This window comes from Carcharhinus amblyrhynchos, chromosome 26 (assembly GCF_965287045.1).
Source record: "Carcharhinus amblyrhynchos chromosome 26, sCarAmb.v2.hapA, whole genome shotgun sequence".
In the NCBI taxonomy this organism is placed as follows: Eukaryota; Metazoa; Chordata; class Chondrichthyes; order Carcharhiniformes; family Carcharhinidae; genus Carcharhinus; species Carcharhinus amblyrhynchos.
This window is the reverse complement of record NC_137349.1, coordinates 1253230-1484423: the sequence shown is the minus strand read 5'-3', so window position 1 is coordinate 1484423 and position 231194 is coordinate 1253230. Positions and strand designations below refer to the sequence as shown.

At 43.2% G+C, this 231194-nt stretch overlaps 2 protein-coding genes across 2 annotated transcripts; one reads left to right on the top strand and one right to left on the bottom strand.

The window, feature by feature from the left end:
• Positions 1 to 82460: 82460 nt before the first annotated feature.
• Positions 82461 to 132426, bottom strand: LOC145358769 (uncharacterized). Its single transcript, XM_080213038.1, has 8 exons — positions 132384 to 132426; positions 116696 to 116762; positions 106337 to 106460; positions 103647 to 103666; positions 96745 to 96785; positions 93581 to 93647; positions 87416 to 87542; positions 82461 to 82714 (listed from the first exon to the last, which is right to left on the bottom strand). The coding sequence occupies exons 3-8, from the start codon at positions 106427 to 106429 to the stop codon at positions 82703 to 82705; spliced, it is 360 nt and encodes a 119-aa protein (XP_080069164.1). The 5' UTR covers positions 106430 to 106460; positions 116696 to 116762; positions 132384 to 132426; the 3' UTR covers positions 82461 to 82702.
• Positions 132427 to 138025: 5599 nt separating this feature from the next.
• LOC145358891 (insulin gene enhancer protein ISL-1-like) lies at positions 138026 to 208583 on the top strand. Its single transcript, XM_080213265.1, has 6 exons — positions 138026 to 138092; positions 196070 to 196259; positions 202314 to 202570; positions 203914 to 204188; positions 206739 to 206873; positions 207639 to 208583. The coding sequence occupies exons 1-6, from the start codon at positions 138026 to 138028 to the stop codon at positions 207753 to 207755; spliced, it is 1041 nt and encodes a 346-aa protein (XP_080069391.1). The 3' UTR covers positions 207756 to 208583.
• The last annotated feature ends 22611 nt before the right edge of the window (positions 208584 to 231194 follow it).

Sequence of the window (231194 nt, the reverse complement as noted above, 5' to 3'; positions counted from 1 at the left end):
CTGGAACTCGTTGCCGGGGGAGGTAGTGGAAGTGGATACGATAGTGACTTTTAAGGGGCGTCTTGGCAAATACATGAATATGGGATGGGAATAGAAGGATTTGGTCCCTGGAAAGGTAAGAGGTTTTAGATAAGTCGGGCAGCCTGGTCGGTGCAGGTTTGGAGGGCTGAACGATCTGTTCCTGTGCTGTAATTTTCTTTGTTCTTTATCCTTTGTTCTATAACTTGCTAAATTCCCAGAGGATACCAGAATGTTGGAAAACAGCCAATGTGATTCTCTTGTTCAAAAAGGGAGAAAGACAGAGGGCAGGGAACTACAGGCCAGTTAATTTAATATCTATTATTGGCAAAACGCTAGAGTCAATAATCAAAGGGAAAATAGCTAATCATTTAGGAAAGCTGAATGCAATCAAACAGTCAACATGGTTTATGAAAGGTAAATCAGGTTTGATAAATCTACTCAAATTCTTTGAATATGGAACAGGGAGAGTAGATAGAGGGGAATCTTTAGATGTAGTGTATTTAGATTTCCAAAATATATTTGACAAGGTGCCACATAAGAGGCTGGTGCATTAAGAAATAGCCCATAGAACTGGAGAAAATGTGTTAGCATGGATTGAAAACTGGCTGTCAAATAGAAAACAGAGAGTTTGAATAAATGGACCCTTTTCAGAGTGGAAAGATGCAATCAAATAAACCTGCTGGAGTTTAACCTGGTATTGTGAGACTTTTTACTGTGCCTACCTCAGTCCAACGCCAGCATCTCCACATCATGAATAACCTGGATAAAGGAACAGATTTCCAAATTTGCCGATGATATGTAGGTGGAAAGGGATGTTGTGATGAAGATATTGTGATTCTTCAAAAGAAGTAGATAGGTTGGGTGACAGACAAAATCTTAGAAAATGGAGTTTAATGTGGGGAAGTGTGAGGTTATGCACTTGGGTAGAAATAATCAAAGGCAGATTATTATCTAAATGGAGAGATGTGATTGAAATACAGAGGGATTTGGTGTTCTAGAGCATGAATCACAAAAAGCTAGCAGGCAGGTAGGTAAGAAGGAATCTAGCATCTTGGCCTTTATTGCAAAAGGGTTGGAGTTTAAAAATAGGGAGGTTTTGTTTGGTGAGGCCTTAACTAGAATACTGCATACAGTTTTGCTACCCTTACATTAAAAAGGATCTATAACATTGGAGGCAGTCCAAAGAAGATTCACCAGCCTAATTCCTGGGATATGATGTTCTATCAAGAGAGACTAAGCAGTCTGGGTCTACATTCATTGGAGTTTAGAAAAGTGAGAGGTGACCTTATTCAAACATATAAGATCCTGAGGGAGCTTGACAGGGTAGATGGTGAGATGTTTTCATTAGTGAGAAAGTCTTGAACAAAAGGACATAGCTACAAGATAAAGGGCCGGTCATTTAAAACTAAGGTGCTTAGAAATTTCTTCCTGCAAAGAGGGTGGTGAATCTATGGAACTCTCTGCTGCAAAGAATGGTGGAGGCTAGATCATTAGAAATTTTCAAAGTGGAGGTGGATAAATATCTGATAGGTTGAGGTATAGGGGGCTATGGAGAAATGATACAGAAAATGAGCTGAAGCTATAATCATATTGAATGGTGGGACAGGTTTGAAGGATCTGGAGGCCCACTCCTGCTTCTATTCCTTGTGTTCATAGTTGGGCCAAAGTCAAAAATGCATCAATAGGGGAGTATGAGGGACGTGTGGAGAATTGAGGCGTCATTTTGCACACAAAGTTGTACACTTGTAAAAGTGGGCCTTGGGGAGAGAAAATTTGTCCATAATCTGTTGAGATGGTGCAAATGCATCATCAACATCTCGATCTTTAAAAGAACTACTTATCATAGAATCCACACAATGCAGAAGGAGGCAACTCAGCTCATCAAGTCTGCACTAACTTTCTGACAGAACATCCCACCCAGGCCCTATCTCCATAGTAGAGTCATAGAATCCTACAGTGCAGAAAGAGTCCATTTGGCTCATTGAGTCTGCACCAACCACAATCCCACCCAGAACCCAACACCATAACCCCATGTATTTACCCTAGCCAGTCCCCTGACACTAAGTAGTCCCAAATTCTCACCTTTTGCCCACTAATCCCCCTAACCAACAGATTTTGAGACACTAAGGAGAAATTTAGTATGGCCAATTAACCAGACCTGTGCATCTTTGGACTGTGGGAGGAAACAGGAGCACCAGGAGGAAACACACACAGACACTGGGAGATGAGCAAACTCCACACAGACATCACCCAAGGCTGGAATCGAACCTGGGTCCCTGACGCTGTGAGGCAGCAGTGCTAACCACAATGCCACTGTGCTGCCCAAGGGGCTTGCAAGGGGACCTTTTTACCGTCTCAAGATCAACAAAATTGAGGCCTGTTTTAGGGTTTGAGGGAGACATTGTGATTCAAATGATTCATTAAATATATTAAATAGTAGAGTGTTCAGGTTATCTGAAAATTTCTTTTAGAAAACTCAATAGGATAACTATCTAGACATTTTCCACACTGCATAGTCCTAGCTGCCTTAGTAATTTCATCTATGGTGAAAGGAACTCATTGAGTCGCGATCAATGGTGGAGACATTCAATATTCAAAAAAAATTCTCAAAGGTTGTTGTGTCAGTAAAATGTTCAGATTTATGCAAGGTAGCACAATATTCATTAAAATGATTGTTTATCTGCTGAAGATCAACTGATATGCCTGGAGGAGTTTGGATCTATATAATTAGATGGGTCAAGGACGACTGACAGAATTGGTGGGCCAATAATTTACTTGCCTTGTCGCTATATTCATAATGTCCATACCATGATTTAGGTACCATCTCCTCCACTTGATGTATAGACAAGGTATCAAAGTCAGCGTGTGATAAGAGATGCTCCTTGTATACAGCTGGAGATGGATTAGTGAATCTATGTTGTCCAAATGAATAATACATTTTGATAGTTCAGATAATTTTTTTACTCTTTTGTTTTCTTTCATAGGCAGCATGAGGTAAGATCTGCCCTCTTAAGTAAGCTTTCAAAGGCAGAGGTAGTAGGAGTTAATAGTTATAAAAACACCTATCTGGACCAACAAGAAGTTAACTAAGTCTTCATCTGAAAGCATACATTTATTAAATCACCCGTGGGAATGTGATTCAGCCCTGTCACAAAGGAGTAAATCTACTTTTAGAGCAGTATGATCAGAAATAATTATGGCATTGTACGAATAGGAGCAAACAGCCAGAAGAAGTTTATTATCTAATAAAAAATAATCAATATGTGTGTATGTGTGATAAACAGCAGTGAAGAGGGAGTACTCCTGCCAGTTGGATTGAAGAACACCATGCGTCTGAGACTGGGTATTTCTGAAGGAATGATTTAATTATCTCACCAGACTTTGGAAGCGTGCTGATTTTAGTAGAGAAACGGTCATGGGTGGGATTCAGCCAGCAATTAAAGTCACCCCCTAAAATTAGTAAGTAAATGTGAGCCCATGTCTGACAGGGTTGATAAAACTGAGCAAAATAAATTTTCATTGTCCTAATTAGAGGCAGGTACATCAGCAAGAAATAAGAGAGTGCTATATATCCGACACATAGCAATAATATATCAGCCATTCAAATCAGTCATAACATTTGAAGCTACAAAAGATAAGGACTTGACGTGCCTCTTGTTTTGCTGTGAAAAGTTGAATGAGGAAATTGGGCCACCCACCCTTTACAAAGTCTGAAGACTTTTCCCAAAGGTAGGGGAGTCTAAAACTAGAAGGCATAGATTTAAGGTGAGGGAGGGGGGGAGATACAAATGTGTCCAAAGGGGCAACTTTTTCACACAGAGGATGGTGAGTGTCTGGAACAAGCTGCCAGAGGTAGTAGTAGAGGTGGGTACAATTTTATCTTTTAAAAAGCTTTTAGATAATTACATGGGTATAGAGGGATATGGACTACATGCGGGCAATTGGGATTAGATTAGGGGTTTTAAACAAAAGGGTGGCGTGGACAAGTTGGGCCGAAGGGCCTGTTTTTGTGCTGTAAACCTCTATGACTCTAAGTGATCCGAGACTCTAAGGTGGGTTTCCTGGAGGAGAACAACTTGTATTCCCAGATGTTAAAGATGCAGTAGGACTTTGGTCAGGAGTTTTCTTCTCCTTCCCCCCTCCACTGTGTGTTTCATGGCAGTGGGAGGCAGTGGGGACGGGATCTTTTGGTCAATCATAGAATCCTTTCAGTGCAGAAGGAGGCCATTTGGCCCATTGAACCTGGACCAACGTCAATCCCATCCACACCTTGTCCCCATTACTCCAAGTATTTACCTCACTAATCCTGTTACAATGATGCCACTTAGCATGGCTAATCCATCCAACCTGCAGATCTTTGGAATGTGGGAGAAAACCAGAGCACCTGGAGGAAACCCATGCAGATACGGGGAGAATGTGCAACACCGCACAGACAGTGTCCCGAGGCCAGAATTGAACCCAGGACTCTGGTGCTGTGAGGCAGCAGTGCTAACCACTGTGTCATCCAAGCTGTCTCACTGTTGTCAACAGAGATTTCCATCGTCGCTGGGGAGCCCGTAGTGGGGGTGCACCATTGGCTTAAACAGCAGCAAGATTTTGGAATTTGTTATGCTTAATAGACTGACTCAACGCCTTAACATTCCAGCTGGCAAACATAACAGCACATCCCCCAGGCTGTTGTGACTTTTTAGATTGCGTCATTTTTTTTAGAGAAAAACATAATTTCAGCCATTATCATGGGTAGGTTTTGTGAAGATAATGTGGCGTATGCTAAGCTATGTTATAATCCCCAAACACATTTTATTAAACAGCAGAAGACCAAACATGACAAAACGAAAAAGAGACACAACAGAAACACTAAAATCACACCCCAGTTTCCAGAGCACCTCCCCAAGCAAGCTGCATATAATCCCAACTCTTCTTAACTTCTATATGACACTCGTCACAAAACATAGTTGATCTATTAACTCTCTTTGTTAACAGAGGTTGAGTGACAATAACAAGTCCAAAGAGAAAGAATTACTAACACTACAGCTTAATGAAATTCTAATCTACATAGCAAGTGTACACAGTGAAGATAAATGCATCTTTTTTCGGGTAACATCCAGTTACTTCAAATGTTCAGAATGACCATCCAACTTTATTACACGTTTGGTGCAAGTTGCAATGACAGATAGTTCTTCAAATCAGTGCTTGGCTCCAGTTGGTGGCGTGCTTCTCAGTCAGGCAGGAAGTTAGAGGTCAAACTCGATTGCGGGTGGGAGTTCAGCAGGCGCGTCACACTGCCAGAGGCAGCTCTTTATTCCACTGCAGTGGGGGTGAATTCTGGAAATATGTCTCTCCACCTCTATCCTATCCATCCCATTCATCATCTTATACGTCTCAATGAGATCTCCCCTCATTCTTCTAAACTCTAATGAGTACAAGCCTAATCTATTCAGTCTCTCCTCATAACTCAACCCCCTCAACTCCGTCAACAGCCTAGTAAACCTCCTCTGCACTCCCTCCAAGGCCAAAATATCCTTGCGTAAGTACGGCACCCAAAACTGCACACAGTACTCCAGCTGCGGCCTCACCAATGCCCTATACAGCCGCAGCAAGACCTCCCTACTTTTATATTCAATCCCCCTCGCGATGAAGGCCAGCATCCCATTCGCCTTCCTGACCACCTGCTGCACCTGCAAGCTGGGTTTTTGCGACTCATGCACAAGGACCCCGAGGTCCCTCTGCACCGTCACCTGCTGCAGTTTTTCTCCACGTAAGTAATAGTCCTTCCTACCATTATTTCTACCAAAGTGGACCACCTCGCACTTGCCAACATTAAATTCCATTTGCCATTTCCCGGCCCATTCGCCCAGCCTATCTAGATCCTTCTGTAGACTCTCCCCACCCTCCGCACAATTTGCCTTTCCACCAATTTTGGTGTCATCAGCAAATTTCGACACCATACACTCGGTTCCCTCCTCCAGATCATCTATATAAATGGTAAATAGCTGAGGTCCCAGCACCGACCCCTGGGGCACTCCACTAGTCGCCATCCGCCAATCCGAATAGCACCCATTGACCCCCACTCTCTGCCTCCTATTTGACAACCAGTCCTCTATCCACGCTAACACCCTACCCCCAACTCCATGCCCCCTGACCTTCTGTAATAACCTCTTGTGGGGTACCTTGTCAAACGCCTTCTGAAAATCCAGAAAGACCACATCCACCGGCTCTCCTCTATCCACCGCCCGAGACACATCCTCATAGAACGCCAGTAAATTTGTCAGACACGACTTCCCTTTAAGGAAACCGTGCTGCGTCTGCTCTATCAAGCAGTTCCCCTCAAGATGCCTCGCTATTTCCTCCTTGATGACGGATTCTAACATTTTACCTACAGCAGACGTTAAACTAACAGGCATATAATTCCCTGCCTTTTGCCTGGCACCCTTCTTAAACAACGGCGTAACATTAGCTGTTTTCCAATCTTCCGGCACTTCCCCAGAATCCAGCGACGTCTGGAAAATAACCACCAAGGCATCCACTATCACCTCCGCCATTTCTTTCAGGATCCTCGGATGCATTCCATCCGGTCCTGGGGACTTGTCCACAATCAGCCCCTCCAGTCTGTCGAGCACCACCTCTCTAGTAACAGTAATGTCATTGAGACCCTCCAGTCCTACCACCTTTCCATCTCTAATATCCGGCAAATTATTCACGTCCTCCTCCGTGAAGACCGAAACAAAAAAGTTATTCAAGACCTCAGCCATATCCCCATCCCCTACCACTAAGTCCCCCTTCTCATCCTCTAAGGGACCAACGTTCACCCTAGCCAGTCTCCTCCTCCATATAGAGGTTCTATGATTCTATGATTCTAGTTGTGAAAATGATAGTTGTAAATCCATATAACGGAGGGACGTGGATCTTTGCCATGCTTAAGTCTCACCCACAGTGACTTGTGGACACTCCAAATGAGGACTGTCCTCCAGTTTAACATTTCTTGCAATAACTGCCCAATAAACTCCGCAGGGTGAGGGCCCTCCACTCCCTCATTCACACCACATAGACAAATGTTACTGTGCCTCTGACGCTCCTCCAGATCTTCACATTTCCCTTTCAATGATTTGACTTTGGCCAAAGCTTATTTATTGTAATGTGCAGGTCTTCCATGGTGTCACCACAGGACATTGCTGAGCACTAAAAATCCTTCAACTGGTTTTCCTGAGATTGTTTTTATGGAGGACTTCAACTGCTCGGGACTATCTCCAAGCGGAGACTCATGGCCAACATGTCGATTTTTCCATAAGTATCACTTCAGAGTGATTCCACTGCGTCCATAAACAGCTCCACACTTTGATAGACCTCCTTATCCGTGCGATTCCTTTCTCCGCTAGCACGAGTGGCATCAGGACAGGCCGAGGCTTCACGGCCTGCCGCCACAGTGACATCCTGAGATCAGGCTCCAGGTACTTCTCGAACTTTTGCAAACAATAATATGCGCTCTTGCACTTACAAACAAAGGATGTTCATTGAGAGACAGAAAAATGGTGAGAGTATGTCTAAAATATTATGAATTTGTTCACTATCTCACAGAGCTCAGGGAAACACATCTTAGTGTGCCCTTTCCTGATTCCAACTTCTGGCCATTTTACTCCCATCAGGAGGGGATATTTTCTTTGTGTACAAATAAAAGATACTTTGGACAAGACATTATGGGTGGCATGGTGGCATATTGGTTAGCATTGCTGCCTCACAGCGCCACGGACCTGGGTTCGAGTCCTGGCTTGGATCACTGTCTGTGCAGAGTCTGCACATTCTCCCCGTGTCTGCATAGGTTTCCTCCGGGTGCTCCAATTTCCTTTCACAGTCCAAAAGATGTGCTGATTCGGTACATTGGCCATGCTAAATTCTCCTTCAGTGTACCCGAACTGACACTGGAGTGTGGTGACTAGGGGGTTTTCACAATAACTTCACTGCAGTGTTAATGTAAGCCTACTTGTGACAAAGATAAATAAACTTTAAAACTTTTAAAACATAAGGCAAAGTTTCTGTTGGAGCAACATCAGCAAGGTTTATGAACAAAATACTTTTGTGCTGTGCCATGTAGGGATATTTTTAGATTTTAAATACAATGTCAATGAAACCATTTAACTGCAATGCAAATTCAATTGATATAAAGTTCTAAAAATATCCATTGTTGACATTGTATGATCAGCAGACACATAAACGCTCTACTTTCACATGGCCAAAGTGTACTTCAAAGTCAACAAAGGAATAAAACAAGCGTTGGATGCCATTATCCCGGCAATAACGTTATCGGGGAGGGGGAAAATACAATATTAAAAGTCTGTTTGAAGATACCTCTGTAATTCAGGAGTTACTTAACCTTATTGCTGTAAAAAGCTTTTTATGACTGGTAGATATTACATTTCCCGAATGATACATTATCTATCTGACACCCTGTTGTTATATGGCAGTAATTGTTCTGTTTGATTTACTTAAAGGACTTTTAACAGTAACTATACACCTGAAACATGTATTGACTACAAAATTGTTATTGGCATAGTAGAGGCCCAGTAATAACAGGCTTCCTAATGGCGTGTCAGTTGAAGTTGTGCATTTTAATCATTGCTAATGACCTTTCTGATCTTTATGAATGCTCTGGCCATTGGAGGTACTCGTCCTCAGACTTTTGTATCTTTTTCCCAACCGAAGAAGGTGGATGAGAGAATACCAGTGGTGCATGGGATCCTTAATTATGCTGGCTGCTTTTCCGAGGCAGCAGGAAGTATAGATAAATCAGTGGATGAGAGGCTGGTTTGAGTGATAGACTGGGCTTTGTTCATGACCCTTTGTAGTTTCTTGCAGTCTTGGACGGAGCAGGAGCCATATCAAGCTATGAATGCTTTTTATGGTGCATCTGTAAAAGTTGGTGAGGGTTATTAGTGGACATGCCAAATTTCCTTAGTCTTCTGAGAAAGTAGAGACGTTGGTGGACTTTCTTAACCATAGTGTCATCATGGAGAGATTGGGACAGGATGTTGGTGATCTGGACACCGAACGTTGGGGTGGGGAAGACTGAGGGACGACCTGATCAAGGTGTACAAGATTATGAGGGACATGGACAGAGTGGATAAGAAACAGCTATTCCTTTAAGTTGAAGGATCAGTCACGAGGAGACATAAGTTCAAGGTGAGAGGCAGGTGGTTTAGGGGTGATGTGAGGAAAAGCTTTCTTATCCAGAGGGTGGTGATGGCCTGGAATGCGCTGCTTGGGAGGGTGGTAGAGGCGAGTTGCCTCACATCCTTTAAAATGTATCTGGATGAGCACTTGGCATGTCATAATATTCAGGGCTATGGGCCAGTGCTGGCAGGTGGGATTAGTGGGAGTTCTAATGTGTTGGTGCGACTCAATAGGTTGAATGGCCTCTTCTGCACTGTATGATTCTTTGATTCTATGATGTTTACTGTAAATGACGTTGAAATACAATGTTAAATAATTTAACACCAATAACTTGCTTGCTATAATGATAGTTCGGACCTTTGGCATCCCACTGTATTTATATATCCATCTTATATGAAGTGCATGTGCCTCACACACATTTCTTATAAAGGCTCATTTACTTTCTGTAACACTATTTGTAACCATCTGTCAATTGTGTTTCTCATACTTTTCTGTCGAAATTCCCCATCAGCTTAAATGTATCCATCATTATACTTACCTCCCACTGAGTTGCCCCTGGCTAATTCTCTAACATAGGTAGCACTTTCATCACTACTGCCAAACATCTTAATAAATACTTTGAGCGGTATACAGTAACTTCTAGAATCACCACCTGCACAGAGATATATAGCACCAGACTCCACAACTCCCCACCCAGTGCCAATGTTGCAAGAACCATTCGAACCACACCAGCAATGTTACTGTTGAATAATCCTGCAATAAGATGCATGCTTACAGATACAGAAGGATTAGGGAATCATTGCAAGAGTATATAAACCAGTTCGCTCTGGGTGTCTTGGAGGAACTGGACAAGTCAGTGACTACTTATCAATTACAAGGGGACACAGATTCAAGGCGAGAGGGGGAAAGTTTAAGGGAGATGTGCGGGAGAGGTTTCTCACACAGAGAGTGGTGGGTGCCTTAAATGTGCTGCCTGAGGAGGTGGTGGAAGCAGACACAATAGCAACATTGAAGAGGCATCCAGATGGGTACATGAATAGGGTTGGAATAGATGATATGGACTGAGTAAAGGCGGAAGGTTTTTTTAATTTAGTTATGGCATCATGATTGGCAGAGGTTTGAACGCCTGAAGGGCCTGTTCCTGTGCTGTACTTTCCTTCTGTTTTTTTTGCTCTTTGTACTTTGCTGCCTGTGAAATAAATGTGATTTAAGATGCAGCTGGCTTCAGACTCATGTTTCCTCACTATACATTAATTGGAATTAACAAGCAATCTCCTTCACCAAAGCTTCCATGCCTTATCATACTCCCGGACTCACAATACCCCCAATTTTCCAAGATTCTGGAACTCTTCTTCATTTATCATCATCCAAGAGCTCTCACCTCCAATACTTCCACACTTCCCCTTCCCACTATTCTACTACCAATCCATTCTCTCCTTCATTCTTCAATCATGAACATCTTCACACTTGCTGTTAATTTTGGAATTGATTTATAAGAAGTGATATGACGCTGAATTGTATGTACAGCAGTTTCTTAATTCAGACTTTGTAGCTATAAGGGGACAAAACCTTAAGAAAGGATAGTTTATCGCTGATGGAGGGAGACCAAACAATTACACTTACAGATTGTTACACAGTTGATGTTACTGTTGAGCGAGTCAGATCCCAGAGGGAAGCAGGGCTTACTGATCATAAACCCCATTTTTGTATTCTGAAAACAAGAAGGAAGTAGCTACTGATCCCAAAAGCATAGAACTCCAGTAATATCTTTATGGTTTTAAAATTTTTAAAAATTATTAAAATGAAAAAAAACCTTAAGAACATAAGACTAAAGTCACAGAGTTAAAGCCGTCTTACAGAATAAACACTTTCCCCCAGAAAACACACACACAACACACAACATATAACATACAACACACAACACATAACATATAACATACAACACACACAACACACAAACACATCACACATCACACAACACCCACGCAACACACATTTACACACACACACACACACACGGCTCACCGATAAAAGCACAGCCATTGTTGTACAAGTTAGATCTGCACTTTTCCAGCAGAGTCTTTTTAAACAGATGATTTAACTTTAGCATCCCTAAAAAAAGCATACTATTTATTCCCTGAAGAAAATATAAGAAAAATTCATTGATCTGTGCTGCTCACAGTGTGGACTCACACTTGAAAGATCCTGTGGAGAATTGGTGCTACAGAAGTATGGGCCTATTTTGATACATGATCCTCTTGAAGATGGCTCCCTGCTGGGCACATGGGATGAGTAAATATATCCTCTATTTTTCGATGAATAAAGCAGATTGATATGAACATATTTATCCTTGAATGAGACTCTACACCATTGTTAATTCTTTATTTATTCATATCTTTTTGGATGACTCACACACGTTCAATATCATCATTCTATCTCCTGGAAATCTGACAAAGTTGTTTTGGATGAAGGACAGGAGCTACTTAATGTTTAGTCACACTCAACCCAATCCCTTCAAATAACCAAATCCTAGGATATAGAGAAATCTTAGATGACATTTGTCTGGGCTGTAGGAGCTGGACGATACTTGTCTTTACAAAGGAATAAACAGAGTGTGATTGAATTTCTACAGCAGAGCTCACTCCAGATCAAAACTCTCTCTGCAAGTGTTTGCTTGTGCAATTCAATTGTTTAATTTTAATCAATTCTTTTAAAATGGGAAAGCATTCTCTTTACACCAAAGGCAAGTTTTGCTGTGGGCTATTTCTGAGAATGTTCAAGACATCAGGTGACCATTTTCCAACTGAGTTACTGGTATGTCAAATCTTTGAATTAAATCCATAATCCACCTTGACCACAATCACAGATTGGGAGTGGTCCTTGTCTGAGAAGGATTAAAACAAACGCGATCAATGTGCAGGCTGCACAATAACAGTGACAGAAAGACGCTCTTGGTTTGTAGTACGTTTGTGAATAGATGGATTATATTACAGAGACTGTAAAATAAATATAATGATGGGCAGCACAGTGGTTAGCACTGCGGCCTCACAGTGGCAGGGACCCAGGTTCAATTCCGGCCTCGGGTGACTATCTGTGTGGGGTTTGCACATTCTCCCTGCATGGAGTCTTTTTCTGGGTGCTCTGGTTTCCTCCCATAGTAAGAAGTCTCACAACACCAAGTTAAAGTCCAACAGGTTTATTTTGTAGCAAAAGCCACTAGCTTTTGGAGCACTGCTCCTTCATCAGGTGAGTGGGAGTTCTGTTCACAAACAGGACATAAAGACACAAACACACTTTCCAAAATAATGGTTGGAATATGAGTCTTTACAGGTAACCAAGTCTTAAAAGTACAGACAATGTTAATGGAGAGAGGATTAAGCACAGGTTAAAGAGATGTGTATTGTCTCCAGCCAGGACAGTTAGTGAAATTTTGCAACCCCAGGCAAGTCATGGGAATTACAGATAAGAACATAAGAAATAGGAGCAGGAGTAGGCCATCCATCCCTTTGAGCCTGCCCCGCCATTCAATAAGATCATGGCTGATCTGAAGTGGATCAGTTCCACTTTCCCGCTTTCTCCTCATAACCCTTAATTCCCTTGTCTATCAGAAACCTATCTACCCATGACTTAAATATATTTAGCGAGGTAGCCTCCACCACTTCAACAGGCAGAGAATTCCAGAGATTCACCACCCTTTGAGTGAAGAAGTTCCTCCTCAACTCCGATCTAAACTCCGCCCCCTTATCTTGAGGCTGTGCCCTATAGTCCTGCTATCCTTTCTAAGCGGGAAGAATCTCTCTACCTCTACCCTAGACATCCTCTTCATTATCTTGTATATCTCTATAAGATCCCCCCTTATCCTTCTAAACTCTGAGTACAGACCCAGTCTATTTAGTCTCTATTCATAGTCCAACCCCCTCATCTCCGGTATCAGCCTAGTGAACCTTCTCTGCACTCCCTCCAAGGCCAAAATATCCTTGCGCAAGTACGGCGACCAAAACTGCACACAGTACTCCAGCTGCGGCCTCACCAGTGCCTTGTACAGTAGCAGCAAGACCTCCCTGCTTTTATATTCTATCCCCCTCGCTATAAAGGCCAACATTCCATTCGCCTTCTTGATCACCTGCTGCACCTGCAGACTGGGTTTTTACGACTCATGCACAAGGACCCCCGGGTCCCTCTGCACCGTAGCATGTTGCAGCTTTTTGAATTTTAAATAATAATCCCTCCTACTATTATTTCTGCCAAAGTGGATAACCTCACACTTGCTAACATTATACTCCATCTGCCAGGTCCTCGCCCACTCGCTCAGCCTATCCAGATCTCTCTGCAGTCTTTCCACACCCTCCACACAATTTGCTTTTCCACTCATCTTCATGTCATCAGCAAATTTCATTACCCTACACTCAGCCCCCTCCTCCAGATCATCTATGTAAATGGTAAACAGTTGAGACCCCAGCACCGATCCCTGTGGCACTCCACTAGTCACAAACTGCCAACCAGAATAGCACCCATTGATACCAACTCTTTGCTTCCTATTAGACAGCCAATCCTCTATCCACGCTAACACCTTACCCTCAACTCCGTGCACCCTAACCTTCTGAAGCAACCTTTTGTGAGGCACCTTATCAAACGCCTTTTGGAAATCTAAAAACACCACATCCACTGGTTCCCCTCTGTCTACTGCACTAGTCACATCCTCATAGAAATCCAATAAGTTTGTCAAACACGACTTCCCCTTAACGAATCCATGCTGCGTCTGTTCGATCAAACCATTCTTTTCTAGGTGTCTCGCTATTTCTTCTTTCATGACGGATTCAAGCATTTTTCCAACAACAGACGTTAAACGAACCGGCCTATAATTCCCTTCCTTTTGTCTGCTACCTTTTTTAAACAGCGGCGTAACATTAGCTGTTTTCCAATCTTCCTACACTTCCCCGGAGTCCAGCGAATTTTGATAAATAATTACTAAGACATCTACTATCACCTCTGCCATTTCTCTCAGAACCCTGGGATGCATTCCATCTGGTCCCAGGGACTTGTCCACCTTCAGTCCCATTAGTCTATCAAGCACTACATCTCTCGTGATAGTAATCGCATTCAGGCCCTCAACTCCTACCATCCTTCTATCTTTAATATCTGGTAGATAGTGTAACATAAACCCAAGAACCCGGTTGAGGCCGTCCTCATGTGTGCAGAACGTGGCTATCAGTCTCTGCTCATGGGAGTCTTTCTCCATAATCCAAAGATGTGTGGGTTAGGTGGATTGGACGGGCTAAATTAATCCTTTGGGGAATTAGTAGGGTAAATGCATGGGATTACAGGGATAAGGCTTTGGTTGAATTAATGTCGGTGTAGGCTCGATGGGCCGAATGGCCTCCTTCTGCACTCTAATGATTCTATAGTCAACCTTTTTCAACCTCGTGTGAGATCAATGGAGAATCCCGATGTGCGAGCCACACCTGCCCCGATTCCAGGATGGGCGTGGCGGTAAAATTATGGCCAATGATTCTATGATAAAGACAAAATAGTGTGGAGCTCTGACAAAGGGTCACCTAAATGCAGAACATTGGTCACGATTCTCCCAAAAATTCTGCATTGGCAGGAAATCTGTTCTGGATCCCAACTGTTTTGTCAGTTCAGCTTCTCACTCGAATCTCTGCACTCTGTGCACTGTAGAGATCCTATTCGTGAATCTCATTAAAAACCCGGTGGGGGTTTGGTGGGGGGGCGGTCAGGGTCTATTTGTGCCAGAGTTTCTCAGTTCTGGGATTATGTGTGTGCGCTGTGGCTCCGATCGGTCAGACTCCCCGTTTGCTGGTCAGCTCAATCGCTGGCCCGCCCGGGACCACAGCAGTGCTGCCCCTCCAGCCATTCTCCCTTCCCCCCTCCATGGCCCAATCGCACCCCCCCCACAGCAATTCCGAGGCCAGCCCTGACACCCCCCTCCCAGACCGCCCCCGATGTCCAGCCTACCAACCCCAGCAGTGGCGATCCCCCCCCACCCTCCTCACCCCAGCAGAACCCCACCCCCCAATCCCTCCCGGGTCGAAATCACACTCCCTCGGAGGCAGGCCCCTCCAGCATCCCCCCACTCTCCCCACCTCAGCCTGCCTCAATTGCTGCCATCCCTCCATCCCAGACTGATCCTGTCTGCAGGGTGGCAGTGGGACCCCTCCAACACCACCAATTGCCCCTAGTACCTGCCCACAATAGGCCTCACCCCCATAGCACTGCCTGATGCTCAATGGGCAGTGCCAAGGTGCCCCCTGGGCACGGGCACTTTGCCCCTTGGGCAATGCCAGGGGGTACAGGCTGGCACTGCCTGGGTACCCACACCCAGGGGCATCGTCCCCCTCACCTGCGGTGAGGACCTCGATTGCCTCCTCCTTCATTCCGGTGGGTTCATCCACTCATTCCCTGAACTTGGGGAGCTAATCTGAACCCTGCCTGAATGGAGTATTCCTGGCAGGGTGGGAGATTCAATCGGGCTCGGTAAGTTCATTGAAAACATATTTAAAGTACATTTAAAACAGATTCAAGGGACTTACCTGCCTTTCCTGCCAGTTTCCAGCGCGGTCTGACTGTTCGCCAGCTCTGGGAGAGGCGCTTATATTCCCAGTGCAAATCCCGGAACAAGGCCAAGCATTTCCCACTGCGACCCACCAGAAAAGTTGCGGATCGTGATGGGAGAATCGCAGGTTCTCTTCTCTCTCTCTACAGATGCTGTCAGACCTGCTGAGATTTTCCAGCACTGTCTGTTTTGTTTCTATGATTCTATATCTGACTCTCCTGCTATTAGTCCATTTACCACCACACGTGTACACCAATACAAATTCATATAAAAAGATGATTATTTGCAGTATGTTCTATTTCTATATTGCAGTCACAGAATTCACAAATTCTTTAGATTTTCAACTTTAAACGGCAATGTGTTCAATCCTCATATCATTTTTGCACAATAACGTAATCTTGATCTGAAAAGTGTCTGGGAAACATTCAGATCAGTCACGCTGAGAGACGCGGGGAGGGGTTGAGAGGTGGTACGGGAAAACACTCCTGGCCATCTTGACCTCCAAGCAGTCCTGCTAAAGGGCACTCACTCATTCTCCCAGAGCTATCCACAGTTTCCTTCAACTGACTGGACCTCCCAAGGCCACAAACTGTAAGGGAAGTTAAATATCAGACTCCGAGTCTCATCATGATGTCTAAATGGGGGACCCATCTTCCAGGAGTGTGATGGCTGCTTGTCCCCTGTCCCTCTTCCATTAAACCCAGAGGTGGACTAGTTGGTGACTACCAGGGCTGTGTTGGAGATTTTTTAACTGACCTCAACTCATCTATTTTTCTTTGGAGGTTAACATTATCCCCCTTTATTCTGATTAAAGCACCTCACACACTATTTTTGTTTCATGGCATTTAAGCATCTCTGGCTTGCCAGCATTGATTAACCATCTCTAGTTGCCCTTTAACTGAATTGCTCACCCATTTCAGAAGGTATTTAAGGGTCAGACACATTGCTGTGGATGAGCAATCACACGTAGGCCAAACCAGGTAAAGGCAGCAACTTTCCTTCCCTAAATAACACAAGTGAAGCAGATGGTGTTTTACACCAATCGACGTGGTCATTGTTAGACTTTTTAATTACAGATTTTTACTGAACTCAAATTTCACCATTTACCATGGTGGGATTCGTACCCGGGTCCCCAGAGCAATACCGTGGCTGTCTGGATTATGTCTTACATTTCAAACATTCTTGTTAAAAAAAAGCCATTCAGTACAAATACTGTACAGTATGGAGGGCTTATAAACAAGAAATTACAGAATCATAGAATTTCAACACTGCAGAAGGAGGCCATTCAGCCTATTTAATCGATAACAATCCCACCCAGGCCCTATATATTTACCCTGCTAATCCCCCTGACACTGAGGACAATTTAGCACAGCCAATCAACTTAACCTGCACATCTTTGGAGTGTGGGAGGAAACTGGAGCACCCGGAAGAAATCTAACGATGACCACATCGATTGGTGTAAAACACCATCTGCTTCACTTGTGTTATTTAGGGAAGGAAAGTTGCTGCCTTTACCTGGTTTGGCCTACGTGTGATTGCTCATCCACAGCAATGTGTCTGACCCTTAAATACCTTCTGAAATGGGTGAGCAATTCAGTTAAAGGGCAACTAGAGATGGTTAATCAATGCTGGCAAGCCAGAGATGCTTAAATGCCATGAAACAAAAATAGTGTGTGAGGTGCTTTAATCAGAATAAAGGGGGATAATGTTAACCTCCAAAGAAAAATAGATGAGTTGAGGTCAGTTAAAAAATCTCCAACACAGCCCTGGTAGTCACCAACTTGTCCACCTCTGGGTTTAATGGAAGAGGGACAGGGGACAAGCAGCCATCACACTCCTGGACATGGGGAGAATGTGCAAACTCCACACAGACATTGATCTGAGGCTGGAATTGAACACGGATCCTTGGCGCTCTGCAGTGTTAACCACTGTACTGTTGTGTCATGTTCATGGAAATTAAATTATACTGTGTAGAAAAACAGATTGGAGATTTTTAAAATTAACTCATGCATTATTTTTACAACTTTAACGCTCGGTTGAATCTTTTCAGATGATGTCATCATATTATAAGTTGATTCAGGTGCTGGTTAAAGGAGCAACCAGAGCCTTTTCACAAAATATTGCCAAAAGAAAGCTACCTAGGTATTTGACCCATATGAAATAAATAAATAAACACTAACTGGAAAATTCATAATAGTAATTTTAATGTAGAACCTCCAAATAAGAATCACACTAATTACAATCTCCATAACTTTCAAGTCATCTCTAGGCTTCAGAGTTTAGTCAGCTGAATATAGCCTTAGTCATCAATTGTCCAGTTTAGATTCACAATTACAGTGACTGATGATTACCTGCATCTGACCAACAATTATACCCTCAAGAGATACTCAATTATACATCTAGAATAATATGATTTAAGGGCTGTAATTAACTAGAACATTCTGCAGCTGAAACAAACAACTGGTCCTTTTTTTTACATGAAAGACAATAGTCTAGACATTATTGTTGGTAGCTTTAATGCATGAATGTGTAACATTGACTTTCTTAAACATGCAACTTTAATACAAGCTTTACTTCTAATTTAGTGAATTCACTGGGTGGCATGGCAGCACTGTGGTTAGCAATTCTGCCTCACAGTGCCAGGGACCTGGGTTTGATTCCCAGCTTGGGTCATTATTTGTGTGGTGTTTGCACATTGTGTGGGTGTCCTCCAGGTGCTCTGGTTTCTTCCCACATTCTGAAAGATGTGCTGGTTAGGTGCATTGACCCGAACAGGCACTGGACTGTGGCAACTAGGGGAATTTCACAGTAACTTCATTGCAGTGTAAATATAAGCCTTAATCAGGGCTAACAAGTAAACTTTAATGAGTTAATGTCTCTATTAATTGAATGACACTGTGTAAATATAATTCATCCTTCACTTGTTTGTATCATTATCTCAACTATTAACCAATGATGGATTTTAATGTATTAAATAATTTTATATCCATATTTTTAGCCTTGTTTTCCATACACATCACCCTAGTAAACCTTCACCTTTTTCTTGAAATAGAATCTTCATCGCTCTTCCTAAGCTGTCACTCCGGATATGCATTCAGACACTCACCAGTGCAAATTTTAAAATTCTTCTTATTTCTAAGGAGGACTGTATGCTGAAACATTTTCTCCTTGATATTTTCTTTCAAGTGAAATCCATCCCATTGTATCAAATGTTGCTATTAAATTTCACCTAGGAAAATATATAAGCAAATGCAAAGTATTAATTACAAAGAAATATAAAATTAGAACAATTACAAATTCCACATTCTCCTAAAATCCTTCACTCAGGACCATTGCAAAAAGAAACCTTCCATCAACAGATCATAATGGTATTATTTGGTCAAGTATAGGTGCAACAGGGCTATTGGCTACTCTGTTACCATAGAGTTAAGCAGCAGAGATGCATGCAGATTGTCCATCACATGAATCATTCCACAATAAAAGGCAAGAAATCACATTGTGATTACTCCAGAGTATGAAATACAGCAAACAGACAGCAATACAGCGTTTGACTTGCATAATCTTTAAAACCACACCAAAATGAATAAATTGATCCCAATCTTAGGATGGGATTTTCCCCTTTCATTTTTGTCCGATATTAGAATCATAGAATCCCTACAGTGCAGAAGAGGCCATTTGGCCCATCGGGTCTGTACCAATTCTTTGACAGACTATCTTACCCAGGTTCTCTCCTCAAACATATTCTTGAAACCCCATGTAACCCCACACATTTCCTATGGCTAAATCATCTAACGTACACATCTTGGAACACAAAGAGAAAATTTAGCATGGCTGAAACCTACGAAAAAGGCAAAATACTACAGATGTTGGAATCTGACAAAAGGTCAGCCAGGCTTGAAAGTTGGTTCTATTCCCTCTCCACAGATGCTGTCAGACCTGCTGAGTTTTGCCAACATTTTCTCTTTTTGTGTCTACCTAACCTACATATCTTTGGAGTTTGGGAGGAAATCCACGCAGACACGCGAAGAAGAGCTTCAAGTTTTTAGGAGCCCAGATCACCGATAACCTGTCCTGGTCCTCCCATGCCAACACTATAGTTAAGCAAGGCCATCAATGCCTCTAATTTCTTAGATGACTAAGGAAATTTGGCATGTCAGCAATGATTCTCAGCAACCTTTACAGATGCACCATAGAAGACATTCTTTCTGATTATATCACAGCTTGGTCTGGGCTCCTGCTCTGCCCAAGATCGCAAGAAACTACAAAAGGTTGTGAATGTAGCCCAGTCCATCACACAAACCAGCCTCCCATTGACCCCGTCTACACTTCTCACTGCCTTGGCAAAGCAGCCAGCATAATTCAGAACCCCACACACCCCGGACATTCTCTCTTCCATCTTCTCCCTTTGGGAAAAAGACATAAAAGTCTGAGGTCACATACCAACCGACTCAAGAACAGCTTCTTCCCTGCTGCTGTCAGACTTTTGAATGGTCTTACATTAAGTTGATCTTTCTCTACACCCTATCTCTGACTGTATCTCTACATCCTGCACTTTCTTGTTTCCTTCTCTACAACGGTTTGTTTTGTTTGTATAGCGCACAAGAAACAATTCTTTTCACTGTATGTTAATACATGTGACAATAATAAATCAAATCAAATCTTACTTTTCTAAACACCATTGGATACAAACCCTAGTCTGTCCAACCTTTCTGTATAAGATAACTCATCCATTGTAGGTACTGTATTAAGTAAACTTTCACTGAATTACTTCCAATACATCTTTCCTTACGTAAGAAGACATGTACTATAAGTAGATGTGATCTCACCAGTGCCCTGTACAATTGAATATAATCTCCCCCCATTTATAATTAATTCCCTGCCCAATAAAATATAACATTCTATTAGCTTCACTAATTACTTGCTGGAACTGCATTTGAGCCTTTTGCAATTCACTCACTAGGACCACCAGATCCCTCAGCATCTAAGAGCTTTGCCAATGCTCACCATTTAGATAATATGATTCTTTTTTATTCTTCCTGCCAAAATGGACAATTTCACATTTTCCCACACTCCATTTGCTAGGTCTTTCCCCACTTACTTAACCTAAATCCCTTTGTAGCCTTCTTGTGTCCTCTTCACAATATACTTTCCAACTCATCTTCAAGCTGTCAGTAAATGTAGTGATCATACCTTCCATCCCTTCATCCAAGTAGAGGGGAGTACGGTAGGATGAGAGAAGAATTGGCGAATGTGGACTGGGGGAGCGCGTTGGAGGGAGGGTCTGTTGAGGAGCAGTGGAGGATCTTTAAGGAGATCTTTCTTGGTGCTCAGCAGAAATTTATTCCGATGGTCAAAAAGGATAGTAGGAGGAGAGGTAATAAGCTGTGGATAACGAAGGAGGTGAAGGAAAGTGTTAAATTAAAAGCGGAGGAATTTAGAGTAGCTAAGAGTAGTGGGCGAGAAGAGGATTGGGAGAGGTTTAAATGTCAACAAAGATTGACAAAGAAGTTGATAAAGAAGGGTAGGAGAAACTATGAAGCTGGGCTAGCGCTTAATATAAAAAAGGATAGCAAGAGTTTTTATAAATATATAAAAAGGAAGAGACTGGCTAGGGTGAATGTTGGTCCTTTAGGGGATGAGAAAGGGGACCTAGTGGTAGGGGATGGGGATATGGCTAAGGTATTGAATAACTTTTTTGTTTCTGTCTTCACGGAGGAGGACGTGAATAATTTGCCGGGTGTTAATGACATTACTGTTACTAGAGAGGCGGTGCTCAACAGACTGGAGGGGCTGATTGTGGACAAGTCCCCAGGACCGGATGGAATGCATCCGAGGGTTCTGAAAGAAATGGCGGAGGTGATAGTGGATGCCTTGGTGGTTATTTTCCAGACGTCGCTGGATTCCGGGGAAGTGCCGGAAGATTGGAAAACGGCTAATGTTACGCCGTTGTTTAAGAAGGGTGCCAGGCAAAAGGCGGGGAATTATAGGCCGGTTAGTTTAACGTCTGTGGTAGGTAAAATGTTAGAATCTGTCATTAAGGAGGAAATTGCGAGGCATCTTGAAGGGAACTGCTTGATAGAGCAGACGCAGCACGGTTTCATTAAAGGGAAGTCGTGTCTGACAAATTTACTGGAGTTCTATGAGGATGTGTCTAGGGCAGTGGATAGAGGAGAGCCGGTGGATGTGGTCTTTCTGGATTTTCAGAAGGCGTTTGACAAAGTACCTCACAAGAGGTTATTGCAGAAGGTCAGGGGACATGGAGTTGGGGGTAGGGTGTTAGCGTGGATAGAGGATTGGTTGTCAAATAGGAGGCAGAGAGTGGGGGTCAATGGGTGCTATTCGGATTGGCGGATGGTGACTAGTGGAGTGCCCCAGGGGTTGGTGCTGGGGCCTCAGCTTTTTACCATTTATATAGATGATCTGGAGGAGGGAACCAAGTGTAGGGTGTCGAAATTTGCTGATGACACCAAGATTGGGGGAACGGCAAATTGTGCGGAGGGTGTGGAGAGGCGGCAGAAGGATCTAGATAGGCTGGGCGAATGGGCCAGGAAATGGCAAATGGAATTTAATGTTGGCAAGTGTGAGGTGGTCCACTTTGGTAGGAAGAATGGTAGGAAGGACTATTACTTACGGGGCGAAAAACTGCAGCAGGCAACGGTGCAGAGGGACCTCGGGGTCCTTGTGCATGAGTCGCAAAAACCCAGCTTGCAGGTGCAGCAGGTGGTCAGGAAGGCGAATGGGATGCTGGCCTTCATAGTGAGGGGGATTGAATATAAAAGTAGGGAGGTCTTGCTGCGGCTGTATAGGGCATTGTTGAGGCCGCAGCTGGAGTACTGTGTGCAGTTTTGGGCGCCGCACCTGCGCAAAGATATTTTGGCCTTGGAGGGAGTGCAGAGGAGGTTTACTAGGCTGATACCGGAGTTGAGGGGGTTGAGCTATGAGGAGAGGCTGAATAAACTGGGCTTGTACACGTTAGAGTTTAGAAGAATGAGGGGAGATCTCATTGAGACGTATAAGATGATGAATGGGATGGATAGGATAGAGGTGGAGAGACTCTTCCCGCTCAAAAAAGACAGTAGGACTAGGGGACACAGCCTCAAGATAAAAGGGGGGCAGTTTAGAACGGAGTTGAGGAGGAACTTCTTCACTCAAAGGGTGGTGAATCTCTGGAATTCTCTGCCCGTTGAAGTGGTGGAGGCTGCCTCGCTAAATATTTTTAAGACGCGGGTTGATGGGTTTTTGATAAGAGAGGGGATTAAGGGTTATGGGGAGAGGGCGGGAAAGTGGAACTGAGCAGCGACAGATCAGCCATGATCTTATTGAATGGCGGGGCAGGCTCGAAGGGCTAGATGGCCTACTCCTGCTCCTATTTCTTATGTTCTTATGTTGTGTGATGATACTGCGCCTTTAAGAAAAGTATTTGAATAATGATCTTATGCAGGACCTGTTTAGCAGTTCTATGCACTAGGAGGCATTCTATCTACCACTGGCTTCCTGTATTGTTACTGCAGCAGCATAATTGTCTCTAACCTCACATTTATCTACATTATACTGCATCTGCCACATAAGAAATAAGAAAAGAAACAGGAGCAGGAGTAGGCCATCTAGCCCTTCGAGCCTGAAGCATCTGTGCATCCTCCTCACAGCTCACCCTCCCACACAATCTTGCATCATCTGCAAACTTGGAGGTAACACATTTAGTTCCCTCTTCTAATCATTAATATTTAATGTGAACAGTTGGGTCCTAGCACAGATCCTGTGGTACCCCATTAGTCACTGCCTGCCAGTCAGAACAAGACCCATTTATACCAACTCTTTGCTTCCTATCTGCTAACCAGCTTTCAATCCATCTCAAGGCACTACCTGCAATCCCATAAGCTTTAACTTTACATCCCAGTCTGCTATGTGAGACCTTGTTGAAAGCCTCCTGAAGGCCTAAATAAACCACATCCACCAGTTCTCCTTGGTCAACTCTATTAATTACATTCTCAAAGCCTTCCAATAGATTCATCAAGAATGATTTTATCAAGAATAAATCCATGCTGACTTTGTCTGATTATACCACTGCCTTCCAAATACTGAGCTGTGAAGTCATTGATAATCGGCTCGGGCAACTTCCCCAGTATTTGTGATCTCTATATTTTCCATTAATTCCCCAGACTCAATTTGTATAGAACCAGCACTCACTTTCTTTTTAACTCTTTTCTCATTTAAACATCATAATATCCACCTTTATATTTCTAGCTAGCTTCCTCTTGTACTCTAAGTTTTTCCCCTTATTTAAGCTTTTAGTGATTCTTTGTGGTTCTTTTCTATTTGGTCAAATTTTCTCACCTGCCACCAGTCTGTGTAATTATGCTACTCCTTTAGGTTTGATATTGTTTTTAACTTTTCTGCTAACCACAGATGGTGAGTCCTCTCCTTAGAATTTTTTTTCTCTTGTTGGAATGTATCTATTTTGCGTTTTTTGAAATATGCCCTTGAATGTCTGCCACTACATCTCTATTGAATTTTCCCTTTACCTCCTTGGCCAGTTCATCTTGGCTACCACCACTTTGGTGCACAAATAATTGCTCATATTTCATTTAAAAAACTAGTCTTGGGCCCATTTTTCTCTTCCTCAAATTTAATGTAAAATTCAATCATATGATGATTGCTACTATATATTTTATTGCACAAGACTTGCTGTTCTAAGCAATTATCCTAAAAATATTCTATGAATGCCACAATGGCACAGTGGTTAGCACAGCTGCCTCACAGTGCCTGGGACCTGTGTTTGATTCCTGGCTTGGGTCACTGTCTGTATGGAGTTTGCATGTTCTCCCTGTGTCTGCGTGGATTTCCTCCGGGTGCTCTGATTTCCTCCCACAGTCTAAAGATGTACAGGCTAGGTGCATTGGCCATGGTAAATTGCCTCAAAGTGTCAGGGAGACTGGCTAGGATAAATGTATGGGGTTATGGGGATAGGGCCTTGGTGGTTGGTGCAGACTCAATGGGCCGAATGGCCTCCTTCTGCACTGTAGGATTCTATGATTCTGTCTACGCCACCTTTACCCATTTGATTTTTTCCTTTTTGCCTTTTTAAAAGTCTATCTCTAGCTCCACCATTATTTTTCACCAGGACATTTGTGGGTTTGTCCTTGGCAGCAGGCATCCCACTGTGAATCCCAAATAACCTTCACCCTGTTGTGCTTTTTTTTGATCTTTCAGGTCCATCTGTGAGATCAGACAAATATTTTTTAAGAAAAGCAGGAAATTCTGGAGAAACTCAGCAGTCCAAATTTTACCGCCCCAATCATAGAATCCTACAGTGCAGAAGGAGGCCATTCGGCCCATTGAGTCTGCACTGACCACCAAGGCCCTATCCCCGCCCCTCCAAGGGACCCAGAGCAGGAGAGGCTCAGACAATGGGAAGGCCCATTGACCTCAGGTGGCATTTTAAGGTTTTGGGGTGAGTGAGGCAGTAAGTTCCCATCCAGCAGGTCTGACAGCACCTGTGGAGGAGAATAGAGCCAACAGCCGGTCTTTTATGACCTTGCTCGAGTGGAGTTTGTAGAGTCCTGCCAGAGACCAGAGGAGAATTCGGTTCTGTGAACCAAGCCCGCCCCGATTCTGGGGTGGGTGAGGCAGTAAAATTCCAGCCAACATTTCAATTCAGGATAATCCTTCATCAGAGCTGATTCGAAAGGCAACATTATTCTCTCAGCACAGCTCCGGAATGTTCGATTGGGTTATATGCTCAAGTGGCTGGACTGAAGTACGACCTTTGAACTTAGAGTCAAGAGCGCTACCACTGGACCAAAGATGACACAGTGAAGGCTGAATGTAACCTGCAGAATTAGCTAGATGATACCAGTTACATGCTTTGTCTTAACTTTCACTTCTGCTTTGACAATGGACAGGATTCAGTCCTACATATCATCATGTTGCTTATGAACAAGGGGCAGATATTGTACAAGCACCAATCTGAGACCTGCATTTCCTCCCGAGAAGGATGCAAAACTAGCACCAAGGACTTGTTCCACCAGTAACGTTGAGGTCTCCACTCCAGCAGAATGGAAATTTAATATTAACTTAAAGCTGGATAATTGCACCTTTATCAAGTTAAAATAACATTGGAAAGATTCTAGAGCAGCCATACTAGACTGGCTGGGAACTTCTCAAGTATTTGCTTTGTAATGGCTGCAGTTATGTTACTGTCACTGCAAAACTGCCCCTTCTTCAAGGATGTGTAACACCATCTGATCTAGGAGACTTCACCTGAGATTTACATCATACACTTTACATCAATGTGAGGTAGCTTAGCTTTGTTACAGACTATATACTGAAACAGATTTGAAAACATATTGATCTTGCTGGCAAAGCAGCTTATCTTAAACAATCTGAAAGGTTTAGCGATGAGTAAGATAACAGATGTGCATGTGGTTTTGTATTAGTTTTGGCCCTACTTGTTCATGAATACCAAAATCTGCAAAGGCTTATACACATCTGTAATTCATCCCCATTCACAAAGTATAGCAGGCACTTTTTCTCTAGTGAGATGTATTAAAAGCAGTTGAAACGGTGTCCGAGTGAATGCAGGTTACAGCTAAAGACATTCTTATTAAGAAAGAATACATGGCTTAAAGTCCACCATACAACAGTGCAATAAATCTGAGATGAGCAGTGAAAAGTTTTTTTGAAGTTTATTTATTAGTGTCACGAGTAGACTTATATTAACGCTGCAGTGAAGTTACTGAGAAAACTTAAGTTCTGTTGTTAAATGAATGACTTTCTTTGAACAAACACCTGGGTAACAAAAAGTACCAAAAATAACTGGGGTAAAAATCATTCTTTAATCTAGAAGATGGGCACAAGAGAGAGAACAAAGAAACCCTCTGGAAAAGCATGGATATTTCCCTGAAAGTTGAAGTATTATTTCATGGAATTAATTACTGATTAAATTTCATGAAAGTAGGCTGGTTGGAGGAGGGAAGACCTCTTGTTGCCTGCATCTAATAAAGGTCTGACCCTGTGAGCATTATATGGTCTGCACTGTCTTCTACAACATACTGGGAAGTTTTGGTTATGATTGCAGAGTATTGGAAAGTTTGCCAAAGTTTGCTGAGCACCAGCTTTGTCCACTTTTCAATATCTTGTAACTAAATAGATCAACCCTTGACAGTGAATGTGAATTATCATGGCTTTATGTGATCCTACTTAATTCCTGTGCCTGCTACTTTTATGTAAATATTAATCCATTTGAAATAAATCAAATCGAGTGATGGTTGTTAAAAGAAATACTGTGCACAGCATGAGTGCACTAAGCCTTCCTATATAAACTTTCTTTCAGAGTTTGGAGTTCTGCCCATTCACTCTCTAATACACATCTCTCAATATATGGAAGATGAAAAGAGTTCCATAGATAGGCTAAATTAAAAAAATGGGTAACAGAACCTTCAGACTAGAGCCAAGATTCATTCCCAAGCCAGTAAAGTAGAGGATAACTGAGCCTCTTGAATAGGAGAGTCAAGATTCATTTCCTGGCCTGTGTTGAGTCAGCTGATCAAAACCTCAACAGCAGTTAAATTCAGTGCTTTTTAGGTAGAGGAAAATGCAGTCTAAGTTTGTTGCTAAGTGATTAGTACCACTGAACATCTAGGATAAGACAGCTGGATGACCTGGCATGATTCCACTTTTCAGATTTATATTCTTTTCTCTGATTCTTTCCTGGGATGTGCATGTCGATGGCTGGGTCAGCATTTGTTGTCCATCACTAATTGCCCCTTGAACTGAGAGGTTCGCTAGGTCATTTCAGAGGGCAATTAAGAGTGATTTGTGGGACATAGGCATCACTGGCTGGCCAGCATTTATTGCCCATCACTAGTTGCCCAAGGGCAGTTGAGATTCTTTGGGTCTGGAGTCACATGTAGGCCAGACCAGGTAAGGACAGCAGATTTCCTTTCCTAAAGGACTTAACTGAACCAGGTAGCTTTTTCCAACATTCAGCAATGGTGTCATGGTCATCATTAGATTTTTAATTCCAGATTTTTTATTGAATTCAAATTTCACCATTTGCCGTGTTGGGATTTGAACCTGGGTCTCTGGATTACTGGGCCAGTGACAATACCACCACACCACTGCCTCCCCTTGCCAACTAGCCATGAGCAATAACAACTTGGGTGCAACAACAAAGGAGGACAGTTAGATCCTGTGGAAATATGAGCCAAAGTGAGTCAGCAACTGGAGGAGAAAATTATTGGAGGAAAACAATGAATGAACTGAATAAAAACAATAATAAATGGAACAATTGCATGGCTCTGACACCTGGAGTTAACCTTTTTAACTTTGTGTCATCATGCTAAACAGGTGAATTTTAAAGTTTTTTATTTATTGGTGTCTCAAGTAGACATTAACACTGCAGTGAAGTTACTATGAAAATCCCCTGGTCACCATTCTCTGGCACCTGTTTGGGTACACTGAAGGAGAATTTAGTACAACCAATGCACCCCACCCGCACGTCTTTGGACTGTGGAAGGAAGCCAGAACACCCAGAGGAAACCCACACAGACACAGGGAGAATGTGAAGACTCCACACAGATAGTGACCCAAGCCAGGAACCAAACCCAGATCCCCAGTGCTGTGAGGCAGCAGTGCCAACCACTGTGCTGCTGTGCTACCCACATTTCCTATATATCAGGAGAGATGTGTAACATGGATTTGCAATCACCAGGTTTACATTTCCTGGATTTGTTGTTGTTATTGTTATGTTCTCAATCAGGTGCCATGAGTACATACCTAAGTATGAGATATTTCATGTAACAACAGTAAAAATCTCACAACACCAGGTTAAAGTCCGCCAGGTTTATTTGGTAGCACAAGCTTTCAGAGTGCTGCTCCTTCATCAGGTGAACGGCACTCACCTGATAAAGGAGCGACACTCCGAAAGCCCGTGCGATCAAATAAACCTATTGGGCTTTAACCTGGTGTTGTGAGACTTCTTACTGTGCCCACCCCAGTCCAATGCCAGTATCTCCAATTCATGTAACGATTATATAGGAACCATCAACAGGTACAGCGTACAAAGGACTTTGATGAATATTGAAATGCTCAATATTTACCCCAGTTGTTTGGTGGTGCTTGTTGTGCTGCTTAAACGTGCAGACCAGCAATGTCGAGGTTCCATCCCCTTTTTATACACAGTTTCCAATTTCAGTCAAATTATCAATGGACACAAAACAATTTGCTGCCAAGCCTCAGTGGCTCCAGGATCATCTGATGACAGGGAGCCGGACTCCCACTGCTCCATAAGTCTCTGGTATCTGAAGCCAGAAGTCTTTGAGCCATCGTTCCTTGTCTGAAAGGACTGTCACGCTGACACCTGAATCAAATTTAAAATTCATTAGATGACAATTTAACAGAATGTCAGCATTCCAAAATAAAGAACCACAATAGAGAGAAAAGAGCTGATGTTTTGAGTCCGGAGGACCCTTTGTCAAAGCTTTGACAAAAGGTTGTCTGGACTCGAAACATCAGCTCTTTTCTCTCCTTACAGATGCTGCCAGACCTGCTGACATTTTTTCCAGCATTTTCTCTTTTGGTTTCAGATTCCAGCATCTGCAGTAACTTGCTTTTATCCAATATTTTATAAAAATCCACAATCTTTGACTTCACCCAAGAAGCATGGCTGTGTCTGGATTTACAGCCTGAACAGCATAGATTACCTTTCCGCAGTGCTGGAGTTTTGTCCTGTATAGTTTACCACAGTGAGTGACCCATCCTGTTACAATGAAAGCACTGGGCTGTCCTCACAGTAAGAAGTCTCACAACACTAGGTTAAAGTCCAACAGGTTTATTTGATAGCACAGGCTTTTGGAGCATCGCTCCTTCATCAGGTGAGTGATGCCTTCTCAGGACACTGATCTCTCCTGTGAGAATGCTTTGCACCACAATGCTGGCAAGGTCACTCTACTGGGCAGTTTGGGAATTGCTCTGCTGGATTTGACTTGTCCCTGAATCCTTGTTGTCTGATAAGCTGGATTGAGAGTTGGCTTCTTTCCCCATGTTATTTTCTCTCCCTTTGGGATAGTCCTGTGTTGCTTACATAGCTCAGATGTGTGGGATTAGAATTGCTTCAAACTGGGAAATTTAAATAGTATAAAATCCAAACCCATGGACATGTTTTGACCTCACATTTCCTACCACACGAGGTGGAGACCAATCTGTAGGCAACAGCAGAGGGCTGTGCAGCAGGGGATTAATTCAAACAATTAGTAAAGGACAATGGTTCATCAGAATGGTTGGGACATTAACTGATTATTATCATGGAACAATGGTGCCAGAGAAATACTATTACCTGTCATTGATTAATGCAATTAGGAACACAATAAAGAGACTGATTAACTGAGACAATGCCACAAGGAACATGCCATCAAAAAATACAATCAAGGAATTGTAATGTAACGAATGTCTGCACCACAAACAATGTGGCTGGAATCTGGCTTTACAACTATGATTGGTTCCTCTCAGGGAGAAAAAGAGAGTCACTCAAACCCTTATCAAGCTCAGAGCCAAGTGCTGTTCTCAAAACAAAAGGAGAATTGTTTATACAAAGTGAGAACTGATGATTTTCCTCAGGGATATATTTCCCATGGAAAAGTTGTATTGTTTGCAGCCAGCATGAACTGATCAATATTTGTCTATACTGAGGGCGTGATCTTATGATCTTCCCCGGCCCAACTTTCGGCGATGCGAGGTGGTATGATTGGTGAAAAATCAGAAACACGCCCAGGTTTTCACCTTCCCCAATCATACCGGCCCTGTTTCCACACCAAATCGGCTTCAGGCCCAGAAAGAGAAAGCTTCTAGAAACAATTATTTGGGGTAGAATTAATAGTTACATGGGAAAATGTGGATTTATTAAGAAGAGTCAGCATGGATTTTGAAGAGGGTATTGGGGCAGTATGGTGGCACAGTGGTTAGCACTGCTGTCTCACAGCACCAGGGACCTGGGTTCGATTCTCGGGGGGGGGGCATGGTGGCACAGTGGTTAGCACTGCTGTCTCACAGCACCAGGGACCTGGGTTCGATTCTCGGGGGGGGGGGGGGCACGGTGGCACAGTGGTTAGCACTGCTGCCTCACAGTGCCAGGGTTCAATTCCCAGCTTCAGTCACTGTCTATGGTTGAAGTCTGTGTGGAATTTGCACATTCTCCCCGTGTCTGCATGGGTTTCCTCTGGGTGCTCCAGTTTCCTCCCACAGTCCAAAGACGTGCTGGTTAGGCGTATTGGCTGTGCTAAATTCTCCCTCAGTGTACCCGAACAGGCACCGTAGTGTGGCAATTAGGGGGTTTTCACTGTAACTTAATTGCAATGTGAATGTAAGCCTACTGAATATATTAATGATCTGGATCTTGGTGTGTAGGGGACAATTTCAAAGTTTGAGGATGATACAGAACTTTGAAGCATTTTAAACTGTGAGTATAGTGTAGAACTTTGAATTGACACAGACAAGTTGGTGGAGTTGGCAGATAGGTGGTAGATGAATTTTAATGCAGAGAAATGTGAGGTGATATACTTTGGTGGGAAGAGCATGGACAGACAATATAAAGTGAGAGGTAGAATTCTTAAGAGGGTGCAGGAGCAGAGGGAGCTTGGTTGGATATGTGCATAGAGCATTAAAAGTGGCAGGACAGATGGCGAGAACAATTAATAAAGCATACTGTAATTCTGGGCTTTATCAAATGGCAAAGGGGCAATGCTGAATTTATACAAGACACTAATCAGACCTTGGCTGGATTGATTTGTGAAGTTCTGGCTGCCACATTATAGGAAGGATGTGAACACATTGGAGAGAGTGCAGAAGAAGTTTATAACCATGGTTCCAGGAATGACAAATTTCAACCCTGAAATTGTTGTGGAGGCAGCTTCAATTGAGACATTCAGGAGGGTATTAGATAATTATTTGAATGGAAACAATGTGCAGGGGTACGGGGAAAAGACAGGGGAATGTCACTAAGTCATAATGCTCATCTGGAGTGCCAGTACAGACACAATGGCCGAATGGCTTCCTTCTGCACCGTAACAAATCTGTGATTCTGAGATAAAAGGCCCAAGACTTCTTACACTGGCATTTGCTTTGATTGTACTCTCCAAGGATTCCCAGGATCTTCACAAATGAATGTATCTCAATCTGCACCTGCCTTGCTTTGAGTGAGCTTTGCCCTACGCTCATGTAAAAGCCCAAGGGGCATCCATTCAGAAAAATCTACCATGATATTTCTAGACTAATGGAACGCTGTATATTAATCTCCAAGCATCCTTTATGTGTACTTCCATCATGTGGAGCTGTCACAAGTCAGGGGAACTTTGGATTAAATATTCTCTACTATTACACTTCAACATAACGATAGAGTCAAAATAATCCCGTGCAAAGGAGTCAAACATTCACATCTAACATAGTTTCAGGCTGGTATAAATTGGCTGCCATTTTTCCTACATTACAACAATTTCTGTACTTCCAAAGTATTACATTGGCTGGAAAGCCCTTTGATGCTGTGATTGAGAAAGGTGCTATATAAATTAAAATGCTTTTTTTCTCTATGGCATATATGTAGGAGAGCACTTTTAAAAACTATTTGTAATACAATTAATGACATGCTAGAAATTAAGGCATTTATCTAGGGCATGGTGACATAGTGGTTAGTGCTGTTTCCTCACAGTGCCAGGGACCCAGGTTCGAATTCCTGGTTTGAGCCACATGTCTGTGTGGAGTCTGCATGTTCTCCCCGTGTCTGCGTGGATTTCCTTTGGGTGCTCTGGTCTCATCCCACATTTTGAAAGATGTGCTGATTAGATGCATTGGCCATGCTAAATTCTCCCTCTGAGTACCCGAATAGGTGCTGGAGTGTGGCAATTAGGGGATTTTCACACTAATTTCATTGCAGTGTTAATGTAAGCCTACTTGTGACACTAATAAATAAACTTTAAAGTCTTTTACTATCAGAAAGGTGTGGAAAATAAAGATGTCATTTCGTTGAGCGCTTAGCATGAAAATGTGAAACACGAAGTGATATCTTCAAATGTTATAATTGCAACAGTTTACAATATAGTCATGGACCTGTTCCTTGGAGTTTGATTTCCTGCAGTATGGGTGCTCTGTTTCAGCATTACGCACAGTCCTCCCAGGTTTAACGCTTTCCTATATAGTGGTAATTTTATCACAATGTTTACAAAATCTGAGTAACAGACACCACTTGCAAGTAAATAATTATGACATAGTGATTTTTAAGATCTTAGTCAAACACTTTCCTCAGGGAGCCATTCTGTGGGAGTGACAGATGCTTTAGCATTGTCGCTGCACTTTGTATTATTAACACATTTTTGGATTGCAAGCAAATTACAGTCAAAGTGACACTTCACCATACCACCAGAAATAATAACGACAGCGACTGCAGGAGAATTATTCAATTTACTTGCTGGAGTATTATTTAACAAATCAAATAAAACCTCTTAATGCGTTTTGACTTGTCACATTCACCAACTGCGTTATTGTAGCTCTGAGTATCTTACTCCCGTTTCAATGTAATTATTACACTCTGTCTGCTTCATAATGTTTTATAAACTGTAATTTACAGGTATCATGTGAAACTAAAGAAAATTCCAGGAAGATGCAGGGCTCCGTGTTAAATTGCCCCTCAGTGTCAGGGACATTAATAAGATAGATAGGTGGAGTCTGGTGGGATTGTTGTTGGTGAGGATTCAATGGCCAAGTGGCCTCCTTCTGCTCTGTAGGGATTTTATGGCCAAAGTTTTACCGTCTCACCCAGAATCAGGCTGGGCGAGGTTCGCAGAATGGCCTCAGGCAGGATCTTTACAGCCTTGGGCGGGAAAGGCAGTAAAATTCCGACATATGATTCTATATTTCCATAAATTTCTGCTGACGCTTATAAGATCCATGGGTGAACTTTTCTCGTATTTTCCCAACATCAGGCTCTGAGGGAAAGCTGGCTTGTAGCTTTCCAGCTGCACTGCTGGGTTTACAGTCCGGATTTCCAGGCACTCAGAGATAAAGTGAGTGAGTGAGTGTTCTCAACATCAGCCGAGCGTGGCAGAGGCTGATAGACCCGCCAAGGCTGGCTACACAGCGACCAGGGCACAATTCACCATCAACACAGACTTTGAGCTCCCCCACCCTCCCCCCACCACACCATGGAGGTATCGGGCGCTCCCTCTCCCCCACCACGGCACAGTTACTGGTGGCTCTCTTCCCCCCACTATGACCAACAACCAGCACTGAAATATCATCAGCATTCCCCGCACCCCCCCACACCCCCCCACACCCCCTCCTTCTGAGGCTGCAGGTTCTTCCCTCACTGGCTTTGATGCTCTCTCATTTCCCCCCTCCACTACACATAACAAGGATTTCGCTCCCTCTTAACCAAGGGGCCCCCCAGAGGATGTACCCCAGCTCTGCCCCCATTGACAACCTGGCAGTGCCAACCTCAGCAAGGACACTTGCCGGGCATGTTCCTCCCCGCCAGGGCCTATACATCACTGATGGTTAATGTGGCCTGCAGTTCATCCCCATGGTAAAATCTTCTGCTTCCTCTGCTGGCGAGCTTCAAGGCGGCAATGATATTTGTTAGGTGGATCGTGATGTACCCTAACCACAGCCCCCTCCACACACACACACACACACACACACACACACACACACACACACACACACACACACACACACACACAGTCAGCCTTTCTGTCCCACCTCACTCAAGGCCCTAATTAATGACGTCTCACCTCTGCTGGTGTGAAATCAGCTGCAGGTGGGTCCATCACCATGTAACATACGCAACAGCTACAACAGTGTGACATCATGCTGATACGCAATGAATATTTACTGAGGAGGGGAGTCCCAGCACCATGCATGTTAATTATATTATAATGCATTTAATTGAGGTTCCTGATTTTCTTTGGGGGAACCTCATTATGAGAGGTGTGGAAAATTGGGAAATGCAATCCTGCAGGTGAGAATCCCATTTCCCAACTCTTGGGGGACATCGGGTGGTGGAGAAGGCATTCGGCATGCTTGATTTCATTGGTCAGAACATTGAATACAGGAGTTGGATCTTACTCAAGTTGTACAAGACATTGGTAAGGCCACACTTACAGTTCTGGTCAGCCTATTATAGAAAGGATATTATTAAACTGGAAAGAGTGCAGAAAAGATTTACTAGGCTCCTATCAGGACTTGATGGTTTAAGTTATATTGAGAGGCTGGATAGATTGGGACTTTTTTCCCTGGAGCACAGGAGGCTTAGGAGTGATCGTTATTGGTCTATACAATAACGAGGGGCATAGATAAGTTAGATAGGCAACATCTTCTCCCAAATGTAGGAGAGTCTAAAACTAGAGGTCATAGGTTTAAGGTGAGAGGAGAGAGATACAAAAAGGTCCAGAGGGGCATGTATTTCAGAAGGTGGTGTGTCTGGAACAAGCTGCCAGAGGCAGTAGTAGAGACGGGTACAATTTTGTCTTTTAAAAAACATTTAGACAGTTACATGGGTACGATGAGAATGGAGGGATATGGGCCAAATGCGGGCAATTGGGACTAGCTTAATGGTAAAAACTGGCTTGCGTGGACAAGTGGGCAGAAGGGCCTGGTTCCATGCTGTAAACCTCTATGAATCTGTGACATTACACCCCTACCGCTGTTCTTGTTGGCGTCTAACACAGGCTCAAAATTCCACCTTTTGTGTGTAAGGACTTCAAAACACCTTTGTTCTGACCTTAGTTGGTTGCCACATTCCTTCTGTGAGATCTTGTATCTCAATTTGTTATTCCAACTCAAAACTTGGCAAAACTGTACCTGTGTTTTTATTAAGGATGTTGATTATCTTCTCTTGCAATTTTAAAGTTTCTCTCTAGTTTCTGAGAGTGTAGGATTGGCAAGAGTGGGGAAATTGGGAGGTATTCCAGCTGAACATGAACTCTGCTGGAATATTGCACTTAAAGGTGTTGCTCTCAGATGTAACATGTGGTTTGTGGATCTTTCTTGGTCTGCCTACATTTAGGAATCAGAGATTTCACCATGTGAGCTGTTCATTCGGCTAGACAATTAAACCTAGGGGAATGAGAAGAAGAAGTAACATGATCGGTATTCCACTTCTCACACATATCCCAAAATGGTTTATAATAAACTGTGGACCATTATCTGTAATGATCGCTCTAAGCACATCAAGTAAACTGAAAACAAACTTAAAATGTGTGTGACAGTTGTGCTTGAGATATTGTGCAATTGTCGAATAATGTGGTACTTGGTGAAGTATTCAATGATGAAGTCAGTGCCATTGATGTGAAAAGGTTGCATATGATTTTGGACCAAGGCTGGTTTGGAACCTCACGTGGAATCAACGAATCTTTGTGCTCACTTAGCATATAATCTTGCCATGCCTCACACTTCTTGATGAAGTCTTCAATTTCATTGTTCATACTCAGCCAATAGACTGTTTCCTTTGTAAGTCTTCCTTCCAATCCATGCCCATGTGTGAGTGATGAAGTTGTTGAAGAATATCAGGTCACTAAGATTCCAGGGTGATCATTGGCTTGTCTTTAAAAATGACACACACCGAGATTGTGAAATGGTCGTGGTAAGGTCAAAATGGTCTCATGTGGCTGTGGATAAGCTGCATTGAATCAAGCCATCCTTTGATGATGGTTTTCCACACTTTCTGCATTAAATAACTGCATAAATGCAAGTTCTCCTTGATGTTGCATTTAAGTTTAGTTATTAATGTCACAAGTAGGCTTACATTAATACTGTAATGAAAATATACCGTGAAAATCCCCTAATCTCCACATTCTGGTGTCTGTTTGAGTACACTGAGGGAGAATTTAGCATGGCCAATCCACCTAACCAGCACGTCGTTTGGACAGTGAGAGGAAACCGGAGCACCCGGAGGAAACACGCACCGACACCCAAGCCGGGAATCGAACCTGGATCTCTGGTGCTGTGAGGTAGCAGTGCTAACCACCGTACCACTGTGCTACCTGTACCATCACTGATACATTACTCTATCTTGGGAGTGACATAGAAAACCCTGGCCTTGTTCACTTTGATGATTAGGGACGTGTGTTGTGACGGAGTTACTTAACTATCAAGGTCAACAAAACCAACAGACCCTAATGAGCTAATGTCTCCCACCATAGAAAGGAGCACTGAGGCCAATTATAGCAATCCTACTGTTACCTGACTCGAATCAGCACAGACTGGAAGTCCAGTCTTGGGATTCTCTACAATTTCTATCACCCATCTTCTCACTGATATATTTATATATGTTATATATATATTGGCTCCCATCCCAGCAACAACTCAATTCTAAAATTCTCACTGTTGGTTTCTAATTCCATCATGACCTCACTCCTTTCCAGTTCTTTCTACGGCCCTCTGGGATCTCTGTACACTCTCGATTTTAATTATTCCACCATTGGAGGCCACTACCAAAGCCCAAAATTCTGGAACTCTCTCCATAAGCCTCTCAAAGCCTCTCTCATAAGCCTCTCTTCCCGCTCAAAAAAGACAGTAGGACTAGGGGGCACAGCCTCAAGATAAAGGGGAGGCGGTTTAGAACAGAGTTGAGGAGGAACTTCTTCACTCAAAGGGTGGTGAATCTCTGGAATTCTCTGCCCGTTGAAGTGGTGGAGGCTGCCTCGCTAAATATTTTTAAGAAGCGGGTTGATGGGTTCTTGATAAGAGAGGGGATTAAGGGTTATGGGGAGAGGGCGGGAAAGTGGAACTGAGCCACAACAGATCAGCCATGATCTTATTGAATGGCGGGGCAGGCTCGAAGGGCTAGATGGCCTACTCCTGCTCCTATTTCTTATGTTCTCTCCGGCTTCCTGACCTCTCTTTCTGCCTTTATGACCCTCCTTAAGACCTATATATTTTTCAAGGCTTTTAATCACCTGCACTCATATCTCTTCAAGTGACTGCATGTTAATTGTGTTTGCTGATGCTTCAATGAAGCATCCTGGGACATTTTGCTATGGTAAAGGTGCTACGTAAATACAAACTGTTGCTGTTTTACATAGCTTTACAAATATTATATTTGTTTTATATGGTATATTTCTAGCTGATGCTTTTTAAAATTTCAGTTATGGGATGTGGGTGTCACTGGCGAGACCAGCATTTATTGCCCTTGAGAAGGTGGTGATAAGCTGCTTTCCTGAAGCGCTGCAGTCCCTGGGGTGTACGTCCACAGTTTTTAGCGATTGGATACAATTGTGTGGCATGCTTGGCTATTTGATAATCAATCACATTGCTGTGAATCTGGAGTCACATGTAGGCTAGATTAGGTAAGGATGGCAGGGTTCCTACGACACTGCCTACATAGTCAATACTTGATTTTTCATTCCAGTGGTGGTGGGATTTGAACTCAGGCCTCCAGAATATCACCCTGGATCGCTGGTTCACTGATAATACCGTTACATCGCTGCTTTCCCTGTTCCTGTAGGAAAGCATAGTGAACTTAAACTTCTACATGTTTTTACATGAATTAACTCATTTAATTTGAATGCATTAATGCTTGGTGTAAGAAAAAGTCACGCAAGATCACAGTAGAATTGGGGTCAGACAGAGAGAGGACATGTCCCCATTTCTTCATACTCTACCATTTTTCTTTTGGCTCATGTCCAACCCTTGTTGCCTCCCCCGTGATGCCCTTATCTTGTGGCTTGTTGTCTTCTTGTCTCCATGTCTTTTTCTTCTTATATATTATACATTATAATTTGTGTTAGTTTTTTCTTGTATGGGGTGGTGAATGGGGAGGACCCTTGTGTGGCAGAAGAGAAAGAATAGGTGCAGGGGGAAAAGATGGAAGGAAAACAGGGTGATGGTCTGCTACTGTCATGTTTTAGGTGGTTGGGGGGAGGTGGTTGTTGAGGTGGGGTTGGTACAGGAACAATGCTGGTGCCTCTCTACACAGAATGAAATATTCAGCAGCATCACGATGACTTGAACTCGTTAAAAAGATTAACGTTTATGAGTAATGACCAAAAATAATAGATTCAGACTCAATCAATGTTAAATTAAAACTTGCATCTGGTTTTAATGAAATAAATTTTACTGCAGTAATGAATTATTCCTCAGGCAGTCATTCTGTGGTGAAACTGACACCCTCCATCTCTCATTCCCTCCACTGTCATGTGTTGTGCTCGTCTATTAGGATCACTGACTACTTCTGTAGCTTTTAAAATTAAATTTATGCGTTTAAAATTAAGTTTATGTGTTCGCATTTCATTTGGTATAATAAAATTGCAATAAAATCTGCGATACTTTATGGAAAGCAGATGAAATGCATCTGTGAAACCAACCTGATGATGAAAGGCCAACGTTATATATAGCATTTTGAAATAGAAAATCAGACACATTGGACTAATTACCACAATATATGTTAATTTATACCATTTGTATGACAATGTGATAATGGATCTCATTTATGAGAGGTAATATAGGAGATATTTGATTAGTGATTCATACAGCTAATGCTGGAATACAATTAGTCTCCAATAATCATACACAATGTTGAGTGGAATTTGTCAACCTTTCCTCTGGCAGAGTTTTCTTGTCCACTGATGGTTTCCTTTCTCCCCCATCAAGGCAGCAGAGGGTGCGGACATCGCAAAACCCCATAGACATCGGTGGGACTGGAGGATCTCACCACTGACCAATAGTGGGCCACCTCCACTGCTGGAAAACATGACATGGATGTGGGAGAGGCAGGGCAAAAAATCCCAGCCATTGTGTTCACTATCTGCAGGACTTAGAATCATAGAATTCCCACAATGCAGAAGCAGGCCATTTGGCCCATTGAGCAATCCCACCCAGGCCCTAATTCCATGAAAGGGTTAATAGTTACACAAGTTTAAAAATCACCCAGGCTGCTATGAATAACAAAGGTCTTCTTATAAGAACCTTCACAAACATACACCAAAGTCATTACTCTGGGCATAGCTCGTTACATCAGCTATCTGCATTGGACAAGGGACTCATCCATAGAACCCCTACAGTGCAGAAGGAGGCTATTCGGCCAGCTGAGTCTGCACCAACCACAACCCCACCCAGGCCCTACCACAATGCATTTACCCTAGCTAATCCCCTTGACACTAAGGGGCAATTTAGTATGGGAGGAAACCAGAGCACCTAGAGAAAACCCACACAGACATGGGGAGAACATGCAAACTCCACACAGTCACCCAGGGCTGGAATTGAACCTGGGTACCTGACGCTGTGAGGCAGCAGTGCTAACCATTGTGCCACCATGGTGCCCCAATAATAACCTGGATCAGTTGCAATGCCTAAAGATTGTGGTAAGCAGTACTCAATTGAGGCAAGTAAAAACTTTACGTCAATTGGATATTATAATTAAGCAAATGTAAAGTGATTGTAATTGGTTTTAAAAACTGTCCTTTCATATGACGTAACCTTTTATGATTGGATGGAAACAACTCTTATTTTTTGTATTGGTATATGCTAATTACTTGTAAATGAAGCTGAGACTTTAATTGCCTTTGTATTTCTGAAATTTTCACTCTGAATGGAATTCAAAGTCCTGCAGCTAGCTATGGTTTATTAAATCATTTTGAAATCACTCTGTTGCTTTGCTTGGCTACTTGAAGGGAATGATAGATTTTAAATACAACAAAAAAGATCATCATAACAGCCTCACATAATCACCCTGCTCTTCCTCTGACACTAAGGGGCAATTTAGCATGGTACGGCCAATCAACCTAACCCGCACATCTTGTACTGCAGGAGAAGACACAGGGTGAATCTATAAACTCCACACAGGCAGTCACCCTAGGCTGGAATTGAACCCAGGTTCCTGGTGCTGTGATGCAGCAGTGCTAACCACTGTGCTACAATGCTGCCCATTTGAACGTGTGTCAGAAGATGCTTTGTTTAAAGAATGTAATATGGCAGGTCAATGATAACTGGCAGGCTCTAATTGTCCCATGACTGCATTCTACCACATGCTGCTTGTCAATCTGTTCCATATTTTAAATTTAAATTTATTTATTAATGTCGCAAGTAGGCTTACATTAACACTGCAATGAAGTTACTGTGAAAAGCCCCTAGCCACCACACTCTGGTGCCTGTTTGGGTACACTGAGGCAGAATTTAGCATGGCCAATGCATCTAACCAGCACATCTTTCAGACTGTGGGAGAAAATCAGAGCACCCGGAGGAAACCCATGCAGACACGGTGAGAATGTGCAAACTCAGCACAGACAGTGACCAAAGATGAGAATCTAACCTGGGTCCCTAGTGCCATGAGGTAACAATGCTAACCACAATGCCACCTTGTGTTCACCATTTGCCTACGTCAGCTCATACATATCCACTTTGTGGAACAGCGTGCGTACAAGATGCACCAAAACAAAATTGTAAGTTTTGTCATACTCAAGGACATCACCCTTCCAGACATTGTGGTAGAATCTAAGGGAGAAAACAGAAATTTGCATTTGCATTCACGACCTCAGTTTGCCCCAAGCACTTTGCAGACAATTAAGTCTGAATTGTAATGGAAGCTGAGTTGCATGGTGCATTGTCACTTACTGTGCACAGGCTGCTTAGTATCTTGTGTTTGTATCTGTCAACATGAATGTGCTCCTTCAACTTGTAGGAGTTCAATGGGTGGGTTGTCTTATGAGGAAAGCGTGGACAGGCCAGGCTTGTATCCACTGAAGTTTAGACAGGTTAGAGGCAACTTGATTGAAACATATAAGATCTTGGGGCTATCATGCAGGGTCAATGTGGAGAGGGTGTTTCCTCTTGTAAGATAATAATAAAAATAAGGGGTTGCCATTTAGAACAGAGATGAGGAGGATTTTATTTTCTCTATGAGTCTTTGGAACTCCCTTCCTATTAAGACAGTAGAATCAGAATCTGTTAATATCTTTTAGGCAGAGGTAGTTTCTTGATAAGCCAGAGATGAAAGTTCATTGGGGGCAGGTGGGATTGTGGGGTTGACGTTACAATCAGATAAGCCATGAGCTGATTGATTGGACAAACAGGTTTGAAGGGCTGAGTGGCCTATTCCTGATCCTAATTGGTATTTTGTATTTTTCATTCCTTGACAAAGTGACATGTTGGGCTGAATTTTACTGAGGGCATTGAGAGCCTGATGACAGGCCGGAAAGCAAGTTCCTCTGATTTGATTTGATTAATTATTGTCACATGTATTAGTATGCAATAAAAAGTATTGTTTCTTGCGTGCTATACAGACAAAGCATACAGTTCATAGAGAAGGAAACGAGAGAGTGCAGAATGTAGTGTTACAGTCATAGCGAGGGTGTAGAGAAAGATCAACTCAATGCAAGGTCAAAAGTCTGAAGGCAGCAGGGAAGAAGCTCTTTCTTGAGTCGGTCGGTACGTGACCTCAGACTTTTGTATCTTTTTCCTGATGGAGGAAGGTGGAAGAGAGAATGTCCGGAGTGCGTAGGGTCCTTGATGATACTGGCTGCTTTGCTGAGGCAGCAGGAAATGTAGACAGAGTCAATGGATGGGAGGCTGTTTTGCACTGGGTTGTGGGAGGGGAGGTGAGGGGAGGAGCATTGCTGGGGGTGATGGTGGTTGTCTCAGATAGAAGCACACTTGTGTAGAAAAGACAAATTCTGATTCAAGATGGCCGGAAGAGAAGGATTGCCGGATAAAACCCACCCTTAAAGGGATCATTGAACTCCCTTCTCTACCAATGGTCTATCGTGGCACATGGAACTCTCAGGCTCCCATTCTCTCTCAGAATTGCCTTTAAACTGGTAGCCTCCTCACATGGTGGATGTGTGCAGGGGGAAGCCAGAAGCTGATTCTTTCCGCCCTCAGGGAAAAACATTTGCGTCTGCGAGGTTTCGAGGCTAACTTTGGCTTTCCGACATTGATCGAGAGAGAGAGAGAGAGAGAGAGAGAGAAGATCCTGTGTAAGACTTCCCTTACAGCATCAATGGATTTGATATTACTGGAGATTTGATCATTCTAAATCTATGCGTACTCTTGCCTAAAAGGGATGTTTAGCTCTGAAATTAATAAACAGAGATTTTTTGGGAGATGCTTGTGGATAGGGTCATGAAGCCAAAGAAGTTTACAGCACGGAAACAGGCCCTTCAGCCCAGCTTGTTCACGCCGCCCAGTTTTTACCATTATGTTATTTCTGATTGCCTGCTTTTGGCCCATATCCCTCTATACCTATCTTACCGAGGTGACTGTCTAAATGATTTTTAAAAGACAAAATTGTACCTACCTCTACTACTATCTCTAGCAGCTCGTTCCAGACACCCACCACTCTGAAAAAATTCCCCTCTGGACACTTTTGTACCTCTCCCCTCTCACTTTAAACTATGCCCTCAATTTTAGACACCCCTACCTTTGGGAAAACATACTGACTATCTAGCTGATCTATGCCCTTCATTACTATATAGACTTCTATATAGACTTATATAAGATCACCCCCTAAGCCTCCTGCGCTCCAGGGAAAGAGGTCCCAGGCTATCCAGCCCCTCCTTATAACTCAAACCATCAAGTCCCAGTAGTATCCTAGTAAACATTTTTTCACTCTTTCTAGTTTAATAATTTCCTTTCTATAATAGGGTGACCAGAACTGTACACAGTATTCCAAGTGTGGCCTTACCAATGTCTTGTACAACTTCAACAAGACGTCCTAACTCCTGCCTTCAATGTTCTGACCAATGAAGCCAAGCATGCTGAATGCCTTCTTCACCACTCTGTCCACCTGTGGCTCCATAGCTATGAACCTGTACCCCTAGATCTCTTTGTTCGATAACTCTCCCCAATGCCCTGCTATAATTGAGTAAGTCCTGCCCTGGTTCGATCTACCAAAATGCATCACCTCACGTTATCTTAATTAAACTCCATTTATCATTCATCTGGCCAAATTGAACAAGATCCTGCTGTAATCTTAGAAACCTTCTTCACTGTCCACTATGCCACAAATCTTGATGTCATCTACAAACTTACTAACCAGACCCCCTAAATTCTCATCCAAATCATTAATGTGAATGACAAATAACAGTGGACCCAGCACCGACCTCTGAGGCACACTGCTGGTCACAGGCCCCCAATTTCAAAAACAATCCTCTACAACCACCATCTGTCTTCCAACATCAAGCCAATTTTGCATACAATTGGCCACCTCATCCTGGATCCCATGAGATTTAACCTTATGCAACAAGCTACCATGCAGTACTTTGTCAAAGGCCTTGTAGAAATATTGTTAAGCACTGTAATTTTGTATCTTTAAGTTTGATTTCTTTTCCTTTTATATAAATGTTTAAATTCTACTTTTAAAGAATCCACAAGTAGTTTGAAATTCTTCCTCCTGATTTCAGATATCTTGTCATAAAATACTAATTGCAAATTGTTGTGATACCTTGTTCAAGTTTCCCTTTGGGACTTGGGAAGCCTTGCACTTACCATTTCCCGCATCATAAAGGGATTTCTGTCACCAGGGTGCTAAATCCCAGGAAGGCTCAATACTGGCCATATAAGCACGAGTTCAGTCGGACATCCCTCATTGTAGATCTCCCGCCAGTTTCCAACCCATTTGGGAGATGCATGTATGGAACACTAAATCCAGTCTCCAATATGACAATCTGAAGTATTGGATCAGCAGCAGCAAAGCACTTGTTTAATGGTTAGTAACATGTGTCGCTGGTTATGGTAGCTGTGAAGCGTATGACTTTTAGCACTTCAGGACACCATCCCCAATGTACATCTTTGGACTTTTATGTCAGCCTGTGGCGGTTAGACTTGAGATCATTGGTGTCAAGTGTCAGCCCTGTATTTTGAGAACCAAGGAATTTTAGCATTATTCTGTAACTTGTTAAATTGCTGCCACAGAGAAAACAGGAAATGCATTACTTTTTGCAATGTTATTTACCTGATCTGTGGGTGGTCAGTGAACCAACAAACTTGCTGTGTGTTATTAGTGGCAGCTTGGAAAGATCCAATGTCACGTAAGATCTTAAAGCCTACTGTTTAGTGGAACAGGATTGCTGAAAATGAAGCGACGAGAGCTGGTTAACACTGCTGCTTCACAGCACCAGGGATCTGAGTTCAATTCCTGGCTAGGGTCACTGTCTGCATGTTCTCCCCGTGTCTGCATGGGTTTCCTTCGGGCACTGCTGTTTCCTCCCACAGTGCGAAAGGTGTGCTGGTTAGATGCTTTGGTCATGCTAAATTCTCCCTCAGTGTATCCAAACAAGTGCCAGAGTGTGACAACTAGGGGATTTTCACAGTAACTTCATTGCAGTGTGAATGTAAGAATTCTTGTGACACTAATAAAAAATAAACTCAACTGGTGCAGCAATGTAGCTAATACTTCATGAAGAGGAACCTATAGACAGTGTGTGGGCCTATAAACATGGGTCCTGGGGTAAGGACAGCATGGACATAACACCACAAGTGCTACAAGTTGCCTTCTGATCTAAACCATACAGCACTCTTGAAAACTCCAAAAGACCTCCCATCCTTATGTTGATACTATTTCAATTACAGAGGTAACTTATAATAAGGTAGAAGAGTGTTGGCAAAAGATAAATGCAGACATTTTGCACTCCCCAGTTACAACTAGTAATAAAAGAGCAAATCGCAATGACATATATTAACTGAAGAAAAATTACAACCAGGTTCGATAACACTTAGGAACGCATCTTGAGCTTGCCAGTTCAAATAATTAGGTGTACTCCTTTGCTCTGTAGGTGAGCTCATCTCCATGGAATGAGCAAGCCAAAAATATGGGACTGCTGGCAATGAGTCTATTTGTTTAAATCTGATGCTTCTCACACAGCTCACTATCTCTTTGCTATAAAATGTGGTGCACACATGCCTGTCGGGCCATGTTATGACTCACAGCTTCAGGCTCCAGGTTGGAATGAGAAACCTTCTCTCCCGGTTATTCAGCTAGTTACTTTTACAAAAGGGTAGCACAGTGGCATAGTGGTTAGTACTGCTGCCTCACAGCTCCAGAGACCTGGGTTCAATTCCCAGCTTGGGTCACTGCCTGTGTGGAGTCTGCATGTTCTCCCTGTGTCTACGTGGGTTTCCTTTGGGTGCTCCTGTTTTCCTCCCACAATCCACAGATATGTGTGTTAGATGCACTGTATATGCTAAATTGTCCCTTGGTGACCCGGAATTTGTAGGTTTGAGGAATTAGTGGGGTAAATATGCGGGGTTACAGGGTTAGGGCCTAGGTAGGATTGTTGTTGGTACAGACCCGATGGGCCAAATGGCCTCCTTCTGCACTGTAGGGAATCTATGATTCTAAGTTGCAGAAGAGCAGATAGCGATGACCAAAATGAACCCTGGTTAGATTACTGGCCTGTGCTTACTTGATTGACCTCAGCAACCATGGTATTGCCATTGCCATTAACTACTGGAGCCAGGGAGGGTCATTGGCCAACACAAAAGCAAAAACTGCAAAAACTGGAAACCTGCAATAAAAACAAAAAATACTGGAAATACTCAGCAGATCAGGCAGCATCTGTGGAGAGAAATGTTTAAATGACACTCTCCCCTTTCCTCTCCTCAGACTCTTGTTCATGATTTCCAAACTTGTTTATTTTGTTTTCAAATTCATTTTCTCTAAACATGAGCCTTGCATAATTTATAATTTATCCTGAGGCACAATCTGAAATTGGCTTTGTATTATAATGGTGTTTTACACATTCTGGTTTAATAGCCATTGGCAGTGGGATGAGGCCCTTGTAGATGGTCACTTAAGAACCTCAATTGGCCTCCAGGTGGGAGGGCCATCATCCTCAGGTGATCCGGCCCTTGGCTTATTAGGAGGAAAGAGAGAGGTTGGTGAGAACTCCATTCTGCATCTTCCCACTCGATCACACACAGACTGGGCTAACCTGCTCAATCACTCAATTACACGTATCCCCCACCTCCACACTGTCCCTCCAATCTCCCTGAAGCCTTCTGGTGAGGCATTAAGCCCAATGTGTGGTCTATGCATAAAGAATAGATGAGGTACTGACTGGTACCTGATGCCTGTCATTCCTTCTCCAGGTGAACTTATGACTGCAGAAGAGGAAGTACTGGCAGAAGACAGAGAAATTAAGCAAACTGTTGTCAGCAATATGTTACATTGTCAATTTTCTAAGTTCATGGTTCAATTCCCGAACATTCTCTCTTCCACCTTCTTCCACTGGGGAAAAGATACTAAAATCTGAGGTCACTACCAACCAACTCAAGAACAGCTTCTTCCCAGCTTTAGAATGAACCTACCTCGCATTAAATTGATCTTTCTCTGCACCCTAGCTATGACTGTAGCACTGAACTCTCTCATTTCCTTCTCTATGAATGGTATGCTTTGTCTATGTAGCACACAAGAAACAATACTTTTCACTATATGTTAATACATGTGACAATAATAAATTAAATCAATTCCTGCAACTGAACTACACAGCCGGTAGATTGGAGCCCAATAGGGATCTGTGTGAAAAGGTAAAATAAAGATTCATGCTCAATTTCCCCATATGTTGATTTATCAATTTAAATTGTCCTGCTCTGAATAGAAGCTCAGTAATACAAATACTTGTCCACAGGAACAGTAAGAAGTCTCACAACACCAGGTTAAAGTCCAAAAGGTTTATTTGGAATCACGAGCTTTTGGGGCACTGCTCTTGAAGCAGGACTCTGAACATTTGCAATTCCAAATAAACCTGTTGGACTTTAACCCGGTGTTACAAGACTTGTTACTGTGCCCACTTCAGTTCATTGCCAGCATCTCCACATCATGTGGAAGAAAGGGAACCTCTGAGGAATAGTTACCTGGAATGTGCTCAAGCTTATTGGTCAAGGTAAAAGCAGATATCAGCTGTGATACCCCAGGAGGCCCACACAAGTGGCAAAGGAGGAAATACTTTAGAAAATGATAGGTTCCCCTCCTTCCCTGATGGTTCAATGGATTAAGAAGCTGAGTTGTACTAATTGAATACAAATGCAAAACTGCGCTTAAAGTCCAGCCATTCTTTCAACTGTCAAAATCTCATCATCAAGATTCAAATATCTGCTCACATCAAATTCACTTTTAACAGATTATTTTAAACTAGTATCACCATAGTTACAGTGAGTCTTAGAAGCCCTTCATACTCATGAGTACATTCTTTTGCATTTATTAACATTGTCACCTATAAAATCAATAGGACCATGGTGGTCCAGAATAGGAGCTATGATCAAAGACAGCACTTATCTTGCTATGGGAGATGAACCACCTCTGCCATCTCTGGCTGGCAATAATTGAGTCACTAAACCTTCAATAATATTTCACAATCCCCGACTATTTCTTTGGTATTTTAAAAGCATACAGTTGACAAAACCAAGCCTTTTAATTACTTGTGGCATAATTATATTAAATATCTTTCAGACCTTACATTTTTAAGTGATGCATTTAAGAAGTGTAAAATATTCATGAATGAACATGTTCAATTTATACTTCTGTCTGAGAATTCTTATAATGAGATGTTGTGCAGCCTTATTAAAACATGTTTTGCTCAGGAGCATTTACCTACACCTTCAGTTGGGTGTAAACCTAATTTCTAATGACAAATATAACCTTTCCATATAGTCTATATAAGAAATAGATAGAGAAGTCACAACTTCTACCTATGTAAACCTCCTTAGTTTTGTTCAGAGAACTGACCATTTCTCATTAGAAAATGCATAACCGGTTAGCCAATGTAGAATCATAGAACCCCTACAGTGAGAAGGAAGCAACTCATTCTATTGAGTCTGCACTGACCCTCTGAAGAACATCCACCCGGGTCCATCCCCTGGCCCATCCCCGCAACCCATGATATTCACCACAGGTAATCCACCTAACCTACACACCAGGAGCAATTTAGCACCGCCACCATCTCGCCTGCACATTTTTGGAATGAGGGAGGAAACTGAGTAACATGTGGAGGAAACCCATGCAGACACAGGAAGAATGTGCAAACTCTACTCAGACAATCACCTACGGCTGTGAGGCAGCTCTGCTAACCACTGCGCCACGGTGCTACTACTAAGCAGAATAGTAGCAAACAAGGAAGGAAAATAACCGTCACCTAGCTGCCTGGATTTCCTTCCCCCTCCCATTGCATTGAGGGGAGAACATAAGAACATAAGAACATAAGAAATAGGAGCAGGAGTAGGCCATCTAGCCCTTCGAGCCTGCCCCGCCATTCAATAAGATCATGGCTGATCTGTCGTGGCTCAGTTCCACTTTCCCGCCCTCTCCCCATAACCCTTAATCCCCTCTCTTATCAAGAACCCATCAACCCGCTTCTTAAAAATATTTAGCGAGGCAGCCTCCACCACTTCAACGGGCAGAGAATTCCAGAGATTCACCACCCTTTGAGTGAAGAAGTTCCTCCTCAACTCCATTCTAAACCGCCTCCCCCTTATCTTGAGGCTGTGCCCCCTAGTCCTACTGTCTTTTTTGAGCGGGAAGAGTCTCTCCACCTCTATCCTATCCATCCCATTCATCATCTTATATGTCTCAATGAGATCTCCCCTCATTCTTCTAAACTCTAACGAGTACAAGCCTAGTTTATTCAGCCTCTCCTCATAGCTCAACCCCCTCAACTCCAGTATCAGCCTAGTAAACCTCCTCTGCACTCCCTCCAGGGCCAAAATATCCTTGCGCAGGTGCGGCGCCCAAAACTGCACACAGTACTCCAGCTGCAGCCTCACCAATGCCCTATACAGCTGCAGCAAGACCTCCCTACTTTTATATTCAATCCCCCTCGCTATGAAGGCCAGCATCCCATTCGCCTTCCTGACCACCTGCTGCACCTGCAAGCTGGGTTTTTGCGACTCATGCACAAGGACCCCGAGGTCCCTCTGCACCGTCGCCTGCTGCAGTTTTTCGCCACGTAAGTAATAGTCCTTCCTACCATTCTTCCTACCAAAGTGGACCACCTCACACTTGCCAACATTAAATTCCATTTGCCATTTCCTGGCCCATTCGCCCAGCCTATCTAGATCCTTCTGCAGACTCTCCACACCCTCCGCACAATTTGCCTTTCCCCCAATCTTGGTGTCATCAACAAATTTCGACACCCTGCACTCGGTTCCCACCTCCAGATCATCTATATAAATGGTAAATAGCTGAGGCCCCAGCACCGACCCCTGGGGCACCCCACTAGTCACCAACCGCCAATCCGAATAGCACCCATTGACCCCCACTCTCTGCCTCCTATTTGACAACCAATCCTCTATCCACGCTAACACCCTACCCCCAACTCCATGTCCCCTGACCTTCTGCAATAACCTCTTGTGAGGTACCTTGTCAAACGCCTTCTGAAAATCCAGAAAGAGCACATCCACCGGCTCTCCTCTATCCACTGCCCTAGACACATCCTCATAGAACTCCAGTAAATTTGTCAGACACGACTTCCCTTTAATGAAACCGTGCTGCGTCTGCTCTATCAAGCAATTCCCTTCAAGATGCCTCGCAATTTCCTCCTTAATGACGGATTCTAACATTTTACCTACCACAGACGTTAAATACGGACGGCCTATAATTCCCCGCCTTTTGCCTGGCACCCTTCTTAAACAACGGCGTAACATTAGCCGTTTTCCAATCTTCCGGCACTTCCCCGGAATCCAGCGACGTCTGGAAAATAACCACCAAGGCATCCACTATAACCTCCGCCATTTCTTTCAGAACCCTCGGATGCATTCCATCCGGTCCTGGCGACTTGTCCACAATCAGCCCCTCCAGTCTGTCGAGCACCACCTCTCTAGTAACAGTAATGTCATTAAGACCCTCCAGTCCTACCACCTTTCCATCGCTAACACCCGGCAAATTATTCACGTCCTCCTCCGTGAAGACAGAAACAAAAAAGTTATTCAATACCTTAGCCATTTCCCCATCCCCTACCACTAGGTCCCCTTTCTCATCCTCTAAAGGACCAACGTTCACCCTAGCCAGCCTCTTCCTTTTTATATATTTATAAAAACTCTTGCTATCCTTTTTTATATTAAGTGCTAGCCCAGCTTCATAGCTTCTCCTACCCTCCTTTATCAACTTCTTTGTCAATCTTTGTTGACATTTAAACCTTTCCCAATCCTCTTCTCGCCCACTACTCTTAGCTACTCTAAATTCCTCCGCTTTTAATTTAACACTTTCCTTCACCTCCTTCGTTATCCACGGCTTATTACCTCTCCTCCTACTGTCCTTTTTGACCATCGGAATAAATTTCTGCTGAGCACCAAGAAAGATCTCCTTAAAGATCCTCCACTGCTCCTCAGCAGACCTACCTTCCAACGCGCTCCCCCAGTCCACATTCGCCAATTCTTCTCTCATCCTACCATACTCCCCTCTATTCAAACAAAGGACGCGTGTCCGGGAACCCACTTTCTCCTCCTCCATCTGCAACAGAAACTCCACCATGCAATGATCACTCTCTCCAAGAGGATCCTTCACCGCAAGGTCCCTAATTCTACCCGCCTCATTACATAGCACCAGATCCAAGATAGCTCGCTCCCTCGTCGGCTCCAACACACACTGTTCAAGGAAATTATCCAACATGGCTGTCCCATTCCTGCACGCCGCACTTATTTGCGCGTTAACAGCACGCCCCACCTCCAGATCATTATTTGGTGGCCTATAGGCGACACCCACCAGCGTCTTCCTCCCTTTGCTGTTCCTAATCTCCACCCACAACGATTCCACTTTCTGCTCTTTGGCTCCGATATCATCCCTTGCTACCACCCTGATGCTATCCTTAATCAGCAGAGCTACGCCACCCCCTCTTTCCTCCTGCCTATCCTTGGATTTGAATGAGAGAGAATGAGAGGCAAAACAGAGAAGAGAAAGAAAAAAGAAGCAAATCAATAAATAAATATGTAAATAATTGCATTGTGAATAGTGTTATGTGATTTGCACCCCATACAGTATATATACAATGTTGTCATGCTTGGTTTCAATTAGGCTCTTGGAAGAGAATTTTCCAGTGCTTACTACAATTTGCTACTATTTATATCTGAACACATAAATACAATAAACAACATGCTTATTTTATACAAATTGCTTTAAAAAATTCCTGTAATTTTCACTATTGATCTTCTATTGTCCATTAATTATGCTGTTATTTACATTAATACAGTCAGAAGTCACCTTTTGGTGCACATATCAATAGTCTTAACGCCTCCAGTTTATTTCTGATATACTGAATTCTTGACAGACTCAGAAATAGTTAAAAAACATGTCCTCAGCCCTTCCTGTAGTCCTCTTGTTCTCGTTCATACTTCTGGTCACTCTGTCTCACACATCTTGAGGAACAGTTTGGCAAGATGCTGAAAAAGACCATTTGTTCCATGAAGCCTGCTTGTCCAGTGCACACTGTCGTGGATTTTTCTAATTTATTTAATCCCCTAAACTGGGTGAGTAACCAGAAGCAGTTTGTTCAGGAGGAATGTAAATTCTTTGTCCACAAACACAATCAAATGAGAAACTCCAGGATCTCAGTTTGACCATTTTGACCTTGAGCTATTGCATCCACAACTGACACTATCATAGATAGTTGATGTAGATATTCTATATCCCATTCCTACATTGATCCCCATGACTCTCATTGTGTTTTATAATCAGTTATTAATCCATTTAACTGAATTGACCAACAGAACATCAATTAGCTTTTACGTGAGTCAATCCTTTGTATCTCAAATCCAGCAGAATGGTGGGGGGAGGATTAGGGAGGAGGGACATTAGTTAATTGAAAGGCCAGTATGGGGAGAAAAGCATCAATGGCAATTATATTTAAGGCACCCATTTTTATACCAATAATGAGATGTGTTTTGGTTCAGGTAATCAAGATGTCTACGGAGATGATGAGGACTTTAAGCAGTAATGTATAGATTGATAGGAGATCTGATGCCAGTCATTTATCTGTCCCTCTTTTAATTCCCATAACTACTGTTAAACTCTGAACCCAATAGTTACTTACTTTGTCCTTTCATCCTACTTTATACAAAGTGTGATATTGGTTGTCTTTTAATGCTTTGGTACTATCGCTTAACACAATGGCCGGAATTTTATTGGCCCACCTGCCCGAGGTTCATAAAATCTCTCCCGAGGCCAACGGAGAATGCCATTTTGTGATTCTCGCTTGCCCAAAAATGGGGCGGGCATGCAGTAAAATCAGATCCAATGAGTCTTAGATGATTATAACGAATGCAGCCCCAATTTCTTTACGCTTTTAATATCCTTGTCAGGGAACGAAGGGCTAGATGGCCTACTCCTGCTCCTATTTCTTATGTTCTTATGTAACCCTCTAAATCTGGGGGTTGGTGTGGCTTTAATCCCCTAGATCTTACATTTTTCTGTTTGCAACACTGAATGTAAGATTCTCGCCTCCACTAATCACTAGTCTTTCTTAAACTTTGGGTACAGTGAAAATCAAAATAAAAAACTGCCCATTTAGTAATTCTGCCATGCACTGACCATCTGTTATTGCTATACCTAATTCAGTTTTTGTGATGTCTATCATTACTGTTTGCCATTATTTTTCTTGAAGTATTTATGGAAACATTTGCTTGACAGTATTATAGGGCAGGATTTTAAAGATGGCAAGTGATCAGCTTAATCTATCATAACACACTATCACGGATTCTCAAAATCCCACTGCTATTTAATGCTCATTTGAACATTGATTGCCAGTGGGCGGGACTTCCATCAGCCTTTGGAAGGTAGTCCAGCCTTTGAGAGATGTCAGCCAATTAGATTGGTCAACAGTTCTCCAATTTAGGTCCTGGTGGTGAGGGAGGCCCTGAGCTCCAAAGTCCCAGAGGGAAAGATGACCTAACTTTGAGCCACCCCCACCCCCTAGTCTCAGAACCCACCATGGGGGGAAACATCAAATTCTGCCCGTAGAATTTGCAATGGACAATATCGAACACAAGAACACAAGGAATAGGGGCAGCAGTAGACCACACAGCCCATCAAACCTGCTCCGTCATTTAATATGATCATGGCTGATCTTGGGCTTCAATTCTACTTTCCCACTTGTTCCCCATATTCCTTGATTCCCTAAAGGACCAAAGACTGTCTGTCGAAGCCTCAAACGTACTCAACGGCAGAACATCCATAGCTCTGTGAGATAGAGAATTCCAAGGATTTACAACCCTTTGAGTGAAATAATTTCTCCTCATTTTAGTCCTAAACAATCAGCCCCTTACCCTGAGACTGTGCCTGACCCCCCTCTGAACACCACCCCCCTCTGTGTATTTCAGATTCTCTGATCAGTGAAAATAGTCTCTCAGTATCCACCCAATCAAATCCTTTCAGAATCTCCTACTTTTCAATGAAATCACCTTTTATTTTTTGAAAATCGAGATTTCATTCATCTGAGAGCTTTATGATACGATTTAGAATTACACTGGAATAGTTTTTAATTCCCCATCTTCTAATATGCCAATAATTAAATTCATTTAATGAAAAAAAAGTAACTTAAGGATGCAAGTAATTCCACGACTGCAGAACATTCAATTCCCTCTCTGATCATTCCTAGTGACAGCCGGGAACTGCACTGAATGATTTCCTAATGTGGGCGGGATTTTATGGCCTCGTATATCCCAAAACCGTAAAGTCCCCACCCAAGGATAACGGACCTTTCGCAGGTCTGCCCCCTGCCCGCTCCGAATCCTGCGGGACAGCAAAATTCCGACCCACATGTTTTGTTTTCAGTGTAATGAATGTGTTCCAAATGTGTAAATGGATCTTTTTACAGATTAGCAAATCCCCTTTGCTATTGATCCTGGTAAATTGAAATATAAAGACAAGGTACCTACAGCACACAGCTCACACTGTCTTGTAGGCCTTGATGTTGGGAAATAATGTACAGGATATTCCTGCCTTCAAATTAACATTTAAATAAAGTTCCCACTCATTTATGGTGGACATTACACATATAAAACTCAAGGTTCCTTTAAACCGTTATTTATTTATTTATTACATTCATAACGCAATGAAGTTGCTGTGAAAATCCCTTAGTCGCCACACCCTGGTGCCTGTTCAGGTACACTGAGGGGGGATTTAGCACGGCCAATGCAACTAACCAGCACAGCTTTCAGGCTGTGGGAAGAAACTGGAGCAGCCAGAGGAAACCCATGCAGACACAGGGAGAACGTGCAGAATATCCAGTCACCCAAGCCTGGAATTGAACCCAGGTCCATGGCACTAAGCTGCAGCAGTGCTAACCATTGTGCCATGCCTCCTGATCTGAAAACCCCAGTGCTGATTGCAATTCAGATTTCAGGTCATCTGAGTTTTCGGATGTCAGATATGAATTTACATGATATTAGCATAATCCTGGGTTCACTACAGTCTAAAGTAAATAAAATGGCTGGGAAAGTAAGGTTAATCGGTGAGTAATAAATATAAGGTACCTTGTCATGCTTACCCCAAAAATTGCAAGGTAAACAGTGCAGGCAGACAAGTAGATTTCCTGAGCTAACTGTTGCTGAGGTTCAAAAAGCTACTTTTTTTTAAACATAGATTCAGTTTTCAGATAAAGCATATTCGACTTGAACTTGCTTGCTCTGTCTATGAGAAATTCTGCAGAGTGGAAAATGGATGGACACGTGCTGTAGTGGATCTCTGCCCATTTTCCCAATCGGATATTCCTGTAAATGTGACAAAAACGCAGTGGAAGATCTGACTTCTGAAAAGGTTAATAATCGCAGAAGTTAAAAAACTCACATAAGCTGATATGAGAAAACCATAGGTTTTTATTAAAGTAGACCCATATAAGTATCAAGGCCAAGTTACAAGGGAGGCAACCCCAGAATGTAGCTTTGTTTATCTCACAAAGACTCCCAGGCTGAGGGAATTCATTAAATCAGACATCTGGACATGGAAGAGATAATTGATATCTACAAACCCAGATGCAAACTGGGATGTTAAGCTAACATGGTCAACAAGATTGGGTATTATAATTAAGCAGACGTGTAACGGTTGTGACTGGTTTTTAACATTTGTATCTTATGCATGATGTGATCCTAATCAATGGTTGTGAGTAGATAGAGATAACGCCTATATTTTGATTGGTATATGTTAATTACTTGTAAGCCAAGCATATCTGCTTGTGTAAACCTGTATTCTGGACTCTGGTTGGCTACTAGCTGGTGTTCCAGGGTCTTTGTTATAGCTCGAACAATAAACAGCTGTTTCAAAATTCCAGGACTTGGTTTGACTACTTCAAGGGAATAAAATTATAACAAGTAAATGGCTGTAAACGATCAGCTCCGCAACACCTTCAATGCCAATCCTCACACATGAATATGGACATATGTAGGAAGTACTAGGAACTCATTGAAACTTTTGCAATGATACTCCAAAAAGGAGTCAACTCTTTTCAGAGAGTAGAAGATGGGAAACAACATTTTCCTTTCTGAAATGTTTGTCCTTGTTGGAGTGAATGCTAAAAACAGAGCACTAAGCTACTTTTTTCTTAAACCAATTACACTCTTTTTAAAATCTTATAATGCCTCATTCTTCTTTCATAATGAAGTGATATATATTTTCCTTTCATTAAAAGACAACCTTTTTTCAGAAAAAGTTTACCAGGATGTTACCTGGTATGGAGGGAATTAGCTATGAGGAGATGTTGGAGAAACTTGGTTTGTTCTCACTGGAATGATGAAGAATGAAGGGCGACCTGATAGAAGTCTACAAGTTTATGAGGGGCAAGGACAGGGTGGTTAGTTAGAAGCTCTTCCCCAGGGTGGAAGAGTCAATTACTGGGGGAATAGATTTAAGGCGCGAGGGGCAAGGCTTAAAGGAAATGGAAGAGGCAAGTTTTTTTCACAGAGGGTGGTGAGTGCCTGGAACTCACTGCCGGGGGAAATAGTGGAAGCAGATACAATAGTGAGTTTTAAGGGGTATCTTGACAAATACATGAATAGGATGGGAATAGAGGGGTAGAGGGTAGGGGTAGGGGGTAGGGTAGGGGGTTTTAGTTCAGACATGCAGCATAGTCAGTGCAGGCTTGGAGGGTTAAAGGCCCTCTTCCTGCACTGTAACTTTCTTTGTTCTTTGAACTTGAACATTGATATGTTGGTTGTGTTTCTTGTTTTGCTGCCATCATGGGTGGTGAAGTATTACCCTTCATTGGTGTTGAGCTCAACAATATACCTTACATTATCTTACCAACACTGAAAAGTCATATTGGTAGCAACTTCCATTTTCAACTATCTATACAGTGCAGGAATGTTATTTTGCCATAATGCATTGTCCAGGTTTATTCCTTAAATGTATTGTAATATTGAAGTAAGGAATGTGCACAATTGAATGGGTAGCTTCTGCTTATCTATCTTCCGTTATTTGGTGCAGGGAGCTTTTGAGAAGAAAATGCAAATAGTCCATTCACCTCATTAATAGTAGAAGAAAGAGAAATACATAAACAAGCAGAATATCATTTGGAGATTGTATTCAAAGCCAAATCTGAACTCCAAGCAATGATAGCGCAATATTTATCAATTTATACACTGAAGGCATCAACACTAAAGCAAAAATATCATGTTGGAAAAATATTATATCTGCCATTAGAAAGTCATGGGACAGAATTCTCTCATCTGGTACTGAGCCCTGTGGCCAAGCTCAAGGAGAAATCTCTCAACACCAGGTTGTTACTGTGTTTACCCGAGTCCAACGCCGGCATCTCCACAGCCAGGATCAGGGACAGGGATGTTTCCCTGGGTGGAGGGGAATAACAAACCACACCATTTCTTCCAGCCCTCACCTCGTTAATTATGCATCTGCTGGGGGGGTGGTGGTGGTACAGCTATATCCTGTAGTGGGGCAAGTTTGATTGCACATGTTTAAAACGATTTGATTTGACTTATTATTGTCACATGTATTAACATACAGTGAAAAGTTTTGTTTCTTGCGCTACACAGACAAATCATACTGTTCATAGAAAAGGAAAGAAGAAGTTGCAGAATGTAGTGTTACAGACATAGCTAGGGTGTAGAGAAAGATCAACTTAATGAAAGGTAGGTCCATTCAAAAGTCTAACAGCAGGAGGGAAGAAGCGGATCTTGGGTCAGTTGGTGTGTGACCTCAGACTTTTGTATCTTTTTCCTGATGGAAGAAGGTGGAAGAGAGAATGTTCGGGGTGCGTGCTGTCCTTAATTACACTGGCTGCTTTGCTGAGGCAGTGGGAAGTGTAGACAGAGTCAATGGATGGGAGGCTGGTTTAAAAGACACCCACCATTAAGAAAGACGATGGATTTGCAGGAACACTCTGAGGTTGGAAGATGGACTCCTCTCAAAGACTATGAAGCTGGAAGATCCTCCTGATAGATGCTCCCCACCTCCACTCACCCCCACACCTCCTGTCACCCCCACCCACTGCTATGGGGTTCCAGGGTCACTGGTGGCCTCCAGCCCAAACACTGGAGGCAGCCCCTGGCATTCATTCATCCAGTAAGTCATGACTTCTGCATGCCACATTGTTCCAGACTGGCATGTTTTCCCTGCTGGCATCGCAGAGTATTGACCATGGGGTGGGGAGGATTCCAGTTAGGCCTTCATCTGCATTCCATTAATGTGAAGCAAATCAGTTTCACACCAGCCATCAATGTTTTTCCTGATTTGCCATGATGGAAACCAACATGATTTTTGTACCCCCTGCCAGCTGCCATTGAACCAGCTGACTGGGGCATGGGAGAAATCCACACATATGGCCTCTTTCTGCACTGTTGGGATTCTATGATATGAAAATTGGAGGGGTGGTGAATGGTGAGGAGGATAGTCTTAGATTACAGGAGGATATAAACAGGCTGATCAGTGGCAAATGGAATTCAATCCAGATAAGAGTAAGGTGATGCAGTTGGGCAGGCAAACACGACAAGAGAGTACATGGTGAATGGCAGGACCCTGGGAAGCGTAGAGGATTAAAGGGACATTAGTGTGTATATCCACTGGTCCTTTAGGTAGCAGGATAAGTGGATAAAATGGCATTTGACGTATTTGTCTTCATTAGCAAAGGCATGCAGTTTAAAAGTAGAGAGGTTATGCTGGATCTATATATAACATTGGTTAGGCCACAGCTTAGAGTATTGTATGAACTTCTGGAATCCACATTATAGGATTATTACTCAACTATTATTCTAAACATTATAGGATTATTACTCAACTATTAATCAAAACACCCACTACTTATTCAGGTTTAATGAGACAAACCAGAACAGGAGTGATTCTTAATGAATTCAACAATCTCTTTATTCAACACTTTAGGTACTAACTCAAATTTAAACTCTCTAACTTTTTTACTGAACTTTAACTCTTGACTGAACATTAATTTTAATTATTTAACTGGAAATAGATATTACCGAGTTTAGGAAAAACCTTGGCCAAGAAATATCCCCAGTGTAGAATCTACCTTCATAGTCTTCTCTCTTATTGAAGAGTCCTTCAGGGCACACTTCTTACGATGGTTAATCTCAGTAGAGTTGTGGTTGGCAAACAAAGGACTGCAATGCTTTTTATCTTCAAATTCTTCACCTGCTTCCAGAAGATTCTTTGTCATCCAGCCAATTATGTAATCAGAAACTGATCACATGGCTTGAACGGCCAATGAAATTACTTGTAAACGATACCATCATGCTTAGTTCAGATTGCATGTCCCTCCCATAACAGCAGTAAAATTTGATGCCAATCAAATTACTCAACTGCAAACAACTTCCCAAACTTGGTCAACATAGGGAGCTTCAGGTCACAGTTCCCGGACCAGAACCCTGATTTGAAGTAACTTTAGAACCTGCATCTGGTTTTAATTATAAGTTGACTAAAAGTCCCAGCATGCTTAACTCTTAGCTAGTATAGCCATTTTAAAGCAAATATTGCCATTATTGTTGTTAAATCATTGTTGTAGTTATTTTTTTTCTGTCTACAGGAGGGATGTCAAAGCATTGGTAAGGGTGCAGAGGAGATTAACCAGGATGTTGACTGGGCTGGCAAATGTTAGTTATGAGATGGGATAGATTGGGGTTGTTTTCCTTGGAATAGAGTAGACTGAGAGGTGACATGATTGAGATGTATAAATTATGAGGGACATAGATAAATAGGAAGACATACTTCCCCTTGGTAGAAAAATCCATAACTAGGGAGCATAGATTTAAGATAAGGTTAGAGGGGATGTGAGGAAAACCTTTTTCACTCGAAGGGTGGTGGGAACCTGGAACGGACTGCCTGAAAGGGTGGTGGAAGCAGAGAATGTCATAACATTTAAGAAGTATTTAGATGTGCACTTGCTATGCCAAGGCCTACAAGGCTATGGGTCAAGCGCTGGAAAATGGGATTAGAATAGTTTGGTGGTTTGTCTTTGATCGATGCAGTTGCAATGGGCCAAAGGTTCTTTTTCTGTGTTGTTTACCTCTACGCCTTTATGACATCTCACGAATGAAAATTGCGTCTGCTTGAAATTCCTAAGTTCATAAGATATCGGAGCAGAATTAGGCCATTTGGCCCATTGAGTCTGTTCTGCCATTCAATCGTGGCTGATACGCTCTTCCTCCCCATTTTCCTGCCTTCTCCCTATAACCCTTCACCCCATTACCAATTAAAAATCTGTCTAACTCCTCCTTAAATTTACTCACTGTCCCAGCATCCACTGCACTTTGGGGTAGTGAATTCCACAGACTCACAGCCCTTTGGGAGAAGTAGTTTCTCCTCGACTCTGTTTTAAATTTGCTACCCCTTATCCTAAGACGATGACCTCTCGCCCTAGAACAAGAGGAAGCATCCACTCCACTTTATCCTTAGCTTCTTTCATCTTCTATAACTCAATTTCATCGCCCCTCATTCTTATAAATTCCAGAGAGTATCGGCCTAAAGGCCATTGAACTGTGAAAATGCAAACTACAATTTGCCCCTGTTCACCTGCAGCTCAACATCCACAGTGACAACCCCTCCCCCATCTCCCCCCCTCCCCCCCACCGCCACGGCCCCAGGTGGGTGTTGGATTTGAGGTTAGAAGTTGGGGGAATCAAAGCTCAGTCACCATTTTGGTTAACGCTCGGAGCCCTTCCTTCCTGGCAAAACTTGGTGCCTCAAATCAAGTATTGAGTGTCCCCAGTGGCTGGATGAGTTTGCTCCCTGCATTGAGCCACTTATTATCAGAATGTTAAGCTGCTGCAAACACGGACTGTTCCCTATATTTCTCAAGTATATCTCTTGATGCAAATTCATCTACTGGTAGCACCTGAGGAGGTGATGGTGAATTCCTCCATTCCATGCTGTCAGCAGCACAGACGGAACAGTGGGTGAGGGTAAGATTGTGATTACTGAGAGAATGCGCTGAACAAAAAAATAGAATTTCCCATGCTAATTTTTGACATCATGAAACATTCAGATTTAAGGATTGTGTAATGTTATTTGCCAAATTATTTTCCCGCTTCAACTGTGACTATCAAGGGAACAGCTTAAATGTAGCTTCTTGGGGTATCATGTACTAGCCAAATACGCGATAGGATATTGGGTTATTTTGTAGGATAAAGTTGAGTCCAGTCCTGTAGTTGAAGAATTTTGTCCCTTCGATGACACTACGGGTGGGATTTTCCAGCTGCACTCACCCCAAGGTTGGAAAGTCTGCCTGAGTCCAATGGATCTTTGCATGGTCCGTGCCCTGCCTGCGACAATTCCCGTGGGGAGTGATACGGGAATATTCCACCCTAAAAGTCCACCCATTTACTCTGCTGATTATTGTGAATGTTAAACATCAAAATGTCCTAGTTGAGGAAGAATGTGAAGCCAACATTGGCCAACATTTCTCCCTAAACAACACTATCCTTAAGTTCATTCCTGTTTGTGGGATCTTGCTGTTCTTTTGATTTGTTTTGGTTTGATTTATTATTGTCACACATATTAGTACACAGTGAAAAGTATTGTTTCTTGCGCGCAATACAGACAAGACATACCATTCATAAAGAAGAAAACGAGAGAGTGCAAACTTTGTGTTACATTCATAACTAGCGTGTAGAGAAAGATCAACTTCATATAATGTAGGTCCATTCAAAAGTCTGATTGCAGCAGGGAAGGAGCTCTTCTTGAGTTGGTTGGTATATGAGCTCAGAATTTTGTATAATTTTCCCAATGGAAGAAGGAGGAAGAGAGTATGTCCTTGGTGCTTGGGATCCTTGATTATGCTGCTCTACCAAAATGGTAGACTAAGCCAATGGGTGGGAGGCTGGTTTGTGTGATGGACTGGGCTTCATTCATGACCCTTTGTAGTTTTTTGCAGTCTTGGGCAGAACAGGAGCCCATACCAAGCTGTGATACTACCAGAAAGAATGCTTTCTGTGGTGCATCTGTAAAAGTTGGTGAGAGTCGTAGCAGACATGCTGAGTTTCTTTAGCCTCCTGAGGCAGTAGAGATGTCGATGGGCTTTTTTAACTATAGTGTGGCGTTCTATAATGTTTGTCCTGTTTGCATACATAATAATATTGGCTGCACGTCAGCTTAATTCATTGTATTTGAAGCACTTTGTGACATACCTCAGAGTCATGACAAGATACGATGTAAATGAAAGACTTTCTCTGGGTTCACATCACTAACTCCCTCACTTGTGGGTCAGACAAAAACAGCAGAAAGTTCACACCAGCTCACTTTTGTGTAATAACTTTCAAGAGCTCAGTAAATTATTAGAGATTTAGGAATCAATTCTCTCTTCAACTTGTTAGAATAAGACCAGAAAGAAAGGAATAAATAATTGGAGCAAAGGGAGTTTATATCCAAATAGAGAGAGATGACAATAGATAAAAAATAATTCTTTAAACCTGCCTTTTATTTTGAATGTGTTGAGCGTAAATGCACTTCCAACACATGATCTGCTGAGACCTTCCCACTTATAAAATCAAAGGTCTGATCGCACCGTTAGACAGACATTATCATTCTTTCTCAGTTTGACACTTTCAGTGTGGAAGATGTGTTATTTCGTTTTAGTGGAAACTGATTAAAAGGATTCACTGCAGCAAAGTAACACCCAAATGGTGTACAGTGTAGCCTCACCATAGAAACCCAGTCAGTAGTTAGTCAGAAATGACGTCAAGCCATTCTGTGGCTATCCTTCAGCATTGACATTAACTCACACAAAAAATGGAATTATGTTTTTTCAAAAGCTAAATACCACTGTTGCTGGGAATCAGAAATGAAAATAAAATATTCTGGAAATGCTCACAAGGTCAGGGAGCCATCTGTGGAGGGAGAAAGAGAGCTGGGAGTGATGGTTACAATTGAGCACAGGTCTCAAATTTACCATTTTAAAGTTTGCTTTATCATCCACAGATACAGTGAACCAGGGGGTAGGTGCAGATGATGGTGAGATCCTCCAGCCTCCCGGCCGTGTATTTCCCCATGGCGGGAGGTGGGGTGCTGTTCACAAGTGGCGGGATTCAATGGTCTCCTTGTTGTCAATGGGATTCTCTGTTGATGTCACTTCACACAACTGCAAAACCCACAAAGGGGTGAGGAGGGTGCTGGCGGGGGTGGGGGGAGTTTGGGGATGGGTGGGGGTTCGGTGAGGCATGAAGGTCTACTGGAAAGACCAGAGAATCTTGCTGGTGTGAACGTCTGGGGAATTTTGGCCAATATCATTGTTGTGCACCTGGAAGAACTGGGCACCAGCTCAAGCCTTAAGGTATCTGCGCTGGCACTGATGCCATCAACAAGTGCCCATTGAAACCTCACCTCCATATTTGCTATCCCGTACGCCACCACTTTCACTGCTTTACTCACTCTCTCTCACTCACCATCCCACTCACTGCTTTTCTCACTCTCTGACTCTCCATCTATTCCCTGCTTTTCTCAGCCTCTCACTCACCACCGCACTCATTGCTGTACTCACATACTCACTCAACGCTCCACTCACTGCTTCAGCCACCCTCTCACTCACCACACCATTCACTGTTTACTCACTAACTCACTCATCACCCCACTCACTGCTTTACTCACTCTCTCAGTCACCACGCCACTCACTGCTTTACTCACTGTCCTACTCACCACCTCACTTGTCACTTTGCCCAATCCCCCACTCACCACCCACTTCCAACTGTTGGCCCCTTCACTCATTGCCCTGCTTGCTGTCTCTAGACATTGAGGATGCGGGGCTGTGAGTGTGAATGAGGCAGTGCGAGATTGGGAGTAACGCAACCAATGAGGCAGCAAACAGGAGAGTGAGCAAATTGCAGTCGTGTTTCTGGGAGCTTTAACTGATGTTCTGCGGTTCAAGAATCTGTGAAGGCTGTAATCCATAATCCTGGTGAAAAGGAAAGCAGGTTTTATTGATAGAGTCACAGAGTTATCGAGGTTTACAGCGTGGAAACAGATCCTTTGGCCCAAGTTGTCCAGGCTGCCCTTTACTCCTAAACTAATCCCAGTTGCCTGTATTTGGCCCATATCCCTCTATCCCCATTTTATCCTTGTAACTGTCTAAGTGCTTGTTAAAAGACAAAATTGGACTCACCTCTTCCACTGCCTCTGGCAGCTTGTTCCAGACACTCACCACCCTCTGTGTGAAAGAATTGCCCCTCTGGACACTTTTGTATCTCTTCCCTCTCAACTTAAACCTATGCCCTCTAGTTTTAGACTCTTCTACCTTTGGGAAAAGATATTGACTAACTACCTTGTCTATGCTTGTCATTATTTTATAGACCTCTATAAGATCACCCCTCAGCCTCCTACGCTCCAGAGAAAAGAATCCCAGTCTATCCAGCCTCTCCTTATAACTCAATCCATCAAGTCCCGATAGCATCCTAGTAAATCTTTTCTGCACTCTTTCTAGTTTAATAATATCCTTTCTATAGTAGGGTAACCAGAATTGCACACAGTATTCCAAGTGTGACCTTACCAATATCTTGTACAACTTCAACAAGACGTCCCAACTCCTGTATTCAATGTTCTGACCGATGAAACCAAGCATGCCGAATGCCTTCTTCACCATTCTATCCACCTGTGACTCCACTTTCAAGGAGCTATGAACATGTACCCCTCGATCTCTTTGTTCTGTAACTCTCCCCAGTGTCCTACCATTAACTGAGTAAGTCCTGCCCTGGTTCAATCTATCAAAATGCATCACCTCACATTTATCTAAATTAAACTCCATCTGCAATTCTTCAGCCCACTGGCCCAATTGATCAAGATCCCATTGCAAGTGGAGATAATTTTTTTAACTATCCGCTATACCATCAATCTTGGTGTCATCAGCAAACTTACTAACCATGCCTCCTATATTCTCGTCCAAATCATTAATATAAATGACAAATAACAGTGGGCCCAGCACTGATCCCTGAGACACACCGCTGGTCACAGGCCTCCAGTTTGAAAAACAACCCTCTACAACCACCCTCTGACTTCTAAAAAAGAATGATGTAGAGACGCCGGCATTGGAGTGGGGTAAACACAGTAAGAAGTCTCATAACACCAGGTTAGAGTCCAACCAGTTTATTTGATAGCAAACCCACAAACTTTTGGGAACGTTGTTCCTTCGTCAGGTGTGTGGAACCAAGGGCCAATTTTGTATCCATTTAAATACCTCACCCTGGATCCTGTGAGATTTAACCTTATGCAACAACTTATCATGCAGTGCCTTGTCAAAGGCCTTGCTAAAGTCCATGTAGACAACATCAACTGCACTACCTTCATCTACCTTCTTGGTTACTCCTTCAAAAAACACAATCAAGTTTGTGAGACATGATTTTCCACTCACAAAGCCAGGCTGACTGTCCCTAATCAGTCCTTGCATCTCTAAATGCCTGTAGACCCTGTCTCTCAAAATACCTTCCAACAATTTACTCACAGATGTGAGGCTCACTGGCCTGTAGTTCCCAGGCTTTTCCCTGCAGCCCTTTTTAAACAAAGGCACAACATTTGCCACTCTCCAATCTTCAGGCACCTCATTCGTGACTATCGATGATTCAAATATCTCGGCTAGGGGACCCGCAATTTCCTCCCTAAGTCTCCCACAGTGTCCTGGGATACACTTCATCAGGTCCTGGGATTTATCTACCTTGGTGCGCTTTAAGACTTCCAGCACCTCCTTCTGTGTAATATGTACACTCTTCAAGACATCACTATTTATTTCCCAAAGTTCCCTAACATCCATGCTTTTCTCAAAAGTAAATACTGATGAGAAATATTCATTTAGGATCTCACCCATCTCTTGTGGATACGCACACAAATGACCTATTGATTCTTAAGAGGCCCTACTCTCTCCCTGGTTACTTTTGCCCTTCATGTATTTGTAGAATCTCTTTGGATTCTCCTTTGCCTTATCTGCCAAAACAATTTTGTGTCCCCTTTTTGCCCTCCTGATTTCTTCTTAACTCTACTCCTACACCCCCTATACTCTTCAAGGGATCCACTTGATCCCAGCTGCCTGTGCATGTCATGTGCCTCTGTCTTCTTCTTGACCGGGGCTCAATATCACGAGACATCCAGAGCTCCCTTTTCCTGCCAGCCTTTCCCTCGACTCTAAGAGGAACGTGTTTACCCTGAACCCTGGTTAACACACTTTTGAAAGCATGCCAGATGTAAGTGCACTTGTTTATGCAAGTTCCTGTTTTTGACGCAGGGAAGTTCCTGTGACTGGCAGTGATATCACCGGCACTACGACTTTATTTTCCAAAAATTAATTTACAGGATGTGGGTGCCACTGGCTCCGCCAGCATTTATCGCCCACCCCTAATTCTCCCTGAGAAGGTGGTGCTGAGCTGCCTTCTTTAACCATTGCGGTCTCTGCAGTGCGTGTTTGGTGAATGTGCCTCCTGTAGTTGTTGTGGCAGCAAACACAACCTTTAATGTAATTGCTGCTTAGAGACACCATTAACTTCTCCTGGCCAATAACTCTTCCTGCGTCTCATGACCAACATATCTTTGTTGTAAACTCTTCTAGCTCCCACCAATCACTGATCTACTCTTCTCCAGATTTCCCACCCCTTCTCAGGCAGCATAAAACCCATCACATTTCTCCTGCTCTTTAACTCTGAAGAAGAGTCAGACGGACTCAAAATATTCACTCTGTTTTGTTTCTCCACAGATGCTGCCAGTCCTGCTGAGCTTTTCCAGCAGTTTCTGTTTTTGTTTCCATTCCAGCATCCGCAGCATTTTGCTTTTATTAAAGTAGCTGTTTAATTTCTCTACCATTCCTGTTCTCTATGATAAATGCTCCCATTTTGGTCTGTAAGGCACCTACATTTGTCTTCACTAATCTTTTACCCCTGGTATTCTTATCCAAGAGTTTACAATCCACTTTTGTGTTAATTGCAGGTTTGCCCTCTCACTCTATGCTCCTGCCAGTGGGAAAACCAGAGTAATTCCGGCTGATCTTGGACACTTTAGGCATTTAAAAATATCGATTCCACAAAACGTGCTAGTCACCCTGCTGTTAAAAAGGGTGCCCTGATCTCTGAGGGACAAGCTCCCACACCGCTCCTCCCCCTACAACAGACATGGCAAACCCACCTCAGGCTCCCCCCCCACTCTTCAGACCATACTTCTTGGGGCAGAAGAATTGGAATGGATTCAAGTCCCAGCGGGAATCCTGGTTTGACCCTCTTGCCTGATTAAACAGGCCATCGGCATTGCTGGTTGTGGGAAACAGACCCAGGGAATCCCAGTCCATATATAAGACCCTTTATAAGTCCATATATACGACCCTTTATAAGACCCTTGTCAGGCCTCATTTAGAGTATTGTGCGCAGTTCTGGTCGCCTCACTATAGGAAAGATGTCGAAGTTATTGAGAGGGTACAGAGGAGATTTACAAGGATGTTGCCTGGACTGGGAGGCATGCCTTATGAAGTTAGGTTGGGGGAGCTGGGACTCTTTTCCCTGGAGAGACGAAGGATGAGAGGCAACCTGATAGAAGTTTACAAAATGTTGAGAGGAATAGATAGGGTGGACTCTCAGAGGCTATTTCCCCGGGTTGAAATGGTTGCTACGAGAGGACACAGATTTAAGGTGCAGGGAGGGAAGTTCAGAAGTGATGTTAGGGGTAGGTTTTTCACTCAGAGGGTGGTGAGTGAATGGAATCGGCTGCCGTCAGTGGTCGTGGAGGCGAACTCGCTGGGGTCTTTTAAAAGACTTCTGGATGAGTATATGGGGTTTAATGAGATTGAGGGTTATAGATAGGTCTGTAGGTTGGTAGGTGTTGATGTGATCGGCGCAACTCGTGGGCCGAAGGGCCTGTTTGTGCTGTAGTGTTCTATGTTCTATGTTCTATATTTTTCACCTCTCGGTCAATCTCTTGGTCCTCCTTTGCTGAATTACTCCCGATCCTTAGGCCTGTTACTTTCTCTAGCAATTTTAACTGAGTCCTCTTTGGGTCGGACATTATCCTTGATTTCTTTAGTCAGCCACGGGTTGGCCTTTTTCCTTGTGTTTTTGTGCGAGAAAGGAATGCTTAACTATTTCAATGCCAGTGTAAGTTGAGTTTCCATGATTTTTAACATTGGTTTAAAATTAGTTTCCCTTGAGGCAGGCCACGCCCATAAAACTGGGTACATGCCAGATCAAAGTAATGAATTTGGCGAGTTTTCATTGACTGCATCCATTCGCAATCAGCGTCTTTAAACTGAACTGCTTCTCTTTGGCACAGAAGCAGTTATAGACAATAGTTACATCTTATTAACTATCTAATTTGCTAAGGATCTGGAGTCCACCGGTGAAACTAGCAAATGGGCAGCATGGTGGCACAGTTGTTAGCATTGCTGCCTCATAGCGCCAGGGACCCGGGTTCAATTCCAACCTTGGGTGACTGTCTGTGCAGAGTCTGCACATTCTCCCCATGTCTGTCACAGTTTCCTCCGGGTGCTCCAGTTTCCTCCCACAGTCTGAAAGACACACGGGTTAGGTGCATTGGCCATGCTAAATTCTCCCTCAGTGTACCCGAACAGGCGCCAGAGTGTGGGTGACTGGGGGATTTTCACAGTAACTTCATTGCAATGTTAATGTGAACCTACTTGTGACACTAATAAATAAATCTTAAAAACTAAATTTAAAACTTAAAAAGTAACTTCTCCCTGGGGGATACCAATTTGGGAACTGGAAACTGTCATGAAATTGCTCCCTTCCACCCATCCTATGAGGGAACAGCCAGTCCAGTGTTTACTAACAGGTGAGTTTGAACAATATGATCTGGAACAAGAGATTTAACTTTATTCTTTTCATGAACCTACTAAACTGGGTAGAACTAACTCTGCAGGTGTGTATAAGCTGACTTTCAGAAGTACTGATGCAGAGATGCCAGAGTTGGACTGGGGTAAACACAGTAAGAAGTCTCACATCACCAGGTTTAAGTCCAACCAGTTTATTTGATAGGATTACTATCAAATAAACTGGTTGGATTTAAACCTGGTGATGTGAGACTTCTTACTACTTTCAGAAGTACAACAGTTGAACACTGAACCTTGTGCTTATGTGTTCTTAACAGGGATGCAACACCTATAAGCATCTGAGTTCAACATGAGTGGATTCAAATCTGGTGTAAAATGTTGCTGGGTTAAGCTACTTCTTACAGCTCAGAGAGCTACAGCACTATAAGAGCATTTCAATTAATGATTTGTTGCTCAGGAAGGTATTACAAATGGAATGAGGCTTCTGATTCAACCTGGGAAGGTTTGCACTCAAGGATTCTACACTTGATAAGGCCCATCTCTGTGAATCTCATTCACCTGATTTGAAGGATTAAACTTTGAATAAGTGAAACTTTGCTGGTGTACCTATTCTTACCCTCACTCAGTGACCTCACCTGAACTAACCCAAGAGCTTTGAGAGATCCAAGAGTGAAAATACAAAGTATTAAACTAAGAAATATGAGAAACATTTGAACAGGATGACTTTATCCAAATTTCTTGCGCGTCACTTTTCTAGGCAGTGGAACAGCCAGTTCTTCAAGTCTTGGAGTTGCAACAGCATTTTTAGCAGCCTCGGAAATTTCGAAAGGATTTTCAGCCTTAGTTGCTGCAATGTGGACCTTTGGTTTAGCAAGTTCTTCAATTCTTTCTGTGGCTGTGTAGTTCAAAACACTTCTTGATATATCTTGCTCCAACGATCTGTTGGGAACATAGCCAGCATAATCTCCTTTGGGTTCTAGAAAATAAGAAGTATTACTTACATTATAGCATAAACAATGGAAAGATGTAGAGAAATAACTACATAGCTGATTTGCTCATTGCAAGTCTAGTCTTATTGTCTTCTTTCATCTGTTTAAAGTGGATATTTCAATTGCTAAACTTATTGAATGTGCATGGTTTTAAAGACTATCCTGACTCTGTTTGCATTGCCCTGTAGAATGTTGAAGGGTGCTGCCCTTCGCCTTGCAGATGCCAATCTGGAGGTCTTCCATCAGGTTGTCATGGAGACCACGGAGGTCCTGTTTCTGCAGTAGAAGGCCAACCTCCCAAACAAAGCAGGCCTGGATAGAGGTGGCTGAGACTGTTAGCGGATGGATTGTGGTCAAGAGAAACTGAGTGAAATGCCAGAAAAGGCTTAATGATCATGTTTGTTATGGCAAAGTAGGTGCAATTCCTGACTCTCATGACGGGTCACTGGTTAGTTCACCTTCTGCAGATTTTTTTTTTCCAAAAATATACTTCATTCATAAAAATCTCAAGTAATCTATTACAGTGTACAGGGCTTTGAGTAGCAAAACAATGCGAAATCAAAACATGTTTGCAGATCTGTCCAAATTACAGTGTCTACATTTCAATACTTAAAAAAAAACTATATGCATGTCTCAAATATTTACATATTTGTACTAATTACAAGAATTACATTTCAGTTCTTAAAAATATATACATGCCTCAATAGATTTCTGTGTGCCGTTAGTGCTCAGATTGGCACACAGTTACGCAGGTCGAGGGTATTCTGCAGTTCCTGGGCCCTCGGTTCACCTTCTGCAGATACTCCAGCTAAGGAGCCTCATGGCACACACTGCTCTTGAACATGGGAGAAATGTGTGCCAGGGTAACTTATTGGCCAACACTTATAAATGCTGCTTATCAGTGAAGCATTGGCATTGACCATAGAGGCCAGCAATGCCCTACTTCCCATGTATGATCTGAGAAACGGCATTGACCGGAGGAGGGGTCACCACTGTAGAGGGACCACTGTAGATTATCAGTGTGGCTGACCATGAACAGGCCATGGTAAATGGGAATGATATCCTGGCAGCGAGGATGATTAGAAACTGCAATGCATGGATGAAGTTATCCTCCAGGCCACTTACTATCCTGACTTGGAAATATGTCATCCTTCCTTCACTGTCTCTGGGCCAAAATCCCAGAACTCCTTCTTTAACAGCCACTGTGGGTGTACCTACACCATATAGACTGCAGTAGTTCAAGGATGCAGCTCAATATCACCTTCTCAAGGGCAATTAAGGATGGACAATAGATGCTGGCCTAGCTTGGTACACATCTCTAGAATGACTTGTTTTTAATTAAGGGGGTACAGTGCACTCCACAGCATGTCAAAGACTCAACTGTACTGGACAGCCTCTACTCTCCAAGTTTTGTTCTCCCAATTTCTTTTTGCGTTTCCCATAGGTTTAAATGTCGAATAGTAAGGACAGAATCGTGGACACAGGTTTGAAGTGATTTACAAAAGAAGCAAACAGGACATGAGGAAGATCTTCTTCACACAGCAGGTGGTTCAGGTCTAGAATACACTGCCTGGAAGTGCGGTGGAAGCAGCTTCAGTTGAGACATTCGAGAGGGCGTTAGATGATTTTGTGAATATAACCAATTTGCAAGGGTACGGGGAAAAGGGTGGGGATTAAGTCATAATCGGCGGTTGGAGAACAAGTGTAAACACGATGGGCTGAATGTCCTTCATCTACACCATGACATTTTGGTGATTCTGTTGAAGTCTGAGATTGGCTGAGGTTGAAGAAGGGGTTACCTTGCAGCGTGTAATCGGTACCATCCATAAAGTGTGATGTCCTGAGCTTCAAAATTTTGCAAACAGGTAGAGAGCTCAGATGATGCCAGAGTCCCTGTTCCCATTGAAGGCCCAATTAATAAAGAACATCAAATCGATGAATTAATTGGCAATGGCTGCTAGGAAGCTGAGAGATGACTCAGGATTTCTACAATCAGGCAGCCTCATGGATGTATCAGTTCTGTAGTTACAGATTTTATTTTTATGATGCTAAATTCAAATTCTCAAATCACCATAATAGGCACATATATTGCTTTGGATTACTATAGTCCAATAAGATAACACTAATGAACTCCACAATTTGGATGTGGGAGGCAGATGCTATCACTTCCTTTCCCAATGACCTATGTCATTAAATGGAATGACTTTTTTCCCTGGTATTCTGGCTCTACTTTCTCTAATTTGGTTGTATTTCAATATCAGTCTTCAAGACAATTAATGTTCACCTTATCCCTTTTGCAGCACCCGTCTTATCAGCCCGTCTTCCAGGAGCCTGCCTCGCCCTTCTACCGCATGTACCTCTTTAGATAAGCATGCTGTACTCTCCCTTTAAAACCTTCCCAAATTTTCCAACCCTCTTCCCCACCCAGTCTGGAGCTTCTATCATTCTGCTGATAGGACACTTGTCTTTGTTCCAACAACATTATTTAAATGATCTCACTTCTAAAGCTATAAAAAAAAATCTCCATCTACATGGATACAGGAGTATCCCAGGAAATTTCCAGAAAGCAAGGACAAGTTTCTCCGTCCTCCCAGCCGCATGTTCGCTTGCAATGGGATTATCTAGATTGTCGCTGTCAATGGAACTTCCCATTGATGTCACCCCATGCTAGCGGGAAACCTGGGGGCAGGGGTGCGCTGCCAGCGGGACTGGAGAATCCTGCCGGCATGAACAGCCGGAGAATTCCGGCCCAAATTCTTTTTGATTTTGGATCCGAACGCTACCAACTGAGTAAATCATTTCTTCTCAAAACTACTGATTGGGCTGACAGCCTCTTAACTGGATTTTTACTTTCTAATTTTCATATGGGTGAAATATACAACTGAGATATACATGACAGAAATTAGAATGCAAGTATATTTTCCTTCTAATGGACATGTCAATACTGCATTAGAAAGTTCAATTTTCTCTGTTAATCATTACAATTATCATTGCAAATAAAGATCATTCACATTTGCTCACACACATATATAAATTCAATAATTTCTTACTTGCTAATGATACAATCCTTGCAGTTGGAGAGACTGTTTTTGTCGTTTCACTTATCTCATGATCCCAGTAAGGGTAGTCCCACAGGTAGGATTTTCGGGTGGGTGGCTCATTGCGGATTTTATGCTGAGCGAGCTGGTCCGTTCGAGCTGAACTTACAGTATCTAGAACATCTTCATTCATCTGGTTCAAAAATCGCAAAATAAAGACTGGAATGTCTCAGTGTGTGACGCCAGTAGTAAGAACATAAGAACATAAGAAATAGGAGCAGGAGTAGGCCATCTAGCCCTTCGAGCCTGCCCCGCCATTCAATAAGATCATGGCTGATCTGTCGTGGCTCAGTTCCACATTCCCGCCCTCTCCCCATAACCCTTAATCCCCTTGCCTATCAAAAACCTATCAACCCACGTCTTAAATATATTTAGCGAGGCAGCCTCCACCACTTCAACGGGCAGAGAATTCCAGAGATTCACCACCCTTTGAGTGAAGAAGTTCCTCCTCAACTCTGTTCTAAACTGGCCCACTCTTATTTTGAGGCTGTGCCCTTTGGTTCTGGTTTCCTTTCTAAGTGGAAAGAATCTCTCTACCTCTACCCTGTCTAGCCCTTTCATTATTTTGTAAGTCTCTATAAGATCCCCCTCAGCCTTCTAAACTCCAACGAGTACAGGCCCAGTCTATTCAATCTCTCCGCATAAGCTTACCCCGGTATCAGCCTGGTGAACCTTCTTATCATGAATAACTTGCATTTATTTAGCACCTTTAACATCAACCACAAAATGCTTGTGCTGTGAAAACTGCTGGAAAGCTTGTGCAACATGTTTTGGAGCATGGAGTAAAGCTTCAAATCAGCTGGGTCACGTGGTCTACACCATATGGACAGCTGTGGTTCAAGAAGGCAGCTCACCATCACCTTCTCATGGGCAAGTAGGGGTGAGTTAGAACAGCCTAGCCAGCGATGCCTACATACCATGAATGAATATTAAACATCTGTAATTATCTTTGATCTTCTCAGTCTCTTTGCATTCAGTCATTTTTACCTGCACTCATATACTTTGCAGTCCCAGGATATTATTGCAGAAATCGAGCTTCTGTCAATCATAGAATCATAGAATTTCTTCAGTACAGAAGAAGGTCATTTGGCCCATCGAGTCTCTACTAACCACAATCCCACTCAGGCCCTATTCCTGTAAGCCCACACATTTACTCTGTTAATCCCTCTGACACTCGGGACAATTTAGCACGGTCAATCAACCTAACCTATCTTTAGACTTTCTGTTGGAGGAAACCAGAACCCTTGGAGGAAACCCACACAGACATGAGAAGAATGTGTAATCTCTACATAGACAGCGACCGAGGCCAGAATTGAACCCGGGTCCCTGATGCTGTCAGGCAGCAATGCTAACCATTGAGCCGCCTTGTGACTATGGGAAATACTGGTTGTTCTCCAAATGTTTCTGTCCCACTCCTGGTCATGCCCTTTGGCGTCGGGGCTGGAAAATCCCACCAAAAGACCTGCATTAAACAACGCATTCCATGATCTCAGGATATCCCAAAGTGCATTACAGCCAATTAAATACTTTGAAATGTAATCTCTGTCGCAATGCGGGAATTGCCAAATTCCTATCAACAGCAATTTAATAATGATCGGATAATCTGTTCAAATGGCGGCTGAGGGATTGAACTTGGTCAGGATGAATGTTTCCCTGTTTTCATCTTGTGAGGTGCAGCTGAATTGTTGCAGTGTTTGAGTGTTTCAGTGCAGCTGCGCATGCAAGGTCACTTATTGGGACTGACTTGCGTGTGTCTTGAACAGGAACTTTGCCTGTGCATACTAGAGGGATTATTGGCTGGGACATAATGAGAATTCTCATGTCCTTCTTTAAAACAGTGCCGTAGGATCTTTTACATCCACCCGACAGCAGGTGGGACCTCCTTCAAAAGACTAAGGATGGAATCTTCAAACTGTTTATACTGCTGGGATCTTCCTGCCCCTCCAGTGGTGCACCTTTGGCATTACAGCACTCTTATTGAGACTAGATTATGTACTCAAGTCTCTGGAGTGGTCTTTAAACCCACAACCTTCTTACTCAGAAGGGGAAGTACTACTGCTGATCCCTGATTAGCACCTAATATTTCCCGAGATACTGAGGTAAATAGCCAATGCTTGTCATGTAAATGTTCACTAAGGCTGAAAGAAGTATAAAGGGAGAAAAAAGTAAAACAAAAACTAACGGCCACCAGACTAATGGTTTTACAGTCTGGACATTGTATGACGAAAGAAAAGCTGAAGGAGAAAGGAATCATAGAACTCTACAGTGCAGAAAGAGGCCCTTCAGCCCATCGAGTCTGCACCAAACACAATCCCACCCAGGCCCTACCCCCATATCCCTATATACTATACCCTCTAACCTACACATCCCTGGACACTAAGGGGCAATTTCCATAGCACGGCCAATCAACCTAAGCCACACATCTTTGGACTGTGGGAGAAAACCAGAGCACCCAGAGGAAACCCATGCAGACATGAGGAGAACGTGCAAACTCTACACAGACAGTGACCCGAGCTGGGAATTGAACCCAGGACCCTGGAGCTGTGAAGCAGCAGTGCTAACCATTGTGCTACCGTGCTGTTCTCAGTTGGAATATTAGGGAATAATAGATGAGAGTGGGTAGGTGTATTTCCTTTTATTCATTCATGGGACATGAATGTCACTGGCTGGGCCAGCATTTACTGCCCATTCCTAGTTGCCCTTGCTCAAAGGGGCAGTTGAGAGTCAACCATGTTGCTGTGGCTCTGGAGTCACGTGTAGGCCTGACCGGGTAAGGACGGTAGATTTCCTTCCCTGAAGGATATTAGTGAAGCAGATGGGTTTTTCTGACCATCGGCAATGATTTCATGGTCATCAGTACATTCTTAATTGCAGATTTTTTAAAATCCAAATTGCATCACCTGCCGTGGTGGGATTCAAACCCAGGTCCCCAGAACATTGGCTGAGTTTCTGGATTAACATTCTAGCGATAATACCATGAGGCAATCACATCCCTATACACTTGCAATGCTGCAATCATGTTCAAATGCTTTAAAGCAAACAGGCAGCTGATGTCTCAGTTAAAATGAAAAGATGCAGAAAACATTTATTTAAAGAATGTTTCAGTCTTTATAACTGGAAAACAACAAATGTTGTAATCTCTAAAGAGGAAGTTCAGGCTGCAGTTTAATACTCTGTGGTCGGTGAGGTTCCTTAGTCCCTTGAGATCTGATGTCATTGTTTTAGATGCTATCAAAGCACTCCAACTGAATTACAAACTTCGAACTCCCAGGCCGAGCAGTGTTACTGCAAATCATTGATGCATTCAACACCTTCTCCCATGGCACTGAAATGACCTCGGCTCCGGAATAATTAAAAGCCTGGGGAATCATGGCCATCAAATTATGGAGTAGTATCGGCATGTGAACAGATAGCCACACACATAATTGGCCCTCGTTACACCTCCCCCTCCTGATTTGTCTCACAGTTTGCAGCTGGAGTGTGCAAAGTAGATTATTTATTTTCATTCTCAGACCCAGTTTGGTTTCATTACATTGATGATGTTTGGACTTCAGTATTGTACATCATGGCAAACTCTCTTGAGTCAATGGCCTTGGCCGTCAGCTGATTTCAACAAAATTATTAAGCCTGTCAATCATCATCGTTCCAATAAACCCTTTGGAAATAATTGTTTTAAACCTAGGAATCAGTTTTTATAATTGCATTGGTCATTCATCAACGATAATGGAAATGGAGATCAAAAATCTTTAAAATAACAGTTTTCAGAATGTACATTGAAACAAGAGACCTGCTGTGGTCTGCTTCAAGAAGAGGAATAGAGGTATGTGATTATAAATGGCTCAATGGATAAAGACTCAACTCAGCTATGGTACTGAGCTGTACTAAATCAGGAGGTAATATGTCATACAAATGCCAGATAATGGCCATCACCAATAAGAGACAATCTAACCACCTGCCCTTGACATTCAATGGCGTTAATCATTAGTGAATCCCCCACTGTCAACATCCTTGGGGTTACCATTCACCAGAAACTCAACTGGACTCACCACATAGACCTAGTGGCTACAAGCACAGGTCAGAGCTAGGATTCCTGCAGCATTAACAAAGAACAAAGAACAACACAGCATGGGAACATAAGAACATAAGAAATAGGAGCAGGAGTAGGCCATCTAGCCCTTCGAGCCTGCCCCGCCATTCAATAAGATCATGGCTGATCTGTTGTGTCTCAGTTCCACATTCCCGCCCTCTCCCCATAACCCTTAATCCCCTTGCCTATCAAAAATTTATCAACCCGCGTCTTAAAAATATTTAGCGAGGCAGCCTCCACCACTTCAACGGGCAGAGAATTCCAGAGATTCACCACCCTTTGAGTGAAGAAGTTCCTCCTCAACTCCGTTCTAAACCGCCCCCCCTTTATCTTGAGGCTGTGCCCTCTAGTCCGACTACCCTTTCTGAGCGGGAAGAGCCTCTCCACCTCTATCCTATCCATCCCATTCATCATCTTATACGTCTCAATGAGATCTCCCCTCATTCTTCTAAACTCTAACGAACACAAGCCTAGTTTATTCAGCCTTTCCTCATAGTTCAACCCCCTCAACTCCGGTATCAGCCTAGTAAACCTCCTCTGCACTCCCTCTAAGGCCAAAATATCCTTGCGTAAGTGCGGTGACCAAAACTGCACACAGTACTCCAGCTGCGGCCTCACCAATGCCCTATACAGCTGCAGCAAGACCTCCTTACTTTTATATTCAATCCCCCTCGCTATGAAGGCCAGCATCCCATTCGCCTTCCTGACCACCTGCTGCACCTGCAGGCTGGGTTTTTGCGACTCATGCACAAGGACCCCGAGGTCCCTCTGCACCGTCGCCTGCTGCAGTTTTTCGCCATGTAAGTAATAGTCCTTCCTACCATTATTCCTACCAAAGTGGACCACCTCACACTTGCCAACATTAAATTCCATTTGCCAGTTCCTGGCCCATTCGCCCAGCCTATCTAGATCCTTCTGCAGACTCTCCACACCCTCCGCACAATTTGCCATTCCACCAATCTTGGTGTCATCAGCAAATTTCGACACCATACACTCGGTTCCCTCCTCCAGATCATCTATATAAATGGTAAATAGCTGAGGCCCCAGCACCGACCCCTGGGGCACTCCACTAGTCACCAACCGCCAATCCGAATAGCACCCATTGACCCCCACTCTCTGCCTCCTATTTGACAGCCAATCCCCTATCCATGCTAACACCCTATCCCCAACTCCATGCCCCCTGATCTTCTGTAATAACCTCTTGTGAGGTACCTTGTCAAACGCCTTCTGAAAATCAAGAAACACCACATCCACCGGCTCTCCTCTATCCACCGCCCTAGACACATCCTCATAGAAACAGGCCCTTCGGCCCAACGAGCCCGCCTTCTTACCTCCTCATTTCCCAAAGTCTATCCATCATCAACAAAGCACAAATCAGGAGTGTGACGGAATAATCCCCACTTTCCTGAATGGGTATAACTCCAACAACTCTTAAGAAGCTTGACGCTATCCAGGACAAAGCAGCCTGCAGCATTGGCACCACATCCACAAACACTCACTCCCTCCACCACCGACGCTCAGTAGCAGCAGGGTGCTGCAAGACACACTGCAGCAACTCACCAAAGATCCTCAGACAGCACTTCCATCTAAAAGGACAAGGGCACCAGATACATGGGAACACCACCACCTGCAAGTTCCCCTCCAAGACACTCACTTCCATCTTGGAACTATATCGCCATTCCTTTGGAGTCACTGGGTAAAAATCTTGGAATTTCCTCCCTAACGGCATTGTGGGTCAACCCACAGCACATGGACTGCAGCGATTCAAGAAGACAGCTCACCACCACCTTCTGAAGGGTCACTAGGGATGGGCAATAAATGCTGGCCAGCCAGCGATTCCCATGTCCCACGATTGAATAAGAAGAAGCAAGGTCCCAGATTCGGTTTTAGGAGATGTCAGTTCAATGGTAAGGATAACAATACTGGTCTCAGTATCTTTGGGTGGAGGAAAAGAGGAATTTGCCGAGGTGCCTCATCCTCATTACACGCCAATGACTCCTGCTCTGTTTGTAAACAAAAATCGAAGTGACACACCCAATCTGGAATGGGGGTGTCTTTCCCAATGTGATGTGAATTCTGCCTACCACAAAGTATGTCCATTTTCATCTTCTGCTTAGCCCGGTTTCATCGAAAAGTTTTTGGCATGAAATCTCAGCTCATGGGTTTAAACATGTTGGAAGATAAAGGCCATTACAACAACTTATATTTAACAATCAAAATCTCAGCCCCTCAACTTCCCAGGAAAATAAACTCAGCCCTAAGCACTGAGAGCCTGCCACCATTCCCTGTGTAAATCTGGTCATATGGCAAATAATGAGGATTTTCCCTGTATTCCACAATGTGGTTCCATTAAGCTTTATAATTAGCACCCCTCTTTTGAATACTCTCTTTGGGAGGACGAATTATAGGATAATTACCAACAGAAATATGTGCTAGTAATTTCAGGTGGACAGGAAAGCACAGAATTACAGGTATCTGCAGGGGTGTGAAACCATAGAAAGTGCAGAAGGTGGCCATTCGGCCCATCAAATCTGCACTGACAACAATCCCACCTAAACCCTATCCTTGTAACCCCATATAATCCCCCTGATATGAAGGGGAAATCTCACCCAAACCAGTTCCCTGTAACCCCAAGTATTTGCCCCGCTAATCCCCCTAACCTACACATCTTGGGACAATAAGTGGCAATTCAGCATGGCCAATCCACCTAACCTGCACATCTTTGGAGTGTGGGAGGAAACCAGAGCACCCAGAGGAAACCCACGCAGACATGGGGAGAATGTGCAAACTCCACCCCAAGGCTGGAATTGAATCCGGGTCACTGGCGCTGTGAGGAAGCAATGCTAACCATTCCATCACTATGCCATCTTTAGCTTAAACTATATTTCAGGTTTGGAAGGCCATAATGATGTTGGTTCCATTGATTTACGCTGGACGGTAAAACAGACTGCTGACTCTCTGTCCCTTTTTCTGCCTTATTGTCCAAAGTGAGTTTCACACTAAAATTTCTGCCGAGAACCTTTCAAAACGAGTGCGTTCACAACAATCTCCTGTGGCTTTAAAGAATAATTTTCTCTCCCCCCTTTTCTTCTTTCTATGGTCCCAATGACAAGCTGTAACATTAAAATGATCTCTATGGCCTTTTTTTTAAGTAGTGGCCTCATGCTGTGTAATTCCCCACAGAGAATTTAGAGAAAGGTGAAGAGTCTGACTAATCTGTGTTCAAGAGGCAGAAGATCTCCCACATCTAGCAAAGGTTCTCAAGCTGGTGTAACAGCAAAAAGGTGATGCTTCTTTCACACAGCCTGACATATTAACTTGCTGATGTGAATGTTGTAGAAAGGAGTATTATATGAACTTAATGCAGAATCCGCACACCTTCCATTAAACGTTAAGATTTTTTTATTCATTTGTGGGACATGGGCATCTCTGGCTGGCCAGCATTTATTGCCCATTCTTAGTTGCTCTTGTCCAAGGGCAGCTGAGAGTCAACCACTTTTCAGAGAGGAGGCAATGAACAAGAACGCCCAAGCCCATAATAAAAAATTAATCAAAGGTGAACCTCCTCTATGCCAACCCTCATTCCCACATCCTAGAAGAGGAAAGGTTACTATACTTACATTATCAAACTGAGATGGAAAGGATGTTTGATCCATTCAACATCTCTGGACTCACATGTAGACCAGACTAGGTAAGGACAGTAGATTTCCTTCCCTAAAGGACATTAGTGAATCAAATGGGTTTTCCAACAATCGTCAATGATTTCATGGTCATCAGTAGATTCTTAATTCCAGATACTTTTTATTGAATTCAAATTCCACCATCTGCCATGGTGGGATTTGAGCCTGGATCTCCGAAACATCAGCTGGGTTTCTGGATTAATAATCTAGTGATAATGTCACTACGCCATCGCCTCCCCACTAACCTGCATTCAAGAGGCAGAAGATCTCCTGCATTTGGCATCGGCTTTCAAGCTGGTGTAGTAGCAAAAAGGCGATGCCTCCTTCACACAGCCTGACATATAAACTTGCCTACGTGAATTTTATAGAAAGGAGCACTGCATGAACTTAATGAAGAGCCTGTACATCTTCCATTGCATATTAAGAATTTCTGTATAGGCTTTTCAAAGCAACTAGATTCAGCATTTATTCATGCATTTTAGTCATTCAATAATTTAACTTTATTCATTAATGTCACAAGTAGGCTGACATTAACACTGCAATGAAGTTACTGTGAAAATCCTCCAGTTGCCACACTCCGGCGCCTGTTCGAGTACACTGAGGGAGAATTTAGCATGGCCAATGCACCTAACCTGCACATCTTTCAGACTGCGGGAGGAAACCGGAGCACCCGGAGGAAACACACGCAGACACGGGAAGAAGACAGTGACCCAAGCCAGGAATTGAACTCAGATCCTTGGTATTGTGAGGCAGTCGTGCTAACTTAACCACTGTGCCACCTATAGAATGTCAGTCTGTAATGGCTCTCATGTTTATTAAGATTTGTTAATAGTTCAAATGCTTTCAGAACCCTCTTCTTTTTCAAAAACTGTACATAACATTTTGATTTGTAACTATTTCTTTATGAAGACGGGTGTTGGGAAGGTGGGGTCGGGGAGGGTGGAATCGAGTGCATGGTGGGCTAGCCACGTGTTAAGGTATCAATCTTACTGCTCTGTTACCTCTGCCAGGCTCAGTAAGATAGAAAGGATGAAAGAAACCGTGAGCAAGATAAATCATCTGTCTGGATGGAGATGGAATGGAAGTTCTTGATCTGAATGGATCAAACATCCTTTCCATCTCAGTTTGATAATGTAAGTATAGTAACCTTCCCTCTTCTAGGATGTGGGGATGAGGGTTGACATAGATGAGGTTCACCTTTGATTAATTTTTTATTATGGGCTTGGGTGCTCTTGTTCATTCCCTCCTCTCTAAAAAGTTCCCACTTCTTAAATACTTGCTGTTTTGCCAAAGGGCTGGCTTTTTAGTGGCCCATAGTCAGAGCCCCTGCTTTGTATTGTCTCCCTAGTTTTAACAATGGGATACTGTCCTCTCCATTTTATTCAACAGTTGTTCTATTCCTCCTTCTTCTCTTAGTTTCATATAATCTTCTTTCTGTTTATTGCAGCCTGCTGTACTTTTTTTTATTTTCTCAGATTGCTCCAACTGGACATTTCATGATGACTGATGAGAAAATGTTGGGTCTTGATTGTTAATCTTTAAACGTACAATTGCTTTCTTCCTCCGGGTTGAAATTTGTTTAATTGAAATAATTGGTCTTTATGCACGTTTAGCATTTTATTTCTGCACAGTTCTTCAGAAGGAAAGAAAAAGACTTGCACTTAGTCAGGCTTAATGACCTCAAGAGTGAATATGCTTTATTTTTACACCATTAATTCTTACTAATCCCTTCACTGGTTTACAACAGTAAGATCCTGTTTGCATTTCCTTCCAACATCATTTTCCCTACAGGAACTCTTCAATGCCCCAGTGCCAATTCTTCCACTTGTGATGTTCATCCATCCTTTATGTTCTTAGTAGTTGTGCCAGTGGTCTTCAAAGTTCTTCATATTTCCATTCAGGACCTCACAGAAATGCCTCAAGCCATCCTTAATGGACAGGCTGTCAATATCACAAAAGAAAGAGGTTAGAGCAGTATTGATATTCTGCCAACAGAGGTCACTAGAACACTTTGTACAGAATATCTAATGGGGTGGAATTACTCTGAGGGTTAAGCAGGTAGAGTAACTTGACTGGTCAGCATTGATAGTGCATTAATGCATTCTTGCTCATTTGATCAAACGTTTCTCTTGTGAGATTACCTGGATTAATGAACATTAACACATCTATCTAGTATTAACAGGTTTTTTTAAATATGGATTCACTGCCAAGCGAGGTGGTTGAGACAGTTACATTAGCCACATTTAAGACTTATCTTGATAGACATCTGAACAAACGGGGAGTAGAGGGACATAAGCGTTGGATTAGATAGGTAAACATGATTGGTGCAGGCTTGGAGGGCCGAAGGGCCTGTTCCTGTGCTGTACTGTTCTTTATTCTTTGCTCTTGTTATATAAACTTGTTAGGCACCAATTTAAAACTGGGATGTGGGACTAAGTCCTGAGATTATGAAACCAACTAGATTGTGGAGTCAAAGGGAATCAGGTTTGCACATTTTTGTTCTGCTTCAGGGAATGCATTGGAACTTTACCAGTTCTCTCAGAAGCTTTGCTAGTTTGCATGTTATTGTACAGTTTTTAGAATTCGGTGTTGGAATTGAGTCCAATTGCTTCAGTTTAAGAACCGATCTTAAACATTTTAGACTTTGTATGTTTAATATTTTGGAAATGGGAAAAATGGGAAAGCGTCAATAATTTTGCTGTTGGTTTACCTAATACTGGTACAGAGTTATTAAAGATTATAAAACAAGGGGTAGCATAACAAAAATATATTTCAGATTGAATCTATGTCAAGTGCAATGAAGCAGCAATATCTGAACTTAAAGTTTCCATGAGTATTATCGATTTTATGTTGGTTGACAGGGGTTTATATAAAAATGGACAGAATTGTACATTTGCATCGCCTTCAGATTCAAATCAAATTTAATTTGTCTTGTCGAGAGGGCTAGAATAAAAAAGCAGGGATGTACTTCTGAGGCTGAATAAGACTCTGGTCAGACCCCATTTGGAGTATTGTGAGCAGTTTTGGACCATTTCCAAGGCAGCAGGACCTTGGAAAGGGTCCAGAGGAGGTGAACAAGAATGATCCATGGAATGAAGAGCTTGTTGTATGAGGAATGGCTGAGGACTCTGGGTCTGTGCTCGTTGGAGTTTAGAAGGATGGGGTGGGGGGGGAGGGGCGATCTTATTGAAACTCACAGGATACTGCGAGGCTGGATAGAGTGGCTGTGGAGAGGATGTTTCCACTAATAGAAAAAATTAGAACCAGAGGGCACAACCTCAGGCTAAAGGGACGATCCTTTAAAACAGAGATGAGGAGGAATTTCTTCAGCCAGAGAGTGGGGAATCTGTGGAACTCTCTGCCACAGAAGGCTGAGGAAGCCAGGTCAATGAGTGTCTTTAAGACAAGGATAGATAGGTTCTTGATTAATAAGGGGATCAGGGGTTATGGGGAAAAGGCAGGACAGTGGGGGTGAGAAAAATATCAGCTGTGATTGAATGGCAGAGCAGACTCGATGGGCTGAGTGGCCTCATTCTGCTCCTAAGTCTTATGGCCTTGTGCATAGCTTTGTAATTTTCCACTGCCAGATTTAACCTGGGTAGTGACACTGTTAAATGGTTAGTGAGCCTGATTGTAAAATACATTTGTAATTATTCAGCTGTACAACAATGATCTGTGCTCATTGAGCATAAAGTGCATGTAGCTTGCGTCACGCGGTTGAGTTTGTAGTACACAGGGGTGAAACCAAGCAGGTGCTTCATTCTGGTTAGGGCAGAGCCAATGATCAGGATAGCCAATGAGGTTAAACCGAGGTGCCGCCTGAATGCAAGTCTTCAAAGCCATCTCGGCCTTTTGGCTAAGGTGAAAAGTTCGATCAAGCCCAGGATGGGGTGCAATACTTCACCTTGTCAGCTTGGATCTCTGATAAAGGGGCACTCTGACCATTCTCCCTCCACACACACTGTCAGACCTGCTGAGGTTTTATAGCATTTTCTGCTTTTTGTTTCAGATTCCAGCATCTGTAGTATTTTACCTTTAGCTTGGATCTTGTTTGTCCCTTACGGGAGAGGAATCTATGATTTGGATTCAGTTTGAATTTGGTTTTTTGGATGGAATTCAATTATTTTACAAAAGTCGAGTTTGAATTACAGTATTTTCACGATGTGCAATATTGAATAATGTAGAAAATTCATCAAAGACCCGCTTTATAACCTTGACTCCAATAAAGAACAGAAAGCATTGGTGAAGGAATGCGGGACTGGGGTACCTTACATTCTCCCACGGGTCATCCAGTATATTTTACAAATGTGCCTCATTAAGGGGAAGCATGGTGGCACAGTGGTTAGCACTACAGCCTCACAACAACAGGAACCCAGGTTCGATTCCTGGCCTCGGGTCACTGTCTGTCTGGAGTTTGCGCATTCTCCTCATATCTGCATGGGTTTCCTCTGGGTGCTCTGGTTTTCTCCCACAATTCAAAGCTTTCTAATTAGGTTGATTGACCCTAGTTTTGGACATATTAGCAGGGTAAATATGTGGGGTTACAGGGATAGGGTGGGATTGTTGTCAGTGCAGGCTTGATGGGCCAAATGACCTCCTTCTCTACTGTAGGGTTCTATGATTCTATATTACTGCACATCATTGACCACAATATTGGTTGTTATACATTATCCCAGTTGTCTGTAATTTTTGTTATGTTTCGATTTATGAAATGTTACAGAGTGAATGTCCTTTTCAAACTGATGGGATATTATCAGCAATCATTTATATCCTTCTCTTGGTGGGGAGGAGATGGGTGGGGAGCTTTAACTTCAGCCACTTTCCCATTGGATTTGTTTTGAAAAGTTATATTTTATATTTTGGGGGAAGGTTGAGGTTTTTAGTGTTATTTAAACTGGAACTGTTGTCCTACTTTATGTAAAGTTAAATGTGGTCTCTTGTACAGCTGTAACAAGCTCTGCTCATTTGTTTCTCAGCAGTTTTGTTTTATAAATGTGTGATCTCAGGCCAGTCTGATGAAAGCAGTTTCTTCAAAGTTTTTAAAATATGAAAAAAAGCTTCAAAACGCCAGCGACCAGAGTTCATTTCCTAGTTTGGGTCACTGTCTGTGTGGAGTTTGTACGTTTTCCCCGTGTCTGTGTGGGTTTCCTCCGGGTGCTCCGGTTTTCTCCCAGGTTCCAAAGATGCACGTGTCAGGTGGATTGGCCATGATCAATGTGTGGGATTGAGGTTGGGTGTTGGACATACGTATGATGTTCTTTTGTCACAGACTCAATGGGCCGAATGGCCTCTTCTGTACAGAAGGGATTCTAGGATTCTATGAAAATGGAAAGGTGTAAATTATTGTAGCCTTTCCCTCCAATTAATAGCATGGAGAATCAACAGGCATTGAACCAGATGTTTTCTCCTAAGACAGATAGCTAGAGCTGGGAAATTTCCTGGCTTGGCGCATTCATCTTGGAAAAACATTGCCTAAATGGCACGATTTCTCCTCCAGGGGTGGGATCGCATTCCCCACCCCCCCGCCCACCACCATCCATCAACGATTAGACCGATGGCTACAGGTGCTGCTGGTTGCTAAGACAAGCTGGTTAAAATGTGCATCTTTGTCCCATTTGGTCTGATAAATATTAGGTCCACTAGCCCTTACTACCTGCGCCCACGTCAAATGCCCCCATCATAATCCTCCATGCCAACCTACGTCCCTATTCACATGGCTTCTTATAGCTTCATGTCAGTTTATTGCCACTTCATGACCTCCCACTTATCCTCATGACCCCCATAGCCCCTACTTTGTGCCAAGTCATGCCCTTCACCTACCATCCTTTGCCCTTCACCCTCCATGCCGACTCACGTAACATCCAACGTAGACTGACCTCAGGAGCCACGTTAAGGTGAAATAAAATTTAAAAAATACTTAATTTACAAAACAAACATTTGTATTCATAACCCCACATCAAGGCCATCTACTCCTTTCATAGCTAATGGTGTCAATCAAACCGAATTTACAGTTTCCCACTGAGATAGAAATAGGTTGTGCAAAGTAGTCAAATATTATTAATGCTATAATGACAGCCCTTAGGATTATGTCACAGGACAGCAGATTGCCTTCGCTCGAGGGCATTAGTAAACCAGGTGGGTTTTTCCGACAATCGACAATGGCTTTATGGTCATCAGAAAATACTTAATTCAGATTATTTTCCATTGAATTCAAATTCCACCATCTGCTGTGGCAGGATTCGAACCCACGTCCCCAGAACATTAGCTGAATTTCTGGATTAATGGTCTAGTAATAATACCACTAGGCCATTGCCTCCTCTCCAAGTTTCCCTGGCAAATCCAGGTTTCTGAGTGAACTGTAACATGCCACTGTACAAAAAGCACTGACTTTATAAGTTTAATAAACATTCTTCAAGAAACAATGATTAAGAAACAATATTCTGGACAACACTGAGCCACGCTATTTGTGGTCTCATAACAAAATCTTCATTATTTCATCAAAAGCCCTAAACAGGATCAACATTACAGCCAAATTAATGGAGTGAGGAATTTCAGATAAGCACATTAACATTTATACAGCTGTTCCACAGCATTATTTTGACTCTAAGAAACAGAGAATTAAATCAAGTTGAGTAAACCTACCACAGTATAAACTGATTTGCTGGGCTGCCAATCCTTGTGGAGTTTCTTGGGCATGGCTAGTTCATTGATTCGGGAACTGGGCATCGCTCTCATTGCTTTACGGCTCACTGGCCACATGGGCGATGACCTGTACCAATAAACACTCACATTAACATTGGTTAGCTCTGAGTACAAAGGATTCAAATATTGATAATCTCAGTCATAATACGATTGCAGCTTAGCACCCCAATCACCAAGGAAATCTTTAATGTCCAAAAATAGAGTTTAGAAGAATGAGGGGAGATCTCATTGAGACTTATAAGATGATGAATGGGATGGATAGGATAGAGGTGGAGAGACTCTTCCCGCTCAAAAAAGACAGTAGGACTAGGGGGCACAGCCTCAAGATAAAGGGGAGGCGGTTTAGAACGGAGTTGAGGAGGAACTTCTTCACTCAAAGGGTGGTGAATCTCTGGAATTCTCTGCCCGTTGAAGTGGTGGAGGCTGCCTCGCTAAATATTTTTAAGAAGCGGGTTGATGGGTTCTTGATAAGAGAGGGGATTAAGGGTTATGGGGAGAGGGCGGGAAAGTGGAACTGAGCCACAACAGATCAGCCATGATCTTATTGAATGGCGGGGCAGGCTCGAAGGGCTAGATGGCCTACTCCTGCTCCTATTTCTTATGTTCTTATGTTCTTATGTTCTTAAAAGCTAACATTTGGCCAAATACATTCACACACACACGAATTCATACAATAAAAACTCAAGGTGGCACAGAAAAGAGGTGACTTCTTGTGAATTGTCCCCAGCATATCCTCTAACTGTTTTACTCTTGTTTTATGCTCTTAAAACTTAACTCCAAATCCTTTCTCTGCACCCTCTCTGTGAATGCAACACTATTTCCTGCACTCTCTCCTTTTCTTCTTCCCTATGTACTCTATGAATGGTATGTTTAATCTGTTTAACGTGCAAGAAACAATACTTTCCACTGTATCCAATACATGTGACAATAATAAATCAAATCAAATCAAGTCAAGTCATTGCACTGGTCAATATTTAAAAACTCAATGACCAACCTGACTGAGTATGCCACAGATGAACTGTAGTGGATCCAGGCAACTGATTTCATTGTGTAGAAGACTGAGTGCCAAAGAAGCAAATCCGTGTGTTTCCCAACTGGAAACCATGGAATGAACAGGGATATCCACTGCCTGCTGAAGTCCAAGTCTGAGGCATTCAGGTCAGGCGACCCTGACCTATACAAGAAATCCAGATTTGATCTACGGAGGTCCACCAAAGATGCCAAAAGACAGTATCGGACCAAGCTAGAGTTCTAGGCTAGCCACACGGACTCCCACCAACTGGGGTGAGATCTGCAAGACATAACAGGCTACAAGATGAAGGTATGTAGAATTGCCAGCACCAATGCACCCTTCCCCAATGTGCTCAACGCATTCTATGCCTGTTTTGAGCAAGAGGTCAGCAAAATCATGCCCTCCACGCCGGATGCCTCAGCTGAACTCATCTCCGAGTTCACCATCACAGACATCAGAGCAGCCTTCTTGACAGTCAACCCACGGAAAGTGACTGACCCAGGTGGGGTACCGGATGAGCACTCAGATCCTGCGTGGATGAGCTGGCGAGGGTATTTGCAGATATCTTTAACCTCTATTTAAACCAGTGTGAGATCCCTAACTGTTTCAAGGAGATAACCATCATGCCTGTAACAAAGAAAGGCCAGAGGGTGTGCCTTTATGATTATCATCCGGTGGTTCTGACATCCATTATTACAAAGTGCTTTGAAAGGCTAGCCAAGGCACAAATCAATTCTAGCCTCCCAGGTTGCCTGGATCCACTACAGTTCACCTATCGCCGCAAAGGTCTACAGCAGCTGCCATTTCCCTAGCCCTGTATGCAACCCTGGAACACCTGATAACAAAGACATCTATGTCAGACTCCTATTTATTGACTACAGCTCAGCCTTCAACACCATTATTCTGACAAAATTTATGTCCAAACTCCATTGCCTAGAGCTTGGTTCGTCCCTCTGCAACAGGATCCTAGACTACCTAACCCACAGACCTCAATCAGTAAGGGTAGGTGACAAGACCTCCTCAACACCAGTGCCCCACAAGGCTGTGTCTGCAGCCCTTTACTATATTCCTTATACACCTATGACTGTGGCCAATTTCCACTCCAACTCGATTTTCAAGTTTGCTGACAACATCACCATAGTGAATCGGATCGCAAACAATGACGTGACAGAGTACAGGAATGAGATAGAGAATATGGTAACTGGTGCAATGTCAATAATCTGTCCCTCAGTGTCAACAAAACAAAGAGATAGTCATTGACTTCAGCAAGCATAGTAGAGGGCATGTCCCTGTTTACATCAATGGGGACAAAGTGGAAATGGTCAAGTTTCTAGGTGTCCAGATCACCAACAAACTGTTTTGGTCCCTACATGCCAGTGCTACAGTTAAGAAAGCCTCTACTTTCTCAGGAGGCTATGGAAATTTGACATGTCTGCCCTGACTCTCACCAACTTTTACAAATGTACCATAAAAAACATTCTTTCTGGTGGTATCACAGCGTAGTATGGGCTCCTGCTCGTTCAAGGCCACGAGAAACTACAAAGGATTGTGAACGAAGCCTAGTCCATCACTCAAACCAACCTCCCACCCATTGACTCTGCCTACACTTCCCGCTGCCTCAGAAAAGCAGCCAGCATAATTAAGGACCCCACACACCCCGGACATTCTCTCTTCCACCTTCTTCTATAAGGCCACGTACCAACTGTCTCAAGAACAGCTTCTTCTCTGCTGATTTCTGAATAGACCTAGCTCACATTAAGTTGATCTTTCTCTACACCCTAGCTATAACTGTAACACTACATACTGCACCCTCTCCTTTCCTTCTTTATCCATGGTATGCTTGTCTGTATAGTGCAAGTAACAATACTTTTCACTGTGTATTAATATATGTGACAATAATAATTCAAATCAAATCAAATCAAACTAAACTTTGCTAATCTTGTTACAGAGAATAAAGGCTTATTTAAAAAGTAATGTTCTGTTGTTGGTGTCCACACATAAGCCTTACTTCTCAACACCTAAGCAAGATTTAATGATCAATTATTTTTAATGACTTTACCAGATTTTTATTTAGTTGTTTTACATCATATATGAAAGTTGCTTTCTATGTGAAATGTTTAATAGGACTATTTGATTGGTAAACATTCATTCATGAGTGCTTTTCCTGAAGGCAGGTCCTTATCTCATTGCCTGGTGCTGCTTCATCCTGTTTCCTTGTCAGATATTTTTCAGTGTTCATCTGCTATTGCCTTCCACTGTCAGAGCAGGGTGAGATCCCAAGCTGACCTCTACCAGAATGGGAATTGAACTCAGATTGTTGGTTTATGTTGAACTATACACTAGTCATCCAGCCAACTCCAAGCCCCATTCATGAGTATTACATAAGCAATAATATTACTGATGTGGTTGGCAGCTAACTGTTGGAATGATCACAGAATCTATACAATCCCACCAGTTCAGAAGGAGGCCATTCGGCCCATTGAGTTTGCACCAACTCTCCGAAAGAATATCTTACCCAGGCCTAGCCCCTCACCCTATCCCAATGCATTTAGAATGGCTACACATCTTTGGACAGTAAGGGGCAATTTAGCATGGCCAATCCATCTAACCTGCACATCTTTGGACTTTGGACTATGGGAGGAAATACCTGGGGGAAAACCCACGCAGACTCAGGGAGAACGTGCAAACTCCAGACAATCACCCAAAGCTGGAATCGAACCCAGGTCCATGGTGCTGTGCAGCAGCAATGCTAACCACTGTCCCACCATACTGCCCCATGGCACCTATTTATAAGATCGCTTGAACACCTAAGTTGCATCTTCCTTCTTGAGTGTCTACATGGCTCACATCTGTCCTGTTACCTTATAAGCATGTTGGCTTGATCCTTTTTCATATATTGTGAAGAGAATTTATGCCATTGAAGTTGCTGGAGTTGGTGGGGGGGGCGGGGAGGGGTGCGGCGATGGGGTGGTTTTGGTGGGGGGGGGATGGGGGAGGGGGTGGGGTGATGGGGTGGTGTTGGTGGGGGGGGGGGCGGGCGGGGAGGGGTGTGGCGATGGGGTGGTGTTGGTGGGGGGGGATGGGGGAGGGGGTGGGGTGCGGCGATGGGGTGGTGTTGGTGGTGGGGGGGGCGGGGAGGGGGTGGGGTGCGGTGATGGGGTGGTGTTGGTGGGGGGTGGGGAGGGGTGCGGTGATGGGGTGGTGTTGGTGGGGGGGGGGGATGGGGGAGGGGGTGGGGTGCGGTGATGGGGTGGTGTTGGTGGTGGGGGGACCGGGGAGGGGTGCGGCAATGGGGTGGTGTTGGTGGGGGGATGGGGGAGGGGTGCGGTGATGGGGTGGTGTTGGTGGTGGGGGGGCGGGGAGGGGTGCGGCAATGGGGTGGTGTTGGTGGGGGGATGGGGGAGGGGTGCGGCGATGGGGTGGTGTTGGTGGTGGGGGGCGGGGAGGGGTGCGGCAATCGGGTGGTGTTGGTGGGGGGATGGGGGAGGGGTGCGGCGATGGGGTGGTGTTGGTGGGGGGGGGATGGGGGAGGGGGTGGGGTGCGGTGATGGGGTGGTGTTGGTGGGGGGGGGATGGGGAGGGGGTGGGGTGCGGTGATGGGGTGGTGCTGGTGGGGGGGACGGGGAGGGGGTGGGTGGTGTGGGGGAGGGGCTGGGGTAGTGTGGGGGAGGGGGTGGGGGGGGTTATCACTGCAGCAGAGTGTAGTTACACATAAGAAAATAACACCTGCTGTCGTACAAGGATTTCCTTGAGTTTCACACCAGCTCTACTGGTCAAGCTACCTAGATATATATATATATATATATTTCTCATACCGAGAGAGGCCATTGTAAAGCTTCACTCTTACATTCCTTGATGGATGCGAGAGAAAGCTTATCAAATGATAGCCAATTCTTCTACTTTTGCTTTCCCAATCTTTCCTTTCTTGCTGATTCCCCAGCGCTGCTCCCCTCATTGTTCCTCTGATCTTTCCTTTCACTTCTCCCACATTCCATGTATGGTGACCCACACTCTGTCCTGTAATTGCAATTCCCTATTTTAACTGGGAATGGACATTGGCTAGATAGTTAAATGAATGTCACAATCCCTTCCTACTCCAGCTCCTGACTTCAGCATGGTGAGGTTAGAGTGATTCTAAACATTGCCCCTAATGGCAATCCACCAACATTTACAAACATGGCAGCACGGTGACATAGTGGTTAGCACTGCTCCCTCACAGTGCCAGGGACCCGGGTTTGATTCCGGTCTCGGGTCACTGTCTGTGTGGAGTTTGCATGTTCTCCCCGTGTCTGCGTGGGGATTCCTCCCAGAGTCCAAAGATGTGCAGGTTAGGTGGATTGGCCATCATAAATTGCCCCATAATGTCAGGGGGATTAACAGAATAATTATGTCGGGCAAAGGGGATGGGGCCTGGGTGGGATTATTTTCGGTGTTGGCTTGATGGGCTGAATGGCCTCCATCTGCACTGTAGGGATTCAATGAAATAAGAGGCTTCCTCACTCAGATTGGTTTTCTCTGAGGTAACCAGCACTTGTTAGGATCAATAAACCAAGTAACTCATCTGAATGCCTTCTGGTTCCAGACTGAAGAAACCAATCATGTCCAACTCCCCCACCATTGCTGCTGCTGGCCTTTAACACCTCCCCACCCCTCCATCCACTTCCCCAACCCTCCCACCTAACCAATTGCAGCTGGTACCAGCCCTTAGTTCCAATCTGCTCCATTCTCGATCCCACTCACCGTCTTCCATCTCCTGGGACCAAATCCAAATCCTTACAATCCCTCTTCCTGACTATCCTAATCCACAGCTCCGTTCTTCTGGGCTGCCTCCCACACCACCCCCAACCCCCAGCTCCACCATTCCCTCCGCTCCCCCACCCCATCATGATCCCTAACCTGACCCTTGACCCTGATCCAAAGAATATGCCCAAGACACAAATAGGAACATTGCCTCAGTTGTCACCATTCAGGCAATGCTAAACTGCCAGCAATACTCAACAAGAGTCCTGCTAAAGACTTTTCAGTAGCAGTAAATGCAGAAATGATATGGGTTAGGAATTCTTGTTTCCATTCAAATTACTCGGTATATATACCTGTTTGCCCTATAACGTTCAGACAGTTTTTTGGGCTCACTGAGGTAGATGAATCTTGGTACTTCAGCTGAAGGATAGAAAATTGTTCAATAAGTGAAAACAGCAAATGATTGGTCCTACCCTACTTACTAACTTCACATCTCTTTTTTAAACAAGAATACGGTCAAACTGACTTTGAATTTTCAATGGAAAAATTGGACAGAATGTAAAACCTCCTGCTAATTCCCTCTGACCAATGTTACACTATAGCCAAAGACAAAGTTTAATCTTTCAGATGCTAAACAGATCAGGTTCAACTGCAATGTTTTCGATAGATGTACAGTCCGCCAAAATACCTTGGCCTGGATTTTGTAAATGGTAATGATGGTGAAACTTCAGTGTTTGCCATCACTACTCCAGCACATAGTCAGTGATTCTATGCTTCTCCAGAGAGTGTGCTACTGAGTCATTCCCAGACTGCAAACAACTTGAAAATTATGAATTGGTGAGAAATTGAACACTTACACTGCTGGTCTTGTTACAAAAAAAAAGCTACACCTTGCTGAATGAAGCGTAACTGGGTTTCTAACGGAGAATTAACTTCATAGCCACTGCTTAACACTCTCACTGACTCTTAAAAAACTCATTTCATATTTGTGTCTTGTCATGTTTCTTAACCACGAGATAAAACATCCTCATATTTTAAAATAATGATTTATTTTGAAACTTTATGATATTACCGCTTCTATCATAATTTGATCATAGTCAATTATTTCACTATAAGAAATATTTAAATAAAAAATAAAGGAATTAAGTGCTTTAACAGTTTAATGCTAGGGTGTGTGCATTTAAAGTGAGAGGGGGGAAGTTCAAAGGAGATGTGAGGGGTTAGAGTTTTACACTGAGGGTGGTAGGTGTCTGGAACGTGCTGCCAGAGGTGGTGGTGGAGGCAGATGTGGCAGGGGCGGTTACGGGGCTTTTAGGTAAGCAGATAAATATGCAAGGAATAGAGGGATATGGATCATGGACAGGCAGAAGGAATTTGTTTAATTTGGTGTCGTGTTCGGTACAACATTGTAGCCATGTGCTGCACTGTTCTATGTTCTGACTTCCTGGTTTGCGGTCTGTTGTGAATATTTCAATGTGATTGGCTTAATCTGCTTGTAAATATCACTGCTGCTACAGGTCACTGATTAGCTTTTGGTTCCTCAGATGATGAACCTAACGTCACTGCTTTGTTTTTATAAAAGCTTTTGTTTGGGTGGTTCATAGTTACCCCAGAGGAGGTACAGAATTCCTATAACTGAGGGAAGTACCAGATTTAAATTTACTTATTAATATATGCTTACATTAACAGTGCAATGAAGTTATTGTGAAAATCCCCTATTCACAACACTCCGGCGCCTGTTTGGGTACACTAAGTGAGAATTTAGCATGGCTAATGCACCCATCCAGCACGTCTTTCGGAATCCCTATAGTGCAGAAAGAGGCTTTTTGGCCCATTGTGTCTGCACCAACAACAATCCCACCCAGGCCCTATCCTTTAACTCCATGTATTTACCCTGATAATCCTCCTGACACTAACAGGCTATTTAACTCACACATCATTTGGACTATGAGATGAAACTGGAGCATCTGGAGTAACCCAAGCAGACACAGAGAGAATGTGCAAACTCCACACAGCCAGTGATCTAAAGCCGTAATTGAACCTGAGTCCCTGGTGCCGTGAGGCAGCAGTGCTAATCACTGTGCCACCCCTAAATAAATAATAAATCTTTTATAGAGTTGTAATTACTGCACAGAAAGAGGTGATTCAGCCCATTGTGTGCCTGCTAGCTCTCTGCATAAGCAATTCAGCAAGTCCCACTCCTGTGCCCTTTTCATTAAAGACAATCTAAGAAATCTTTCCTGATGGTGCATCTATCACTGCAGTGAAAAGTGTTCCTTAATCTCAGGTTATTTTTCATAACTGCAGTTTCCTATTGTTGGCTGAATGAAGGCTGCATTCCCTATGATTTCATTATCCTTTCCAGAATGGGGTACTTAGAGATGCAATGAGCATTTTAACTGTGGCTTAATCACTGCTTTATTTAAATCTATCATTTCTCTGCCTGTATTTAGAAAACCTGAAGTGCTGCTGAAAAGGAGTATTTTGGGAGCTCTGGTAAAAGAGCCTGGTGATTGTTACATTATGAGAGGGGGCATGCTATTATCGCATTGAACAGTCTCACCACAGACTGGCACTGATGCTTTTCTCTCCATGTATTTAGTATTGAATGATTGATGCCTCTTTTGAATGGAAGCAGCGTCCTCTGAGGCTGAAGACCAAATAGTCAAAGCGTTTGTGTTTCACTGAAAAGCATTAGTGCTCGCGTGGAATCTCCTGAAAACCTCGCATTGGAAATGCGGAAAGCATTGAATGATAAATGTACAAAATAGGGGGAAAACTATCGACAATAATAACTGCAGTTCCTTCTGTTTACTCACGCAGTTAGTCACCTCTACATGTTTACTTCCCTCCTGCCCAGGCACAGAAATATAAGGACAAATTCACCAGTCTGGTTCACAGCAGGGATTGCTGCAAGAAGGGCTTGATAAATTGGCACTGCAATGCCATCTGTTCTTTTGTGGGGTTGAGGTCACAAGACACGGTGGCACAGTGGTTAGCACTGCTGCCTCACAGCGCCAAGGACCCGGGTTCGATTCCCGGCTTGCATCACCATCTGTGAGGAGTCCGCATGTTCTCGCTGTCTCCATGTGGGTTTCCTGGTTAGGGTGCAATGGCCACGCTAAATTCTCCCTCAGTGTACCTGAACAGGCGCCGGAGTGTGGCAACTTGGATTTTCAGAGTAACTTCATTGCAGCGTTAATGTAAGCCTATTTGTGACACTAATAAATAACTTTGAATGGCAGAGCAGGTTTGAGGGTTCAATCGTCTAGTTTGTATGTTCCGATGTGCATACCCCCTGAGGAAGGCATTTCCTGCTGAATTTACCTTGCTGCATCTTGAGTTATCAACAAGTATCAACTCACAAGGAACCTATTATTAATATACAATTTAAACAGCAGCATAAGTTTAACATCCATTGCATCATTTAGCATCTGGGTGTGTAGTGTACCATGCAACACCCCATTTACCCGCCACCCACATTAGCATCCACCCCAGTTTAATTTAACTAACGTACCATAAATGATGGGTTCTTTATTTCTCCTTGATCTTTTGCCTCTAGATTATTGATGGGTGAACAGGATATAAATATTAGTGAAGAATGACAATGCAGGAAAATATTCTTGATCAGTAACATTCTGCTCAACGTAGACATTTTATTAATGACCCCTATCTTTACCATTCTGGGGTCTAATGCAATTTTCTCTGTTACAATCCTGGGAACTGGTAGCAAATGAGAGAGAGACAATGGGAATCTTTTGAGAACCTTGGCTTCACGCTCACCCCCAGCTTCCTGCCATCATTTGTATTTGAAGGAGTAAGGAAGGCAGTCCCAACAGGGTAGGGGTATCTCACCGAGGTCGGTGAGCCGATGATGGAGTTCACCCACATTGAAGTTTCTCCTTCTCTGCTGTGATCTTTTGTTATTTGTACCATAACTGCACTAAGGTGGACAATATAGATAATCTAGGAACATATTTTCTTTGCACTCTCAGCTTCACAAATCATTTAGAGCCACACAAATTTGGCAAATATCATGGCATGGGATGGGGAAACACTGGGGTGTTGAGACTGATGGGTATTTGCCATACCTGCTGGAGCAGTCTTCACTAACAAATGAATATAGCTGGAGGTGCTGGGGTGTAGTGACTAGGTGAGATCCACAAGGCCTTTATTCCTGCCCACCTCACTTGCATGGTAGGTAGTGATAAACTCTGGAAAGCAATGATAAACGCCTCGAGGCCCTCCTGTAGGGGAGAAAGCCTTGCTGCAACCTGGTCTCCCTACAAATGGCTCCAAAAGTGGATCTGCTGAAGACCCTGGTCTCAGCTCAGTCCTTCAGTTGGAACCTTGATCCAATATTTGAGGCACTTCTGTCCTTTCAAAGTCCTTTGGTAGCAATCCTGTGGTGGCTTCCCTGTCACATCATCAGGATATTCTGTCCTCATTCTGATGGGTCCTCCTTTGTTGGTTTGTATCCCACCTGGAGCCCATTGTAAACCCAGGTGTGTTAAGAGTTGGGCTGAATGGGATGGTAGAAGGGTCAGTTGCCTTGCTGGAATTCAGCTCTAATGGGCAGAATCCTGGCAAGATAGCATCTAGTTACTTTAGCATTGACTCATTCACTCCTTCTGCATGAAAACAACAAACATCAAACAAAAATAAGCTCTTACTACATGACTTCAAACTCAACGTGATTTTTGCACAATCGGAAGTTTGCAGAGCTGGTGCATCCAAGGTGACCAATAGACCGTGGCAGCAGCAGTCTGTGCCAACACCCTGCAGAAGAGGATAGCCTTTCAATACCTAAAGAGGATGAATGGTCTCATCTATTCTTCCAGGGTAATTCACTCTTCTCATCACTCTCAACAGGCATTCACGTAGCCATCACAGAGATTCCCCTCAATGCCAGCTCAAGGGATATTACTCGCCAGGGACCTGGGTTCAATTCCAGCCTCAGGTCACTATCTGTATACAGTTGGCACATTCTCCTTGTGTCTGCCCACTCACCCACAGTTGTGTGCTCATCCTGACCATAGCACCACACACCAACCATGAATGCTGGGCATCCTTAACATCTGGCTTGGCAGCTGTCCTACTTACATTCTCTGTTTGTCTTCATGCAGGATAAGTTAGCACACAACAAAAAAGAAAGGGCCTTTTTGGTGAAAAAATGGCTAAACACAGAATCCTGACAGAATTTGAGACAGAGCGTTTAGAATCATAGAAACCCTACAGTGCAGAAGGAGGCCATTTGGCTCATTGAGTCTGCACCGACTACAATCCCACTCAGGCCCTATCCCTGTAACCCCACATATTTGCCCTGCTAATCCCCTTGACACTAGGATCAATTCAGCATGGCAAATCAACCTAACCCGCACATCTTTGGACTGTGGGAGGAAACTGGAGCACCTGGAGGAAACCCATGCAGACACGAGGAGAACATGTAAACTCCACACAGACAGTGACTTGAAGCTGGAATTGAACCCAGATCCCACTGGCCACTGTGCCAGCATGCTGCCCGCGTCAGCTGGCCAGGGAGGATGTGGACCGTTCCTGTGCTGATGGTGACATTGGCAGCTCTCAACCAAGTGAGGATCCAACACTGCAACATCCATCAGACAGTCATACTGGGAGTAATGTCTCCTGTTTCTCAGGCCCCTGGGAAGGATTAATCACCTCTCCTTTGTTTGACAGGCACATCCAGGAAGCAGCCAAAAAGGTCAATGAGCAAAGTCCTCGGCTCCAGCTCTGACAGTAGCACAGAAGAGGACGTTACAGACCCTGAAATAGAAAAACCATCACAGCATTCACCCACACCCTCCACCATCACAGGAACACACACCTCAGTGGGTTCTAGTTCTAGAGCAGCCTCAGGATCAGTCTGATGAGCGCATCACAATCTCTGATTCTCAGGCAGAGGCAGATGGCAGCACTTAGAAAGGTGCTGGAGGCCAGAAAGCTGCTGCATCTGAGTCAGGTGATAAGCCTCTGAACTTGGTCAAGCCTCAGCTAGAACTGATCTGGGTTCAATTCCACACTTGGGTCACTGTCTGCGGAGTTTGCACATTCTCCCTGTGTCTGCATGGGTTTCCTCCAGATGCTCCGGTTTCCTCCCTCAGTCCAAAGATGTATAGGTTAGGTGGCTTGGTCATGCTAAATTGCCTCCTAGTGTCCCAAGATGTGTAAATTAGAGGGGATTACTTATGGTAAATGTGTGGGGTTGTAGAGGTAAGGCGGGGGAGAGGGCCTGGGTACAATACTCTTTCAGAGAGAGTCAGTGTAGACTTGATGGACCTAATGGCCTTCTGCTGCTCTGCAGGAGCTCCAAAGGCAAAGGAAGGAAAATCAGGAATGTCGCTCCACTACTCAGATTGCAATCTCCATTGAAAATCCTATTCGCCTTCAGACAGAAGTGATGGTGCCAACAGGTCAACACACCGCAGTCAACACTAGATGGTGACTACAATAGAGACCTTGGCCCACGAATGCTATCCTGCATCAGGCAAGATGGTGAGCAGTGGTTAGCACTGACCAGGGCTCAATTCTACTCTTGGGTCACCGTCTGTGTGGAGTCTGCACGTTCTCCCTGTGTCTGCGTGGGTTTCCTCTGGGTGCTCCAGTTTCCTCCCACAGTCCAAAGATATGCAGGTTAGGTGGCTTGGCCCTGCTAAACTTCTCCCTAGTGCCCCAAGATGTGTAGGTTAGGGGGATTAGCTATTAAATTTGTGGGATTATTGGGACGGGGTGGGGGAGAGGGTCTGGGTAAGATACTCTGTCAGGCAGAGTCAGTACAGACTCCATGGGCTTAATGGTCTTTTTCTGCACTGCAGGGATTCTATGCTACAGAAACCATATTCAGAGGGACATGTTTGCATCCACCAGCCTTTACACCAGAAGGGGCAGGGAGAGGTGGGAGGGAGCGACAAGGCTTCTCCCCCTCTCTCTCTCTCAAGGAGCTGTCAGGTGTTATCGGGCACCCACAAGGAGGGGGATCATCCACCCAGGGAGTGTCCCACCCATCTGAATCCCCTTATCCTGATGCAGCTCCACAGGCCAAGGAGGATTGCACTGCCCCACAGCAGGACCTGGAAAGCAGGCTGTGGCCTCTCCAGTTCTCAGCCATCTAGTGCACACCCACCCAGGTAATCACAGACAACAGGGTGTAGCAGTCAGCAGGCTTGTCCACTGTGAATGTTGGGGATGCACCAAGATGTAGCGACAGGGTAAGAAAGGTCAAGAGGTTGTAGTTGCACAGCGTGGGCATGGGTGTTAATCACTTCTACATAATGTTCACTTCAGTAAATAAACTCCCACACTCCCACTAATCCTTTCTCTGGCTCCTTGTTGTGATGAGCTGTGTTCCTCAGTCTGGAGAAAAAAACTTGATTCCTGCACAAGATAAAGGCAGAAAACTCATTCCAGAACTTTCTCGCTGTGCCCAGTGTAATGACAGTGTGCCATCACAGTCAGGTTCTGTCCCCGGTAACACTGTGTTCCTCAAGGGTTCATCCCATGAAGAATGCTGGAGGATAAGGAGAAATGGAACTTTCTCCACTGCATCACCACAATATGACTCTAGTCTTTGAGAGCAAGTGAGCTGCCATCAGAGATTGATAGAAGTTCTGTGAGGATCTATACACTGTCCCCACTGTAAGGCAGCATTATCCTCCTGCAACAAGGCAACTAAGAGCATCTGCTGCACCTCCACAGCAGAAGCCTTATCCCAGAGGGTTAGTGCACTGCCAGTCAGGCCTGAGTGCAATGCTCACAGAAGCCATGTCAAGATAAGGAGGATGTTCTCACTCGATCTCATCATCCATCCATGAGTCTAGTGGCAATGAGCATGTCACAAGCTCATCTGCCTCATCTGGACATTGCCATAGCCTCATGCAAAGAACAAAGAACAACACAGCACGGGAAACAGGCCCTTCGGCCCAACGAGCCTGCACACTCATTTTAACAATTATGAGTGCCCTCCTCTACCTATGACCTTTGTCTACACCTATTGGGGAAGATTGAGGGAAGACTAATTTAGGGAAAATTTCTTACACCAATCAGCCTAAGAGCACATTTTTGGGGTGTGGGAGGAAACCGGAGTGCCCAGAGAAAACCCACGCAAGCACAGGGAGAATGCGCAAACTCCCACAGACACCGGCCCAAATCCATGTATTTGCACAGCAAATAGTGATAGTCACTGAGCTGTTGTGTTGCCTGTCAGATGGTCCAGTTTAAGCGTACACTAACGACATGAAGCACGAGGCAACTCTCGAAACAACATCCAAGAGCAGCCCTCGCACGACCACCGCGTGTATGCCCCTTGTTGGACAACAAGGCAGGCCTTCGTCAGGTGGCTGGGAGTTCTGATCACAAACAGGACACAAAGACACAAACTCAATTTACATGCATAATGATTGGAATGTGAGACTCACGAAGGGACAGCCTGTTCAGAAAGGTTGCAGCATTTGCTACAAATAAAATTGTTGGACTTTAAGCTGGTCTTGTGGGATTTCTTTCTGTTTTACCCCAGTCTTACACCAGCATCTCCACATCACGACCCTGAAAGATGTCAGGAATCTGAGAGTAGTTTGAAGATGTAGGAGTCGTGCCCATTGCCCGGGAATCAAGCAGATGCCTTCAGGATCCATTGGACCAGCTGAACATTCAATAAATGGATGCCTTTGTGGTTCACATTGTTGAGAGTTTGATGCCATGGAGCTCTGAGTGCCAGGAGAGTGCAGGCGATGGCACCCTGCACCTGTGAAAAACTGGACATCTACACAAATCCACTTGTTCTTGCTTCCTCACTTGTCTGGTCCCAGTTGAAATGGATGAAGCAGTGTGCCCTCACAAAGATTGTGTCTGTGACCCCCTGGGTGCACATGAGTGCACAGGCTTGTGAAATCCCACAGAGGTCACTTGTGGAGCCCTGGAATGAGCCACTGATGTAAAAACTGAGCGCCCCAGTGACACTGGCTGTGGGTACCCACCAAATCCCTTGGCACCAAATCCTACAGCATTTAGCAGATGTGACCAACCCGTTATCTGGATATGCACAGTCTTCATCAACACTGGTTCTTGGACATCTGCAGGTATATCATGCACTATCTGTAGACCTTGGGTCAAATGAAATGCCTCCTCAGCTTTCTGGAATTCATCCTCCGCAGACCCTATGTCCTTTCTTTGACAGTTCTACTCCTTTGGAGAGCCTATCGCTGTTGTTGATATTTTCTCTTTCTTCTCCCTTGTCCATGAGTGAAAGGAATGATAGCGAGATCACCAGACTCCTTGTTTCTGATGGTCTCCTCACTGCAGCATCAAAGAGAGAGACTTGATAGTTAGCATTTGCCCGCTAAGTACCATTCTTTGCCCATTCATCAGCTGCAGCTGCCTCTCAAAGCCCACTAACTCATGGCCTGGCCCCAACATTGATGCCCAGTCCTTTATTCACATGCTGGTTGGACCAGACTCCACATCACATGACCACGTGGTGACATCTTTGGGTCACTTGACTGCATTCAAAGCTCTCGTCTCAGGAGCAGGTGTTATCCTTACTGTCACTGCAAGACTTTGCACTCAATTTATCAATAGGCACTTCAAGCACTGAGTGAAGGATTAGGAGCACTATCATTGGGCAGTGTGCCATGCCCTTCCATTTTAAAGAGATACTGCCACTGGCCCAGTCAGGCAATGGTACAGCCACAGCCAAGCATTCATTAAATTTGGAAGTCTGTGTGCCCAGGGTTAAATTCTGAATTCCTACCATTCGCACGCTTATGTACAAGTCTCACTCCAAGTATAGCAACTGAGCTCAAGCTAAGTGGTCTCAGCTGCAGCAGAGTGCTCAACTTTGACCCACCTTTCCACGTGCCTTATCCTTGTCTGCATCCCGTCTCCATACAATCCCTCCCCTCCATGATGGCCTGGCACCTTCAGTCTGTGCTGATTCCCCGCTCCCCACATCCTTTGCCCTGACACCACAAAGCAGTCGAGACGGAATTGCTGTGTAGACCTGCCTGTGACCACCACCACCACCCTCCCCCCACCCCCCCACTGCCTGCCCCCTCCCCCGCACTCACTTCACAATTCTGCTCACCAGACCCACCCCTCCTGAAACCAGTCAGACGTTGCACCATTCTGACATCACCCCTCCTCGGGAGTTTAATTTGATGGGGGGGGGGGGTGAATTGTGGGGTGTGGGGGTGATTCTGACTAATAACATTCCTGGTGTTAGATGGCGGGAAATGTGGCCGTCACTGACAGGAGGAGGGAATGATCTCATTTTGAACTTAAGCCACCAGGATGAATTCTCACAATATTTTTCACTTTTGCCACTGTTCTGCTGTGGAGAAAAGCAGCAGAAAATCCCAGCCTACACTTTAAAACACAATTCATTTTATATATCCATATGCAGCTCACCTCTCTGACTTTGACTTGCCCTGTAAAGCACAGATAAAATTAGTTAACGATTCAAGCAAATCATGTGTTATACCTAAATTTATTGATAGCTATGTTTTACCTCGGTCCGATTAAGGTCATTCTTTCAGAGGCTGCAGATGATGCAGGAAAGGTCATCAAACAGTAAGGGAGACAGAGAACTGGGAGCTAATAAAAATCCTGCTTGCACAGAAATACGTGCCACAGATCCCGAAATATAAGTCTGTCATGCCCAACAGCACTGCATGATAATTTTGACATGGGGAGATATTAGTTGTATGCATCAGATCCTGTAAGAAATACACTTAAAATCTCCAAATTTCGTTTGCATCACCTTCACAAAAAGGCTATTGGCTGAAAACTCTGAGTGTTTGCAAACACATGACATCCATGTGACAAAACTGTCCACTGATATCACCGTGTTTACATGTATCAGTGACGTGGATGTGCCGGCGTTGGACTGGGGTAAACACAGTAAAAAGTCTGACAACACCAGGTTTAAGTCCAGCCGATTTATTTGATAGTAAACTCACCAGCTTTTGGGATTTCTCACTACATGTATCAGGACAGCTAAAGAAAAAAATATAGTCAAGAGAAATTAATAGTGTTGACCAACAAAAACTAGCTTCCGAAATTAATTTTCCATCTTGACTCATTATTCAGGGGGTAAATTGCTTTGGTCACAATGGGCAGTGACACTTTCAAAAGACATTTGTGACAAAATTGTAAGTATTTTTCTGAAAGTATTTATGTTCACATTCAATATACCAATCAGAGAATAGCTTCATGGACACATTTATGATAGGGTCACATTTTGCCTTCTGTTTACCTGGGATGGAAATGTACTGTAGGAGGGGAGGGGATGCAATTTGGGTTGGGGGGGTGGGTGGTGTGGGGTGCTGGGGAGCTGGTTGCGGGGGGGGGGGGGCGGTGGTGTGGTGGGAGTGGGGAGGTTCTGAGTTCCTGATATGGATTCTCAGTAGATGGGTTTTTAACTGGGATGTTTCAAGCAGATATTTACTCCAATATTACTCACTAGCAATACTAACATATTAACTCTTTCCTCCCCATGCATCAACATTAACAAGGATGAACATCAGGAAGTGTGAAGTGAGGAAAGTTCTTTCTGAACCTAAGCCAGAATTCTACTGCCCCGCCCGACACGGGACTCGGCGCATGCGAGGGTGGGATCTTCCAGTCTCAGGTCAAGCAAGACCGTAAAATCCCACCCCCAGTCTTTTCCATTTATTGTGCTCCTCTCCTGCTCTCTCTTGCCCTGTCTCCTGTTCTCTCTCTTGTTTTCTTCGGCTCTCTCACCTGCTCCCCTGCTCTCTCTCCTGCTCTCTTGCATGCCCTCTCTTCCTCTCTCCTGTCCTATCTTGCTCTCTCTCCCTTGCTCTCTCTGTTGCTTGCTCTCCTGCTCTTTATCCTGCTCTGTCTTGCTCGCTCACTCTCCTGTTCTCTCTCTTGCTCGCTCACTCTCCTGTTCTCTCTCTTGCTCGCTCACTCTCCTGTTCTCTTTCTTGCTCAACACTATGTAATCATCAGTGAACATCCCCACTTCTGATCTTATGATGGAAGGAAAATCATTGATGAAGGAGACGAAGATGGTTGGGCTTAGGACACTACTGTGAGGAACTCCTACAGTGATATCCTGTAGCCGAGGTGACTGACCTCCAATAACCACCTATCTCCCTTTGTGCCAGTTATGAATCCAACCAGCAGACAGCTTACCCCTGATTTCCACTGACTCCAGTTTTTCTCGGCCTTCTCAATGCCGCACTCAGTCAAATGTGGCCTTAATATCAAGAGCTGTCACTCTCAGCTCACCTCTGGAGTTTAGCTCTTTTGTCCACGTTTGAACCAAGGCTGTAATGAAGCCAAGAGCTGAGTGGCCCTGGCAGGACCCAAACTGAGCATCAGTCAGCAAGTTATTGCTAAGCAAGTGCCGCTTGATAGAATTGTTAATGATTCTTTCCGTCATATTACTAATGATTAAGGGTAGATTGATGGAGTGGTAATTGACCCAGTTGGGTTTGTCCTGCTTTTCTATGCAGAATATACCTGGGCAATGTTTCGCATTACTGGGTAGATGCCAGTGTTGTAACTATATTGGAAGAGCTTGGCTACGGGCAAGTTCTGGAGCACCTGTATTCAATACTATTGCTGGAACATTGTCAGGGCTGACAGCCTTAACAGACGAGATACAGAGAGGCAAATATTCATGTTTAAATACTTAAACGGAGAATTTCTGAAAAAATTTTATTAACACAATCAAGAATTTATTGTCATTTCTTTTAAAATGTTAGTTGGGTATGCATTTTTGAATAAGTAAATTTAAAATGTAAGTGGAGTAACAATTGTTGACTGGAAGAGAGCAAAAACTAATTTGTAGATTCGTTGTGCATTTTTGATCATTTAGAACCTTGCGCTGTGGAATAAAAAAAAGTATCCTTTCCTAAATTTACAGAAGTGTTTTTTGCAATAATAACCAATAGTTGATCAACAGTTTTTCTTTTACATGCTAAGTGGAAAGATTTATGCAACCAAATAAGTTCCACACATGACGCTTCTCATGAATAACGTCAGTTATTTTAGAGAAAATGAGCAGTGTAAACCATGTGAGCCCCATAATTTACAGTAACAATTCAAATAAAATCATACATGTTTACCTCAGTGTAAGGTGATCGATTTGAGCTGCTGTCTTTATGAATTAACTTTGGCTTAGCCAGTTCTTCGGTTCTGGGTGTAGGCCTAGCTCTCATTGTAGCAGGTTTCACAGGCCAAATGACTGGTCTACACAATAAACAAACGTGTTAGTTTTAACTGTCGATTCCACAGCACATATGGGATAAAGTACAGTCAGTGTCATTCGTCACACAAGCAAAGCGTGGCTTCTGCTTTACACCATGAGAATCTGAAACAAACGTGCCAATGGACTGATAAAATAAATACCAGAAGGTATAAATACACATGCAGAATGAACCAGCCAATGGCAAATTGAATTGTAATCTCAATTAGGTTTGAGTTGGTCCATTTTGGTAGAAAAAATAAGGAGGCCACATTCTCCTTGAAAAATAAGATTTTAAAAGGGGTAAAGGAACAAAGGCATCTACAGGAACAGGTAAAAACCTCTAAATGCATCAACACAAGTTTACTGGCAGAACGTGTTTTTTAGGCTAGTATGATGGCAAGTGGTTAGCACTGCTGCTTCACAGCACCAGGGACTCGGGTCCAATTCCAGCCCTGAGTGTCTGTCTGTGCAGTTTGCACATTCTCTCTGTGTCTGCATGGGTTTCCTCCGAGTGCTCCAATTTCCTTCCACAGTCCAAAGATGTGCAGGTTAGGTTGATTGGCCATGCTAAATTGCCCCTAGTGTCAGGGGATTAACAGGGTAAATATGTGCAGTTACGGGAATAGGCCCTGGGTGAGATTGTTATCAGTGCAGGTTCAATGAGCAGAATGGCCTCCTTCCACACTGTAGGGATTTTAAGTCTATGTCTACCATACAGATGCTGTACTGTTGTCCTTGAAAGTTGAATAAGACAAGTCAACTTGACTTATAAAAAAATCATACACATGGGCAACATGATGGCACAGTGGTTAGCATCGCTGCCTCACAGCATTAGAGATATTGGTTCGATTCCAGCCTTGGTGACTTGTTTGTGTGGAGTTCATGCATTCTCCCTGTGTCTGTGTGGGTTTCCTTTGGGTGCTCCGGGTTTCTCCCACAGTCCAAGGATGTGCGTGTTTGTTGGATTGGCTACAGTAAATTATCCCCTAGTATCCAAAGATGTGTGGGTTAGATGAATTCGCCATGGTCAATGTGTAGAATTACGGGAATAGGGTGGAAAAGAGGGCCTGGGTAAGATACCATGCCAGAGTCAGTGCAGTCATGATGGGCCAAATGGACTCTTCTGCACTGTAGGGATTCTATGATGTAACACAGCTGTCCATCTGTACTAATTGTTGATTGACAGGTTTAAGAGAAATAACAGAAATTTCACTCACTGCAACAAAACTCAGTTTCAGAGAAATAGGCTCCATCTGCTGTAGCACAAAACGATCAGGTTATTTCACAAATCGGGTCTATTAACACAACATTTCCCCAAGAAAACATTCACTCTGGGATCCATATCTGGCTAATTTATAGATCAATGAGGGGAAAAGCTAACTTATGCCTGTCTATCAACATGCATGATCAATACATAGCCTATATTGTGCAGCTGGGAGTAACAACAGCAATAGCTGGCAACAAAGGAGTATTGACAAAGAAACCCACTATAAAGTACTTCACAGAGGAATAATCAAAAAAAATGGACATGGAGTTAAATAATTAATTCAGACAATAAATTAGGAGGAGCATTGAGTTGATGTTTTAAATGAGAAGGAGTTGGAGGGACAGATTGAGTTCGAAAGGGGATTAGTTAGCAACTGAAGACATAGCCACCTATGTTTGGCTAATGGGAAGGAAGAACATGCAAGAATCTAGAGTCACAATAAGACAGAGGCCAGGGCACGGAATGATGCAGCTGATGGATGTCGTGGAGATAAAATGATAGCAGATCACAGATGGATCTGAATTTTAAATTTGAAGAAGCAAAAGGGCACAAGTGGGACTTGGATATCGGCTGCAAAGCCAGTGTGGCACAACTCTCTTCTGGTAATTCAATAATTGTTTCCAAGGTGGTACCATGAAGATGTTTAACATCAATCCATCAGGAGTAATAATCAAATATGCGGAATGTCTTCCACTTGAGCTTGAAAAGGAATCATTAGGGCAAGATTAGGGCCAGTCAGGGACAGTAGTGGGAAGTTGTGTGTGGAGCCTGAAGAGATAGGAGAGGTGCTAAATGAATATTTTTCATCAGTATTCACACAGGAAAAAGTCAACGTAGTCGAGGAGAATAGACTAGACAGGATTGACGTACATAAAGAGGAGGTGTTAGTAATTCTAGAAAGTGTGAAAATAGGTAAGTCCCCTGGGCCGGATGGGATTTATCCTAGGATTCTCTGGGAATGCATCCCAGGGTTCTGAAAGAAATGGCAGAGGTGATAGTGGATGCCTTAGTAATTATTTATCAAAATTTGCTGGACTCCGGGAAAATGCTGGAAGATTGGAAAATGGCTAATGTAACGCCGCTGTTTAAAAAAGGTAGCAGACAAAAGGCAGGGAATTATAGGCCGGTTAGTTTAACATCTGTAGATGAAAAAATGCTAGAATCCGTCAAAGGAGAAATAGCGAGGCACCGAGAAAAGAATGGTTTGATCGAGCAGACGCAGCACGGATTCGTTAAGGGGAAGTCGTGTTTGACAAATTTATTGGATTTCTATGAGGATGTGACTAGTGCAGTAGACAGAGGGGAACCGGTGGATGTGGTGTTTTTAGATTTCCAAAAGGCGTTTGATAAGGTGCCTCACAAAAGTTTGCTGCAAAAGGTTAGGGGGCACAGAGTTGGGGGTAAGGTGTTAGCGTGGATAGAGGATTGGCTGTCTAATAGGAGGGAGAGAGTTGGTATCAATGGGTGCTATTCTGGTTGGCAGCTGGTGACTAGTGGAGTGCCACAGGGATCGGTGCTGGGGTCTCAACTGTTTACCATTTATATAGATGATCTGGAGGAGGGGGCTGAGTGTAGGGTGATGAAATTTGCTGATGACACAAAGATGAGTGGAAAAGCAAATTGCGTGGAGGATGTGGAAAGTCTGCAGAGAGATCTGGATAGGCTGAGCGAGTGGGCGAGGACCTGGCAGATGGAGTATAATGTTAGCAAGTGTGAGGTTATCCACTTTGGCAGAAATAATAGTAGGAGGGATTACTATTTAAAAGGCGAAAAGCTGCAGCATGCTACGGTGCAGAGGGACCTGGGGGTCCTTGTGCACGAATCACAAAATCCCAGTCTGCAGGTGCAGCAGGTGGTCAAGAAGGCGAATGGAATGTTGGCCTTTATAGCGAGGGGGATAGAATATAAAAACAGGGAGGTCTTGCTGCAACTGTACAGGGCACTGGTGAGGTCGCAGCTGGAGTACTGTGTGCAGTTTTGGTCGCCGCACTTGCGCAAGGATATATTGGCCTTGGAGGGAGTGCAGAGAAGGTTCACTAGGCTGATACCGGAGATGAGGGGGTTGGACTATGAAGAGAGACTAAATAGACTGGGTCTGTACTCGTTGGAGTTTAGAAGGATGAGGGGGGGATCTTATAGAGACGTAAAAGATAATGAAGGGGATGGATAGGGTAGAGGTAGAGAGATTCTTCCCACTTAGAAAGAATAGCAGGACTAGAGGGCACAGCCTCAAGATAAGGGGGGGGGGGGGTGCAGTTTAGATTGGAGCTGAGGAGGAACTTCTTCACTCAAAGGGTGGTGAATCTCTGGAATTCTCTGCCCATTGAAGTGGTGGAGGCTACCTCACTAAATATATTTAAGTCACGGGTAGATAGGTTTCTGATAGACAAGGGAATTAAGGGTTATGGGGAGAAAGCGGGAAAGTGGAAGTGATCCATTTCAGATCAGCCATGATCTTATTGAATGGCGGGGCAGGCTCGAAGGGCTAGATGGCCTACTCCTGCTCCTATTTCTTATGTTCTTATGTGCATAGATCCCTGAAAGTTGGCACCCAGGGTGATAGGGTTGTTTAGAAGACTTGCATTCTAATCAGTATCCTGTAAATTCTGTGTGCCTTTATATACTGTGTTTGTGATCAGAACTCCCACTCACCTGACAAAGGGGAACAGCCCGAAAGCTAGTGGTGTTTACTATCAAATAAACCTGTTGGATTTTAATCTGGTGTTGTGAGACTTCTTACTGTGTTTACCCAAAATCCTCGACAGAGGAAACATCCTCTCCATGTTTCCTTTGTCAATTCTCCTTATCATCTTCTACACCTCATTAAGATCTCCTCTCATTCTTCTGGACTCTAGGGTGTATCGGCCTAAACTACCCAATCTCTCTTTGTAAGCCAAACCCCTCATCTCTAGAATCAATATAGTGAACCTCCTCTGAACTGCGTCGAATGCAACTACATCCTCCCTGAAGAAAGGGGACCAAAACTGTACACAATATTCTAAGCGTGATCAGAGTGAATGTTTGTAGCGACACTTCAGTGTAATGGACCATAGGGCTGGAATCCCCAAGCCATTGTACGCAGTACAAGTTTGGCAGTCGTTGGTTGAACCATCACTTGTGGGTACATACATTTCAGTTTGTGAAGTGGAAGGGTGTATGCACCTGCACCAGTATCTAGTTTTGCTCTTCCTGTCCAGTTAAAACATCAACTGGGATCATAACAGCATAGCCTGTAGAATGTCTATCCTGTAGTAAAGCTTTGTATGTGTGTCCACTTTGCGGTGGTTCTTCCATGCTGTAAACTTCGGGTTGGTCTAAGAGGTATATTCAGAGTGCTACTCTCAGAGTAGATGCTATCACAAGCTCAGTTAATCTAGTGGCTAACTCTGATGCCATAAAGTTGCAGTAATGCCCTTCATCTTTGCATTTAGTTATGCATTGATCAATGGTCTCTGTCAATCAAAACCCAAAAGACATGGATTCCAGATGGTGTACGCAGTGGCACAGTGGTGAGCACTGCTGCCTTCAACACCAGGGACCCGGGTTCGATACCAGCCTTAGGTCTATGTGGAGTTTGCACATTCTCCCCATATCTGTGTGGGTTTCCTCCAGTTGCTCCAGTTTCCTCCCACAGTCCAAAGATGTGCAGGTTAGGTTGATGGGCCATGCTAAATTGCCCATTAGTGTTATGGGGGATAAGCAGGGCAAATATATGGGGTTACGGGAGTAGGGACGAGGTGGGATTGTGGTTGGTGCAGATGGGCTGAATGGCCTCCTTCTGCACTGTAGAGATTCTATGATTCTAAGTTGAGTTGCATTTGTCACCTTCAAATGGTCACCACATTAAGACCATAGTCTGACAAACATGGGGCTGACTTTTCCCATCCTGCCCATCACTGGGATTGTAACGGATGGAACACGGATCATGAAAAGGTCCGTTAACCTCAGACAAGATTTTCCAGCTTTGGGGCAAACACAGCCAGAAAATGCCACCCGATGTATTCAGTCTGTGGAATCCTTCATTGCTAACAGCAATTTTAATCTTCATGGCTTTTTTTTAATCTGGTTTGGAAATTTTAATGTCCAGAAAACATAACTCTGCATGTTGTCAGAACAAGTTAAACATGGACTTGGTACTGGGTAATGAACCGGACTGTGGGAGAGCACTTTGGAGATAGTGACCACAATTCGGTGTCTTTCATTATTGCAATGGAGAGGGATAGGGTCACACGGCAGGGCAAGGTTTATAATTGGGGGTGGGGTAATTATGATGCGATTAGGCAAGAATTAGGGAGGATAAGATGGGAACAGGAACTGTCAGGGAAAGGGACAAATGAAAAGTGGAGCTTGTCCTTGATAGGTATGTCCCTGTCAGGCAGGGAGGAAATGGCCGAGTGAGGGAACCATGGTTCACAAAGGAGGTTGAATGTCTTGTCAAGCGGAAAAAGGAAGCGTATGTAAGGATGAAAAAACAAGGTTCAGTTGGGTCGCTTGAGGGTTACAAGGTAGCTAGGAATGAGGGGCTTAGGAGAGCTAGGAGGGGACATGAGAAGTCCTTGGTGGGTCAGATCAAGGAAAACCCCAAGGCTTTTTATTCTTATGTGAGAAATAAAAGAATGACCAGGGTGAGGATAGGGCTGGTCAAGGATAGTAGTGGGAACTTGTGCATGGAGTCAGAAGAGATAGGTGAGGTGTTGAATGAATACTTTTCTTCAGTGTTCACTAAGGAAAGGGGCCATGTTTTTGAGGATGAGAGTGTGATACAGGCTGATAGGATGGAGGAGGTAGATGTTCTGAGGGAAGATGTATTAGCAATTTTGAAAAGCCTGAGGGTCAATAAGTCCTTGGGCCAGATGGGATACATCCTAGGATACTTTGGGAGGCAAGGGATGAGATTGTGGAGCCTTTAGCTTTGATCTGTGGGTCCTCACTGTCCACAGGGTTTTGGTAAAGTGGCAATCTGCGCAAATATGGGTGCAGATTGCATTAATGGCCTCACACCCAATTTTACCACATTTTCACGCCCAATCAGGCTCTGTGTGTTCGGGACCTACATTAATCCCATAATGTCTGAATTCAGATAGATCTGTTTTTAATGGCTGGGGGACCTGTTGTTATATTAGTGGTACTTCTAACATTATAAAGTATCTGGATGATCGCTTAGCACATCATAGCATTCAGGGCTATGGGTCAAGTGGTAGCAACTGGGATTAGGTGGAAGTTCAGGTGTTTCTAATTTATCAGTGCAGACTCGATGGCCTTCTGCACTGTATAATTCTATGTTTCCATGATTTAATAGACAAAATCCAAATAATGTTAAATTTTGAGATGAAAGGGATCCCATCTTATGTTGATCTTAAAAAAATGTTTCAGCAGCAAAAACTCCTTAAAGACACTATAATTAAGAAAATCCACAAACTTCCTCAGGAGGCTAAGGAAATTTGGCATGTCCGCTACGACTCTTACCAACATTTACAGATGCACCATAGAAAGAATTCTTTCTGGTTGTATCACAGCTTGGTATGGGCTCCTGCTCTGCCCAAGACTGCAAGAAACTACAAAAGGTCGTGAATGTAGCCCAATCCATCAGACAAACCGGCCTCCCATCCATTGACTCTGTTTACACTTCCTGCTGCCTCGGCAAAGCAATCAGCATAATTAAGGACTCCACGCACCTTCTTCTACCTTCCATCGGGAAAAAAATATAAAAGTCTGAGGTCACATGCCGACCGACTCAAGAACAGCTTCTTCCCTGCTGCCTTCTGATGTTTGAATTTACTTGCCTCGCATTAAGTTGATCTTTCTCTACACCCTAGCTATAACTGTAACATTACATTCTGCACTCTCTTCTTTCCTTCTCTATAAATGGTATGCTTTGTCTGTGTAGCACACAAGAAACAATACTTTTCATTGTTTACCAATACATATGACAATAATAAATCAAATCAAATAATGAGGCTTAGTATAAGATATTAATGCATTAAAGGTATGATGGGTTTCAAACTGTACACCAGCCATTTGTTTCTCTTTAAATTATAAAGTTATAAATGGGTGAAGCTATCATAAAAAAATTGTATTAGAAGTTAGTGGGGCTCAAGGGATGAATGGTGCTCAGCAAGAATGGAGAAGATGGGTGCATGCAACTTTGCAGCAATTTTGGATTAGCTATAATTTTTCAAGAGTAGCATCAGGAAAGCAACTGAAAGCGTTGAATAAGTTCATTTTTTATGGTGATTAAGGGATGGATTTCTTACAGTTCATTGGATACCACTGCAGGCATTGGGGATGTATAATTACACACCTGTGAAAACTGCTAATTTACTAGGTGTCAAAGTACTAATAACACACTAATTATATGGTATCAAAATATGATATTTCCACATAAAGGCCACTTAAATATTGATAAGAATGTAATTTTGTTTGAAGTGAGTATAACCAATGGTAATAGAAAAATGTACATCAGCATAATTACACTGATGAATATCTCTGTGAAATGCTAACAGTCGCAAGATTCTGTTGTGCCAGCTACACACATGTTGTGATCACACAGACACGCGTATGTTACCAATCAACTCACGCATAAGTAGAACAAATCATCTTATGGATTTAGTTTGGCACAGGATGTCGGAAGACTGTGCTTTTGGTGCAGGCACGCACCCAGAACTCTGAACTAATTCACTGATCTTACTGTGGAAAATGATACAAATGGAGAGTGCGTTACCTAAAAAATATTATTGGAGGAAAAAGCAAGGTGACCTATGATGTACCTGATCAATAAACATTTAAAACAAGGTAGTGAAATGACTCAACATATAAAAATCTGTTGTAGTACTGCCTGCAAAAGATATTGAAATGCTCCAATTATATTTGATTTGATTTATTATTGTCACATGTATTAGTGAAAAGTATTGTTTCTTGCGCACTATACTAACAAAGCATACCGTCCATAGAGAAGGTGCAGAATGTAGTATTACAGTCATAGGTAGGGTGTAGAGGAAGATCAACTTAATATAATGTAGTCCATTCAAAAGTCTGATGGCAGCAGAAAAAAGTGTTCTCGAGTCGGTTGATAACTCATATTTTTGTATCTTTTTCCTGATGGAAGAAGGTGGAAGAGAGAATGTCTGGAATGCGTCAAGACCTTGATTACGCTGACAATTATGACATTGCATTGGAATGGAAATCTTCAATTAAGATATCAGAAATGCTTAAAAGATTTATATAGGATTCTCAGATGAAATGAATTGCAGGCTACTAATCTCAGTTCATTGGCTGTGGTTGATATCACAGAATCCCTAGAGTAGAAGGAGCCTGCACTGTAACAATCCCACCCAGGTCCTATCCCTGTAACTCCACATATTTATCCTTCTAATCCCTCTGACACTAAGGGCCAATTTAGCACAGCCAATCAACCTAACCCACACGTCTTTGGCATGTGGGAGGAAACCCCGCAGACACGGGGAGAACATGCAAACTTCACCCAAGGCTGGAACTGAACCCAGGTCCCTGGTGCTGTGAGACAAGGGTGCAACCACTGTACCACCCCTGCCTATCAATCAATCTTCAATTGATCAGGATTTTCCAAACAACAATTAGAAATAGTTCTTGAAGTAACATGAGTTCTAGTGACTGATGTTTTGTCATAAAGGCATGGAAACACCATTTTTAAAATTTTATTGAGCTTATCTGTTATGAACAAGCTGCACCATACAAGGGCTGGAAGACTGCAAATTGGATATGGATCTGAATTGCAATGTGATCATGCCACAAGGTACTGTCAGTGAAAACTTATCCCACTATTGATTTACGCAAGTAAAACTCTACTTATGCTCTGTAATACTAAATAGGGTTTACGAGAACTTGCAAAAGATTTTTTAAATTTATATAAGCATCGCATGAATATTCTTCAGTGAGTTGGAAAAATTCAAAGTTAAATAACAAAATAGGCAGCGCTTTATTGTGTAATGAATCTTTTTTATCCTTTCAAGGGACATGGGCATCACTACTGACTGGCCAGCACTTAATGTCCATCCCTAGTTGCCCGAGGCAGTTGAGTGTCAACTATATTGCTGTGGCTCTGGAGTCACATGTAGGCCACACCAGGTAAGGACGGCAGGTTCCTTTCCCTAAAGATGGGCTTTTCCGACAATTGACAATGGTTTCATGGTCATCTTCAGATTCTTAAAGCCAGAGATCGTTTATTGAATTCAAACTGCACCATCTACCATGGCAGGATTTGAACCCAGAACATTAGCTGAGTTTCTGGATAAACAGTCTAGCAATAATACCACTAGGCCATTGCATCCCCTACAGCTTTATATCTTGCAGTGACAGAGGAATTTATTTTCTATATCACACAGATGGGACCTTCAGGTGGAATTCCTGGAGAAGTTCTGCTTGTCCACCGTAACATTGGTGGAAGACTCACAGAAATCCCAGAGAAATGAAGTTCATGGTCACTTCGACTGGGATTTCTGCTGAAATGATGGCAGGAAATTGAAAGACCCCTAATGAAAATCCTACTTACCCAGTGTCAAATACTTCTACAAACCTGAACAGCATGTGTGGCCCTGATCACATTTGGCAGGTGCAAAACAAAAAGAAATGCTGTAAAGGATTGGGCACGGCTGCAATTTAGGTAAATGTCCAATTTGCTGACTCACAGTTTTTTATCCATGGTATGGTCGGTATTTATCAGCACAGGACAGGGTGCACATAAAATTCTAATAAAAGCACAATACTGGAATCTGAAACAAAAACGGAAAATGCGGGAAAATCTCAGCAGATCTGACAGCATCTGCGGGGATGAGGATAGATCCGACGTTTCGAGACTCGGTGGCCCTTCGTCATTCTGATGGATTCTTAAGGATTTACCTGGCACTCTGATGAAAGGTCAAAGCCTTGTTTCTCTCTCCAAAGCCTGGCCTGTGGAGTATATCCAGCATTTTCTGTTTATAATTAAGTAGTTACCTGTTTGGTTGGTACCGTTTATCGAGCCGTTTGTGTTCGCTGAGCTTGTGGTACCTTGGTACATTGTCTGAAGTAAATAAAATTGTTGAAATGAATAAAACCCTGACAAATGTATAACCTAATAAATACAGCCAACCTTTGAATTAATTTGTAATAATGTCAGATAGATTCTGGCAACATCTGAACAGAAATTTCCCCAGTGCCTTTTCTGAATGCAGAATTATGAAGCCAGCACCCTTCAAATGGGCTAAAAACTTTACAAACACTTTCTTTATCTCTCTTTAGAATAGCTACAATGTCAAGCAGGCTGGCTGATAATGGCTGGGATTCTCCAATGTTGTTCACCTCACCACTGCTGTCAATGGGAAAGGAGATTTTGGCACTCAGCCAAAACTCCATCCACTGCAGCAGGACTGGAGAATCCCAGCTCTGGGAGAGGTAGGAGAATCCAGGTCAAGATGTTAAGAAAAGTGACAATATGATTCAGTTTTTAATACATGCAAATAACTACTCTGATGGCACATCAGGCTGTAAGTGTAACATTACATGCAGCACTGAAACGTGGGTCGGTCTTATTTTTGATTTGATTTATTATTGTCACATGTATTAACATACAGTGAAAAGTATTGTTTCTTGCATGCTATACAAAGCATACTGTTCATAGAGAAGGAAATGAGAGAGCGCAGAATGTAGTGTTACAGTCATAGCTAGGGTGTAGAGAAAGATCAACTTATTGCAAGGCAAGTCCATTCAAAAGTTTGACAGCAGCAGGGAAGAAGTTCTTCTTGAGTCGGTTGGTACATGACCTCAGAGAATGCCTGGGGTGTGTGGGGTCCTTAATTATACCGGCTGCTTTGCCAAGGCAGCAGGAAATGTAAACAGAGTCAATGGATGGGAGGCTGGTTTGTCTGATGGATTGGGCTATATTCATGACCTTTTGTAGTTCCTTGCAGTCTTGGGCAGAGCAGGAGCCCATACCAAGCTGTGATATATCCAGAAAGAATGCTTGCTGTGGTGCATCTGTAAAAGTTGGTGCCAAATCTCCTTCACCTTCTGAGAAAATAGAGGTGTTGGCGGGCTTTCTTAACTATGGTGTCGGCATGGGGGGACCAGCCAGATTGTTGGTGATCTAGACATCTAAACTTAAAGCTCCTGACTCTTTCTACTTTGTACTAAGTTAGCTGAACTGAGCTAGCATATCAATATGCTGACCTTAACCCTACCATCCTCACCCCTCAATCTGCAGAATGGGCAATCAACCAGTGTTCTCACCAATGGAAGAGGAATTTCCTTGGAGTTGCTCCCACCCTTCTCTCATAATTTTGATATAAGATGGGTACCCTGTTTTAAATGTGCAAATATGGCCTCTGCCACACTGTGTGGAAGTTAAGGCAGTAGAATGGAAGCAGCTCTATGGAAATTCCTGTCCTTCATCGCCACCCAGAGATCTCTAATGGGAAATGTATGTGTTCTGACACTGATTTCAGGGAGAGATGAATGTTTTGAATGTTCCTCTTGAATAAAAGCATCTGTGAATTAAGCTAGAAATAAGCAAGTAAAGTTTGGAAACTCCTAAAATCTCTCCACGCTGCCAATCCATGCTGACTGGGGGATGCAGCTGCATCTGTTTTATATGGGCCTAGCTTTCCCATGATGCAGCACTGGCATAAAAACAGGAAATTTGCAGGCACTGTGCCAACAAGCGCGCGATGCTTTAATGACCAGCCAGACCATCAAAGCTAATGAAAAGATTGAGGGAACTCATGGCTTGTACATCCTAATGTGCTAAGCACAAGTTTCCTCATCTGTTCCAGTATGCTAATGACACAAATGCTGAAGATAATAAGGAAACTCACAGCCATGGCCATGTTATAATCACACTTAATGGGAAGAGTGATTCTTCACCACACTGGAATAGAATTTCTGTTTGGATTTTCCTTTGGGGCTGTGGTAGTATTTGGAAGTTATAATGTTCAGATTGAAGTTTCATAGTTTGGAAGTTAAGTCGTGCAAAAGGTAAAGTGTTCAAATTAAAGTTTCTTTGCATGGTAGTGGAAAATGTTAATCAGCTTATAGACCTTTGAAAAGAGTCAGTGTCTGCTATTCAGTATGAATAGGCTAATCTTCATCTGCGTAGGCCCCATAACATTCTGTTTTTCGGCTTTCACCAGGGGGTGAGCAAAACCAGATTTTTCCATAAAAAATACTAAAAGCAAGATTTGGGGATTTGCTGTGCAAATGGAGGATTAACAGAAGTCAGATTTTCATTGAATAAGAAAGGGCGGAAAGCTAAGATTTAATTGGCAAATATGTATTCAAATGAAGCATTAGAAAAATTGTTTGTTTCTGATTTGCTGTAATTGACTATGATTGCTAAGTTATTTGTTTGTAACTTCAGAAACACTTGCAAGATGATTGATTTCTCCTTGTGCGTAAGTCATTAAATAGTCTCACAATGCTGGGTTAAGGTCCAACAGTTTATTTGTAGCACGAGCTTTCGCAGCGCTGTTCCTTCATCAGGTGAAGAGTTTGTGCTATGAAATAAACATGTTGGATTTTAACCTGGTGTGCCCATCCCAGTGCAATACCAGCAACTTCACAACAAGTCATTAAAGGCCTTGTATCGGATTATGCATAGTATCTAGTGCTGTTTGTACTTAAATCGACCAAGAGTGTCTAAGTTTGCTGGTACCCAGGATCTTTGACGAGTAAATACCATAAATAGCAGCCTAAATTATTGGCAATGGCCTGTAGCAATGCATTATAGTACCTTAAAGGATGAACATACTGCACCATTGGTATAAGACTTCAAACTGATTTTGTCACTTCATGCATTCCTAATTTCAGTAGCACTCATCTATGGGTGGTACGGTGGCACAGTTGGATGGCACGGCAGCACCGTGGTTAACACTGCAGCCTCACAGCACCATGGACCCAGGTTCAATTCCGGCCTCGGGTCACTGTCTGTGTGGAGCTTGCACATTCTTCCCATGTCTGTGTGGGCTTCCTCTGGGCGCTCCAGTTTCCTCCCAAGTCTAAAGATGTGTGGGTTAGGTTGATTGGCCATGATAAATTGACCCTCAATGTCAGGAGGATTAGGAGGGTAAATATGTGGGATTATGGGGTAGGACCTGGGTGGGATTGCTGTTGGCGCAGGCTCGATGGGCCAAATGGCCTCCTTCTGCAGATTCTACAACTTCATCAAGCACAGGACAAGGTACCTCTCCTAGGACGTGGGAAGAATTGTGGAAGATGCTATTGGTGGGCTGTCAGTGAAAGCAGTAGTGGCCTGATGGAGGCTACTCAGTAATGTAAATGGTTTCAAGGAATGTTTGGACTGATAGGTCCCAATAAAGGGGGTAAGAGAGTCGCTGTATACACTGGTATACTTATACAGCTCTGCTCCAAGCAGTTTACAGTTTACTGCATTTTGCAGTTAGCCAGTTTTGAAATTTCCTACCTTTATCAAAGGATGTCTCACATTCTACATAGAATTCTACAATGAAAATGACAATATGAATTTTGTTACTTCTGACCTTCGAACATCCTACCTGACACAAGCAGACCATGGCCAGAATTTTACAGCACGCCCACCCCAGAATCAGGGTGAGCAAGGATTGCAGAGTGGCATCGGATGGGCTTTTATGAGCCTCGGGCAGGTAAAATTCCGGCACACATCTCTCTATGAAGACTATAGGGCCAAATTAGAACATAGAACATTACAGCACAGTACAGGCCCTTCGGCCCTCGATGTTGCACCGATCAGTAGAACCAATCTAATGACCCTCTAACCTAAACTATTCCAATGTTATCCATATGCCTATCCACTGACCATTTGAACGCCCTTAAAGTTGGTGAGTCCACAACTGCTGCAGGCAGGGCATTCCACACCCTTACTACCCTCTGAGTAAAGAACCTACCTCTGACATCCGTCCTATAATTATCACCCCTCAATTTAAAGCTATGTCCCCTCGTGTTAGCCATCACCATCCGAGGAAAAAGGCTCTCACAGTCCACCCTATCCTCTGATCATCTTGTATGCCTCAATTAGGTCACCTCTTAACCTTCTTCTCTCTAACAAAAACAACCTCTAGTCCCTCAGCCTTTCCTCATAAGACCTTCCCACCATACCAGGCAACATCCTGGTAAATCTCCTCTGCACTCTTTCCAATGCTTCCACATCTTTCTTATAATGTGGCGACCAGAACTGTACGCAATACTCCAAGTGCGCCGCACCAGAGTTTTGTACAGCTGCAGCATGATCTCACAGTTCCGAAATTCAATCCTTCTACCAATGAAAGCTAACACACCACACGCCTTCTTAACAACTCTATTAACCTGGGTGCCAACTTTCAGGGATCTATGCACATGTACACCGAGATCTCTCTGCTCATCCACACTACCAAGAGTCTTTCCATTAGCCCTATATTCTGTACTCCTGTCACTCCTTCCAAAGTGAATTGCGTCACTCTTTTCTGCATTAAACTCTATTTGCCACCTCTCGGCCCAGCTCTGCAGCTTATCTATGTCCCTCTGCAAACTGTAACATCCATCCTCACTGTCTACAACTCCTCCAACTTTAATGTCATCCACAAATTTACTAATCCATCCTTCTACACCCTCATCTAGGTCATTTATAAAAATGACAAACAGCAGTGGCCCCAAAACAGATCCCTGCGGTACACCACTAGTAACTGAACTCCAGGTTGAATATTTCCCATCAACCACCACCCTCTGTCTTCTATCAGCTAGCCAATTCCTGATCCAAACTGCTAAATCACCCTCAATCCCATGCATCCATATTTTCTGCAGTAGCTTACCATGGGGAACCTCATCAAATGCTTTACTGAAATCCAAATACACCACATCAACTGCCTTACCCTTATTTACCTCTTTGGTCTCCTTCTCGAAGAACTCAGTAAGGTTTGTGAGGCACTACCTACCCTTCACAAAACCGTGTTGACTATCCCTAATCAAATTATTTCTCTCTAGATGATTATAAATCCTATTTTTATAATCCTTTCCAAAACTTTGCCCACAACAGAAGTAAGGCTCCCCAGTCTATAATTTCCAGGATGGTCTCTACTCCCCTCTTGAACAAGGGGACAACATTTGCTATCCTCCAGTCTTCCGGCACTATTCCTGTAGCCAATGATGACCTAAAGATCAAAGCCAAAGGCTCTGCAATCTCCTCCCTAGCCTCCCAGAGAATCCTAGGGTAAATCCCATCCAGCCAAGGGGACTTATCTATTTTCATACTATCAAGAATTGCTAACACCTCCTCCTTATATATCTCAATCCCGTCTAGTCTAAAAGCCTGTACCTCAGTATTCTCCTCGACTACATTGACTTTTTCCTGCGTGAATATTGACGAAAAATATTCATTTAGTGCCTCTCCTACTTCTTCAGGCTCCACGCACACTACTGTCCCTGACTGGCCCTAATCATTCTTTTATTCCTGACATACCTATAGAAAGCTTTAGGGTTCTCCTTAATCCTACCTGCCAAATTCTTGTCATGTTCTCTTCTGGCTCTTCTTAACTCTCTCTTTAGTTCCTTCCTGTCTATTTTATAACCCTCCAGTGCCCTAACTGAGCCTTCACGTCTCATTTTTGCATAATTCTCCTTCTTCCTCTTCACCAGAGATTCAACTTCCTTAGTACATCACGGTTCCCTCGCTCGACCACTTCCTCCCTGCCCGACAGGTACATATTTATCAAGGACTCGCAGTAGCTGCTCCTTGAACAATCTCCACATCTCAATTGTTCCCATCCCCTGCAGTTTCCTTCTCCAATCTATGTACCCTAAATCTCACCTAATCGCCCCATAATTTCCTTCCCCCAGCAATAACTTCTGCCTTTCAGTATATATCTATCCCTTTCCATCACTAAGGTAAACGTAACCGAATTGTGGTCACTATCACCAAAGTGCTCACCTACTTCCAAAGTCTAACACCTGGTCTGGTTCATTACCCAGTACCAAATCCAATGTAGCCTCACCTCTTGTTGGCCTATCTACATACTGTGTCAGGAAACCCTCATGCATGCATTGGACAAAAACTGACCCCTCTAATGTGCTTGAACTATAGCTTTTCCAATCAATATTTGTAAAGTTAAAGCCCCCATAACAACTACCCTGTTACTTTCGCACCTATCCAGGATTATCTTTACAATCCTTTCCTCTACATTTCTGGAACTTTTCGGAGGCCTATAGAAAACTCCCAGCAGGATGACCTCTCCTTTCCTGTCTCTAACCTCAGCCCATACTACCTCAATAGACGAGTCCTCATCAAACGTCCTTTCTGCCACCGTAATACTGTCATTAAATTCTTTTTGCTTGGTTTGATTTTACAAATGATATACAATAATTTAAAAGCAACAATTTAAAAGCCCTTTATGGAGAAATATAGCAGATTTTTGAAGAATGCTTTAGGCAGGAATCTTTCCAGCTGCTATACAGGCCTACAACAGACCATCCTTCCTATCATTGACACAGGGAGGGCACACCATACCAGAGATCACCAAGTAGAAGGCCAAACTCTGTAATATGTTTGCACATCTTCCTATTTTCTCCTATCTTCTTATTTAACTCATAAATTATAATAACTTGTTGCTGCATTGCACTGAGAATCATCTGCAAACGCTTAATATTCCCATTACATCCTAACAAATATGATGATGAGGGAAGAGCAGTTGATGTAGTCCACATGAACTTTAGTAAGGTTTTTGACAAGGTGCCCCATGTGAGGCTGATCAAGAGGGTCAGAGCAATCGGATCCAGGGCAATTTGGCAAATTGGATTCAAAATTGGTTTAATGGCAGAAGGCAGAGGGTAATGGTCGAAGACTGGAGGCCTGTGTGCAGTGGTCCCTTCATGTTGCTAGTGTCCATTAATGATTTTGATGTGAACATGGGGAATATAATCAGCAGGTTTACAGGTGACACAAATATTGGTAATGTGGTAAATTACAAGGAGGAAAGCTTAGGTGACAGGATGATATGGATGGGCTGGTCAGATGGGCAGAATGGTGGCAATTGGAATTTAATCCTGAAAATTGTGAGGCAATGCATTTTAGGAGAACTAACAAGGCAACGGAATACACAACAAATGGTAGGATTCTAGAAAATCAAAGTCCAGAGGGACCTTGGGGTACATGTCCAAAGATTGCTGAAGATAGCAGGACAGATAAGAACGTAAGAACATAAGAAATAGGAGCAGGAGTAGGCCATCTGGCCCTTCGAGCCTGCCCCGCCATTCAATAAGATCATGGCTGATCTGTCGTGGCTCAGTTCCACTTTCCCGCCCTCTCCCCATAACCCTTAATCCCCTCGCTTATCAAAAACCCATCAACCCGTGTCTTAAAAATATTTAGCGAGGCAGCCTCCACCATTTCAATGGGCAGAGAATTCCAGAGATTCACCACCCTTTGAGTGAAGAAGTTCCTCCTCAACTCTGTTCTAAACCGCCCCCCCTTTATCTTGAGGCTGTGCCCCCTAGTCCTACTGTCTTTTTTGAGCGGGAAGAGTCTCTCCACCTCTATCCTATCCATCCCATTCATCATCTTATACGTCTCAATGAGATCTCCTCTCATTCTTCTAAACTCTAACGAGTACAAGCCTAGCTTATTCAGCCTCTCCTCATAGCTCAACCCCCTCAACTCCGGTATCAGCCTAGTGAACCTCCTCTGCACTCCCTCCAAGGCCAAAATATCTTTGCGCAGGTGCGGCGCCCAAAACTGCACACAGTACTCCAGCTGCGGCCTCACCAATGCCCTATACAGCTGCAGCAAGACCTCCCTACTTTTATATTCAATCCCCCTCGCTATGAAGGCCAGCATCCCATTCGCCTTCCTGACCACCTGCTGCACCTGCAAGCTGGGTTTTTGCGACTCATGCACAAGGACCCTGAGGTCCCTCTGCACCGTCGCCTGCTGCAGTTTTTCGCCACGTAAGTAATAGTCCTTCCTACCATTCTTCCTACCAAAGTGGACCACCTCACACTTGCCAACATTAAATTCCATTTGCCATTTCCTGGCCCATTCGCCCAGCCTATCTAGATCCTTCTGCAGATTCTCCACACCCTCCGCACAATTTGCCGTTCCCCCTATCTTGGTGTCATCAGCAAATTTCGACACCCTACACTCGGTTCCCTCCTCCAGATCATCTATATAAATGGTAAATAGCTGAGGCCCCAGCACCAACCCCTGGGGCACCCCACTAGTCACCATCCGCCAATCCGAATAGCACCCGTTGACCCCCACTCTCTGCCTCCTATTTGACAACCAATCCTCTATCCACGCTAACACCCTACCCCCAACTCCATGTCCCTCGACCTTCTGCAATAACCTCTTGTGAGGTACTTTGTCAAACGCCTTCTGAAAATCCAGAAAGACCACATCCACCGGCTCTCCTCTATCCACCGCCCTAGACACATCCTCATAGAACTCCAGTAAATTTGTCAGACACGACTTCCCTTTAATGAAACCGTGCTGCGTCTGCTCTATCAAGCAATTCCCCTCAAGATGTCTCGCAATTTCCTCCTTAATGACGGATTCTAACATTTTACCTACCACAGACGTTAAACCAACCGGCCTATAATTCCCCGCCTTTTGCCTGGCACCCTTCTTAAACAACGGCGTAACATTAGCCGTTTTCCAATCTTCCGGCACTTCCCCGGAATCCAGCGACGTCTGGAAAATAACCACCAAGGCATCCACTATCACCTCCGCCATTTCTTTCAGAACCCTCGGATGCATTCCATCCGGTCCTGGGGACTTGTCCACAATCAGCCCCTCCAGTCTATTGAGCACCGCCTCTCTAGTAACAGTAATGTCATTAAGACCCTCCAGTCCTACCACCTTTCCATCACTAACACCCGGCAAATTATTCACGTCCTCCTCCGTGAAGACAGAAACAAAAAACTTATTCAATACCTTAGCCATATCCCCATCCCCTACCACTAGGTCCCCTTTCTCATCCTCTAAAGGACCAACATTCACCCTAGCCAGCCTCTCTCGAGGAAGAGTTCTTGGAATGCTGCCGGGATAGTTTCCTTGAACAGTGTGTGTTGGAGCCGACGAGGGAGCGAGCTATCTTGGATTTGGTGCTATGTAATGAGGCGGGTAGAATTAGGGACCTTGTGGTGAAGGATCCTCTTGGGGAGAGTGATCATTGTATGGTGGAGTTTCTGGTGCAGATGGAGGAGGAGAAAGTGGGTTCCCGGACACGCGTCCTCTGTTTGAATAGAGGGGAGTACGGTAGGATGAGAGAAGAATTGGCGAATGTGGACTTGGGGGGGCGCGTTGGAGGGAGGGTCTGCTGAGGAGCAGTGGAGGATCTTTCAGGAGATCTTTCTTGGTGCTCAGCGGAAATTTATTCCGATGGTCAAAAAGGACAGTAGGAGGAGAGGTAATAAGCCCTGGATAACGAAGGAGGTGAAGGAAAGTGTTAAATTAAAAGCGGAGGAATTTAGAGTAGCTAAGAGTAGTGGGCGAGATGAGGATTGGGAGAGGTTTAAATGTCAACAAAGATTGACAAAGAAGTTGATAAAGAAGGGTAGGAGAAACTATGAAGCTGGGCTAGCGCTTAATATAAAAAAGGATAGCAAGAGTTTTTATAAATGTATAAAAAGGAAGAGGCTGGCTAGGGTGAATGTTGGTCCTTTAGAGGATGAGAAAGGGGACCTAGTGGTAGGGGATGGGGATATGGCTAAGGTATTGAATAACTTTTTTGTTTCTGTCTTCATGGAGGAGGACGTGAACAATTTGCCGGGTGTTAGCGACGGAAAGGTGGTAGGACTGGAGGGTCTTAATGACATTACTGTTACTAGAGAGGCGGTGCTCAACAGACTGGAGGGGCTGATTGTGGACAAGTCCCCAGGACCGGATGGAATGCATCCGAGGGTTCTGAAAGAAATGGCGGAGGTGATAGTGGATGCCTTGGTGGTTATTTTCCAGACGTCGCTGGATTCCGGGGAAGTGCCGGATGATTGGAAAACGGCTAATGTTACGCCGTTGTTTAAGAAGGGTGCCAGGCAAAAGGCGGGGAATTATAGGCCGGTTAGTTTAACGTCTGTGGTGGGTAAAATGTTAGAATCTGTCATTAAGGAGGAAATTGCGAGACATCTTGAAGGGAATTGCTTGATAGAGCAGATGCAGCACGGTTTCATTAAAGGGAAGTCGTGTCTGACAAATTTACTGGAGTTCTATGAGGATGTGTCTAGGGCGGTGGATAGAGGAGAGCCGGTGGATGTGGTCTTTCTAGATTTTCAGAAGGCGTTTGACAAAGTACCTCACAAGAGGTTATTGCAGAAGGTCGAGGGACATGGAGTTGGGGGTAGGGTGTTAGCGTGGATAGAGGATTGGTTGTCAAATAGGAGGCAGAGAGTGGGGGTCAACGGGTGCTATTCGGATTGGCGGATGGTGACTAGTGGGGTGCCCCAGGGGTTGGTGCTGGGGCCTCAGCTTTTTACCATTTATATAGATGATCTGGAGGAGGGAACCGAGTGTAGGGTGTCGAAATTTGCTGATGACACCAAGATAGGGGGAACGGCAAATTGTGCGGAGGGTGTGGAGAGTCTGCAGAAGGATCTAGATAGGCTGGGCGAATGGGCCAGGAAATGGCAAATGGAATTTAATGTTGGCAAGTGTGAGGTGGTCCACTTTGGTAGGAAGAATGGTAGGAAGGACTATTACTTACGTGGCGAAAAACTGCAGCAGGCGACGGTGCAGAGGGACCTCGGGGTCCTTGTGCATGAGTCGCAAAAACCCAGCTTGCAGGTGCAACAGGTGGTCAGGAAGGCGAATGGGATGCTGGCCTTCATAGCGAGGGGGATTGAATATAAAAGTAGGGAGGTCTTGCTGCAGCTGTATAGGGCATTGGTGAGGCCGCAGCTGGAGTACTGTGTGCAGTTTTGGGCGCCGCACCTGCGCAAAGATATTTTGGCCTTGGAGGGAGTGCAGAGGAGGTTTACTAGGCTGATACCGGAGTTGAGGGGGTTGAGCTATGAGGAGAGGCTGAATAAACTGGGCTTGTACTCGTTAGAGTTTAGAAGAATGAGGGGAGATCTCATTGAGACTTATAAGATGATGAATGGGATGGATAGGATAGAGGTGGAGAGACTCTTCCCGCTCAAAAAAGACAGTAGGACTAGGGGGCACAGCCTCAAGATAAAAGGGGGGCGGTTTAGAACGGAGTTGAGGAGGAACTTCTTCACTCAAAGGGTGGTGAATCTCTGGAATTCTCTGCCCGTTGAAGTGGTGGAGGCTGCCTCGCTAAATATTTTTAAGACGCGGGTTGATGGGTTTTTGATAAGAGAGGGGATTAAGGGTTATGGGGAGAAAGCGGGAAAGTGGAACTGAGCAGCGACAGATCAGCCATGATCTTATTGAATGGCAGGGCAGGCTCGAAGGGCTAGATGGCCTACTCCTGCTCCTATTTCTTATGTTCTTATGTTCTTATATATTTATAGAGATGAAGTGGTTGAGAAAACATATGGGATAGTTGCCTTTATTCACCGAGACATAGAATATAAGAGCAGGGAAGTTATGATGGAGCTGTATAAATGCTTGTTAGACATCAGCAAGAGTATTGTGTGTGGTTCTGGTCACCACACTATAGGAAGGATGTGATTACACTCGGAAGGATGCAGAAGAGATTCACCAGGATGTTGCAGGGGCCAGAGGTTTTCAACTACAAAGTTGCTTAGGCTGGAGTTGTTTTTCTCAGAGCAGAGAAGGTTGATGAGGGATATCATTGAGGTGCATAAAATTATGAGGGATATATAGGTAGGATAGATAGGAGGAAACATCTCCCCTTAGTACAGAGGTCAATAACCAGGGGGCATAGATATAAGGTAAGGAACAGAAAATTTAGAGGGATTTGAGGTAAAACCAGAGAGTGGAGGGAATCTGGAACTCACTGCCTGAAAGGCAGGAACCCTCACAACATTTAAGAAGCATTTAGATGAGCACTTGAAATGCCATAGAATAGAAGTGCTGGAAAATGCAATTGAAAATAGCTAAGTGTTTGATGGCCTGCACAGACACAAGGGCTGAGAGATCTCTCTGTGTGCTGTAAGATTCTAACTCTATCACTTGTCCCACTTTCCCTTTCTCTTGGTCCTGCAGGTGTTCCAGGTGTAGTCCCATTGGGGGGGCGTGGGGGTGGTTTGTGGGATGAAAAACACTTCACCAAAAGATCAATTGTCTCTCGCTTTTGTCATTTTAAATAACAGCACAAAAATCTAACTCAATAAGGCACAGACGATGAGCTGAAGAGTTTGGCACTGGGAAATGGCAAATGGAATTTAATGTTGGCAAGTGTGAGGTGGTCCACTTTGGTAGGAAGAATGGTAGGAAGGACTATTACTTACGGGGCGAAAAACTGCAGCAGGCGACGGTGCAGAGGGACCTCGGGGTCCTTGTGCATGAGTCGCAAAAACCCAGCTTGCAGGTGCAGCAGGTGGTCAGGAAGGCGAATGGGATGCTGGCCTTCATAGCGAGGGGGATTGAATATAAAAGTAGGGAGGTCTTGCTGCAGCTGTATAGGGCATTGGTGAGGCCGCAGCTGGAGTACTGTGTGCAGTTTTGGGCGCCGCACCTGCGCAAAGATATTTTGGCCTTGGAGGGAGTGCAGAGGAGGTTCACTAGGCTGATACCGGAGTTGAGGGGGTTGAACTATGAGGAGAGGCTGAATAAACTAGGCTTGTACTCATTGGAGTTTAGAAGAATGAGGGGAGATCTCATTGAGACTTATAAGATGATGAATGGGATGGATAGGATAGAGGTGGAGAGACTCTTCCCACTGAAAAAAGACAGTAGGACTAGGGGGCACAGCCTCAAGATAAAGGGGGGGCGTTTTAAAACGGAGTTGAGGAGGAACTTCTTCACTCAAAGGGTGGTGAATCTCTGGAATTCTCTACCCATTGAAGTGGTGGAGGCTGCCTCGCTAAATATTTTCAAGAAGCGGGCTGATGGGTTTTTGATAAGAGAGGGGATTAAGGGTTATGGGGAGAGGGCCGGAAAGTGGAACTGAGCCACGACAGATCAGCCATGATCTTATTGAATGGCGGGGCAGGCTCGAAGGGCCAGATGGCCTACTCCTGCTCCTATTTCTTATGTTCTTATGTTATTCATCCAGTCAGCAAGGTTAGGAAAGTATGGCCAAGGCAGCAGTTCTCCGCAGGGCCAATACATGTCCCAGAGTCGTTAACAAGATCAGAGATGCAACTTACTTTGTACCAGCAAATTGTTTAGAACATTGGGTTGCCTGTCAGGAAGCTTTGACAAAATGTCAGAGAGTGTGGGGAAGTTCACCACCAACTTGAGGAATTCTTACACATGGCATTGTCACTCTGCAGACAACTATGGTGCATATGGTCACCACAATGGATGCTACAGCTTACTCATTCCTATGGGAGCCTATTATACCAGTCCTAGCAGCTCTCAAAGACACTCATTTTCAGGCTGCGTGGACTCTGGGTTTAACCATTTCCTCCAATATGGTCAGGCTGAGAGACTGAAAAGATAAAGGTTTCAACTGGGTCTTTACCATCTGCTTGTCTGTAGGTGAATGGGTGTTGTGAGTTGCAGCTAAATAGGAAGGAAATCATGCGTTAGAGTGCAATGTGCTGCCATTCTCCACAGTTAGTACCAGAATGTGGAGATGCCGGCGATGGACTGGGGTAAACACAGTAAGGAGTCTCACAACACCAGGCTCAAGTCCAGTAAGTTTATTTGGCAGCAGAAGCTTTCAGAATCTCAGGCTCCTTCTTCAGCTGAATGAGGAGTTGTCTTCACAAACAGGGCATATAAACACACAAACTCAATTTACAAGATAAGGGTTGGAATGCGAGTCTTTACAGGTAATCAAGTCTTAAAGATACAGACAATGAGAGTGGAGAGGGGGTCAAGCACATGTTAAAGAGGTGTGAATTGCCTCCAGCCAGGATAGTTAGTGAGAGTTTGCAAGCCCAGGCAAGCCATGGGGTTTACAAATAGTGTGACATGAACCCAAGATCCCAGTTGAGGCCGTCCTCATGTGTGCGGAATTTGGCTATTATTATTTTCCTTTGGACTCATGGTGAACAATCATTGAAATAACTATATGATATCAACAAGTTCCATCCCATCATCAGACTCACCATGGACTACTCTCCGGAATCAGTTGCATTCTTGGACACACACATCTCCATCAAGAACGGTCACCTCAGCACCTCACTGTACTACAAGCCCACAGATAACCTCACAATGCCCCACTTCACCAGCTTCCACCCGAAACACGTTGAAGAAACCATCCCCTATGGACAAGCTGTCCATCTACACAGGATCTGCTCACCTCCAGTGCTGAAAGATGCCCTCATAAGAACAGGATATGGCGCTCGACTCATTGATCAACAGTTCCGATGCGCCACAGCAAAAAACCACACTGACCTCCTCAGAAGACAAACACGGAACACAGCAGACAGAGTATCCTTCATTGTCCAGTACTTCCCCAGAGCGGAGAAGCTACAACATTTTTTCTGGAGCTTTCAACATGTCATCGACGAAGACGAACATCTCACCAAGGCCATCCCCACACCCCCACTTCTTGCCTTCAAACAGCCGCATAACCTCAAACAGAACCTTGTCCACAGCAAACTACCCAGCCTTTAGGAGAACAGCGACCACAACACCACACAACCCTGTCACAGCAACCTCTGCAAATGTGCCAAATCATTGACATGGATGCCATCATCTCACGAGAGAACATCATCCACCAGGTACACAGTACATACTCTTGCAACTCGGCCAACATTGTCTACCTGATACGCTGCAGGAAAGGATGTCCCAATGCACGCTACATTTGGGAGAGCATGCAGTCACAATGACAATGAATGAATGAACACCGCTTGACAATCACCAGGGCAGGAGTGTTCCCTTCCTGTCGGGGAACACTTCAGCAGTCACGGGCATTTGGCCTCTGATCTTCGAGTAAGTGTTTTCCGAGGCGGTCTTCACGACACACGACAGCGCAGAATTGCTGAGCACAGACTGATAGCCAAGTTCCACACACAAGGACGGTCTCAACCGGGATCTTGGGTTCATGTCACACTATCTGTAACCCCCCACAACTTGCCTGGGCTTGCAAAACCTAACTAACTGTCCTGGCTGGAGACAATATATATATCTTTAACCTGTGCTTGGCCCTCTCTCCACTCACATTGCCTGTGCCTTTAAGACTTGATTAGCTGTAAAGACTCATATTCCACCCATTACCTTGTAAATTGAGTTTGTGTCTGTATACGCCCTGTTTGTGAACACAAGTCCTCACTCACCTGAAGGAGCATTGAGACTCTGAAAGCTTGTGCTGACAAATAAACCTGTTGGACTTGAACCTGGTGTTGAGAGACTTCTTACAATGCAAGTACCAGAAAACCAACTGAGCCAAACGGCCCCAGGAGATGCTGGGTTTGCAGCCAGGTCCCCTCAGGTTCTGTGAGCTTATTACTGACCCTAAGCAATGTTAAGTCAGCCTCCCATAGTGCTTGGACATGTTTGCAGTCACGAGAACCAAGACACTTCAACTGATTGACTTATTTTTTCTATGAAAGGCCTTTAACATAATTTACTACAACAATGGAAGTTTTAAAGATTCTGAATCACTTATAGCTCTTAAGATAACAAAGTCAGTCTTTTTGTGATGCATACCAGCACTTCTGGATGATCTGCTCCTGGCTTGGTGATTTGATCGCCTATCAAAAGACAATACAGGTTTTATATGGGTAAGAAAAACAGTCTTTACAAACACAACAGTCTTAATAATAGTCTGAACAGCCAAAAAATCATATTGATGATAAATTCGTGAAGTGCTTGCCTGCCAATACCCAGTATATTAAAAAGAGTATCTATTCATTACCTTCTGCTGAATCATTACACAATGGAATGTGATAAATAGCCCACATGAAGGTATGGAACAGTTTACCATTTGTGTGGAACAAATTATCCCGGCAAATACTATTGATGTTAATGGCAGATGAATACTCAACACATATTTCATATTTCATTAGTATCAATGGTATTTGTCAAAATAATTTGTTCCACATAAATGATAAACTGTTCCATACCTTCATGTGTGTTATTAATTGAAATCTGTTCTACAATTTAATTAATGTGAAGCGACATTGCAAATGAAAGCTTTTTTTAAAGCTATAAGGCGAAGATGCCAGCATTGGCTCATCTGATGAAGGCCCATTGAGTCTGCACTGACCACGATCCTACCCGGACCCTAGCCCCATAACCCCATGTATTTACCCTGCTAGTGCCCATGGCACCAAGGGGCAATTTAGCATGGCACATCTTTGGACTGTGGGAGGAAACCAGAGCACCCAGGGGAAACCAACGTAGATACACGGAGAGCATGCAAAATCCACACAGACAGTGACCCAAGCTGGGAATCGAACCTGGGTCCCTAGCACTGTGAGGCAGCAGTGCTAACTACTGTGCCATCGTGCTGCCCTTTTTCCAAATAAACCTGTTAGACTTTAATCTAATGTTGTGAGACTTCTTACTGTTTTTAAAGCTGATTACATCACTCAGGAAACCCAAATCCAAATTTCCTCTATCAGCGATGAGATTAATTTATTTCTCTGGAGAAAATTTTAGACAAATGTAAATGTGGACAAAACCCTGCTTTCCTCTATCCCTCCAATTCTCAATACTTTATCAGCCATGGATCAGCCGGTAACACAACCACCTCTGATTCAGAAGGTTGTGGGTTCAAGTCCCACTCCAGGGCTTCAGCACAAAAAGAAAATCAAAGCTGACACTCCTGTATTAATGAGAGAGTGCTGCATTATCAGAAAGGCTGCCTTTTGGACAGGATGTTAAACAAAGATCCCATCCACTCTCTTTAGTGAATGTAACAGATCAACATCATTAAAAACTGATTGTCATTGTCCCATTGCAGTTTGTGACAGCTCGCTTGGCACAAATTGGCCACCGTGTTTTTTACATTACATGTGGGCAGCACAGTGGTTAGCACTGCTACCTCACAGCACCAGGGACCCAGGTTCGATTCCCGGCTTGGGTCACTGTGTGTGCAGAATCTGCACATTCTCCCCGTGTCTGCATGGGTTTCCTCCGGGTGCTCCGGTTTCCTCCCACAGTCCAAAAGTGTGCAGGTTAGATGCATTAGTCATGCTAAACTCTCCTCAGTGTACCTGAACAGACACCAGAGTGTGGCGACTAGGGGATTTTCACAGTAACTTCATTGAAGTGTTAATGTAAGTCTACTTATGACATTAATAAATAAAACTTAAAATCACAGGAATAACAATGGTTCAAAAGTATTTCATTTGCCATAAAGCATTATGGGATGTCCTGTAGATGGGATAGATGCATGTCTCTTCCTTCCAGCCATCGATTTATTAGGGTACAATTTCCCTGGACATATCACCCAAAAGACCATTCCACATGTATCAGCACTGACTCTATGTGCTGGAAATTGTTGTGAGAGCCAAGTACAATTCCGTATCAAATTCCTTCCTTATTAAATGTGTATAATTACAGACTGTCCATCAGTAGCAGGAACCAGGCTGATATTTCCCTGCAGAGGCAGCATTGTACTTGTTACATACTGGCACAGTGGTTAGCACTACTGCCTCACTGCACCAGGAACCTGGGTTCAATTCCTGCCTTGGGTCACTGTCTGTATGGAGTTTGCACATTCTCCCCATGTCTACATGGGTTTCCTCCATCTGAAAGATGTGCTGGTTGGGTGCACTGATTTGAACAGACGTCTGAGTGTGGCGAGTAGGGGAATTTCACAGTAACTTCATTGCAATGTTAATGTGAGCCTTATTTGTGACTAATAAGTAAAGTAACCAACTAATTAATGAGATAAGGGATGAGATTGAAAATCCGCTTGTAGGAGGTTGTACCCACTGGTCAGACCACCAGCAGGAAACACCCCTCAGTTCAGTGGGGAATACCCTTTGGGAACCATCAGGCCTTCTTCAGGATGCAGGAACATATAGGCAGAAATCACACCCTGAGAGCAACTGGCCAAAGCACCCACCAGAAGCTCATATCACTGAGGGACACCCCACCCCCCCCATGCCAATGGTTGAAGATGGTGTGTGGGTTGTGGATTGGTGGCCATGCGGAGGCAGGGAAATCGGATACAAGGGCAGGGAAATGGCCAACAGTGAGTGTGGAAAGCCATTCAGTTCCTATTTAATCCCTGAGCCATCAGTGAATTACAGTGTGCTCAGGGTTAATAATGAGTGTCAAATGGCTCATTAACGAGGCTCACTGAATCTGGTCATTGCTGAACCACTCTGCAAGCAAATAATCATCCACTGAACCTCCCATTGAACAAGGTTTATAATTCATTCCTATCTTACCAAGTACTGAAATTAAAACTGAATGCGTCCATAAAATGGGAAAAAAAATCTATTCATGTGCATTTATAATTCCAGTAGGGTAGCTGTTAGGATTAGGAAATGACCATGAAATCATTGAGCATATCAGATCAGTTTTGCAACTGGCATATAAAATTTGTCAGAATTTCCATCAGAAATCATCTTATTTAGGGTGACTCAAGTAAAATGCAATTGCAATTTGTGAGTAAATCTTCCCCCCAGCTACTAGGGAATCTGTGGGGCCATGATTGAGTTGCGAGGATGTGAACTGCCAGCAGTTGTCACGGCTCCCAGCGGTGCTCATAGCAATGAGAAATTGCCAGCCTTTGATTGGTCAGTCACATTCAGAGCGGAGTTTCTGCCGACGTGCTGTTCATCCTGAATCACAGGCACAATATTCCCAAAAAACCCAAGTGCCCAATGGGCAGGAAAATGGGAGCGTTCCCCACCTGCTTTTTGGGCGAGTTTAGTGAAATGATTTAAGGCACTTTATACATCACAGAGTCCGTCAGGGGATTTATAGCCATGGGGAGTGGGGCCCAATCCTGCCAGAGAGGCTGGCATCAGACAGCTGAGAGAGCCAGTGCGCACGTGCTGATGGTCCCCCTCTGCCACTAACTGCCAGCCCAGACCCCAGACATCACTGGCTCCAAACCCCTCCCACCCATGGACATTGGCGTCCCTGAACCCTCCCCCTGCCGATGGTAGGCCTCCTGATGGCCGGACTCAGCCTCTGATTACCGGCCTCAAATCAGCCCTCCCCTCCCAATGCAGAGTTCTCCTTTCCCTCCCCTCCTACCTGCCCCCGCTCCCAGTCTGGCATTGCCCCGGTCTAACACTACCCTGAAGCCCCACCCCATGGCACTGCCTAGTGTCCATTGCCAGGCTGATCTCCACATCCTATAAAGGGGGGGCCTCAATGGCTTCTGGTCCCAACAGTGAAGCCAACACATCTGGTCCCTATTGCCAGGGACCATACTCGATCCCCAGCAATTTTTGGAAAAGGCTAAACAGGCATTCAGTGTTAGCAATTGTACCCCACCCACCCAGAACCTCCTGATGCTCCCTTAATCTGGCTGTTCATCCATTCATCTCTCAACCCTCATTGTCTGAACTACGAACATAAAGAATAGCATTTTAGTTGGCGGGGTATCTCAGAACTTTGGATGACAGTGACAGAGCCGGTGGCTAGAGGAAAGGAAAAGGATGAGAGTGGAATATTTGCTCTTTATTCTGCAGTGGTATCCTCGAGAAGGAGCTGGGAGACACTTCTGGAGCATTTGTGAGGAGGTGGGAGGCAATTTCAGCAGGATGTCAATGCCCAGACCTGGGGAAGGGCAACTCAAACTGATCAACCAGAATCACCCAAAATCTTATCTACACTGAAAGAGTGGATGTTTACTTGAGCTGTGAATCCTCTCTGCCCTCAGCTGGCTTGACTCCATCGGCACTCCAAAATCGCAATGAAGTGGACACTAAGTTGTGATGACAGAAAAATATATCACAATGAAATTTCCCAAAATGCTTCACAAAGCAAGGGACAGCACAGTGGCATGATGGGTGGCATGGTGGTTAGCACTACTGTCTCATAGCACCAGGTACCCTGGTTCAATTCCAGCCTCAGGTGACTGTTTGTGTCATTCTCCCCGTGTGGGTGTAGGTTTCTTCCGGGTGCTCCAGTTTCCTTCCACTGTCCAAAGGTGTGCAGGTTAGGTGGATTGGCCAGACTAAATTGTCCCTTAGTGTCCCAAGATGTGTAGTTAGATAAATTAGCCATGGTAATCATGTTGGGTTATGGAGATGGGGGGGGAGGGGGGAGGAATGTGTGGGACAGAGGATTCCTGGGTAAAACACTCTGCCAGAGTGTCGGTGCAGACTCAATGGGCCAAATGGCCTCCTTTTGCACTGTGGGGATTCTATAATTCTAAAGTGTGACACTGATTTATAAAGAGAATGTTACGGTAAATGAGCAAAAGCCAAAGAGATAAATTTTAAGAAGTGTTTTATAAGAGGAAAGTGATGTATAAAGGCAGAGAGGTGTGGGGAACTTGAGGTTTAGAAAGTTGAAGGCCTGGCACCAATAATGATTTTTTAAAATTCATTAATGGGATACGGGCATCACTGGCTGGCCTGCATTTATTGCCCATCTCTAATTGCCCTTGAGCTGAGTGACTTGTTAGGTCACTTCAGAGGGCAGTTAAGAGTCAACCACATTGCTGTGGATCTGGAGTCACATGTAGGCCAGACCAGGTAAGGATGGCAGATTTCCTTCCCTAAAGGACGTTAGTGAACCAGATGAGTTTTTCCAACAATCGACAATGGTTTCATGGTCATCAGTAGATATTTAATTCCAGATTTAAAAAAAAATTGAATTCAAATTCCACCATCTGCTGAGGTGGGATTCAAACTCAGATCCCTAGAACATTAGTTGAGTATTTGAATGACTAGTCCCGTAACAAATCCACTGCACCACTGCCTTCCCTGATCCACAAGAGGCCAGAATTAGAGAGGTGCAGCCTCTTTGGAAGATTATAGGGTCAGAGGTGATTACAGCGATAGAGGTGGAGAGACTCTTCCCGCTCAGAAAGGACAGTAGGACTAGAGGGCACAGCCTCAAGATAAAGGGGGGGCGGTTTAGAACGGAGTTGAGGAGGAACTTCTTCACTCAAAGGGTGGTGAATCTCTGGAATTCTCTGCCCGTTGAAGTGGTGGAGGCTGCCTCGCTAAATATTTTTAAGGCGCGGGTTGGTGGGTTTTTAATAAGCAAGGGGATTAAGGGTTATGGGGAGAGGGCAGGAATGTGGAACTGAGACACGACAGATCAGCCATGATCTTATTGAATGGCGGGGCAGGCTCGAAGGGCTAGATGGCCTACTCCTGCTCCTATTTCTTATGTTCTTATGTTCTTAGAGGGGCAAGGCTATAGAAATGTTTGAAAACAAGGATGAGAATATTAAAATGATGATACTGCTTGACCGGGAACCAATGTTGGGCAGTAAGTGAAGGAGTGACAGAGGAATGTGACTTGCTGTGAGTTAAGACACAGGCAGTAAAATATTAGGTGACCTCAAGTTTATGGAGGGTAGAAAATGAGAGACCAAACAGGAACAGGTTGGTACATTCAAGTCTGGAGGGTAATGGATGAGGGTTTGAACAGCGGACAAGGTGAGACAGAGCTGAAGTTGAGAGATGTTACAGTGGTGGAAAAAAGGGAGTCTTAGAGATGGTCTGAACATAAGTTTGGAAGCTTATCCCAAGATCAAATATAGTTTTGAACCTGACTGATTTAATCTCCATCTGTTGCCAAGGAGATGGATGGTGTAAGTTTCTAGGGAATAGAGTTTGGAGTGAGAACTGAAAACAATGGCTTCAATCTTATCAATATTTAATGGGAGGAAATTTATGCTTATTAATATTGGATGTCGAATAAGCACACTAGAGTTAAAGTAGAAGCTTATATTTAAGATTCCACCCATAGCTATTCAACAATTCAATAGCACCAATTTAAATAGCACGTTTCTGTTCTTTCGGCTGAATACGGTGTTAGCAGATGTAACTTGCATCAATTGCAGTGGAACCCAAATTATAATGGTTTACTTTACATTATTGCTATTTCCCTTATCTCTTGTTTTACATCCCTTGAAAGTGTATGGCTCATTAAAACTGATCTTGGAGTAGGAAAATGCATGGGTAAATAAGAAAGCAGAGCACACTGGTTAATTACTGCTGGTGGTCCACATTCAAGATCCATTCTGCTCAATGACCTTGTTAAAGATTCCCCTCAGTTATTTCCCTCTTACACACACTGCTTCCATCCCAGTAAGATTAAAATGAATGCTGGAATCTGAAATAAAAACAGAAAATGCTGGAAAACCTCAGCAGGTCTGACAGCATCTGTGGAGAGAGGACAGGAGCTGTTATGTTGTCAGATCTGCTGAGATTTTCCAGCATCTTCTGTTTTTGTTACCCTCTGTTCCAGTGCCAGGCAAGACTTATTCGCAGCAATGTGTAACGACAGCCATGGAGATGGTTCAGTAATGTCCTTTAGGGAAGAGAATCTGCTATCCTTACTTGGTTGGAGATATGATTCCAGAGCCACAGCAATGTGGTTGACTTCCAACTGTGGGAGGTGGTGGTGCAGTTATATTGTTGCTGGACTAGTAATCCAGAGACCCAGGATAATGCTCTGTGGGCCTGGGTTCAAATCCCACCAAGGCAGATGATGGAATCTGAATTCAATAAAAAATATCTGGAACTAAGAATCTACTGATGACCATGAAACCATTGTCAATTGTTGGAACAACCCATCTGGTTCACGAATGTCCTTTAGGGAAGGAAATCTGCTGTCCTCACCCTATGTATAACTCCAAACCCACAGCAGTGTGGTTGACTGTTAAATGCCTGCAGGGATTGGCAATAAATTCTGGCCCACCCAGGGACGCCCACATCCCAAAGGCAAATTTTAACAAACTGCCCTCCAAGGTCAAACTAAAAAAGTTTATTTATTTATTAATCACAAGTAAGAGTTACATTAACACTGCAATGAAGTTACTGTGAAATTCCCCTAGCTGTGACACTCCAGTGCTTGTTGGGTCAATGTACCTAACACACACGTCTTTCAGCTTGTGGGAGGAAACTGGAGCATCCAGAGGAAACCCACGCAGACATGGGGAGAATGTACAAACTCCATGCAGACTGTGAGCCAAGCCAGGAATCGAACTCGGGTCCCTGGAGCTGTGAGGCAGCAGTGCTAACCACTGTGCCACTATGATGGGCAATAAATTCTGGACTGCCAGCGACATGCATGCCCAATGAATGTATTAAAAAAAAACTTGGGGGAACATCACATGCCAAAAAAAAACAAGCTAAAGAACAGATAATAAGAATTTAGTTAGTCAGTACCAACAGATTGGAAACAGCACAGGTCGTTAACTTGCATCTTAAAATGAAGATACACACAGTTATTTTGAGGGGTGGGTGGAGGGGGGGATGAGCAGAGGTAATATCTGAGTTATCTCACCGATCGCCGGGTTTGCGGTTAACTGCGGGGTTTTTCTTCGGGTCCATTAGCTGCTGGAGTGAGAATGAGCCACCGCCAGCGCGGTTATTTCACTGATGGAAATCAGCCGGGTTGCTGGTTACGCTGCCGGGATGTTCATTCCTGTCCACCGCCTCTCTCTGACTGATTCAAGTCAGTGTCACCACTGCAGATGTAACATTGATGTGTTGCCCAGCAACAGACAGACGCTCCGGGGGAGGTTGCTAGGTAATGGACGCTGGAAAAGATGTCACGTCAGATCATTGAGCTGATGCTCTGCCAAGTCTCCCATTGTGAAACTTGGTGTTGTCAGACTTTTCACCAAGTCTCTCATTTCCAGCAACTCGCTGCATGGGGATAATCTCACTTGTGGTTGATTTTAAAGACTCAGGTCAGGCCCACACAGCACAGTTCAAAACTTTTAACGTTCACCTTAATTTACAAGCCAGGTGCAGTGGATCAGCCACTTTATTTTGTGTGTTTGCAAATTTAAAGAAAATCCCTTTGGGTGGGACTTTTCCTCACCCCCCCCCCCCCCCATCCCCGGGTGTGTTTGACGGTACCGGTAGGTGCTGCTCACTGACGGCAGGATAGTATGGTCCCACCGTTCTCATAGAATCCCCACAGTCCAGAAGGAGGCCATTTGGCCCATCGAGCCTGCACTGACCACAAACCCACCCAGGCCCTATCCCCTTAACCTCACAAACGGCACAGTTTTAAAATAAGGAGTCTCCAATTTAAGGCAGTGATGAGGAGGGATTTCCTCTGAATTATAGGGTCAAGGATCCCTACAATGCATAAGGAGGCCATTCAGCCCATCGGGCCTGCACCAGCAACAATCTCACCCAGGCCGTATCCCCGTAACCCCATGTATTTACCCTGTTAATCACCCTGACACTAAATAGCAATTTACCATGGCTAATCAACCTAACCCACACATCTTTGGAGTGTGGGAGAAAATTGGAGCACCCAGAGGAGACCCACGCAGACACGGGGAGAATGTGCAGACTCCACATTCCCTGACCTGAGGCTGGAATTGAACCATGGTTCATGGTGCCGTGAGGCAGCAGTGCTAACCACTGTGCCACCATGCTCCCTTCCTAGATGGTTCACTACCCTACGGACACATTGAGCCTGCTCTGCCAGTCAATGGGAGCATGATGGATCTGACTGTGGTCTAAACTCCATTTAACCCTTCATTTCCTTGATATTCAAAACTTTGTCTAACTCACTCTTGAATATATTCAATGACCCAACCTTCACTGCTCCATAGGGTAGCCAGAGAATCCCACACTGTACGTTCAACCAAAAGATTATTTTTCATTATTTATTCACAGGATGTGGGTGTCATTGATATTTATTGCCTATTCCTAATTGCCCTTGAGACACTGGTGGTGAGACACTTTATTGAATACAACTGAGTGGCTTACTAGGCATCAACACCACTCTTGAGGGTCTGGAGGTCATGATGTGGAGATGCTGGTGTTGGACTGGGGTAAACGCAGTAAGAAGTCTCACAACACCAGGTTAAAGTCCAACCAGTTTATTTAATAGTAGATCTATCTATTATCTACTATCAAATAAACTGGTTGGACTTTAACCTGGTGTTGTGAGACTTCTTACGAGGGTCTGGAGGCCAGACGAGGTAAGGACAGCAGATATCCTTCCCTAAAAGCCATTAGTGAACCAAATGGGTTTCATTGTAATAATGTGATAGTTCCAGGCAGAGTCCAGTGCTTTGCCTGAGGGAAACTTGGATAAAGATTTGAATCGAAGGAAAATGCAGAGCTATAAAGAGAGTGACAGGCAGTTCACTTAGCATTGTTCTGATGAAAATGGCCTCCTTTTTTAACATAGAACATAGAACACTACAGCACAAACAGGCCCTTCGGCCCACGAGTTGCGCCGATCACATCAACACCTACCAATCTATAGACCTATCTATAACCCCCAATCCCATTAAACCCCATATACTCATCCAGAAGTCTTTTAAAAGACCCCAGCGAGTTCGCCTCCACCACCACTGACGGCAGCCGATTCCATTCACTCACCATCCTCTGAGTGAAAAACTTACCCCTAACATCTCCTCTGTACTTTCCTCCCCGCACCTTAAATCTGTGTCCTCTCGTAGCGACCATTTCAACTTGGGGAAATAGCCTCTGAGAATCCACCCTATCTATTCCTCTCAACATTTTATAAACCTCTATCAGGTCGCCTCTCAACCTTCGTCTCTCCAGGGAGAAGAGTCCCAGCTCCCTCAACCTAACTTCCTAAGGCATGCCTCCCAGTCCAGGCAACATCCTTGTAAATCTCCTCTGTACCCTTTCAATAGCTTCTACGTCTTTCCTATAGTGAGGCGACCAGAACTGCACACAGTACTCCAAATGAGGCCTGACAAGGGTCTTATAAAGTTGCAGCATTACCTCCCGATTCCTAAACTCAATCCCTCGATTAATGAAGGCCAGTACACCATACGCCTTCTTGACCACATCCTCCACCTGCGAGGCCGATTTAAGAGTCCTGTGGACCTGGACCCCAAGGTCCTTCTGCTCTTCAACACTACTAAGACTCCTGCCCTTGATAGTGTACTCGTTCATCCCGTTGGTTCTGCCAAAATGGACGACTACACATTTATCCGCGTTGAAGTCCATCTGCCACTTCTCCGCCCAGTCCTGCATCCTATTTATGTCCTGCTGCAACTTTTGACATCCTTCCAGACCATCCACAACACCACCGACCTTCGTGTCATCAGCAAACTTACTTACCCATCCCTCCACTTCCTCATCCAGGTCATTTATGAAAATGACAAGCAGCAAGGGTCCTAGAACAGATCCCTGGGGCACTCCATTGGTGACTGACCTCCATGCCGAAAAAGACCCATCCGCAACCACTCTCTGCCTTCTGCAGGCAAGCCAGTTCTGGATCCACAAGGCCAAAGGCCCTTGGATCCCATGCCCTCTCACCTTCTCAAGAAGTCTTGCATGGGGGACCTTATCAAACGCCTTGCTGAAGTCCATGTACACCACGTCCACTGCACTTCCTTCGTCAATGTGTTCAGTCACATTATCGAAGAACTCAACCAGGCTTGTAAGGCATGACCTGCCCTTGACAAATCCATGCTGACTATTTCTGATCATGTCAAACCTCTCCAAATGCTCGTAAATCTTGTGCCTCAGTAGCCTCTCCATCAGCTTACCAATCACTGAGGTCAGACTCACCGGTCGGTAATTTCCCAGGCTATCTCTGTTCCCTTTCTTGAAAATAGGAACTACATCCGCAATCCTCCAATCTTCCGGAACCTCTCCCATCTCCATTGACGACGCAAAGATCATCGCCAGGGGCTCTGCAATACTTCCCTCGCCTCCCACAGTACCCTGGGGTACATCCCATCTGGTCCCAGCGACTTATCTATCTTGATAGAATTCAAAAGTTCTAACACGTCCTCCTCCTTAATATCCACATACTCAATCTTTTCCATCTGCTGCAAATCTGTAGCAAAATCTCCCAGATCAGCTTCCACTGTGAATACTGAGGCAAAGTACTCATTAAGCACCTCTACCATTTCTTCTGGTTCCACACAGACCTTTCCCCCTTCACCTTTTATAGGTCCTATCCCTTCTCTTCTCATCCTTTTACCTTTCACATATTTATAGAAAGCCTTGGGATTCTCCTTAATCTTACCCGCCAAGGTCTTCTCATGACCCCTTCTGGCTCTCCTAATTTCCCTTTTAAGCTCCTTTCTACAGTCCTTATACTCCTCAAGATCCTTAACCTCTCCTAGTTCCCTGAACCTTTTGTACACCTTCCTTTTGTAGCGGGTAGGTCGTGCCTTACTAACCTTATTGAGTTTTTTGAGAAGGTGACCAAAGAGGTGGATGGGGGCAAGGCAGTTGACGTGGTATACATGGATTTTAGTAAGGCGTTCGATAAGGTTCACCATGGTAGGCTTCTGCAGAAAATGCAGATGTATGGGATTGTGGGTAATCTAGGAAGTTGGATCAGGAATTGGCTATCAGATAGGAGACAGAGGGTGGTGGTGGATGGTAAATATTCATCATGGAGTACAGTTACGAGTGGTGTGCCTCAGGGATCTGTTTTGGGGCCACTGTTGTTTGTAATTTTTATTAATGATCTGGATGAGGGTATAGTTGGGTGGATTAGTAAATTTGCTGATGACACCAAAGTTGGAGGTGTGGTAGATTGTGAGGAAGGGTGTCATAGTCTGCAGGGAGACTTAGATAGGTTGCAGAGCTGGGCCGAGAGGTGGCGGATGGAATTTAATGCGGAGAAGTGTGAGGTAATTCACTTTGGTAGGAGCAACAGATGTGTCGAGTATAGGGCTAACGGGAGGACTTTGAATAGTGTGGATGAACAGAGGGATCTAGGTGTGTGTGTACATAGATCCCTGAAAGTTGGGAATCAAGTAGATAAGGTTGTTAAGAAGGCGTACGGTGTCTTGGCGTTTATTGGTAGGGGGATTGAATTTAGGAGTCGCAGTGTAATGTTGCAACTGTACACTACTCTAGTGCGGCCGCACTTGGAGTACTGTGTGCAGTTCTGGTCCCCGCATTACAAGAAGGATGTGGAGGCGTTGGAGAGGGTGCAGAGGAGGTTTACTAGGATGTTGCCTGGTATGGTGGGGAGGTCCTATGAGGAGAGACTGAGGGATTTAGGGTTGTTTTCGTTGGAAAGAAGGCGGCTAAGAGGGGATCTTATTGAAACATATAAGATGATTAGAGGTTTAGATAGGGTGGATAGTGATAGCCTTTTTCCTCGGATGGAGAAAGCTAGCACGAGGGGGCATGGCTTTAAATTAAGGGGGGGTAGCTACAGGACGGATGTCAGGGGTAGGTTCTTTACCCAGCGGGTGGTGAGGGATTGGAATGCCCTGCCTGCTGCAGTTGTAAATGCGTCTAGTTTGGGGGCGTTTAAGAGATCTCTGGATAGGTTTATGGACGAAAAGGGATTGGTATAGGCTAGTGGGTCATTGTTTTTGTAACTGGTCGGCGCAACATCGTGGGCCGAAGGGCCTGTTCTGCGCTGTAATGTTCTATGTTCTATGTTCTATGTTCTTTTCCTCCTGACTAGGTTCAACACAGCCTTCGTGCACCACGGTTCCCACGACCTACCAAAACCCCCTTGTCTCATTGGAACGTTGTCATGCAGAGCTCCAGACAAACATTCCTTGAATATCCGCCACCTTCCTTCGGTACTTTTCCCTAAGAACGCCTCCTTCCAGTTTATTTGTCCAAGTAACTTCCTGACTTCTTCATATCTCCCCTTACTCCAGACAAACACCTTCCTAGCCTGCCTGATCCTATCTCGTTCCAATGCAATTGTGAAGGAGATAGAATTATGGTCACCATTCCCAAGATGCTCTCCTACCGAGAGATCCATCACCTGTCCTGGTTCATTCGCCAGTACCAGGTCAAGTACAGCCTCTCCCCTCGTAGGCTTATCCACGTACTGTGTCAGGAAACCTTCCTGAACACACCTAACAAACTCCTCCCCATCCAAACCCCTTACCCTAGGGATATTCCAGTCGATATTTGGGAAATTGAAGTCTCCCTTCACGACAACTCTGTTATTAATACATTTCTCCAGAATCTGCTTCCCTATCTGCACCTCAACTTCCCTGTCACTATTGGGCGGCCTATAGAATACACTCCGGTCTAATTTATAGTAGGGTGAAGAAAAAAACTTGACCCGAGTGCCCTCGCAACTACTTCCGGGGTAAAACTTAAAGCAAGCAAAAAAAACCCCACTAAAACAAAGTTAGTTTTTAAAAGAAAGAAAAAGTCGCTGTACTCACCCACAAGCTCTCCACTCGCAAATCGCAGCCTCTCTTCAGTGCTCCCACAGAACAATGTGATACCTTTTGTGATACTTTTTTATGCTTCCAGGCCTGATGCCTTGTCAACTTTCATAATTATCAGCAATTTTATCTTGGAATCCTTAACAAAGATTTATAGAGTAAGCTGTCACCATATACTTTACATGTAAACACATTCTTCTGCTTACAAAGATCTAGGTTGCTTTTCAAAGGGCAATGCTAAATTAAAATATTTTTCATGTTCAGAGGGGTGAGTGATATTAGATTGTTTTGCATCATTTAGATGTAATAATGTTAAGTTGGCTTTGACATTGCAGCATCACCTGGCTATTAGCCATGGCTCAGCGGTATTTGTCTGTGAGTCGGGGGGTTGTGGTTAAAGTCGCGCCCCGGGCTCAAGACTTGAGCACATGATCAATGCTGACACTTCAGACAGTATTGAGATGAGTGGTTAAATTGTAGGGTTAGTAATCCAGATACAAGTTCAAATTTCACCACGGCAACTGGGGAATTTAAATTCAATCAATTAAATAAATCTAGAACAAGAAGGCCCGAAGCATGGTACATTGGGGAGACCATGCAGACGCTACGACAACGGATGAATGAACATCGCTCGACAATCACCAGGCAAGACTGTTCCCTTCCTGTTGGCAAACACTTCAGTGGTCACGGGCATTCAGCCTCTGACCTTCAGGTAAGCATTCTCCAAGGCGGCCTTCACGATACACGACAGCGCAGAGTCGCTGAACAGAGACTGATAGCCAAGTTCCGCACACATGAGGACGGTCTCAACAGGGATCTTGGGTTCATGTCGCACTATCTGTAACCCCCGTGACTTGCCTGGGTTTGCAAAACCTCACTTACTGTACTGTCTGGAGACAATACACATCTCTTTAACCTGTGATCAGTGCTCCTTCCACTCACATTGTCGGCCACTTTAAGACTTGAACAGCAGGTTAGGTGTAAGGATTCGCATTTTAATCAGTAATCTCTAAACTGTCTGTGCTTTATATGCTCTGTCTGAGGCCAGAACTCTCCATTCACCTGACGAAGAGGCAGTCCCCTCGAAAGCTTGTGAGTATATTATCAAATAAATAGGTTGGACTAAAACCTGGTGTTGTCAGACTTTTTACTGTGTTTACGCCAGTCCAACGCCGGCATACCCACATGATGCCTGTTCAGCCAAGGGTCTCCCCCTCACAGCAGATGAGGCACAGTTGAATCATGCGAGATAAGCAATGAGCAAGTCCAGCACATTCCCAGAAGGCACCCTGTTTCTCCCAGGTCACAATCAGTGCGGAGCTGAGCAACTTCCACGACCCATTGAGACCTATTGTTACACACAAGCACCCCTGACAATTGGTTTTGGATTACTGAGCCACTTCTCCCCTTTGTCCCCACACCAGTGCCTGAGCGAGGCTTCCAATCACACTGCAGTCATTCTCCCCTGTGTGTGAGGCCCTTCAGGCCACACGAGGAGTGATAGAGCCCATTCCTGAATCCCCACTCTTTGCCCTTACAATCCGGCCTATCACGGGACCCCACCTCAGTAAGTCACAACACCGCCCCAGTGCTGAGCCTCTTGTTTTCAGGCCCTGCAACCCTTTGGCCAGGCCCCACCCTCAGCTGCGATGTGGACGGGAACCCAGGGAGGAAGCACTGTCTACATACCAGCCTTTAAAGTAAAGGGTTGCCTGCGATGAAGAGATGAAGAACCTGCAAGTGACCCCTCCCAACCCTCCTCCCAGAATTGGTGATTCTGGGACTCCCACCCCTGGTCCTGAGTGAGACTTATCTGTGTCCTCATGTCCCATAAAAACTCTCTCAACACCAGATTAAAGCCCAACAGGTTTATTTGGTAGCACAAGTTTTAGGAGTGTCTCTCCTTCTTCAGGTCCCTGGAGGACCAGAGTCCCCTCCAGTGCTTCCTGAGCAGTGCACACCATGGAGGGTGCTGGCTGCCTGAGTGATCACCTTCAAAATGCCCCATGGAGGTGAAGGCATGAAGTTTACGCTTAAATGGAACTGCTGTAAATAGCGCCGGTGTGACAGCATACCAGCACCCACTGAATATCCAGTGAGATGGGGAAATCCCAGAGAGAGTGCTCACTAATGACATGCAAATGTATAAAAATGAGCTTTCTGTGGTCCCACGGTGTGTTTCATGCCACTCTGCCAGCAGCGGAGGGGAGGTGGTTGGTGCAGGAAGATTGCGACTCGAACGGCATGGTGGCACAGTGGTTAGCACTGCTGCCTCACAGTACCAGGGACCCAGGTTCTATTCCTGGCTTGAGTCACTCCCCGTGTCTGTGTGGGTTTTTTCCGGGTGCTCTGGTTTCCTCCCACAGTCTGAAGATGTGCAGGTTAGGTGGATGGCCATTCTAAGTTGCCCCTTAGTGTCAGGGGGACTAGCTAGGATAAATGCATGGGGTAATGGGGTTAGGGCCTGGGTGGGATTCTGGTCAGTGTAGACCCAATGGGCTGATTGGCCTCCGTCTGCACTCAGGATTCGAAACTCGTCACAGCAAATCCCGCTTTTTGGGTTTTGAACACGCACCACAATCCCTGCAGATGGAGAGTGTGGGCTCATAATCGTGACCCATGATGTTTTTACTGCCCTCCTCATTTTGTGTCAAACCTCCTACCTAACGGATGTCAACAAATTATACAATTCTGCACCCTGTTGCCAAATCAAAATTCTCTCTATATATTTAAAGTATATATTATTATATATATATAAATGTAAAAGAAAAGTGAGCCCAACATTGACCAGTAGGGTTCACTTGCCCAACCCTCCTCCAATCAGAGCAATATCTATTTACCTTGCGTTTTTGCTCCTTCTCTGTCAACCAATTGGTCATCCACAATGTCTGAATTTTTGAGCCAAATCTCTTGAAAATCCACAGACAATGTACCCCCTGTATTCCCTCCAGCCACCTAATCAATTGCTTCTTCAACAAATGCTGTTAAATTTATCAAACGTTGTTCACCTTTGCCAAATTTCTGTTGCTTGTCCTTAATTAATCCATGAATTTGTAAAAGATCATTCATTTTATCTGGTTTTAGACTAACTGGTCTATAATTACCTAGTTTATCCTTCTCTTTAATCTCGAGCAAAGGTATTACATTGAGAACTCTTCAGTCCAATTATGCAAGATTAAGAAAAGTGAAAATATTTTGGCCACAGCCTCTGCCACCATCTGGAGTGAGTTTTCCCATTACCACCACCACGGGAAGCGGAGTGGGTGAGGGGCGGACCTTGGAAATGCTCATTGACCTCGGGCAGGATTTTCTGGTTTTGGGGCAAGCACAGCTGGAAAATCCCGCTCTCTGTCTCACTTATTCAGTAGTACCAATAAACCTGAATTCTTCTAGGTTACTGATACCAATGACCTTTTGATTAAATTATTGTATTGCAAATTTCTCATAGAAGCCAGCACGGTGAGTTTTTTGGAGTCAGTTATCTTTGAACCAGAGACTGCCCTTAAACTCCACAACATAGCAATCCTATCCTTTTAAAGAACATTATGTAGGTATCAATTCTGACTGGGACAGCTGTGGAATTAACAAGTATCATAGAAAGATAGAACCATAGAAAAGTTACAGCACAAGGAGGAGGCCATTTAGCCCATCCTGTCCATGCTCAAGTGCCCTTTCTAATCCCACCACCCTGTTTTCACCCCATAGCCCTGTAGCTTAAAGCACTTAAGGTGCTTAAGGTGAATCCAGGTGCTTTATAAAATTGTTTAGAGTCTCTGCCTCCATCACCAACTTGGACTGCGAATTCTGGACATCCACACATTGCCCTTGAGGTGGTGGTGATGGAAGAGACCATTGTCCATCTGTTTGCTGAATGTTACTTTGTAACACCTCTATTTTTTCAGGAAATTTGATATGTCAACTACGACGCTCACCAATTTCTGCAGATGCATCATAGAAAGCATCCCAGCTCGATATGGCTTCTGTTCTGACCAAGACCTCAAGAAACTACAAAGGATTGTGAATGTAGCCCAGTCCATCACACAAAACAGTCTCTCATCCATTGACATTGTCTACATGTCCTGCTGCTTCAGAAAAGCAGCCAGCTTTATCAAGGACCTCATGCATCCCGGACACACTCTCTTTCATTGGGAACAAGATACAAAAGTCTGAGGTCATGTACCAACTGATTCAAGATCAGTGCAGGAAAAGGGGGGGGATCCACTATCACCCAAGACCCCAGTAGAGGCCGTCCTCATGTGTGTGGAACTTGGCTATCATGGGTTCATGGGATCTTGGGATCATGTCACATGATCCGTAACCCCCACGACTTGCCTGGACTTGCAAAATCTCACTAACTGACCTATCTGGGGACAATACACATCTCTTTAACCTGTGCTTAACGCTCTCTCCACTCACGTTGTCTGTTCCTTTAAGATTCGATTACCTGTAAAGACTCACGTTCCAATCATTAGTTTGTAAATTGAGTTTGTGTCTTTATATGCCCTGTTTGTGAATAGAACTCCCACTCACCTGACGAAGGGGCAGCAAATGCTCCAAAAGCTCGTGGCTTTTGCTACCAAATAAACCTGTTGGACTTTAACCTGGTGTTGTGAGACTTCTTACTGTGTTTACCCCAGTCCCACACCGACATCTCCACATCATGCCTTGTATAGCGCAAGGAACAATACTTTTCACTGTATCCCAATACACGTGGCAATAATATCAAATCAAATCATTTTTGCCAAATATATAACCTGTGAAATAATGACATCAAAACTGAGCCTATCAGCATTCTAACCACATTTTCAAATATCGTTTCATTAAAAACTATTGAGGAAACTTATTTTCCAAAACTTTTTGCAAATCTCTAATCACACATGATAACCACATTAAATGTCTTCATGATGTCCCAGAGCAATTCACAACCAATGAACTACAGTACAGTGTCTCAGTCCTGTCCAAAACCAGACATTTTTAGAATGTGCCATGCCAATTGGATTGCAACTGGGCAAAAGCAGCGTACCCCATGATCAAGGATATTGGGAGCACAAATCCACCCCCCCCTCCCCCCCCGACTCAAGCAATCAGAGGCCATCAGATATTGTTACAATCCCAGTTGATGCTACTACTGGACAGGAAGATCCCAGAATGGAACCTGGCTCGAAAGACCAAAACATAACAATTTTATGAAAACACAGCTGAACAGAGACTCGCAGGGTTACCAATTAGTTACCAATTAGTTTTTAACAACAAAAAATTATGAAACATGAAACATTTAAGTGTAATACAATCTCCATCATTTCCACAGATCTTCACAAATCTACACCCATTTTAGGGATAACACAGATTACGAAATATATCTTCCACTATAATGTTCTCAATAATACTGAAAACCTCTGACCTCATTCGCAGCTGGGATTCTCTGGTGCCGCTGTAGTGAATGGGGTTTTGGCTGAGTGCCAACTTCTCCAATCTCATTGGCAACGAGGCAGTCATGGACAAGAGTGGAGAATCCCGCCATTGTCCCTTAAAGCCCATAGGCTATCTGTGGTCAGACATGCCGCCCGCTGAAACTATGGGCGAAATTTTGCTTGAGTGTGAAAGTGGCCTGTTGTCAATCTTTGCCGGGTGCTCACCATTGGCAAGACCAGAAGTTCACGTCGATGGGAACAGCTGTAAAATTCTGGCCCAAATTAACTTATGTGAATTTCCTTAGACCAAATGCCAACTTATTTCACTGGGCTCCAGCTTCCACATGAGTGGTTCCAACTGCCACTTTCACACAATGCTTTCCCTCAGCTGTTCCCAACAAGGATCCACTTCCAGGTTTTACAACTCTCCTTCCAGTATTCCTTCATCTTGAATGATTTTAAGCTTTCACACGGATTCTGCCACTAAATGCTTCACTATTACTTCCGCTATGGTTTCACAAGCTGTAGTAAAATATCACAAACCTTAGAGTCACTTAAGATATCTTTGGCTTCTTGCTAGCCAGCTTAACCAATTGCTTCACTTTTCAGTTCTGTCTTTAATTTGAATGAACAATGCCTTGATCCAACTGTAGTTTCTGTTGGTCATTTGTCTTCAAACTCCCTGAAACATCTCTTTTCATTCTTTAGTTTCCATAACTAGCTGTTCTTTAATTTCTGGTGTTCTTTTTGGGAAGCCTGCAATTTTGCAGCTCTATTTTCCCGCTTCTGGCAGAGTTAAGAGAACTGTTCCCTCTTTAACTTCCAAGTTCCATCTGCTATGAATTCAGCTAAAACAGAATCACAAAGTCTGCCTCTCTCAAAGTGGCCCCTAGTTGGATAAGCAACATCTCATTATTTTCCCCAAGCTTGTGTTTACTTTACTCATCATGAACTCTCTTAGCATAATATAGCCGTAGTTTAAACTCAAACCAAAACCCACCAATGTGCAAATACCTTTGTTTAACATGAGTCTAACCCACGGGGCAGCACAATGGCACAGTGGTTAGTGCTGCTGCTTCACAGTGCCAGGGACCCGGGTTTGATTCCTGGCTCAGGTCACTGTCTGTACAGAGTCTGCACGTTCTCCTCGTGTCTGCATGTGTTTCCTCCGGGTGCTCCAGTTTCCTCCCACAGCCCAAAGGTGTGTGGGTTATGTGGATTGGCTATGCTAAATTGCGTTTTAGTGTCAGGGGGATGAACAGGCTGGGTCTGTGGGATTACGGGAATGGGGCCTGGGTGGGATTGTGGTCAGCACGGACTCGACGGGCTGAGTGGCCTCTTTCTGCACTGTAGAGAATCTATAAAAACTAGAAGTTTTTTAGTAGCAGAATGAGGGGAGATTTGACAGAGGTGTATAAGATTTTGATGGGTAGAGTGAATGCAAGCAGGCTTTTTCCACTGAGGCTAGAGGAGAATAAAACCAGAGGGCATGGGCTCAGGGTGAAAGGAGAAAAGTTTAAAGGGAATATTGGGGGGGGGAGTGGGGGGGGGGCTTCTTCACGCAGAGAGTGGTGGGAGTGTGGAATGAGCTGCCGGATAAAGTGGTAAATGTGGGGTCACTTATAACATTTAAGAAAAACTTGGATGGGTTCATGGATGAGAGGGGTGTGGAGGGATATGGTCCAAGTGTAGGTCAGTGAGACTAGGCAAAAAATGGTTCAGCACAGACAAGAAGGGCCAAAAGGCCCGTTTCTGAGCTGTAAATTTTCTATGGTTCTAGAATTTTACCCATTCTTACACAGAAACACCAAATTAAACTCACTTAAATCTGTACCATATTTCTAATACCTAAGAAAACAAACATAGATCATTTAAAAAAGCTCAGCTTCTTGACAGTCTGCATTGCTCAACAATGTCGCTGAGGGGAAATACAGTTGCTACTGGTAGTACATCCAGCAAAGGCCCTGGATTGCCAAGAAACAGCATACCATAGGTTACTGATGGCATGATGAAGGTTTTGCAATAGGATAACACGGGAAAGGGGTTGGCCTTTCCCTTCCCAATGTTTAATCCCTGGATCAGGAACTGATTGCCTTTAAATGATAGAATCCGTCCCATTCCCCACCCTGCAGCATGGTGACACAGTGGTTAGCACTGCTGCCTTGCCACACCAGGGACCTGGGTTCGATTCCTGGCTTGGGTGACTGTCTGTGTGGAGTTTGCACATTCCGTGCGTTGGTTTTCTCTGGGCGCTCCAGTTTCCTCCACAGTCCAAAAATGTATGGGTTATGTTGATTGGCCGTGCTAACTTGCTCCTTAGTGTTAGGGGGATGTCGGGGAGATTAGTGGGGTAAATGTGTGCAGTTGCGGTGGTGGGGCTAGGGTGGGATTGTTGTTGGTACAGTCTCGATGGATCAAATGGCCTCCTTCTGCTCGGTAGGTACTCTATGATTCAATGAAAGCCTGTGAGCAACCCTGACAAGATTTTTGTTTTCCGTGTTGTGAGTCTCCCACTCATGGTACAGAATGCCAGTAATGTCCTATTGTGCTGGGGGCACTTCACTCAAGCAACAACTGTGTTGCAGCAATTTTGGTCTGGATGCATTTTCTTTCAAAAAACTAGTGGAGGACACAAGAATTAAACAAATACCTTCCTCGAGACCCTAACTGTTCTATCAGAAACCACGGCAAATGAAAAAAAGTGCATCAGGTCTCAGCTGTCCTGTGACTAAACCAGTCAAGATAAAGTATGAAAAGCCTGCCTAAAATACATACTGCGCAGAAATAGAATTGACATTTTAGATTAATTTTAAAATTCATTTAAAATAAAGCAACAGTGATGACTCTCGCGAAAACTGTCAGGATAATTGCCATGGCAACATGGGAACCTTATGAGGGACTGTTTCTAGAAGCTGTGGGCATTTTACCTGTAGCTGAGTTTAGAGTGATGCACATCAATAGACTGATAAATGCATCTTGACTGAGGCAAAAGGCACCAGCTATGGGTCACAATGTTAGATAATTCCGCAAATCCGTCACTTAACAGTGAAGAGATTTCATCCCTTACACAAGAAATTTTTAACCCGTCACTTTACTGAGATAAGAAGGAATCTGAAGTGACAGACGAAGGGTCAAAATACTGCAAACTACTGATTAAAAATGGAACACAAATTCTGTTAGGAGGTATGAAGAAATGAATGTACTAATGAAAAATATACCGTGACTTTTATACCTAACTTTCTACTGCAGGCTCCCAATCAGCAAATAGGAAATAAATTATATAGTACAGATTAAACTTAGAACATAGAACATAGAACACTACAGCACAAACAGGCCCTTTGGCCCACAAGTTGTGCCGATCATATCCATACCTACCAAGCCATAGAACTATCTGTAACTCCCAATCCCATTAAATCCCATATACTCATCCAGAAGTCTTTTAAAAGACCCCAACGAGTTCGCCTCTACCACCACCGACGGCAGCCGATTCCATTCACTCACCACCCTCTGAGTGAAAAACTTTCCCCTAACATCTCCTCTGTACTTGCTTCCCAGCACCTTAAACCTGTGTCCTCTCGTAGCGACCATTTCAGCCCAGGGAAATAGTCTCCGAGAATCCACCCTATCTATTCCTCTCAACATTTTATAAACCTCTATCAGGTCGCCTCTCAACCTTCGTCTCTCCAGGGAGAAGAGCCCTAACTCCCTCCACCTATCTTCATAAGGCATGCCTCCCAATCCAGGCAACATCCTTGTAAATCTCCTCTGCACCCTCTCAATAGCTTCCACATCCTTCCTGTAGTGAGGTGACCAGAACTGCACACAGTACTCCAAGTGGGGTCTGACAAGGATCTTATAAAGTTGCAGCATTACCTCCTGACTCCTAAACTCAATCCCTCGATTAATGAAGGAAACTTGGAGTTTTCTCCCTCCAAGTTTAATCTGTACTATATAATTTACTGACTGCTTACACTTATCACAGAATCCTACAGTCCGGAAGGAGGCCATTCGGCCCATCAAGTCTGTACCAACCACAGCCCCATCCAGGCCCCATCCCCATAACCCCATACATTTATCCTAGCTAGACCCCCAGCATGGCCAATCCACCTAACCCAATCATCTTTGGACTGTGAGAGGAAACCAGAGCACTCGGAGGAAACCTACTCAGACATGGGGAGAATGTGCAGACGCCGCACAGTCAGTCACCCAAACCAGGAATCAAACTCAGGTCCATGGCACTGTGAGATAGCAGTGCTAACCACTGTGCCACTGTACCACTTCATTGTGTCATACCATCTTTTTATTCATTCGTATGGGCATTATTGATAAAGCCAACATGTATTGTCAATCTCTAATTGCCCTAGAGACAGTGGTGATGAGTCACCTTCTTGAATAAAATGGAGTGAGTCATTAGCCCACTTTAGAAGTCAGTTCAGAATCAGTCAAATAAAAGCAGAACACTGCGAATGTTGGACACCTGAAATGAAAACAGAAAATGCTGGAAAAACTCAGCAAATCAGGCAGCATCTCTAGAGAGAGAAAAACAGGGTTTACCTTTTGACTCCAATGTGACTCTCTTTGGAACTTTGAGATCAGGTTGTCACAATAAAAGATGATCACTAATTTGGCAGATGATGTACTTTTTTAAAAAATTTATTCTTTATGGGATGTTGGTGCTGTTGGCTAGGCCAGAATTTATTGTCCATCCCAAATTGTTCTTGAAAAGATGACTAAAAATATGCTATGTCTTTTATAACCTAAAATATAACTATTGCATTCTGTGTAGTGTAGGGGCACCCATAGTGCTGTTATGGACAGTGTTGTAGGATTTTGACCCAGTGACAGTGAAGGAGGGGTGATATAGTTCAGAGTCAGGATGGTGTGTGTCTGGGAGGGAAGCTTTCGAGTGCCTCTGTGCCCATTATTTTTCTAGATCGTAGAGGACATGGGTTTGGAAGTGGCTGTGGAGGATCAGAAAGATCTTGGGGTCCGGGTCCATAGGACTCTTAAATCGGCCTCGCAGGTGGAGGATGTGGTCAAGAAGGCGTGTGGTGTACTAGCCTTCATTCATCGAGGGAGTCGGGAGGTGATGTTTTATAAGACCCTTGTCAGACCCCACTTGGAATATTGTGCGCAGTTCTGGTCGCCTCATTACAAGAAGGATGTAGAAGCTATTGAGAGGGTGCAGAGGAGATTTACAAGGATGTTGCCTGGATTGGGAGGCATGCCTTATGAGGATACGTTAAGGGAGCTCGGTCTTTTCTCCCTGGAGAGACAAAAGATGAGAGGTGACCTGATAGAGGTTTATAAGATGTTGAGAGGTATAGATCGGGTGGATTCTCAGAGGCTATTTCCCAGGGCTGAAATGGTCGCTACGAGAGGACACAGGTTTACAGTGCTGGGGAGCAGGTACAGAGGAGATGTCAGGGGTAAGTTTTTCACTCAGAGGGTGGTGGGTGAGTGGAATTGGCTGCTGTCGGTGATGGTAGAGCAAACTTGTTAGGGTCTTTTAAGAGACTTCTGGATGAGTATGTGGGATTTAATGGGATTGAGGGTTATAGATAGGCCTGGTAGGTAGGGATATGATCAGCACAACTTGTGGGCCAAAGGGCCTGTTTGTGCTGTAGTGTTCTATGTTCTATGACAAGGACAGCAGACATATGGGAATACCACCAGTGAAGATTCCCCTTCAATTTATTCACTATCCTGACTTGGAAATATATCACCATTCTTTTACTGTCCCTGGATCAAAGCATTGGAACTCCTTCCCTAATATCACGGTGGGTGTACCTACATCACAGAGACTGCAGAGGTTCATGAAGGCAGCTCACCACCACCTTCTCAAGGGGTAGTTAAGAATGGGCAATAAATGCTGGCCTAGCCAGCAACATGCAAATACTTGAAATGAATATTTAAAAATTACCAAGGCTCTATACAGCTGCAGTAAATTTTCCCTACTTCTAGATTTAAAGTTTATTTGTTAGTGTCACAAGTAGGCTTAAATTAACACTGCAATGTAGTTACTGTGAAAATCCACCAGTCACTACACTCTGGTGCCTGTTCAGGAACATTAAGGGAGAATCTAGCACGGCTAATACACCTAACCAGCACGTCTAAACTCCATTCCCTTGGCAATAAACATTTATAATCACTTACTACAAACTAACCTTTTGTAATTCATGTAACAGGCGCCCAAATCCCTCAGTACCACAGAGTTCTACAATGTCTCTCAATTTAAATAATAAACTACTTTGGTATACTTCCTGCTAATGTGGATAAGTTCACATTTTTACATGTTACATTCCATTTAAAACATTATCTGGGACATGGAATCCTTTTGTATCTGTGATACACAATGGAATTAATGCTGCATCCACCTTATATTCCCAAGAGATCTGAAAATAGAGAAAATAAACCTTCACTGGAAAAACATATTGCTCAGGTTAAAGCGATTAATCTGTATTTATTAAACGGTGTAAAATTTTCAGAAACAAAAATAATTCTACAGATAAAAATAGCAATAGTACTCATCGGTGCATAAAACTGTTTTTGAGAGAAAATAACAACCGCTTTTTCAATTTTTAACATCCGTTGATAACTTTACAAAGAACACCTCACAGTTCCACTTTGCCAAGTGGCATAAACTTGCAGCTTAACTTCCTGAACTAAAGCAAGACCTCTCTTATCTTCAGCTTTTAAATACAGGGCTGTCTGTCAGGCCACATTTTAAAGACACAAGAGTGGCCTCTTAGATGTCTGATTTAAAGTAGTTTCCCGCATCTCAAACACAAAACAAATCTGCCACAATTGGCGTGAATGTTGCTACTGTGACAATGTCTGGTAAATTAGCCACAATAGAGCAGCTATTTCAAGTGGCAAACTTCCAACATCCGAAGAAGTAATCAGATCTGATTTTGACCTGAAACGAGACTGTTTACAGATAAAGACATGAATCAAGTGCTGGAGGGGGGAGGAAGGCGGACACCTCTTTGAAGCTCAATTTACTCCAGACAGGCAGGTACCGATTACATTGATGGGTCCTCACATCAAGTCTAATATTTAACAAATGCAGCAACATTCACGATGGCCCAGTGTCCAGTTGTAACTAAAAACTTGCATAAAAATGTATCATATAGAAGTGGTTACATTTTGAAAATGAATGGACGATACCATCACCATTGAGTGATGCTAGTGCATTTGTTTGACAATCTTCTATTTAACCCAGATATAAGCCATTTCTTTTAAATAGTCTCTGTTAAAATAGTGGGCAGAAGGGATGCATTTGACTACGTTAAGCACCTTCGCACTAATATTGTCAGCATAGTCATTACAAAACTCAGGTGTTCGTAATAGTGTGCAAATTTATCGAGTGCCGGACGCACACGTTCAATTGATTAGATGAACTGACTTGTTACTTGTAATGAATCTGTGATACTTGACGACTGAAATTATATTTTACAGTTTACAATATTGCTAATAGAAATACATTCAATCTTAAATCCAACCTGAGGAAGCATTCACTGGAAACAAATGTAATCCTGACATATTGGGAGTATACTCCGGGATTGTGTTTTGGGTTTGTCAATGAAGTGTAATTGAATAATGCAACAATATTAAATCAGTGAGTGACTGACTCCATATTTGCAAAACACAGGCAGATGTGAAGTGGCAGCACAGGTGACGTTTGCTTAGTGATACCCTAGAGCTTCTCTGGTCAGGCCACTAACCATGTTCTTCTCTTTAATTATTTAAAATATCTGAAGTTTTATTTAAAATGTTGATATCCATTTTCTGTGGTGTTTTAATCGTTGTTGCATTTCTTCAGTAATATTATTACTAAAGAAGAGACTGCTGGCATTTTAACCCTTTAAATTAACAACCCTTTAAACTGATTTTCAGAAGACCCTCCGAGTGCATTTTTTCCCCATTTATTGTCAATCCAGAGGCCTCTGGCTGCTGGTGCAAAATGAGAGGGTCAGCTCTAATACCCATTGGAGGGGTTCGATTTTGGGGATGGTTAGCAGTCCAGAGGAAACTCCCGATATCAAAGAAAAGCCAGACAGCGTTCTTTAATGACTATCATCTAGAGGCTCTGACATCCACCATTATGAAGTGTTTCGAAAGGTTAGTCATGGCATGAATCAAATCCGGCCTCCCAGATTGCCTGGGTCCATTACAGTTTGCCTATCGCTGCAACAGGTCCACAGCAGATGCAACCTCCCTGGTCCTGCATTAACCCTGGAATGCTGATGTCAAACTCTTACTTACCAGTGATAGCTCAGCTTTCAATACCATTATTCCTACAAAACTCATCTGTAAACTCCATGGCTCAGCTTTTCCCTCTGTGACTGGATCCTGAACTTTCTAACCCACAGACCACAATCAGTAAGAATAAACAACAATCACAATCACCTTCAACGCTGCTGCCCCACATGGCTGTGTCCTCAGCCCCTAACTATACTCTTTATAAACCTATGACTTTGTGGTCAAGTTCCCCTCAATCTCGAGTTTCAAGTTTGCTGATGACACCACCGTAGGGGATCGGGTCTCAAACAATAAGGAGACAGAGTACAGGAAAGAGATAAAGAATCTGGTGAACTGGTGCTGGAACAATAATCTCTCCCTCAATGTCAACGAAGGAGATTGTCATCGACTTCAGGACGCATGGTGGAGAACATGGCCCTGTCTACATCAATGTGGACAAAGTAGAAATGGTGGAGAACTTCAAGTTTTTAGGTGTCCAGATCACCAACAACCTGTCCTGGTCCCTCCCTGCTGATGTATAGTTAAGAAAGCCCAAAAACTCCTCTACTTTCTCAGAAGGTTAAGGAAATTTGGTATGTTTGCTCGTTGGTGAGATCTGGAAAGTCTCACCAATTTTTCCAGATGCACCATGGAAAGCATTCTTTCTGATTGTATCAGAGCTTGGTATGGCTCCTGCTTTGTCCAGAGAAGCAGCATGAGAAGTGCAAATGCATTAAGCCTACATTTAACTTGCTGAATGCAATACTGCCTATCCCAGTGGTACTGTTATAGTCTCAAATTTCTCCTGCAGATTGGTTCTCATAGACTTAAATACTGTTGGTGACAGGATTTGAATGTGCCTTTATAAGTGTCAAACTGGCACGCTGGTCACAAATAATAACAACAATATTATTTAGCACCTTCAATATAATGAAACATCCCATTGCAGTTCAACAAAGCATTACAAGAAAAATTGATACTGAATCACATAAGGTGAGATATTGGACTGGATTTAGTTGGCCTGACAGGTTAGAGAATTGGCAGGGGACACTGATTATTTCCATTGGAGTTGGCCTGATGGAATTGTGCCCTTAAGTGGCGGGGCTGAACATTCCCTGGGATTCAGGGCTCAGGCAGCAGAAGCCCTCCCCACTGAGACATACTGACCAAACAGAGGCCTGCAGCTCTCCATTACTAATCAGCACCTCCAGAAGCAATGACAACTGCCAGCAACATACCCACCAGAAGTGTCAGATTATCATAAGTGTCAGATTACCCAGGAATCCCAGGCTAAAGGTGAGCGAGGGTGGGATAGGGATCATAGAATAAGGTGATGGAAAAGCTGAAGAAGGCAAAAGAATCATTGGTAAGGACAGAGAATGATTTTCAGCAGCTTCTTTCCCCTCCCAATCCTGGGTATCACAATTAGGAATGACAGACACCCCCTTTTTCCCCACTCCCCACAAAGAACCCCACAGGCAAATGCAACAGGGCTTGTTGAGGGGTCTTCAGCAGGCCTGAGAAAACTGTGCAGCTCCAATACAATGCCTGAGTGACAATTGAATTACAGTGGACTCAAAGATAACGAGTGTCAATTGGCACATTAATCAGTCTAATTGACATTCTGCTGCTGGCAGCCAGAAATCCCACATCTGCATCAACCCCAACTGTCCAAAGACTTACTTGGGGAAGTTTTATTTTGTGAAACTGTTGTTGCTTACATGGTGTTGACCATGGCTCCTACTGCGATGGGCTGTGTTAAATCCAGCTCAGAAAACCAAAAGCTTGGTCAAAGAGATAGGTTTTAAGAAAGTCTCAAAGGAGGAAAGCAAGATCAAGTCAAGGAGGTGCAAATGAGTGAAAAAGCAGCAACCTGATTAAAGACATGTAAAACATAATTAATTTGAGAGCACTTTGCTCTTTATAAAGGAGGAAAGAGCTTCTTCATTATCATCACTTTGTCGTCAACAGATGGATGTTTTATCCCTTTTAAATTGATCGTGTGTTGCATTGGAAACATTAAACATTTTATAATATTGATTCTGTTACATACGATGATGGTCCATTCCACTGATTTATGGACACACTCAAAACAATGGCAAATGCCAGTGGGTGCCAATGTACAACTGTAATTCACCCCACAGCTCTCAGGGGGAAGAGATTCCCCCACTCTTAGTAACAATTTCTCATTGTCACACACCCAAAGACATTGGCCCATGTATCATCCCAAATCCCAGGGAAAATAGAAAGCTGTAAAATCATAGTTCCCGACAGTGCAGATGGAGGCCATTCAGCCCATTGAGTTGGCAATGACAACAATCCCACCCAGGCCCTTCTCCCCATAACCCCACGTATTTACCCTGCTAATCCCCCTGATACTAGGGTCAATCTGGCATAGCCAATCATAAGAAATAGGAGCAGGAGTAGGCCATCTAGCCCTTTGAGCCTGCCCCGCCATTCAATAAGATCATGGCTGATCTGAAGTGGATCAGTTCCACTTTCCTGCTTCCTCCCCATAACCCTTAATTCCCTTGTCTGTCAAAAACCTATCTACCCGTGACTTAAATATATTCAGCGAGGCAGCCTCCACCACTTCAACAGGCAGAGAATTCCAGAGATTCACCACCCTTTGAGTGAAGAAGTTCCTCCTCAACTCCATTCTAAACTGTACCCCCCCCCCCCCACTTATCTTGAGGCTGTGCCCTCTAGTCCTGCTGTCCTTTCTAAGCGGGAAGAATCTCTCTACCTCTACCCTATCCATGCCTTTCATTATCTTATACATCTCTATAAGATCCCCCCTCATCCTTCTAAATCATTTTTGGACTGTGGGAGGAAATCCATGCAGATACGGGGAGAACGTGCAAACTCCACATACGATGATCCGAGGCCAGAATTAAACGTGGGTCCATGGCACTGTGAGGCAGCTATGCTAATCACTGTGCCATTGTGCAACCCAAAGTTAAGGTCTGAATTTTCTAAGGATTCCAGGGACCTGGGTTCGATTCCCAGCTTGGGTCACTGTCTGTGTGGAGTCTGCACATCCTGCCCATGTCTGCATGGGTTTCCTCCGTGTGCTCCAGTTTCTTCCCACAGTCCAAATACATGCAGGTTAGCTGGATTGGCCATGCTCAATTGCTGCTTAGTGTCGGGGGACTGGCTAGGGTAAATGCATGGGGTTGTGGGGATAGGGCCTAGGTGGGATTGTGGTGGATGCAGACTTGATGGGCCGAATGGCCTCCTTCTGCACTATAGGGAATCTATGATTCTATGATTCAATATAACAGATTGATTGCTGTAAAGTTTCTGAAAGGATGATAAACAACAGATAATCTGAGGTGACAGGAAACCTGGTGTTGTCCTTGCAGACTGAAATCTGTTCAGTAAAGCAGATTTTCCTGGTCATTTAATTCATTGATACAATTATCAACATAATGAATCAAAATAGTTTTTGCAGGCAGCATTACTGAAATAAAAAATAATAAGTGAAGTAACTTTTTTTTATGATTTAGTATCCCCAGGCAAACATAGACCATGTGCCACATTAGTTATTGTGTGAGCACAGCAGATCCTAGAGTCAAGTTACTGAGTGACAGCCTCACACACATTAAAAAGTTGCTTAACCTAAATAATAACCAATATTTCAACTGTACTTCCTCCTTCACGACAAAGACAAGACAGCATGATTTTATCAGAATTTTAGACGTTAAAGAACTCCTAAGGTGGTCAGGATGGGTTTAGAATAGAATCATAGAATCCCTACAGTGCAGAAAAAGTTAAAAGTTTATTTACTAATCACAAGTAAGGCTTTCATTAACACTGCAATGAAGTTATTGTGAAGTTCCTTTAATCGTCACAGTTCAGTGCCTGTTTGGGCCAATGCCCCTAACCAGCACGTCTTTCAGACTGTGGGAGGAAAGCGGAGAACCCGGAGGAAATCCACTTGGAGAACATGCAAACTCCACACAGACAGCCACCCACGCCGGGTATCTAACCCAGGTCCCTGGCCCTGTGAAGCAGCAGTGCTAACCCCACTGTGCCTCCCAGAAGGCCATTCAGACTGCACCAACAACTATCTCACCCCAAGCCTTATCCTCTAACCCCACATATTTAGCCTGCAAATTCCCCTGAGACTGGGGGCAATTTAGCATGACCAATCAACCTAACCCACACATCTTCGGACTGTGGGAGGAAACTGGAGCACCCGGAAGAAACCTATGTAGACATGGAGAATATACAAACTTCCCACAAACAGTCACCCAAGGCCAAAATTGAACCCAAATCTCTGGCACTGTGAGGCAGCAGTGCTAACCACTGTGCCACCGTGCTGTGTCAGATTAGTTTGCATTTATCACAAGAAACAACCTTGCTACGGGACTTGAACTCAGCATTGGGAGCAACCACTCAGTAACTCAATAAACAGTGGCACAATGATGTGACTTGTGCATGTGTTATAATCTGTAATTTCATCATTTGACCAAATATATACTGACCTGTTTAAAAAGAGCTTTTAAAAGACAAGAAATGATACTACCATAAGTCACCTGATGTCTGGTATTGCCAGTGGCCTTATGGAAAGTCCCAATATGGAATACAATTCAACATGCTATGACATACTTCCCTGGATATTCACATCTGAATATCCACTTCAAAGGAATCTATCAAAATGTACCAGGTACAGCATTTAACTTTCTATAAGATTCCAGCAAAGACAGAAAACCTGCTGGAACCATAGCTGTATGGAAGATGTTGTCCAACTTCATCAGGATAAATAATGGCTCAGTCCAGGATCAATGACTGTAACATTATAGAATCTACTCATTCTCTGGCCATGAAACTGAAGCACCATTGATTCACGTATCAGGTAAACAACACCTTCTGAAGAGAGTCATCGGCCCGGATTCTCCCAAAAAATTCTATATTCCCATCATGTGGGAAAGTGGGATCAAATCCCACTCTTTTTTAGTGTGATTTCCAGGATCAATCTCTGACAATCTGTGCATCACAGCGTGTCCTAGCATGATTCATTCTGGAAATCTGTGGGTGGTGCCTGAGAGACAGGCAGCATAGCACTGAGCGGACCATTGTGCTAGTGTTGCAATAGACTAAAGTTAGGAAATGTTTTGACATATCACATGAAATAAGTATTGGAACATGCTGGATGTTCAAAATGCAGCAGATTTGGTTAAAAAAAGTGAAACGCTTACAACATATTAAAGTTTTACATTTGTGCGCCCTTTTCTCCCCACTTTTCCTGTTACACAAATCTTCTTAAGGTGTCTATATAAACTTCCCATGATATGATTATACTCTTTCACAAAAGGTAGTTGGAGCTAGGTCAACAAAATGTTTTAAAGATTGAGATGGGTATATTTTTGTTAGGGAACAGTGTTACACAATTTGGAACCAATTTGTGTTGATGGAATTGAAATAAACCAAGACCTAATTGAACAGTGGAATAGGCTCAAGGGGCCTGCTGCTCTCTGAAACATTATCTCTTTCAGGACAGGGTATTAACTGAAAACATTTTCTTGTAAATGATGTACTAATATGAGTCAATTATATTTGCAATAATTGTAATTGTGCAACTGAAAGTTAAAGTAAGGATATATCAGTTATATTGGGCAAGATCATCTGCATCCATGTAGGTTATGGTTATGGAATAAATCACCAATTTCATAATTATATTTTTAAACTGAATTTTACTGTTTAGACAATGAATGTGCTTGAATAGCTTAGGGCAGGTTGGGCCAAGAAGTTAAGAATGTTGAAGGGAACAGAGTTGTGCAGACAAACAAATGAGAAAAAATAGCAACAGACTACATATGTTTTAGTGGTTGAGGGTCTGATTTTTATAAAGACTCTCTGCTGTATCTGATGAACTAAGTTCAAAGTATTAGGCTCTTCATGGTACCAGAATCCTTTATAGATAAAGTGGCGCCATATTAGTCACACACGCTACTGACTGCTCGTATTTATTAACAGCTGATTTGGTCACAGCAAAAGCCAATTCTGAGATGAGGCAATTAGTACAACGTTTCCCCTGAGTACGTGCTGTGTCAAGAGTACAGAAAGTCTACCACTCCCCTGTATCTAAAGGCAGAATTTCTTTCAAAGGTACATCCCACTCCCCCTCCCCCAGCCCCGCAGCAAGTGGTGCAGCAGAATTTGCCTGATAAGATCGCAGGCCTCTGGAGTTTGAAGATAAAAATCATCTTCAGATTATTCTCCCGAGAAGCAACATTTACCAAAAATGGTTACAAGATATTTTTGGCTCAGAGTAATCTTCTCCTTTACTTTTCAAGTGTATAAACTGCATTTATTTCTTCTTGCGTTTTCTCCCCTTGCAACTAATGGCCTAACCACGAAAAAACGCTGTGCTTTTTTTCTTTACTGGGGTGGGGTGAGGAAGCAGGCCCCGAGTTTACCTCTGCTGTTACAGGCCCCATGTTGGTGTTACTGCGGTCCACAGACTAGCTGTGTGTCCAGATGATCTACCAGCTCCCAAGGCCACACTAAACTGAAAGACTAACTGAATTTACAAGGTACATATCTCTGAAAACCCAAATGTATGAAGTAATCCATAAGGTGACAAGGGGTTAGCACTGCTGCCTCACAGCGCCAGGGACCTGGGTTTGATTCCTGACTTGGGTCACTGTCTATGTGGAGTTTGCAAGTTCTCCCCATGTCTGCGTGGGTTTCCTCTGGGTGGTCTGGTTTCCTCCCACAGTCCTGAAAGACGTGCTGGTTAGTGCATTGGCCACACTAAATTCTCCTTCAGTGTACCCAAACAGAGTGTGGCAACTAGGGGATTTTCACAGTAACCTCATTGCAGTGTGAATATAAGCCTACTTGTGAAAATAATCAATAAACTTAAAGTTATTTCGCTGGTGAAGAAGAACCTATTCAGCATCAATGTGCACATCAGAAACAATAGCTGGTTCTCCTCTCTGCAATCTTGCTCAAAAATGTGAAGCTAAACAATAGAAATTCTATTGCTAAACTATGTGAAAGAAAATGCTAAATTGATTTAGGTATACAAAGAAACAGCTCCTGTTCTGCCATTGCCCTGACCTTGGCATGCACCGAGCTACGGTGAAAGTTCCTCCCTTCATCTTTCTCCTTTACAAAACTTTAGGAACAAATTCTTCACCAAAATTATAATTCAGCATCCAGCGCTAATGAAATTGATTTAATAATCAGTGACAGGCTTGTGAGCAGCAGAGGACATATACTGTGTCCCTAATGCTGTCAGATGTGGCACTTCTGATTCAAGTAATTAAAAGAAGCTTGATTCACTTCTCAGAGAGTGATAAATATACTCGCTGATCAGACAGTGGGATATACCCAGCAATTTGTCCCAATCTTTAATATACACACACTTCCCTTCCCACTTTGCCTAATACAAATGAGACCAAACAATGAAGGCGTGATTTAATTTGCCAGGCATATAAAACTTGGTATTATATATGTATGTTAATCAGTTTACTGGAATGATTATTTTTATCTGTCATATGTAAAGACATCTAGTTGAGTAGAATTCTTGATTTACATTCTCTGCAGTGGGCAACTACAGAGTATAATTGAGCGTACTGAAATGAGGTGGGAGGAACTCACTTTCTTAACTTTCACCCAGTTGAGAATTAAATTTGAACTTGTCTTATTTCTGTTTTTGCTTAAAAAGTAAAATTAATGAAGCAGATTCCTTTTGTTTGATAGTTCAAGCAAAATCCTACGTGTTTACATTGTGGGTGGCATGGTGGCACAGTGGTTGGCACTGCTGCCTCACAGTCTAAGGACCTGAGTTTGATACCTGGCATGGGACACTGTCTGTGTAGAGTTTGCACATTCACCCCATGTCTGTATGGGTTTCCTCGAGGTGCTCTGGTTTCCTCCCACTAGCTGAGGGATGTGCTGATTTAGGGGAATTGACCTGAACAGGTGCTGGAATGTGGCAACCAAGGGAATTTCATTGCAGTGTAAATGTAAGCCTTACTTGTGACTAATAAATAAATAAACTTTTACAATGTATCCAAATTTCAACATGTTATTGAAGAAAATCTTTTTGAATGCATTTTTGATGTTGATGGTGAGCACCCTCAGGACTTGACATGGGGAAATCCCTAATTGGCTCCCCAGTCAGATTTCAGGAATATGAGTTCCTAAGTGATTGGTAATGACCTTACCAGGTGGAACTCATGTCCTGAGCCCTTTATAAAGCAGACCCCTGAGCGGGCCCATTATTGTAACATCCTAGTTAGGAACTATTTGTGTTCACCACAGGTTTGTGGTTTTAAGAACATAAGAACATAAGAACATAAGAAATAGGAGCAGGAGTAGGCCATCTGGCCCTTCGAGCCTGCCCCGCCATTCAATAAGATCATGGCTGATCTGTCGTGGCTCAGTTCCACTTTCCCGCCCTCTCCCCATAACCCTTAATCCCCTCTCTTATCAAAAACCCATCAACCCGCTTCTTAAAAATATTTAGCGAGGCAGCCTCCACCACTTCAACGGGCAGAGAATTCCAGAGATTCACCACCCTTTGAGTGAAGAAGTTCCTCCTCAACTCCGTTCTGAACCGCCCCCCCTTTATCTTGAGGCTGTGCCCCCTAGTCCTACTGTCTTTTTTGAGCGGGAAGAGTCTTTCCACCTCTATCCTATCCATCCCATTCATCATCTTATACGTCTCAATGAGATCTCCCCTCATTCTTCTAAACTCTAACGAGTACAAGCCTAGTTTATTCAGCCTCTCCTCATAGCTCAACCCCCTCAACTCCGGTATCAGCCTAGTAAACCTCCTCTGCACTCCCTCCAGGGCCAAAATATCCTTGCGCAGGTGCGGCGCCCAAAACTGCACACAGTACTCCAGCTGCGGCCTCACCAATGCCCTATACAGCTGCAGCAAGACCTCCCTACTTTTATATTCAATCCCCCTCGCTATGAAGGCCAGCATCCCATTCGCCTTCCTGACCACCTGCTGCACTTGCAGGCTGGGTTTTTGCGACTCATGCACAAGGACCCCGAGGTCCCTCTGCACCGTCGCCTGCTGCAGTTTTTCGCCACGTAAGTAATAGTCCTTCCTACCATTCTTCCTACCAAAGTGGACCACCTCACACTTGCCAACATTAAATTCCATTTGCCATTTCCTGGCCCATTCGCCCAGCCTATCTAGATCCTTCTGCAGACTCTCCACACCCTCCGCACAATTTGCCTTTCCCCCAATCTTGGTGTCATCAGCAAATTTCGACACCCTACACTCGGTTCCCTCCTCCAGATCATCTATATAAATGGTAAATAGCTGAGGCCCCAGCACCGACCCCTGGGGCACCCCACTAGTCACCAACCGCCAATCCGAATAGCACCCATTGACCCCCACTCTTTGCTTTGTTGACTCCCGAGTTATTACACTGGTGATGAGGTAAAGGAACACTTTGGTAACCCTGCTCAACAGATTCTGATAAGCCTGTATTGTGAAGATTTACAATGCTGTTTTTCAGGAAATTGGAGCCACATGATGTGAGTATTGAGGACTGACCACAATATGCTGCACGAGTGAAGTACTTCTTCCAGGCGAATGGAATAGAAGACAATAACTGGTAAAAGATCATCCTAATGAGTGTATATAGGGCTGCAAAAAGTTTGATGTATCCGACAACACTGATTCTAAAACCTTTGATGAATTATTGGAAATGTTGTGATAAACTCAAGGACTTAAGTGGGGAATCCCTGAGTGACCTCCCAATCAGACCCATAGAATGCGAGTTCCCGGGTGATTGGTAATTACCTTGCCAAGTGGAACTCGTGTCCTGAGCCCTTCATAAAGCAGACCCCTGAGTGGGTCCATTATTGTAACATTCCAACTGGGACCTATTTATGTTCACCACAGGCGTATGGTTTTACTTGTACTTTATGCAATAAAGCATCATTCCTTTACAGTTATTACATTGATCCACACAGCAAACAGGTTTTCTATCCCCTCAATTCAGTGACTAAAAGTTCTGATCGGGCTTGTGATTCTTACTTGAAATATTCTTGATTTGTTTCTTTTGACAACTCTCTGTCTGTCTCTCTCTGTCTGTCTGTCTGTCTGTCTCTCTCTCTCTCCCTCTCTTTCTCTGCCTGTCTCTCTCTCTCTCTCTCTCTCTCTCTCTCGAGTGATGGCTTGTGCTGTGATATGACTTCATGGAAACTCGATAGTCCTCAGTTACCTTGTCAAGGAGCCATTCTTGTACATGCAACTGGTAACTGAGTATTGATATACACCTCCAATTCTAGGACATTACTGCTAAGCACACTCCTGCCTTCATCTGCTAACCAGTAATATATTCTTTCCAGTGGATGTCACAGGATGATAACAGTTTTTTTGTCCCTAGCTGAAGGACTGAAGCAATCATTGCACCCTCCATGAAATTAATTGACTCAACACAGAATCTGGAATATTCTATGATATTCTTATTGAGTCATTTAGAAACCAATTTTAAATGCAACCTTTCAGGATTTCAATACAGTGGCTTACTCATTTGTTTCGTATACATTTCCCTCTCCCACTCACACACCAGATTTCAAACATTAAACTGAGGTTCTGTTTACCTGCCGTGCTGACAAGAGGACTTTATCTGCCCAAGAAGCCTCAGTTGAACCATTATCTGAAGTCACCATCACTGCTTTCAGATCAACCTTCTTGAAAATTAACCCACGGACTGTGACTGGCCTGGATGAGCGCTCAGATCCTGTATAGACTAGCTGGTGGGGGTAACCGCAGACATCTTTAACCTCTCCTTACTCTGATCTGAAGTCCATACCTGCTTCAAGAAGATGATCATCATTCCTGCACCAAAGAAACGTCAGGCAGCGTGGCCTTAATGACTACTGCCCGGTGGCTCTGACGCCCATTATTATGAAGTGCTTTGAAAGGTTAGCCATGGCACACACCAACTCTGATCTCCCAGATTGCCTGCAACCCTGCAGTTTCACCCACAACAGGTCCACAACAGATGCCATCTCCTTGGCCCTGCACTCAACCCTGGAACACTGATAACAAGGACACTTATGTCAGACTCCTATTTATTGATTACAACTTAGCCTTCAACATCATTATCTTAATAAAACTCATCTCCAAACTCTGCGGCCTAGGTCTCAACTCCTCCCTCCGCAACCGCATCCTAGACTAACCCACAGACCACAGTCAGCAAGGATAGGCAATGGTGTCTCCTCCACAATTATCTTCAACACTGGTGCCCCACAAGCCCATTACTATACTCCTTATACCCTTATGGCTGTGTGACCAAATTCTGCTCCAACTCCATTTTCAAGTTTGCTGATGACATCACCAAAGTGGGCCGGATCTCAAAAAATGAAGAGATGGAGTACAGGAAAGAGACAGAGAATCTGGTGAAATGGTGCGATGACAATAATCTCTCCCTCAATGTCAGTAAAATAAAGGAGATAGTCATCGACTTCAGGAAGCGAGGTGGAGGACGTGCCCCTGATTACATCAGCGTTGATGAAGTGGAAATGATCAAGGGCTTCACATTCACTGTTGCATGTGTTTGAGGCAGTGTTGGTAGGAGTGACCATTGAACAGTTCCTATGGAGATGAAGTCATGTCTTCACACAAGGGTACCCTCCATGTTGTGCGGCTCTACCACCTTGCTAAATAGGATAGATTCAGAGCAGATCTAGCAGCTCAAAACTGGGTATCCATGAGGTGCTGTGAGCCATCAGCTGCAGCAGAATTGTATTTAACCACAATCTGTAATCTCATGGCTTGGCATATCCCTCACTTGACCATGACCATCAACCTAAGGAATCAACCCTCATTCAATGAAGAGTGCATTTCCGGAGCATAGAAACCATAGAATTCCTACAGTGCAGAAGGAGGCCATTCAGCCCATTGAATCCACACTAACCACAATCCCATCCAGCCCCTATCCCCTGAGCCCCAGGGGAAACTGAAACTAAGGGGCAGTTTATCATGCCAATCAATCTAACCCACACATCTTTAGACTGTGGGAGGAAACTGGAGCACTGGAAACCTACACAGACACAGGGGGAATGTGCAAACTCCGCACTGACAGCGACCCAAGCTGGGAAGCAAACCTGGGTCCCTGGTGCTGTGAGGCAACAGTGCAAACCACTGTACCACCCCAGCAGCACCAGACATACCTAAATATGAGGTGCCAACCAATGACATTGAAACACATTATTACATGTATGTTAAACAGCAGAAGTAATATTTTTTAGATAGATCAAAATGATTCCACAGCCAACAGTGCAAATCATAGATCTGTAGTCCCAATCCCTTTGGCCTTGAATGACAGTGAACATTTAAGTAAGTAACCTTGCCAGTGATGTTCATATGCCATGAATAAATTAAAAAGAAACAGTATAACTGTTTTAATACAAGTACATTATAGTAACTGACTTATAGCTTAAACATCTCAAAATGTTTCAACACACTAATATCAAGGAGGGAGTTGTGCACGGATGCTTAACGTTTCTGAATGTTCAAGGTGTTTTACAGATTTCTTAAACACGATGCCTGAACTGGGTAACTGAGATCATTTTGTGGTATGCTTTCATTTTATCCTGCCTTGTCAGAGGCCTGACATAATTTCAAACCATACAATTTAATCTGCATCCCTCTCCAAATGACAAACTGCATAGGGCAAAGTGCTGCTACTTATTAAGTGCTGCAAGTCTGTAAATTGCTGCAACCTACTGACCAGCCAATTGTCCACGGTCGACGAAAGTTCATTCATTCACAATCTGTGCTGAAATCAGTCAGCTGGAGTAGCTGACAGTCTAATTTATGACATGCGCTGATGTGACTTTGCCAGGTTCTTAAACGGACAAATTGGATTGCTTGCTGTTCGAACAGTAACCTTTAGTAAACTGACAAAGTGGAACTTTTCTGAGGAAGGAGCCTGTAGTAAAATATAATAGATGCCATTAAAGCAAAGTCAATCAAAGCTCTGTGAGTAATTAAGAAGGGAAAATGTGTTCATGTACCTTGCATTACATTGTAAAGCTGAGATCATGAAAATAAATTAATTCACTTACATTCCAAACTACAGAATATTAAATTACATAGAATTTACAGCACAGAAACAGGCCATTCGGCCCAACTGGTCAATGCTGGTGTTTTGTTCCACACTAGCATCTTGCCACCTTGCTTCATCTGACCCAATTTGAACTTTTGCATTCTGTCACAGAGTTGGAAACCATGAAACAATTACTGCTAGGAAATTAACACTGAAGTATAAAACTGAATTCCTTCACCAGATACTATACAACTGTGCAACAGAAACCCTTCAAATGATGACTGAAACAGAGGTGAGGGTACAAAAAAGAATGAGAGGTCATCATTTCTGTGAACCAAGTGACATGCATTACTGTATACGGAGCCCAGACATCAAAAATTACATCAACGAACACTGTATATAACCTAAACATCTCAGATTATAAAGGAAATAGATAAGATAGAAGTAGGGAAGTTTTTTCCACTGGCAGGTGAAACTAGAATTAGGAGGTATGGCCTCAAAATAAGGGGGACTAGGTTTAGGGCTGAGTTGAGGACAAACTTCTTCACACAAAGGGTTGTGAATCTGTGGAATTCCCTGCCCAGTGAAGCAGTTGAGGCTACCTCATTGAATGTTTTTAAGGCAAGGATCGATATGTTTTTGAACGGTAAAGGAATTAAGGGTTATGGTGAGCGGGCGGGTAAGTGGAGTTGAGTCCATAAAAAGAACAGCCATGATCTTACTGAATAGCGGAGCAGGCTCGAGGGACTAGATGGCTGACCTCCTGCCCCTAGTTCTGATGTTCTTTTTATGTCCTTTTAGCAGTGCTGATGTCACAAGCCCACATGGCAGATGAATGGGATAAGCTTTCTGGTGTCAAGACAAAACTAATTGGTGCTGTGCTGCTCAAGAATGGCAAAGATCACAGGTTGTTCACAGTCTGTGTCCTCTCTTACTCTGCGGAAGCATTAAGGAGTGAATTTTGTGAGTTTTGTTTGCACAGAAGACAGATTTTTTTCACTCATCAAATAAAACTTCCCAGAAGATTAAGTATGGAGATGAATGCTGGAAGTTGAAATAAAAACAAACATTTGCTGGAAATACAAAGCAGATATATTATTGTCTATAAAGGAATAAAAGGTAAAAGGGATATTTTAACTGGCAGAAACCAGGTGATGGGAAATTAAGTATCTGGACAACTTACGCACCAGAAAACTGCCAGGATCTGGGAAAGATTAAAGTGAAAAAGAATTGTTGTGGCTTCATATTGCTGTAGAAGACAGGGGAATAACTATAAGAAACCATCTCCCATTGGCAGGCCACTGCTGGTGTCGATCTCATCTGCAATCAAAACTAGAAAGGCATTACATAGAACTTAACAATGCAAAGAAGGCAGGTAAAACAGATGTAAGTTATGACTCAGGGATATCACAAGCAAGCATTTCAGAGGTTTAATCGCCTGTTGTTAAAATTTGAAACCAACAAGGAACTAGGTGATGCACAGAGGAATGTTGGTGAATGGGCTGTCAAACCCGTTAAATATTACAATGAGCATGTTTGCATAATTATCAGGTTGTTGTCCATTATGGATGGAAACCTGATCAGGGCCAATGGGTTGGGGAACCCCAACTGTCCTGACAACTATTGGGAATCCCGATTTGAGACCAATGTCCCATTTAGCAGGGTATCGGGATTCCCGCGGGCTGGCTCATGAGATTAAATCATCCCCCCAACATTGCCGCTGTTGGAGCTTACTGTGCATAAACTGGCTGCCATTTCTCCTACATTACACTTCAAAAAATACTTCATCTATTGTAAAGTACTTAGGAGCATCCAAAGATTATGAACGGTGATATATGAATGCAAATCTTTCTTTGTTTTGGTCCTGAAAACTGTTGTCCCTCAATGAATATCATTAAACGGATAACCAGATAATTTATCACACTGCTGTTTATGGGACTTTGCTGCATTTCATTATGGTGTCTATATTCAAAAATAATAATTTGTTTATACTGTGAGACACTTTGGAACATGCTCAAACTTTGACAATTGCTATATAGAAACAGAAACTAGAAGCAGGAGTTTGCCATCCGGCTCTTCGAGCCCACTCCACCATTCATTTTGATCATGGCTGATCAAATAGCTTAAATTCAATATCTTGATGCCCCTTCCCCCTGCACCCCCCCGCCCCCCCCACACCCTCCCCGCCCCCCCACACCCTCCCCCCTGCCCCCCCACACCCCCCACCCCCCCACACCCTCCCCCCCGCACCCTCCCCCCACCCCCCACACCCCCCCTGCCCCCCCCACACCCTCCCCGCCCCCCCACACCTTCCCCCCCGCCCCCCCACAACCCCCGCGCCCCCACACCCCCCCTCCCCATATCCCATGATCCCTTTAGCCCTGAGAGCTATATCTAATTTCTTCTTGAAATTAGACAACATTTTGGCTTCAGCTACTCTGCAGAAGTGAATTCTTTCCAGTCTCTGGATGAAGAAATTTCTCCTCACCTCAGTCCTAAAAGGCTTACCCCTTATCCTCAAACTATGACCCCCTGGTTCTGGACTCCCTCACCATCAGGAACTTTCTATCTGACACTACCCTGCCTTGCCCTGTTAGAATTTTATATGTTTCTATGAGATCCCCTCTCACTCTTCTAAACTCCAATGAATATAATCCTAACCGACTTAATCTCTCCTCATATGACAGACCTGCCATCCCAGGAATCAGCCTGGTAAACTTTCACTGTACCCCCTCTATTATTCCCATGAAACTCATCTCCAAAATCCTTGGCCTGGGCCTCGGCACCCCCGTCTGCGACTGGATCCTGAACCTCCTAACTCACAGACCACAATCAGTAAGGATAAGTAACAACACCTCCTCCATGACAATCCTCAACACTGGTGCCCCACAAGGCTGTGTTCTCAGCCCCCTCACTATACTCCTTGTACACCTATGACTGTGCAGCCAAATTCCCCTCCAATCTGACAAGTTTGCTGACAACATCACCATAGTGGGTCAGACCTCAAACAATGACATGACAGAGTACAGGAATGAGATAGAGAATCAGGTGAACTGGTGCGGCAACAATAATCTCTCCCTCAATGTCCACAAAATGAAGGTGATTCTCATCGACTTCAGGAGACATAAAAGAGAACATGCCCCTGTCTACATAGAACATAAGAACGTAAGAAATAGGAGCAGGAGTAGGCCATCTAGCCCTTCGAGCCTGCCCCGCCATTCAATAAAATCATGGCTGATCTGTCGTGCCTCAGTTCCACATTCCCGCCCTCTCCCCATAACCCTTAATCCCCTCGCTTATCAAAAACCCATCAACCCGCATCTTAAAAATATTTAGCGAGGCAGCCTCCACCACTTCAACGGGCAGAGAATTCCAGAGATTCACCACCCTTTGAGTGAAGAAGTTCCTCCTCAACTCCGTTCTAAACCACCCCCCCTTTATCTTGAGGCTGTGCCCCCTAGTCCTACTGTCCTTTCTGAGCGGGAAGAGTCTCTCCACCTCTATCCTATCCATCCCATTTATCATCTTATACGTCTCAATGAGATCTCCCCTCATTCTTCTAAACATCAAAGGGGACAAAGTAGAAAGGGTCGAGAGCTTCAGGTTTTTAGGTGTCCAGATCACCAACAACCTATCCTGGTCCCCTCCATGCCAACACTATAGTTAAGAAAACCCACCAATGCCTCTAATTTCTCAGAAGACTAAGGAAATTTGGCATATCAGTTACGACTCTCACCAACTTTTACAAATGCACCATAAAAGGCATTCTTTCTGGTTGTATCACAGCTTGGTATGGCTCCTGTTCTGCCTAAGGCTACAAGGAACTCCAAAAGGTCATGAATATAGCCCAATCCATCACGCAAACCAGTCTCCCATCCATTGACTGTGTCTACACTCCCTGCTGCCTCGGCAAAGCAGTCGGTATAATTAAAGACCCCATGCACTCCGGATATTCTCTCTTCCACCTTCTTCCTTCAGGAAAAAGATACAAAAGTCTGAGGTCACGTACCAACCAAATCAAGAACAGCTTCTTCCCTGCTGCTGTCAGACTTCTGAATGGACGCACCTTACATTAAGTTGATCTTTCTCTACACTCTAGCTATAACTGTAACACTACATTCTGCACTCTCATTTCCTTCTCTATGAATAGTATGTTTTGTCTGTATAGTGCGCAAGAAACAATACGTATCACTGTATGTTAATATGTGGCAACAATAAATCAAATCAAAATCAAATCAAATCAAATGAAATAGGAAGAACATCCTTCCTCACCAAAACTGCACACAGTACTCCAGGTTAGGTCTCACCAATGCCCCATATAATTGCAATAAAATTTCCCTCTTCCTATACTCAAATCCTCTCGCTATGAAGGCCAACATACCATTTGCCTTCTTTACTGCCTGCTATAACTGCAAGCTTATTTTCAATGACTGATGCACGAGGACTTCAAGGTCTCATTGAGTATCTCTTTCTCTTAATTTACACTCATTCAAGTAATAATCTGTCTTCCTATTATTGCTACCAAAATGGATAACCTCACATATATCCACATTATATTGCAACTGCCATGCAGATGCCCACACACTCATCCTCTCCAAATTATGCTGAAGCATCTCTGTATCTTCCTCACAGCTAGCCCTCCCACCCAACATTGAGTCATCAGAAAATTTGGAGATAATATTTTCAGGTGCCTCTTCCAAATCATTTTAATATACAATGTGAATGGGGTTCTAACACAGATCCCTGCGGAACTCCACTAGTCACTGATCGCCAATTAAAAAAGACCCAATTATTCCAACTCTTTGCTTCCTATCTGCTAACCAGCTTTCTGTCCATTTCAAGGCATTACCTGTAATCCCAAAGCTTTAGCTTTACACAGCAATCTGTCATGTAAGACCTTGTCAAAAGCCTTCTGAAAGCCTAAATAAACCGCATCCACTGGTTCTCCTTCGTCAACTCTACTAGTTACATCCTCAAAAATTCCAATGGATTTGTCAAGCATGATTTCCCTTTTGTAAATCCATGCTGATCTTGTAAATCCATGCTGATTATCCCACTGCTTTCCAAATACTGAGTTATGAAATCCTTAATAATGGACTCTAGCAACTTCTCCAGTACTGACTCTTAGCTTTTATTGGTAGAGGGATTGAATTTCGGAGCTGTGAGGTCATGTTACAACTGTGCAAAACTCTGGTGCGGCCGCACTTGGAGTATTGCGTACAGTTCTGGTCGCCGCATTATAAGAAAGATGTGGAGGCATTGGAAAGGGTGCAGAGGAGGTTTACCAGGATGTTGCCTGGTATGGTGGGAAGGTCTTATGAGGAAAGGCTGAGGGACTTGAGGTTATTTTCATTGGAGAGAAGAAGGTTACAAGGTGACCTGATTGAGGCATACAAGATGATCGAAGGATTGGATAGGGTGGACAGTGAGAGCCTTTTTCCTCGAATGGTGATGGCTAACACAAGGGGACATAGCTTTATATTAAGGGGTGGTAATTATAGGACGGATGTCAGAGGTAGGTTCTTTACTCAGAGGGTAGTAAGGGCGTGGAATGCCCTGCCTGCAGCACTTGTGGACTCGGCAACTTTAAGGGCGTTCAAATGGTCAGTGGATAGGCATATGGATAATATTGGAATAGTTTAGGTTAGAGGGTCATTAGATTGGTTCCACTGGTCGGTGCAACATCGAGGGCCGAAGGGCCTGTACTGCGCTGTAATGTTCTATGTTCTATGACTCACTGATATATAGTTCCCTCTTTTCTCTCTACCTCCCTTTTTGAATAGAGGACTTACATTAGCTGCCCTTCAATCTGTAGGAACTATTTCAGAGTCCAAAGAATGTTGGAAAATATCCACCAATAGATCTACTATTTCCAGGGCCGCTTCCTTAAGTATCCTGGAATGAAGATTATCAATTCCTGAGGATTTTTCCACCTTCAATCCCATCATTTTCCCCAAAACTATTTCTCTGCTAATGCTGATTTTCATCAGCTCCTCACCAAAACATGTTTCTCTCAGCACTTCTGGTACATTATTCATGTCTTCCTTTGTGATATGACTGTAAATCCTCTGGAACATGCTGAGATTGTGAAAATTGCAATATGAATGCAAATTCTTTCCAATCAGAATAAGCCACTCTCCTGGCTGCATGCATTCGTTTTTCAGCATCCCAAGTAACTCTAGCAGAAATTAAGAGAGAAAATGGTGCAATACTGGTTAGCACTACTGCCTCAAAGCACCAGAGATGTGGGTTCAATTCCAGCCTTGGGTAATTGTGTGGAGTTTGCACATTTTCCCCATGTCTGTGTAGATTTCCTTCCACCCCCCAAATGTGTATAGGTTAGGAGGGATTGGCCATGATAATTTGCCCTTAGTGTCCAAAGGTGTGTAGGTTTGGAGTATTTGCAGGGTAAATGTGTGAGGTTACAGGTATAAGACAAGGGGATGGGCCTGGGTAAAGATGTTCTGTTGGAGAGTCAGTGCAGACATGATGACCAAATGGCCTCTTTCTGCACTGTAGAGATTCAATGGTGGGGATTTTATGATGTTCCATGACTTGACATTGGTGATTGCAACTCTGAGAGCTTGATGCCAGTACTTTAGTTGCAGATAATCTTCATTCCTGGAATGACTGTGATTAATGCCGTGGGAATGTCTGACAGTATATTTCCTCTAGTCTTAAATCGGTCATACATTCACCTTTATTTTAAGTTTATTGTTCAAAATTAAACCATGTCACTTACAGGTGATGTGTGCTTGTTATACTGTGCCAATCATTGTTTGCAAGATGGTGTGGACAATGCTGTGATTTGTGTTCCAAGAAAGGGTCTTTGGCCAAAATATTAACTTGAGTTTGCTTTTTGGATCCTGAAAGAGCTGTCCTCATTTTCTGTCCCATCCTTATTTCAGATATCCAAGTTATTTTCCTTTTTATCTCACGTTTCTAATTAGTTGTGATGTACTAACGTTATTAGCAGTAAAATTTAGCAGTGAAACTTGTGTAAATCCCAAATAAATTTGTTCATATCAGGCAATACATAATAAGAACATAAGAAATAGGAGCAGGAGTAGGCCATCTAGCCCTTCGAGCCTGCCCTGCCATTCAATAAGATCATGGCTGATCTGTCGTGGCTCAGTTCCACATTCCCGCCCTCTCCCCATAACCCTTAATCCCCTCGCTTATCAAAAACCCATATACCCACGTCTTAAAAATATTTAGCGAGGTAGCCTCCACCCCTTCAACGGGCAGAGAATTCCAGAGATTCACCACCCTTTGAGTGACGAAGTTCCTCCTCAACGCCGTTCTAAACTGCCCCCCCTTTATCTTGAGGCTGTGCCCCCTAGTCCTACTGTCCTTTCTGAGCAGGAAGAGTCTCTCCACCTCTATCCTATCCATCCCATTCATCATCTTATATGTCTCAATGAGATCTCCCCTCATTCTTCTAAACTCTAACGAGTACAAGCCTAGTTTATTCAGCCTCTCCTCAGAGCTCAACCCCCTCAACTCCGGTATCAGCCTAGTAAACCTCCTCTGCACTCCCTCCAAGGCCAAGATATCCTTGCGTAAGTGCGGTGACCAAAACTGCACACAGTACTCCAGCTGCGGCCTCACCAATGCCCTATACAGCTGCAGCAAGACCTCCCTACTTTTATATTCAATCCCCCTCGCTATGAAGGCCAGCATCCCATTCGCCTTCCTGACCACCTGCTGCACCTGCAGGCTGGGTTTTTGCGACTCATGAGCAAGGACCCTGAGGTCCCTCTGCACCGTCGCCTGCTGCAGTTTTTCGCCACGTAAGTAATAGTCCTTCCTACCATTCTTCCTACCAAAGTGGACCACCTCGCACTTGCCAACATTAAACTCCATTTGCCAGTTCCTCGCCCATTCGCCCAGCCTATCTAGATCCTTCTGCAGACTCTCCACACCCTCTGCGCAATTTGCCGGAGATTGCGCAAATTGCACAAATTGTCCAATATTATATAGCCAGTCATATTAAAGGAAAATAAATTTATTAGTCACAAATAAGGCTTACATTAACACTACAGTGAAGTTACTGTAAAATTTCCCTAGTTGCCACACTCCCGTGCCTATTCAGCATATCTTTCAGACTGTGGGAGGAAACCAGAGCACCTGGAGGAAACCCATACAGACATAGGGAGAATGTACAGTCTCCACACAGACGGTGACCCAAGCCAGGAATTGAACCCAGGTCTCTGGCACTAACCATTGTGCCACTGTGCCACCCCAAGCAGAAAGTGGAATATAAAATGACAGGATGAAAAACTTAGTTGCTGCCTTAGAAAAAGCAGAGGTTCTTTGGGCTGGTAACAATAAGCTAGCCAATGTATTCTGAAGCTGTAGAGAGTACACAGCATATTTTCTAATGCTAAACTGAAGGAGATTAAACAGTCTGTCCCCTTGTCAACCGGCCATAAGTACCAACATAATTGATTACTTTCTCTCAGTTGCCATACACTGTACCTCTTTAAAAACTTAATTACAGCAATTCATTGCGGAAACATTTATACTTTCCTTAATTAAGATTCAAATTACAATGGGGAGCAAAGGCGAGAGACGTGATGGATCGTGGCATGTCAAGCACCTTCTCATCACTGTATGAATAACTATGACATGGCATTTGCTCAGTAAACATCTGAGATTGAAGTGTTCATATTACTGACTGACAATCATAAAATTAGTAATACAAAATAATAAGATAGAATGGATCCTTATGCAGAGTGCCAGTTTAGCATTTACCTTTATTATGACGAGCAATATTTCACCAGATTTAATTTTAGTTCTTTAGTCTTCTTGGAAGTATTGAGTTTAATCAGAACAGCACATGAAAAACTATGGGCTATAAATTACACTGCGCAATATTTAATTGTAAATCCCTCAAATTCTATTCTCTGCCATCTCAGCAGAAGCTATTTAAATACTTTTGAGCCAAAATACCTTTTTATATGTTCATATCCCATTTTCAGGGACCAAATGGTTGCTCCTGGTCATACTGGTTTGTGTTGAATGGACCAGTGAAATTTCAGACTGCCTTATTTTCACTATTGCCCATCAGATGCCTGGAGCAGTTCAGTGCTTGTTTTGGGACAAGTTTTCCTGTTTGTTCATTGGATTGTCTAGACTTAGCGACCACAGGAATATCAGGTAGTGGCTGCTCATCTCCAGCCAAATTGGGACTGGACTGTCAGGAGAATCCCATGGAATGTAATAAAGAACAAAGAACAAAGAAAATTACAGCACAGGAACAGGTCCTTCAGCCCTCCAAGCCTGCACCAATCATGTTGCCCTGTCTGAACTAAAATCCCCTACCCTTCTGGGGACTGTACCATCAATTCCCGCCCTATTCATGTATTTGTCCAGATGCCCCTTAAAACTCATTATCATATCTGCTTCCACTACCTCCCTTGGCAGCGAGTTCCAGGCACCCACCACTCTCTGTGTAAAAAACTTGCTTTGTACATCTCCTTTAAACCTTGCCCCTCGTACCTTAAACCTGTGCCCCCCATAAGAACATAAGAAATAGGAGCAGGAGTAGGCCATCTAGCCCTTCGAGCCTGCCCCGCCATTCAATAAGATCATGGCTGATCTGAAGTGGATCAGTTCCACTTTCCTGCTCTCTCCCCATAACCCTTAATTTCCCTGTCCATCAGAAACCTATCTACCCATGACTTAAATATATTTAGCGAGGCAGCCTCTGCCACTTGAACAGGCAGAGAATTCCAGAGATTCACCACCCTTTGAGCGAAGAAGTTCCTCCTCAACTCCGATCTAAACTGCACCCCCCTTATCTTGAAGCAGTGCCCTCTAGTTCTGCTATCCTTTCTAAGCGGGAAGAATCTCTCTACCTCTACCCTATCCATCCCTTTCATTATCTTATACGTCTCTATAAGGTCCCCCCTCAACCTTCTAAACTCCAATGAGTACAGACCCAGTCTAGTCAGTCTCTCTTCGTAGTTAAACCCCCTCATCTCTGGTATCAGCCTAGTGAACCTCCTCTGCGCTCCCTCCAAGGCCAAAACATCCTTGCGCAAGTGCGGTGACCAAAACTGCACACAGTACTCCAGCTGCGGCCTCACCAGTGCCCTGTACAGTTGCAGCAAGACCTCCCTACTTTTATATTCTATCCCCCTCGCTATAAAGGCCAGCATCCCATTCTCCTTCTTGATCACCTGCTGCACCTGCAGACTGGGTTTTTGCGACTCATGCACAAGGACCCCCAGGTCCCTCTGCACTGTAGCATGCTGCAGCTTTTCACCTTTTAAATAATAATCCCTCCTACTATTATTTCTGCCAAAGTGGATAACCTCACACTTGCCAACATTGTACTTCATCTGCCAGGTCCTCGCCCACTCACTCAGCCTATCCAGATCCCTCTGCAGACTTTCCACACCCTCCACGCAATTTGCTTTTCCGCTCATCTTTGTGTTATCAGCAAATGCCCCCCCCAGTAAGTGCCCCCCTAGTAACTGACTCTTCCATCCTGGGAAAAAGCTTCTGACTATCCACTCCGTCCATGCCTTTCATAATCTTGTAGATTTCTATCAGGATAATATTGCTGAGATTTTTAAAATCATAATTCTGCACAATTAGGTTAATGGATTTGATGGAATTCAATAATTGCAATATGTATATTTTATAACACAGTCCACAAAATTACAGGTCTTTGGCCTTGAGGTAAAATTATTTTGTGCGACTGGGAGGAATAAGTTGTCAAAGTACTTGCTGCTGGTTTGGTAATATATACTAAGTGAATATATGATGCTGAGTTTTATGGAATGAACAGCTATGCTGACCAAAGTTATACTCCTGCCTCTGAGTATTTTGGAGTGGAAATGTCCTCATTCAAATTAATGTATCAAATAAATTTAGTCAATGGATTTTTTAATAAAAAAGGATAGTAAAGCCCATCAATGCTTTGATTTTCTCAGGAGATGGAGGAAATTTGGCATGTCCACGATGATTCTCACCAACTTTTACAGATGCACCACAGAAAGCATCCTTTCCAGGTGTCTCACAGCTTGGTATGGTTGCTGCTCTGAGTAAGAACCCAAGAAACACAAAGGGTCATTGTCATAGCCCAGTCTATCACGTAAACCAGTCTCTCACCCATTGACTCCATCTACACTTCTCGCTGTCTCGGAAAAGCAACCAACGTAATCAAGGAACCCATGCACCCTGGACATTCTCTCTTTCACCTTCATCCATCAGGAAACAGATACAAAAGTCTGAGAACATGTACCAACTGACTCAAGAACTCAAGACTCTTCCCTGCTGCCATCAAACTTTTAAATGCACCTACCATATATTAAGCTGATCTTTCTCTACACTCTACCTGTGACTGTAACATTATATTCTGTGCCCTCTCCTTTCCTTCTCACCGAGGTACTCTATGAATGGTATGTGTTTCCTAGAATAAAATTTTGAATTAAAGTTTACATTATATTTTGGATGTGACATTACTTTTGAAGTGTGTCTTCTGGAAGTAGTGTCACAGTTTAAATAATGGGGATTAAATTAACATTCAGCAGTAGCACAGAACACGCAGCAGTGAATTACATCCCACCTATCTTTCTGCCCCTTTAACTTCAAAGGGAAATGAAAGTCAGGCAGAGTATAAAATCGGGAATGAGTAACTGTCGCCGTGCTGTGATAACTCCAGTCCTCTCTATATAATAAGCAATCTGGGTCAGATACCAACATGTGCCAAGGTAAGGCGGCACATTGGCACAATGATTAGTGCTCCTGCCACAAAGTGCCAGGGACCCGGGTTCAATTCTGCCCTTTGGTCACTGTCTGTGTGGGTTTTGTACGTTTGCTTCATGTCTGCGTGGGCTTCCTCAGTGTGTTCTGGTTTCCTCCCACTGTCCAAAGATATGCAGATTAGGTTGATTGGCCACGATAAATTGCCCATTAGTGTCAGGCAGATGAGCAGTGTAAATACCTGGGGTTACAGGTATAGGGCCTGGGTGGGATTGTTGTCAGTGCAGGCTCTATGGGCCAAATGGCCTTCTGCACTATAGGAACTCTATGATTCTAAACTACAAATACAACTGTAGTTCCCATGGTTGTGATAACCAACTATATCTGAACATTTACACTTTGCATTGATCCTACAGTTTATGCCAATCAGCATCATGGTCTAGCTTTAAGCTGTCACAAATTGTAGAGAGTATATTTGGGTGGTGTAAGTGTTGTGGATTCCCGGAGTTACTGACCATAAGGACCTCCAATAGAGTAGTTTATTCATTTGTTCTGCAGCTACTTCAACATTTCTGTTCTGCCCACGTTCCCAACAATCACTAACTCTTGTTCTCCTGCCACGTGACCCCTTTTGTAGCTGCATCATCACATTCTCACACGACCACTCAGTCTACAGAGAGCAAGGTATCCCAGTGCTTTAGTCTGACATCATATCGAGTTGTTCAGAACTTTCAAACATGTTTTGACTATAGAAATGCTCCTATCACTACTGCCTAAATGTTTCCAATATTCAATGTGGTCGAGGACATGCATGTTAGCGGAATTGAAGTTTCAGCTGGGCAGTGCAAACAGATACTTACCGTCTGTCTAAAATCGGAGCTGCAGTTAGTACTCATAAAAATACACCCAGAAACTGGCTCTGATTCTAAAGGCAAGTTGCATTTCCACTGAAAAGAAATGTTACAGTTAAAATCTGGATGCAACACAAGTCACTTTTTTTTGTTGGGTAAGTATGACATGCTGTTGATAAATAATTAAGGGCTACACAAAATATTTGAAATCATAAACCACTGTGTAACTTGATGTAATACCTACCTGGATTAACTTGATAAAATCAATACAAATTTTGACATTTTCCCATGTATTCACAAATAAAAAGCTTCAGAGCTTCTCTAACAAAATAATAGGATATTTATTATTGAAATAGTTTTTGTTGATTGTTTTAGCAGCGAGACAAGTTGCTGTACGATCACACCATGTCACGTTTCAACTACATACCACAGTAATTTTGCTCTTCAATGTATATTGTCAAAAATTTACTTTTGAATTATGCTCTATATTTAATGAGAGTGTCTATTGAAAAAGTGCAATCATATCTCCGAACTGGCAAAGAATCCCCCTCCCCTTACAGTTTCATTAATAAGGAGGCGGGTCACAACTATCAACTTTTCAATGCCATTGAATAGGCGTGAGTTAGGAATGCAGACAGAGAATGAAGTGCAAGAGTTGTCTTAAAGACACTGTTATTCCCCAGTCAACACCAGCAGAGCAAATAGCATCCTCTCCGGAAAACTGAGAAACAGCTCCAGACATCATCACATCTGACTCCAGACTGGGGGGAGAAATAAAGAGTTCATCATGGGCGACCTGGGAAACCCCTCTAAAAGTAAGATTGTGTGGCTTTGTTTTCAAAACTTTTGCTAGAAAGTGAACGTAATGAAGGAACTCACTAATCCAGAGGAGTATGGCGTTTTACATAGAGAATCAGATATTGTACTTTGTTTGATTGATATGGGAGTATTTAGTATTTCAGCGGTAGTCATCAGTTAGGTTCTCATTCTGAGAAGTTCATAAGTTATTTGAAACTGCTTTTGATATCAATGAAATATGATCAACGTGAATCTGTGTTAAGTTTTTTTTCCAGTAAATTAATATTCACATTTCACGATGCTGATTATGGTTAAATCTATGCTTACTCTGTCGCTGGGTTAGCTCATGAATGTGCTTTTAGAGTCATGAGGAAGCTATTCAAGTCAGACTTCAGCGCAACAATGAATGATAAATAGTATTGCTCAATAAAACATGTGTTGTACTATTTCTCATGGTAAAAGTTTTCCTTTGGATTGTATGAACCAGATACCATTAAATATTAGGTTCTGTTAATGACAGTGGAAAGTATAAATACTTTTTACTTTTTATTATTATGGTTTTGGTTCTTTTAAACATTTAGGCTTTTAGTTTGATTATTACAATATCTTTATAAACATGCTGATTGTTTCAATGATATATTTTTGTTGGCACTGACTGTTCACCAAAAACATTTATACAACTAAATTATATTGAAAGGTGGCATGTATACGATTGACATTCTAACTGTTCTTTTGCACTTAAAAGCCAATGGTACAGCGTCAATGGGCACATTTTATTTTTCATTTTGCAGGTGAAAATATTAAAGTAGAAATTTAGGTTAATGTTGGCTTTAAGTACAGTTTGCACAAATCCAAATATGGATTTTTTAAGAATGTAAGGTTAAAATGTTGGGATATTACAGCACTAACTGATGTACACCCTTACGGTTGTCCTTCCAATCCTTGATGAGAAGGAAGAATCTGAATTTAATTTCTGGAAAGCCTGTTCCTAAATTTGATCAAATTACTCCAGTGAGAAATTGACCAAGGAAAGCTCGGGAAGTCAGCCAGTGACTATTTAAAATCTGAACTGCAGCTGCACCATAATATGAAAATTCAAATTTAATTTCAATTTTGGTAACCAAAAATTTCACCAGCAGTTGGGATTCTCCAGTCCCGCTGCAGTGAGTGGAGATGTAGCTAAACATCTAATTCTCCATTCTACTGACAGCTGTAGCAGAGGAACAAGCCAGGGAATTACAGCCACACTGTTCAAGTGGAGTTTCTGTTTGCATTAATTAAAGTCTCTTTTCTCTTACTGAATTACTGATAATTTCGGAAGTTTGATAAGATTTCTGTTGCATTATTCATAGAATCCATACCGTGCTGAAGAGGCCATTCTGCCCATTGAGTCTGTATTGACTCTCTGACAGAGTATCTTACCCAAAACCCTAACCCCATTAACCCACACGTTTCCCATGGCTAATTCACCTAAGCTACACATCTTTGGACTGAAGAGGAAACTGGAACACCTGGAAGAAACCCACGCAGTCACAGGGAAAATGTGAAAATCCACATGGAAAGTCAGCCAAGGCCAGAATTGAACCCAGATCCCTAGAGCTGTGAGGCAGCAGTGCTAACCACTGTGCCACCCAGCACTGTGTTCAGTCACAGAATATGAACAACAACTTAGATTTCTTGTGCACAGGAACACTGCATTTTAAAGAGTAATGGAAGTGAATGGCAACCAGATGGGAATGAGGTGAATACAGGTAGCAAGTTAGCGAATTAAACCATCAAGTACATTCAATAGAAACATTTTAGGCTTGATGTTTGAAGAAAAATATTGAGCTCAAAATTGAAGTTAATACTGACTTTGAGTGCAATTTCCAAAAAAACTGAGGATATGTTTTTAATGAAGAAATTAAATAACAAATGATGCATCTTAAACAGTATCATACTTAATTATAGTTCATGGCTAGCAGTAGTTTTAATAACATGGTGCTGTGCACTGATGCAGGTTACTGACTCAAAGAAACGCTCCTATTTGCGTTCTAGTTAGGGACTGAGTGAGTGGGTGGTGCTGAATCTTTTATTACATTTATTTTTGGACTCAGTTGATAAAGACTGCACCACGATCCCCTCAAGAGTGGCAGCACAATCATGAAAGGAGACAGATGAATTAATGATTAATTTACGAGTCGCTGTGTTTCAGTTTTTGAGTTCACCTTTATTGAAGAATGATCATAGCATGGACATTTCACAAATTGTACAGCTGTTATGTAGGAAAGTGGCAAGCAGTGGTGGTTTTACACAGATGGTGATTATTTTTATACACAAAGCACAAAAAGAATCACTAGCATGGGGCTTTAAAAGTCTGCCTGGCCTTGAGATTATTCATGTCAATAGTGCCATTTAAAGGAATACACAAAAAGAGATTCATTTTGGACTGTGGGAGGAAACCAGAGCATCCAGAGGAAACCCATGCAGACTTGGGGAGAACATGCAGACTCTGCAAAGACAGTGAAGTCAGGATTCAAACCTAGATCCCTGGCGCTGTAAGGCAGCACTGCTAACCATTGTGTCACCGTGCCACCCACCTTATACTCTGGCTAATATTTATCCCTTAACCAAATCGATGTAAGGCAGACTATGTTTATTATCTGTTGCTGTTTGTTGGACCATGTGCAACTCGCTGTCTTTTTATGCAAGTCACGTCATATCCAATCCAAGTTGAGACATCCTGCATCATGAAAGGTGCTTTATAAATCCAAAATGTTTTTACATTTTTTTCTCTTTAATGCTTGGTTGTAAATTGGGTGTTATGGATAGCTTCCAATATTGTGCTTTCAATCAGGGTACCAAGGTTTCCTTGTCAAAATCAGAATTGATAATCATATAGAAAAAAATGTAAGTTGAACATACTTTTCACCTAGGGTAATGAAAATTATTTTTTCTCATATGGTTTAGACAATATTTGTACCAGTAACATATAGAATGTACTCATTCACATTTAAATATACTCATTGTAGCAGAGTATATGATTGGGTGCTTGCGAAGGAATAATGCTTTCAATCTGCTCAAATGTGGTTCAAGTTTGCTGTCAAAACCAACAGGAATAATTGTGTGAAATATGATAGCAATAATCCACATCATTGCTCATTGTGATTTGAAAGTTATGTTTTGATAATGTGCAGGATTGTGGTGGGTAGGAGAATGCATCGCTAGAATCATAGAATCACAGAATTCCTACGGTGCAGAAGGAGCTCATTCAGCCCATTGAGCCTGCATTGACAACAACCCCACCCAGGCCCCATCCCCATAACCCCACATATTTACCCTGCTAATCCCCCTGAGACTAAGGGTCAATTTAGCATGGCCAATCCAAATAACCTGCACATCTTTGGACACTAAGGGGCCATTTATCAGTGCCAATCCATCTAACCTACACATCCTTGGATTGTGGGAGGAAACCCACGCAGACACAGGGAGAATGCACAAACTCTGCACACAGAGAGAGTTACCAAGGCCAGATTTGGACCCGGGTCCCTGGCACTGTGAGACAGCAGTGCTAACCACTGTGCCACTGCGGCACCCAATGTTAAAGGATCTTAAAATGCTACTTAAAGCATTTGGAAAGATGTTTTAGGAGAAATATGCTCAAGGTTAGTGACTTGTGTTTTTAATTAGTTTTCAAGGAATCATGTTTACTTATTTGATGCAGATTGACATAGAAATAATTTAATCACATTTTACAAATCACAGTCACTTTAATAATTACATCAGGGCTTTTATCAAGAAAGAGACTGACCCTTCACTACTAAACTGGATATTTAGCTGCTCATATCAGCAGCAATTTGTAGCTTTTAACTTTTCTTAGTATGCATAAGTATAATCCCCCCGTACCATTGGACATGGAAATCAGCTAATTTGTCTAACACATTTTACTCAGTTGTAAAGGTGGTTCTTTGAGGCGAGCTCATTACTGCCAGCTACAATATCAAATGGGCAAAGTAGTAAAAGAAACATCTTCAGAAGAAACAAAATATCAAGCATCTTGTAGCAGAAGAAAATACAAACCTGAACTGTGGGTGCAGTTCTCCGATTTTCTCCTCCCGTTGCCAGCAAGGATGGAGAATTTGGCACTCAGCCAAAACACCGTTCACTGCCCCAGCTGCAGGTGAGGTTGGATATTCTGGCGTGTTATTAAAGAGCTTTTCTAGAAGCAGCTTTAAACATTAAAACTTTAAATTTCCGTTCATTCCACATTCCTTTAATGGTCATCAAATATAAAAGTGACTCTGGGTGATGCTGTAAACTGGGGAACAATGAATCAGCAACCAGATTTATAACTCTGTTTTATCCCTTTGTCACTTAAGTGGAGTGTAAAATTTGCTGTTGATTGCCCATTTTACACTTTCTCCCCAGACAATGGGTCAAATTTTCCTACCCCGCCCGGAATTGTAGCGGGCGGGACACGGGCCACACAAAGGTCCGTTAACCTCAGGTGGGATTTTCCAGTCTTGGAGCGGAAAATCCTGCCCAATGTTTTCACCAAAAATAATGTAATCCCCTCCAAAAATAGAATCTTACCTACAGTATCAGGTAGGCTGATAAAACCTGCTGTTTGTAGGTAAAGGTTTTCGTAGAGTGAATCAAGAAATACAAACATAAAAATATGATTTAACTCTGATTTTTAGTCTTTTCTTTAACAAGACAGTGCCTGATGTTGCTGAATGGGTTCATTTAACTACAATGTATTTTTTTTAAATGGCTTTTACTGAGAATTCCAAATGTAAGTGATCATATTTCTACCAAAATTGCTATTCTTCTGTTAAATTTTGCGGCTGAATTCTCTCACAGGAACATAAAAATAAAATGAAAGGAGCGGCTGTAATTATTTAGAATATATTACAAAATATTTTCATTGGCACAGCATTCCACAGTTCATAATATACACTCTTAGCTGTTGAAGTTTTATACCGAGACAACAATCTACCTTATTCTGATTAATCTATAGTGATCAAACTGTTTTTTTCATTATTTTCAATACTCTTTCATTTGTGTTATCACATTTCTAGCATGGGATGGATAGGATAGAGGTGGAGAGACTCTTCCCGCTCAGAAAGGACAGTAGGACTAGGGGGCATAGCCTCAAGATAAAGGGGGGGCAGTTTAGAACAGAGTTGAGGAGGAACTTCTTCACTCAAAGGGTGGTGAATCTCTGGAATTCTCTGCCCGTTGAAGTGGTGGAGGCTGCCTCGCTAAATATTTTTAAGACGCGGGTTGATGGGTTTTTGATGAGAGAGGGGATTAAGGGTTATGGGGAGAGGGCGGGAATGCGGAACTGAGACACGACAGATCAGCCATGATCTTATTGAATGGTGGGGCAGGCTCGAAGGGCTAGATGGCCTACTCCTGCTCCTATTTCTTATGTTCTTATGTTCAGTGCATTTGCAATAGTTTAAAAGTTTATTTATTCGTGTCACAAGTAGGTTTACATTAACACTGCAATGACGTTACTGTGAAAATCCCCAGTAGCCACACTCCAGCGCTTGTTCGGGTACACTGAGGGAGAATTTAGCATGGCCAATGCACCTAACCAGCACCACTTTTCGGACTGTGGGAGGAAACCGGAGGAAACCCAGGCAGACACAAGGAGAATGTGCAAAATCTACACAGACAGTGACCCAAGTCAGGAAGCGAACCCGCGCCCCTGGCGCTGTGAGGCAGCAGGACTGTGCCACCCATACAACACAATAGTTTAAAATGATTAAATGTAAAATATGTAGAATAGAACCAAGAGTTATAGATGACTAGAAAAGAATCAAATGCAGTGATTCAATTTCAAGGATCTTCTGACTTTTGTAAATCATTTGATTGAAATATGTTTTTATAACTCACTGCCACATACCTGCCTGCCTAATTTAAGATAGAGATTTGAAGAATGGGTCATGAACAGCAGTGTGAAATAATAAATATCTCTACAAGTGATAGACTGGATAGCTTAGAAGTAAAGATGTAACAGAGTATTGCGGCCAGCCTTGTAAGTGGAGGGATTTGCCACATCAGGATGCGGGGCATGACATTTTTGATTATTACAACAATCAAATGGACAAACTGTGATGGAAGTGAAATTACGTTTCCATGGGCAAAACATCAGAATCACAAAACATTTTCTTGGATGACAATGACATCTCAGCTCATCCATTCAATAAGAGTTGACTGCCCCCAATCAAGGCCTCCAGTTCCATTTCAAATGATTGCTGGGCAGTTACCTGCATTACTCTTCTTGAAGCCTGTTCCATTTTTGATACTTTTTCAATAAAGGAGAATCATAGAATGGTTACAGCACAGAAAGAGGTCATTCGGCTCATAACGTTCACATGGTTCTCTGTTAGAAATAACTCAGCTAGTCCCACTCTCCTGCCTTTTCCCTTAAACAGGCAAATTTTAACTCTTCAGGTGCTTATTCAATATCCTTTCGAACATAAGAACAGAAGAACTAGGAGCAGGAGTAGGCCATCTAGCCTCTCGAGCCTACTCCACCATTCAATAAAATCCTGGCTGATTTTTTTGTGGACTCAGCTCCACTTACCTGCCCACTCACCATAACCCTTAATTCCTTTACTGTTCAAAAATGTATCTATCCTTGTCTTAAAAACCTTCAATGAGGGAGCTTCAACTACTTCACTGGGCAGGGAATTCCACAGATTCACAACCCTTTGTGAGAAAAAGTTCCTCCTCAACTCAGTCCTAAATCTGCTTCCCCTAATTTTGAGGCAATGCTCCCTAGTTTGAGTTTCACCCGCCGGTGGAAACAACTTCCCTGCTTCTATCTTATCTACTTCCTTCATAAGCTTATATGTTTCTATAAGATCTCCCCGCATTCTTCTGAATTCCAGTTAATATAGCCCCAGTCTACTCAGTCTCTCCTCATAAACCTTTGAAGGTCATGATTGAATCTGTCTCCAACACCCTCTCAAGCAGTGAATTCCAGATCTTAATCACATTCTGCATAAAAAGATTTTTCTTCTTATCACCATCGTTTTTTTGCTAATCATCTAAAATCAATGTTTTGTCGTTCTCAGCCTTTTCATCAATATGAACAATTTCTCCCTATTTACTCATGATTTTTAACACCTCTGTCAAATCCTGTATGAACTTTCTGTTTGAAGTAAACAACATCACCTTCTCTAAACTTGGCTTTTATTAGTTTGATCTTATAGCCCATTATCAGGGTTTAGTTATTTTTTATTCATTTGTGGGACATGGGCATCGCTGGCTTGCCAGCATTTATTGCCCATCCCTAGCTGCCCAAGGGCAGTTGAGAGATTGCTGTGGTTCTGGAGACACATGTAGGCCAGTCCGGATAAGGATGGCAGATTTCCATCCCTAAAGCACATTAGTGAACCAGATGGATTTTTCCAACAATTGACAATGATTTCATAGTCACCAGTAGATTATTAATTCCAGATTTTTTATTGAATTCAAATTCCATCACCTGCCATGGCGAGATTCGAACCCAGATCCCCAGAAACATTACTTTCTGAATTAATAATCTAGCGATCTCCCCTTGTTCAAAGTAATTATATTGTTTTCTGAATGTTTACAACCTTATTTGCCTCTATGCAGTTACCTCTCAGATACCTTTTTTGAGGTTGAGAGTTCTGAGTTTCTGCACATTTTTCTCATAGCAGCCCTCTGACACAAGAAGGTTCGGGGGGTGGGGGGGGCTGGTCTGGGGGGCGGTTGGGGGGGGGATTTCTCCTGTCCCGTCCCGCCACGGGAATCATAGTAGGTGGGCATGGGGCAGGAACTATGCAAAGGCCCATTGACTTCGGGCAGGATTTTTCAGTTTTGGGGCGAGCGTGGCAGGAAAATTCCACTCAAGGGATCACCCTTGGACTTCTCTGAACTGTCTCAATTGTGCCTAAGTGACCAGAACCAGCAATAGTCCATGAAGTAGTAACATCAATCTGAATGTCGGATGAAATGATGTATCATATACAATATATCCTGGCCAGTAGAAAAACTCTAATTATTTTTATTTATGAAGAGATATTAAAGAACTTGTATCAGTAACACTCCTTTCATTTACCCTGTGTGCCCTACAACACTTCACGGCCAATTAACTACTTTTAAATACAGTCACTGTTGTGATTGAAGGTAAACATAGCAATCAGTTTGCACATTTATCTTCTTTTCTTTTATGAACTATCTATACAGCCTCACTTGTTGATGTATCCAACAGATTTCTTGGTGAACTAGGGAATTGGTAAATGTCACCAACCCTGGATTCTGTCAGTCCCATTCTGACTGCCCATTGACAATGCTGAATATTTAACCCAAGCTGTTCACAGCACCCATACACCTATCCATTCCACCAGTCGCTGGGTGTTAATATTGAAGTCACACTGTTGGTCCACAATAGTGCCTCACACATAGACAGGCAACTATATGATTTATATGGGTTATCCGTACCATATCGTTCATACCATCCACATGCATCCTATCCATAACTCTGATTGTAAACTGCATTTACAATGCCTTTGATGTCATTGGAAATATTACAGACATGTGTTTGAAAGGCATCCAGACTGAACTCCTCTCATGGCTCCTGGTGGTGTTGTAGTTTCTGTAAAGTATACTCCAAGCCTGAAACAGCAGTGCCAGTCTTTTGTCCTCGAGCAATTTATCCTGATACCTTCATAATCCATACTCCCAACATACCATCCACATTAGCAGAACTATCATGCCAATATAATCTTTCAGTACCCCTCACACTGGTTTGTTTTTCATACTATTTCATACAACACTGTGAAGTGTTGTAGGGCACACAGGGTAAATGAAAGGAGCGTTACTGATGCAAGTTCTTTAATATCTCTTCATAAATGAAAATAATTAGAGCTTTTCTACAGGCCAGGATATATTGTATATAATACATCATTTCATCTGACATTCAGATTGATGTTACTACTTCATGGACTATTGCTGGTTCTGGTCACTTAGGCACAATTGAGACAGTTTAGGGAAGCCCAAGGCTGATCTCGGAGGTGAGAGCAGTTCTGGTCCTATTGTAGGATTGAGCGTACAATCTAAACTGACACACCAGTGAGGTTCTCAGATACTGATGCATTGCTCTCCTTTACATAAAATACAAAAATGAAGCACACCTGCCTGTTCAATTGGATATACAAGCTTTGTTGGTATAATTTGAAGAAAATCAGGAGAATTCTCCCAGTATCTGACCACAACTTGTTCCCCGAGTGATATCACCAAAGCAAAGTAACCAGTAATTTATCTTACTGCGATCCACACAACTGTTCATAGGTTTTATGAAGCAAATATATTGCCTTATTTGTCCAGTTAACTGTGGCGATACTCAAAATGAACTAATTTGCTGTGATTCTTTCCTTCTTTCCTCCTTTCCTTTTCTCCTTCTCTCTCTCTTTCTTTCTCTTTCTCTCTCTTCCTCTTTCTTTCTTTCTCTCTCCTTTCTTTGTCTCTCTCTCTTTCTCTCTTTTTTCCTCTCTCTCCTTTCTCTCCCTCTCTCCTTTCTTTCTCTCTCTCTCATTCCTCTCTTTCTCTCTCCCTCTCTCATTGCTCTCTTTCTCTCTCCTTTTTTCCTCTCTCCTTTTTTTTCTCTCTCTCCTTTCTTTCTCTCTCTCTCTCCCTCCTTTCTTTCTCTCTCTCTCTCTCGCTTTCTTTCCATACCAGCCAGTAATTGCTACTCAGTGCACCCATTTTGACTGCCCACATTGTAATCATCATGCCATCACACATACTTTTGGGGTTATGAGGTCTGAGGTCTTATAGAGGCTACCTCGCTAAATATATTTAAGTCACGGGTAGATAGGTTTCTGATAGACAAGGGAATTAAGGGTTATGGGGAGAAAGCGGGGAAGTGGAACTGATCCACTTCAGATCAGCCATGATCTTATTGAATGGTGGGGCAGGCTCAAAGGGCTAGATGGCCTACTCCTGCTCCTATTTCTTATGTTCTTATGTTTGATTTAATAAAGGTGACTAGAAAGATTGATATCATTGTGGTAATTTCTGAAATGTTGCATTGCAGAGGAAGACTCTGCATCAGTGTGTTTTGGCTGCAGTAAGCGTATTACAGATCCCTATATTCTGAGAGTCTACCCGGATTTGGAGTGGCACGCAACCTGTCTCAGGTGTGTTGAATGCAACCAGTACCTCGATGAGAGCTGCACCTGCTTCCTGAGAGAAGGAAAGACCTATTGCAAGACTGACTATTTCAAGTGAGTAATCTCATCTCTTATTTCCTTGTTATTGTTCAAATATTAATTAAATATTAGTCAATATCCTATGGTGCTGCACAATATATATTAATGATTTGGTTGGGAGGGTGAACTGTGACAAGGATGCAGAGATCCCTCAGAATGATCGGGACATGTTGGGTTAGTGGGCAAATCAATGGCAGATGCAGTATAGTTTGGATAAATGCGAGGTTATTCACTTTGGAAGCAAAAACAAGGAGGTAGATTATTACCTGAATGGCTGTAAATTGGGAGAGGGGAGTGTGCAGAGGGACCTGGGTGTCCTTGTGCACCAGTCACTGAAGGTAAGCGTGCAGGTGCAGCAGGTGGTAAAGAAGGTAAATGCCATGTTGGCCTTCATTGCGAGAGGTTTCGAGTACAGGAGCTGTTGCTGCAATTACCCAGAGCCTTAGTGAGGCCACACCTTGAGTATTGTGTGCAGTTTTGGTCTCCTTCTTTGCGGAAGGATGTTCTTGCTCTTGAGGGAGTTCAGCAAATGTTTACCAGGCTGATTCCAGGATGGCGGGACTGATGTGTGAGGAGAGATTGAGTAGGTTCGGATTGTTTTCACTGGAGATCAGACGAATGAGGGGAGAACCTCATAGAGACTTATAAAATTCTAACAGGATTAGACAGAGAGGATATTCCCGATGGTGGGGGAGTCTAAAATCACGGGCCTGAGGATTCAGGATAGACTATTTAAGACGGACGTAGGGAGACAGTTCTTCACCCAAAGAGTGGTGAGCCTGTGGAGTTCATTACCACAGGAAGTAGTTGATGCCAAAACATTGAATGTATTCAAGAGGTGACTGGATATCGCACTTGGGGCAAATGGGTTCAAGCGTTATGGGAAAAAAGCAGGATTAGGCAATTGAATTGATGATCAGCCATGATCGTGATGAATGGAGCAAGGTCAAAGGGCCAAATGGCCGCCTCCTACTCCTATCTTCTATATTTCTATATTTCTATGTAAGAGGGTAGTCTTCAGACAAAATGGTGTTAGAGGACAGAGTATTACATCAGGCTATTTATGCTATACTAATTTTACAGTGTATAGCATCGATCTATCTGATTCTTTTCTCCTTTGCAATTTGTCAACTTATATTTCCTCCCCTTTCTCTTCAATAAGTTTCCTCAAAGCTTCCTGAAGAGGACAAGGTGCTGAAGGTTGGATTCCAGGCTTTGGTTAATTCTATCCTATATATTGTTCAATGTGCAAACAGGGACCCAGATCATTGGCCCTCTGATTTGCTATCAGGAATCACAATATATCTTCCTATAGTGAGGTTAAGGCAGAAAACTTTCAGAAACTGGAAACAAAAGAACTCCTTGCAAACTGACTCCCACTCATTACTGAGAGAATTTCGATAAATTTGTAATATTAATCCTTTAAAGCTTCAAATAATGGCCACCACACCACCAGGCAGACACATACAGTAATTTGGTAATTATCACGTACAATGGTAAATCACTAATATGTACAGACAGGGGATGGAATTTTATCTGTATTTGACAGAGTGTAGCAGCAGTGGGAAAAGGGACATTGGCATCAATGGTAACCTTCTCTGCCATATCATTGGGAACATAGATCCCATGTCATCATTGTGACAGGGTGAGTTACAGCCCCACCTTCCCCACAAGAAACTTAGATTTTTAAAGATTGGTGCGCTATTTTTATAGGTCACCACAATTCATAAGGAAGTTTTGTGCACTGGTCTTTCTGTCAGATCAGTGCCAGGGGACAGTGTCCAGGTAGTGCCCATGTAGTGCCAGACATGCTCATTCCCCGTTTCCCCCTCAGCTTCTAATTAATTAGGCTTCTCCAGACTGTTATATTACTACGGCTTCGATTTGGGCCTTTCAGCAGCCAACAATGCTACCTTGTAAATTGCTATTGACTCCTGGCTTGGCTCAATGTCTGCGCAGAGTCTGCATGTTCTCCCCATGTCTGTATGGGTTTCCTTCGGGTGCTCTGGTTTCCTCCCACAGTCCGAAAGATGAGCTGGTTAGGGTGCATTGGCCATGCTAAGTTCTCCCTCAATGTACCTGAACAGCCACATGAGTGGCTACTAGGGGATTTTCAAAGTAACTTCATTGCAGTGTTAATGTAAGCCTACTTATGACACTAATAAATAAACTTTAGCTTGATGCAGAATAACAGATTTTCATAAGTGAATGCAGCATCAGTTAATCTTTGGTCAACTATTTAATCAGCATAGTGTCTGAATTCAACAGGCAATCCTCATGCTTGTCTATAGCTCTCACCAACCATTTGTTATTTTGTACATTGTGATTTGTTCATTTGAAGCTACCATAATTTCAAACTGAGCTAATTGTCGAGGAGAAAAAGAGAAACGTAGGATGGAATTCTCCGGCTGCGCTCGCCCCAAAACCGGAAAATGCTGCCCAAAGTTAATGGACCTCTGTGTGGTCCACTCCCCTCCCACTACGATCTCCATAGCAGGTGGGATGGGACAATCCCCCCCTATAGTATACAATGCCATCAGAGCAACAACCGAACAGTCATTTGATATCTGGGGTGTAACAGGAACCTAAACTTCATAGTGGAACATAGTAAATGACAGAGACCTTATACATGTCCACCTGAGTTCCTTAGGCAGCACCTTTCAAACCCAATACCACCACCATCTAGAAAAAGAGGGAAGCGGATAACTGGGAACACCACCACCTGGAAGTTCCCTTCCAAGTCACCCATCATCTTCATTGGGAAATGTATCACCGTCCCTTCACTGTCGCTGGGTCAAAGTCCCTCCCTAACAGCACTGTGGGTGTACCTACACATCAGAAACTGCAGCCGATTAAGAAGGAAGCTCATCACCACCTTCTCAAGGACAACTAGGGATGGGCAATAAACGCTGATCTAGATGGTGACGTTCACATCCCATAAATTAATTTTAAAGAAGTCTAGAAATAATGGAGCTGATAATGAGTCCAAGTGCCGCACCACTGGTACCAGTGTTGTATCACTGATATATAAATCTGAACACACAGGCTGACTTCACTAAGAGAATCTGAGTCAGCTCATTTACTGGTACTGCAGATATAACTGGGCTGCAGTGTTAGTATATTCTATCCATAGGGCAGGGGGGGTGGTCGTTAACCTGGCAATAGTGAAAGGATTCTGTAGGGGCCAGGGCACAGAACCTGGGGGTGCCTGAATTCCTTCAGACATGCATTGCTAGCTTGAATGTTGCTGAACCATTCCAGCTGCAATATAGGACAGCCAGCGATTTAAATACAACAAGGATCTAATGAGCTTAGCGCACAATTTAGGAGCAGGCTGTCAGACAGATGGATTACTGTGCACGGTAATGCAGTTTAATATTGGTAACACATTCTCCCGGTTCTATTTCATGTTTCTATTCTAAATCTTTATCCTTGTCGCCAAAGGACTGTGGCATTGTTACCATGGATAGCAATAATCCTCCAATATCAGTAGCCCTCTAATATCAGTGTCAAGTGGCCACATTTAAACCTGCACCAAGCTTTCAATCAAGAGAAACATCACAACCCAATCCATCCTAGGTTCAGTAACACTCACACAGCCACCTTTACCCCTTCCCTGTTTCAGATTAATTTATAGAAACATAGAAAGATAGGAGCAGGAGGAGGCGATTCAGCCCTTCGAGCTTGATCCAGCATTCATCACGATCATGACGAATTGTCCAACTCGATACGTAATCCTCCGCCTAATCCTCCGCCTAATCCTCCGCCTAATTCAGTCCATTTGTAGGGTTTGGAGCTCCGTTGGGCATAGGTAGGTGTTGTCAGGTTACTCATAGACAATAGCCTACTGACCTCGAAGAAAACTGCCCACACAAACCCAGCCATGTCTGTGCTGTGGATCTTGGTGAATTTAACACCAAGTTGCCGGTATCCCCAAGCATCACTGCTGTCTCAATCACATTGATGCAACTCAGGAAGTTAAAAACCACAGAATCCCTTCATTTTCAATGCAAAGCTTCACAGATGATTAAATAAAGGTTTGGAATATATACATGAGACTAACGTAAATGGTAAATACCATAAATGTGAAAGATATGGAGGGTGATCTTACTGGTTCATCCTGCCGATCAGCCTGGTGAGTTGGTAAGATCAGGTGAGAGGTGAAAATCAGGATTGCACCCAGTTTTTCAGCTCTCACTTAGAAAGGATGCAAAGCCAATTTCAATATTCATGACATCATTAGCATGTAGTCTATGAGTCCCTTACCTACCCTTACCTGCTCGCTGGTCAAGGTTCTCACCGGCGAGGATCAAGTATGGCCCTCACCAATAGAGACCAGAAGTAATGGCCTCACCAGTTGGAACAGAAGCCATTGAAACCCTCTGGGTGGTTGGTGGCAGGCTTGGGCATTGCCCTTGGATAGTGCCAGCTTGGCACTACCTATCTGCCACCCTGACACTGCCCACGGGGGAAGTGGTTGGGGCTTGAGGGATGGGGCCTGAGGAGTGGTGCATGAGACGGGAAGGCAGGGGAGAATTCCATGAGAGGAGAGGAAGGGGGGATCTCTGGAGTGGGGGGGGGGGGGGCGGGGGTGTGGACTTATTGGCAGGGATGGCAACCAGAGCAGCGATTGGGGCTGTGATGTCTGGGGCAGTAATTGGCAGGGGGTGGAGGTGATTTTGGGGGGGGGGAGGGGGGGCGTGGTGGAATGGAGGTCCAGCAAAGGGAGCAATTGGCCTGGGTCCAAATGTCCTTTGGTTGTGGGGGGGGAGGGATAGAGTGACAGGAGATCTCTCAGTGATTGTGTGCACAGTGCAATGACACCCTAGACCACAGCAGCTGGCTTTAACAGTGAGATTAGGCTCCGCCCTGCCCCCCTGCTGGCGAGAATCACATCATGGCATTTTTTTGGACAAAAGGCCATATGATATTTTTTAACTAGCCCAAAAAACAAGTCAGAAACTCTCCCATTCCCTCATTCATTCAGCAGTTAGAATTTTTTTTGGTAAGATCACCCCCACAATTTTTAAAAAGTATGTGGTATTTCTGAACATAATTGGAAATATTGACATTCATCAAATACAAAATTGTTTTTTTTCAGGGCCAGTAAGGTACTCAGCAGTAACTGTGAACTTAGTATGTGTTCAAAAGCCACTTCATTCAGCAAAGTGGAACTTTTTCAAAGGCTTTTACTTTGGGACCAAGTGTCAGAGTGCAGGTTCCTTTTAGTTCAGTGATATCGAATTGATTGCAGTTTGGGGTGCTCAACATCACAACCTCTGGAAAAGTATAGAATCACTGATAGAAATGATTGGATTTCCATACTGAACTGCAGTGTATGGACTACAGGGTTGGAATGTATCTGGGCCAATAAAAGTCTTGTCCATTGGTTGGAGAACCTTAACAAAATCAAGTTCCGTTCAGGCAAGTATTCCCTGTGATTAGGGTCCCTGGTGACAGAAGGCCCACCTGATGAGAGTTGCTGTCTGGCCTCTGTTGTGTCCAATGCCAGCTGAAATGGCACTGAGGCCTAGAGTCCCAGAGGGGCCCGAGGCCACAGATGAATGAAGGCAAGATGGGGTCAGGAAATAGGGACCATGGGGTAAGAGTAGGTGGAGATGAAAATAAGGGCAAGGCGGGGGGAGGTGGCTTTCAATGGCCAATTCTCTGCCTGATGTCAGGTCCTTTGGTTGGGCACAGAGTGCCTGACAGTGGGCTCGGGGCTAATGTGCATCAATTGGCTCTTGAGTCTAACTGACATACAACTATTGGCAGCCATGAGTTCCACATCAGTCCCTTCACCCCTCCATCTTAAATGGGTTTTCTTGCAGCCGGGAGACTCTTCCATACTGTTATTACGCATAATATCCAACCCCAGAAGTTGCAGTCAATTTCAGAGGATGAATCATGTCGAATGCTAAATGGTTTTGCTGTCATCACCACTGCAAAATCAGGTCCAGGTGATTCAATAATCTTCTTCAGTCTGAGATAGTGTCGCTTTAGAGGGTCCTCTGAGACTGAATCTTCAAGTCAGCTTTCCAATCCTCCTATCTTTCTGTTGTTCCTTAGAAATTTTTCAGTGCGATGTGCTCAATGTCAAACTGGATTGTTATCTTCAGACATGGTCCTCAGAGCTGGAGGCCTCGTCTATCATCAACAATGTTTCCGCTGTGCAGCCTGCAATCGGCAACTCTTACCTGGGGATGAATGCAGATTGCGATTTGATGGACCGCGCTGTACAGAGGGTGGCTGTCTTTTGGATCACGGTTTAATTCAAGAGGATCCTTTAGGCTCTCTAGCAAACAATGGCAGCTTGTGTCTATCAGGTCAGTTGATGGTTGTGCTCAAATTCAGAATCCCTCAGGTAGGAAGAATATAATGCTAAATAATGTGCTGATTTATCTGATACCTTGCCAAGTCCACAGCACACTGTTGGCAGTCACATTTGTGCCATGCCAATACAACAGAACAGTTTCAAGTAGAAACCCTTCTGTAAAATACACACACTGCCTCTTATACTGAGTTGGCCCAAGTCCACAGCACCTTTCAACAGCATAACAGGTTGCACTTCCAATTGTAAAAAGGTATTGGGCAAAGCTTGTGTGTTTCCCTCTGGGGTAGCGCTGGACGCCATCTCTTCAGATGATTAGAGAAGGTGATGGTGTGCTGGTATTATCGCTAGATTATCAAAGCACAGGTACAGAGGTTCAAATCCCGCCATGGCAACTGGTGGAATTTCAATTCAATAAAAATATTTGGAATTAAGGATCTACTGATGATCATGAAATCATTGCCGATTAGCTGGTTCACTAATGTTCTTTAGGGAAGGAAATCTGTCATTATGACCTGGTCTGGCCTACATGTGACTCCAGAGTCACAGCAATGTGGTTAGAATCACAGAATCCTACAGTGCAGAAAGAGGCAATTCAGCTCATTGAGTCGGTACCGACCACAATCCCACCCAGGCCCTATTCCCATATCCCTACATATTTACCCACTAATCCCTCTAACCTATGCATCCCAGGACACTATCATTATTTATCCAGGTTGACTTTCCACTGCCCTCCAAGGGCAACTAGAATTATAGTATCCAACAGTGCAGAAGAAGGCCATTCAGCCCATCGCGTCTGCACCGACTACAATCCCATCCAGGTCCGATCCCCATATCCCTATGTATTTACCCTTGCTATCCCCCGACACTAAGTGGCAATTTGACATGGCCAATCCATTTAACCTGCACATGTTTGGACTGTGGGAGGAAACCGGAGAATGTGCAAATCCCACACAGAAATGACCCAAGCCGGAAATCGAACCCAGGTCCCTGGCGCTGTGAGGGACCGATTAGAATGGGCAATAGATGCTGGCCAGCAACGCCCATGTCCCATGAATGAATAGAAAAGAAAAATCTTTACTGCTCTGGCAATAGCACTGAGGTATCTTCTGTATTCCAAAATTAAAACCAAAATGTGACGGCCGCAATGTCAAAGGGATATCAGTGAGGCTGACTGAATGTATGGGAAATGGAAAAGTGATACCAGTGTAACAGGAGACGCTCTTCAAAAGCTTGATGTTATTATCAGAGGGTAAAACGTATTATCTCAGAAGTCTGCTGATATTTGACACAGTGAAAATCTTCCTCTGCCTCAGTTTTGTTTTGTTGAACATTTAGAGAGAGTCAAGACATGTCAGCCAGCACTGCGAGCTTCAAAACACTCCGATAAGATAACCCGTGTACGGACTGTACTGAATGAGCAACAGTTGCTCACGTTACGGACCTGCTACGCTGCCAACCCCCGACCGGATGCACTCATGAAGCAGCAGCTCATTGAGATGACAGGACTCAGCTCCAGGGTCATCAGGGTCTGGTTTCAGAATAAACGGTGCAAGGACAAAAAGAAGAGCATCCTACAGAAACGCACAGACCAGCATGGCAGGAACAAAGCAGTAAGTGCATATCTTAATCTGTGCGTGACAACAGAATTAGCAGTTATATTATTTTATTCTACCCGATTTTTCTACGTTCCCCTCTGTGCTCAGGCATATTTTCACCATTTTAATCAAAATTGACATTTTTCACATGAATCTTGATTGTGAGTCAGGAAGTCTTTTCACCATGGAGAGCATCACATAAGAACATAAGAACTAGGAGCAGGAGTGGGCAATCTGGCCCCTCGAGCCTGCTCCGCCATTCAATAAGATCATGGCTGATCTTTTCAGGGACTCAGCTCCAAGTACCCACCCACTCACCATAAACCTTTAATTCCTCTACTGTTCAAAAATGTATCTATCCTTGCCTTAAAAACATTACAGCCAAGACCATCTCATTATTACACACACGCACGCACGCACACGTACACATATCTCTACCATTGCTTTGAACAGTATTTTAAGTCAGCACTACAAGAATCTAAATTAGCAGCTCCTGGTCCCAAATAAATGTCGCTTGCGATATGAACTGAATGAGCCACATGGTAGTGAGGAGGCTGCAGTTGTGGTGTGTGCAGGATATACAATTGTTGTAACTAACTTGATCACAAATAATTTGCAAATGAAGTTCAGCAGAGATAAATGTCTGGTAGCACATTTCAGCAGAAAGGATAGGGAGGCCACTCATTTATTTATTAGTGTCACAAGTTGGCTTACATTAACACTGCAACGAAGGTGAAAATCCCCTATTCATCACAGTCCGGCACCTGTTTGGGTACACTGACGGAGAATTTAGCATAGCCAATGCACAAAATTAGCATGTCTTTTGGACTGTGGGAGGAAACCGGAGCACCCAAAGGAAATCCATGCAGATACGGAGAGAACGTGCAGACTCCGTACAGACAGTGATCCAAGCTGGGAATCAAACCCAGGCCCCTGGCACTGTGAGGCAGCATTACTAATCACTGTGCCACCATGCTGCCATGCTAACATATTGTTGGAAGGTACAAAGTGATGTTGGAGTACAAACACAATAAGTAAAATTTCCATGACAGGTTATCAAGCAAACCAAGCACCAGGTTTTATTTCTCTAGGGGTAGAGCTGAAAAGTAGGGAGGTTATGCTCAACCTATATCAAACTTTGATTAATTCACACTTAGTGGAATGCACGCTGTTCTGGTCACCATATTACAAAAAGAATATTGAATCACTGGAGTGGATGCAGAGCATATTTACAAGGATGATGACAGAAATATGTGGGAACATGAATCAGGATGGGATTGGCGGGCTAGGTCTCATTTTTAGAGAAAAGAAAACTGAAGGGTGACCTGATAGAGGCCTTTAAACTTCTGAAAGGTTTTGATGGAATAGGCACAGAAAAAGATGTTTACTCTTGTGGGGAAGAGAATAACTAGAGGCCAGCAACATTAGAAACCCGACAGGAAGTCAGAAGAAACTTCCTTACCCAAAGAAAAGTGAGAAGATGGAACTCACTTCCACAAGAAGTGGTTGAAATGAATGGTCTAGATGCATTGAAGGGAAAGGAGACAAGCATACAAGAGAGAAGGGAAAAAGCAGTTATAGTGGTAGATTTAGATGAAAGCTTAGTTAGGCCACGCTTGAAGTATAGTGTTCAATTCTGGTTGCCATACTATCAGAAGGATATAGAGGCTTTTGAATGAATACAGCAGAGATTTACCAGGATGTTGCCTGGTATGGGGGGCATTAGCTATGAGGAGTGATTGGAGAAACTTGGTTTATTCTCACTGGAATGATGGAGGTTGAAGGGCGACCTGAAAGAGGTCTACAAGATTATGAGAGGCATGGACAGAATGGATAGTCAGAAGCTTTTTCCCAGGGTGGAAGGTCAATTACCGGGGGGCACAGATTTAAGGTGTGACGGATAAGGTTTAAAGGAGATGTACGAGGCAAGTTTTTTTACATAAAGTGGTGGGTGCCTGGAACTCGCTGCCGGGGGAGGTAGTGGAAGCAGATACGATAGTGACTTTTAAGGGGTGTCTGGACAAATACATGGACAGGATTGGAAGAGAGGGATATGGTCCGTGGAAAGGTAGGGGGTTTTAGTTCAGTTGGACAGCATAGTTGGTGCAGGCTTGGAGGGCTGAAGGGTCATTTACTGCACTATAATTTTCTTTGTTCTTTTCTTCATTTTTAAGGAGCAGAAGTATGGACTGATTGGGCCAAACAGCCTTTCTCTGTGACGTAGATCCTATATACTTTCAATTAGCAGCATATTAAAAATCTTACCTTAATAGTGACACATTGCCCTATTTTCAATTATAAAATTCATTCAAGGAAAATGATGAATCTTTTTCATTTTGCTTTTGATGTAAGTACGCACATTGTAGAAATTACACTTCTCTTGTTTTCCTTCATTATTCTTTGACAGAATGTTCCAGCGGATTTTAGAATGAAAGTAATTCGTTATTCCCACATCAATTAGTGTTTCTACGGGCTTGTGATAAGTGCAGTTATCCTTGTCAAATGAGGCATCACTGGCAATGTTTTCCCAAGAAAACTATCCTGCTACTTTTGATTCTTCAACAGGATATTCAAGGGCTGGTTGGGACTCTGATGGTAGCTACCAGTCCGCTACAACAGAAAGTTGATTTCCAATGCAGCCCTGTCGAGGTACAGAGATACCAACCACCTTGGGGAGACCTTAGTGACTTTACACTACAGGTAGGCACAAAGACACCTGGGGACACTTCTAATACCCACCTGCCCCAAACAACTGGAAAATCAGGCTCACTAAGTCCCTGCAAGCCTAGCCCAGGTCCCCCTCCACCAGGGGAATGCTTTTCTTGCTGAATATTCTGGATTACGGGGATAAATTAGGTCCCGAATGAGCAAGGCAGATGGAAACATCATTGTGGAGAATCCCCATTTCGTGTTGTGATATTCACCACCCTTAATGTCACTTATCTTGAAAGGGAGATTTTGCCCTTCATGGGGAATTTTGGAAAACCCTTTAAAGTTCAGAGACCTGGCAGAACTCAAAGACTTTTAAGATCAAGATCATCAAGATTCAAGATGCTGAGTTTTACCCCCTCTCCCTTTTCTCTACAGAGAATTACCCTTATATGCTATGATGTTATCATCAGGAAAGATGTGGAGCTGCTGGCATTGGACTGAGGTGAGCACAGGAAGAAGTCTCACCACACCAGGTTAAAGTCCAACAGGTTTATCTGATATCACGAGCTTTCGGAGCTCTGCTCCTTCATCAGGTGAGCTGCTTCATCATTGCCTGATGAAGGAGCAGTGCTCCGAAAGCTCGTGATATCAGATAAACCTGTTGGACTTTAACCTGGTGTGGTGAGACCACTTACTGTGCCCATCAGGAAAGAGGCAGTGCAATCCTCTTGTGGCACAATTCAGGTTTTTTTTAAAATTTTGACGAGATTTACCCTTTATTTTTAGGAAAAAATGTGCTTTCTTTCTCCCCAGGCAGGTTTTCCTGGAGGAAGATGCCATTCCGTTTGCAGTAGTAGTGAAGTCTCACCTCTTAATTCTCAACTGTCTGACGTACCAAACAGTGAAGAATCTCAACCATCAGAACTCTGACTTTGTCAGTTTACAGCTTTATATCAACAAATCACTGAAAAATCAACTGAATGGATTTGAAATCTGAACTTTGGTGTAAGATAAATGAATGTTCATGTCATTCTTGGCAGATTAAGAAGTTTAGTGGAAAAGGTGAAATCTTTAGCTCATACCACTATAAAATGCACTAACAAACCCTAATCCATTCACAAAAATTACAATGGTGTTAATGTGAATTTCAAAGCTAACTAATTTCTCACAGAGAAATAGCTGGACTAATACTATATCCCATTCTAAACCTCTCCTGTTTCCCCAAGTCGAGTTTCTTGCGCATTGAACTCTTACCTCCACAGCTTTACATTATTTTCATCCACGTTGTCCAATTATAGTAATTGCAATAGGCAGAAATCAATGAAGGAAACAGAGGTCAAAAGGAAGGAATGAATAGTTTGGCAAGATAATATTGAAGAAACAAGCGAAATGACCAAGAATGTAAAATGGAATTATTAATTTGCATTGATAAATGAGATAAGAATGGTTCAGTGAGCTAATCTTGCAATGACAAGGGAAGGCAAGGGCCTAGTGGCATTATCCTTAGACTATTAATCCCCACGTTCGAATCCTGCAATGACAGAAGGTGGAATTTAACTGCAGTTTAAAGAAATCTGGAATTAAGAATCTACTGATGACCATTGTCAATTGTTGGAGAAGCCCATCTGGTTCACTGTTGTCCTTTAGGGAAGGAAATCTGCCATCTTTACTTGGTCTGGCCTATATGGGAGTCCAGAGCCATAACAGTGTGGTTGACTCTCAATTAGGGATGAGCACTAAATGCTGGCCAGCCAGTGATACCCATGTCCCACATGAATTAAAAAAAGTGGTCAGTATTAGACACATTGGAGTTTTGAAGAATGAGGTGCATCTTATTGGAACATATAAGATTCCTAGAGGACTTGACAGGGGAGATGCTGAGAAGATGTTCCCTCTTGTGGGGAATCTTGAACTAGGATACAGTTTAAAAATGAGAGGTCTCCCATTTAAGACAGTGCGGAAGAGGCATTTCTTCTTTAAGAGTGTTGTTGGTATTCTCTTCCATAGGGAGCAGTGGAAGTTGGGTCCTTGAATATATTTAAGGTTAAGGAAGACAGGATTTTGATCAATAAGGATGTCAAGGATTATGAGGCCAGGCAAGTAGAGTTAAGGCCACAATTAGATCAGCCATGATTTTATTGAATGGTGGAGACTTGATGGTGGAATCGGCTATTCCAGCTTCTTTTTATGGTTATATGATCTTATATTCTTATACCTTCACCAGAAATTGTTTCAGACAACTGCATAAAAATTAATTTATCCATCAAATATTGGGAAAGAATTTCATCCTGTTCAAAAGCAATGACTCTAAAGTCATGAAATCAAGTGGAAACATAGAAACTACAAACAGAAGTAGGCCATTCGGGTCTTCAAGCCAGCTCCACCATTCATTCTGATCATGGCTGATCATCAAATTCAATATCCTGATCTCCCCCTTCCCCCATATCCCTTGATCCCTATAGAATCATCATAAGAGCATAAGAAATAGGAGCAGGAGTAGGCCATCTAGCCCTTCGAGCCTGCCCTGCCATTCAATAAGATCATGGCTGATCTGAAGTGGATCAGTTCCACTTCCCCGCTTTCTCTCCATAACCCTTAATTCCCTTGTCTATCAGAAATCTATCTACCCGTGACTTAAATACATTCAGTGAGGTAGCCTCCACTTTAATGGGAGGAGAATTCCAGAGATTCATCACCCTTTGAGTGAAGAAGTTCCTCCTCAACTCCGTTCTAAGCTCCCCCCCACCACCGCCTTATTTTGAGGCTGTGCCCTCTAGTTCTGCTTTCTTTTCTAAGCGGGAAGAGTCTCTCTACCTCTACCCTATCTAGCCCCTTCATTATCTTGTAAGTCTCTATAAGATTCCCCCTCAGCCTTCTAAACGAGTACAGGCCCAGTCTATTCAATTTCTCCTCATAAGCTAACCCCCTCATCTCCGGTATTAGCCTGATGAACCTTCTCTGTACTCCCTCCAAGGCCAATATATCCTAGAATATATCATAGAATAGAAGGAAAGCAATTCACTTTTGAGTTGTAGCAATAAAGTTTAAAGTTTATTTATTAGTGTCACAATTAGGCTTACATTAACACTGCAATGAAGTTAATGTGAAAATCCCCTATCTCAAGAGTGTGGCATTGAAACAATACATCAGCTTACCCTTCAGCTTTCTCCCTCTGGTTCCCAGGTTTCAAATGTATCCCTCATCTGTGCTCTATTGTGTGGCAGTGATGTTCTGACTCTCACTGCTCTGAAATGGATTTGAAGCCATCACAATTTAATACTAATAGACTATTTCCTTAGACTGGCCCTTGCTCATATCTCTTTCTGTTGAACGCGTGTTAGAGCAAGCACTGAAGTTTGAAAGCTTTGCATCAGACTCAAGCTATTAGCATTGGAGAGAGTCTATATGTGATGAATAAGTCACTAATGATTACAAGGGACAAGTTTCTATATCGCTCAGAAAAATGGTGAAGAATTGGTGTTTGTATCAATATTATTTTCAATTATGATCGATAACTCTATTAGTTTCAACTCCCTTGTCGACATTTCCCATTGTTGTCTGTACAATATTCAGTTTCAGATTTCAGTCACATTGTGCAGCACAGGCATTTTTTGTTAAAGTTCATTTATTAGTGTCACAAGTAGGCTTTACACTGCAATGAAGTTACTGTGAAAATCCCCTAGTCGCTACACTCCAGCATCTGTTTGGGTGCACCGAGGGAGAATTTAGCATGGACAATGCGCCTAACTGGCACTCAGAGTAAACCCATGCAGACACAACGAGAATGTGCAGATTCTGCACAGACAGTGCCCCAAGTCTGGAATCAAACCCAGGTCCCTGGCACTGTGAGGCTGCACTGCTGACCACTGGGCCACCATGCCATCCTGTGTTATTAAATTGATTCATTTACTTATATACATTTCCTTTCAACACAAAGGTAACAATTCTGTGCTCATAGCACACATCAGAAACACAGATCGTGAAGTTGTGTATCCCCTCCCCCAACCCCACCTCCACTCCCACCCCCACTTCCACCAGAACAAGATCCATGAAACTAAATGTCCACAAAATGGCTGGAAATCTGAAAAAGATTGTACTTTACGTTTCTGAAATGTACGAGAGAGCTGAAGGAGAACATTCATCTCACAGCTTTCAATCTGTTTATAACAAAAACAAAATAAGTGATTTGATGACTGTTAAAAGTGGTGGGCTTTTCCGAAAGAGAGTTTATTTCTTCTGGCAGCTCCAGAAGAAATAATGTCTTTAAGTGTCTTTACTGCGCCTAGTTAAAATGAGCAAGTTAATGCCTATGTTAAAATCAATTCCAAATAGTTTTACATGAACTTGTTAACCTCTGTGATATCAGAAAGAAAGAATCTGTTTTTGTAGAATGTTTCCCAAATTGCATTTATTGCCCTTGGATATTTATTCCCTTATTTATTCCCACCTGTTCTGATTTGAATAATCTTTGGATACACACAAGAAAACAAAATATTTCTTGTAAATCCTAAAAAGCAATCCAGTAGTTTAAAAAGTATTCTTTTCACAAAATGTTATCATATACATATCAGTGTTTGTGAGGTACTCCCAGGTGCTTTGTAGTCTGAGAATTGCACGTCATGGAAGTGCAGAACATCAGTGCTGAGATATGGAACGTTTATCTGCTTTTTACTCCGAAAATGAATATAGCAAATACCAAACAAGTTATGCATGGATTGAGAATGGCATCACTGATAGGAGGAAACACAAGGAAGTACAACTTCAGTTGTAAGGATGAAAGCTAACCTTCCACAAGTGTGAAATGTCTTCGGCAGACACAATAATAATAAAGTTTTAAACACACCGAAGGCTTAATCAAGATTACACTTACTGATAAAACAATCTGTGTGTTGGTCCATCATGTTATTCTCAGATAACCCCTTGACTGGGCAACAGTAGATCCAGTGAGTTCTATTAAAAGATCAAAGACATAGAACAGTTACTGTTTGAAGCAACAATCAAGCATTCTAACTATTCACATATTGGAAATTAAATTACTGATAAGCAGTCGGAATTGTTAAGGGTGTATAATACAAGCTTGTTTTTTCAAAACAGATCATCATGATGTGACTCTTTGTGTCTTTATTTCAATCAAACAGCAGCATTGATACCATTGACTTGAAGTCTTGCTTGAATGAGTTGTCTTTGTAACGAGTTACAGCCAAGTAGAGGCTAATGTGCGTGAATGTGAATATTTTCAATATTGAGTATGTGGCAGACTTCCCAGCAAACAAGGACAGTTGCCTCGAAATCAGCATTGCTGCTGACATGTTGGCCTGGCTGAAAGCACACAGGCACCGTTTTGGAAGGGCACCCCTAATTTCACACTGCATTGGCCCATCCAATCTGCAACAAGGAAGTTTTGATTTCTGTTTTTCCAGCAAAGTGAGTGACTTGAGGTTATGGCATTCCGGGCATTTTGTCACCAATGCTTAACCAGAAACCTTCCAGAGATGTAGCTTGGAGTTTTCACCCCTGGATTAGGTAATTATGGGATGTGCAGCAGGATTAATGTGCCAAGCTCCCGGCAACACAGCTATTCCCACACTCTCATCGCATGACCCCAGTTTCTCCAAATTGTTAACTATAAAAATGGTATGTTATATAGCTGGTATCATTACTGTTGTTTTTTACCATAAAAGTGTACAAAAACATAAATGAAGCCAGGAGTCTATACTTCCCCAATGTTAATTTTCAGGGTGCATCCCTGAGTCACCAGTGGTTAATGCGGGCTGACCTTTAATTATCCACCTGAATGGGTTCACTTGTTAATGCAAGGCCTTTGATTCCACCTCTTCCTCCACAGGCATTTTGCCTTCTTGCAAAAGATATGAAAAGACGAGTAGATGCGGTTTGAGTATTTTCAATTGTACTTTTCAAAGTTGCCTGCAGACCTATGGACAGCAGAAAGATATCTTATACAAGCACTGCTCTGTAAGTATCAGTCAGGAAAATACAAAAGGGAAGTTTGATGTAACAGAAGAAGAAATAGGGCACCATCTATAAGGTTTGTTATTAAAGTCAATCAGTCAGAAGTAAATACATTTCAGAGTTTGAAATCAAACTGGGCATGAATTCCTTCACTGTTTATATGGCTGTAAATTGGAGATCAATGGACATTTTGACTGTCCGCTCTCACCTGCTCTGATTCTGTGGCAGGCGGGGTGGTAGAATTCCAGCTTATATGTCTTTTAGGGAGCAAACTTCCCAGCAAAGCAGAGTCTGAAATTTCTGATGTGTGTTCTTTGGATTTGAGTTCTTCTCAAATATATCACTTAAAGAAATGGGACCTGACCTGATATAAAAAAGGATAAGGTGATCATAGGTTATTAGGAGAGCAAGAGGAACAAATCTCTTGAAGAACCAAGAACAAAGCCATTAAAAAGGAGTTAACTGGGCTGCTGCCAATCTGTATTATTAATCAAGTTTAATAAATGTGATCATTGTCATGGAATATTTGTCTCAAAGAATCTATAATCTGCTTTAGATGTCAATATAATAACATATCCAACATTCTATTACTTCAGTCCAGGTCTTAGAAAACTTGTAAAGTTTGGAAGTTTGTTTATTATTGTCACAAGTAGACTTACATTAACATGGCAAAGAAGTTACTGTGAAAATCCCCTTGAAATGCAGCAGCAATTATAATATCAATTGACAAAGTGATATTTGAAGTCTGATGATTTTTTTCTCATTATTTGCTCTGATTTTATCCTTCATCACAGACTGTTTCTTTTAAGCACACACCTTAGAATTCAAGGCTTAAAGCCTTCAGTGGAATAATGGGTTGAAGTTCAAATCACAGAGGAATGAGATAAAATATATCCCAACCCACAAGGAGACAAACTGAAGTCAAGAAGGTGTATGCTCACTAGCATCAGGTAATCTGCACACAAAGAACTGCAGGAAATTGTTGAAGATTTTGTTAGATCTGGATTTGGATTTTGTTTTCATTAATTTTTCACAGGATGTGGCTGTCAGTGGCTAGGACAGCATTTGTTGCCCATCCTGGATCCTGAACTTCCTAACTCACAGACCGCAATCAGTAAGGATCGGCAACAGCACCTCATCCACGACAATCCTCAACACCGGTGCCTCACAAGGCTGTGTTCTTAGCCCCCTCACTATACTCCTTATACACCTATGACTGTGCGGCCAAATTCCTCTCCAATTCGGTTTTCAAGTTTACTGTTGACACCATCATAGTGGGCTGGATCTCAAACAGTGACAAGACGGAGTACAGGAATGAGATAGACAATCTGATGAACTGATGTGGCAACAATAATCTCTCCCTCAATGTCAATAAAACAAAGGAGATTGTCATCGACTTCAGGAAGAGTAAAGGAGAACATGCCCCTGTTTACATCAACGGGTACAAAGTAGAAAGGGTCGAGAGCTTCAAGTTTTTAGATGTCCAGATCACCAATAACCTGTCCTGGTCCCCCCCATGCCAACACTATAGTTAAGAAAGCCCTCCAAAGCCTCTACCTCCTCAGAAGACTAAGGAAATTTGGCATATCAGCTATGGCTCTCACCAACTTTTACAGATGCCCCATAGAAAACATTCTTTCTGGTTGTATCACAGCTTGGTATAGCTCCTGCTCTGCCCAAGAGACTACAAAAGAGACAGACAATCTATTAACACTGTCTACACTTCCCACTGCCTCAGCGAAGCAGCCAGCATAATCAAGGACCATCCTCCTTTTTGCTAGGTATGACTCCAACCAGTAGAGAGCTTCCCCCCCCACCCCGATTCCCATTGACTCCAATTTTGCTAGGGTTCCTTCAGTACTATTGCTGAGTGTTAGTGTAAAGTTGTGGATAGTTTCATGCTGTAAATAGAGCTTGTTATTATTTAAATTAATAATGCCTAAAAAGGAATTGTCTCAAGATTGTTGCACTCATTATATTGGGTTCCAAAATTTAATTTTTTCATAAGCAGACTGTACACATAACAGATAAAAAACGCATGACTTTCTTGAAGTGTATAGTTGGGGGGCATGTAACCAAGATGTCTTTCTTCTCTCTTTTGAATAATGCCATGGTATCTTTTACAGCCAAGTGGATTGATAAGTTAGGAACATAGGACTGAGGAGCAAGGCTATTCAGCATTCAGACTGCTCTGCCATTCAGTAAGATCTGTTTGTGGTCTTGACTCTATGTTGACATTAGCCTCAATGGTCCCCACTTCCCCTCCCCAATCACCCCCCTCTGCCACCTCCTCCCCCAACACCACCCCCCAACCCCTACCCCCACTCCACCCCCCCAACCTTGCCCCCCACCCCCCCACCACCTTTCAACTTTCAGTCTACTTCTGCTTTGAATAAATGCAATTATGTCTCACTGAAGAGATGATCCCCTGACAGTGAAGTATTCCCTCAGAACTGCACTGAACTACCAGGCAAAACTACAGGCTTAAATCTCTGGAGTGGGGCTTGAACCCATAACCTTCTGACTGAGAGATGAAAGAGCCGGAGCCGAGGCTGACAGTTTTTAAAAAAAAGCTCTGGGAAATCTCACAACGGCGACCAAGCAGTTAATGGCTGGGTGATTGAGAACCACTATAACAATCACAGGTGGAATAAAGCCCGTATCCTCAAGTAAAAGTATGATTTTTTTAACAAACATCACTTACAAAAGGAAGAGCAGGGTCCCTTTAAGAAGCTCACCTCTAAAGGTTAATAGGTGGCGTTGGGCAGGGGAGGAAGGAGTGGTGGGAGTGCGGAGGGGGTGGGGAGGGAATGTGGGATGGGGTGGGTGGTGGGAGAGAGTGTGATGTGGGGGGCTGGGGGTAGAATTTCCCCAGCCAACTGAGTGCAAAATGGCGATTTTCTAGAGAAAAATAATAATATTGGCAAGTTTACAGAGCTACTGTTTATAGGGGAAAGGAGGCTTCTAAATAAAAGAAGCACATGTAACAGTAGGTATGTTAGTTACTATCAGAAATCCATCCAGTTCCATTTGATTGCTTGCACGGAATCCTCAACCACTGTACCTGCCAGCAACCTATTCCAGATGTTGACAACCATCTTCATAAAGAAGTGTCTCTTTATATCTGACCTTGTTCTATGCTTCTGTCGTACATTTTTATGTTACCTTGTCCTTTGTAACTTATCTAACTTAAATAGCCTAGCCACTTGAACCAAATATAGGCCTTCCTTTATTTAAAAGTCTCCAAACAAATCTCCTCAATTTCTACTGTTTCGAAACTAAAAAGACCCATCTGTCTTAATCAATCTGGAAACTGAGAGCTCTTACACTGGATATTAACCCAGCAGCATTACCCTCAGTCTTTCCCAGGAACTGAGTATCACCCACTGTCTATGAGATCCAACCAGTATTCTAGACTCTGCCTGACTGAAGTCTTATATTAAGAAAGGATTGTATTTCTTGTCTTAAATCTAATTGTCCTGACAGCACAGTATAATAATTTATTTGCTTTTACAATACCCCGATGGACCATTTAGAGATTTGTGGTATAACCCATAGGTCCTTCTCCCACTCAATGTCTTAGTGCACAGCTGGCATAATGTACACATCACCCAAGCACACCAAGCAGGGTTTGTATGCATGATATTACATTTTTGTATTCATTCATGGAACATGGGCATCACTGGCTGGCCAGCATTTATTGCCCATCCCTCGTTGCCCTTGAGAAGGTGGTGCTGAGCTGCCTTTTGATACAAATGAGTGGCTCGCTAAGCCATTTCAGAGGCAATTGGGAGTCAACCACATTGCTGTGGCCCTGGAGTCACGTGTAGGCTAGACCAGTTAAGGAAGCAGATTTCCTTCCCTAAAGGGTATTATTGATCCAGATGGGCTTTTCTGACAATCGACAATGGTTTCATCAATAGATTCTTAATTCCAGATGTTTTCTGTGGAATTCAAATTCCATCATCTACTGTGGTGGGATTCAAACCGCGGTCCCCAGAACATTGAGTTTCTGGATTATTAGTCTAGGGGTAATACCAGGAGGCCATTGCCTTCCTTATAAGTGCCAGACATAGGAAAATGCCCTCACCACATTTAGCTTTTTTTCATCTAAGTTCCTTACACTCACATATTTTTAATGTCACCTGTGAGCTTGTGAATGGTTTACCCAACAACAGGCACAGTGGCACAATGGTTAGCACTGCTGCCTCATGGGGCTAGGGACCTGGGTTCAATTCCAGCCTCGGGCCACTGTCTGTGTGGAGTTAGCACACTCTCCTTGTGCTTGCGAGGGTTTCCTCCAGGTGCTCTGGTTTCCTTCTACACTCCAAAGATGTGCATCTTAGGTTGATTGGCCATGCTAAATTACTGCTTAATGTCAGGGGATTAACAGGGTAAATATATGGGGTTGCAGGAATAGGGCCTGTGTGGGATTATGGTCAGTGCAGACTTGATGGGCTGAATGGCTTCCTTCTGTAGGGGTTCTATGATATCTATGAAATGGATTATAAGGATAGTGAACGGGAGAACCCTAATAACTAACTGATCTCCAAACACAAGCCCAGCTATTAATAACTACGTTATGTCATTGGAAATGCAAGAATTCCAACCCAAAATTGTTGGGGCAGAGTGAGGGGGAAGAGAATGGGATGGAGGGGAAAGTCGGGGGAGGGGGAGAAAGCACCAGATCAGATGTGCCAATTTTACATGAATAAACCATATTTATCACTCTTTAGTCAAAGGCTTTTTGAAGTCAAAGATACACAGATTGAGAAATTTGATTTCCGTTTGAAATGGATGTCATGTTGATATCGCAACCAATCCATTCACCCACTTTTGGCCAGAGTGAAGCCTGAATCAAAAGCAGATTCATTCATTTAAATGCGACCTGCAACCTGTGGGATAAATAGATATCTCTCTCGGACTTGCCAGTTATTGGAGGACCAAGAATTGACCAGTTCCTTCAGTGAACCAGGTAACAAGTCTAGACTAGGCATTGAGGTCAACCCTTGAAGAACATTTCACACCCAAACACTTAATCATCGCGGAGAGATTCAGACTTCATCAATGGAGTCAAGAAGAGGGTAAAAGTATTCCACAATTTGTAGCTGCACTATAGAAACTAACAAAGAATTGAGCTTGGCCTGACTCTCAAAGACAGTCTGTGAGACAGATTAGTTTGTGGATGTCAAAATGAAGCAATACAAAGACGATTCCTCAGTGAAAGTTCTTTAACACTAAAACTTGCTGTTGAGATTGCGGTGGCCATGGAATTAGCTGCTAAAAAATGCTTCCCAAATCAGATCTGGCGCCAAAATACATAAAATGAATATTGAGAAAAGAAAATCTCGCAACACAGATGCATGCCATAGGTGTGACCAGATGGAGCATTCCCCATATAAATATTGATGTTGAGAAAATAAACATCGTAATTGTGGCAAGGAAGATCATACAGCCAAGGCATGCTGGACTAGGCAGAATCCTCGAACCTCAAAGATGGGTAAATGCAAGAAAGCACCCACATCTACAAAAAAAATTATAAAATAGACAAATACAATGATGTCCACAGAGATCAAACAACTAAAACTCTGTAGATTATCAATACAAAACAACAGAGAGATTTTGGGTCTCTCTGGAACTGAATGGGAATGAAACTAAAATGGAAGTAGATACAGAAGCCACTGTATCTCTCATATCTGAAAATGTGTATCAACAGAAGCTAAAGAATGTATCATTAAGGCTATCTAATATTCTGAGAGATGGTTCCAGTGAAGGGTTATGTCATGGTGTAAGTTAAAACAAATGATCAATCTGAAAAATTGTCATCACAAGTTATGAAAGGAAGCTTTCCTGAGCTTTTCAGAAAAGCATGGTCAAACAAAATCAAACTAAATTGGCAATTAATCAATTGGTTGATGAACAGGAACATTTACAGAACTGGGGCATCTAGAAAAGCACTGTCTTCATATGAAGAAAGAAAAATGCATATTTTTCAAGTCATCGATAAGTTTTCTAGGCCATATAAATTCATAAGGATTGGCTCCACAAGGAACCTAAGAAAATGATTGAGATTTTATATGTGCCTGATGTGTCACAGAATATATCATAAATCAATTTTTTTTGTATTCATTAATCACTATGGAAAACTTATTCTAATCTTGCTACCATATTAAAATCACTTCATACATTATTGTGTGCAAACCAACAATGGACTTGGCCAAAAGACTGTGAAAAGGTATATAATGAAGTCAGAAACTTTAGTTCTTAGTCTTAGAGCTGGATCATTAAGTATGTTCAAGGCTGACATAGACGGACCAGTGAGGGAATCAAGGGTTATGGAGTTAATGCCAAAAAGTGGAGTTGAGGATTATATCAGATCAGCCAAGGTCTTATTGAATGGCAGAACCAAATGGCCTATTCTCAGGTAGATGTGCAAAGATCAAAAGCAGAGGAATTCTCTCTGGTATCCTGGTGAATATTTACTCCCCAATCAAGATCACTAAATTGGATTATTTAGTCATCAATACGTTGATGTTTTTAAAATTATGCTTTGCATTAAATTAGCTGGCATATTCCTTACATTACAATGGTGATTAGTCCATAGGTGTGCAGGTAAATGGGTTGGCCGTGCTAAAATTGCCTCTTAATATCCCAAGATGTGTAGGGATTAGTTGGGTGAATATATAAGATTATGGGGATAGGGTGGAGGGGACATTCTGGATAAGATGCTCTGTCAGTGAGTTGGTATAGACTCGATGAGTTGAATGGTCTCCTTCTATAGTGCAAGGATTCTATGGTTTCAAAATACTTAATTGTCCATGATGCACTTTGGATATTGTAAGGTTGTGAATATAAATACACGTTCTTCCATTCTCCCTCCCCTATTTAATTCTGTGCCAGAAGGCCAATTTAACACTCATTTTACTACACTGTATGAGATCAGTTAACTCAGCGTAGCCTAAGGATGAAACCTAGGAAATTCTCCGTTTTCATGTCTCATTTACTCCAGATACATGAACCGTGACAAAAATGACAGATTGTTCACAAGTCCTACAGGTATAAATTGTTCTCACAATCTTGCAAATGTGAAAGAAGTATTGGACATCTTTACGGATGGTATATTCAATTCAATTCAGTTCACTTCCTGATGAAATCTTCAGCACAATTTTCTTTGGGCAAGACTTCAAAGATACTTTAGAACGAGCCCAGTTGAAGAGAACCAACAATAGAAGCATAGAAGATAGGAGCAGGAGGAGGCCATTTGACCCTTCAAGCCTGCTCTGCCATTCATGGCCAATCATCCAAATCAATAGCCTGATCCAGCTTTTTCCCCATTAACTTTTGACCCCATTCCTCCCAAGTTCTATATCCAGCCATCTCGTGAATACATTCAGTGTTTTGGCATCAACTACTCCCTGTGGGTAATGAATTTCACAGGCTCACCACTCGCTGGGCGAAGAAATGTCTCCTCACCTCCACCCTAAACAATCTACCCTGAATCCTCAGACTGTGACCCTTGGTTCTGGACTCCCCCACCATCAGTAACATCCTCCCTGCATCTACCCTGTCTAATCCTGTTAGAATTTTATAAGTCTCTATGAAATCCCCCCTCTTTCGTCTGAACTCCAGAGAAAACAATTCTAACCTATTCATTCTCTCCTCATTCATCAGTTCTGCTATCCCTGAATCAGCCTGGTGAACTACATGAAAAACATATGTTACTATTTGTTCCCTTAGATGCTAATTGATACATTCATAGAAAAAACAGATTGTAAACCCCATGCCCGATATAATGTATACAGTAAAGAACTCACCACTCATGAACTGTGAAATGTAATTCTGGTTTGCGTTCTTCCACAAAGTCATCTTTGAGGAGCTTAATTATGCCTAAATCTTCCTCCAGAGGTCAGAGTAACATTGATTTGTGAAAGTTCATTCTGGATTTCAATGAAGGAAAAATATTGAATGATTGACTGAAACATAGTAAAAAGTCTGACAACACCAGGTTTTAGTCCAACCGATTTATTTGATATTAAACTCACAAGCTTCCGAGGGGACTCCCTCTTCGTCAGGTGAATGGAGAGTTCTGGCCTCGGACAGAGCATATAAAGTCTGTCTGTGCTTTATACGCTCTGTCCGAGGCCAGAACTCTCCATTCACCTGACGAAGACGGAGTCCCCTCGAAAGCTTGTGCGTTTACTATCAAATAAATCGGTTGGACTAAAACCTGGTGGTCAGACTTTTTACTGTGTTTACCCCAGTCCAACGCCAGCACATCCACATCATGACTGAAACATTCCAGAGCGGGAATGTTGTAACTGCCAAGGAACTGTGGTGCCTTATAAATTCCAGTCTATAGTTCCACTCATGGGGCCTTCATGACAGTTGAAAAATGGATGAAGTCTTGATTATAAAAAAACTCCTTTTCTGAAAGGTTTTCCCACAAAATCTATGTCTGGTCATGGGAGAGCGTACTGACATGCCAGCTCCCTCTCCCTCAGTGGAGATAACTACAGCAGCCTAGTGAGAACCTGTCATGTACTTTCAGCTTGAACACAAATTGTTTGAACAACAAATCACTGGAATGAGCAGTGGCAGGGGGGCACGGTGACACAGTGACACAGTGGTTAGCACTGCTGCCTCACAACGCCAGGGACTGGGTTCAATTCCCGGCTTGGGTCACTGTCTGTACGGAGTCTGCACCTTCTCCCCATGTCTGCATAGGTTTCCTCCCACAGTTTGAAAGATGTGCTGGTTAGGCGTATTGGCCATGCTAAATCCTCCCTCGGTGTAGCTGAATAAGCGCCAGAGTGTGGCGACTAGGGGATTTTCACAGCAACTTCACTGCAGTGTTAATGTAAGCCTACTTGTGGTATTAATAAATAAACTTTACTTTTGGAAATGGGAAAAATACTGTTCACCATTACAGGCTGTCCTTGATTTTACGAAGCTCAGGTTCTGGCAAATGGCACTCATGTTTATAAATTAACATCCCATTTTGATTTCACAATGTTATGTTTGACTTAATGATACTATGCAAACACATTCATACAGGTGCTTTCTGTGCCACCGAGCTGTGTGCTCAGACAGAGTTGAAACAACTGTTTTATTCTATTAATTTTTTTTTGATGCAACTATCACCATTTTAGTGCATTTGTACATTTACGTTTAATATGCGCTCAGACTGGCAGCAGTTCTAGGTTATACAGCCAAGTGACAGAGAGTAAATGGTTTCATTATATCTCCCATACTAACCAAGGAACTTGTGCTAAGGCATGCAGACATCTACAGTCACCACAATGGCTCCACCGGATGGCCATGAGTGATTTCTAACCTTGATTCAGGAACCAATCACCCACTGTGGGTGGCACGGTGGCACAGTGGTTAGCACTGCTGCCTCACAGCACCAGGGACCCGGAGTGACATGGTGGCACAGTGGTTAGCACTGTTGCTTCACAGTGCCATGGGTTTGACTTCAGTCTTGGTGACTGTCTGTGAAGTTTGTAAATTCTCCCCGTGTCCGCAATGGTTTCCTCCAGGTGCTGTGGTTTCCTCCCACAGTCCAAAGATGTGCAGGTTAGGTGGATTGGCCATGCTAAATTGCCACTTAGTGTCAGGAGACAAGCTAGGGTAAATGGATGGGGTTAGGGCCAGGGTGGGATTGTGGTTGGTGCAGACTCGATGGAGTGAATGGCCTCCTTTTGCACTGTAGGGATTCTATGATCTATAATCTGACCCCTTTTATTGGTTGTTTGTCACAGTAGAAGACAGATCAAAATAAATACTGTGAAAAAGAAATACAGTTGTCCTGGAAAGCTACATGAGAAGAAAGTTCTCATTTGCCTTTGTTTGACCGGCCAGCATATCCCATATCTTTCTTACTTGTCCTTCAAGTTAACTTCATTCTTTTCCTATACAGTTCAGTGGGTGACAGCTGTACCATGACCAAGAAGCTTTCCATCACCATGTGACCTACTGAGTGAAAGTTGGCAAGAATTTTCATAATGGAAATGCTTTGATTAGAATGCGAGACAAGACCTGCTAACTCAACACAAACCAATGTCACTTCCAACTGGAAGATAAATAGAAGTCATGATGTGGAGATGCCGGCGTTGGACTGGGGTAAACACAGTAAGAAGTCTGACAACACCAATTTATTTGATAGCAAATAAATTGGTTGGACTTAAACCTGGAGTTGTCAGACTTCTTACTGATAAATATAATCCAGACTTCATGAATAATCCAAAATCAGAAAACAAATGCAGCCATTTTAAGTACATTTTTATCTAGTTGTATAATGTATACATAAATATTAATACAGATATTAACAGAGTAAGCTTAAAATAGCACTTTTCTTTTCAGTGTTGTAAAACTGCTAAGTTTTTCTGAATAAAATTATCAATTCTATTTACCTAAAATATTGGTGATTTATTCCTGCCATCTTTTTGACAAAAACTACAAATAGAATCTGACAGTGCAGAAGGAGGCCATTTAGCCCATCGAGTCTGCACTGACTACAATCCCGCCCAGGCCCTATCCCCATAACCCCATGCATTTACCCTAGCTAGTCACCCTGTCACTTAAGGGCAATTTAGCATGGCCAATCAACATAACCTGCATGTCTTTGGACTGTGGGAGGAAACAGGAGCACCCAGAGGAAACCCACACAGACACGGGGAGAATGTGCAACCTTGACACAGACGCTGTCGGGATTTTATATTGTTGAAAACTTCTTTCTATTTTCGTCAGCCAGCTTCATAGAATCCCCGCAGTGCAGAAGATGCCATTCGGTCCACCGACTCTCTGACAGAGTATCTCACCTGGGCCTTCTCCCCTGTCCTATCCCTGTAATCCCACACGTTTACAATGACTAATCCACCTAATCCGCACATCTTTGGAGTATGGGAGGAAACTGGAACACCCAAAGGAAATTCATGCAGATACAGGGAGAACGTGCATTCTCAACACAGACAGATTAAGTGCTAAGTACATAAGTACAGCTGAAAACTATATTTCACTCTCTTTGATATGCTTGGTTATTCTTAAATTGCCTTCTTTCTCAGTCATGTTTTTTAAAAAAATTCTACTCAACTTTTATCTTGTAAGTATAGATTTTTTTTTCCTATTTTTGCATCTACCTTAGTCCTTGAAATATTAATGCAAGCACAATTAAGAAACATTAGATTTTGCAGTCCTATCTCCACTGCCTTGCTTGGCACTAGTGAGGTTCTGCATTAGAACTGGAACCTCACCAAGTCACCCCCAATATCTTAATACTAAATGGCAGGGAGGTGGTGCTGTAGTGATATCATCACTAGACTGGTGGTCTAGAGACCCAGGGGAATGTCCCAGACACCTGGATTTGAATCTTACCATGACAGATAGTGAAATTATTATTTTAATGATTGTCATGAAACCATCTGGTTACTAATGCCCTCTAGGGAAGGAAATTTACTGTCCTCAGCTGGTCTGGCCTAAGTGTGACTTCAGACCCACTGCAATGGCCTAGTAAACCACTCAGTTCAAGCAGTAAATGCTGGCCCAGCGTATGAATGATTATTTTTAAAAATCCCCTCTATTTTGGCACAAGAATTGACCCACTTATGTTAAACAGGATATATTTTTATCAGTATAATGAAGAAAGGAATTCCAGATGAATGCATTAAGTATTCATACCCTGAGGTTCAGTTTCAAGGCCTAGTGGTTTATGTTTTTAATTTGGTAGATTGGGTTGATGTGACTGGAGCAAAGATTTCCCCAAAGGTTTATTACTGTAAACTTCTGTGTTTGTTTCCAAGCCAAAAGTCAACAAGCTCACTATACCACAGATGCAATCTACCATGGAGTATTCGAAGCAAGTTGCCTCACATCCTTTAAAAAGTATCTGGATGAGCACTTGGCACTCATAACATTCAGGGCTATGGGCCAAATGCTGGCAGATGGGACTATATGGGAGTTCAGGTGTTTCTAATGTGTCAGTGTGGACTCAATGGGCTGAAGGGCTTCTTCTGCGCTGTATGATTCTATGATCTCCCTGAACCTGTCAGTAGTTAAGGCCATTAGTATGGACTTTCTTTTGGCGTCTATAACATCACCAGTCCGTTCACTTGGAGGGATGCCTTTTTTAAAATTGGACAAGTAATGTTTGATTTGGCAAACAATAACAATGCCAATTATTTTATTAGAGTAACAAACTTGTCTGAGCGCACCGATATCTTTCCCTTTCCCAGGACTGGGAATTAAGTATATCACCATATAAGGTCAACAAGAAACAGAGACAAAAAGAGAAAGGGGAAAGAGTAACATTTATGATAAAAATAAAATCTTTTCAAAAGAGAATATAATAAAAGCTAAGTGGGTAATAAAGATTCTATGGCTAGAATTAAGAAATGGAAAAGGATTTATGACTGTAGTTGGAGTTGTTTACAGGTCACTTGCCAGCAACTGTGAAGTGGTAGATTGTATCAGTGCAGAGATTAGACAAACATATGGAACGAAGGATGATTGGTTTTAACTTTCATACAGATTGGATTCACATACTAGTATGTGCTAGAAACATACCAAAGAATACCCTGCGTGTGTACAGGATATTTTTCTGCAGCAATAAAAACCAACAAAAGGGCTGAGTAATGAGCAATAAACCAGATTTAGTTAACAACCTTAGAAGTGCAGGAACATTTATCTGATAAAAATCATAATGATATCGAGTTCAGCAACATGGTCGTGCCAGATCTGATTTTGATAGGGATGGAGTACGTAAAATATGAGGAGTGTTAAGCTCACCTCCTACACATGTTGGCCCCCATAATATGGTAGGTGGGTAGATACCAAAATTGTTAACTCATCCGCCATTATTAAAGAAATAATTAACAGTGATTTGGGCTTGTTATCAAGTCAATTGACCTCATCCGGCCAGTTCAGTGAGATGGTAAGATTGTGTGAGAGGTGAAAAATCGGGTTTGTGCTTGATTTCTCACCTCACACAATCTTACCAGCCCTGTTTTGTCAGCGAAATCGGCCATGAGCCCAGAAAGGGTGCAAAGCTGATTTCAATATTCATGACATGTTTTGCATATCATTAGTGAGTCCCAGATGTTATTGTCCAAGTTCACTTACACTTACCTCCTCATCAGTCAAGCTTCAGACCAGCGAGAATCTTAACTGGTCTCTATCAGCAGAGACCAGACGTAATGTCCCCCCATGGAGTCAGGGGCATGGCTGGACAGTCCCCATGGGGCAGTGCCAACCTGGCACTGTTCACTGGGCACCACAACTGTGGCAAGAGCAATGCCAAGGTGGGGGTCTAAGTGGGGGTGGGGCAAGGGGGTGCTCCATAAGAGGGGTGGGGTGGTGGGGAGGGGAGATCTGCAAGGTGGGAGGCAAGGGGGAGAAAAAAACATACAATTGCATTAGAGATGGCTCAGAATAGGTTCACTTGACTCATTCCTGTGTTGCGACTGGTTCCCAAATGAAATCTCCCAATTTATCATCCATGGGAACTATTTTGGCATGAGCCCCAGTTTGTTATGACTCTGGAAGGCGAATCTCCAAATAGTTCCGCTCCCGGGTGAAAGGGGATAAACTGGTTCCCTGCCTTTATTCAACCCATTTGATTGGTCACAACAGATTAATTTAGAACGGATCCTTTTCCTCATGGGTACCTTTTCCCAGTACAAATGTATTTTATATTTTGAAAGGAAACAATTTAACCAGGCTGGCATGAAGTAAAGAGTGAGTTTATTAGTTACTAAAACACGAGAAGAAAATAATAAACGCAAGTTACACATAGATTAGAAATGAGAAATCAGTCCAAAAATGAAACATTTTAATATATATATATGTAAATCAGTCTTTAACTTATCCATGGGGGATAGATGGTAAAACATTGTGGCCATTAGGATTTGTGATTCTGATAGCGCTGAATTCAGCAGCTAAGCAGCTGGTTTGTAGAATCCTGGTTCTGCAATTTAGCTGAGAGTGACTGACCTGCTTCCTTTGCGATTGTGGCTTTGCTGACTTGATTTGCTGCCACTATCAGAGTGAGAAAGATTTACCAGCCAGCACAGGGATGCCCAGTCAATGTCCTTCAGCTGTGATGTATACACTAGCACAGTGGAACTAGAGCACCAGGCTAGCACACAGAGATCTGAGTCGCATTTGGCTTTGGGACACTAGATTCTGCAGGGTAGCTGGAAAGCTGTCCAATTTCCTTCAGCTTGTGGCTTTTCCTGAGTTTAACCTGCTTCCAACAACCAGTGAGGAAATCATAGAATCCCTACAGTGTCCCCTTGTTGGTATGAACTAGTCCCATCTCTTGTTATTGTAGCCATTAATGAATCTTTGAAATTCTCTATCCCAGAGGATTGTGAATACCCCATCATTGAATACATTTAAGGTTGAGATAGTCAGATTTTTGGTGTCACAAGGAATTAAAAGATATGGGAAGTGATGGGAAAATGGAGTTGAAGGCCAAGATTAACCATGATTGTATTAAATGGCTGAGAGATCCTGTTTGCTTAGCCCTGTTTGCTATGCAAAGCTTTCATTTTAAGATATTTCTGCCTATACAATTACATTTAAATGCTAGACCCTAGGGGTTAACTAACATTGCTAACTTGACTAAAACTCAGAAGGCATGATGGATTAGCTAGAAATTGATTGCATTCCTAAAGGCAAAACAAGTTTTTCATAACAGCAGCTGCAAGACATGTTTTTTCTAGATAGAGACAGATTGCAAAAAAATTTCCAATAATGAAATAAGAATTGAAATATCATTTGGACCTGTGTATTTAGTTTTCCTTCTGTTTTCGGTTGGTGGTGTTGTGGATGGTCTAGAGGGATGTCAGAAGTTGCAGCGGGACATAGGTAGGATGCAAGACTGGGCGGAGAAGTGGCAGATGGACTTCAATGTAGATAAATGTGTAGTGGTCCATTTTGGCAGGACCAATGGGATGAAGGAATACAATATCAAGGGTAGGAGCCTTAGCTGTGTTGAAGAGCAGAGGGATCTTGAGGTCCGGGTCCATAGGACTCTTAAATCGGCCTCGCAGGTGGAGGATGTGGTCAAGAAGGTGTATGGTGTACTGGCCTTCATTGAGGTTAGGAGTCAGGAGGTAATACTGCAACTTTATAAGACCCTTGTCAGACCCCACTTGGAGTACTGTGCACAGTTCTGGTCGCCTCACTGTAGGAAGGACGTGAAAGCTATTGAGAGGGTGCAGAGGAGATTTACAAGGATGTTGCCTAGATTGGGAGGCATGCCTTATGAAGATAGGTTGAGGGACCTGGGCCTCTTCTCCCTGGAGAGACGAAGGTTGAGAGGCGACCTGATAGAGGTTTATAAGATGTTGAGAGGAATAGATAGGGTGGATTCTCAGAGGCTATTTCCCCGGGCTGAAATGGTCGCTACGAGAGGACACAGGTTTAAGGTGCAGGGAAGCAAGTACAGAGGAGATGTTAGGGGTAAGTTTTTCACTCAGAGGGTGGTGAGTGAGTGGAATCGGCTGCCGTCGGTGGTGGAGGAGGCAAACTCGCTGGGGTCTTTTAAAAGACTTCTGGATGAGTATATGGGATTTAACGGGATTGGGGGTTATAGATAGGTCTATGGCTTAGTAGGTATAGAAGTGATCAGTGCAACTAGTGGGCCGAAGGGCCTGTTTGTGCTGTAGAGTTCTATGTTCTATCTATTCAGTATGATTAGTTTAGGGACTGGCATACTTAAAAGATAGCCTCAAAGTTTGTTTTTCTTTTTCTCTGCTTCTGTCATTAATTTTCTTTAAGTTCTGTTCAATAAAAGAAATTCATTTTAAAATCCGTACCAGTGCTGTTCCCATGTCTGTTCAAAGGACCCAACAATGGTGGAACAGACGTGATTGGTGTGGTTTGCCTTTGCTCCTATTGCTTATTATGTTCTTAGTGAACTTGCTGAGTTTGTTCTGGAAAGTTTGTTTTATTGCACTGAAATCAGCCATACATAAATGATCGTGCCCTGTGCTTTTTTTTTTTGGCATTTTTGTGTGCTTTTTCTTTTAGTTTTATGTTGTTTCTTTTTTATTCACTGTTTTTATTTTGTCCAAAATGACTCTTGTACAAAACTGGTTGGAAATGATGTAGTTGGAGAAGGGGATTGAGAAGGTGAGACGGAATAGAAGATCAGAGATAAGTCAGAAATAAGGAGAGATTGATTAAGATGTCATGGACATAAGACAAAATGGACATTAATGCGACCATTAAGCTCAGAAGAAGTGCTAATAATGGTATAAAGGTAAGAAATCAAATATCAAAGTGGCATTGAGACCACAATCAGATCAGCCATCATCTTACTAAATGGCAGTACTAGAGTTTTACCAACTTTGTCCCCAGCAAGGTCAATGTAATCAGTCAAATTTATTGTCAATCTTAATCCTCAATGAGATGAAGTTTCAAATCATTAAAAGAACTTAGTCAGCCATACGAGGGTCTGAAAATAAGATGCCAGCCCTCCCTAGAGTATTTAGGCTGTTTTTGAGAATAAAATATACTTACAAGGTATATTATAGCAGAAATAACTCTTCTGAGTTCACCTCTTTCAGTACATAGAGTTATGCATTAAAGATTCTATAGAAATTAGAATGCTGGATTATGTAACATTTGGTAATGGTTACTTAATATTTTATTATAATCTGAAATTATATGGTGGGAGATATAGGAGGGATGTCCGAGGTAGATTCTTTACTCAGAGTGGTTGGGGTGTGGAATGCTCCGCCTGCTGTGATAGTGGAGTCGGACACTTCAGGAACTTTCAAGCGGTTTTGCCTACTCACGTAAGTAAGATAAACAAATTCACTTCGAAGTCAATTTGAGATGCAAATACACCTAAAATAACTACAATATATTGAAATAAATAACAAATTAACTTTATACTTACAAAAGGATAATACTTCTGCCTTATCTCAGCCAGGAGGAGATCTGTAAAATCCCAATTCTTCATGTCTGCCGTTCAAATCTGATCTGATATTTAATGCAGAACCAAATTTAAAGAAAATAATTGGCTTTAAGAGTAACATAGCCACTAATAACAAAGAACAAAGAAAATTACAGCACAGGAACAGGCCCTTCAGCCCTCTAAACCTGCATCAGCCATGCTGCCCGCCTTAACTAAAAAGCCCTACCCTTCCGGGGACCATATCCCTCTATCCCCATCCTATTCATGTATTTGTCAAGACGCCCCTTGAAAGTCGCTATCATATCCGCTTCCACTATCTCCCCGGCAATGAGTTCCAGGCAACCACTATTCTCTGTGTAAAAAATTTGCCTCGTACATCTCCTTTAAACCTTGCCCTTCATACCTTAAACCTGTGCCCCCTAGTAATTGACTCTTCCACCCTGGGAAAAAGCTTCTGATTATCCACTCTGTCCATGACTCTCATAACCTTGTAGGCTTTTATCAGGTCTCCTATCAACCTCCCTTGCTCCAGTGAGAACAAACCAAGTTTCTCCAACTTCTCCTCATAACTAATTCCCTCTATACCAGGCAACATCCTGATAAATCTTTTCTGTACCCTCTCCAAAGCCTCTACATTCTTCTGGTAGTGTGGCAACCAAATTGAACACTATATTCCAAGAGCAGTCTAACTAAGGTTCTATAAAGCTGCAACATTGCCAATTTTTAAGCTCAATGCCCCAGCCGATGAAGGCAAGCACTGTCTAACGTGCTCTCAGGGTTCTTTATTTTAGAATCCTTGCGGATCAATTAATGTGCTTTTTGTGCATGCAGGTATTCTTAGCTTATTGTCTGAAGGCTTTACTGGCAAAACCTCCTCAAGGCCTTTTGTGTTGTGTGTTCCTGCACATTGTTGTCTCTCTCTGCTCTTGGCAAAGATTCAAGTTTTGCATTAGCTGCGTTAAGGACTGAACTGTATTAAATTCATGATGTGGAGATGCTGGTGTTGGACTGGGGTGGGCACAGTATGAAGTCTCACAACACCAGGTCTAAGTTCAACAGGTTTATTTGGAATCACAAGCTTTCAGAGAGTTGCTACTTTATCAGGTGAGTCACCTGATGAAGGAGCAACACTCCAAAAGCTCATGATACCAAATAAACCTGTTGAACTTTAACCTGGTGTTGTGTGAGTTCTCACTGTGTTAAATTCCTTACCAGAGGAGCAGACTGAAACAGCTGAATGGCCTACACTTACTGCTATATCCTATGTTCCTATGGGTGATAACAAGAGCTACAGAAAAGTTCTGGAAAATGAGAGGAAAATGCACTCATAAGATGCACAGCTGCATTTCAATGTTCTTACTAACCTTCATTTTCTTTCTGTTTCATGCTTAATTATTGAATGTTGTGGTGCAGCTATTTTAAGAATCTAAGGGAACAGTACATCCTCCAGAATTTTAAAAATGCATAAATTCCCT

Bases quoted from the DNA above. Each gene is read 5' to 3' on its own strand.
- LOC145358769 (XM_080213038.1), bottom strand. From the start codon at position 106,429: ATGAGAGCTAGGCCTACACCCAGAACCGAAGAACTGGCTAAGCCAAAG. The intron at 96,786-103,646 runs GTGAGCTGCATA...TCAATAATCTAG, and splicing joins GGCAAGTCAAAGTCAGAGAG to AGGCAAAAGATCAAGGAGAA. The intron at 87,543-93,580 runs GTATATATACCG...TTATTGGTACAG, and splicing joins GAACGTTATAGGGCAAACAG to GTCATCGCCCATGTGGCCAG.
- LOC145358891 (XM_080213265.1), top strand. From the start codon at position 138,026: ATGTTTGAAAACAAGGATGAGAATATTAAAATGATGATACTGCTTGAC. The intron at 204,189-206,738 runs GTAAGTGCATAT...ATTCTTCAACAG, and splicing joins AGCATGGCAGGAACAAAGCA to GATATTCAAGGGCTGGTTGG. The intron at 206,874-207,638 runs GTAGGCACAAAG...CTTTCTCCCCAG, and splicing joins TTAGTGACTTTACACTACAG to GCAGGTTTTCCTGGAGGAAG.